The sequence below is a fragment of the Staurois parvus genome, unplaced genomic scaffold (genome assembly GCF_062004578.1).
Source record: "Staurois parvus isolate SC_StPar_1 unplaced genomic scaffold, SC_StPar_1.0 ptg002089l, whole genome shotgun sequence".
Lineage (NCBI taxonomy): Eukaryota > Metazoa > Chordata > Amphibia > Anura > Ranidae > Staurois > Staurois parvus.
Window position 1 is genome coordinate 1 of NW_028319885.1, and position 210,167 is coordinate 210,167.

General features: G+C 51.4%; 2 protein-coding genes and 1 pseudogene across 2 annotated transcripts; 2 read left to right on the forward strand and 1 right to left on the reverse strand.

Annotated features, from left to right (window-relative positions):
* Positions 1-66,659: 66,659 nt before the first annotated feature.
* LOC149432834 (ephrin-A3-like) lies at positions 66,660-194,857 on the reverse strand. Its single transcript, XM_089664887.1, has 5 exons — positions 194,717-194,857; positions 75,836-76,125; positions 73,156-73,221; positions 72,817-72,894; positions 66,660-69,648 (listed from the first exon to the last, which is right to left on the reverse strand). The coding sequence occupies exons 1-5, from the start codon at positions 194,812-194,814 to the stop codon at positions 69,527-69,529; spliced, it is 654 nt and encodes a 217-aa protein (XP_089521013.1). The 5' UTR covers positions 194,815-194,857; the 3' UTR covers positions 66,660-69,526.
* On the forward strand, positions 140,475-147,015 carry LOC149432835 (uncharacterized; annotated as a pseudogene).
* Positions 183,294-189,298, forward strand: LOC149432836 (uncharacterized; the record flags this gene model as incomplete). Its single annotated transcript, XM_089664886.1, has 4 exons — positions 183,294-183,789; positions 183,872-184,737; positions 184,881-185,039; positions 188,177-189,298. Coding segments are annotated over 4 exons (2,643 nt in total), but the record flags the coding sequence as incomplete, so codon positions are not given.
* Positions 194,858-210,167: the final 15,310 nt, after the last annotated feature.

Genomic DNA, 210,167 nt, shown 5'->3' on the forward strand with positions numbered 1-210,167 from the left:
GTGCCTCCTTATTACACCACGTACAGCCGGAGTGCCCCCATACTACACCACGTACAGCCGGAGTGCCCCCATACTACACCACGTACAGCCGGAGTGCCTCCTTATTACACCGCGTACAGCCGGAGTGCCTCCTTATTACACCACGTACAGCCGGAGTGCCTCCTTATTACACCGCGTACAGCCGGAGTGCCCCCATACTACACCACGTACAGCCGGAGTGCCTCCTTATTACACCGCGTACAGCCGGAGTGCCTCCTTATTACACTGCGCCGCGTACAGCCGGAGTGCCTCCTTATTACACCGCGTACAGCCGGAGTGCCTCCTTATTACACCGCGTACAGCCGGAGTGCCTCCTTATTACACCGCGTACAGCCGGAGTGCCTCCTTATTACACTGCGTACAGCCGGAGTGCCCCCATACTGTGCCGCGTACAGCCGGAGTGCCTCCTTATTACACCATGTACAGCCGGAGTGTGAGAATGTACTCATGGTGGGATGGAGGTGGTGAGCGGAGCTGGGTGTACTCATGGTGGGATGGTGGTGAGCGGAGCTGGGTGTACTCATGGTGGGATGGTGGTGAGCGGAGCTGGGTGTACTCATGGTGGGATGGTGGTGAGCGGAGCTGGGTGTACTCATGGTGGGATGGAGGTGAGCGGAGCTGGGTGTACTCATGGTGGGATGGAGGTGAGCGGAGCTGGGTGTACTCATGGTGGGATGGAGGTGAGCGGAGCTGGGTGTACTCATGGTGGGATGGAGGTGAGCGGAGCTGGGTGTACTCATGGTGGGATGGAGGTGAGCGGAGCTGGGTGTACTCATGGTGGGATGGAGGTGAGCGGAGCTGGGTGTACTCATGGTGGGATGGAGGTGAGCGGAGCTGGGTGTACTCATGGTGGGATGGAGGTGAGCGGAGCTGGGTGTACTCATGGTGGGATGGAGGTGAGCGGAGCTGGGTGTACTCATGGTGGGATGGAGGTGAGCGGAGCTGGGTGTACTTGGCTGTGTACGGTGTGGGAAGCGAGTCCAGGCCCGGCGGTGGTGCAGAGTTGGGTGTACTCCCTGGCTGGGTGTGTGGAGTTTATTGGGCGTTTTATGAGCTCATTGCTGCCAGCCGACTTCTCACATCTGCAGCTCATCACAGGAGGATATAGACTGACATCTCCACCATCCCTGACCCCCCCTCCACCATCCCTGACCCCCCCCCCTCCATCATCCCTGACCCCCCCTCCACCATCCCTGACCCCCCCCCCCCCCTCCATCATCCCTGACCCCCCCTCCACCATCCCTGACCCCCCCCCCTCCATCATCCCTGACCCCCCCTCCACCATCCCTGACCCCCCCCCCTCCATCATCCCTGACCCCCCCTCCACCATCCCTGACCCCCCCCCCCCTCCATCATCCCTGACCCCCCCTCCACCATCCCTGACCCCCCCCCCCTCCATCATCCCTGACCCCCCCTCCACCATCCCTGACCCCCCCCCCTCCATCATCCCTGACCCCCCCTCCACCATCCCTGACCCCCCCCCCCCCTCCATCATCCCTGACCCCCCCTCCACCATCCCTGACCCCCCCCCCCTCCATCATCCCTGACCCCCCTTCACCATCCCTGACCCCCCCTCCTCCATCCCTGACCCCCCCCTTCATCATCCCTGACCCCCCCTCCACCATCCCTGACCCCCCCCCCCCCACGGGTGTCCACCATGAAAGACACAGCTGTCCGCCCGCTAATATCTTCCCCACACTGGACAATACCCTCCCCTCCCCCTCCCCCTGTGTACACCCCCCCAGTCTATTCAGAAGTTTGACTCCAACACCCCCAGTGTGACCTCCCGCCTCACATGTCATCACCACAGACTCACTGTACGGAGCCTGTATATAATGTACGGAGCCTGTATACACTGTACGGAGCCTGTATACAATGTACGGAGCCTGTATACACTGTACGGATAGGTGGGGGGGGTCTGGGGCCCCCAGTGACACAGTATTGTAGTAATAGGTGGGGGGGGTCTGGGGCCCCCAGTGACACAGTATTGTAGTAATAGGTGGGGGGGGTCTGGGGCCCCCAGTGACACAGTATTGTAGTAATAAGTGGGGGGGGGGGGTCTGGGGCCCCAGTGACAGGTATTGTAGTAATAGGTGGGGGGGGGGTCTGGGGCCCCCAGTGACGGGTATTGTAGTAATAGGTGGGAGGGGTCTGGGGCCCCCAGTGACAGGTATTGTAGTAATAGGTGGGGGGGGTCTGGGGCCCCCAGTGACGGGTATTGTAGTAATAGGTGGGGGGGGTTCTGGGGCCCCCAGTGACGGGTATTGTAGTAATAGGTGTGGGGGGGTCTGGGGCCCCCAGTGACGGGTATTGTAGTAATAGGTGGGGGGGGGTCTGGGGCCCCCAGTGACGGGTATTGTAGTAATAGGTGGGGGGGGTCTGGGGCCCCCAGTGACGGGTATTGTGGTAATAGGTGGGGGGGGGTCTGGGGCCCCCAGTGACGGGTATTGTAGTAATAGGGGGGGGGGGGTCTGGGGCCCCCAGTGACGGGTATTGTGGTAATAGGTGGGGGGGGGTCTGGGGCCCCCAGTGACGGGTATTGTAGTAATGGGGGGGGGGGTCTGGGGCCCCCAGTGACGGGTATTGTAGTAATAGGGGGGGGGGGGTCTGGGGCCCCCAGTGACGGGTATTGTAGTAATAGGTGGGGGGGGGTCTGGGGCCCCCAGTGACGGGTATTGTAGTAATAGGTGGGGGGGGGTCTGGGGCCCCCAGTGACACATCAGTGAGATTTCCCGTCCTGGAAGTGAGTCAGTCCCGGGGGGAGGAATGCTCTGCATACTGATGTGTCATCTATGGGGATGTCTTCCGGCACTGCAGACCATCGCACTGACAGCGGGCACTGTACCCATATATTCCTGCAGACCATCGCACTGACAGCGGGCACTGTACCCCTATATTCCTGCAGACCATCGCACTGACAGCGAGCACTGTACCCATATATTCCTGCAGACCATCGCACTGACAGCGGGCACTGTACCCGGTATATTCCTGCAGACCATCGCACTGACAGCGGGCACTGTACCCATATATTCCTGCAGACCATCGCACTGACAGCGAGCACTGTACCCATATATTCCTGCAGACCATCGCACTGACAGCAGGCACTGTACCCGGTATATTCCTGCAGACCATCGCACTGACAGCGGGCACTGTACCCATATATTCCTGCAGACCATCGCACTGACAGCGGGCACTGTACCCGGTATATTCCTGCAGACCATCGCACTGACAGCGGGCACTGTACCCATATATTCCTGCAGACCATCGCACTGACAGCGGGCACTGTACTCGGTATATTCCTGCAGACCATCGCACTGACAGCGGGCACTGTACCCATATATTCCTGCAGACCATCGCACTGACAGCGGGCACTGTACCCGGTATATTCCTGCAGACTATCGCACTGACAGCAGGCACTGTACCCATATATTCCTGCAGACCATCGCACTGACAGCGGGCACTGTACCCGGTATGTTCCTGCAGACCATCGCACTGACAGCGGGTACTGTACCCGGTATATTCCTGCAGACCATCGCACTGACAGCGGGCACTGTACCCATATATTCCTGCAGACCATCGCACTGACAGCGGGCACTGTACCCATATATTCCTGCAGACCATCGCACTGACAGCGGGCACTGTACCCATATATTCCTGCAGACCATCGCACTGACAGCGGGCACTGTACCCGGTATATTCCTGCAGACCATCGCACTGACAGCGGGCACTGTACCCGGTATATTCCTGCAGACCATCGCACTGACAGCGGGCACTGTACTCATATATTCCTGCAGAACATCGCACTCATAGCCGGCCCCGCAGAACATCGCACTCATAGCCGGCCCCGCAGAACATCGCACTCATAGCGGGCCCCGCAGAACATCGAACTCATAGCGGGCCCCGCAGAACATCGCACTCATAGCCGGCCCCGCAGAACATCGCACTCATAGCCGGCCCCGCAGAACATCGCAATGTCCCCAACTTTATGAAGAGAAAAATCATTACAGGAGCGGGGGAGGGGGAGGGACAACAAGTTTTGCACTGCACCCAATCCAAGGACACTGCACTATGCAGACCATTGCACTGTTACCAACATAACCAACACTGCAGAGCTTTTCACTGTACAGGACTAAAACACTGCAGAGCATTGCACTGTACCCAGCATAGCCAACACTGCAGAGCATTTCACTGTACACAACATAACCAACACTGCAGAGCATTGCACTGTACAGGACTAAAACACTGCAGAGCATTGCACTGTACCCAGCATAGCCAACACTGCAGAGCATTGCACTGTACCCAGCATAGCCAACACTGCAGAGCATTTCACTGCACCCAGCATTACAAAATGTCACACTAACAGCATTAACTAAGTTGCAGATCATCACAGTTACCCCATACCTGTCCCTGCAGAACATTGCCCCATACCTGTCCCTGCAGAACATTGCCCCATACCTGTCCCTGCAGAACATTGCCCCATACCTGTCCCTGCAGAACATTGCCCCATACCTGTCCCTGCAGAACATTGCCCCATACCTGTCCCTGCAGAACATTGCCCCATACCTGTCCCTGCAGAACATTGCCCCATACCTATCCCTGCAGAACATTGCCCCATACCTATCCCTGCAGAACATTGCCCCATACCTGTCCCTGCAGAACATTGCCCCATACCTATCCCTGCAGAACATTGCCCCATACCTATCCCTGCAGAACATTGCCCCATACCTGTCCCTGCAGCACATTGCCCCATAACTGTCCCTGCAGACCATTGCCCCATACCTGTCCCTGCAGAACATTGCCCCATACCTGTCCCTGCAGAACATTGCCCCATACCTATCCCTGCAGAACATTGCCCCATACCTGTCCCTGCAGAACACTGCCCCCATACCTGTCCCTGCAGAACATTGCCCCATACCTGTCCCTGCAGAACATTGCCCCATACCTGTCCCTGCAGAACATTGCCCCATACCTGTCCCTGCAGAACATTGCCCCATACCTATCCCTGCAGAACATTGCCCCATACCTATCCCTGCAGAACATTGCCCCATACCTATCCCTGCAGAACATTGCCCCATACCTGTCCCTGCAGAACATTGCCCCATACCTATCCCTGCAGAACATTGCCCCATACCTATCCCTGCAGAACATTGCCCCATACCTGTCCCTGCAGAACACTGCCCCCATACCTGTCCCTGCAGAACATTGCCCCATACCTGTCCCTGCAGAACATTGCCCCCCTAGCGGTCCCTGCAGAGCATTGCTCCCACCTCTTGTTGGTGCTGTTCCAGTAGACGGTGTGTATGTCGGCCCGTCCTGGCCAGGCACAGCTCAGCAGCAGTACAGTCAGCACTCCCAGCAGCTCCATGTCTGAGTGTCTGTAGAGGGAGGACTGCTGGAGGCTTTTCTATGGGCCCCTCCCTCCCTCTGCTCCCATATTAATGAGGGGAGGAGGGGCCCCTGCTGGCTCCAGCCCGCTTCTGGCCTTTTGTCTCCAAACTTGTTTATGGAGTGAGTCTGGGATTGTTATGGCGTGATGAGGGGCCACAGTGTGTGTGTGCGCCATTCCCACCGCCGGGGTACAAGGGGCGCTCTGCCCGTTCCCGGGGTGGGGTCCTCCTCGAAGGGCGTACTGCGCTCTCGGTGCGTTATCCCTGCGCTCCATCAGTAACGTGACGCGGGTCGTGTTCTGCGTCTTCCTGCAAAGTCTGGTCATGTGACCCGGATAACGCACCAATCAAGTCGTATCGCTCTACTGTTGGGGCGCTCTCACACCGCCACCATTCACAGTTGTTACCGTCCCGTCCTGTGGGGGGCTTCACCTCCGACTGGTGCCCAGAACATGAGCGCCGACTGCAGACTATCACATCAGGATGGTGCCGATCCAGACTCCACCTCAAACCGAGATCGGTGCCGGGGAATGTGGGGTCACCAAGGACACCCCAAAACATTTCCTTACCTGGGGTACTATGAGGGGCCCTGCGAGCCTCTTATGGCTGAAGAGTGACTGTCAGTATGGGGCGAGACTTATGGGGTGACTCTCAATATGGGGCGAGACTTATGGGGCGAGACTTATGGGGTGACTCTCAATATGGGGTGAGACTTATGGGGTGTTTCTCAATATGGGGTGAGACTTATGGGGTGTTTCTCAATATGGGGTGAGACTTGTGGGGTGACTCTCATTAGGGGGTGACTCAATATGGGGTGAGACTTGTGGGGTGACTCTCATTAGGGGGTGACTCAATATGGGGTGAGACTTATGGGGTGACTCTCATTAGGGGGTGACTCAATATGGGGTGAAACTTATGGGGTGTCTTTCAATTTGGGGTGAGACTTATGGGGTGTCTTTCAATATGGGGTGAGACTTAAGGGGTGACTCTCAATATGTGGTTCATTGATCGGAGATGGGGGCGGGGAGAAGGTTCATTGATCGTAGATGGGGGCGGGGAGACGGTTCATTGATCGTAGATGGGGGCGGGGAGACGGTTCATTGATCGGAGATGGGGGCGGGGAGACGGTTCATTGATCGTAGATGGGGGCGGGGAGACGGTTCATTGATCGGAGATGGGGGGGCGGGGAGACGGTTCATTGATCGGAGATGGGGGGGCGGGGAGACGGTTCATTGATTGGAGATGGGGGCGGGGAGACGGTTCATTGATCGGAGATGGGGGGGCGGGGAGACGGTTCATTGATCGGAGATGGGGGGGCGGGGAGACGGTTCATTGATTGGAGATGGGGGGGCGGGGAGAAGGTTAATTGATCGGAGATGGGGGGGCGGGGAGACGGTTCATTGATTGGAGATGGGGGGGCGGGGAGACGGTTCATTGATCGGAGATGGGGGGGCGGGGAGAAGGTTAATTGATCGGAGATGGGGGGGCGGGGAGACGGTTCATTGATCGGAGATGGGGGGGCGGGGAGACGGTTCATTGATCGGAGATGGGGGGGCGGGGAGACGGTTCATTGATCGGAGATGGGGGGGCGGGGAGACGGTTCATTGATTGGAGATGGGGGGGCGGGGAGACGGTTCATTGATTGGAGATGGGGGGGCGGGGAGAAGGTTAATTGATCGGAGATGGGGGGGCGGGGAGACGGTTCATTGATCGGAGATGGGGGCGGGGAGACAGTTCATTGATCGGAGATGGGGGGCGGGGAGACGGTTCATTGATCGGAGATGGGGGCGGGGAGACGGTTCATTGATCGGAGATGGGGGGGCGGGGAGACGGTTCATTGATCGGAGATGGGGGCGGGGAGAAGGTTCATTGATCGGAGAAAGGGGGGCGGGGAGAAGGTTCATTGATGGGAGATGTGGGCGGGGAGACGGTTCATTGATCGGAGATGGGGGGGCGGGGAGACGGTTCATTGATCGGAGATGGGGGCGGGGAGACGGTTCATTGATCGTAGATGGGGGCGGGGAGACGGTTCATTGATCGGAGATGGGGGGGCGGGGAGACGGTTCATTGATCGGAGATGGGGGGGCGGGGAGACGGTTCATTGATCGGAGATGGGGGCGGGGAGACGGTTCATTGATCGGAGATGGGGGCGGGGAGAAGGTTCATTGATTGGAGATGGGGGGGCGGGGAGACGGTTCATTGATTGGAGATGGGGGGGCGGGGAGAAGGTTAATTGATCGGAGATGGGGGGGCGGGGAGACGGTTCATTGATTGGAGATGGGGGGGTGGGGAGAAGGTTAATTGATCGGAGATGGGGGGGCGGGGAGACGGTTCATTGATCGGAGATGGGGGCGGGGAGACGGTTCATTGATCGGAGATGGGGGGGCGGGGAGACGGTTCATTGATCGGAGATGGGGGGGCGGGGAGACGGTTCATTGATTGGAGATGGGGGGGCGGGGAGACGGTTCATTGATTGGAGATGGGGGGGCGGGGAGAAGGTTAATTGATCGGAGATGGGGGCGGGGAGACGGTTCATTGATCGGAGATGGGGGGGCGGGGAGACGGTTCATTGATCGGAGATGGGGGCGGGGAGAAGGTTCATTGATCGGAGAAAGGGGGGCGGGGAGAAGGTTCATTGATGGGAGATGGGGGGGCGGGGAGACGGTTCATTGATCGGAGATGGGGGCGGGGAGACGGTTCATTGATCGGAGATGGGGGCGGGGAGACGGTTCATTGATCGGAGATGGGGGCGGGGAGACGGTTCATTGATCGGAGACGGGGGCGGGGAGAAGGTTCATTGATCGGAGATGGGGGGGGGGGAGACGGTTCATTGATCGGAGTTGTGGGCGGGGAGAAGGTTCATTGATCGGAGATGTGGGCGGGGAGAAGGTTCATTGATCGGAGATGGGGGCGGGGAGAAGGTTCATTGATCGGAGATGAGGGGGCGGGGAGACGGTTCATTGATCGTAGATGGGGGCGGGGAGACGGTTCATTGATCGTAGATGGGGGCGGGGAGAAGGTTCATTGATCAGAGATGGGGGCGGGGAGACGGTTCATTGATCGGAGATGGGGGCGGGGAGACGGTTCATTGATCGTAGATGGGGGCGGGGAGAAGGTTCATTGATCAGAGATGGGGGCGGGGAGACGGTTCATTGATCGGAGATGGGGGCGGGGAGACGGTTCATTGATCGGAGATGGGGGCGGGGAGACGGTTCATTGATCGGAGATGGGGGCGGGGAGACGGTTCATTGATCAGAGATGGGGGCGGGGAGACGGTTCATTGATCGTAGATGGGGGCGGGGAGACGGTTCATTGATCGGAGATGGAGGCGGGGAGAAGGTTTATTGATCGGAGATGGGGGTGGGGAGACGGTTCATTGATCGGAGATGGGGGCGGGGAGAAGGTTCATTGATCGTAGATGGGGGTGGGGAGAAGGTTCATTGATCGGAGATGGGGGCGGGGAGACGGTTCATTGATCGGAGATGGGGGCGGGGAGAAGGTTAATTGATCGGAGATGGGGGCGGGGAGACGGTTCATTGATCGGAGATGGGGGGGCGGGGAGACGGTTCATTGATCGGAGATGGGGGCGGGGAGAAGGTTCATTGATCGGAGAAAGGGGGGCGGGGAGAAGGTTCATTGATGGGAGATGTGGGCGGGGAGACGGTTCATTGATCGGAGATGTGGGCGGGGAGAAGGTTCATTGATCGGAGATGTGGGCGGGGAGACGGTTCATTGATCGGAGATGGGGGGGCGGGGAGACGGTTCATTGATCGGAGATGGGGGGGCGGGGAGACGGTTCATTGATCGGAGATGGGGGGGCAGGGAGAAGGTTCATTGATCGGAGATGGGGGGGCGGGGAGAAGGTTCATTGATCGGAGATGGGGGCGGGGAGACGGTTCATTGATCGGAGATGGGGGCGGGGAGACGGTTCATTGATCGGAGATGGGGGCGGGGAGACGGTTCATTGATCGGAGATGGGGGCGGGGAGACGGTTCATTGATCAGAGATGGGGGCGGGGAGACGGTTCATTGATCGTAGATGGGGGCGGGGAGACGGTTCATTGATCGGAGATGGAGGCGGGGAGAAGGTTTATTGATCGGAGATGGGGGTGGGGAGACGGTTCATTGATCGGAGATGGGGGGGGGGGAGACGGTTCATTGATCGGAGTTGTGGGCGGGGAGAAGGTTCATTGATCGGAGATGTGGGCGGGGAGAAGGTTCATTGATCGGAGATGTGGGCGGGGAGAAGGTTCATTGATCGGAGATGAGGGGGCGGGGAGACGGTTCATTGATCGTAGATGGGGGCGGGGAGACGGTTCATTGATCGTAGATGGGGGCGGGGAGAAGGTTCATTGATCAGAGATGGGGGCGGGGAGACGGTTCATTGATCGGAGATGGGGGCGGGGAGACGGTTCATTGATCGGAGATGGGGGCGGGGAGACGGTTCATTGATCGGAGATGGGGGCGGGGAGACGGTTCATTGATCGTAGATGGGGGCGGGGAGAAGGTTCATTGATCAGAGATGGGGGCGGGGAGACGGTTCATTGATCGGAGATGGGGGCGGGGAGACGGTTCATTGATCGGAGATGGGGGCGGGGAGACGGTTCATTGATCGTAGATGGGGGCGGGGAGACGGTTCATTGATCGGAGATGGAGGCGGGGAGAAGGTTTATTGATCGGAGATGGGGGTGGGGAGACGGTTCATTGATCGGAGATGGGGGCGGGGAGAAGGTTCATTGATCGGAGATGGGGGCGGGGAGACGGTTCATTGATCGGAGATGTGGGCGGGGAGAAGGTTCATTGATCGGAGATGGGGGCGGGGAGAAGGTTCATTGATCAGAGATGGGGGCGGGGAGACGGTTCATTGATCGGAGATGGGGGCGGGGAGACGGTTCATTGATCGGAGATGGGGGCGGGGAGACGGTTCATTGATCGGAGATGGGGGCGGGGAGACGGTTCATTGATCGGAGATGGGGGGGCGGGGAGAAGGTTCATTGATCGGAGATGGGGGCGGGGAGAAGGTTCATTGATTGGAGATGGGGGCGGGGAGACGGTTCATTGATCGGAGATGGGGGGGCGGGGAGACGGTTCATTGATCGGAGATGGGGCGGGGAGAAGGTTCATTGATCGGAGATGGGGGCGGGGAGACGGTTCATTGATCGGAGATGGGGGCGGGGAGACGGTTCATTGATCGGAGATGGGGGCGGGGAGACGGTTCATTGATCGGAGATGGTAGCGGGGAGACGGTTTATTGATCGGAGATGGGGGCGGGGAGACGGTTCATTGATCTTAGATGGGGGTGGGGAGACGGTTCATTGATCGGAGATGGGGGCGGGGAGACGGTTCATTGATCGGAGATGGGGGCGGGGAGACGGTTCATTGATCGGAGATGGGGGCGGGGAGACGGTTCATTGATCGGAGATGTGGGCGGGGAGACGGTTCATTGATCGGAGATGTGGGCGGGGAGACGGTTCATTGATCGGAGATGGGGGCGGGGAGACGGTTCATTGATCGGAGATGGGGGCGGGGAGACGGTTCATTGATCGGAGATGGGGGCGGGGAGAAGGTTCATTGATCGGAGATGGGGGCGGGGAGACGGTTCATTGATCGGAGATGTGGGCGGGGAGACGGTTCATTGATCGGAGATGGGGGCGGGGAGACGGTTCATTGATCGGAGATGGGGGGGCGGGGAGACGGTTCATTGATCGGAGATGGGGGCGGGGAGAAGGTTCATTGATCGGAGATGGGGGCGGGGAGACGGTTCATTGATCGGAGATGGGGGCGGGGAGACGGTTCATTGATAGTAGATGGGGGCGGGGAGACGGTTCATTGATCGGAGATGGGGGCGGGGAGACGGTTCATTGATCGGAGATGGGGGCGGGGAGACGGTTCATTGATCGGAGATGGGGGCGGGGAGACGGTTCATTGATCGGAGATGGGGGCGGGGAGACGGTTCATTGATCGGAGATGGGGGCGGGGAGACGGTTCATTGATCGGAGATGGGGGCGGGGAGACGGTTCATTGATCGGAGATGAGCGGGCGGGGAGACGGTTCATTGATCGGAGATGGGGGGGCGGGGAGACGGTTCATTGATCGGAGATGGGGGCGGGGAGACGGTTCATTGATCGGAGATGGGGGGGCGGGGAGAAGGTTCATTGATCGGAGATGGGGGCGGGGAGAAGGTTCATTGATCGGAGATGGGGGCGGGGAGACGGTTCATTGATCGGAGATGGGGGCGGGGAGACGGTTCATTGATCAGCTGTGTAGTCTCCATAATTAGGTAATTAGATCTCCTGTTTGTTCTCCTCCCCCAGGAATGTCTCTCATTGTCCCTCTAATGGGCACCATCCTCCCGGCCAGCAGAGCTGACACTCTAATTATGGGATATTCCTGGCAGCCATCTTGTCATCCAGGAGCCACTGATAGTCTGGAGATAAGGTGAAAGTGAAAGGCCGGACCCAGAACCCCCGACCCTAATCCCCGGGAATGCAGCCGGATCAGTGCCTGCGGGGATCTCAGTGTCTGCGATTGTATGATAGTCCCGGCCAATAGTACCGCCCCCCACCCCCCCCCCACCCACACACAACACATTTCTCGTGTTTATTTCTTTGGTTTGTATTGGTGACACATAAAAATGGAGACACAAAAAGCCAAATCTGACCCATCCCCCGCAGAACCCCAAAAATGGACAGAATTATTGGCACCTTCTCAGAATTGTAAGAAATAATTGGGTTCCCAGTCTGTGACGTTCCTGTAATTCGTCATTAATCTCCCCCCCCCCCCCCCCTGTGTCCATGACCGGGTGCTGACAACAGAAATCCCACCGACAACCGGGGACAAGGGTGACAAATGGCCTCCACCTTCCTGTTGGGTGTCTCTGAGGGCCACATGGAGCATGAAGGGGAGAGAGCAGCAAAGAATCATCTGAGGATTGGAGGACAAAGATGGTGGAGAAGCATGGACAACCTCAGGGTGACAAGTCCATCTCCAGAGATCTTCATGTTCCTGTGTCCACTGTGCACAACATTGTCAGGAAGTTTCCAGCCCATGGCACTGTAGATGATCTCTGGATGTGGACAGAAGAGAAAAATCGATCAAAGATTGCAGGGAAGGATTGTTGGCATGGTGCCTGAAGAACCTCCATCAACTTCCAGACAAGTCCAAGCCGACCTTCAGGCACCGGGTACAACTGATGGAGGACCCCACCGCTGACACAGAAATATGGGGGGAGACCCAGGAGGACCCCACCGCTGACACAGAAATATGGGAGGAGACCCAGGAGGACCCCACCGCTGACACAGAAATATGGGAGGAGACCCAGGAGGACCCCACCGCTGACACAGAAATATGGGAGGAGACCCAGGAGGACCCCACCGCTGACACAGAAATATGGGAGGAGACCCAGGAGGACCCCACCGCTGACACAGAAATATGGGAGGAGACCCAGGAGGACCCCACCGCTGACACAGAAATATGGGAGGAGACCCAGGAGGACCCCACCGCTGACACAGAAATATGGGAGGAGACCCAGGAGGACCCCACCGCTGACACAGAAATATGGGAGGAGACCCAGGAGGACCCCACCGCTGACACAGAAATATGGGAGGAGACCCAGGAGGACCCCACCACTGACACAGAAATATGGGAGGAGACCTAGGAGGACCCCACCGCTGACACAGAAATATGGGAGGAGACCCAGGAGGACCCCACCGCTGACACAGAAATATGGTGGGAGAACCAGGAGGACCCCACCGCTGACACAGAAATATGGGAGGAGACCCAGGAGGACCCCACCGCTGACACAGAAATATGGGAGGAGACCCAGGAGGACCCCACCGCTGACACAGAAATATGGGAGGAGACCCAGGAGGACCCCACTACTGACACAGAAATATGGGGGGAGACCAGGAGGACCCCACCGCTGACACAGAAATATGGTTGGAGACCCAGGAGGACCCCACCGCCGACACAGAAATATGGGGGGAGACCAGGAGGACCCCACCGCTGACACAGAAATATGGGGGGAGACCCAGGAGGACCCCACCGCTGACACAGAAATATGGGAGGAGACCCAGGAGGACCCCACCGCTGACACAGAAATATGGGAGGAGACCCAGGAGGACCCCACCGCTGACACAGAAATATGGGGGGAGACCCAGGAGGACCCCACCGCTGACACAGAAATATGGGAGGAGACCCAGGAGGACCCCACTACTGACACAGAAATATGGGGGGAGACCAGGAGGACCCCACCGCTGACACAGAAATATGGTTGGAGACCCAGGAGGACCCCACTGCTGACACAGAAATATGGGGGGAGACCAGGAGGACCCCACCGCCGACACAGAAATATGGGGGGAGACCAGGAGGACCCCACTGCTGACACAGAAATATGGGGGGAGACCAGGAGGACCCCACCGCCGACACAGAAATATGGGGGGAGACCAGGAGGACCCCACCGCCGACACAGAAATATGGGGGGAGACCCAGGAGGACCCCACCGCCGACACAGAAATATGGGGGGAGACCAGGAGGACCCCACCGCTGACACAGAAATATGGGAGGAGACCCAGGAGGACCCCACCGCTGACACAGAAATATGGTGGGAAGTCCATCATTCTACTGATTTCAGAAACAGCAATGAGGCCTTCAAAGAGAAGAATCCAGTCCCTCCAGTCACACATGGTGGGGGGTCACAGTCCCTCCAGTCACACATGGTGGGGGGTCACAGTCCCTCCAGTCACACATGGTGGGGGGTCACAGTCCCTCCAGTCACACACACATGGTGGGGGGTCACAGTCCCTCCAGTCACACATGGGGGGGGGGTCACTGATGGTTTGGGGGTGCTTTGCTGCTTCAGGCACTGGATGTCTTGGCCGTGTGCATGGCATTATGAAATCTGAAGATCATTTTGGTGTCGCTCCCAGTGTGGGGGTGACATTTCGGTGTCGCTCCCAGTGTGGGGGTGACATTTCGGTGTCAGTGTGGGGGTGACATTTCGGTGTCAGTGTGGGGGTGACATTTCGGTGTCAGTGTGGGGGTGACATTTCGGTGTCGCTCCCAGTGTGGGGGGACATTTCGGTGTCGCTCCCAGTGTGGGGGTGACATTTCGGTGTCGCTCCCAGTGTGGGGGTGACATTTCGGTGTCAGTGTGGGGGTGACATTTCGGTGTCAGTGTGGGGGTGACATTTCGGTGTCGCTCCCAGTGTGGGGGTGACATTTCGGTGTCGCTCCCAGTGTGGGGGTGACATTTCGGTGTCGCTCCCAGTGTGGGGGTGACATTTCGGTGTCAGTGTGGGGGTGACATTTCGGTGTCGCTCCCAGTGTGGGGGTGACATTTCGGTGTCGCTCCCAGTGTGGGGGTGACATTTCGGTGTCAGTGTGGGGGTGACATTTCGGTGTCAGTGTGGGGGTGACATTTCGGTGTCGCTCCCAGTGTGGGGGTGACATTTCGGTGTCAGTGTGGGGGTGACATTTCGGTGTCGCTCCCAGTGTGGGGGTGACATTTCGGTGTCGCTCCCAGTGTGGGGGTGACATTTCGGTGTCAGTGTGGGGGTGACATTTCGGTGTCAGTGTGGGGGTGACATTTCGGTGTCAGTGTGGGGGTGACATTTCGGTGTCGCTCCCAGTGTGGGGGTGACATTTCGCTCCCAGTGTGGGGGTGACATTTCGGTGTCAGTGTGGGGGTGACATTTCGGTGTCAGTGTGGGGGTGACATTTCGGTGTCGCTCCCAGTGTGGGGGTGACATTTCGGTGTCGCTCCCAGTGTGGGGGTGACATTTCGGTGTCAGTGTGGGGGTGACATTTCGGTGTCGCTCCCAGTGTGGGGGTGACATTTCGCTCCCAGTGTGGGGGTGACATTTCGGTGTCACGATGGCCGCCGGCTGTTTTCGGAGGCGCAGTGTTTTCCCGGCACTCAGCTTGCGTGAGAAGGAGGTGAGGGCCGGCGTGTATATATAGAAGAACCGGCACTGTGACATACCTGTCTGCGTGACGTCTGCACTGATCTCCCCCCCCCCCCCAGTGTAAACACGGCCCAGGAACAGGTGTGTAGGGTTCATGGAGATTTTAGTGGCCCCGGGGCCCTCAAGGAGCCAATGTCTGGCTAGACAGGTCCCTGGAATCCGGTACCTCTGTGTTGTTGACACGTTCAGGGCCAATTAATTCTGGATCAACAACTTCACAACATCAGATATTTATAGAATGTACGCTATGTGTGGCCCATAGACCCGGGGGGGGGGGGGGGGGAGTGACGGGGGAGTGAATCCTGCAGAGTCAGTGCAGCACAGGAGGAGTCTGCGGAATTCACTACCCCAACTCTCACCTCCAGACTCCCCCTCCTCCTGTGCTGCACTGACTATGGAGGGGAGTCCTGGACTGAATTCTGGGGCTCTGGTCTGTCCCATTGGGGGGGGTCTGGTGTGTCCCTGTTGGAAGGGCTCTGTTCTGTTTATTTTTGGGGGTCCCTGTTTGGGAGCTCTGGTCTGTCTCTGGGGGGGGGCTTTGCTGTGTGTCTTCTTGGGGGCTCTTGCCTGTCCTTATTTAAAGGGGGGAGGGGGCTCTACTAAGTCCCTGTTTGGGGGCTCTGGTTTGCCCTTGTTTGGGGGGGGGTTCTGGTCTGTCCCTATTTTGGGGGGGGGGGGACTCTGGTCTTTCACTGTTGGGGAGGGCTCTCTGCTCTGTCCATATTTGGGGGGCTCTGCTCTGTCCATATTGGGGGGCTTTGGCCTGTACCTACCTGGGAGGGGGGCTCTGCCATGTCCCTGTTTGGGGGGGCTCTGGTCTGTCCCTATTCAGAGGGGCTTTTCCCTGTCTCTATTTGGGGGGGGGGCTCTAGTCTCCATATTTGGGGGCTCTGCTCTGTCCCTGTTTGGGGTGGGCTCTGCTCTGTCCCTGTTTGGGGGGGCTCTGCTCTGTCCCTGTTTGGGGGGGGGCTCTTCTCTGTCCCTGTTTGGGGTGGGCTCTGCTCTGTCCCTGTTTGGGGTGGGCTCTGCTCTGTCCCTGTTTGGGGGGGCTCTGCTCTGTCCCTGTTTGGGGGGGGGCTCTTCTCTGTCCCTGTTTGGGGTGGGCTCTGCTCTGTCCCTGTTTGGGGTGGGCTCTGCTCTGTCCCTGTTTGGGGTGGGCTCTGCTCTGTCCCTGTTTGGGGGGGCTCTGCTCTGTCCCTGTTTGGGGGGGCTCTTCTCTGTCCCTATTTGGGGGGGCTCTGCTCTGTCCCTGTTTGGGGGGGCTCTGCTCTGTCCCTGTTTGGGGGGGCTCTTCTCTGTCCCTGTTTGGGGGGGCTCTTCTCTGTCCCTATTTGGGGGGCACAGGTCTGTCCCTGGGGGGGGCCCCTCGGTTTCTCGTAGCGGGGGCCCTGGTCTGGCCTCACTCAGCAGTTCCGAGCTAAACGCTGAATTCTGACTTTTATTTCATGATCTAATCTATTGATTCGGGGGGGGGGGGAGGGGGCGCTGGGAGATTATCCGGTTACAGCTAAATAGGTTTTCTTGTGAAACCCAAACCGATGCGAGGTCCCCCCCCCTCCTCCGCGCACTGCCCCCCCCCCCACACCGCCATCTGCAACTAGATCTTCAGGGGCCACAAAACTCTCCCAGATTTCCCCGCTACATCTGCTCACAGCTGGGGGGGCTCGCATAAATCTGAGAGCCCCCCTCCCCCGTGGATGTGCCCCCCCCGACCCGAAGCCTTACCAGGTGTGCGAAGAGCTCGCACTCTACAGCCCGGCACTCCCACCTCAAGGCCCCACCGGTGTAATACGTCCTCTTGGCAGAAGAGCTCGCACTCTACAGCCCGGCACTTCCACCTCAAGGCCCCACCGGTGTAATACGTCCTCTTGGCAGAAGAGCTCGCACTCTACAGCCTGGCACTCCCACCTCAAGGCCTCTGGGCAGAAGAGCTCGCACTCTACAGCCCGGCACTCCCACCTCAAGGCCCCACCGGTGTAATACGTCCTCTTGGCAGAAGAGCTCGCACTCTACATCCCGACACTCCCACCTCAAGGCCACACCGGTGTAATACGTCCTCTTGGCAGAAGAGCTCGCACTCTACAGCCCGGCACTTCCACCTCAAGGCCTCTGGGCAGAAGAGCTCGCACTCTACAGCCCGGCACTCCCACCTCAAGGCCTCTGGGCAGAAGAGCTCGCACTCTAAAGCCCGGCACTTCCACCTGAAGTCCTCTTGGCAGAAGAGCTCGCACTCTAAAGCCCGGCACTCCCACCTCAAGGCCTCTGGGCAGAAGAGCTCGCACTCTAAAGCCCGGCACTTCCACCTGAAGTCCTCTGGGCAGAAGAGCTCGCACTCTGCGGGACCATACCCTGATCCCCGGAGCCTTTACAAAAGATGACATCTTGGCTGAGGAGCTTACACTCTATCGCCCGACATGACTGTGTTCTGAAGGGTAGAGATGGCAGTATGCCAGAGCTGGGCAGAAGAGCTGACAATCAGCAGAGAGTTTCCTATGTGGGGCGCCCCGGGGGATGCTGGGAGGGGGGAGGAGCACACGTGTGGCCGCTGATAAGACTCCAATAATAAATCTGACGTTCCAGGTGAGATAATTCGGGATGAGGTCATGTGACCGCACCTGTGTACTCCGCTCATACACGTGGGGCCCCTGGGGGCCCCAGGACAGGGAGGGGGCAGTGATGTCATCCATCTATCCCTAAGGATTGGTCTGAGTATTTTGAGCACCCCCAGAATCCAGGGCCCCTTGTTATGTGAGAACCCCCAGAATCCAGGGCCCCTTGTTATGTGAGAACCCCCAGAATCCAGGACTCCTTGTTATCTGAGTACCCCCAGAATCCAGGGCTCCTTGTTATCTGAGCACCCCCAGAATCCAGGGCCCCTTTTTATCTGAGCACCCCCAGAATCCAGGGCCCCTTCTTATCTGAGCACCCCCAGAATCCAGGGCCCCTTGTTATCTGAGTACCCCCAAAATTCAGAGCCCCTTATCTGAGCACCCCCAGAATTCAGAGCCCATTATCTGAGCACCCCCAGAATCCAGGGCTCCTTGTTATCTGTGTACCCCCAGAATTCAGGACCCCTTGTTATGTGAGCACCCCCAGAATACATGGCCTCTTGTTTTGTGAGAACCCCCAGAATTCAGGACCCCTTGTTATGTGAGCACCCCCAGAATTCAGGGCCCCTTGTTATGTGAGCACCCCCAGAATTCATGACCCCTTGTTATGTGAGAACCCCCAGAATTCAGGACCCCTTGTTATCTGAGTACCCCTAGAATGTGGGGCCCCTTGTAATCTGGGCTCCCCAGGATCTGGATTTGTAGTATTACTGGCAGAATGTGGGATGCAGTCTTGGGGCGCCCCGTGTTTGGTGGTTCTCCTCTTGGGGGAGGGGAGTATTGTGATTGGTGGGAACATTTTATTGGAAGTTTGTCCTCCGACCTTCACCTGATCAGCTGTCATGTGACCCCACGTACGCCCTGCACCACACGCACCACCTGAGAGGAGGGGGAGGGGAGAAGTGCATGGGGGGATCGGTGTGTATATATGGGGGGATCGGTGTGTATATATGGGGGGATCGGTGTGTATATATGGGGGGATCGGTGTGTATATATGGAGGGATCGGTGTATATATGGGGGGATCGGTGTGTATATATGGAGGGATCGGTGTGTATATGGAGGGATCGGTGTGTATATGGAGGGATCGGGGTGTATATATGGAGGGATCGGTGTGTATATATGGGGGGATCGGTGTGTATATGGAGGGATCGGTGTGTATATATGGGGGGATCGGTGTGTATATGGAGGGATCGGTGTGTATATATGGAGGGATCGGTGTGTATATATGGGGGGATCGGTGTGTATATATGGAGGGATCGGTGTGTATATGGAGGGATCGGTGTGTATATATGGGGGGATCGGTGTGTATATGGAGGGATCGGTGTGTGTATATGGAGGGATCGGTGTGTATATATGGAGGGATCGGTGTGTATATGGGGGGATCGGTGTGTATATATGGGGGGATCGGTGTGTATATATGGAGGGATCGGTGTGTATATATGGAGGGATCGGTGTGTATATATGGGGGGATCGGTGTGTATATATGGGGGGATCGGTGTATATATGGAGGGATCGGTGTGTATATGGGGGGATCGGTGTGTGTATATATGGGGGGATCGGTGTGTATATGGAGGGATCGGGGTGTATATATGGAGGGATCGGTGTGTATATATGGAGGGATCGGTGTGTATATATGGGGGGATCGGTGTGTATATATGGGGGGATCGGTGTGTATATATGGGGGGATCGGTGTGTATATATGGAGGGATCGGTGTGTATATGGGGGGATCGGTGTGTATATGGGGGGATCGGTGTGTGTATATGGGGGGATCGGTGTGTATATGGGGGGATCGGTGTATATATATGGGGGGATCGGTGTGTATATATGGGGGGATCGGTGTGTGTATATATGGAGAGATCGGTGTGTATATATGAGGGGATCGGTGTGTATATATGGAGGGATCGGTGTGTATATATGAGGGGATCGGTGTGTATATATGGAGGGATCGGTGTGTATATATGGAGGGATCGGTGTGTATATATGGAGGGATCGGTGTGTATATATGGGGGGATCGGTGTGTATATATGGAGGGATCGGTGTGTATATGGGGGGATCGGTGTGTATATATGGGGGGATCGGTGTGTATATATGGGGGGATCGGTGTGTATATATGGAGGGATCGGTGTGTATATATGGAGGGATCGGTGTGTATATGGAGGGATCGGTGTGTATATGGAGGGATCGGTGTGTATATGGAGGGATCGGTGTGTATATGGAGGGATCGGTGTGTATATATGGAGGGATCGGTGTGTATATGGGGGGATCGGTGTGTATATATGGGGGGATCGGTGTGTATATGGAGGGATCGGTGTGTATATATGGGGGGATCGGTGTGTGTATATGGAGGGATCGGTGTGTATATGGGGGGATCGGTGTGTATATGGAGGGATCGGTGTGTATATATGGGGGGATCGGTGTGTATATGGAGGGATCGGTGTGTATATGGAGGGATCGGTGTGTATATATGGAGGGATCGGTGTATATATGGAGGGATCGGTGTGTATATATGGAGGGATCGGTGTATATATGGAGGGATCGGTGTGTATATATGGAGGGATCGGTGTATATATGGAGGGATCGGTGTGTATATGGAGGGATCGGTGTGTATATGGAGGGATCGGTGTGTATATGGAGGGATCGGTGTGTATATATGGAGGGATCGGTGTGTATATGGGGGGATCGGTGTGTATATATGGGGGGATCGGTGTGTATATGGAGGGATCGGTGTGTATATATGGGGGGATCGGTGTGTGTATATGGAGGGATCGGTGTGTATATGGGGGGATCGGTGTGTATATGGAGGGATCGGTGTGTATATATGGGGGGATCGGTGTGTATATGGAGGGATCGGTGTGTATATGGAGGGATCGGTGTGTGTATATGGAGGGATCGGTGTGTATATGGAGGGATCGGTGTTTGTATATGGAGGGATCGGTGTGTATATGGGGGGATCGGTGTGTATATATGGAGGGATCGGTGTGTGTATATGGAGGGATCGGTGTGTATATATGGGGGGATCGGTGTGTATATATGGGGGGATCGGTGTGTATATATGGAGGGATCGGTGTATATGGGGGGATCGGTGTGTATATATGGAGGGATCGGTGTGTATATATGGGGGGATCGGTGTGTATATATGGAGGGATCGGTGTATATGGGGGGATCGGTGTGTATATGGAGGGATCGGTGTGTATATATGGGGGGATCGGTGTGTATATATGGAGGGATCGGTGTGTATATATGGGGGGATCGGTGTGTATATATGGGGGGATCGGTGTGTATATATGGAGGGATCGGTGTATATGGAGGGATCGGTGTGTATATATGGAGGGATCGGTGTGTATATATGGAGGGATCGGTGTGTATATATGGGGGGATCGGTGTGTATATATGGAGGGATCGGTGTATATGGGGGGATCGGTGTGTATATGGAGGGATCGGTGTGTATATGGAGGGATCGGTGTGTATATATGGGGGGATCGGTGTGTATATATGGAGGGATCGGTGTGTATATATGGGGGGATCGGTGTGTATATATGGAGGGATCGGTGTATATGGGGGGATCGGTGTGTATATGGGGGGATCGGTGTGTATATGGAGGGATCGGTGTGTGTATATATGGAGGGATCGGTGTGTATATATGGAGGGATCGGTGTGTATATATGGGGGGATCGGTGTGTATATATGGGGGGATCGGTGTGTATATATGGAGGGATCGGTGTGTATATATGGAGGGATCGGTGTGTATATATGGGGGGATCGGTGTGTATATATGGGGGGATCGGTGTGTATATGGAGGGATCGGGGTGTATATATGGAGGGATCGGTGTGTATATATGGGGGGATCGGTGTGTGTATATATGGGGGGATCGGTGTGTGTATATGGAGGGATCGGTGTGTGTATATGGGGGGATCGGTGTGTGTATATATGGGGGGATCGGTGTGTATATATGGGGGGATCGGTGTGTATATATGGGGGGATCGGTGTGTATATATGGAGGGATCGGTGTGTATATATGGAGGGATCGGTGTGTGTATATGGGGGGATCGGTGTGTGTATATATGGAGGGATCGGGGTGTATATATGGAGGGATCGGTGTGTATATATGGAGGGATCGGTGTGTATATATGGGGGGATCGGTGTGTATATATGGGGGGATCGGTGTGTATATATGGGGGGATCGGTGTGTATATGGGGGGATCGGTGTGTATATATGGGGGGATCGGTGTGTATATGGAGGGATCGGTGTGTATATATGGGGGGATCGGTGTGTATATATGGTGGGATCGGTGTGTATATATGGGGGGATCGGTGTGTATATGGGGGGATCGGTGTGTATATATGGGGGGATCGGTGTGTATATGGAGGGATCGGTGTGTATATATGGAGGGATCGGTGTGTATATATGGGGGGATCGGTGTGTATATATGGGGGGATCGGTGTGTATATATGGGGGGATCGGTGTGTATATGGGGGGATCGGTGTATATATGGGGGGATCGGTGTGTATATATGGAGGGATCGGTGTGTATATATGGGGGGATCGGTGTATATATGGAGGGATCGGTGTGTATATATGGAGGGATCGGTGTGTATATGGGGGGATCGGTGTGTGTATATATGGAGAGATCGGTGTGTATATATGAGGGGATCGGTGTGTATATATGGAGGGATCGGTGTGTATATATGAGGGGATCGGTGTGTATATATGGAGGGATCGGTGTGTATATATGGAGGGATCGGTGTGTATATATGGAGGGATCGGTGTGTATATATGGGGGGATCGGTGTGTATATATGGAGGGATCGGTGTGTATATGGGGGGATCGGTGTGTATATATGGGGGGATCGGTGTGTATATATGGGGGGATCGGTGTGTATATATGGAGGGATCGGTGTGTATATGGAGGGATCGGTGTGTATATGGAGGGATCGGTGTGTATATGGAGGGATCGGTGTGTATATGGAGGGATCGGTGTGTATATATGGAGGGATCGGTGTGTATATGGGGGGATCGGTGTGTATATATGGGGGGATCGGTGTGTATATGGAGGGATCGGTGTGTATATATGGGGGGATCGGTGTGTGTATATGGAGGGATCGGTGTGTATATGGGGGGATCGGTGTGTATATGGAGGGATCGGTGTGTATATATGGGGGGATCGGTGTGTATATGGAGGGATCGGTGTGTATATGGAGGGATCGGTGTGTGTATATGGAGGGATCGGTGTGTATATGGAGGGATCGGTGTTTGTATATGGAGGGATCGGTGTGTATATGGGGGGATCGGTGTGTATATATGGAGGGATCGGTGTGTGTATATGGGGCGATCGGTGTGTATATGGGGGGATCGGTGTGTATATATGGAGGGATCGGTGTGTATATATGGAGGGATCGGTGTGTATATGGGGGGATCGGTGTGTATATATGGAGGGATCGGTGTATATGGGGGGATCGGTGTGTGTATATGGAGGGATCGGTGTGTATATATGGGGGGATCGGTGTGTATATGGGGGGATCGGTGTGTATATATGGGGGGATCGGTGTGTATATATGGGGGGATCGGTGTGTATATATGGAGGGATCGGTGTGTATATATGGAGGGATCGGTGTGTATATGGAGGGATCGGTGTGTATATGGAGGGATCGGTGTGTATATGGAGGGATCGGTGTGTATATATGGAGGGATCGGTGTGTATATATGGGGGGATCGGTGTGTATATGGGGGGATCGGTGTGTATATATGGAGGGATCGGTGTGTATATATGGAGGGATCGGTGTGTATATATGGAGGGATCGGTGTGTATATATGGAGGGATCGGTGTGTATATATGGGGGGATCGGTGTGTATATATGGAGGGATCGGTGTGTATATGGGGGGATCGGTGTGTATATATGGGGGGATCGGTGTGTATATATGGGGGGATCGGTGTGTATATGGGGGGATCGGTGTGTATATGGAGGGATCGGTGTGTATATATGGAGGGATCGGTGTGTATATATGGAGGGATCGGTGTGTATATGGAGGGATCGGTGTGTATATGGGGGGATCGGTGTGTATATGGAGGGATCGGTGTGTATATATGGGGGGATCGGTGTGTATATGGAGGGATCGGTGTGTATATGGAGGGATCGGTGTGTGTATATGGAGGGATCGGTGTGTATATGGAGGGATCGGTGTTTGTATATGGAGGGATCGGTGTGTATATGGGGGGATCGGTGTGTATATATGGAGGGATCGGTGTGTGTATATGGGGGGATCGGTGTGTATATATGGAGGGATCGGTGTGTGTATATGGGGGGATCGGTGTGTATATATGGGGGGATCGGTGTGTATATATGGAGGGATCGGTGTGTGTATATGGGGGGATCGGTGTGTGTATATATGGAGGGATCGGGGTGTATATATGGAGGGATCGGTGTGTATATATGGAGGGATCGGTGTGTATATATGGGGGGATCGGTGTGTATATATGGGGGGATCGGTGTGTATATATGGGGGGATCGGTGTGTATATGGGGGGATCGGTGTGTATATATGGGGGGATCGGTGTGTATATATGGGGGGATCGGTGTGTATATATGGAGGGATCGGTGTGTATATATGGGGGGATCGGTGTGTATATATGGAGGGATCGGTGTGTATATGGGGGGATCGGTGTGTGTATATGGGGGGATCGGTGTGTATATGGGGGGATCGGTGTATATATATGGGGGGATCGGTGTGTATATATGGGGGGATCGGTGTGTATATATGGGGGGATCGGTGTGTGTATATATGGAGAGATCGGTGTGTATATATGGAGGGATCGGTGTGTATATATGAGGGGATCGGTGTGTATATATGGGGGGATCGGTGTGTATATATGGAGGGATCGGTGTGTGTATATGGGGGGATCGGGGTGTATATGGGGGGATCGGTGTGTATATATGGGGGGATCGGGGTGTATATATGGAGGGATCGGTGTGTATATATGGAGGGATCGGTGTGTATATATGGAGGGATCGGTGTGTATATATGGGGGGATCGGTGTGTATATATGAGGGGATCGGTGTGTATATATGGAGGGATCGGTGTGTATATATGGAGGGATCGGTGTGTATATATGGAGGGATCGGTGTGTATATATGGGGGGATCGGTGTGTATATATGGAGGGATCGGTGTGTATATGGGGGGATCGGTGTGTATATATGGGGGGATCGGTGTGTATATATGGGGGGATCGGTGTGTATATATGGAGGGATCGGTGTGTATATGGAGGGATCGGTGTGTATATGGAGGGATCGGTGTGTATATGGAGGGATCGGTGTGTATATGGAGGGATCGGTGTGTATATATGGAGGGATCGGTGTGTATATGGGGGGATCGGTGTGTATATATGGGGGGATCGGTGTGTATATGGAGGGATCGGTGTGTATATATGGGGGGATCGGTGTGTGTATATGGAGGGATCGGTGTGTATATGGGGGGATCGGTGTGTATATGGAGGGATCGGTGTGTATATATGGGGGGATCGGTGTGTATATGGAGGGATCGGTGTGTATATGGAGGGATCGGTGTGTGTATATGGAGGGATCGGTGTGTATATGGAGGGATCGGTGTTTGTATATGGAGGGATCGGTGTGTATATGGGGGGATCGGTGTGTATATATGGAGGGATCGGTGTGTGTATATGGGGCGATCGGTGTGTATATATGGAGGGATCGGTGTGTATATATGGAGGGATCAGTGTGTATATATGGAGGGATCGGTGTGTATATGGGGGGATCGGTGTGTATATATGGAGGGATCGGTGTGTATATATGGAGGGATCGGTGTGTATATGGGGGGATCGGTGTGTATATATGGAGGGATCGGTGTATATGGGGGGATCGGTGTGTGTATATGGAGGGATCGGTGTGTATATATGGGGGGATCGGTGTGTATATATGGAGGGATCGGGGTGTATATGGAGGGATCGGTGTGTATATATGGGGGGATCGGTGTGTATATGGAGGGATCGGTGTGTATATATGGAGGGATCGGTGTGTATATGGAGGGATCGGTGTGTATATATGGGGGGATCGGTGTGTATATATGGAGGGATCGGTGTGTATATATGGGGGGATCGGTGTGTGTATATATGGGGGGATCGGTGTGTATATGGAGGGATCGGTGTATATATGGGGGGATCGGTGTGTATATATGGGGGGATCGGTGTGTATATATGGGGGGATCGGTGTGTATATATGGGGGGATCGGTGTGTATATATGGGGGGATCGGTGTGTATATGGGGGGATCGGTGTGTATATATGGGGGGATCGGTGTGTATATATGGAGGGATCGGTGTATATATGGGGGGATCGGTGTGTATATATGGAGGGATCGGTGTGTGTATGGGGGGATCGGTGTGTATATATGGGGGGATCGGGGTGTATATGGGGGGATCGGTGTGTATATATGGGGGGATCGGTGTGTATATGGGGGGATCGGTGTGTATATATGGGGGGATCGGTGTGTATATATGGGGGGATCGGTGTGTATATATGGAGGGATCGGTGTGTATATATGGGGGGATCGGTGTGTATATATGGAGGGATCGGTGTGTATATATGGAGGGATCGGTGTGTGTATATATGGAGGGATCGGTGTGTATATATGGGGGGATCGGTGTGTATATATGGAGGGATCGGTGTGTATATATGGGGGGATCGGTGTGTGTATATATGGGGGGATCGGTGTGTATATGGAGGGATCGGTGTATATATGGGGGGATCGGTGTGTATATATGGGGGGATCGGTGTGTATATATGGGGGGATCGGTGTGTATATATGGGGGGATCGGTGTGTATATATGGAGGGATCGGTGTGTATATGGAGGGATCGGGGTGTATATATATGGGGGGATCGGTGTGTATATATGGAGGGATCGGTGTATATATGGGGGGATCGGTGTGTATATATGGAGGGATCGGTGTGTGTATGGGGGGATCGGTGTGTATATATGGGGGGATCGGGGTGTATATGGGGGGATCGGTGTGTATATATGGGGGGATCGGTGTGTATATGGAGGGATCGGTGTATATATGGAGGGATCGGTGTGTATATATGGAGGGATCGGTGTGTATATGGGGGGATCGGTGTGTATATATGGGGGGATCGGTGTGTATATATGGAGGGATCGGTGTGTATATATGGGGGGATCGGTGTGTATATATGGAGGGATCGGTGTGTATATATGGAGGGATCGGTGTGTGTATATGGGGGGATCGGTGTGTATATGGGGGGATCGGTGTGTATATATGAGGGGATCGGTGTGTATATATGGGGGGATCGGTGTGTATATATGGAGGGATCGGTGTGTATATATGGGGGGATCGGTGTGTGTATATGGAGGGATCGGTGTGTATATATGGGGGGATCGGTGTGTATATGGAGGGATCGGTGTGTATATATGGGGGGATCGGTGTGTATATGGAGAGATCGGTGTGTATATATGGGGGGATCGGTGTGTATATGGGGGGATCGGTGTGTATATATGGGGGGATCGGTGTGTATATATGGAGGGATCGGTGTGTATATATGGAGGGATCGGGGTGTATATGGGGGGATCGGGGTGTATATGGGGGGATCGGTGTGTATATATGGAGGGATCGGGGTGTATATGGGGGGATCGGGGTGTATATATGGAGGGATCGGTGTGTATATATGGAGGGATCGGTGTGTATATATGGGGGGATCGGGGTGTATATGGGGGGATCGGTGTGTATATATGGAGGGATCGGTGTGTATATATGGGGGGATCGGTGTGTATATGGGGGGATCGGTGTGTATATATGGGGGGATCGGTGTGTATATATGGGGGGATCGGTGTGTATATATGGAGGGATCGGTGTGTATATATGGAGGGATCGGTGTGTATATATGGAGGGATCGGTGTATATATGGGGGGATCGGTGTGTATATGGAGGGATCGGTGTGTGTATATGGAGGGATCGGTGTGTGTATATGGAGGGATCGGTGTGTATATGGGGGGATCGGTGTGTATATATGGGGGGATCGGTGTATATATGGGGGGATCGGTGTATATATATGGGGGGATCGGTGTGTATATGGAGGGATCGGTGTTTGTATATGGAGGGATCGGTGTGTATATGGGGGGATCGGTGTGTATATATGGAGGGATCGGTGTGTATATATGGGGGGATCGGTGTGTATATGGGGGGATCGGTGTGTATATATGGAGGGATCGGTGTGTATATATGGAGGGATCGGTGTGTATATATGGGGGGATCGGTGTGTATATATGGAGGGATCGGTGTATATGGGGGGATCGGTGTGTGTATATGGGGGGATCGGTGTGTATATATGGAGGGATCGGTGTGTATATGGGGGGATCGGTGTGTGTATATGGAGGGATCGGTGTGTATATATGGGGGGATCGGTGTGTATATGGAGGGATCGGTGTGTATATGGAGGGATCGGTGTGTGTATATGGAGGGATCGGTGTGTATATGGAGGGATCGGTGTTTGTATATGGATGGATCGGTGTGTATATGGGGGGATCGGTGTGTATATATGGAGGGATCGGTGTGTGTATATGGGGGGATCGGTGTGTATATGGGGGGATCGGTGTGTATATATGGGGGGATCGGTGTGTGTATATATGGAGGGATCGGTGTGTATATATGGGGGGATCGGTGTGTATATGGGGGGATCGGTGTGTATATATGGGGGGATCGGTGTGTGTATATATGGAGAGATCGGTGTGTATATATGAGGGGATCGGTGTGTATATATGGAGGGATCGGTGTGTATATATGAGGGGATCGGTGTGTATATATGGAGGGATCGGTGTGTATATATGGAGGGATCGGTGTGTATATATGGAGGGATCGGTGTGTATATATGGGGGGATCGGTGTGTATATATGGAGGGATCGGTGTGTATATGGGGGGATCGGTGTGTATATATGGGGGGATCGGTGTGTATATATGGGGGGATCGGTGTGTATATATGGAGGGATCGGTGTGTATATATGGAGGGATCGGTGTGTATATGGAGGGATCGGTGTGTATATGGAGGGATCGGTGTGTATATGGAGGGATCGGTGTGTATATGGAGGGATCGGTGTGTATATATGGAGGGATCGGTGTGTATATGGGGGGATCGGTGTGTATATATGGGGGGATCGGTGTGTATATGGAGGGATCGGTGTGTATATATGGGGGGATCGGTGTGTGTATATGGAGGGATCGGTGTGTATATGGGGGGATCGGTGTGTATATGGAGGGATCGGTGTGTATATATGGGGGGATCGGTGTGTATATGGAGGGATCGGTGTGTATATGGAGGGATCGGTGTGTATATATGGAGGGATCGGTGTATATATGGAGGGATCGGTGTGTATATATGGAGGGATCGGTGTATATATGGAGGGATCGGTGTGTATATATGGAGGGATCGGTGTATATATGGAGGGATCGGTGTGTATATGGAGGGATCGGTGTGTATATGGAGGGATCGGTGTGTATATGGAGGGATCGGTGTGTATATATGGAGGGATCGGTGTGTATATGGGGGGATCGGTGTGTATATATGGGGGGATCGGTGTGTATATGGAGGGATCGGTGTGTATATATGGGGGGATCGGTGTGTGTATATGGAGGGATCGGTGTGTATATGGGGGGATCGGTGTGTATATGGAGGGATCGGTGTGTATATATGGGGGGATCGGTGTGTATATGGAGGGATCGGTGTGTATATGGAGGGATCGGTGTGTGTATATGGAGGGATCGGTGTGTATATGGAGGGATCGGTGTTTGTATATGGAGGGATCGGTGTGTATATGGGGGGATCGGTGTGTATATATGGAGGGATCGGTGTGTGTATATGGAGGGATCGGTGTGTATATATGGGGGGATCGGTGTGTATATATGGGGGGATCGGTGTGTATATATGGAGGGATCGGTGTATATGGGGGGATCGGTGTGTATATATGGAGGGATCGGTGTGTATATATGGGGGGATCGGTGTGTATATATGGAGGGATCGGTGTATATGGGGGGATCGGTGTGTATATGGAGGGATCGGTGTGTATATATGGGGGGATCGGTGTGTATATATGGAGGGATCGGTGTGTATATATGGGGGGATCGGTGTGTATATATGGGGGGATCGGTGTGTATATATGGAGGGATCGGTGTATATGGAGGGATCGGTGTGTATATATGGAGGGATCGGTGTGTATATATGGAGGGATCGGTGTGTATATATGGGGGGATCGGTGTGTATATATGGAGGGATCGGTGTATATGGGGGGATCGGTGTGTATATGGAGGGATCGGTGTGTATATGGAGGGATCGGTGTGTATATATGGGGGGATCGGTGTGTATATATGGAGGGATCGGTGTGTATATATGGGGGGATCGGTGTGTATATATGGAGGGATCGGTGTATATGGGGGGATCGGTGTGTATATGGGGGGATCGGTGTGTATATGGAGGGATCGGTGTGTGTATATATGGAGGGATCGGTGTGTATATATGGAGGGATCGGTGTGTATATATGGGGGGATCGGTGTGTATATATGGGGGGATCGGTGTGTATATATGGAGGGATCGGTGTGTATATATGGAGGGATCGGTGTGTATATATGGGGGGATCGGTGTGTATATATGGGGGGATCGGTGTGTATATGGAGGGATCGGGGTGTATATATGGAGGGATCGGTGTGTATATATGGGGGGATCGGTGTGTGTATATATGGGGGGATCGGTGTGTGTATATGGAGGGATCGGTGTGTGTATATGGGGGGATCGGTGTGTGTATATATGGGGGGATCGGTGTGTATATATGGGGGGATCGGTGTGTATATATGGGGGGATCGGTGTGTATATATGGAGGGATCGGTGTGTATATATGGAGGGATCGGTGTGTGTATATGGGGGGATCGGTGTGTGTATATATGGAGGGATCGGGGTGTATATATGGAGGGATCGGTGTGTATATATGGAGGGATCGGTGTGTATATATGGGGGGATCGGTGTGTATATATGGGGGGATCGGTGTGTATATATGGGGGGATCGGTGTGTATATGGGGGGATCGGTGTGTATATATGGGGGGATCGGTGTGTATATGGAGGGATCGGTGTGTATATATGGGGGGATCGGTGTGTATATATGGTGGGATCGGTGTGTATATATGGGGGGATCGGTGTGTATATGGGGGGATCGGTGTGTATATATGGGGGGATCGGTGTGTATATGGAGGGATCGGTGTGTATATATGGAGGGATCGGTGTGTATATATGGGGGGATCGGTGTGTATATATGGGGGGATCGGTGTGTATATATGGGGGGATCGGTGTGTATATGGGGGGATCGGTGTATATATGGGGGGATCGGTGTGTATATATGGAGGGATCGGTGTGTATATATGGGGGGATCGGTGTATATATGGAGGGATCGGTGTGTATATATGGAGGGATCGGTGTGTATATGGGGGGATCGGTGTGTGTATATATGGAGAGATCGGTGTGTATATATGAGGGGATCGGTGTGTATATATGGAGGGATCGGTGTGTATATGGGGGGATCGGTGTATATATATGGGGGGATCGGTGTGTATATATGGGGGGATCGGTGTGTGTATATATGGAGAGATCGGTGTGTATATATGAGGGGATCGGTGTGTATATATGGAGGGATCGGTGTGTATATATGAGGGGATCGGTGTGTATATATGGAGGGATCGGTGTGTATATATGGAGGGATCGGTGTGTATATATGGAGGGATCGGTGTGTATATATGGGGGGATCGGTGTGTATATATGGAGGGATCGGTGTGTATATGGGGGGATCGGTGTGTATATATGGGGGGATCGGTGTGTATATATGGGGGGATCGGTGTGTATATATGGAGGGATCGGTGTGTATATGGAGGGATCGGTGTGTATATGGAGGGATCGGTGTGTATATGGAGGGATCGGTGTGTATATGGAGGGATCGGTGTGTATATATGGAGGGATCGGTGTGTATATGGGGGGATCGGTGTGTATATATGGGGGGATCGGTGTGTATATGGAGGGATCGGTGTGTATATATGGGGGGATCGGTGTGTGTATATGGAGGGATCGGTGTGTATATGGGGGGATCGGTGTGTATATGGAGGGATCGGTGTGTATATATGGGGGGATCGGTGTGTATATGGAGGGATCGGTGTGTATATGGAGGGATCGGTGTGTGTATATGGAGGGATCGGTGTGTATATGGAGGGATCGGTGTTTGTATATGGAGGGATCGGTGTGTATATGGGGGGATCGGTGTGTATATATGGAGGGATCGGTGTGTGTATATGGGGCGATCGGTGTGTATATGGGGGGATCGGTGTGTATATATGGAGGGATCGGTGTGTATATATGGAGGGATCGGTGTGTATATGGGGGGATCGGTGTGTATATATGGAGGGATCGGTGTATATGGGGGGATCGGTGTGTGTATATGGAGGGATCGGTGTGTATATATGGGGGGATCGGTGTGTATATGGGGGGATCGGTGTGTATATATGGGGGGATCGGTGTGTATATATGGGGGGATCGGTGTGTATATATGGAGGGATCGGTGTGTATATATGGAGGGATCGGTGTGTATATGGAGGGATCGGTGTGTATATGGAGGGATCGGTGTGTATATGGAGGGATCGGTGTGTATATATGGAGGGATCGGTGTGTATATATGGGGGGATCGGTGTGTATATGGGGGGATCGGTGTGTATATATGGAGGGATCGGTGTGTATATATGGAGGGATCGGTGTGTATATATGGAGGGATCGGTGTGTATATATGGAGGGATCGGTGTGTATATATGGGGGGATCGGTGTGTATATATGGAGGGATCGGTGTGTATATGGGGGGATCGGTGTGTATATATGGGGGGATCGGTGTGTATATATGGGGGGATCGGTGTGTATATGGGGGGATCGGTGTGTATATGGAGGGATCGGTGTGTATATATGGAGGGATCGGTGTGTATATATGGAGGGATCGGTGTGTATATGGAGGGATCGGTGTGTATATGGGGGGATCGGTGTGTATATGGAGGGATCGGTGTGTATATATGGGGGGATCGGTGTGTATATGGAGGGATCGGTGTGTATATGGAGGGATCGGTGTGTGTATATGGAGGGATCGGTGTGTATATGGAGGGATCGGTGTTTGTATATGGAGGGATCGGTGTGTATATGGGGGGATCGGTGTGTATATATGGAGGGATCGGTGTGTGTATATGGGGGGATCGGTGTGTATATATGGAGGGATCGGTGTGTGTATATGGGGGGATCGGTGTGTATATATGGGGGGATCGGTGTGTATATATGGAGGGATCGGTGTGTGTATATGGGGGGATCGGTGTGTGTATATATGGAGGGATCGGGGTGTATATATGGAGGGATCGGTGTGTATATATGGAGGGATCGGTGTGTATATATGGGGGGATCGGTGTGTATATATGGGGGGATCGGTGTGTATATATGGGGGGATCGGTGTGTATATGGGGGGATCGGTGTGTATATATGGGGGGATCGGTGTGTATATATGGGGGGATCGGTGTGTATATATGGAGGGATCGGTGTGTATATATGGGGGGATCGGTGTGTATATATGGAGGGATCGGTGTGTATATGGGGGGATCGGTGTGTGTATATGGGGGGATCGGTGTGTATATGGGGGGATCGGTGTATATATATGGGGGGATCGGTGTGTATATATGGGGGGATCGGTGTGTATATATGGGGGGATCGGTGTGTGTATATATGGAGAGATCGGTGTGTATATATGGAGGGATCGGTGTGTATATATGAGGGGATCGGTGTGTATATATGGGGGGATCGGTGTGTATATATGGAGGGATCGGTGTGTGTATATGGGGGGATCGGGGTGTATATGGGGGGATCGGTGTGTATATATGGGGGGATCGGGGTGTATATATGGAGGGATCGGTGTGTATATATGGAGGGATCGGTGTGTATATATGGAGGGATCGGTGTGTATATATGGGGGGATCGGTGTGTATATATGAGGGGATCGGTGTGTATATATGGAGGGATCGGTGTGTATATATGGAGGGATCGGTGTGTATATATGGAGGGATCGGTGTGTATATATGGGGGGATCGGTGTGTATATATGGAGGGATCGGTGTGTATATGGGGGGATCGGTGTGTATATATGGGGGGATCGGTGTGTATATATGGGGGGATCGGTGTGTATATATGGAGGGATCGGTGTGTATATGGAGGGATCGGTGTGTATATGGAGGGATCGGTGTGTATATGGAGGGATCGGTGTGTATATGGAGGGATCGGTGTGTATATATGGAGGGATCGGTGTGTATATGGGGGGATCGGTGTGTATATATGGGGGGATCGGTGTGTATATGGAGGGATCGGTGTGTATATATGGGGGGATCGGTGTGTGTATATGGAGGGATCGGTGTGTATATGGGGGGATCGGTGTGTATATGGAGGGATCGGTGTGTATATATGGGGGGATCGGTGTGTATATGGAGGGATCGGTGTGTATATGGAGGGATCGGTGTGTGTATATGGAGGGATCGGTGTGTATATGGAGGGATCGGTGTTTGTATATGGAGGGATCGGTGTGTATATGGGGGGATCGGTGTGTATATATGGAGGGATCGGTGTGTGTATATGGGGCGATCGGTGTGTATATATGGAGGGATCGGTGTGTATATATGGAGGGATCAGTGTGTATATATGGAGGGATCGGTGTGTATATGGGGGGATCGGTGTGTATATATGGAGGGATCGGTGTGTATATATGGAGGGATCGGTGTGTATATGGGGGGATCGGTGTGTATATATGGAGGGATCGGTGTATATGGGGGGATCGGTGTGTGTATATGGAGGGATCGGTGTGTATATATGGGGGGATCGGTGTGTATATATGGAGGGATCGGGGTGTATATGGAGGGATCGGTGTGTATATATGGGGGGATCGGTGTGTATATGGAGGGATCGGTGTGTATATATGGAGGGATCGGTGTGTATATGGAGGGATCGGTGTGTATATGGAGGGATCGGTGTGTATATATGGGGGGATCGGTGTGTATATATGGGGGGATCGGTGTGTATATATGGAGGGATCGGTGTGTATATATGGGGGGATCGGTGTGTGTATATATGGGGGGATCGGTGTGTATATGGAGGGATCGGTGTATATATGGGGGGATCGGTGTGTATATATGGGGGGATCGGTGTGTATATATGGGGGGATCGGTGTGTATATATGGGGGGATCGGTGTGTATATATGGGGGGATCGGTGTGTATATGGGGGGATCGGTGTGTATATATGGGGGGATCGGTGTGTATATATGGAGGGATCGGTGTATATATGGGGGGATCGGTGTGTATATATGGAGGGATCGGTGTGTGTATGGGGGGATCGGTGTGTATATATGGGGGGATCGGGGTGTATATGGGGGGATCGGTGTGTATATATGGGGGGATCGGTGTGTATATGGGGGGATCGGTGTGTATATATGGGGGGATCGGTGTGTATATATGGGGGGATCGGTGTGTATATATGGAGGGATCGGTGTGTATATATGGGGGGATCGGTGTGTATATATGGAGGGATCGGTGTGTATATATGGAGGGATCGGTGTGTGTATATATGGAGGGATCGGTGTGTATATATGGGGGGATCGGTGTGTATATATGGAGGGATCGGTGTGTATATATGGGGGGATCGGTGTGTGTATATATGGGGGGATCGGTGTGTATATGGAGGGATCGGTGTATATATGGGGGGATCGGTGTGTATATATGGGGGGATCGGTGTGTATATATGGGGGGATCGGTGTGTATATATGGGGGGATCGGTGTGTATATATGGAGGGATCGGTGTGTATATGGAGGGATCGGGGTGTATATATATGGGGGGATCGGTGTGTATATATGGAGGGATCGGTGTATATATGGGGGGATCGGTGTGTATATATGGAGGGATCGGTGTGTGTATGGGGGGATCGGTGTGTATATATGGGGGGATCGGGGTGTATATGGGGGGATCGGTGTGTATATATGGGGGGATCGGTGTGTATATGGAGGGATCGGTGTATATATGGAGGGATCGGTGTGTATATATGGAGGGATCGGTGTGTATATGGGGGGATCGGTGTGTATATATGGGGGGATCGGTGTGTATATATGGAGGGATCGGTGTGTATATATGGGGGGATCGGTGTGTATATATGGAGGGATCGGTGTGTATATATGGAGGGATCGGTGTGTGTATATGGGGGGATCGGTGTGTATATGGGGGGATCGGTGTGTATATATGAGGGGATCGGTGTGTATATATGGGGGGATCGGTGTGTATATATGGAGGGATCGGTGTGTATATATGGGGGGATCGGTGTGTGTATATGGAGGGATCGGTGTGTATATATGGGGGGATCGGTGTGTATATGGAGGGATCGGTGTGTATATATGGGGGGATCGGTGTGTATATGGAGAGATCGGTGTGTATATATGGGGGGATCGGTGTGTATATGGGGGGATCGGTGTGTATATATGGGGGGATCGGTGTGTATATATGGAGGGATCGGTGTGTATATATGGAGGGATCGGGGTGTATATGGGGGGATCGGGGTGTATATGGGGGGATCGGTGTGTATATATGGAGGGATCGGGGTGTATATGGGGGGATCGGGGTGTATATATGGAGGGATCGGTGTGTATATATGGAGGGATCGGTGTGTATATATGGGGGGATCGGGGTGTATATGGGGGGATCGGTGTGTATATATGGAGGGATCGGTGTGTATATATGGGGGGATCGGTGTGTATATGGGGGGATCGGTGTGTATATATGGGGGGATCGGTGTGTATATATGGGGGGATCGGTGTGTATATATGGAGGGATCGGTGTGTATATATGGAGGGATCGGTGTGTATATATGGAGGGATCGGTGTATATATGGGGGGATCGGTGTGTATATGGAGGGATCGGTGTGTGTATATGGAGGGATCGGTGTGTGTATATGGAGGGATCGGTGTGTATATGGGGGGATCGGTGTGTATATATGGGGGGATCGGTGTATATATGGGGGGATCGGTGTATATATATGGGGGGATCGGTGTGTATATGGAGGGATCGGTGTTTGTATATGGAGGGATCGGTGTGTATATGGGGGGATCGGTGTGTATATATGGAGGGATCGGTGTGTATATATGGGGGGATCGGTGTGTATATGGGGGGATCGGTGTGTATATATGGAGGGATCGGTGTGTATATATGGAGGGATCGGTGTGTATATATGGGGGGATCGGTGTGTATATATGGAGGGATCGGTGTATATGGGGGGATCGGTGTGTGTATATGGGGGGATCGGTGTGTATATATGGAGGGATCGGTGTGTATATGGGGGGATCGGTGTGTGTATATGGAGGGATCGGTGTGTATATATGGGGGGATCGGTGTGTATATGGAGGGATCGGTGTGTATATGGAGGGATCGGTGTGTGTATATGGAGGGATCGGTGTGTATATGGAGGGATCGGTGTTTGTATATGGATGGATCGGTGTGTATATGGGGGGATCGGTGTGTATATATGGAGGGATCGGTGTGTGTATATGGGGGGATCGGTGTGTATATGGGGGGATCGGTGTGTATATATGGGGGGATCGGTGTGTGTATATATGGAGGGATCGGTGTGTATATATGGGGGGATCGGTGTGTATATATGGGGGGATCGGTGTGTGTATATATGGAGGGATCGGTGTGTATATATGGAGGGATCGGTGTGTATATATGGGGGGATCGGTGTGTATATGGGGGGATCGGTGTGTGTATATATGGAGGGATCGGTGTGTATATATGGAGGGATCGGTGTATATATGGGGGGATCGGTGTGTATATATGGAGGGATCGGTGTGTGTATATGGGGGGATCGGTGTGTATATGGGGGGATCGGTGTGTATATATGGGGGGATCGGTGTGTATATATGGAGGGATCGGTGTGTATATATGGGGGGATCGGGGTGTATATATGGGGGGATCGGTGTGTATATATGGGGGGATCGGTGTGTGTATATATGAGGGGATCGGTGTGTATATATGGGGGGATCGGTGTGTATATATGGAGGGATCGGTGTGTGTATATGGGGGGATCGGTGTGTATATATGGAGGGATCGGTGTATATATGGAGGGATCGGTGTGTATATATGGGGGGATCGGTGTGTATATGGAGGGATCGGTGTGTATATGGAGGGATCGGTGTGTGTATATGGAGGGATCGGTGTTTGTATATGGAGGGATCGGTGTGTATATATGGGGGGATCGGTGTGTATATATGGGGGGATCGGTGTGTATATATGGAGGGATCGGTGTGTATATGGAGGGATCGGTGTGTATATGGAGGGATCGGTGTGTGTATATGGAGGGATCGGTGTTTGTATATGGAGGGATCGGTGTGTATATATGGGGGGATCGGTGTGTATATGGGGGGATCGGTGTGTATATGGAGGGATCGGTGTGTATATATGGAGGGATCGGTGTGTATATGGGGGGATCGGTGTGTATATATGGGGGGATCGGTGTGTGTATATGGAGGGATCGGTGTGTATATGGAGGGATCGGTGTGTGTATATGGGGGGATCGGTGTGTATATGGGGGGATCGGTGTGTATATATGGGGGGATCGGTGTGTATATGGGGGGATCGGTGTGTATATATGGGGGGATCGGTGTGTGTATATGGGGGGATCGGTGTGTATATATGGAGGGATCGGTGTGTATATGGAGGGATCGGTGTGTATATATGGAGGGATCGGTGTGTATATATGGGGGGATCGGTGTGTATATGGGGGGATCGGTGTGTATATGGGGGGATCGGTGTGTATATGGAGGGATCGGTGTGTATATATGGGGGGATCGGTGTGTGTATATGGAGGGATCGGTGTGTATATATGGGGGGATCAGGGTGTATATGGGGGGATCGGTGTGTGTATATGGAGGGATCGGTGTGTGTATATGGAGGGATCGGTGTGTGTATATGGAGGGATCGGTGTGTGTATATGGGGGGATCGGTGTGTATATGGGGGGATCGGTGTGTATATATGGGGGGATCGGTGTGTATATGGGGGGATCGGTGTGTATATGGAGGGATCGGTGTGTATATGGAGGGATCGGTGTGTATATATGGGGGGATCGGTGTGTATATGGAGGGATCGGTGTGTATATATGGGGGGATCGGTGTGTATATATGGAGGGATCGGTGTGTATATATGGAGGGATCGGTGTGTATATGGAGGGATCGGTGTGTATATGGAGGAATCGGTGTGTATATATGGAGGGATCGGTGTGTATATATGGGGGGATCGGTGTGTATATGGGGGGATCGGTGTGTATATATGGGGGGATCGGTGTGTATATGGGGGGATCGGTGTGTATATGGGGGGATCGGTGTGTATATATGGAGGGATCGGTGTATATATGGAGGGATCGGTGTATATATATGGAGGGATCGGTGTGTATATATGGAGGGATCGGTGTGTATATGGAGGGATCGGTGTGTATATATGGAGGGATCGGTGTGTATATATGGAGGGATCGGTGTGTATATATGGGGGGATCGGTGTGTATATGGAGGGATCGGTGTGTATATATGGAGGGATCGGTGTGTATATATGGGGGGATCGGTGTGTATATGGAGGGATCGGTGTGTATATATGGAGGGATCGGTGTGTATATATGGAGGGATCGGTGTGTATATGGAGGGATCGGTGTGTATATATGGAGGGATCGGTGTATATATGGGGGGATCGGTGTGTATATGGAGGGATCGGTGTATATATATGCGGGGATCGGTGTGTATATGGAGGGATCGGTGTGTATATATGGGGGGATCGGTGTGTATATGGAGGGATCGGTGTGTATATATGGGGGGATCGGTGTGTATATATGGAGGGATCGGTGTGTATATATGGGGGGATCGGTGTGTATATATGGGGGGATCGGTGTGTATATATGGGGGGATCGGTGTGTATATATGGGGGGATCGGTGTGTATATATGGGGGGATCGGTGTGTATATATGGAGGGATCGGGGTGTATATATGGAGGGATCGGTGTGTATATATGGAGGGATCGGTGTGTATATATGGGGGGATCGGTGTGTATATATGGGGGGATCGGTGTGTATATGGGGGGATCGGTGTGTATATGGAGGGATCGGTGTGTATATGGGGGGATCGGTGTGTATATGGGGGGATCGGTGTGTATATATGGGGGGATCGGTGTGTATATATGGGGGGATCGGTGTGTATATATGGAGGGATCGGTGTGTATATATGGAGGGATCGGTGTGTGTATATGGAGGGATCGGTGTGTATATATGGGGGGATCGGTGTGTGTATATGGAGGGATCGGTGTGTATATATGGGGGGATCGGTGTGTATATGGGGGGATCGGTGTGTATATATGGGGGGATCGGTGTGTATATATGGAGGGATCGGTGTGTATATATGGGGGGATCGGTGTGTATATATGGAGGGATCGGTGTGTATATATGGAGGGATCGGTGTGTATATATGGGGGGATCGGTGTGTATATATGGGGGGATCGGTGTGTATATATGGGGGGATCGGGGTGTATATGGGGGGATCGGTGTGTATATATGGGGGGATCGGTGTGTGTATATGGAGGGATCGGTGTGTATATATGGGGGGATCGGTGTGTATATGGGGGGATCGGTGTGTATATATGGGGGGATCGGTGTGTATATATGGAGGGATCGGTGTGTATATATGGGGGGATCGGTGTGTATATATGGAGGGATCGGTGTGTATATATGGAGGGATCGGTGTGTATATATGGGGGGATCGGTGTGTATATATGGAGGGATCGGTGTGTATATGGGGGGATCGGTGTGTGTATATGGGGGGATCGGTGTGTATATGGGGGGATCGGTGTATATATATGGGGGGATCGGTGTGTGTATATATGGAGGGATCGGTGTGTATATATGAGGGGATCGGTGTGTATATATGGAGGGATCGGTGTGTATATATGGGGGGATCGGTGTGTATATATGGAGGGATCGGTGTGTATATATGGGGGGATCGGTGTGTATATGGGGGGATCGGTGTGTATATATGGGGGGATCGGTGTGTATATGGGGGGATCGGTGTGTATATATGGGGGGATCGGTGTGTATATATGGAGGGATCGGTGTGTATATGGGGGGATCGGTGTGTATATATGGGGGGATTGGTGTGTATATATGGGGGGATCGGTGTGTATATATGGAGGGATCGGTGTGTATATATGGGGGGATCGGTGTGTGTATATGGAGGGATCGGTGTGTATATGGAGGGATCGGTGTGTATATATGGAGGGATCGGTGTGTATATGGAGGGATCGGTGTGTATATGGAGGGATCGGTGTGTATATATGGAGGGATCGGTGTGTATATGGGGGGATCGGTGTGTATATATGGGGGGATCGGTGTGTATATATGGAGGGATCGGTGTGTATATATGGGGGGATCGGTGTGTATATGGAGGGATCGGTGTGTATATATGGGGGGATCGGTGTGTGTATATGGAGGGATCGGTGTGTATATGGGGGGATCGGTGTGTATATATGGGGGGATCGGTGTGTGTATATGGAGGGATCGGTGTGTATATATGGGGGGATCGGTGTATATGGGGGGATCGGTGTGTATATATGGGGGGATCGGTGTGTATATATGGGGGGATCGGTGTGTATATATGGGGGGATCGGTGTGTGTATATGGAGGGATCGGTGTGTATATGGAGGGATCGGTGTTTGTATATGGAGGGATCGGTGTGTATATGGAGGGATCGGTGTGTATATGGAGGGATCGGTGTGTATATATGGGGGGATCGGTGTGTGTATATGGGGGGATCGGTGTGTATATATGGGGGGATCGGTGTGTATATATGGGGGGATCGGTGTGTATATATGGAGGGATCGGTGTATATATGGGGGGATCGGTGTGTATATATGGAGGGATCGGTGTGTGTATATGGAGGGATCGGTGTGTATATATGGGGGAATCGGTGTATATATGGGGGGATCGGGGTGTATATATGGGGGGATCGGTGTGTATATATGGGGGGATCGGTGTGTATATATGGAGGGATCGGTGTGTATATGGAGGGATCGGTGTGTATATGGAGGGATCGGTGTGTGTATATGGAGGGATCGGTGTATATATGGAGGGATCGTTGTGTATATGGAGGGATCGGTGTGTATATGGAGGGATCGGTGTGTGTATATGGAGGGATCGGTGTATATATGGGGGGATCGGGGTGTATATGGAGGGATCGGTGTGTGTATATGGAGGGATCGGTGTGTATATGGAGGGATCGGTGTGTGTATATGGGGGATCGGTGTATATATGGGGGGATCGGGGTGTATATGGAGGGATCGGTGTGTGTATATGGAGGGATCGGTGTGTATATATGGGGGGATCGGTGTATATATGGGGGGATCGGGGTGTATATGGGGGGATCGGTGTGTATATATGGAGGGATCGGTGTGTATACAGTCATGGCCGAAATTGTTGGCACCCTTGATATTTCTCCAGGAAATCATGTATTTCTCACGAAACGTATTGCATTAACACATGTTTTGCTATACACATGTTTATTCCCTTTGTGTGTATTGGGACAAAACAAAAAAAGGGAGGAAAGAAAGCAAATTCGACATAATGTCACACAAACCTCCAAAAATGGGCTGGACAAAAGTATTGGCACCCTTTCACAACTGCGGATAAATAAGAATGTTACAAGCATGTGATGCTCCTGTAAACTCACCTGGGGCAAGTAACAGGTGTGGGCAATATAGAAATCACACCTGAAAGCAGATAAAAAGGAGAGACGTTCACTTAACCTTTGCATTGTGTGTCTGTCTGTGCCACACTAAGCATGGACAACAGAAAGAGGAGACGAGAACTGTCTGAGGACCTGAGAACCAAAATTGTGGCAAAATATCAACAATCTCAAGGTTACAAGTCCATCTCCAGAGAACTAGATTTGCCTTTGTCCACAGTGCGCAACATTATCAAGAAGTTTGCAACCCATGGCACTGTAGCTAATCTCCCTGGTCGTGGACGGATGAGGAAAATTGATGAAAGATTGCAACGCAGAATAGTCCGGATGGTGGATAAGCAGCCCCAAACATGTTCCAAAGACATTCAAGCTGTCCTGCAGGCTCAGGGAGCATCAGTGTCAGCGCGAACTATCCGTCGACATTTAAATGAAATGAAACGCTATGGCAGGAGACCCAGGAGGACCCCACTGCTGACACAGAGACATAAAAAAGCAAGACTACAGTTTGCCAAAATGTACTTGAGTAAGCCAAAAGCCTTCTGGGAAAACGTCTTGTGGACAGATGAGACCAAGATAGAGCTTTTCGGTAAAGCACATCATTCTACTGTTTACCGAAAACGGAATGAGGCCTACAAAGAACAAAACACAGTACCTACGGTAAAATATGGTGGAGGTTCAATGATGTTTTGGGGTTGTTTTGCTGCCTCTGGCACTGGGTGCCTTGACTGTGTGCAAGGCATCATGAAATCTGAGGATTACCAAAGGATTTTGGGTCGCACTGTAGGGCCCAGTGTCAGAAAGCTGGGTTTGCGTCCAAGATCCTGGGTCTTCCAGCAGGACAATGACCCCAAACATACGTCAAAAAGCACTCAGAAATGGATGGCAAAGAAGCGCTGGAGAGTTCTGAAGTGGCCAGCAATGAGCCCAGATCTAAATCCCATTGAACACCTGTGGAGAGATCTTAAAATTGCTGTTGGGAAAAGGTGTCCTTCCAATAAGAGAGACCTGGAGCTGTTTGCAAAGGAAGAGTGGTCCAAAATTCCGGGTGAGAGGTGTCAGAAGCTTATTGATGGTTATAGGAAGCGACTGATTTCAGTTATGTTTTCCAAAGGGTGTGCAACCAAATATTAAGTTAAGGGTGCCAATACTTTTGTCCAGCCCATTTTTGGGGTTTTGTGTGACATTATGTCATATTTGCTTTTCTGCCTCTGTTTTATATTTGTTCCAATACATACAAAGGGAATAAACATGTGTATAGCAAAACATGTGTTAATGCAATACCTTTTTTGTGTGAAATACTTGATTTTCAGGAAAAATATCAAGGGTGCCAACAATTTCGGCCATGACTGTATATGGGGGGATCGGGGTGTATATGGAGGGATCGGGGTGTATATGGGGGGATCGGTGTGTATATATGGGGGGATCGGGGTGTATATGGGGGGGGGGGTCAGGGGAGGGTGTTGCCTGCTGATTGGACGGATCAGTCACTAATTGTACAATGTGAGTGAATTATGTAAAGGTTGCAGTAGATCTGACCTCTGACCTCTGACCTCTGACCTGATTGTGTATTGACTCTCATGACAGGTCCTCTTCTTGTTCTTATGGCCTGTTAATCCCTTCACCTGTGTTGGAGGATAATGAGGGGCCCTTTGATGTCTCAGGGGCCACTGTCAAATCTAATCTGACACTAATTAGGGGGAGGTGCCGGGGATCCTCCTCTCTGAGGTCCTCAGTCTGTCCAATCCTGGCTCCTCATTTCATTAATTGGGGTCTGAGGACCATTACACATCACTGAGATCTTCACTGTGTATTCTGTCCATGTGACTCCGGGCCCCTCACCCAGCCAACGTCCCCAAACTGTATACCACCGGGCCCCTCACCCAGCCAACGTCTCCAAACTGTATACCACCGGGCCCCTCACCCAGCCAACGTCTCCAAACTGTATACCACCGGGCCCCTCACCCAGCCAACGTCTCCAAACTGTATACCACCGGGCCCCTCACCCAGCCAACGTCTCCAAACTGTATACCACCGGGCCCCTCACCCAGCCTACGTCCCCAAACTGTACACCACCGGGCCCCTCACCCAACCACCAACCGCATACTGTATACCACCGGGGCCCTCACCCTACCACCAACCCCAAACTGTATACCACCGGGGCCCTCACCCAACCACCAACCCCAAACTGTATACCACCGGGGCCCTCACCCTACCACCAACCCCAAACTGTATACCACCGGGGCCCTCACCCAACCACCAACCCCAAACTGTATACCACCGGGGCCCTCACCCTACCACCAACCCCAAACTGTATACCACCGGGGCCCTCACCCAACCACCAACCCCAAACTGTATACCACCGGGGCCCTCACCCAACCACCAACCCCAAACTGTATACCACCGGGGCCCTCACCCAACCACCAACCCCAAACTGTATACCACCGGGGCCTCACCCAGCCTCCAACCCCAAACTGTATTCCACCGGGGCCCTCACCCAGCCTCCAACCCCATACTGGATGCCACCGGGCCCCTCACCCTACCACCAACCCCATACTGGATGCCACCGGGCCCCTCACCCAACCACCAACCCCATACTGTATACCACCGGGGCCCTCACCCAACCACCAACCCCAAACTGTATACCACCGGGGCCCTCACCCAACCACCAACCCCAAACTGTATACCACCGGGGCCCTCACCCAACCACCAACCCCATACTGTATACCACCGGGGCCCTCACCCAACCACCAACCCCATACTGTATACCACCGGGGCCCTCACCCAACCACCAACCCCATACTGTATACCACCGTGGCCCTCACCCAACCACCAACCCCATACTGTATACCACCGGGGCCCTCACCCAACCACCAACCCCAAACTGTATACCATCGGGCCCCTCACCCAGCCAACATCCCCAAACTGTATACCACCGGGCCCCTCACCCAACCACCAACCCCAAACTGTATACCACCGGGCCCCTCACCCAACCACCAACCCCAAACTGTATACCACCGGGGCCCTCACCCAACCACCCTATGAAAGTATTCAAGACTGGGGGGGAGGAGCACCCTACAACGGTAATAAGGTCCGAGGTCACTCAGTAACAGTATGGAAGGCTGAAGGCCTCTCCCATACGTCCCATCCTATGGAGGTCTGGGGGCCAGTCACTGGGAGGTTAGAACGGTCCCATGGTATGGAGGTCTGGGGGCCAGTCACTGGGAGGTTAGAACGGTCCCATGGTATGGAGGTCTGGGGGCCAGTCACTGGGAGGTTAGGACGGTCCCGTCGTATGGAGGTCTGGGGGCCAGTCACTGGGAGGTTAGGACGGTCCCGTCGTATGGAGGTCTGGGGGCCAGTCACTGGGAGGTTAGGACGGTCCCGTCGTATGGAGGTCTGGGGGCCAGTCACTGGGAGGTTAGGACGGTCCCGTCGTATGGAGGTCTGGGGGCCAGTCACTGGGAGGTTAGGACGGTCCCATGGTATGGAGGTCTGGGGGCCAGTCACTGGGAGGTTAGGACGGTCCCATGGTATGGAGGTCTGGGGGCCAGTCACTGGGAGGTTAGGACGGTCCCGTCGTATGGAGGTCTGGGGGCCAGTCACTGGGAGGTTAGGACGGTCCCGTCGTATGGAGGTCTGGGGGCCAGTCACTGGGAGGTTAGGACGGTCCCATGGTATGGAGGTCTGGGGGCCAGTCACTGGGAGGTTAGGACGGTCCCGTCGTATGGAGGTCTGGGGGCCAGTCACTGGGAGGTTAGGACGGTCCCATGGTATGGAGGTCTGGGGGCCAGTCACTGGGAGGTTAGAACGGTCCCATGGTATGGAGGTCTGGGGGCCAGTCACTGGGAGGTTAGGACGGCCCTATGGTATGGAGGTCTGGGGGCCAGTCACTGGGAGGTTAGGACGGTCCCATGGTATGGAGGTCTGGGGGCCAGTCACTGGGAGGTTAGGACGGTCCCATGGTATGGAGGTCTGGGGCTCAGTCACTGGGAGGTTGGGACGGTCCCATGGTATGGAGGTCTGGGGGCCAGTCACTGGGAGGTTAGGACGGTCCCATGGTATGGAGGTCTGGGGGCCAGTCACTGGGAGGTTAGGACGGTCCCATGGTATAGAGGTCTGGGGGCCAGTCACTGGGAGGTTAGGACGGTCCCATGGTATGGAGGTCTGGGGGCCAGTCACTGGGAGGTTAGGACGGTCCCATGGTATGGAGGTCTGGGGGCCAGTCACTGGGAGGTTAGGACGGTCCCATCCTATGGAGGTCTGGGGGCCAGTCACTGGGAGGTTAGGACGGTCCCATCCTATGGAGGTCTGGGGGCCAGTCACTGGGAGGTTAGGACGGTCCCATCCTATGGAGGTCTGGGGGCCAGTCACTGGGAGGTTGGGACGGTCCCATGGTATGGAGGTCTGGGGGCCAGTCACTGGGAGGTTAGGACGGTCCCGTCGTATGGAGGTCTGGGGGCCAGTCACTGGGAGGTTAGGACGGTCCCATGGTATGGAGGTCTGGGGGCCAGTCACTGGGAGGTTAGGACGGTCCCATCCTATGGAGGTCTGGGGGCCAGTCACTGGGAGGTTAGGACGGTCCCATCCTATGGAGGTCTGGGGGCCAGTCACTGGGAGGTTAGGACGGTCCCATCCTATGGAGGTCTGGGGGCCAGTCACTGGGAGGTTAGGACGGTCCCATGGTATGGAGGTCTGGGGGCCAGTCACTGGGAGGTTAGGACGGTCCCATGGTATGGAGGTCTGGGGGCCAGTCACTGGGAGGTTGGGACGGTCCCATGGTATGGAGGTCTGGGGGCCGGTCACTGGGAGGTTGGGACGGTCCCATGGTATGGAGGTCTGGGGGCCAGTCACTGGGAGGTTAGGACGGTCCCATGGTATGGAGGTCTGGGGGCCAGTCACTGGGAGGTTAGGACGGTCCCATGGTATGGAGGTCTGGGGGCCAGTCACTGGGAGGTTAGGACGGTCCCATGGTATGGAGGTCTGGGGGCCAGTCACTGGGAGGTTGGGACGGTCCCATGGTATGGAGGTCTGGGGGCCAGTCACTGGGAGGTTAGGACGGTCCCATGGTATGGAGGTCTGGGGGCCAGTCACTGGGAGGTTAGGACGGTCCCATGGTATGGAGGTCTGGGGGCCAGTCACTGGGAGGTTAGGACGGTCCCATGGTATGGAGGTCTGGGGGCCAGTCACTGGGAGGTTAGGACGGTCCCATGGTATGGAGGTCTGGGGGCCAGTCACTGGGAGGTTAGGACGGTCCCATGGTATGGAGGTCTGGGGGCCAGTCACTGGGAGGTTAGGACGGTCCCATGGTATGGAGGTCTGGGGGCCAGTCACTGGGAGGTTGGGACGGTCCCATGGTATGGAGGTCTGGGGGCCAGTCACTGGGAGGTTGGGACGGTCCCATGGTATGGAGGTCTGGGGGCCAGTCACTGGGAGGTTAGGACGGTCCCATGGTATGGAGGTCTGGGGGCCAGTCACTGGGAGGTTAGGACGGTCCCATGGTATGGAGGTCTGGGGGCCAGTCACTGGGAGGTTAGGACGGTCCCATGGTATGGAGGTCTGGGGGCCAGTCACTGGTCTATCCTTGGCTTTGGCTGTCAGGACTTGTCATGGTCTTCCAGGGTGGGGGACATGAAAGGTTGGAGAGTGGTGGGGGAGGGGACATGAAAGGCCAGTCCATGTGGCTCCTGGAGTGTTGTTATCAGGAGGATTGTCCTGTCCGGGTGTGGCTCCCAGACTCTCCCCCCCCATCCCAGACTCCCCCCCCCCATCCCATCCCAGTGTCTCCAATAGGATTCAACCGTTGATTGGTCAGTTATTGATCATGTAGATCCTGTGATTACTGTATGGAGTATATACCCTGAAAATGGGGGACATGGGGGGGGGGGGACACTGCATATAGTGGTTGGCGGGATGGAGGGGATTGTAGTACCCCTGTACAGGGGGCAGTGGGGGTATAGATGGAGTGTGGAGGGGATTGTAGTACCCTGGAGTGTAGGGGCGCAGTAGATCCTGGTACTCTGTGCGGAGTCGCACGCGGCGTTGATGACTTGGAAGGTCGAAGTCCTCGGTGACACCTATCACAGATCTCGGTGTGACGGGGACACGGGAGGGGGGGGGGACGTGACGCTGGAAACACAGACACACTTTATGGCGGTGAGGTCACTGCGGTCACTTTCCCTTCGCTGATGAGTGATACAATGAGAGGAGAGGGATTCTGGGTAATATATAATGAGGGGGGGGGCGTGGTGTGTGTATAGACAGTGGTTGGCAGGGTGGAGGGGATTGTAGTACCCCTGTAGAGGGGGTCAGTGGGGGGGTATTGATAGTGATTGGGGGGGATTGTAGTACCTCTGTAGAGGGGGTAAGTGTGTGGGGGGTATTGATAGAGACTGGAGGGGGATTGTAATACCCCTGTAGAGGTGGTCAGTGGGGGGTATTGATAGTGATTGGAGGGGATTGTAGTACCCCTGTAGAGGGGGCCAGTGGGGGGGTATTGATAGTGATTGGAGGGGATTGTAGTATCCCTGTAGAGGGGGTCAGTGGGGGGGGGGGGGGGTTGATAGTTATTGGAGGGGATTGTAGTACCCCTGTAGAGGGGGGTCAGTGGGGGTATTGATAGTGATTGGAGGGGATTGTAGTACCCCTGTAGAGGGGGCCAGTGGGGAGGGGTATTGATAGTAATTGGAGGGGATTGTAGTACCCCTGTAGAGGGGGCCAGTGGGGGGGGGGTATTGATAGTGATTGGAGGGGATTGTAGTACCTCTGTAGAGGGGGTAAGTGTGTGGGGGGTATTGATAGAGACTGGAGGGGGATTGTAGTACCCCTGTAGAGGGGGGTCAGTGGGGGTATTGATAGTGATTGGAGGGGATTGTAGTATCCCTGTAGAGGGGGTCAGTGGGGGGGGGGGGATTGATAGCGATTGGGAGGGATTGTAGTACCCATGTAGAGGGGGGTCAATGGGGGGTATAGATAGTGATTGGAGGGGTGGAGGGGATTGTAGTACCCCTGTAGAGGGGGTCAGTGGGGGGTATTGATAGTGATTGGAGGGGATTGTAGTACCCCTGTAGAGGGGGCCAGTGGGGGGGTATTGATAGTGATTGGAGGGGATTGTAGTATCCCTGTAGAGGGGGTCAGTGGGGGGGTGTATTGATAGTTATTGGAGGGGATTGTAGTACCCCTGTAGAGGGGGGTCATTGATAGTGATTGGAGGGGATTGTAGTACCCCTGTAGAGGGGGCCAGTGGGGGGGGGTATTGATAGTGATTGGAGGGGATTGTAGTACCCCTGTGTAATGTACATGTAAGATTTGAGTGGAAATATGGTATCATAGCCATGACAGGTGAGTAGATGAGGCCACGCCCTCTCATTACAAAGGTGTGTGCAGGAACAGTCTGGTCATTAAGGATGTATATGGGGCCCCTGGGCAGTAGGGTAAGGATGTATATGGGGCCCCTGGGCAGTAGGGAAATGAATAGAAGGTACAAATGATCTGGGGTCAGAGGTGTATTATACACAATTCCTCAATAGGCCTTACAGACTCAATCATCATTTAGCTTCAATTAGTCTAAAGCCCCGCCTCCTGGAGGTGACACCTTTGTGTGTCAATCAGGTTATCACCTTCTGGGAGAACCAATGACAGCAGACAGACTGTGTGATGTGGAGGCTCTATAAGTAATATTCATCAGAGGGGGATGTTTAATCTCTTATAAAAGATGAAATATTAGTTGGAGAGAGATGAACATACTCCCTTCTTGTAGGGCGCTCTGTGCGCTACATCTGCATATAAGAATCATATTTGTGGCTTGGGGAGGAGCCAGGAAATGCAGGGAATGATTAGATGACGCGGGGGTGCGACAGGCGGGGGTGCGACAGGCGGATGGTGTTTGGTACTGTTGCGATCGGGCTGACGCGCCGGTGTCAGAAATCCAATCCCCGACTTGGTGTTCAGGCCAGTCTCGGCCCAACTGAACTTGGGCAGGTCCAGACACAGTACCTCTTGTGGGCGGGTCAGGACCACCTCCCCCAGAGTCAATTGGCCGAAGACTAATGTCCCGCCCATGTCCTAATCCCAATAAATTGAACGCACGGACATTGGACAGGGTGATCCGTACGGAGCTGGTCGATGGACCAATGGATGGCTGAGTTTCTGGCTTGCTCCAGCCGCAGGGTGACGTGTTATTCTGTCTTTTATTCCCTTTTATAGTAATCAGTCATTTGTGGGTCTTCTTATATCTTTGTATTTCTGGAACTTGTTATATTTGTACATATTTTATGCCCCGCCCACTTTGGGAAATTAAATCTTACAATTAATTAGTGACTTCTGTGTATTTAAGCTCGGGGTCATATCTCCGGAGAGACGAGATCGGGGAGATTAGATTGGAGAGACGAGATTAGATTGTATTGTATTTTAGTGCCTTTAAAACGCTCGGTCAGCTCATTGCCAATCTGTATGCAATTGCACTGTGTGTGGGCAGATTGTATGCAGATTGCAAAGGTAACAGATCTGCCAGACAGAGATCTGTGTGTGGGGGGTGTCTCAACAGACCGTTCTGCGGATAAACTGTTGGGTGGTGGCAGGCTACCTTTGTGGTGTGTCTGGTGTGGGGGGGTGTGGGGGGAGGGGTGTGTCTGGTGTGGGGGGGTGTGGGGGAGGGGTGTGTCTGGTGTGGGGGGGTGTGGGGGAGGGGTGTGTCGGGTGTGTGGGGGGAGGGGTGTGTCTGGTGTGGGGGGGTGTGGGGGGAGGGGTGTGTCTGGTGTGGGGGGGTGTGGGGGAGGGGTGTGTCTGGTGTGGGGGAGGGGTGTGTCTGGTGTGGGGGAGGGGTGTGTCTGGTGTGGGGGTGTGTGGGGGAGGGGTGTGTCGGGTGTGTGGGGGGAGGGGTGTGTCTGGTGTGGGGGGGTGTGGGGGGAGGGGTGTGTCTGGTGTGGGGGGGTGTGGGGGAGGGGTGTGTCTGGTGTGGGGGAGGGGTGTGTCTGGTGTGGGGGAGGGGTGTGTCTGGTGTGGGGGTGTGTGGGGGGAGGGGTGTGTCTGGTGTGGGGGTGTGTGGGGGGAGGGGTGTGTCTGGTGTGGGGGGGTGTGGGGGAGGGGTGTGTCTGGTGTGGGGGGGTGTGGGGGGGGTGTGTGTCTGGTGTGGGGGTGTGTGGGGGGAGGGGTGTGTCTGGTGTGGGGGGGTGTGGGGGAGGGGTGTGTCTGGTGTGGGGGTGTGTGGGGGGAGGGGTGTGTCTGGTGTGGGGGGAGGGGTGTGTCTGGTGTGGGGGGAGGGGTGTGTCTGGTGTGGGGGGGTGTGGACAGTGGGAGGGTGATAACACCGGGGTTCAAGCTGTAGGTAGCTGGAGGGACCTTAGAAGGGTGTGATTACTAAGCTGGTCCTCAACTCTAATCAGGGCACCAGGTTGTATGTAAGATCCTATCTGCCAGTGTGTGGTCGACCAGCTGGATTGGAGTGGAGTCTCCCCCGGTGGTGGGCAGAGGTAGTGCAGCTGTGAAAAGGTATCACGGCTGATCTTATATACGGTCTGAGATATTTAAGTGTAAATCCCTTTATTCCCCCTCTTTACCACCCTGTCATGGCCGCACGCGTGCGTCACGGTTAGCTAGTCGCTGTGGGCGTGGCGTGTGGTGGACACGTGACAGGGTGATCGTTTTTAATGAATCCTTGACAGTTGGTGGCAGCGGTGCTGTAGAGGGGGTCAGTGGGGGGGTATTGATAGTGATTGGAGGGGATTGTAGTACCCCTGTAGAGGGGGTCAGTGGGGGGTATTGATAGTGATTGGAGGGGATTGTAGTACCCCTGTAGAGGGGGCCAGTGGGGGGGGGGTATTGATAGTGATTGGAGGGGATTGTAGTACCCCTGTAGAGGGGGCCAGTGTGTGGGGGGGTATTGATAGTGATTGGAGGGGATTGTAGTACCCCTGTAGAGGGGGCCAGTGGGGGGTATTGATAGTGATTGGAGGGGATTGTAGTACCCCTGTAGAGGGGGCCAGTGGGGGGGGGGTATTGATAGTGATTGGAGGGGATTGTAGTACCCCTGTAGAGGGGGCCAGTGGGGGGGGGGGTATTGATAGTGATTGGAGGGGATTGTAGTACCCCTGTAGAGGGGGTCAGTGGGGGTTGTATTGATAGTGATAGATCCCTCCATACACCATAGACAGGGGGATGGGGTGAGGGGCATAGAGATGGGGGGTGGGGTGTATAGATTGGGGGGGTGCAGAGATGGGGGGTGGGGTGTATAGATTGGGGGGGGTGCAGAGATGGGGGGTGGGGTGTATAGATTGGGGGGGGGGGGTACAAAGATGGGGGGTGGGGTGTATAGATGGGGGTGTATAGATTGGGGGGTGGGGTGCAGATATGGGGGTGTATAGATTGGGGGGTGGGGTGCATAGATGGGGGGTGGGGTGTATAGATGGGAGGGGTATAGATGGGGGTGGGGTGCAGAAATGGGGGGTGGGGTGCACAGATGGGGGTGGGGTGTATAGACGGGGGGGTGGACATGATATTATAATTGCAGGCGGAGTCTGACCTCAGTTCGGGGTGGAGTGCCCCTTTAAGTCCTTCTGCTTGCAGAGTCAGTGATTGGACGGTTGCACCTCACAATGGAGCAGCATGAGAGCCGCACACAATGGGCCATAGAGGGGCAGTGAGCCGGAAAGGAGGAAGAATCCCCCCCCCTCCCCGTATACCACCAAACTTTGTATAAAGAGGGAGGGTTCGGGGGGGGGGGCAGTAGGATGAGGATTAAAGAGGGGCAGGTGGGGGAGGGGGTAATAGAGGAGGAATGGGGGGGGAATAAAGGAGGGATGGGGGGGGAAATAGAGGAGGGATGGGGGGGGTAATAGAGGAGGGATGGGGGGGTAATAGGGGAGGGATGGGGGGGGATAATAGAGGAGGAATGTGGGGGGGGTAATAGAGGAGGGATGCGGAGGTAATGGAGGAGGGATGGGGGGGGGGGTAATAGATGAGGGAAGGGGGGTAATAGAGGAATGGGGGGGTAATGGAGGAGGGATGGGGGGGTAATGGAGGAGGGTGGGGGGTAATGGAGGAGGATGGAGGGGGTAATGGAGGAGGGATGGGGGGGGGTAATGGAGGAGGATGGGGGGGGTAATGGAGGAGGGATGGGGGGTAATAGAGGAATGGGGGGGCAATAGAGGAGGGACGGGGGGGTAATAGAGGAGGGACGGGGGGGTAATGGAGGAGGATGGGGGGGTAATGGAGGATGGATGGGGGGTAATAGATGAGGGATGGGGGGGTAATAGTAGGCGGGGTCAGGGTGTACTCTGGCGTTTCTCTGACTTCCTGTGTGTTGCTCCTCCTCCAGGTATCTATGCAGTGATGTGATTGGCCCAGACCGAATGTCACCACCTATACCGTGGCCTCACTCCCCCATCTGTGATCGCCACCCCCAGGAGGGCCATAGACCAGGTATGGGTTATGGGGCGTGTCCTGCCATTTGGGTCAGATGATGGTAGACCCCCCATGTACCCAGTGGGGGGGGGGGGGGGCTCAGCTCATTCCAGGACCAATCAGATCCTGAGATCTCTGGGAGGAGGAACAGTGGGGCAGGCGGGGTGACCCCGGCGTGGGGGAGAACATAGGTGGTGGGGTGTGTGTGATTGGGGGGGTGTAGGTAGGGATTGGGGGGGTGTAGGTAGGGATTGGGGGGGTGTAGGAGAGGATTGGGGGGTGTAGGAGAGGATTGGGGGGGTGTACGTGAGTATTGGGGGTGTAGGAGAGGATTGGGGGTGTAGGAGAGGATTGGGGGGTGTAGGTGAGGATTGGGGGGGTGTATGCGGGGATTGGGGGGGTGTAGGAGAGGATTGGGGGGGTAGGTGAGGATTGGGGGGGTGTAGGAGAGGATTGGGGGGTGTAGGTGAGGATTGGGGGGGGTAGGTGAGGATTGGGGGGGGTGTAGGAGAGGATTGGGGGATGTAGCTGAGGATTGGGGGATGTAGCTGAGGATTGGGGGTGTGTAGCTGAGGATTGGGGGTGTAGGTGAGGATTGGGGGGGTGTAGCTGAGGATTGGGGGATGTAGCTGAGGATTGGGGGATGTAGGTGAGGATTGGGGGTGTGTAGCTGAGGATTGGGGGGGTGTTCTCCATTCTTATTAGAGATATTTTTTGGCTGACGTTTCTTTGCACCCCAACATAGGAGGCCCTTAGGGGGTCCTTCCACCCCTTCTAGGGGGTCCCACCATCCCTTCTAGAGCGGAACCTTCGGGTGGAGGGTCCATGTGCTGGAGACAGTGGGAGGTGCTGCCCTCTGCTGGACGTTTCCCACCATTACACCCGGGAGGATCTGATTTGCTCTTCATAGGGGACATTTGTGGATCACGTGGCGGGTCGGACTATTCCTCGTTTCTCCACCAATCTGAGAGGAATCCATCAATGACTTTGTTTTCTGACTCAGAACATTACTAAGAACATTACTCCCAGCGTACGGCCAATGTATAAAAGGGTCCAAATCTCCCCGAGTAATTATAGAGGGGTGGAGGTGGTATACTTGGACAGAGGGGACGATCTGTGTCTGAGGGAGCCGATTGGAGGTTGGGGTTCGGAGGGAGCCGATTGGAGGTTGGGGCGCGGAGGGAGCCGATTGGAGGTTGGGGCTCGGAGGGGTGGTGACCCTGATTTTCATTTTCATCTTTTTTTCTTCTATTACAAGTGGAAGGCGGAGCTCCTGAAGTATGATGGACGAGCACTTAGGAGGCTGAGAGGAGGAGATGGCTCAGAGGTAAGTTCTCGGCCTGTGAAGCCTGAAGCCGTGGGATCAAATCCCAGAGCTGACATCTCCTGGAGACTCTGAATGGGTCCCCTCGCCTCTCCCCCCAGCCTGTGGGCCATGGGATCAGAGCGCTGAGAACCCCAGGGCCCCACCTCCATGGGGTGACCAGCAGAACTGGTAAATCCCAGGAGCACTGTGAGATCTGGGGGGAGGTGTCCACCAGAGGATGTGTGAGATTGGGGTCCTGTAATGAGGAGGACCCAGGAAACAGGACCACCCAGCAGGAAAAAAAAAAGTTATTTTTGTCTTTTGGAACAAATTACAAGTTTTCTCACCAACAGGCTTTGGGATTGTGACCCTCAGGTGGGGGGTGGTAATCACCAGTCAGGCCAGCACCCCATGCTTACTCTGAGCACCAGGCATTGTCCTACATCTGATGGTGACAGGTGGGGGTGTCCTTGTTTGGGGGTCACCTCCACCTTTCTGTGATGTCACCATCCATCACAGGCTCAGCTGCCCAGGACTCCGGTGGTGAGAGGACCAAGTCAGCAGGAGGTCGCTCATACTCGATCTCTCGGCCCCAGCATACCGTCAGCCTTCATTGTGGGCGATGAGTCCTCTGAGCCATCTCCTCCTCACCTCCAGCAATGTGTTCGTCCTCCTATTTCTCCAGGACAAGGACTGGAGGAATGATAAAGAGCTAAAGGAGTGGTTTGAACCCTCAGTACCTGCTCACCGTACAGAGCACTTACCTCCCAGCCATCTCCTCCTTGTGTTGTGTGGTGAGCTCGTCCTCCTATTTCTCCAGGACTGGGACTGGTGGAATTATAAAGAGGAAAGAGATTGAATCGAACTCACAGAGCCATGCCACCAGCCGGAGCACTTACCCCCAGGCCATCTCCTCCTTGTGTACCTGGGGGCAATTGTCCACCTACTTCTCCAGGACTGGGAATGGTGGACTTGTAAAGTGTTAAAGGAATGGGTCAAACCCAAAGTACCATCAAGCCAACTACTCCTTACGTAGCATGGAGTGCTCCTCCTCTTCTCCAGGACTGGGGCTGGTGAAATTGTAGAGCAGTAAAGGAATGGTTTGAACTCCCAGAACCTACCTGCCATCCAGGACACTTACCATCCAGCCATCTGCTCAAAGATTAGGGTGGGGTCTTTTGATCCTCCAAGTTCTTCAGGAGGAGATATAAAAGGAAGGGGTCGAACTTACTGCACCATCTTGTGTTTTTGGAGAACTTACCTCTCAGCAATGTGCTGTCCTCATTTCTCCAGGACAAAGTCTGGAAAACTTTTTTTTAAAGCAGTAAAGGAATGGTTTGAACCCGGGGCACCTTTCTCACCATCTGGCGCACTTACCTCTCAGCCATCAGCTTCTATCATAGATTGGTGTCCTATTTCTCCAGAACATGGATTGGTGGAATTATAAAGCAGCAAAGGAACAATTCATGGTCGCTGTACCTCCTCAGTATCTGGAGCACTTACCTCCCACCTGCTCCTCGCAGGGTATGTGTGTCTCCAGGACAAGGACTGGTGGAATTACAAAGAGGTAAAGGAAAGATTCGAACTCACAACCACCTGCTCACCATCCCAAAGACTTACCTCTCAGCCATTGCCTCCATTGGGTGTCCATCACTGACTCTCTTGGTTCTGAATCTCTCTTGGTGTGAAAACAACGATATGGGGAATTGAACCCGTGACTAGAAATCTCCAACCGTCTCCATTAACCTGCTGAGCCACCCAAGGTGAGCGCCCGGAGCTAAAAAAAAAAACTAAATCCCGTTCAGGCGATGAGGTCACAGGACAGGAGTCTTCTTCTCAGCTCTGATCTTCAGAAACAAATTCACAGATTGATCCCCACCATACAGTTGATGGGAATGCCGGGAGATCTTCAGGTCTGTGGAGAACCATCTCTGAGCCGGGGAATTGTTTATAATACAGAGATGGCGCCCCTGGGGGTCGGGACGGGGGATGTGTTGGAAGGAATTGCCTTTCTCAGGGTGGCCCATTCTCCGGTTCTCGTTCTTTTATATCGGGGGTAATATTTCCACGTCTCCCAGAGCAGGAAGCAGAAGGAAGGTGTGTGCCGGTTCTCCCGACTTGCCGGTTCTCCCGATTTGCCGGCACAATATGGATCCATCGTGAAGCTTTTACTGCAGAAAGATCACATCACAAAGAACCAAGTGTAACGTTTCTGAGCTGCCCGGGGCCCCTTCATCGGACATGGATGGTTCAGGTGATGGGATCTCTTCCTGGAGTCCCAGATCCGGGTGTAATAAAGATGGCAAGGGGCGGGACTGAACTCAGGGCAGCTTTTCATACACCAGAGCACCTACCTTTCCGCCATCTCCACCTTTCTCAGGGCAACGTGTTCTAATTCTCCGGAGCTGGGACTGGTGGAATTATAAAGGGGACAGAGATTGGATGGACCCCCACAGGTCCTTATCACCACCCAGCCAACTGATCTTCATATACCCTGGTGTGATTGTCCTCCTGTTTCTGCAGGACAAGGACTGGAGGATGGAATGAAAGGGGCAATGGAATGGTTTGAACTCACAAAACCTTACTCAGTAGGCAGAGCACCTACCTCCAGACCATCTACTCATTACAGGTCATAGGTATGGTTGTCCTCCTGTTTCTCCAGGACAAGGACTGGTGGACTTAGACATTGGTAATAGAATGTGCTTGTTCTCCTGTTTCTGCAGGACAAGGACCGGTGGATGGAATGGAAGTGGTAATGGAATGGTCTGAACTCACAAAACCTTACTCAGTAGGCAGAGCACCTACCTCCAGACCAACTCCTCATTGGAAATTAGAGGTGTGCTTCTCCTCCTGTTTCCCAGGACAAGGACTGGTGGACTTATAAAGCGGTAATGGAATGGTTTGAACTCACAAAATCTTGGTCAGCAGGTAGAGCACTTACCTCTAGACCAGGGGCAGAGTGACAGCTCATGGGGCCCCCGGGCAATAGGAGATCACGGGGCCCCTGTGTCCTCGCCCACCCCCAAAAAAGCCTATGAAAAAGTTAATGAAAGGTACCAGGGGTATCTCATGGGGCCCCCTTCTGACCCCGGGCCCTCGTGCAGTGCCCGAGTTCTCGAATGGTCAGTCCGCCCCTGTTCCAGACCATCTCCTCATTACAGGTCACAGGTGTGATTGTCCTCCTGTTTCTCCAGGACAAGGACTGGTGGATTTATAAATTGGTAGAGGAATGGGTTGAAGTCCTATCATCCTCTCACCGTTCAGAGCACTTACCAACCAGCTATACTACAGAGCAGTGGGAACACCTTCTAATTTCTGTAGGACAAGGACTGGCAGCATTATGAGGGAGACAGCGGGACTCAATATCATGGCTGCAGGTTTACCAGCCAAGGACATAAACGAGGACTCCATAGAGGGTGTTGGGGCTCTGCAGACTCCATAGAGGGTGTTGGGGCTCTGCAGACTCCATAGAGGGTGTTGGGGCTCCGAGGACTCCACAGAGGGTGTTGGGGCTCTGAGGACTCCATAGAAGGTGTGATGGCTCTGAGGACTCCACAGAGGGTGTTGGGGCTCCGAGGACTCCAAAGAGGGTGTTGGGGCTATAAGGACTCCACAGAGGGTTTTGGGGCTCCGAGGACTCCACAGAGGGTTTTGGGGCTCCGAGGACTCCACAGAGGGTGTTGGGGCTCTGCAGACTCCATAGAGGGTGTTGGGGCTCTGAGGACTCCACAGAGGGTGTTGGGGCTCCGAGGACTCCACAGAGGGTGTTGGGGCCCCGAGGACTCCACAGAGGGTGTTGGGGCTCTGAGAAATCCACAGAGGGTGTTGGGGCTACGAGGACTCCACAGAGGGTGTTGGGGCTCCGAGGACACCACAGAGGGTGTTGGGGTTCTGAGGACTCCACAGAGGGTGTTGGAGCTCCGAGGACTCCACAGAGGCTGTTGGGGCTCCGAGGACACCATAGAGGGTGTTGGGGCTCCGAGGACTCCACAGAGGGTGTTGGGGCTCCGAGGACTCCACAGAGGGTGTTGGGGTTCCGAGGACACCACAGAGGGTGTTGGGGTTCTGAGGACTCCACAGAGGGTGTTGGAGCTCCGAGGACACCACAGAGGGTGTTGGGGTTCTGAGGACACCACAGAGGGTGTTGGGGTTCTGAGGACACCACAGAGGGTGTTGGGGTTCTGAGGACTCCACAGAGGGTGTTGGAGCTCCGAGGACACCACAGAGGGTGTTGGGGTTCTGAGCACTCCACAGAGGGTGTTGGAGCTCCGAGGACTCCACAGAGGGTGTTGGGGCTCCGAGGACTCCACAGAGGGTGTTGGGGCTCCGAGGACACCACAGAGGGTGTTGGGGCTATGAGGACTCCACAGAGGGTGTTGGGGCTCCGAGGACTCCACAGAGGGTGTTGGGGCTCCGAGGACTCCACAGAGGGTGTTGGGGCTCCGAGGACTCCACAGAGGGTGTTGGGGCTCCGAGGACTCCACAGAGGGTGTTGGGGCTCTGCAGACTCCATAGAGGGTGTTGGGGCTCTGAGGACTCCACAGAGGGTGTTGGGGCTCCGAGGACTCCACAGAGGGTGTTGGGGCTCTGAGGACTCCATAGAAGGTGTGATGGCTCTGAGGACTCCACAGAGGGTGTTGGGGCTCCGAGGACTCCACAGAGGGTGTTGGGGCCCCGAGGACTCCACAGAGGGTGTTGGGGCTCTGAGAAATCCACAGAGGGTGTTGGGGCTACGAGGACTCCACAGAGGGTGTTGGGGCTCCGAGGACACCACAGAGGGTGTTGGGGTTCTGAGGACTCCACAGAGGGTGTTGGAGCTCCGAGGACTCCACAGAGGCTGTTGGGGCTCCGAGGACACCATAGAGGGTGTTGGGGCTCCGAGGACTCCACAGAGGGTGTTGGGGCTCCGAGGACTCCACAGAGGGTGTTGGGGTTCCGAGGACACCACAGAGGGTGTTGGGGTTCTGAGGACTCCACAGAGGGTGTTGGAGCTCCGAGGACACCACAGAGGGTGTTGGGGTTCTGAGGACACCACAGAGGGTGTTGGGGTTCTGAGGACACCACAGAGGGTGTTGGGGTTCTGAGGACTCCACAGAGGGTGTTGGAGCTCCGAGGACACCACAGAGGGTGTTGGGGTTCTGAGCACTCCACAGAGGGTGTTGGAGCTCCGAGGACTCCACAGAGGGTGTTGGGGCTCCGAGGACTCCACAGAGGGTGTTGGGGCTCCGAGGACACCACAGAGGGTGTTGGGGCTATGCGGACTCCACAGAGGGTGTTGGGGCTCCGAGGACTCCACAGAGGGTGTTGGGGCTCCGAGGACTCCACAGAGGGTGTTGGGGCTCCGAGGACTCCACAGAGGGTGTTGGGGCTCTGCAGACTCCATAGAGGGTGTTGGGGCTCTGAGGACTCCACAGAGGGTGTTGGGGCTCCGAGGACTCCACAGAGGGTGTTGGGGCTCTGAGGACTCCATAGAAGGTGTGATGGCTCTGAGGACTCCACAGAGGGTGTTGGGGCTCCGAGGACTCCAAAGAGGGTGTTGGGGCTCCGAGGACTCCACAGAGGGTGTTGGGGCTCCGAGGACTCCAAAGAGGGTGTTGGGGCTATAAGGACTCCACAGAGGGTTTTGGGGCTCCGAGGACTCCACAGAGGGTGTTGGGGCTCCGAGGACACCACAGAGGGTGTTGGGGCTCCGAGGACACCACAGAGGGTGTTGGGGCTATGAGGACTCCACAGAGGGTGTTGGAGCTCCGAGGACTCCATAGAAGGTGTGATGGCTCTGTGGACTCCACAGAGGGTGTTGGGGCTCCGAGGACTCCACAGAGGGTGTTGGGGCTCCGAGGACACCATAGAGGGTGTTGGGGCTCCGAGGACTCCACAGAGGGTGTTGGGGCTCCGAGGACTCCACAGAGGGTGTTGGGGCTCCGAGGACTCCACAGAGAGTGTTGGGGCTCCGAGGACTTCATAGAAGGTGTGATGGCTCTGTGGACTCCACAGAGGGTGTTGGGGCTCCGAGGACTTCATAGAAGGTGTGATGGCTCTGAGGAGTCCATAGAAGGTGTTGGGGCTCTGAGGACTCCATGGAAGATATGGCAGACTTGGTCTGCTGTCCTTGGTTCAGATTTTGGCCTTTGTCACATAAGAGTTCATCGCATCCCGACATCCCCATCCCTGGCCTCAATACCTGGACCTGTTACCATCGTGTCATCAGTGAAGTCAGAACTCAGGTATACTTCGTCCAGGTCAGGGACTCTGGCTGTAATGTTCATCCTGCGGCTTCAGTACTTCCAATCATCAGCTTGAGGAGGACGGAGATGGCAACAATCTTCTGGCATCTGCTCACTCCATACATCTTCATCTCATAAACTGCCGCCATTTTCTTTTCATTTTGGGTGGAGTGGGAAGGAGATGAAATTACTGCCATCTCTTTCTGTGATCCCGAAGGTGAGAATTCCCCACACTTCCTGTTTCTGTGACACCCATACAGGAAATGCAAGCAGTGGCTGTCACTGGGACAGGAAGGTAGACAGTGATAGTGTCAGAAGGTCCACCCCTCCTCCACTAATAATTTGTCTGTGCCCCATCCCCTCACTTCCTGTCCTGATAGGAAATCTACCCAAGGGGGTCACCAACAGTGCACCTTACCCTCCCCCATTCTATTGGCTCTTTCTTCTACATTCTGTATCATGGTGTCGGTGGGAGGAGTTATCTCTGGGAAGGGGTTGTGGGGACCCTCTGAGGCCACCGACGGTCCTGACTCCAGCAGTCAGATATTTAATGAGCTGCTTCGTCTGGAGAGCTGACACTCATCTCAATGTTCTGGAAGCCCCAATACCTGGGGGGCCCCATTGTGCAGATCCAACCCCCACCCCTGCCCCTTCCTATTGGTCCAGGAGGCTGTCCCCCATCATTAGAAGTGCTGCAAAACGGAACGTCTTACCGGAGTCCCAGACCCCGAGGAATAGTGCCAACTTCAGGTGATGGGACACTGGTAAACATCTGTAGGGTGTGCCCTAATCTAGCTCCTCCCTCTCCCAGCATGCCTGTGGAGGTCCTAGGTGGACGGACGTCTTCTCTCTGCTCTGAGCAAAGCAAAACTAGATGTTCTTCTTCCTATTCATGATACTTCTAGAGCCGTGGACCCGATTCCGGCTCGGTCAGAACTCCACACGGATCACCAGGCACATCCCAGGCGTGGAAGATTGGTGGGTGGACTTCCTGAGCCGTCAATGTTTGGGGTTCCAGAAAACGGTCTCTTCACCTAGAGGGGTTTCAAGCCATCACAGATGAGGTTCCTTGGATGTGGACTTCCTGACAACCAGGTTCAACAACAAACTGGACCAGGTTCATCACTGGGGGACCCTCGGGCCCTCACAGGGGAAGTTCTGATGACTGCGACTTTTCCCCTCTAAAGCTCCTTCCTCACCTACTCCAAAGGATGGAGACTGAAGGCATTCTGGTGATCCTCCATGCACCAACCTGGCCCAGGAGGACATGGAACTCTTGGGACGCAAACTCCTGGTTGACTCTCTGCAGACCCTCCAAGATCTTCTGTCACAGGACCCAGTCCACTATCCTGCCTCCCATTGGCTGACTTTAATGGTTTGGCCATCGGGGCCCGGGGCCTTCGGGACAGAATCTATCAGATTCGGTCATCGTTCACTTTCAGTAGCATAGGGAAGGCTTACATGGTGCAAGGAAAATAAATTCCATCTCAGGAAGTACTTCGCGGGACCAATCTTGCCTTTTCGGGAACTCGCTGTGAATCTGCATTTGGCAGGAACATTGACACCCCCAGAGGTCAAATTTCCAAAGACCACTTACCTCTCACTCTTCAGGGAGAGCCTTGGAGCTCACAACTTGGTTCTGTAGGTCCTTCAGAAACCGCTCTTTGAACCCATCAGGGGTATCCCACTGTCTCATCAAAAGGTGGCCCTCCAGGCTGCTGTCACCTCTGTGAGGCTGGTCTGAGTTAGTGGCCTTCTCCTTTCAGAGATCCCTTCCTAGTGTCATCCAAGAATGGGTTGTCTAGAGGCCTAAGGTCTCCTCTCACCAAGATGGGTTCCTCCCTCTACCCTGACCTGGATGATGGACTCCTCCCTCCACCCTGACCAGGATGATGGACTCCTCCCTCCACCCTGACCTGGATGATGGACTCCTCCCTCCACCCTGACCTGGATGATGGACTCCTCCCTCCACCCTGACCTGGATGATGGACTCCTCCCTCCACCCTGACCAGGATGATGGACTCCTCCCTCCACCCTGACCAGGATGATGGACTCCTCCCTCCACCCTGACCAGGATGATGGGTTCCTCCCTCCACCCTGACCTGGATGATGGGTTCCTCCCTCCACCCTGACCTGGATGATGGGTTCCTCCCTCCACCCTGACCTGGATGATGGGTTCCTCCCTCCACCCTGACCTGGATGATGGGTTCCTCCCTCCACCCTGACCTGGATGATGGGTTCCTCCCTCCACCCTGACCTGGATGATGGATTCTTGCTCTACCATTGCCAGATGGATTGGACCAGTCATCATTCAAGCCTAAGGACTAAAGCAGTGCTCTCCAAACTGTGGCCCGGGGGCCAGATGCAGCCCTTTGCTTGCCTTTACCTGGCCTATAGGGCACTATTCCTCCCACTGACACCAATGATGGGGCGCTATTCCTCCCACTGACACCAATGATGGGGCGCTATTCCTCCCACTGACACCAATGATGGGGCGGTATTCCTCCCACTGACACCAATGACGGGGCGCTATTCCTCCCACTGACACCAATGACGGGGCGCTATTCCTCCCACTGACACCAATGACGGGGCGCTATTCCTCCCACTGACACCAATGACGGGGCGCTTATCCTCCCACTGACACCAATGACGGGGCGCTATTCCTCCCACTGACACCAATGACGGGGCGCTATTCCCCCCACTGACACCAATGACGGGGCACTATTCCCCCCACTGACACCAATGACGGGGCACTATTCCTCCCACTGACACCAATGACGGGGCACTATTCCCCCCACTGACACCAATGACGGGACACTATTCCCCCCACTGACACCAATGACGGGACACTATTCCTCCCACTGACACCAATGACGGGACACTATTCCTCCCACTGACACCAATGACGGGACACTATTCCTCCCACTGACACCAATGACGGGGCACTATTCCTCCCACTGACACCAATGACGGGGCACTATTCCTCCCACTGACACCAATGACGGGTCACTATTCCCCCCACTGACACCAATGACGGGGCACTATTCCCCCCACTGACACCAATGACGGGGCACTATTCCTCCCACTGACACCAATGACGGGGCACTATTCCTTCCACTGACACCAATGACGGTGCACTATTCCTCCCACTGACACCAATGACGGGGCACTATTCCTCCCACTGACACCAATGACGGGGCACTATTCCTCCCACTGACACCAATGACGGGGCACTATTCCTCCCACTGACACCAATGACGGGGCACTATTCCTGCCACTGACACCAATGACGGGGCACTATTCCTGCCACTGACACCAATGTTGGGGCACTATTCCTGCCACTGACACCAATGATGGGGCACTATTCCTCCCACTGACACCAATGATGGGGCACTATTCCTGCCACTGACACCAATGATGGGGCACTATTCCCCCCACTGACACCAATGATGGGGCACTATTCCTCCCACTGACACCAATGATGGGGCACTATTCCTCCCACTGACACCAATGATGGAGCACTTTTCCTCCCACTGACACCAATGATGGGCTGCAATTCCACTCCCTGCTAAGTACAGATGCTATGCAGGTTTTACTCCCACTGGCCACACTCCGACCCACTTAAAGTCTGAAGGACTGGGCCCTTTGTTGACAAAGTGTGGAGACCCCTGGTGTGGGGGATGGGGGTCCCGTCTTTCTCTACCATCTCAGACTGACCAGGGCCACACCTCGTCTTCTGTCCACACGTTCTCCGGGGTCTCGGGGTGGAGGTTCAGGCCTCCTCTGATGCCAGTTTTCGGTGAAGGTTGTTGAGTTCCATCGAACTCTCCTAGACCCGTGTGCTATGTGGGGGTGTTGGATCCAGTATGTGGGGTCGCACACCCCTCAGTTGGACCGTTTTAGGATGCCCCATGGTCAAAGCCTAATGATCCCGGAGTCCCGTACAGTGCGGCTAAGAGAACGACCCACCAGGGGACACAGGCCCTTCCCCTCTATGATCTCCCTTTCTTTAGGAAAGGGGTCAGAGAATTACGCCTCGTGTCCTCAACCACAAGAAATGGGTTCTACCAAATGTTAGGATTTTTGTCCAATGGGCCCTCAGATCTCACACTGGAATCAGCTTGTATATGACCGATGTTCAGAACAGACAGTTCGTATTGCAGACACTTCGATGTGAGAGTCGATCCCTCAGCTGGTATATGGAGCCGGGTGTAGTCGGCTTGGGGTCGCTTCTTGAAGCCCCTTTAGCTCCAGTGTGAGGAAGTGACACATCCCAATGGGGGCCCGGCTTGTATACCAGCTGAGGGTCCAAGTCTGAACGTGACTGTAAGAAGAACTCTCTGTGTTCCCACACTTGTGAATGTAGGCTGTGTCCATCCTGCACTAAAACAAACCCAGCCATGTAACTGACTCCGGGAGGGTGTGTCTGCAGGGTCGTCCCTCCCCCGAGGAGCCCCTTAAGATCTCATTCCCGGTCTAGGTGAAAAGGAGAGGGGAGACAGCAGATGGTCCCTCCCCCCGAGGAGCCCCTTCAGATCTCATTCCCAGTCTATGTGAAAAGGAGAGGGGAGACAGCAGATGGTCCCTCCCCCCGAGGAGCCCCTTCAGATCTCATTCCCAGTCTATGTGAAAAGGAGAGCGGAGACAGCGGATGGTCCCTCCCCCGAGGAGCCCCTTGGGATCTCATTCCTGGTCTAGGTGAAGGAGAGCAGAGACAGCGGATGGTCCCTCCCCCGAGGAGCCCCTTGGGATCTCATTCCCAGTCTAGGTGAAGGAGAGCAGAGACAGCGGATGGTCCCTCCCCCTAGGAGCCCCTTCGGATCTCATTCCCAGTCTAGGTGAGGAAAAGGAGAGCGGAGACAGCGGGTAAAAAGTCGTTCTGATCTTTATTGTCTGAAAAGTGTCTGTGCATTGCATAGGTGGAGATCGGCCTTCACAGAAGACAACCACGTCAATGTATTTACAGCTCGTTCAGGACAATTGTATACAGCTAGAGATAGATATGTATATACACAAACACCGTCCAGGCTCCGCCTTCTGCGCTTCCAATGGAGGGATCCCAGGTGTGGCTGCGTGGGGAATCACATGACGCCTGCAGTCGCCCCCTCCCCCTGGCCGCAGCTCTAGGGGGAGGGGTAAAACTCTGATGTAATTTCTGCCTCATATTTACAATGGTCAGCATAACCAGGAAGCACCAATGGGGCCACAACCGACCGCCCAACCGCCCACCAGGTGCCATGGATGGGGGGAGGGGCATGGATACACTCCACCCCTGCAATTCAGCCCCTGTGTGTGCAAGAAAATGCTATTATATTCCAGCTTCAGTTTCTTCCAGACTCCCATGGGGAGATTTCCACGCACCAAACTTGGGTCGCGGCCCCTCCCACAATGGGGAGATTTCCATGCACCAAACTTGGGTCGCGGCCCCTCCCACAATGGGGAGATTTCCACGCACCAAACTTGGGTCGCGCCCCCCCCCCCACAATGGGGAGATTTCCACGCACCAAACTTGGGTCGCGGCCCCTCCCACAATGGGGAGATTTGAACGCACCAAACTTGGATCAAGGCCCCTCCCACAAAGAGATCCCCCCCCAGTAGTTTGTGTCTCGGCCCCTTCCACAATGGGGAGCTTTCCCTGTAGTGGGTCACAGCCCCTCCCACAATGAGATTCCAGTAGTTTGTGTTTCTACTCCTTCAACACTGTTGAGATTCTCTGTGGTAGTCCGTGGGTTGGCCCCTCCCACAATGGTGAAATTTCCCTGCAGTAGTTGGTGTCTTGGCCCCTCCCACAATGGGGAGGTTTCCCTGCAGACATGTCAGCACTGGAGTCTCTGACTGAATGCCGTCCAATCAGACAAAACTGAAGCTGGATCAAATCCTTCCTTCAGGAAATGGAACGCGGGGGTTCTGGAGACTGGTCCGGGATCCGGCCTCCTCCAGAATACTCCACCACACCAAACAGCACGGGATGGCTGGAGACATGAAATAGGGCACCGCCTGACACCCCCGACACGACACCCCTGGCACCGCCTGACGATCCGGCACGACACCCGCGGCACCGCCTGACACGACACCCCTGGCACCGCCTGACACCCCCGGCAACCGCCTGTCCAAGCCAGAGATGGGGGTTCCAAACGAAATGCACCAACTAATAATGGAAGCAGAACTGCGAGTGACTTCAGTTCGAGTATTAAAACGAATTTTCATCATTGGTCGATATTTCGGTGTATGAATAAAGCCACACAGTTCTAGAAAGCCAAAATCAACTTTATTGTTCCAGCACGTCCATGAACACTCCACATCAGAACCTCCCACCGATGCGTTTCGTCCAGTACTGAGATTGAATTGTAGAGCATTTCAGGCCCAGTAGGGGGCGGAAGGCATCAGTGGGAGGTGCTGTTGTGGAGTGTTCACTGATGAGCTGGAACAATAAAGTTGATTCTAGCTTTCCGGGCCAGCTGTGTGGGGCTTCATTCAGTGACTTGTGTTGGTGTCACCGGATCCGAAAACACGAGGCTGGCATGTTTGTAGAGTCATGGAAGAAGGATGGAATGTGAATATTTCAGGATTTCTATCAGTTACCCTGCCTTATAGGATGCTGCGCCATGGACTGTGTGACCGCCGTATGGGGGGGAGGGGAGGAGGAATCACCTAGTGCAATAACTATCTGGTATGAAGGGTTCAATGGCGGATTTGTTGGGGTCACGTTCCATGTGAAGTATCTGCAGGTCACCCTCCATTGCTGGCCGACACCCAGGGGATCCAGTTGTGTCCCGATGGCCGTGGTTTGGCCGTGCCGCCTGGACACCGCAGTCGGGGGAGGGGCACAACTGCGTGTTCTGCTACATTTGTCTTATGATGAGACCGGACCGGCACGGTGAGAAGACCGAACCCCCCCGAAGAACCCACAGCTTGTTATGAAATCCCGTCTGGTTTCTGTAGGAGACCTCCGTAAGGCCTCCATACTCCCGGAGACAGCTTCTGGGGTGACAAGTCGTCAGTTGGCTGGTCTTGCGGCGGGTTCCAATGGCAGCCACATGAGGAGCGGTGAAGGCGGGCGGACCCAGAAGACCACGCCTTGGCATACAGTCCATCCATCGCAGTAGGGTAAGGTTGCATGTGGTCAGTTGATACATGGTGGGGGGGGGGGAGGTTAGTACACAACTGGCACCAGAGGGGTGGGTGGGGTTGCTGGACGTGGCATAGGAGATCTGCTACGGTGCCACAAGGCACAAGGGACCCATTAAATCCATGAGATTGGCTCCTCTCCAAGCTGGATGTCACAAAGATGGCGGACCTCTGGGGCGGAAGGTGGGGGAGGGGGCGTGCCCAGGCTCGTGAGACGAACGCAACCATTTTGAGGGGGCGGTAAGGCCAACTAACTCGATGTTCTGTGGTCACCCCCCAGCTCCCGGCGCGGAGGACAGCAGGGTGTAGGCACTCAAGTAAGAACAGCCCGTGAGAAGTCCACGTCGGGGCCGTAACTGAGGAGTCCGTCATTTGGCAGCAGGTTATAGATCCGGCTCGGCCCCGGCATTGTCAGTGGTGGCGCCCACCAGAGGAGTGTTCTAGTGCCGCAGGTCGAGTCTCTTGAAAAAAGAAGGTAGAAAAAAAAGACATGGAGGACGGAGCACCAGTCCTCGCCCCGCCGGGACCCAACCTGCGCAGTCATGAGTCCGATCCGTAGAGTATTCCAGTTCCATCGGCCTCCAGAACAGTCCTGGGGCGGCAAAACTAAGATGCCAAGAGCGTCATTAAAATCAGACACACGGCCACAGTCAAATGTAAGTGTTCCCTCTTCGGGCTCGTCCCACTGATGCTCTTCTCCAGCTTCGGCACCTCCGGGTTAAAGTTCCCTGGAATAGAAGAGAGATCGTGTGAGATCCAGAACACCCCCGAAAAATGCCCCTCCCTAACACAAGATCCAGAACACCCCCAAAAAATGCCCCATCATGACCAACAAGAGATCCAGAACACCCCAAAAAATGCCCCTCCCTAACAGAAGATCCGGAACACCCCCGAAAAATGCCCCTCCCTAACAGAAGATCCGGAACACCCCCAAAAAATGCCCCTCCCTAACACAAGATCCAGAACACCCCCGAAAAATGCCCCTCCCTAACACAAGATCCAGAACACCCCCGAAAAATGCCCCATCATGACCAACAAGAGATCCAGAACACCCCGAAAAATGCCCCTCCCTAACAGAAGATCCGGAACACCCCTGAAAAATGTCCCTCCCTAACAGAAGAACAAGAACACCCCCGAAAAATGCCCCTCCCTAACAGAAGATCCGGAACACCCCTGAAAAATGCCCCTCCCTAACACAAGATCCGGAACACCCCCGAAAAATGCCCCTCCCTAACAGGAGATCCGGAACACCCCTGAAAAATGCCCCTCCCTAACACAAGATCCGGAACACCCCCGAAAAATTCCCCTCCCTAACACAAGATCCAGAACACCCCCGAAAAAAGCCCCATCATGACCAACAAGAGATACAGAACACCCCCGAAAAATGCCCCTACCTAACAGGAGATCCAGAACACCCCCGAAAAATGCCCCATCATGACCAACAAGAGATACAGAACACCCCCGAAAAATGCCCCTACCTAACAGGAGATCCAGAACACCCCCGAAAAATGCCCCATCATGACCAACAAGAGATACAGAACACCCCCGAAAAATGCCCCTCCCTAACAGAAGATCCGGAACACCCCCGAAAAATGCCCCTCCCTAACAGAAGATCCAGAACACCCCCGAAAAATGCCCCTCCCTAACACAAGATCCAGAACACCCCCGAAAAATGCCCCTTCCTAACCAACGGGAGATCCGGAATACCCCCAAAAAATGTGCCCTTCCCTAACACAAGATCCAGAACACCCCCGAAAAATGCCCCTCCCTAACCAACGGGAGATCCGGAACACCCCCGAAAAATGCCCCTCCCTAACACAAGATCCAGAACACCCCCGAAAAATGCCCCATCATGACCAAGAGATCCAGAACACCCCCGAAAAATGCCCCTCCCTAACAGAAGATCCGGAACACCCCAAAAAAATGCCATATCATGACCAACGGAGGATCCAGAACGTCCCCGAAATATGGGGATAGGTCAGGGGGGTTGTCAGGGTTTTCGGTGGGGTGACAACCGACAACCGGACGGACTGGCAGCTGATGTGTGCCAATCCCCTCCTGTGACCCATATTTGTAGGATAGGATGCTTCCAGACGTTTATCGGGGAAGAGCGACCACAGCCCACCGACCCGAACCAACCCCCGCCCCCGGGACTCTATACGAGGTCATCCTTTATCAGGAGCCGTGATTGGCTGCCGTAGACTCCGCACCTTGCTCTCTAGGACGCCATGGACACCGTCAGGTGATGCGTTTGTCCGTCCATCCATCCATGGATGGATGCCAAGAGACGTCTGTACATGACATCAGGGGATTACTGCAGTACCTCACCCCGCCTGTAGGGGGCGGCAGAGACGTCCGTACGTGACATCATTAGGGGATTACTGCAGTACCTCACCCCGCCTGTAGGGGGCGGCAGAGATGTCCGTACGTGACATCCGGGGCTTACTGCAGTACCTCACCCCGCCTGTAGGGGGCAGCAGAGACGTCCGTACCTGACATCATTAGGGGATTACTGCAGTACCTCACCCCGCCTGTAGGGGGCGGCAGAGATGTCCGTACGTGACATCCGGGGCTTACTGCAGTACCTCACCCCGCCTGTAGGGGGCAGCAGAGACGTCCGTACCTGACATCAGGGGATTACTGCAGTACCTCACCCCGCCTGTAGGGGCGGCAGAGACGTCCGTACGTGACATCATCAGGGGTTACTGCAGTACCTCACCCCGCCTGTAGGGGCGGCAGAGACGTCCGTACGTGACATCATCAGGGGTTACTGCAGTACCTCACCCCGCCTGTAGGGGCGGCAGAGACGTCCGTACGTGACATCATCAGGGGTTACTGCAGTACCTCACCCCGCCTGTAGGGGGCGGCAGAGATGTCCTTACGTGACATCATCAGGGGATTACTGCAGTACCTCACCCCGCATGTAGGGGGCAGCAGAGACGTCTGTACATATATATACATGTATATCAGCAGCACATACAGTGATACCTCATCCCACCACTCGGGGGCAACAGAGACTTCCATTTCTTGTACAAAGACGAAGGTTTCGCTCTCAGGCGTACAAAGACGAACGTTTCGCCCCCCCCCCATGTACAAAGACGAATGTTTCGCCCTCCGACGTACAAAGACGAACGTTTCGCCCCCCGACGTACAAAGACGAACGTTTCGCCCTCCGACGTACAAAGACGAACGTTTCGCCCCCCCCCCATGTACAAAGACGAATGTTTCGCCCTCCGACGTACAAAGACGAACGTTTCGCCCCCCGACGTACAAAGACGAACGTTTCGCCCTCCGACGTACAAAGACGAACGTTTCGCCCCCCCCTCATGTACAAAGACGAACGTTTCGCCCTCCGACGTACAAAGGCGAACGTTTCGCCCTCCGACGTACAAAGGCGAACGTTTCGCCCTCCGACGTACAAAGGCGAACGTTTCGCCCTCCGACGTACAAAGGCGAACGTTTCGCCCTCCGACGTACAAAGGCGAACGTTTCGCCCTCCGACGTACAAAGGCGAACGTTTCGCCCTCCGACGTACAAAGGCGAACGTTTCGCCCTCCGACGTACAAAGGCGAACGTTTCGCCCTCCGACGTACAAAGGCGAACGTTTCGCCCTCCGACGTACAAAGGCGAACGTTTCGCCCTCCGACGTACAAAGACGAACGTTTCGCCCTCCGACGTACAAAGACGAACGTTTCGCCCTCCGACGTACAAAGACGAACGTTTTGCCCCCCCCCCATGTACAAAGACGAACGTTTCGCCCTCCGAGTACAAAGACGAACGTTTTGCCCCCCCCCCCATGTACAAAGACGAACGTTTAACCCTTCGATCACGGCTGTAGAGTACATTCCCAGGCCGGCCTGTAGAGGGCGGCAGACGCCACACATTGCAGGACTCACCTAGATCTTCAATCTTCACCTCGGGTCCTATCGTGAACTGCGGCAGGGTGGGGGATTGCTTCTCGCCTGAGTGAGCCGCTGTGGGAGAGAAATTACAGCGTTACCAGGGACCAGAACATGACAGGCCCCTCCCCCCAAAAGGGCCACACACATAACGGGCCCCATATTGCAGACCGCCGGGAGTCTCATTGTGGCCCCAATATTGCAGATATCAGCAATGAGACTCGATGGGGGGGGGGGGGGGGGGGCGCGGTCCACACCGAATCTGCAGAAGGCCTGGAGGAGCCCCCCACGGAGGGATACGTCTACATGGGACCCCGGAAACAGACGAATACTCACTGGTGGCGCAGCACACGAACACCTTCATCTTCAAACACGAGCGCCGGTGGTTGTGGGTCGGTTGGGCTGAAACAGAGAAGATTGGAAATCGGTGGCTGGAAATCTCCGGAGACTCCAAATCTGCATCAGACTTCCAACCAACCTCCACCGAAACACACATCGATCTCACACGCCACGCACCGATCTCAACACTCCACACATCGATATCACACACGACACATCGATCTCAACACTCCACACATCGATCTCAACACTCCACACACCGATCTCAACACTCCACGCATCGCTCTCACACGCCACACATCGATCTCACACTCCACGCATCGCTCTCACACGCCACGCATCGATCTCACACGCCACACATCGATCTCACACGCCACACATCGATCTCACACGCCACACATCGATCTCTGACACGACACACATCGATCTCACACACGACACACATCGATCTCACACACGACACACATCGATCTCACACACGACACACATCGATCTCACACACGACACACATCGATCTCACACACGACACACATCGATCTCACACACGACACACATCGATCTCACACACGCCACACATCGATCTCACACGCCACACATCGATCTCACACGCCACACATCGATCTCACACACAACACATAGATCGTTGGCTGTTGTCCAGTGTTACTCCTCCATACACATCGATTGGAAACTCCTCCGAATGAGATGAATCTCCAATACGGATTGTGTGGAATGTCTGGTTGTGTATGGAGAGCGGAGATATGGGGACTGGGGAAGGACGGGTGATGCGCCGGGGATGGATCGGTGATGGACTGGGGAAGAACAGGTGATAGACCAGTGAAGAGTTGGTGATGGACCGGGGATGGACTGGTGATGGATTGGGGAAGAACGGGTGATAGACCAGTGAAGGGCTGGTGATGGACTGGGGATGGGCTGGTGATGGACTGGGGAAGGATGGGTGATAGACCAGTGAAGGGCTGGTGATGGATTGGTGATGGACTGGTGATGGACTGGGGAAGAACGGGTGATAGACCAGTGAAGGGCTGGTGATGGTCCAAGCATGGATTGGTGAGGGACTGGGGAAGGATGGGTGATAGACCAGTGAAGAGATGGTGATGGATGGGTAAGACCAGTGAAGGGCTGGTGATGGACTGGGGATGGACTGGTGATGGATGGGTAAGGCCAGTGTAGGGCTGGTGATGGACTGGGGATGGATGGGTAAAACCAGTGAAGGGTTAGTGATGGACTGGGGATGGATGGGTAAGACCAGTGAAGGGCTGGTGATGGATTGGTGATGGACTGGGGAAGGATGGGTGATAGACCAGTGAAGGGCTGGTGATGGATTGGTGATGGACTGGGGAAGAACGGGTGATAGACCAGTGAAGGGCTGGTGATGGTCCAAGCATGGATTGGTGATGGACTGGGGAAGGATGGGTGATAGACCAGTGAAGAGATGGTGATGGATGGGTAAGACCAGTGAAGGGCTGGTGATGGTCCAGGCATGGATTGGTGATGGACTGGGGAAGGATGGGTGATAGACCAGTGAAGGGCTGGTGATGGATCAGTGATGGACTGGGGATGGATGGGTAAGACCAGTGAAGGGCTGGTGATGGTCCAAGCATGGATTGGTGATGGACTGGGGAAGGACGGGTAAGACCAGTGAAGGGCTGGTGATGGTCCAGGCATGGATTGGTGATGGACTGGGGAAGAACGGGTGATAGACCAGTGAAGGGCTGGTGATGGATCAGTGATGGACTGGGGATGGATGGGTAAGACCAGTGAAGGGCTGGTGATGGTCCAAGCATGGATTGGTGATGGACTGGGGAAGGACGGGTAAGACCAGTGAAGGGCTGGTGATGGTCCAGGCATGGATTGGTGATGGGCTGGGGAAGGACGGGTAAGACCAGTGAAGGGCTGGTGATGGTCCAGGCATGGATTGGTTAAGGACGGGTAAGACCAGTGAAGGGCTGGTGATGGTCCAGGCATGGATTGGTGAAGGACGGGTAAGACCAGTGAAGGGCTGGTGATGGTCCAGGCATGGATTGGTGAAGGACGGGTAAGACCAGTGAAGGGCTGGTGATGGTCCAGGCATGGATTGGTGAAGGACGGGTAAGACCAGTGAAGGGCTGGTGATGGTCCAGGCATGGATTGGTGCATCTCACTCTGGTCTTTGTAACATTCGGGTTCCTCATTCTTAGAACGGATCAGCCGTGTTGATGGTTTCTGGGCAGAAATAGCTAACTATAAAACCTTTCAGTGAATTATTAGGACAGAAGATCGATAAATAAAAGGTCGGTAAATGACCCCGGGCAGTCTTAGACCAGAACGTGGAAACATCCATGAGAAACCTGCACGACCTCCTCCACTGTCAGTACAGTCATGCTGTGGATTGTCGATGTTCTGCAAACCTCTGGTGTTCTGCTGGACGTCATGGAGGAACGATGCCAGACGCCACTAATGGCTGATAACAGAACAATAGCTGGCATGGCAGCATGAGAGAAGTCCCGGGGATGGCGTTGTGTTCAGGATTTTGGGGGGGGTCATATCTTTCATACAGGAACGTGTGAACGAGGTTCGGAGGGAATTCACACAACTATTTCTATTTCATCCTTCAGGACACATTTTGACATACAAAATAAAACAAGGCGTCTCGTTCCCACCGAGCGAAGATTGTACTCACAGATGTAGTAATATTCGTGGCCCGCGTGGAACTCATAGCCCAGGGAGAAGGCGCTGTACCGCTGGAACTTCTCGGAGAATTTGATGGGGCTGTGGGGCGAGTGCGGGCGATTACATTCCCAACGTTTGAAGCCCTGGCTGATGTCGCAGGTCCTGTAGCCCTCATAGTTCACCATGTAAAGAATGTATTGCTCCATCCTATGGTCGGCCATAGTCTCATTGTAGTGCGGACAGTAGATGTCCAGATAATCGTTGACGTTCACCTGGACGGTGTAGCCATCACGCCGCAAGCTGAAAAACAAAAAAAAGACACAAGTGGTCAGCAAAGTTTGTGAAGGAGGCCTAAACAGAGGATGACAATCAGGACTGGGGCAACCCTAAGGGGTTGTTCACAGTGGCTTCAAAATGTGGCATTGGGCACGCGTTTTTAAAGCCCTCTGAATGCCAATCGAAGCCCCGTCACTAAATATAATGGTCACCTTACTGTCCTGTTCACACCTTGCTTCACCAACTATACCCCATGTCACGTTCTTGCTGCTTCACAGCATCTCTGAAGCCTCCATAGAAGTCTATGACAACGCTCGCTCACAGCACCTCCAGCTTCTGAGCGGCTTTCCTTCAGCTTTAGCTTTGATCTGTTTTGGAGGTATGAGATATCCCAGGATGCACTGCAAGACCAACAACGGAACTGGAGAGACGCCATCAGCAGTCACTCCCGGTTCATGTGTATATATTCTGGGGGTGTCTGGTGCAGACGTCACATCTGGGGGTGGAGTGTGGATCCAGACTGGAGCAGAGTAACTAGCGGATGAGACACATGATGTGCAACATGGGAACGTTGCAGAGGAAGATGAGTGGGGACCGTAGAGAGGACTGAGTGGCAGAGGATCAGCAGAGCTGGGGGACCGGAGCAGGAGGAACTAGCAATGTCACACATGGTGAGCAGTGCAGGAGCAATTTAGCAGGAGGTGAGCGGGAACCAGAGAGAGGAGGTTCAGCGGGTTACTACTGAGTGGGGGATCAGCAGAGCTGGGGGTTACTACTGAGCGGGGGATCAGCAGAGCTGGGGGTACTACTGAGTGGGGGATCAGCAGAGCTGGGGGTTACTACTGAGTGGGGATCAGCAGAGCTGGGAGTACTACTGAGCGGGGATCAGCAGAGCTGGGGGTACTACTGAGCGGGGATCAGCAGAGCTGGGGGTACTACTGTGTGGGGGATACTACTGTGTGGGGGATACTACTGAGTGGGGGATCAGCAGAGCTGGGGGTTACTACTGAGCGGGGATCAGCAGAGCTGGGGGTTACTACTGAGCGGGGATCAGCAGAGCTGGGGGTACTACTGAGTGGGGGATACTACTGAGTGGGGGTTACTACTGTGTGGGGGATCTGCTGAACGAGGGTACTAATAAGCTAACTATATGATGATGAGGCCAAGGAGGAAAGAGGGGTGAAGGGGGTCCTGGAGGAGTGGGGTACTAGTACTTGAGGATACAACATGCAAATGAAGCATCTGAATATGCCAGAGCTGGAAGAGGGGAAGACCGGGAGAGGGGAAGAAGGGAAGAGGGCAAGGCCGGGAGAAGGGAAGAGGGCAAGGCCGGGAGAGGGGAAGAGGGCAAGGCCGGGAGAGGGGAAGAGGGGAAGGCCGGGAGAAGGGAAGAGGGCAAGGCCGGGAGAAGGGAAGGCCGGGAGAAGGGAAGAGGGCAAGGCCGGGAGAGGGGAAGAGGGCAAGGCCGGGAGAGGGGAAGAGGGCAAGGCCGGGAGAAGGGAAGAGGGCAAGGCCGGGAGAAGGGAAGAGGGCAAGGCCGGGAGAAGGGAAGAGGGCAAGGCCGGGAGAGGGGAAGAGGGGAAGGCCGGGAGAAGGGAAGAGGGCAAGGCCGGGAGAAGGGAAGAGGGGAAGGCCGGGAGAGGGGAAGAGAGCAAGGCCGGGAGAAGGGAAGAGGGCAAGGCCGGGAGAGGGGAAGAGGGGAAGGCCGGGAGAAGGGAAGAGGGCAAGGCCGGGAGAAGGGAAGAGGGCAAGGCCGGGAGAAGGGAAGAGGGGAAGGCCGGGAGAAGGGAAGAGGGGAAGGCCGGGAGAAGGGAAGAGGGCAAGGCCGGGAGAAGGGAAGAGGGCAAGGCCGGGAGAAGGGAAGAGGGCAAGGCCGGGAGAAGGGAAGAGGGCAAGGCCGGGAGAGGGGAAGAGGGCAAGGCCGGGAGAGGGGAAGAGGGCAAGGCCGGGAGAGGGGAAGAGGGCAAGGCCGGGAGAGGGGAAGAGGGCAAGGCCGGGAGAGGGGAAGAGGCAAGGCCGGGAGAGGGGAAGAGGGCAAGGCCGGGAGAAGGGAAGAGGGGAAGGCCGGGAGAAGGGAAGAGGGGAAGGCCGGGAGAAGGGAAGAGGGGAAGGCCGGGAGAAGGGAAGAGGGCAAGGCCGGGAGAGGGGAAGAGGGCAAGGCCGGGAGAGGGGAAGAGGGCAAGGCCGGGAGAAGGGAAGAGGGCAAGGCCGGGAGAAGGGAAGAGGGCAAGGCCGGGAGAAGGGAAGAGGGCAAGGCCGGGAGAGGGGAAGAGGGCAAGGCCGGGAGAGGGGAAGAGGGCAAGGCCGGGAGAGGGGAAGAGGGCAAGGCCGGGAGAAGGGAAGAGGGGAAGGCCGGGAGAGGGGAAGAGGGGAAGGCCGGGAGAGGGGAAGAGGGGAAGGCCGGGAGGGGGCAAGGCCGGGAGGGGGCAAGGCCGGGAGGGGGCAAGGCCGGGAGGGGGCAAGGCCGGGAGGGGGCAAGGCCGGGAGAAGAAAAGGCCGGGAGAAGAAAAGGCCGGGAGAAGAAAAGGCCGGGAGAAGGAAAGGCCGGGAGAAGGAAAGGCCGGGAGAAGGAAAGGCCGGGAGAAGGAAAGGCCGGGAGAAGAGCAGAGATGGACAGAGGTAGATGGAAGGTCAGAAGCAGGACACAGGAAGGTGATGGTACAAAGGGAAGGAGTGATGATCACCAACACAAGTTGTAAAATGTATCTACGAGTGAACCTGTCTCAGCCACCCAGCTCTGAGCCGGGAACATGAAAGGAGGAGGATTGGCCACGCTCACACACGTGTCAGTCAATACACGCCACGCACGGCTGAACTATAATTTGCTTCTTTTCTCTAATCTCGGCTCTTGAGGCTGAGAATTAATTAGGAAATATCGAGCCGGCCAAAAGCACTTCGTACCGTTCATGGTTCCCGGAGTAACTCACCCCGTACTAAGCCAGGACATCGAGGGGATAAAAGCCATCAAGGATATCCATGTCAAGTCAACCAAATCCGAGACCGGAGAGGTCCTTATACACAGATCCAGGCACAGGTGAGGAGGAGACCGGAGAGGTCCTTATACACAGATCCAGGCACAGGTGAGGAGGAGACCGGAGAGGTCCTTATACACTGATCCAGGCACAGGTGAGGAGGAGACCTGAGAGGTCCTTATACACAGATCCAGGCACAGGTGAGGAGGAGACCGGAGAGGTCCTTATACACAGATCCAGGCACAGGTGAGGAGGAGACCGGAGAGGTCCTTATACACAGATCCAGACACAGGCCAGGAGGAGACCGGAGAGGTCATTATACACAGATCCAGGCACAGGTGAGGAGGAGACCTGAGAGGTCCTTATACACAGATCCAGGCACAGGTGAGGAGGAGACCGGAGAGGTCCTTATACACAGATCCAAGCACAGGTGAGGAGGAGACCGGAGAGGTCCTTATACACAGATCCAGACACAGGTGAGAAGGAGACCCGAGAGGTTCTTATACACAGATTCAGACACGGGCCAGGAGGAGACCGGAGAGGTCTTTATACACAGATCCAGGCACAGGTGAGGAGGAGACCTGAGAGGTCCTTATACACAGATCCAGACACGGGCCAGGAGGAGACCGAAGAGGTCCTTATACACAGATCCAAGCACAGGTGAGGAGGAGACCTGAGAGGTTCTTATACACAGATCCAGACACGGGCCAGGAGGAGACCGGAGAGGTCCTTATACACAGATCCAAGCACAGGTGAGGAGGAGACCGGAGAGGTCTTTATACACAGATCCAGGCACAGGTGAGGAGGAGACCTGAGAGGTCCTTATACACATATCCAGACACGGGCCAGGAGGAGACCAAAGAGGTCCTTATACACAGATCCAAGCACAGGTGAGGAGGAGACCGGAGAGGTCCTTATACACAGATCCAGACACAGGTGAGGAGACCTGAGAGGTCCTTATACACAGATCCAGACACAGGTGAGGAGGAGACCTGTGATCTCCTTATATAGAGATCCAGACACAGGTGAGGAGGAGACCTGTGATGTCCTTATATAGAGATCCAGACACGGGAGGAGGAGACCCGAGAGATCCTTATATAGAGCTCTGGAAGGTGGTGAGGAATTCCTGGAAGACCCTACACTGAGCTGGGACTGGAAGAAGAACCTTTGAATGTTGGATGTATGGCTGGTACGTTGCTGGTTCTGGCACCCTGAAGGATGTGGGCTCGATATCCGGCGCCCTTCATCTCCTATCAGGTCATTTGCCGTGAAGCCGTCATTTGGTAAGACGTTGAATGGTCGGCAGTATCATTTAGTGTTGGCTCTGCCCTTGTGAAGGACAACAAAACATACGTGATGGCATATGGGAAGCAGGAGGCACATGTCATCTAAGTCCATGCTCACCCGCTGCAGCTATAATTCTTCCCAGCAGGCAGAGCCGTCTGAAGGCCAGAACCTCAGACCCGGACATGGGCACAGAGGAGAGGGGACCGTTGCCAGAGGTCAGGATGGCACTTGGAGTGGTAACACGGACTGATTCTTGTGCCAGGGCTCAGGCAGGCTGTGGACTTGTAAAGAGAATACGGAGAGTGATGGCAATGCATCAGAAAAGTCAGATTTATCAAATGTGTCTCATCTATTACCCCATCGAAGCCAAATATCAACCAAACCGCACCGGGAATGTATGAACATTGGATCCGATTGGTTGCAACAGCTCTGGGAGTTACTGACCCTACAAAATAAATAAATATCCACCATGTCCAAATGGGCTGATCTCCAATGAAAACACTTTGTATACCTAGAACGAGTAATCTCAGATGATGAATACGCCATGCACATTTTTGGATTTGGGTTCAATTGAAGCAAGTGGGGTGCTCCTTGGCACTTATCACCGCTTATCAGGTGACTGGCACTTCCTTTGGTGTCATGGAGCATACAAAACTGCGGCCTTCTGATTGGCAGCAGCTGATATTGCCACTCTGGCCTTGGAAGACAATGACTGTGATGTGCCAACCAGAAGGGGTCCAAAGGAGAGGACCATGGCATCTAAGGTGGCTTCATCCTGTCTTCTGCTGTTTCAATTGAAACAAAAGGTGTTATCGTTGGCACATTCCCACCTATAGGTGACTGGCACCTACTTTGGTGCCATGGAGCATACAAACTTGCTGCCTTCTGATTGGCAGAAACGGACGTTGCCACTCTGACCTCAGAAGCCCCCAGAGGCCAATGACTGAGATAGGTCAGCCAGAAGGTACCAAGGGAGAAGACCAAAGCATCTAAGGTGGCTTCATCCTGTCGTCTGCTGTTTCAGTTGAAACAAGAGGGGTTCTCCTTGGCACATTCCACCTATTAGGTGACTGGCACCTACTTTGTTGCCATGGCACATACACAACTTCCGCCTTTGGACTGGCAGAAGCAGATGCTGCCACTCCAGCCTTGGAAGCCCCCAGAGGCCAATGACTGTGATAGGCCAACCAGAAGGGATCCAAAGGAGATGACCATGGCATCTAAGGGGACTTCATCATTTATTTTACTGTTTCAATTGAGACAAGAGGGGCTTTCCTTGGCACAGTCCAACCTATCAGCTAACGCCTACATTGGTGGTATGGAGTATACCAAATTGCTGGAAGCAGAAGTTGCCACTTCAACATTGGAAGCCCCCTGAGGCCAATGACTGGGACAGACCAACCAAAGGGGGTCCAAGGAAGAGGACCATGGCATCTAAGGTGGCTTCATCCTGTCTTCTGCTGTTTCAATTGAAACAAGAGGGGATCTCCTTGGCACATTCCACCAATCATGTGACTGGCACCTACTTTGCTGCCATGGCGCATACACAACCTCCGCCTTTTGACGCCCCCAGAGGCCAATGACTGTGATAGGCCAACCAGAAGGGGTCCAAAGGGGATGACCATGGCATCTAATGTGGCTTCATCCTTCCTTCTGCTGTAAGCCAACCCCTTGGATCAGTTTATGTTTTGCTTCCGCCATCAGAATCTGCGGAAGCAAAAATAGTTTGCATAGTAAATGTCATCCGCACATGTTAGCCGAGTAAATGGGTACAATCCATAAAACAGGAGAGATTAGAGCGGAGAACGGGGGGGAGGGGTGGAGAATGGCAGATGAAGGAAAGAGAGATGGAACATGAAGAGGAAACTGCTGACTGAAAACTGCTTGACTGGGTGGAAAGAGGAAGAAGCAGCGAGCGGGGAGCGGAATAGGTGATCGAATAGACAGAAGACGATTAATAGCGGAGTACCAGAGTAATGTTATGGGAGGAGACACCAAGAGATGGCAAATCGGGAGGGCAGGGGCGGTACGGCTATCGAAAGACAATGGCAAAATGTGTGCAAAGCATCAACCGTGGCAATGAACCATCCTAGGTTTCTTCCTGAATACCGAAAACAATGGCGGCCCAGCGCCAGGAACCGCGTGGTCAATGCGTCTGCGATATACGACCTTCGGGTCTCATGGGCCGTCAATGGATGCGCATTACCCAGATCGGTTCTCTGCATTCATTTGTCCACTATTAGGAGCGCCATTATGCAGACCTTCCACGTGAATTCCATGAGAGGAATATGTAACAAGCCGGGAGTAATGGTGCCGCGGCCCCGGAGGGGGAGAAGATCGGGCCCGGCCTGCTGCTGCAGGGGTAGAAGGATGACCTAGTGACATGTTCCAGGTAGAGACAAGAGGAAGGTAATAGAGAGGTTCAGTTTGTCAAGATTAATGTTGTGTTTCCGCCTGGAGGGATCCGTTCAGCTGGCAAGAGGCATTATAGAGATACAGCTGTCACCGGTGCCGAGCTCCTCCCGGCCAGAGGAGTATTTTTAGCATGTAGGTCCCATTTATACCAATTAAGAGGCAGCTCTGTGCACCCCACACCAGCAAGACGGCGTCCTTCAACCTTGCCGGAGCCACTTCTACCGACGAGGCGCACACTACAGAGAGCCGGAGACATACTTTGTTGTGTCAGCCTCGTCCAATGCTCACGTCAGCTCCTCTCAGCTGTCACATCTACATCAGCAGTGCGGTCTACTATCCACCGCTTCGCCAGCGGGTTATAGGACCTGTATACATCTACATCAGCAGTGCGGTCTACTATCCACCGCTTCGCCAGCGGGTTATAGGACCTGTATACACATGTACATCAGCAGTGCGGTCTACTATCCACCACTCCGCCAGCGGGTTATAGGACCTGTATACACATCTACATCAGCAGTGCGGTCTACTGTCCACCACTCCGCCAGCGGGTTATAGGACCTGTATACACATCTACATCACCAGTGCGGTCTACTGTCCACCGCTCCGCCAGTGGGTTATAGGACCTGTATACACATCTACATCAGCAGTGCGGTCTACTATCCACCGCTTCGCCAGCGGGTTATAGGACCTGTATACACATGTACATCAGCAGTGCGGTCTACTATCCACCACTCCGCCAGCGGGTTATAGGACCTGTATACACATCTACATCACCAGTGCGGTCTACTGTCCACCGCTCCGCCAGTGGGTTATAGGACCTGTATACACATCTACATCAGCAGTGCGGTCTACTATCCACCGCTTCGCCAGCGGGTTATAGGACCTGTATACATCTACATCAGCAGTGCGGTCTACTATCCACCGCTTCGCCAGCGGGTTATAGGACCTGTATACACATGTACATCAGCAGTGCGGTCTACTATCCACCACTCCGCCAGCGGGTTATAGGACCTGTATACACATCTACATCAGCAGTGCGGTCTACTGTCCACCACTCCGCCAGCGGGTTATAGGACCTGTATACACATCTACATCACCAGTGCGGTCTACTGTCCACCGCTCCGCCAGTGGGTTATAGGACCTGTATACACATCTACATCAGCAGTGCGGTCTACTATCCACCGCTTCGCCAGCGGGTTATAGGACCTGTATACATCTACATCAGCAGTGCGGTCTACTGTCCACCACTCCGCCAGCGGGTTATAGGACCTGTATACACATCTACATCACCAGTGCGGTCTACTGTCCACCGCTCCACCAGCGGGTTATAGGACCTGTATACACATCTACATCACCAGTGCGGTCTACTGTCCACCGCTCCGCCAGCGGGTTATAGGACCTGTATACACATCTACATCACCAGTGCGGTCTACTGTCCACCGCTCCGCCAGCGGGTTATAGGACCTGTATACACATCTACATCAGCAGTGCGGTCTACTATCCACCGCTCCGCCAGCGGGTTATAGGACCTGTATACACATCTACATCAGCAGTGCGGTCTACTATCCACAGCTCCGCCAGCAGGTTATAGGACCTGTATACACATCTACATCAGCAGTGTGGTCTACTGTCCCCTCCCTGTATGGGAGGGGTTATATAAGGGAGGATGTCCTGTTTCTGCCACTGTCCATTCACCCAGAGGTGGAGCACAGCCCTGGTAGTATAACCTGCAATATAAATATATATATACACACACACCTAATGCTGCAGTGCACCGTGCCCTCTAATACTCTACACTCCCCTCCATATCTCAGGTACTACAAGCCATACTTCCAGCAATGCCACCAATGTCCACCTTAAATGTCCCAAAAACCTTCGGGAGCTGTACCTTTGTTGGGGAGCCAATATGAGGGTAAGCGGACACAGGGAGGCCTCTGCTGGGGAGCCAGTATGAGGGTAAGCGGACACAGGGAGGCCTCTGCTGGGGAACCAGTATGAGGGTAAGCGGACACAGGGAGGCCTCTGCTGGGGAACCAGTATGCGGGTTAACTGAAACTGGCTTTCCAACAGAAAATTCGCAGTGTGAGATGACCCATATATTGGTTCCCCAACAGAGACCTCCCTGTGTCTCTAAGAGTTAGCTGACACAGGGAGGTCTCTGTCGGGGAGCCAGTATGAGGGTTAGCTGACACAGGGAGGTCTCTGTTGGGAGGACAATAAAAAAAAAGGGCAAGCTGTCATTGGGAGGTCTTTGTTGGGGAGCTAATAGAAGGGTAAGCCAACACCGGGAGGTTTTCTCTCTAACACCGGGAGGTTGTTGGGATCTTTGCAGCTCTGTAATCCGATTTAGGGCAAGAAAACCATTTTTGGTTTTAGGCAAGCTATCCTTATTTCTGATGTTCACAATGAGCTGTACCTTTGTTGGGGAAGCCAATGTAAGGGGGTAAGATGACACGGGGGGTTGGTTTCTGTTGGGAAGCCAATATAAAAGTAGTATGTTCACATTGGATGACACCTCAACTAAAGATGACCTTAGACCTTGGTTCTGCAGCACTGCCCATGAAGGGCCCCCATTACAGAGGGATTGTTCTCTGGGTAGAGCTGGTAAAGACAGTAGGGTAATGTATGCCTCAACTAAAGGAGGACCTTAGACCTCGGTTCTTCAGCACTGCCAATAGAGGGGCCCCTTTACAGAGGGCGTGATAGGTCTCAGCTGGGGAGCCAATACACGGGTAAGTTGACACTTGGAGAGCTCTGTAAAATGACACCAGCTACAGAAGACCTTGGTTCTTCAGCACCACCCATGAAGGGGCCCCTTTACAGAGGACATGAGGGGTCCCTCTTAGGTAGACAATATAAGGGAAAGCTGACACAAGGTGGTCTCTGTTGGGAAGCCTTCCAATCTAAGAGTAAGTTGACTCTGGGAAGGTCTCTAAAATGACACCTCAACGAAAGAAGACCTTAGACCTCAGTTCTTCAGCACTGTCCATGGAGGGCCCCCATTACAGAGGGATTGTTCTCTGGGTAGAGCTGGTAAAGGCAGTAGGGTAATGTATGCACGGGGTTTGGATCATTCTGATTAGCAGTGAATAGAAACATGCAGAACCGATCGCCGGGGGACATTCTGTTCTCATCTGCAGCCAGACCAGATTCTACACAAATTAAAGCACTACAACCAGTCCCTAAACTCAGCATCTGTCCTACATCAGGAGCCAAGCGAGAGACTCGCTCACAGTTCCCGCATCGCCATGCAGACGACAGAAGGCCTCCTCTCCTCTGGCTACAGCAATCACCGTGACGACAGCGAGAATAACAAGGCACAGAAAGCCGGCCGTGGGCTATCGGTGTGACATATCTGGGACAGGCTGAGAGACAGCGCCAGAGCATCTCTTCGCAGAGGGCCAGGATGGGCAAGAGGACCTTCCAATGCAAAGAAGGGGCGAGACGCATCGCCCTAGGGAAGACGTGATGACACTTCCATCGCCAATGCGGAGCGAAGAGCGAAAACAGCCAAGACAACCCCAACAGTCAAAACTCACATCTAATGTGCGATTAGGAGGAACAGTTCATTAAAAGCGCTGTAGCAAAGGTCACCACGGCTAACATTTTTACGTGGGTGGTGAGGAAGCCCAGTCATTAAGTGTGGATGTGTTCTTCACGGCACAAACAGGTTAAATGAACGAACAGCATGAAAAACAACGACTTTAACCACATTAAAGACTCTGAACCCAAGGTCACTGGGACAGAGTTGGCCGTCCACACAAGTAATGGGGACACATCTGCCATTAGAAGAGTCTACGAGGCTCTGCCTTTCTTCCCAGAGACCAAATCCACGGAGACCCGCTGCTCGCTGCATTCACACCAGCCCCGTCCGATCCTCCGCAGCCTCCTCCCGGATACGCAGGCTTTTCAATGGGACTAATTTAAGCCGGCAGGCGCACACAGCTGTACACGGCAGGGAAAAAATGGAAGAGATGCAAGGGGGGAGCAAGGCGCTGACAGAACAGGGCCAGAGAGCTGCCAAGGAACAGAGGAGGGAGGACGTTCATGTAACGATGGCGGGTTTTATTGCAGCAGCTAATGCAGAGAAGAGACTTTAATAAGTGGCTCGCACTACAGATACGGAGGGGGGGAGCTAATAAAATGGAGGCTATGGGGAGCGCGAGCACGGTGAGTAGAAGGACATCCGTCGTGTCCGTATTCTAGGTCAGGCTGGACAAATCAATGTGGAATTCAGAGAACATTCTACCCACAGGCCACAGGACAATACCGCCCAGAAAAGAAACAGTACCCCAACAAACAATGGGATACCAGGGTGCAGGAGGGAGAAGATGGCGGCCGCTTATCTTTGTGTGGTTATTTTCTAGAGAACCTGAGAATTCATTATCAGCAATAGGAAGCCACAAATTTTGGCACTCCCGGCATGTTCAAAAATCTGCGCAGGCCCACGTATGTGGATATGGAGTCCTGGCGGTTGGTGTTTGCAGCCCACACATGTGGATATGGAGCCCGGGTGGTTGGCGTTTGCAGCCCACATATGCGAATATGGAGCCCGGGCAGGCAGCAAATGCTGCCCACACATGCGGATATGCAGCCAGGATGGTTGGCGATTGCTGCCCATTTATAGGTAGATATGGAGCCCGGGCGGTTGGCGTTTGCAGCCCACACATGCGAATATGGATCCAGGATGGTTGGCAATTGCTGCCCACATGTGGATATGGAGCCCGGACGGTTGCCAATTGCTGCCCACGTGGATATGGAGCCTGGGCAGTTGGCGATTGGTGCCCTCATGTGGATAAGGAGTCAGGACGGTTGGAGATTGCTGCCCACACATGTGGATATGGAGCCCGGACGGTTGCCAATTGCTGCCCACATGTGGATATGGAGCCTGGGCAGTTGGCGATTGGTGCCCTCATGTGGATATGGAGTCAGGATGGTTGGAGATTGCTGCCCACACATGTGGATATGGAGCTGGGGCGGTTTGGAGATTGCAGCCCACACATGCGGATATGGAGCCCAGGCAGTTGGCGATTGCTGCCCACACGTGGATATGGAGCCCGGGCGGTTTGGAGATTGCAGCCCACACGTGGATATGGAGCTGGGGTGGTTGGCGTTTGCAGCCCACACATGTGGATATGGAGCCCGGGCGGTTGGCATTTGCAGCCCACACATGTGGATATGGAGCCCTGGCGGTTGGCGATTGCAGCTCAAATACGTGTAGAGATGCAAGGATGGACGGCAGGGATCTGGATGGTCTTGGTGCCCTATTTCGGCAATCCAGCACACAATCCAGTCTCTTCCCCTCAGTGCGCTCCAGAAAACACTGCTCCGGCCATAAATAATTGAGCAAGCATTAGACGGACGATACATCAGCCAGGCAGCTGTGATCCTGAGTGACGCGCTGACGAATCGTTCAGGACGGGAACATCAGCTGAAGTGGTCCCAACACTGCTGACCCCCTGACATCTGTCAGACAGACCGTGGCCAGGCTGCCCATCGACAAATCCGACCGATCGCTTCTACACAAAGCACTCGTTCTGGAAAAACCGACAGATTGACCGATAACGGACAGAGAAAACAGAAGGTCACCCCCCACCCTGCACAGCACAGCCCTAAGCCTGGTCAGATCAGCACTTTTTCTCCTCTAGAACATACAGTGGTGGTCTGAGCGAAGCCAGGGGCCCTTTGCCAGGTTGCAGGTTCTGCCAAGCGTTGGGTTTTTGAGCTGAAAAGGGTGACTGAGTGACCCCCCTCAGCCTGCTGAAAGAGCATCTTTTCATTGTGCCGTCTGGTTGGCACGGAGCCCGGTTCAGCTCCTGGCAGTGACGTATCACCATGTGGAGGTCACACGCCAACCAGTGAGAAATCTTAGTAGGCCTCAGCAGGGTACATCCTAATGGCCCCTTCTTGTAGAACAGCGTGTAACAGGCTCCTGCAGATGAGTGGAATCCATTTTACAGAAAAAACTATTGTCTAACTGTCAGATCCTATCGATCGGCACATCACGTGCGTCTAGGAAGAGTGTGGGCCTGTGATCAGCATCACAAACACTGCTCTGGTTCACCAGGCCCAGGACCACCGACACAAGCTTGTATCTTCTACCTATCAATGCCAAGCATTTCATCTCCAAGACTTTTACCATGGCAGAGAAGGACACTACCGTAGGGCCTTCGTTTCTTCAGAAAAGGCCCTTCCAGGGTAGATACCATCACAAACACTGCTCTGGTTTACCATGCCGAAGGCCACTGGTACAAGCTTGAATCTCCTGCCTATCAATGCCAAGTGTTTCATCTTCAAGACTTCTACCATGCAGAGAAGGAAACAAGCGTATGGCCTTCGTTTCTTTAGAAAAGGCCTTTCCAGGGTAGATACCATCACAAACACTGCTTTGGTTTACCAGGCCAAAGACCACCGGCACAAGCTTGTATCTCCTGCCTATCAATGCCAAGCATTTCATCTCCAAGACGTTTACCATGGCAGAGAAGGACACAACCGTATGGCCTTCATTTCTGCAGAAAAGGCCTTTCTAGGGTAGATACCATCACAAACACTGCTCTGGTTCACCAGGCCCATGACCACAGGCACAAGCTTGCATCTCCTGCCTACCAATGCCAAGTGTTTCATCTTCAAGACTACTACCATGAGTTGGAAAAAACGGTAGGACCTTTGTTTCTGCAGAAAAGGCCCTTCCAGGGTAGATACCATCACAAACACTGCTCTGGTTTACCAGGCCGAAGACCACCGGCACATCCTGCCTACCAATGCCAAGTGTTTCATCTTCAAGACTACTACCATGGCAGAGAAGGAAACAAGCGTATGGCCTTCGTTTATGCAGAAAAGGCACTTCTAGGATAGATACCATCACAAACACTGCTCTGGTTCACCAAGCCCAGGACCACCAACACAAGCTACCATGGCAGAGAAGGACACAACCGTATGGCCTTTGTGATGGTATCTACCCTGGAAGGGTCTTTTCTAAAGAAACAAAGGCCATACGGTTGTGTCCTTCTCTGCCATGGTAGTAGTCTTGAAGATGAAACACTTGGCATTGGTAGGCAGGATGTGCCGGTGGTCTTCGGCCTGGTAAACCAGAGCAGTGTTTGTGATGGTATCTACCCTGGAAGGGCCTTTTCTGCAGAAACAAAGGTCCTACCGTTTTTTCCAACTCATGGTAGTAGTCTTGAAGATGAAACACTTGGCATTGGTAGGCAGGAGATGCAAGCTTGTGCCTGTGGTCATGGGCCTGGTGAACCAGAGCAGTGTTTGTGATGGTATCTACCCTAGAAAGGCCTTTTCTGCAGAAATGAAGGCCATACGGTTGTGTCCTTCTCTGCCATGGTAAACGTCTTGGAGATGAAATGCTTGGCATTGATAGGCAGGAGATACAAGCTTGTGCCGGTGGTCTTTGGCCTGGTAAACCAAAGCAGTGTTTGTGATGGTATCTACCCTGGAAGGGCCTTTTCTAAAGAAACAAAGGTCCTACTGTTTTTTCCAACTCATGGTAGTAGTCTTGAAGATGAAACACTTGGCATTGGTAGGCAGGAGATGCAAGCTTGTGCCGGTGGTCATGGGCCTGGTGAACCAGAGCAGTGTTTGTGATGGTATCTACCCTGGAAGGGTCTTTTCTAAAGAAACAAACACTGCTCTGGTTCACCAGGCCCATGACCACCGGCACAAGCTTGCATCTCCTGCCTACCAATGCCAAGTGTTTCATCTTCAAGACTACTACCATGAGTTGGAAAAAACAGTAGGACCTTTGTTTCTTTAGAAAAGGCCGTTCCAGGGTAGATACCATCACAAACACTGCTCTGGTTTACCAGGCCCAAGACCTCCGGGCACAAGCTTGTATTTTCTGCCCAATGATGGCAAGCATTTCATCTCCAAGACTTCTACCATGAAGAAGAAACAATTGTACGGCCTCCCTTTCTTCAGGCCTTTCCAGGGTAGATATCATCACAAAAATCTATATCTCCGAATACAGAAATACAATCCCGAGGACTCTGTTCTGATCATTTACATCTTCTGAACATACAATGCTCAATGTAAACAAGTTCGACATTTCAGCCGAGTATTTGCACGGCGCAGGCTGCGGTCTGACATTATTGGCAGGAAAATGTGACAGATAAAACTGGGTGCTTTTCTTGTGATTTGCTACAGAAAGGGACCTGAAGGGCATTGGTAGTCAGGGTCAGTCATAGTTCTGTTCCAGTGAGATTTGTCCCTGCCAACCCCGGAGAGAACCAGTTAGTGGTTTGTGCAGCAGAGGAGACGCGGACACAATAAATAAAGCTTTTTATGTTATGAGTGACAGCCGGTGGCCTCAATCTGTTCTCTCTCCTCTATTGTCCCACTGAATGCACAAGGGGCGCTCAGAGATGGCGATCCATCTACCGGAGGAAGCCATGCAGAAAAGTGACAATTTCCATAGTAATATTAGCCAGCAATGTCCACCGAGCAGAAACATCAGGGGAGCCTCTACTGGTGGCCGCTCCACTTATACATTCCAATCTCCAGTCCTCGCTGTGCCTGAAGACACCACATCGGCTCCGCCGGTCCGAGAGCTATCAGAAAAAAATCCTCTTCTGGTAACAGCATGATCCATTCCCACATCACAGAATGGAGGAGAATGGAGGGAAGCAGGGAGAGGCGACCAATATAAGAGAGGCAGCAGCAGAGACCAGTGGGGGGTCAAGCAGAAGAAAGGGGAGAGCTATGGGGAGATGGCGGGACAGGCAGAGGACCACTAAGGTGGGGGAGGGGGCAGAGAGGCCAGGTAAGGCGGGGATAGGGGCAGAGAAGACAGGTAAGGCGGGGATAGGGGCAGAGAGGCCAGGTAAGGCGGGGATAGGGGCAGAGAGGCCAGGTTAGGTGGAGATAGGGGCAGAGAGGCCAGGTAAGGCGGGGATAGGGGCAGAGAGGCCAGGTAAGGCGGGGATAGGGGCAGAGAGGCCAGGTAAGGCGGGGATAGGGGCAGAGAGGCCAGGTAAGGCGGGGATAGGGGCAGAGAGGCCAGGTAAGGCGGGGATAGGGGCAGAGAGGCCAGGTAAGGCGGGGATAGGGGCAGAGAGGCCAGGTAAGGCGGGGATAGGGGCAGAGAGGCCAGGTTAGGCGGGGATAGGGGCAGAGAGGCCAGGTTAGGCGGGGATAGGGGCAGAGAGGCCAGGTTAGGCGGAGATAGGGGCAGAGAGGCCAGGTAAGGCGGGGATAGGGGCAGAGAGGCCAGGTAAGGCGGGGATAGGGGCAGAGAGGCCAGGTAAGGCAATGAATAAGCAGGAAAAGGACACAGGCAAGATTGTGGAACAGGGGGTTGGTAAAGAACAGGTGACAGGTAAGGTAGGGAGGGGCTAAGATGACAGGTAAGGTAGGAAGGGGGAGGGGCAAAGATGACAGGTAAAGCAGGGATGATCCAAAGATAAAGGCAGACCCATTTTAGGGAAATGTCAATATTGGGCACAACCCGACACGAGGGATTGGAGGTGCAGGAAACATTCAGATGACACGAGGGATTGGGGGTGCAGGAAACACTCAGGTGACACGAGGGATTGGAGGTGCAGGAAACGTTCAGGTGATACGAGGGATTGGAGGTGCAGGAAACAGGTGACACGAGGGATTGGAGGTGCAGGAAACGTTCAGGTGACACGAGGGATTGGAGGTGCAGGAAACGTTCAGGTGACGCTCCTAGAATCCTCCGACACAGAATAATCGAATGAAAGTCATCAGCTCCAGGACTGAACTGTGGGGAGCCAGGCGTTCATTCTGCTGTATTGTCCCACACGACCTTCAATAACCTCCCGCTTGGTGGTGGAGCCACCAGAGACCAGGAACACATCGCTCACCAAGTGGAGCAGATTCGGCACTTTTAAAGGTTGTTTGTTCCATAATTAAATTGCACCTGGCTTGGAGCTGCAGACCATCGCGGGGAAAGGGTGTACATCCCTGAACACATCTCCTCACCGACATCGGGAACGGCATAATGTTCCATCCATGAGACGCGGAACACCCAGCAAATTATTTATGGCGTTCGCTGGCACCAAGAACAAGGTGTGAATATGCACTTTATTTCCCAGAAGACACCAAGGACCCAAAAGCAGCAATAAATTCTGATCTGTCCTGCAAATACGGAACACAAAGGAAGCGTCCCGCTTTGTGACCTGGGAGGGGTCTACCTGTACGACCGCTCCTCTCGCACCTCGGACATGAACATTTTTCGGTAAATACAAATCGAGAACTCAGCAAGGCCTTGCATGGAAACGTAAGCGAGGTCCTGCATGGAAACGCAAGCGAGGTCCTGCATGGAAACGCAAGCGAGGTCCTGCATGGAAACGCAAGCGAGGTCCTGCATGGAAACGCAAGCGAGGTCCTGCATGGAAACGCAAGCGAGGTCCTGCATGGAAACGCAAGCGAGGTCCTGCATGGAAACGCAAGCGAGGTCCTGCATGGAAACGCAAGCGAGGTCCTGCATGGAAACGCAAGCGAGGTCCTGCATGGAAACGCAAGCGAGGTCCTGCATGGAAACGCAAGCGAGGTCCTGCATGGAAACGCAAGCGAGGTCCTGCATGGAAACGCAAGCGAGGTCCTGCATGGAAACGCAAGCGAGGTCCTGCATGGACATTTACGGTGGTCACCAATAATTCGAGCTCTTGAATGCCACGGTGGGGTCCCAACATGCACTCTCGGAGCTGGAGGCGAGAACAATTGGGTCATAATGTAGCACAGCTATGTATGAATGGAGATTATTGTAACTTGTTTCCAGAACAATGCAGGGATGGGTGGAATCATCTCATATTTGTCTCTCGGTATGCAACCAATAATTAAAACGCTCAAAGCCACACCATCCAAAACAAGCAACAGCGACAGCTAGCCTAGTTCTCAGACGGTTCTTGATAGGACTTGTCCCACAAGCTATGGGTTTGTGCCAGTGAGAGCTCACCAACATTCATGTCTTGGGTTCAGGCAGAAGTCTCCAAACCTTCTAAACAAAGGGCCAGTTTATTATCCTTCAGACTTTAGAGGGGCCGGATAGGAGTAGAAAACGTCCTTGAGACGGTAACAATGCCACATCATCGGTGTCAGTGGAAGGAATAGTGCCCGATTATTGGTGTCAGTGGGAATAGCGCTCTATTATTGTCGGTGGGAATAGTGCCCCATCATTGGTGTCAGTGGGAGGAATAGTGCCCCATCATTGGTGTCAGTGGGAGGAATAGTGCCCCATCATTGATGTCAGTGGGGGGAATAGTGCCCCATTATTGGTGTCAGTGGAATAGCGTCCCATCATTGGTGTCAGTGGGAGGAATCGTGTCACTTCATTGGTCTCAGTGGGAGGAATCGTGTTACTTCATTGGTCTCAGTGGGAGGAATAGTGTCCCATCATTGGTGTCAGTGGGATTAATAGTGCCCCATCATTGGTGTCAGTGGGAGGAATCGTGTCACTTCATTGGTGTCAGTGGGAGGAATAGTGCCCCATGATTGGTGTCAGTGGGAGGAATAGTGCCCCATGATTGGTGTCGGTGGAAGGAATAGTGCCCCATGATTGGTGTCGGTGGAAGGAATAGTGCCCCATCATTTGTGTCATTGGGAGGAATAGTGTCCTATCATTGGTGTCAGTGGGAGGAATAGTGCCCCATCATTGGTGTCAGTGGGAGGAATAGTGCCCCATCATTGGTATCAGTGGGAGGAATAGTGCCCCATCATTGGTATCAGTGGGAGGAATAGTGCCCCATCATTGATGTCAGTGGGAGGAATAGTGCCCCATCATGGTTGTCAGTAGGAATAGTGCCCCATGATTGGTGTCGGTGGAAGGAATAGTGCCCCATCATGGTTGTTAGTGGGAACAGTGTCCCATCATTGGTGTCAGTGGAAGGAATAGTGTCCCATCATTGGTGTCAGTGGGAGGAATAGTGCCCCATCATTGGTATCAGTGGGAGGAATAGTGCCCCATCATTGGTGTCAGTGGAAGGAATAGTGTCCCATCATTGGTGTCAGTGGGAGGAATAGTGCCCCATCATTGGTATCAGTGGGAGGAATAGTGCCCCATCATTGGTATCAGTGGGAGGAATAGTGCCCCATCATGGTTGTCAGTAGGAATAGTGCCCCATGATTGGTGTCGGTGGAAGGAATAGTGCCCCATCATGGTTGTTAGTGGGAACAGTGTCCCATCATTGGTGTCAGTGGAAGGAATAGTGCCCCATCATTGGTGTCAGTGGAATAGTGTCCCATCATTGGTGTCAGTGGGAGGAATAGTGCCCCATTATTGGTGTCAGTGGGAGGAATAGTGCCCCATTATTGGTGTCAGTGGGAGGAATAGTGTCCCATCATGGCTGTAAGTGGGAAATAGAGTCCTCATTGGTGTCAGTGGGAGAATTAGTGCCCCAAGAGCCGGATAATGACAAGCAAAGGGCTGCATCGGCCCCCGCGCCGCAGTTTCGAGACTGCTGGGTTAAGAAGCTGAAACACCTGACCGCCGTCTACCTCTACCAATCGTTAAATTCGGTAACATTCTGTACGAGGGAAGAAAATGTGAAGTCGTAAGAAGATTTTCCCTTTGATTGAAGTATTTAAGTTGACCCGAAGAGAGACGTCTAACAAAAGCCGGCTCTGCTGGCACCTCTAACAAGGCTGCACCCCAGGAAAGGAGAAGCTCAGCACGTGGCTTCCATCTTTAATACAAACTCATTATCCAGTTGGCAACGATTTGTCTCCTAAAGTGGTGCCAAGCTGCTCGGGTTTGTCAGCCGGCTCTGCAAGAGCCTCCCCGTCAGGTGTCCACGGCAGACATGGAGAATCCTCTCGGGAGGAATCACAAAGTGACTCAACAAAGCGTCGGTGGTGGGAAACAAAGGGATTTGATCCCCGGGGAGGGAGGTGGAAGATAGGAAGGAGCTTCTGTTTTATCGCAGTCAAGCTCTCCGTGCGTCGTTGCGACGCCCTCACATAATCACTCTCCAGCTGCCATTTTTTTTTTTAATGAATATGAAGAAGTCGGGGGATAAAAAAAAAAAAAAAAAAAAAAGCAAAGCCTGCCATGTTCAACTATTAGTAGAGATCTGGCGGAAGATCTGGCGTCTATAATACGAGATGAGTCCCCGGTACAGGACAAATGTCTTAATGAATGCACATAATGTCCTACGTGGTGACTGCCGATCGATAACAACTATGGAAACGGTTGGAGAAGTGCGCGGGCCTCCCACACACTGCACGCCTTCCTCGGCCCCGCTGCCTTCTCTCTTGGGTTCCACAGGCAAAGAGCGAAGATAAAGAACGATTCCCTACTGTATCAGTGAAGTCACCACTTTCCACCGGCTGTACTCGGCCTGCAAAGAGATCCTCCACCATCATCACCGTACTGCAGTACAGGATAAACATGTAAATGTATTCCGGCTGGAAGATCTATCACACATTCAGAGCCATCGGCATCTGGAGAGAGCGAGGACGACAAAATCTCCCAACGCCCCTTCCAGAACGGAGCCTGGCACGTCGCCATGGCATGAGGAGCAGCAGTCCTTGTCTTCCAATCTCAGGACCATCTGACAATTATAACCGGGCCGTACTGGATACCCTGAGCCCGGGACACATCGCATTTGTTTACCAGGATGGCTCAGAAGGTGCTTCATGCTTAGTGAGGAGGCAACAAAACCACAATTAGTGATGGCTCACAACTGACACGTCTCCGCCCCTTAGATCAGCCTCCCAACCCTTTTACCCCCCCCCCCCCGGGGAACCCATAAAATCACTTTCAGGTCTTTGAGAACCCTGTCACTAGGGGGGTTAGTGGAAATAATGCCCCTTACATTGGTGATCAGTGGGAAGAATGTCCCTTACATTGGGGGTTAGTGGAAATAATGCCCCTTACATTGGTGGTCAGTGGGAGGAATGTCCCTTACATTGGGGGTCAGTGGGAAGAATGTCCCTTACATTGGGGGTCAGTGGGAAGAATGTCCCTTACATTGGTGGTCAGTGGGAAGAATGTCCCTTACATTGGAGGTCAGTGGGAGGAATGTCCCTTACATTGGGGGTCAGTGGGAAGAATGTCCCTTACATTGGTGGTCAGTGGGAAGAATGTCCCTTACATTGGGGGTCAGTGGGAAGAATGTCCCTTACATTGGTGGTCAGTGGGAAGAATGTCCCTTACATTGGGGGTCAGTGGGAAGAATGTCCCTTACATTGGGGGTCAGTGGGAAGAATGTCCCTTACATTGGGGGTCAGTGGGAAGAATGTCCCTTACATTGGGGGTCAGTGGGATGAATGTCCCTTACATTGGGGGTCAGAGGGAAGAATGTCCCTTACATTGGGGGGTCAGAGGGAAGAATGTCCCTTACATTGGGGGGGTCAGTGGGAAGAATGTCCCTTACATTGGGGGGTCAGTGGGAAGAATGTCCCTTACATTGGTGGTCAGTGGGAAGAATGTCCCTTACATTGGGGGTCAGTGGGAAGAACGTCCCTTACATTGGTGGTCAGTGGGAAGAACGTACCTTACATTGGGGGTCAGTGGGAAGAATGTCCCTTACATTGGGGGTCAGTGGGAAGAATGTCCCTTACATTGGGGGTCAGTGGGAAGAATGTCCCTTACATTGGGGGTCAGTGGGAAGAATGTCCCTTACATTGGGGGTCAGTGGGAAGAATGTCCCTTACATTGGGGGTCAGTGGGAAGAATGTCCCTTACATTGGGGGTCAGTGGGAAGAATGTCCCTTACATTGGGGGTCAGTGGGAAGAATGTCCCTTACATTGGGGGTCAGTGGGAAGAATGTCCCTTACATTGGGGGTCAGTGGGAAGAATGTCCCTTACATTGGGGGTCAGTGGGAAGAATGTTCCTTACATTGGTGGTCAGTGGGAAGAATGTCCCTTACATTCAGGGTCAGTGGGAAGAAAGTCCCTTACATTCGGGGTCAGTGGGAAGAATGTCCCTTACATTGGGGGTCAGTGGGAAGAATGTTCCTTACATTGGTGGTCAGTGGGAAGAATGTCCCTTACATTGGGGGTCAGTGGGAAGAATGTCCCTTACATTGGGGGTCAGTGGGAAGAATGTCCCTTACATTGGTGGTCAGTGGGAAAATGCTCGTTTCACAGTAGTAGTCAGAATGCCACACTTCTAGACAGCTAAAAAAAAAGATCATTGTACCATGGAACCTCAAGCAACCTCTGAAGGGACCTTAGAAGGCCAATGAAACCCCAAGCAACCTCTGGAGGATCCACATATTTCCATGGACCCCCTAGTAACCCCTGGAGGAACCTAGTTTCTAGCAACCTCTAGAGGAACCCTAGAGTTTCATGGAACACCTAGCAACTTCTGTGAGAACCCTATAATTCTATGGAACTCATAGCAACCTCTGGAGGAAACCTGGAATTCTATGGAACCCCTAGCAACCTCTGGAGGAACCCTAGAATATCACAGGACCTATAGCAACCTTCTGAAGAACCCTGGCATTCCATGGAACCCCTAAAAACCTCTGGAGGAAACCTAGAGTTTCATGGAACCCCTAGCAACCTCTGGAGGAAACCTGGAATTCCATGGAACCCCTAGCAACCTCTGGAGGAGCCCTAGAGTTCCATGGAGCCCCTAGCAACCTCTGGAGGAACCCTAGAGGTCTATGGAACCCTTAGCAACCTCTGGAGGAACCCTAGAGGTCCATGGAACCCCTAGCAACCTCTGGAGGAACCCTGGCATTCTTTGGAACCCCTAGCAACCTCAGGAGGAGCCCTACAGTTCCATGGATTCCCTAGCAACCTATGGAGGATTCCTAGAGTTCCATGGAACGCCTAGCAACCTCTGGAGGAACCCTAGAATACCACAGGACCCCTAGCAACCTCCTAAAGAACCCTAACATTCCATCGAATCCCATGCACCCTCTGGAGGAACCCTATAGTAACAATGGAAACCCTAGCAAACTTTGGTGGGTCTTATAGATCCACGGAACCCCTAGCAACCTCTGGAGGAACCTTTGGGTTCCATGAAACCCTGGTATAGATCAATGAAATCCATACATGAAGACAGAACAGGCAGAGCCTTAGACAAAGATCGAGCCATTATAACAAAAGGTTGAAGTAAACAATTGTGGAGTCACCACGAACCTCAACAAAAGAAAATTTCCATCACGACAGTAAAACTGCTTTGAGTGACTCACCAGGATTTGAGGTTGAGACCCGTATGTTGTTGTTGTCTGATTAAAGATTATTGTTATAAAAAAAAAAAAAATGCTTGTCTGCACACGGCATGAGATAAGCAAAATTCCAAGCGAGGCGACATATATGCTAAACATTCCGCACACACCTTACCTGTCAACCAGATGTACTCTTATTTAAGCAAACTTGTCTCTGGAGGACGAGGGAAGCAACTGCAAATTATGCCAAACTCCGATGGGGGCAAAGGTCACCAAGTCCCAGGAAGATATATTCACTGCGAGGGGACCCGACGCTGAATTACACCTGCAAGATACGGCCCTACTTTATTATTTTAGGTTAATTAACAGAAGCCCCAGACTAGGCCACAAACGCGACCTCTCCATGTACAACGCTCCAGGCAGCAGAGATTGTGCACCATAACCCCGATTTTCATGATAAATTAGCCCGTTCTGAACCAGTACAAGACTGCTGGGCCGCAGTGATTAATGGGTGACAGAAGACAACGAAAAAGCTCTCTCTGCCAGCACACGGATCAGAAACACTCCCAATGGAGCGCTATTTATTCCCTACTTCCCAATTAAACCATCACATCAGTATTCTGAGCCGAGGGTGTGGGGTTATCACAGGAACCTCTCGTAATTCAATCACAATTCTGAGACAAACTGGAGGGCTTTTCTTAAGGAACACTCGACTTCTCTGTCTTCCCAATACCCAACAACAGCCCTTCAGTCTAATGAGAGCGTTCCTCCAAGGCCCGGAGTTTAGCTAAAAACATTTGTTATCGGTGTCATAAATGAAGCGCGGCACACGACAAAGCGCTGCTACCATTTTTCACACAGGAATAATGAGGAGATTGCCTAAAAAAAAAAAAAATAAAAAAAAAATATATATAGCAATTTGTCCTACTAAAGCAAGGTTCCATGGAACACAAAGGTTCCTCCAGAGGTTGCTAGGGGTTCCCTGGCCAACCAAGATGTCTGAACAGCCACTGTAGCCAGGCCAGTAAAACAGTGCTAGAAGTTGGTGGTGGTAGATCATGTAGAGCAGGGCTCCATGGAACTGAAAAGGTTCCTCCAGAGGTTGCTAGGGGTTCCCTGGCCAACCAAGATGTCTAAACAGCCCCTGTAGCCAGGCCAGTAAAACAGTACTAGAAGTTGGTGGTGGTAGACCATGTAGAGCAGAGTTTCTCAACCAGGGCTCCATGGAACTGAAAAGGTTCCTCCAGAGGTTGCTAGGGGTTCCCTGGCCAACCAAGATGTCTAAACAGCCCCTCTAGCCAGGCCAGTAAAACAGTACCAGACGGTGGAGGTGGTAGACCATGTAGAGCAGAGTTTCTCAACCAGGGTACCATGGAACCCAAAAAGGTTCCTCCAGAGGTTTCTAGGGGTTCCCTGGCCAACCAAGATGTCTAAATAGCCCCTCTAGCCAGGCCAGTAAAACAGTACCAGACGGTGGTGGTGGTAGACCATGTAGAGCAGAGTTTCTCAACCAGGGTACCATGGAACCCAAAAAGGTTCCTCCAGAGGTTTCTAGGGGTTCCCTGGCCAACCAAGATGTCTGAACAGCCCCTCTAGCCAGACCAGTAAAATGCTAATAGAAGCTGGTGGTGGTAGACCCTGTAAAGCAGGGTTTCTCGACCAGAGTACCACAGAACCCAAAAAGGTTCCTCCAGAGGTTGCTAGGGGTTCCCTGACCAACCAAGATGTCTGACAAGCCCCTCTAGCCAGACCAGTAAAATGGTAACAGAAGCTGGTGGTGGTAGACCCTGTAAAGCAGGGTTTCTCAACCAGGGTACCACAGAACCCTAGGATTCCTCCAGATGTTGCTAGGGGCTCTTTGAGCAATTTCTGCCTCTTAGAGTAACCACTGACACCATTGATGTTTTTAGCTATCTGTGCTTGGAGGGATTATTTCCAATGACCACAAGTGTAAGGAGCATTCTTCCTACTGACCATCACACTAATGCGCTATTAGCTGTGAATATTTATTAGCGGTGGATCCCTGAAGACAAAATGTTATTATTTCAAGGGTTCCTCCATGTTAAAAGGGTTGAGAAGCTCACCGCCCTTAGAGAACTGTCGACTACAACAGCTTACCTACTTTTTTTTTTTACTAACTTGACCCATCGAGGGATTACCGCTCACCCTTACACTTCCCTTGAAGATCTCTGCCTGGTCCCTGACCCCACGTCCCATGGTTTCAGCTGCCTACACACTCCTAATCCAACCTGCTGAATCTTTCATGCCTCCGTATCTTAAATGTGAGAGAGATCTGGGTAGGGAAATCTCGGTGGGACAACGGGACTATATTAGGTACTTTGTCCATTATTCCTCCATAGCAAGCAAATACCAGGAGTTGGGCTTTAAAGTGCTCACCCGTTGGTAAAGGGGTCCCGGCCCTGTTGAGAAAGCTCTACCCAGAAGCGACGAATATTTGCAGGCGCTGCAAAGAGGAGGCGGGCAATTTTCTCCATGTTTTCCGGTCCTGTAAAAAGACAGCCAAGTCAGATATACTATCAAAAATCTGATTGATTTCGAACTAGGGGTAGACCAAGCCAGGTACTTATTGCACCACTCTGACCTCTCTAGGAACCAACACAAAAATTCTATGTTGGTCCACTTATTGAATGCTGCTCAGGCCTGCATACCATTACTGTGGAGGAAGGAGACCTCCCCTTCGCTCTCCTTGTGGTTTAATGAAATTGCTGAAATTCACTCAATGGAGAGCATCATAGCTGTGATCCGGGGTGAGGAGGAGAAATTCACCCGTAAATGGTTCTATTGGACACTCTTTACCTGTTCAAAGGAATATGCACCGATCGTGCACTTGGAGTGAGATTTCCCTCTCCCTTCCCTAATCCCCACCATTCCTTTTCTCCCTTCTCCTTGCCCGTTTCCTTTTCACCCTTCTCCTTGCCCGTTTCCTTTTCTCAATCTCTTGGCCATATGGTCTTATCGGCTTGGCACCATGTTGAGGGTTTGTTTTGTGTGTCATAGATTGGTCAAAATAGTCAGATGGGATACGCACTTTCATTAGCTCTTTATTTATTCTCTGTTCCTGAAGGCAGATTTGACACTATGGAGAGGAAGGATTTTTTTTCTGCCATACGGTCTTTGGAATGGCTTACGTGGAATTCTGCGATCACATTTGAAGCACTCCTATGTGTATGTACAATTGTTAAATAAAGAGTGTTAAAAGAAAAAAAAAAAGTTGAGAAAGCTTGAACTAAAGATTTGCTACCACCATCTCATCCGCTCTAAAACCCCGACAGCTCGAAACAGTTGGCCACCCTTGACATCCGAGACTTGGTTTGGCCCATCGGTCCATCTCAGTGCGAGAAACGGTTGGCCACACTTGACATCCGAGACTTGCTTTGGCCCATCGGTCCATCTCAGTGCGAGAAACGGACACTGAGAATCTGCAGGACTTGTGCCAACGTGTACGAAGAGGAAAGGGTGCCAAGCCGGGCAAATTCCTCTTCACTAGGTAACTTCAGATCAAACTAATCAACAGTAACTATGTTAGCGCCTAGGGACTCTACTGTAACACAGAACATTCTACAATCTGCAGGATATCGCCATCACCCCAGAGGCCCACCACTCCATGGAGACTGTAGATCTCACACAACGCTTTCACCATGATGCAACCATTATAAAGGACGACAATTAAGATATACAGTCTCGCTAACCTTCTCATTACAAGACGAAGCTTTAAAAAACGGATGGACCTCAAGAGGAGAACGGCCTGAAGTTTAAAACACATTTTGTTCTCAAGCTGGTCCTCCCCAAGGAGAAGCTCTGTCCTATGAACAACAAGAGCGTCCCGCGAGAGGGGCTGGCAGCAGATGTGATCACCGCTATTGTCCAGGGAGGTCAGAATTACAAACAACAAGGAAGTGCCGGAGCCGGTAAACACGAGGCAGGTGTCAGAGGCCCGAAGAGGAACCCCAGAGGCAGGAGCCCCAGGGACGGAAACTTTTTAGAGATGAGTCATGCTTCAAGATTCCTGCACTCTTGTCGTGTGGTTAGGGTGCCTTCACACACACGAGTAGTCCACCTCCCAATCTGACAGTCTTCAGAATTCCAGCTGACGGATTGCAGGAGAGAAAATTAGATGGAAACACTTAAAAATCCTTTTCCAATTTCTTTATTGACCCCCCTCTGTGATGAGTCACCGGGAAACTGCCTGCAGCACGTCCGTCAAACCTCCCTCAAAGCTCAAGCAGGGATGCTCGGTGGACCAGACGGTTGCTGTTTAATGGCTGAAGATAGGAATGAACCCACAAATCGTTCTCAGAGGTCTAGGGGCAGCTTACGAAGAGTCATGATGGTGCGGCTCCTCATGGACCCAGCATCCACATTCAATATTCTGCCACAGTCCCCCATCAGACCTATAAATCTGGAGTGCTGTGTTGGGGGGAAACCACCATATCTCTTCGTTTGTAGCCAATAGGGAGGTGAGGAGGGCAGAAGGGGTGGGCTACAAAGATAGCGATATGGTCACTTTTTCGGTAAGTACAGCACCCCGGATTTTAAGGTCGGTGGGGCGATTTGCCGTAAGGGGGACTCACCTGATTCCAAGAATCACCCCCTACCAAACTAAGGGCTCATTTACACTTGCATCAACTTTAACAAACTTTATGCTTCTTTGGTGATGCTTTTTGGAAAATGTAATGAAGTTTGGCAAATGCCTAGTAGAACCTCCATTCAGCAAGGGCCCAGCTAATTAGTACCCTCGTTCAGCAGATCCTCCTCTCATTAATAACCCCCAGCTCTTCTGATGCCCCACTCAGTAGTAACCCCCAGCTTTGCTGATCCGCCGCTCAGTAGTAACCCCCAGCTCTGCTGATCCCCCGCTCAGTATTACCCCCAGCTCTGCTGATCCCCCGCTCAGTATTACCCACAGCTTTGCTGATCCCCACTCAGGAGTAACCTCCAGCTCTGCTGATCCTCCGCTCAGTAGTAACCCCCAGCTTTGCAGATCCTCCTCTCAGTAGCAACCCCCAGCTTTGCTGATCCCCCGCTCAGTAGTAACCCCCAGCTTTGCTGATCCCCCGCTCAGTAGTAACCCCCAGCTCTGCTGATTCCCCGGCTCAGTAGTAACCCTCAGCTCTGCTGATCCTCCACTCAGTAGTAACCCCCAGCTCTGCTGATCCCCTCTCAGTAGTAATCCAAAGCTCTGCTGATCCCCTGCTCAGTAGTAATCCAAAGCTCTGCTGATCCCCCACTCCGTAGTAATCCCCAGCTCTGTTGATCCTCCGCTCAGTAGTAACCCCCAGGTCTGCTGATCCCCTGCTCAGTTTTAACCCCAGCTTTGCTGATCCTCTGCCTCTCAGTCTTCTCTTTCTGGTCCCCGCTCACCATCCGTTATAGCAATTCCATATTGCACAACATGTGCACTGTCTGCTAGTTGCTTCACTCCAGTCCGGACCCCGCTCACTATTCTGCTGCTGCACGCCAGATGTGACATCTGCACCAGACACTTCTGCTGATAATGTCTTTCCGGTTCATTTGTTGGTCTCCCAGGGCATCTTGGGATGTCTTATACCTGCAATACCTCCCCCCCCCCCCAAAAAAAAAAGTGAAGCTACTGCTGAATAAAAGCCCCTCAAAATCCGCAGGTGCTGTAAACAAGCATTGTAATAGACTTCTACGGAGGCTTTGGAGATGCTTTGAAGCATCAAGTGACACGGGGTATCATTTTTGAAGCGCTGCAAACACAACGTGTGAATAGGACTGTAAGGTGACCATTTTTTTTAGTGAGAGGAGCTTTGGTCCAATGCCACATTTGAAACGAGTGCAAACCAGTACTAAATGAAACAAAATAAAGGGGTGAATATAAAAGTCTTTCACAGGATACATGATCAGATCCTTCCATAAACTCAGCGGTTACTTGTTCTCTTTAAACCTGAAGGTCTGAAGTACGTTCCTCACTCAGGTCTGCGCCCAACAGTACATTGCAAAGCTTTCTATGTAGACTGTAAGCTCTTGTGAATGCGGCCTCTCTCCATGCTTATCAGTGCAGTTTCCGGCAGGCAGCCAATTGGCAAGGCACCACAAATCCCAGCATGCTTTACAGCTGTGACTCTAGACCCCTGGTCTGCTGGAAGCGGTATCCTGCTTTGAAAGATCTGGCATCCTCCCCCACCTATCAGATTGTTTGATACTCTACGCCGGGAGTCGCCTTGACAGAAATCCGCCAGATTGAACTGTTTCCATTCCTCGCCGCGTCTCTCATTTAATGGAGAATTAGCAGGCACTAAGTCTCCTGGTTTCCCCCCATACTAATGAGCCTCTTGGAGTAAGGAGCGTATAGAAAGAGGATTTCTCGCCCTGTTAAAATTAAATCCCTTTTTATTTCCTTAATGCCGTAAAGGGCAGCCTTCCGGGAGAGGGCATCATTGATTAAGAGCTTCAATCCCTTTCGCATCCACTCAGCAGACAATCCCAGGCCTCCTAATCGGGAGTGAGACTGAACAGCAGCGTCTGATCATTGCTGGAGCCTGTGACCCTGCGGTCCTGCTCAATTAATTATTAACCTGTCTTTCAAGCCCGCTCGCCGAGGCTCCACGCTTCTCTTTGACTCCTGAATTAAAAGCCAGCTCGATGTTTTGCTAAATAAATGAGTATATCTTTCACAGAGATGCATCCTTAAACGCAGCTCAACACAAGACAGCTGGTCTTTCGGGATGTCCCGTGGGCACGTCTCCAACAACCGATCTCATGTGTCACTCCACGGCGTGGAGATGGAAGGCTGCGTACTCCGTCTATTTCCCTGTAAGATAATACCAGGCAGGTTGTGATCCCTTTTATTGGATGATTACCACAAGTAATCACAGGGGTAATGCTGTCCTCTCTGGAATCTGACCCCAGTTACATGTCAAACATCTCAAACAAACATGTCACGGAATAGCGCCATGCCACCACAGAGGGAGATCGCTATCTGCAATTCCCACCAGCCAATATACAGAAAACCGCCGACTACTGGAAGGAAGGAAGGAACACAAACCTGGTGATATGGAGAAGAGACTTGTAGAGGAAAGAAGGAACACGAACCTGGTACTATGGAGAAGAGACTTGTAGAGGAGGGAAGGAACACAAACCTGGTACTATGGAGAAGAGACTTGTAGAGGAGGGAAGGAACACGAACCTGGTACTATGGAGTAGAGACTTGTAGAGGAGGGAAGGAACACGAACCTGGTACTATGGAGTAGAGACTTGTAGAAGAAGGAAGGAACACGAACCTGGTACTATAGAGAGAAGACTTGTAGAGGAGGGAAGGAACACAAACCTGGTACTATGGAGTAGAGACTTGTAGAGGAGGGAAGGAACACGAACCTGGTACTATGGAGAAGAGACTTGTAGAGGAGGGAAGGAACACGAACCTGGTATTATGGAGAAGAGACTTGTAGAGGAGGGAAGGAACACAAACCTGGTGATATGGAGAAGAGACTTGTATAGGAGGAAGGAACACGAACCTGGTACTATGGAGTAGAGACTTGTAGAAGAAGGAAGGAACACGAACCTGGTACTATAGAGAGAAGACTTGTAGAGGAGGGAAGGAACACAAACCTGGTACTATGGAGTAGAGACTTGTAGAGGAGGGAAGGAACACGAACCTGGTACTATGGAGAAGAGACTTGTAGAGGAGGGAAGGAACACGAACCTGGTATTATGGAGAAGAGACTTGTATAGGAGGGAAGGATCATGAACCAGGTACTATGGAGAAGAGACTTGTAGAGGAGGGAAGGAACATGAACCAGATACTATGGAGAAGAGACTTGTATAGGAGGAAGGATCATGAACCTGGTACTATGGAGTAGAGACTTGCAGAGGATAGAAGGAACATGAACCTGGTACTATGGAGAAGAGACTTGTAGAGGATAGAAGGAACATGAACCTGGTACTATGGAGAAGAGACTTGTAGAGGAGGGAAGGAACATGAACCAGATACTATGGAGAAGAGACTTGTAGAGGAGGGAAGGAACACAAACCTGGTACTATGGAGAAGAGACTTGTAGAGGAGGGAAGGAACATGAACCAGATACTATGGAGAAGAGACTTGTAGAGGAGGGAAGGAACATGAACCTGGTACTATGGAGAAGAGACTTGTAGAGGAGGGAAGGAACACAAACCTGGTACTATGGAGAAGAGACTTGTAGAGGAGGGAAGGAACACGAACCTGGTACTATGGAGAAGAGACTTGTATAGGAGGAAGGATCATGAACCTGGTACTATGGAGAAGAGACTTGTAGAGGAGGGAAGGAACACGAACCTGGTACTATGGAGAAGAGACTTGTAGAGGAGGGAAGGAACACGAACCTGGTACTATGGAGAAGAGACTTGTAGAGGAGGGAAGGATCATGAACCTGGTACTATGGAGAAGAGACTTGTATAGGAGGAAGGATCATGAACCTGGTACTATGGAGAAGAGACTTGTATAGGAGGAAGGATCATGAACCTGGTACTATGGAGTAGAGACTTGTAGAGGCTTCATTTAAAGCCCAAATCCAACCCAAACTCTTTTTTAAGTTTTGGATGGCGTGGGAAAGGGGTAAAAACGTATGTAGGGCTTTCATACTCTGACCACCACTGAAAGGATTCTACTCATTTCTCTATTCGGATTACTGAGTGTCACAAATGGTGTCACCAGGACATGAAGAAAGGAATTTTCTTGGGGGTCATAAACTTCCGAAATGCCTGATAAAGGTTCCACTCTATCCCAAATAGAAAAAAAGGCCTGCAGTTATGTTTAAAGCCACCTTCTGCAACTCCAAAGCCATCAGTAACTACCCATTACCAAGCAGTTCAAAAAAGAAAAGCAGCCATCAGCTGCCCCGCCTACACAGAAGTGTTCTGCACCAATAGTTAAAGGAGCGAGCGCTCCTTGGGTTTTCTGCATTAAAACTGGATGCTCAGGTAATCCACCTGATCCAGAATTCTTCTGTACAGGAGACTAGGCTATAGGTTGCCCAGTAAGTGCCATCGTCTGGATATTCACAAATGGTCCACCACATATGTGCACATACAAGACCAAACCTTACAAATGTGCAGGTCTGTAGGTCAGCAGAAATACAGGAAACAAGTTCCTTCAAGGCGGTCAGTCTGAATATTAAGCCTACAGACATTCCAACCTTCACCCAATTCTCCCCAATGCGTAGGATTAGGAAAACAACCTCTAACATCTACAAGAACCTTGACCGATGAGGGATAACATGAGAAAACTGCAAATGAAGAATGGAGGGTCCATCTCCCAGTATACATTATATGACCTCATATTTGTAGCCGGATTATCACATCTACATTATATGATCAGCAGTATGTGACCCCCCTCTTCTAATGATGGAGTCCAGATGTCTCAAGTGAGGGATCCCGGTAATCCTCCATCATACAAAGACATTTTAGACAATTGTGCTCCAACCTTGTGGTAACAGTTTGGTGAAGACCCTTTTCTTTCCCACCATGAGTGTTCCCCGTATACAAAGCCAGCTTCATAAAGACATGATTTGACCAGTTTGGTGTGGAGGAAACTGAGTGTCCCGTACAGTCCTGACCTCAAACCTACCGAACCCCTTCAGCGTGAACAGAAATGCCAACTGTGAGCCAGTATTTTTTTTTGGCACCCAACATGAAGCCTGATGTGTGAGCCAGGTCTCATCCAACATCAGTACCTGACCTCACAAATGGGCATAAATTCCCTCAGACAACCCCCAAATCGTGTGGAAAGTCTTCCCAGATAAAGTGGAAGATATTATAACCAAAAAGTTATTCAAACGCCTTATTAGTGGCCAGGGAGGGAGACAACTCTATATTAATGATCATGGGTTGGTGGACCCTCCATGTTAATGGCCAAAGGGGGAGGGAGCAACTCAATATAAACAGCCATGGTTCTAGAATGGGATGTCGTAAAATCATATAGGTGTGATGGTTGGGGCGTTTTTACATTTTTGACCACATAGTGTACCATGAGAAATACGGAAAAGTATCCTCGGCAAGACAATGGCAGGCCTTGCAGAACGGTTGGCTCATCAGTCCATCCGCTGCGGTGTGAACCAGAAACAGATGAGATGAATGTACATAGTACACAGACTCCTAGACGTGTCATACATCATAGAAGAGATAACAAACGACCAGGTCACCACAATGCCACAACTGTCAGCCGTCTACCAACACCGGATGTCATCTTACGACTTCTTTACCATTTCTTTTGTTAAGTTATACCTTTATGAAACGGGGGAAAAAAGTGTGCCACTGATGGGAAAGAACTGATGAAGAGCTGGTGGAACACCGGAACACCTACACCCCAATCTTTGAACACTTATCAAACACAAGGCCTATGGCCTGAATCCGACCGCCAAACCGTTTCACGTGGCCCTCACACCTCTCCCGCAGCACCCCCGCGTCTCCACCCCCCCTTCTCAGCAGTCAAGAGGTGGGACAGAACCCCTGCACCAGCTTCTGTGCTTCTCTGTGCAACAGTGGAGGCTCATCTCTGCCACCCTAGTCTCAGCAGTCGGCAGCAGGTAGGGGGGATAGAACCCTTCCACCAGATTCTGTGCTTCTCTGTGGAACAGTGGAGGCTCATCTCTGCCCCCCCCACTAGTCTCAGCAGTCGGCAGCAGGTAGGGGGGATAGAACCCTTCCACCAGATTCTGTGCTTCTCTGTGGAACAGTGGAGGCTCATCTCTGCCCCCCCCACTAGTCTCAGCAGTCGGCAGCAGGTAGGGGGGATAGAACCCTTCCACCAGATTCTGTGCTTCTCTGTGGAACAGTGGAGGCTCATCTCTGCCCCCCCCACTAGTCTCAGCAGTCAGCAGCACAGAGGGGGGATAGAACCCTTCCACCAGATTCTGTGCTTCTCTGTGCAACAGTGGAGGCTCATCTCTGCCCCCCCACTAGTCTCAGCAGTCGGCAACAGATAGGGGGGACAGAACCCCTCCACGAGATTCGGTGCTCATCTCTGCCCCCCCCCCACTAGTCTCAGCAGTCGGCAGCAGATAGGGGGGATAGAACCCCTCCACCAGCTTCGGTGCTTCTCTGTGCAACAGTGGAGGTTCATCTCTGCCCCCCCCCCCCACTAGTCTCAGCAGTCAGCAGCAGAGAGGGGGGACAGAACCCCTCCACCAGATTCGGTGCTCATCTCTGCCCCCCCACTAGTCTCAGCAGTCGGCAGCAGAGAGGGGGGACAGAACCCCTCCACCAGATTCGGTGCTCATCTCTGCCCCCCCACTAGTCTCAGCAGTCGGCAGCAGAGAGGGGGGACAGAACCCCTCCACCAGATTCGGTGCTCATCTCTGCCCCCCCACTAGTCTCAGCAGTCGGCAGCAGAGAGGGGGGACAGAACCCCTCCACCAGATTCGGTGCTCATCTCTGCCCCCCCCACTAGTCTCAGCAGTCGGCAGCAGAGAGGGGGGATGGAACCCCTCCACCAGCTTCTGTACAACAGTGGAGGCTCATCTCTGCCCCCCCACCCCACTAGTCTCAGCAGTCGGCAACAGATAGGGGGGACAGAACCCCTCCACGAGATTTGGTGCTCATCTCTGCCCCCCCCACTAGTCTCAGCAGTCGGCAGCAGATAGGGGGGATAGAACCCCTCCACCAGCTTCGGTGCTTCTCTGTGCAACAGTGGAGGTTCATCTCTGCCCCCCCCCCCCACTAGTCTCAGCAGTCAGCAGCAGAGAGGGGGGACAGAACCCCTCCACCAGATTCGGTGCTCATCTCTGCCCCCCCACTAGTCTCAGCAGTCGGCAGCAGAGAGGACAGAACTGCTCCTACAGACCCTGCGCCTATCTGTGCAGCCACAGCACCTCCTCGTCTCCACTTTCCCTGGTCTTAGAGGCAGCCCTCCTCCAGACCCTGCGTTGCTTCCAAGCTCCACCACTAGCTTCTTCCCAGCAGCAGCACAAGGTAAGGGGGTGCACTGTGATGTAAAGGAGGGTGGGGAACTCTTGACACCTGATGGTGTGGCTTTCGACATCTGGTGTAAGAGGTGGGGGTGGGATTCTCTGGATATCCCGTCTTACAGATACAACCAGCCCTTTGAGGGTAATCATAATGCTGAATGAAAATGAGTCTGACACCCCTGCTTTAGAAGAACAAAAGGTTTCAAAATTGATATTTTTTTATAAAAAACTAGCTAAAAAAAAAAAAATTAAAAATCTGGAGATTCTTCGAATTATTCCTGTAATCCAAAACTTCAAAATACCCCACAGACAGCGCAGCCAGCATCAAAGCTGAAATGTAAAGTACAGAGAGTGACATTGTTCTGTTTGTGAAGCCGTATCGCACAGTCCTGAACCCGCATTCTCGGAGTTAGTATATATATATATATCAGGTGCATGGGGGTCAGAATCCTGCAATGCATGCTGGGAAACTGCAACAGTTCCAAAGAATTTCTCAGACAGAATCACGCCAGTAATTAGATCTGCCCAGCCGGAGATCAGGGAGACGAGTGAAACTTTGAATATAGAATCATTGGTATGGCCGCAATGCAAGCCAGAGGCCTCTCATTTCCTGAATCCCCTCCACCAGGTCACGCCAATTTACAGATCAATTCACGCCGCAGCAAAAGGAAGGACAATTCACACTGGATCAGGAAAGAGGAGCTTCTCTGCTCAAAAATGACACCCTCGTGAAATTGAAAAATGTACGCACGAGCACATGGCAGGTAGACGCACGCTGGCATCTCAAAGACAGACATCGGTAAGATGGTGGAGGGGTCGTATCCTGAAGAAGGGTGCTGACAGAACTCTAGCAGAACAGAACTCTCCATCCGCTCAGATCTTCCAACCTACGGGGTGGCCGCGTGTGACAGGTACCGACAATGTGGTTTTTTCGTATTCGTGATAAGTTTTCCAGGCGCGAGTAAAAACGCCATCCAAGAACGGCCTTATCAGCCCAGTGAGAAAAAAAAACATTCCATGAAAGATGAGAAGTTCCTTGCCTGAGCGCCTCGAACCCCTCAGCCATTTTGGATCCATTTACGGAAATTCAAAGCTTTTACAAAGTCCCGTTTGTGTGAGAGCGTCCACCGGGTCAGCGAGCCTCACTGTCAGTCACCGCCGGATCCGGCTGAGCGATATTTCCAATTGGCTGAACAAATAGGAAAAAAAAAAAGGAGACCAGCCAGGATTGGCAATTCAAATGTGCCTTGTACCGTGTTCCACCTGAAGACCTCGTGAACATGTCACTCTCTGGACAAGCCAAGCAGAGAGCAGGACACGGCACAGGGACATACCGCTCGTGGCATCCATCAGCCCAGCTTCTATTCCCGATTATCCTCCACACACACTGGAATATTAACACAAGAAAACATCCCAATACACATCCTTCAAAACACATACAGCCTTCTCAGGACTTACAAGGCATCATGGAGAGGAATGTCCTCAAACCTGTATGTTCTGCAAGGAACTGGTGGTACTGCTTCCACTCGCAACTTCGAGGGTGAAAGACCACCCCCAAAGATTGCCAAATATGTCCTCCTACCCCCTTCACTAGACTGTTCACATCATTAACTATTAGGAACCAGTATGACTTCATAAATATGTCCTCGTACCTCCTTCACCAGACTGTCCACATCACCATCACCAGTCCTACTAGGTACCAGTACGACTTCACAAATATGTCCTCGTCCCCAGACTGTCCACCACATCACCATCACTAGTCCTACTAGGTACCAGTATGTCTTCACAAATATGTCCTCATCCCCAGACTGTCCACCACATCATCATCACTAGTCCTACTAGGTAGCAGTATGTCTTCACAAATATGTCCTCGTCCCCAGACTGTCCACCACATCATCATCACCAGTCCTACTACATACCAGTACGACTTCACAAATATGTCCTCGTCCCCAGACTGTCCACATCATCATCACTAGTCCTACTAGGTACCAGTATGTCTTCACAAATATGTCCTCGTCCCCATACTGTCCACCACATCATCATCACCAGTCGGATACCAGTACGACTGGTACTCCCCATACTGTCCCTCACATCATCATCACCAGTTGATACCAGTACGACTGGTACTCCCCATATTGTCCCCATACTGTCCACCACATCATCACCACCAGTTGATACCAGTACGACTTCACAAATATGTCCTTGTCTCCAGACTGTCCACCACATCATCATCACCAGTCCTATTAGGTACCAGTATGACTTCATAAATATGTCCTCGTCCCCAGACTGTCCACCACATCATCATCACCAGTCGATACCAGTACGACTTCACAAATATGTCCTCGTCCCCAGACTGTCCACCACATCATCATCACCAGTCGATACCAGTACGACTGGTACTCCCCATACTGTCCCCATACTGTCCACCACATCATCACCACCAGTTGATACCAGTACGACTTCACAAATATGTCCTCGTACCCCCTTCACTAGACTGTTCACATCACCATTACCAGTCCTACTAGGTACCAGTACGACTTCACAAATATGTCCTCGTCCCCAGACTGTCCACCACATCATCATCACTAGTCCTACTAGGTAGCAGTATGTCTTCACAAATATGTCCTCGTCCCCAGACTGTCCACCACATCATCATCACTAGTCCTACTAGGTAGCAGTATGTCTTCACAAATATGTCCTCGTCCCCAGACTGTCCACCACATCATCATCACCAGTCCTACTACATACCAGTACGACTTCACAAATATGTCCTCGTCCCCAGACTGTCCACATCATCATCACTAGTCCTGCTAGGTACCAGTATGTCTTCACAAATATGTCCTCGTCCCCATACTGTCCACCACATCATCACCAGTCGGATACCAGTACGACTGGTACTCCCCATACTGTCCCTCACATCATCATCACCAGTTGATACCAGTACGACTGGTACTCCCCATACTGTCCCCATACTGTCCACCACATCATCACCACCAGTTGATACCAGTACGACTTCACAAATATGTCCTCGTCCCCAGACTGTCCACATCATCATCACTAGTCCTACTAGGTACCAGTATGTCTTCACAAATATGTCCTCGTCCCCATACTGTCCACCACATCATCATCACCAGTCGGATACCAGTACGACTGGTACTCCCCATACTGTCCCTCACATCATCATCACCAGTTGATACCAGTACGACTTCACAAATATGTCCTTGTCTCCAGACTGTCCACCACATCATTACCAGTCCTATTAGACAGCAGTAGGTCTACATAAACATGTCCTTGTACGTACCCCTTCACCAGGCTGTTCACATCATCACCAGTCCTATTCGGTACCAGTATGATTTCACCAATATGTCCCTGCACCTCCTTCACCAGACTGTCCACATCATCCCCAGGTCGTATTAGGACTTCAAAAATATGTCCTCCTACCTCCTTGACCAAACAGTCCATCATATCATCATCCCCGGGTCCTATCAGGCATCAGTTTGACTACACAAATACCTCCCCTACCTCCATCAGACTCTCTATCACATCATCATTATCAGTCCTATTAGGTACCATAATCCTCCACAAGATGTCTATGACCTGGTTTTACCTTATAGATAGCTAGGACCAGAACAGCTAGAAGAAGATCCTTAGAACTGTATCATATCTATCCATATAAAACACAAAAATACCAAGCTGTGTACAACTAGGGAGACCTTTGCCGAAAACATGGGCTGCAGGTCCTCAAGTCCATTTCTCCACTTCGATTTCAGGTTCAATGAAAGAATCTCCTTTCAATCTTTTTCAATGTTTTATCATTTGGTTCCCATACCTCCAAGGAACGCCTAGTGAAGGACCCCTAGTGAAGGACCCCTAGTGAAGGACCCCTAGGTGTAAACATTGGCAGGCTCCCTCCTAAACCTCTCCTCCATATTGTACCTGAGCGTGTTGGGATAATAGAACAGATAGTGACCTCTTTCGGGGATAGGGCCTCTATAAAGCACCAAAGAATATGTTGGTGGTAAATGCAGCTGATAGGATCACAAGCTTTGTGGGCGTGTCTTGGCATCATTTATATATTGCTCTCATTTGCGTTACAGAAAACATCCCATAAAACATTATACTGCCTGCAATCGGGCCAACTTATTTCGACAGAGCAAAATATTATTCGAGCACGGATATAAAAACACTGATAAGTCGGGGACTTTGATAAGTAGAGGACTAAAAACAAGTCATGCCGTGAGAAAAGCATCTGTAGACCCGGCTAAACAAACACTCACTTGTGTCGGGAACTTCATTGGTGGAGAGTTCAAGGCCACTGAAATGGCCAACAATGGGAGTTGGGGGGAGGGGACTTGGTGTTTTGGAGCCACTAACACCAAACAGAGGCCATAGTACAATTTTAAGATTGTAAGATTTAGAATGGAAAAAAAAAACCCCTCTATTCTGCTGGGCGATTGCAGGGGCAATGGCTGTGCTTGGCTCTGTGGCCCCTGGCAGTTCTCAAGACCTTCTGTAAACTGGGTACAAATGATCATTGGTCAGATTGTGACCCGACAACCCCTCTAACTACTGTGTATGGTTACTGCAGTGGGAAACATATTAAAGATGGACGTGCTGGTCTAAGAATGCTTGTGTATGGATAGTCAACAACAGCTTTATCCAGTGGTCTCCAAACTGGGGCCCAGTGGTCTCCAAACTGGGGCCCATGGGCCAGATGTGACCCTTTGCTTGCCCTTATCCAGTCCTTGGGGCACTGTCCCTCCCACTTATACGAGGCACTATTCCTCCCACTGACACCAATGATGGGGCACCCTTCTTTTTACTGATACCAACAATGGGTCACCATTCCTCCCACTGACACCAACAATGGGTCACCATTCCTCCCACTGACACCAACAATGGGTCACCATTCCTCCCACTGACACCAACGATGGGGCACTATACCACCTACTGGCATCAACGATGGGTCACCATTCCTCCCACTGACACCAACAAAGGGTCACCATTTCTCCCACTGACATCAACGATGGGGCACTATTTCTTCTAATCATACCAACGATGGAGCACTATTCCTTCCACTGACACCAACGATGGGGCACTATACCGCCTACTGGCATCAACGATGGGGCACTACTCCTTCCACTGACACCAACGATGGGTCGCCATTCCGCCTACTGACATCAACGACGGGGCACTATTCCTTCCACTGACACAAACGATGGGTCACCATTCCGCCTACTGACACCAATGATGGGGCACTATTCCTTCCACTGACACAAACGATGGGTCACTATTACTTTCACTGACACAAACAATGGGGTACTATTCCTTCCTCTAACACCAACAATGGTCACTATTCCTCCCACTGACACCAACAATGGGCCACTACTCCTTCAAGTGACACCGATGGGGAACCATTTCTCCCAATGACACCAATGATGGAGCACTATTTCTCCTGCTACTGACCACAGGCGCTTTGTAATTTTTTTTACTCCTGCAGTCCACCAAGCCTGGTACATTGTCTACTCCCTCTGATGTTGGGGGATTTTCTACTCCTGCTGGCCACAGTCCGGCCCCCCCTCTGAGGAACAGTAAACGTGGCCCTTTGTTTGGAAAGATTGGAGACCCCCGGTTTATCTTAGAGAAGAGAACATCTGTCGTATACAATTCCTTCAGACCGAGAGAAGATTGTGGATCATGGAGAAAGGGGCAATTATTATAAACACCCCCTCCCCCTTCCAGCTAGAACGCCAAGGTGGGAATTCTAGCAATGGCGTGGTGTGCGTCCCCTGAAGCCTGCGTCCTGCTCACAAGGTCGTTGAGCCTCCTGTAACAATATCCATGCAAATTACCTCGGAGTCATTTAGATTTAACTGCTGGGGATGAGAAGCCGGGCCGTGTGTCTTAATTGCAGCGGATGAAGTGCTGAATTTCAGACTCCTACCGTCCGCACGGCCTAACAGCATGCAAATCACACCGGACGGTCTGTGAGCGACACAAGGAGAGGGCGCTAATCAGCGGGGGACGCATAACAACACACACGCCAAGGTGACCCCTTTTATCCTGAAGTGTACCTGTCAACTGGATCTAGTGCAGACAGCCACCATGGGCTGAACCAATCTACGACTTATCAATTAGACGGAAAACAGGCACACCGAGGTGGAAGGAGGCACAATGCGCCCAAAAGTGCCCAAACGGAATCGGACTGCCACATGCCGAAGACACTTTTCTAATCTATTACTCCAGATCCCATCTAACTTTGCAGTCAATTTCCATCCAATTGGGCAATGTAGGTCCTGAAGAAGGGAGTCGTGACCTTTGAAACACTGTTGGTTTGAGAAAGAGGAAGCCCCACCTAGAAACACGTAACCACCCCTACGCACGTGACATCACTTCCTGAGGCACGTGTTCTCCACTGTCGGCCATCTTGTGGTCTCTCCAAGTGCTCTCCAGGAATTCCATCCACATTCATAGACTCCAGTGACAGCTGAACTCTGCTCGGCTCTCCTACATCAGGGTGATTAATGGACGATCGAAACCCACACGAGGCGGAAGACCCACACGAGGCGGAAGACCCACACGAGGCGGAAGACCCACACGAGGCGGAAGACCCACACGAGGCGGAAGACCCACACGAGGCGGAAGACCCACACGAGGCGGAAGACCCACACGAGGCGGAAGACCCACACGAGACGGAAGACCCACACGAGTCGGAAGACCCACACGAGGCGGAAGACCCACACGAGGCGGAAGACCCACACGAGGCGGAAGACCCACACGAGGCGGAAGACCCACACGAGGCGGAAGACCCACACGAGGCGGAAGACCCACACGAGGCGGAAGACCCACACGAGGCGGAAGACCCACACGAGGCGGAAGACCCACACGAGGCGGAAGACCCACACGAGACGGAAGACCCACACGAGACGGAAGACCCACACGAGGCGGAAGACCCACACGAGGCGGAAGACCCACACGAGGCGGAAGACCCACACGAGGCGGAAGACCCACACGAGGCGGAAGACCCACACGAGGCGGAAGACCCACACGAGGCAGAAGACCCACACGAGACGAAGACCCACATGTTATAAGACCCTTAAACCTCTGAGTTTCCATATACATAGCTTGCTTTTCATTCACCTATCGCTACACTTAGCCTGTTGCCCCCAGGTGGTGTCTCCTTTGCATTACAGCTACGGGTGCTGCAAGCCCCCCTTAGACCATCCTGCGAGGGTCCATCCACGGGAAGCGGACCCTGAATGACATTTCCATATTTATATGCTTGATATCACTACATGTAAGTTGCCATTTGTGTGAATAAATTCGTTTTTACACTGCTACACTCAGATGCGCCCTCCGCTGTCCTCATCTACGACCTCTGAAACGCGCTGACTTGTTACGATGAAATAAATACAACCGGACTCCATATGGACGCCCTTGTATCTCCCAACTCCCTGTCAACAACGGCAGTCCTTGTGATCCTTGTGACTACACCAGATATTTGGATAGGTTGGGGAATTTTTAAAACCAAAAATCTGACCTCCAACAACAGACTTGCTATTCTTCTGAAAATACCTGCTGCCTGGCTTCTACGACAACCCAACGGCTCAATACCAAAACTGGTGCACTCAGAATCTGGCGCAGCTGTGCATGGGAGCCAATCAGCTTCTAACCGGCTTGTTTAATGAAGCTTTGGCTATAGAGCCTGGAAGCCGATTGGTTTCTACGCAGAGCTGCACCAGATTTTGTACTCTCCACGTTTAGTAAATAACCCTCATGGAGTCTTCTGCAGGCCATACACGGGTCGAATTCTGAATGAATCTTCTTTAGAAAATCAGAAATTCCGTTTGTTTTGTAATCCGATGGCGCCACCATTGATTTCGAAATTCCACCAACCAAGCCTTCAATTCCCCCTCGTGTTGCTACAGAAAAGAACTTTCGTGGCCAAGAATTTTCTTTTCTTTCCCGTTCACAGCTCGTGTTCATTTTGTTTTCGTTTATATTTCTTGTACGATTCTCCCATCATTGATTCGAAATTCGTTCAGCTTTCAAAAAATTTCCAACATGCCCAATCACTCAAATTCAATGGTCACACGGAAAATCGGCCGCTTCTGTAGCCCACTAACGGTGCGAAATTCGAATGAAAATTCTTATAAAAGATTTTCCAAAGAAAATTCTTGTAAAAGATTTTCCAAAGAAAATTCTTGTAAAAGATTTTCCAAAGAAAATTCTTGTAAAAGATTTTCCAAAGAAAATTCTTTCAGAATTCGACCCGCGTATGGCCCAATCTGACCCGCGTATGGCCCAATCCGACCCGCGTATGGTCGGCTTTAGACTTGGAACAAGCATGACAGTAACAGCTGCACATTCCTGAAACAATTTTGATTTGCAGTTTTTGCAACTGGCCAATGAACCAAATTCACATTTTTCGAGATCTCAGATAATGGGATCATTCACCGACTGGTACGGCTATGCAGACATACAGGTTGGGCCGGTTCTGACATAACGCGTATCGGCACGCAGAATGATTTTTATCGATATAACTGGCGGCTGGCAACCAGAAAGGACAAACGGCAACTTATTTCCTCCCAGAGAGATTTCTACACAACTGGATGAAAGGAAAATGTTGAACTGGGACCAATGGGAAGCCACTTTTTTACCATCACGGTGCTTTGAGCCGCTTCTTAGCCGGTAAAGTCGGCCGCACACAGCAGGCGTTTTCGTTATGTCTGTGGGCTCAGCTTTGTGTAATATGTCCAATGAGATTGCCAGGATAAAGAACCGAGAGTCCAACATCAACGATGCTCAACCACAACAGAACGTAGAAGATCCAACACGTTTTAGGGAATAACCGTGGTGTGTACTCTGAGGGACTCAAGAAGGAACCATCACCAAAATTACTGTTCTTTGATGATAATCCATATAATTTGCCCAGGAGCAAAATGGCAACAGCACGTGTTCCTGGGCAATTATATACATCTTCTTCAAAAGTTACATTCATTTTGGTGATTGTGCCAATTCCAGTCCCTTACTGTATACACCAGGGTTTCTCAAACAGGGTCCCATTCCACAGGGTTCCTCCAGAGGTGGCTAGGGGTTCCGTGGAACCCTAGGACTCCTTCAGAGGTGGCTAGGGGCTCCGTGGAACTCTAGGACTCCTCCAGAGGTGGCTAGGGGCTCCGTGGAACTCTAGGACTCCTCCAGAGGTGGCTAGGGGCTCCGTGGAACTCTAGGACTCCTCCAGAGGTGGCTAGGGGCTCCGTGGAACTCTAGGACTCCTCCAGAGGTGGCTAAAGGGTTCCATTCCACAGAGTTCCTCCAGAAGATGCTAGGGGTTCCGTGGAACTCTAGGGCTCCTCCAGAGGGGGCTAGGGGTTCCGTGGAACTCTAGGGCTCCTCCAGAGGGGGCTAGGGGCTCCGTGGAACTCTAGGGCTCCTCCAGAGGTGGCTAGGGGCTCCGTGGAACTCTAGGGCTCCTCCAGAGGTGGCTAGGGGCTCCGTGGAACTCTAGGGCTCCTCCAGAGGTGGCTAGGGGCTCCGTGGAACTCTAGGGCTCCTCCAGAGGTGGCTAGGGGCTCCGTGGAACTCTAGGGCTCCTCCAGAGGTGGCTAGGGGCTCCGTGGAACTCTAGGGCTCCTCCAGAGGTGGCTAGGGGCTCCGTGGAACTCTAGGGCTCCTCCAGAGGTGGCTAGGGGCTCCGTGGAACTCTAGGGCTCCTCCAGAGGTGGCTAGGGGCTCCGTGGAACTCTAGGGCTCCTCCAGAGGTGGCTAGGGGCTCCGTGGAACTCTAGGACTCCTCCAGAGGTGGCTAGGGGCTCCGTGGAACTCTAGGACTCCTCCAGAGGTGGCTAAAGGGTTCCATTCCACAGAGTTCCTCCAGAAGATGCTAGGGGTTCCGTGGAACTCTAGGGCTCCTCCAGAGGTGGCTAGGGGCTCCGTGGAACTCTAGGGTTCCTCCAGAGGTGGCTAGGGGCTCCGTGGAACTCTAGGGTTCCTCCAGAGGTGGCTAGGGGCTCCGTGGAACTCTAGGGTTCCTCCAGAGGTGGCTAGGGACTCCGTGGAACTCTAGGGTTCCTCCAGAGGTGGCTAGGGGCTCCGTGGAACTCTAGGGTTCCTCCAGAGGTGGCTAGGGGCTCCGTGGAACTCTAGGGTTCCTCCAGAGGTGGCTAGGGGCTCCGTGGAACTCTAGGGTTCCTCCAGAGGTGGCTAGGGGCTCCGTGGAACTCTAGGGCTCCTCCAGAGGTGGCTAGGGGCTCCGTGGAACTCTAGGGCTCCTCCAGAGGTGGCTAGGGGCTCCGTGGAACTCTAGGGCTCCTCCAGAGGTGGCTAGGGGCTCTGTGGAACTCTAGGACTCCTCCAGAGGTGGCTAGGGGCTCCGTGGAACTCTAGGGCTCCTCCTGAGGTGGCTAGGAGTTTCGTGGAACTCTAGGGCTCCTCCAGAGGTGGCTAGGGGCTCCGTGGAACTCTAGGACTCCTCCAGAGGTGGCTAGGGGTTCCATGTAACTCTAGGGTTCCTTCAGAGGTTGCTAGGGGTTTCATGGACCTCTAGGGTTCCTTCAGAGGTTTCTAGGGGTTCCATGGACCTCTAGGGCTCCTTCAGAGGTTGCTAGGGGTTCCATGGACCTCTAGGGTTCCTCCAGAGGTTGCTAGGGGTTCTTTGAGCAATGAGCAATTTGTTCCCACTGACACCATTGATTTTATTAGCTATCTGTAAGGGGGGAATTCTTCCCCATGACCACAAATGTAAGGAGCATTCTTCCCACTATCCATCATTTTTAGCCGGGGTTCCGAGACCAGAAAGTTATTTCAAGGGTTCCTCCGTGTTGAAGTTTGAGAAAGTCTGATATACACAAACAGTTGTGCCATAAAGAAGGGAGGATCCTTTGTACCCCCCAAAGCATGTTGCCTGTTCTGTCGTGATTACCATTAGAAGATTTCGGTCTCTCGGTTCTTTAGTCCAGCACTCTCATTGGACTTTTTACACTTGAAATCCAAACTATTGGCCCCCCATTTCGGGGGTCCCCGGTTTATGCTGACTGCAGCCTCACTGGAGCCCGTGTCCCATATGAATGTCTGATCCACCTTCCACAACCATGATCCACCGATGAGTCAAATCCTGCGCCTCAAGCACATGGGTTCCAGTTGCGTGAACTTTGCCCATGATCAGAAACTGAAGGGGCACACGAGTTCTACGAGACGAGTCCAGGCCAATACACTTCGATTAACACCACGGCCAGATTATTATGGCACGAACGGCAGCAATCAGACATTGGCATCCATTCATAAAAAGCTGTGCAAAAGTCAGATTTTCCCAACCATTCACGGCTCGACAATTTTAGTGATCGTTCTTTTCCAATTCAATAAAAGTTTTATCATGCGGATCTGACGAATTTACTGCATGCAGGTTATAGTATCGATTTCTGCAGTAATCAGTATATAAACGTCAATTCAGAAGAATTACTACAAGGGCCCTTTCCTTTCTAAAACCAATGCTACATGTAGGCTGGCATTACCCGAGAGTTCCCGAAAGGCATCTATAGAGGACAGCAGAAGCCCAAGCTGGTCCAGGTGGAGATAAAACACCGAAACACCGACCCAAGAGATAAAATAAAGGACGACATACAGGGAACAGTTAAATAATCATATTCATGGCGGTAATAAAAAGATTCCACATCACTGTCATGATTTTGTGTTGCTGAACGTAGAGAAGAAGAAATAACACATCTAAAAAATCTTGTGTGGCTTCGTGAATCTAATAGATCATGTTATCTAACCTGCCTGGTCATACGCTCCACCCTCCTAAACTCACAGGGGATTGGCTTGAGATTAACCACAGGTCATTCCTATGGAAAAACCACTGAGGTGACCCCATAGGACATCTCTATGGAAGAACCACTGAGGTGACCCCACAGGACATCTCTATGGAAGAACCACTGAGGTGACCCTACCAAACATCCCTATGAAAGAACCACGGAGTTGACCCTACAGGACATCCCTATCGAAGAACCACTGAGGTGACCCTACAGGACATCCCTATGGAAGAACCACTGAGGTGACCCTACAGGACATCCCCATGGAAGAACCACTGAGGTGACCCTACAGGACATCCCTATGAAAGAACCACTGAGGTGACCCTACAGGACATCCATATGAAAGAACCACTGTGGTGGTCCTACAGGACATCCCTATGGAAGAAACATGGAGACGACCCTACAGAACATCTCTTTGGAAGACCCGTGGAGGCGACCCTACAGGACATCTCTTTGGAAGAACCGTGGAGGCGACCCTACACAACATCTCTTTGGAAGAACCATGGAGGCAACCCTACAGAACATCCCTATGGAAGAACCGTGGAGGCGACCCTACAGAACATCTCTTTGGAAGAACCGTGGAGGCGACCCTACAGAACATCTCTTTGGAAGAACCATGGAGGCGACCCTACAGGACATCTCTTTGGAAGAACCGTGGAGGCGACCCTACAGAACATCCCTATGGAAGAACCGTGGAGGCGACCCTACAGGACATCCCTATGGAAGAACCGTGGAGGCGACCCTACAGGACATCTCTTTGGAAGAACCGTGGAGGCGACCCTACAGGACATCTCTTTGGAAGAACCGTGGAGGCGACCCTACAGGACATCCCTATGGAAGATCCGTGGAGGTGACCCTACAGGTCATCCCCATGAAAGAGCCACAGCAGTGACCCTACAGGACACTGCTATGGAAGAACAATAGAGGTGACCCTCAAACTCAAAAGAAGCAGGCCACACAACGATGACGTCCTGTAGCTAACATTACTGAACAAGCAAGTAGCATACAGCAACACTGCCGACCTTCTGCCTGAGCCCGTACCTTTAACAGGTTTCACCCATAGCAAGGCTTAATCATGGAGATCGGAGGAGCCCTGTAGAGCATTTCACAACAGAACTCTCCATAACAATCTACAAAAAAAAAAAACCCCTTTACTCCTCACGTTTGGATCCGTGAACAAAGGCTCAAATCTTTCTTGGCAAGTCTAGTATGGACGGGCCGGCAATTAAGACATTATGGCCGAGGAAATCTCTTTTAAACGTACATGTCACACAACGCTACAGGCCTACAGCTATAATCAGAAGGGACTGATGGGCCCAACAAGCGTCTGCTAATTAACCCCTTCAATCCCCTTGACTAATGAGATGAATGTGACTGAAGATTAATTAACAGCAGGCGCCTGTAACGAGAGCCATGTCTCCAGCAGAGGAGAAACAGAGAAGAGACAGAAGTGACAGCACGGGTAACCCCGGGGGTGGATATAGAGCCCACGATCTGGGGCCACACAGCAGGAACAAGATGTAGGAAGGGAACTGTGTTTATGCAGCGGGAGGGCATTCATTGTGTAACATCCGCGGGGGGACAGAGTGACGGACAGGCGGAAAGACTGCAGAAAGCATTTTTCTGGAGTCATGAAGCATCCATCTTGGTACAAGGAAAGTCACCAGATACGATCTCATGAATCATGTAAATAATTCACAAACACTGTATGGCTGGTTGAGCAACGCAGAGCTTGGGTACATACATTTTTCTTCTTATTTTTCTTCCATAATCAGAGGCAAGTGACAGCGTTCTTTAGATGGCCGCCACAGTTACATGGCGACCCCAAGGGACCTCGTGATAAAAGTGCCTGGGAAAAAATGGCGAGTTGAGAACAGCAACCAATTCCTCATTTTTTATACTCACACTGCAGTTTAGTACCAGTTTTTAGGGGCCACAGGCTTCAGGATCAAGTGGGAGAGGCCCTGCTAAATGCACCACCACCACTGAGAAATGGCGTGATCCACCGCAAAAGAAGAGCGTAAATCACGCATGAAAAGAGGCGAGAGTGCTCCCTTGTTCTCCAGACCCTTTCATAAAGTCCAGCATGACCTTCAACAGCAAGACGTCAATGAGGGCCGCTGAGCCTATAATAACAGATCAATCAAACCTACAGCACAGAAAAACTACACAAAACACGGCCCGATGGTAAGCTCCTCAGCCCAGAACACATAGAGCTGGCACAGCCACAGCAGGGACGTTGCCTCCGGAGGTGCAGTTTATGAGCTGGAAGGAAAGAGCAGCACGACGAACAGATAAATCGTATCCCAGTAATGAAAACAGCGATTTCTGACATCGCTGTTCCATAAATCAGGTTTATGAGGTCATTTAGAAGCTGGCACAGATTTGCAATTCAAAGTAATTTGGAGGGAGTTGGGGCTCGGATGCCAGATGAAGAGGATTTTATTAGGGGAAAGAAAGACGCACACCCTGTGGAGAAAAGATGGCAAAGCCTTCCTTTAGGTAAAGTTTCCAACAAGCTGAAATCTGTGCAACCTGATCCCCAACACCTCTTCCCATCATAGGACTGGATTGTACAACCCATCCATTGCTATGGAACCTTCTACCTCTTGTACACGATATGGTGAACAGTCTGTGGACTCCTGACCATCATACCTATAGAAGCTTCTTGGCCATTTCACAACCAATCCATGGCCATTGATATAGAGTTGCCCTCCTTTGCTGCTATAACCACCCCCATTGTTCTGGGAAGGTTTCCAGAACATTTTGGAGGGTGTCAGTGGGAATTCAAACCCATTTGTGAGGTCAGCTATAATGTCAAATGAGAAGACCTGGCTAAAACATAGGGCCTCATGTTGGGCACCAAAAAAAAAAAAAAAGGCTTGGCTCACAATCTATGTTCTAATTCATCCCAAAGGTGTTCAAGTAGGTTTGAGGTCAAGACTCCCGAGTTCCTCCACACCAAACTATGTCTTTATGGAGCTCTCCTCACTTTTTTGGTAATGCTTCCTACAATGTGTGTCCATTTGTGAGGTCAGGGACTGATGTTGGATGAGAAGAACTGGCTTGTAAGCCAGTCTTTTTTTTTTGGTGCCCAACAAGCCAGTTCTTTTCATCCAACATCAGTCCCTGACCTGACAAAAAGGCACAAATTCCCACAGGCACTTCGAAATTATGTGGAAACCTTCCCAGAAGAATGTTTTTTTTTAAGCTGCAAAAATGGGCAACTCCATAATAAACAGCCATGGTTTTGGAATGTAATGGCCAACAAGTTCCTTTAGGTATGATGGTCAGGAGTCCTTTGGGGTGAATTGGAATGCCGATTGTGATCCAGGCCAGTTTTTTCCTCTTTTGGTGCCCAAGTGGCATTTCAATTCATCCCAAAGGTGTTCAGTTGGGTTAAGGTCAGGGCTCTGTGTAGGACACTCCAGTTCCTCCTCACCACGCTGGTCATCCATGTCTTTATGGAGCTGGCTTTGTACACAGGGGACAGTCATGGTGGAACAGAAAAGGGTCTTCACCAAACGGTTACCACAAGATTAACCACCTCCCGCCCGCCATATAGTAATATGACGGACGCAAAGTGGTTCTCTCGTTCTGGGAGGACGTTATATGACGTCCTCCCATTCTCACCACGCATGCGCGGCTCAGGGAGCGTGCAGTGCAGCGATCGGCTGTGCGCAGTGTCCCTCGGACACAGCGGATCACCAATCACGGAAAGAGCCGAAGATGTCGGCTCGGTCATGTGATCAACTGTGTCCAATCACAGCTGATCACATGTAAACAGGGAAATGCCGGTTATCGGAACTTCTCTCCTCTCGAGCTGTCACGCTGACAGAGGAGAGGAGCAGAGAGCTGGTAATCGGCTTTCCGCAGAGGGGACATGTACACTGATCATCAGTGTAGCCCAAGCAGCGCCACCTGTCAGTGTTCATCGGTGCCTTGTGTCAGTGTTCATCGGTGCCTTGTGTCAGTGCTCATCGGTGCCTCGTGTCAGTGCTCATCGGTGCCTCGTGTCAGTGCTCATCGGTGCCTCGTGTCAGTGCTCATCGGTGCCTCGTGTCAGTGCTCATCGGTGCCTCGTGTCAGTGCTCATCGGTGCCTTGTGTCAGTGCTCATCGGTGCCTTGTGTCAGTGTTCATCGGTGCCGTGTGTCAGTGCTCATCGGTGCCTTGTGTCAGTGCTCATCGGTGCCTTGTGTCAGTGCTCATCGGTGCCTTGTGTCAGTGCTCATCGGTGCCTTGTGTCAGTGCTCATCGGTGCCTCGTGCCAGTGCCCATCAGTGCCACATATCAGTGCCTACCAGTGCACATCAATGCCATATATCAGTGCCCATCTGAGCTGCCTTTCAGTGTCACCCATCAGTGCCAGTCAGTGCCACCTATCAATGCCACCTGTCAGTGCTGCCAATCAGTGTCTGTCAGTGCCGCCTAACAGTGCCAGTCAGTGCCGCCTAACAGTGCCATGTATCAGTGCTGCCTTTCAGTGCCCATCAGTGATGCCTGTCAATGCCCATCAGCGCCACCTACCAGTGCCTCCTCATCAGTGCCAACTATCAGTGTCCATCAGTGCAGCCTATCAGTGCCCATCACTGCAGCCTCATTAGTGCACATCAGTGAAGGAGAAAAAACACTTATTTACCAAATTATATAACAAAAACTAAGAAAAAACTTTTTTTTCAAAATTTTCAGTGGTTCTTGGTTTAAGAAAAAATAAAAAACCCCGAGGTGATTAAATACCACCAAAATAAAGCTCTGTCACAAAAAATGATAAAAATTTCATCTGGGTACAGTGTTGTATGACCGCGCAATTTTCATTCAAAGGGCGACAGCTGGAAATTGCCCCGGGCAGGAAGGGGGTACAAGTGCCCGGTAGGCAGGAAGGGGGTAGAAGTGCCCGGTAGGCAGGAAGGGGGTAGAAGTGCCCGGTAGGCAGGAAGGGGGTAGAAGTGTCCTGTGGGCAGGAAGAGGGTAGAAGTGTCCTGTAGGCAGGAGGGGGGTTGAAGTGCCCTGTAGGCAGGAAGGGGGTAGAAGTGCCCTGTAGGCAGGAAGGGGGTACAAGTGCCCTGTAGGCAGGAAGGGGGTACAAGTGCCCTGTAGGCAGGAAGGGGGTACAAGTGCCCTGTAGGCAGGAAGGGGGTAGAAGTGCCCTGTAGGCAGGAAGGGGGTAGAAGTGCCCTGTAGGCAGGAAGGGGGTAGAAGTGCCCTGTAGGCAGGAAGGGGGTAGAAGTGCCCTGTAGGCAGGAAGGGGGTAGAAGTGCCCTGTAGGCAGGAAGGGGGTAGAAGTGCCCTGTAGGCGAGGGGTTAAAAGAGCACAATTGTTTACGTTGTATTTGTAGTACCTTTGACAGGAGACACCTGAACGCCATCACTGGGGGAGGAGTCCACAGAGTAGTCAGACAATAAGCGCCTCCATGCAGGATTACCATCCTCAGAATTTCTGTATCCGGAATTCCACATTTTTGTTCAGGAAGTTTGGGGAGCATTGCAGATGAAAACTCCATAATAAACCGACCATTCAGATTCAGCCTTCTACGTCTGGACATTATACAGCTTTGATACCAATTAATATATTCACCAGTTGAATCTGCTAACCACATAAACAGCGGCTAGCGCACACGGCTCTATACATAGTACACGTAATAAACTGGCACGTGTCCACCTGACGCTCATCTCCACCCAATTTCCCACCTCTAGATCATAACTCGCATCTGAATGACTGGTAGAAAGATTTCCAACACGACCAGAACAATTCCCGCAATATTAAAAGACATTCCAAGTGCCATTTTACAGGGACAAGCAAAAATCTGGGTTAAAATATTCCATTTCTGGCGATGAATAATTCATAAGGGGATTCATTTCTGCATTATTCACAAACATCAAAGCAGCCAAGTCAAGGTGGCGGGCCCAGACGAGGAGCAAAGAGCCCTCGACCTTTCAAGTACAGGCCTTTGATGTGCCACACAATAAAATAATTAAAAAAAAAAAAAAAATTTGCCCCAAAGACTCGGTAGATATAGGTTTACAAAAAATGAAAAAATTCATTCTGCCAGAGAGAGAGAGTAGAAATAAAAAGAAAGACAAATCCATAGGACAGAAGACAATAACGGAGAATGAACAAGGAGATAATGGGGCGAGAGTCGTAATGGTGGATCAGTACGGGCTTTTGTGGGTACAGGGTACAGAGACCCAACGAGTCCTTTAAAATATGTCCATTAGGAGGACACAGGTTGGAAGGTGGTCATCTGATCCTTTAAAACACAGAATTGTGCAATTTATAAGGAACTTTAGGTGGACGCAGGTTGACGGATGGTCAGGTGACTAGAATTGTGCAAGTTTTGAAGAGCTTTAGGTGGACGCAGGTTGACGGATGGTCAGGTGATTAGAATTGTGCAAGTTGTGAGGAACTTTAGGTGGACGCAGGTTGACGGATGGTCAGGTGACTAGAACTGTGCAAGTTGTGAGGAACTTTAGGTGGACGCAGGTTGACGGATGGTCAGGTGACTAGAACTGTGCAAGTTTTGAAGAGCTTTAGGTGGACGCAGGTTGACGGATGGTCAGGTGATTAGAGTGAAGAGCTTTAGGTGGACACAGGTTGACCGATGGTCAACTGATTAAAATTGTGAAAAATGTGAGGAACTTTAGGTGGGCAAAGACTGACTGATGGTCAACTGATTAAAACTGTACAAGTTAAAGAACATTTTAGGTGGACAGGTTGACCGATGGTCACCTGATTAAAATTGTGCAAGTTGTAAGAAACTTTAGATGGACGCAGACTGACAGATGGTCAGGTGATTGGAATTTTGGAAGTTGTGGAGAACTTTAGGTGGACGCAGGTTTATTGATGGTCAGGTGATTGAAATTTTGGAAGTTGTGGAGAACTTTAGGTGGACGCAGGTTGACTGATGATCAGGTGATTGGAATTTTGGAAGTTGTGGGGAACTTTAGGTGGACGCAGGTTGACTGATGATCAGCTGATTGGTATTGTGCCAGTTGTAAGAAACTGGCATCTTCAGCAATGGCAGCCGAGGTGTACTTGACAACACCACCTGAAAGCAGCGAAGTAACATTCCGCACCACAACATCTTGTTCTGAGGATGTGCTAACAAGCCCCCTCCCTCTTTGACAGCTACATTCCAACGTATTGCACAGCTGGTAGACATAAAACCTGGCTCTCGTTGACAGCTTCAGTGCCCGATAACGATCTGGAACCAAAGTAGTTCCCAATCATCTGATCACTACAAAAGGCTTCACTCAGAGAAATGAATGGTGGCAGCTTGCCATGCATGGCAATGAGCCTCTGTTTAATACTGTAATTGCCTGGTACAATGATAGTATTAAAAAAAAAAATAGATTGGCAAATTAGAGTTAAAGTCAAGATGCCTGGTGTTACTGGTTGTGCTAAATTCGGCCCTGGCCTCTAGGCTTTAATGACCTCTGGGCACAACAGGGGTAACAGTTGAACGGGGAGATAACAGCACCCATTGGACAACACAGCTGAGCATTTTTGAACAAAAAACAAAAATGGCCAAAAAAAAAAACACGATTCACGCAACTTGGAAAAGATCAAGCCTGAGGCCACTGAAATGGATCCCGATTGGCTCAACCCAACTTTTCATTCGTTATTTTTCACCTTCTCGTTCAAATAAAAAATTACCACATCCTCAATGGGTCATGCGGAGTTCTAGTCCTGGGTGCACTACAAGTTCCAGCACAACCAATAAGCCGACAGGGTTGACTTGATGAAGCAGCTCTTCAAAGCTTAGAGGGGCCTCCGACCCCGGCGCAGATCCTGCATTTGGAGGGTTCTACACAAAGCTAGTGTTAGTTGTATATCCAGTTTCTGCCCCCCCCCCCGCCCCTCCAATCAGCGAGATCCTCCTCTGAGAGGCTTCTCTAATAGAACATAATCCGTATAAAATAGGACAGTTATGGTAATAACATGCAGAAGAACTGTAATTAAATCCCGTATCAGTCACTCTCTCTAAACACTGGAAATAATCAGCATTATTGAGCCGAATTATCTGTTTAATGATAATTTTCAGCTGACGGGAGGGTGATATCACCCAGGGAACGTACAGCAACCATCGCAGGATTCTTCCGTACCCCATCCTTGGGTGGTGGGGGCATTAAAAGCCAGCGAGGGGGCAGATGTTGTTTTATAGAAATGATGCTCTACAGCCCCCACTAGGGACCGTCAGCGGTGGTGCAACGAGAAACGAGGTGACGAACGCTTGGGTTAAAAATGTATAAACCCAAATGGGCCCACAGAGACTACCAATCTCCAGATGATGTGGTATGTACTGTGAGCACCAAATCTACTGCCCGACGCCAGGTTACATACGAAAACTTTGGGGTCACCTACACACAAAATAAACACAGAGACACGTCTGAGGGCCCATTCAGTATCCTGGCGTCCTGGTGCATCGCATTAACCCATGTGCAGGAACACGCATTACAAAGGGCCCAAATGACGGTGTGATGAGATGCCGATAATTCTGAATGGCACCCCAATGCATCTTGCTGGAAGTAAGTCGCAGCGCAATGCATGATCGGGTGTTTCGGTGCAATGCCATAAACGGAACATACATCACTTTTGATGCATTCTGCTGCACTGGAAGCCCATTAGTTCTGACAACACGAATCGGCTGCTTTAATGCAACCTGCGTTGGCGCACAACATACCACACGCGCCACAACAGTGTGAATGGTCCCCAAGACAACCCGCTGAAATGGTCTGGCAATGCACCACGGTCCCAATGGAGAATGTATTCGACCTCCACGTTCCTACTGCTGATGGACCGGTCCAAGCTCCACCCCCTTGTATGCCAGTGCTGCTCAGGTGTAGGTCTTTCGGTGCTGATCCAAAACCATCCACATTCCCCTGAACAACAGGTATGCAGGTTCTGAAGAGGGGTGTGGTCACAATGGGGATCCCTGGCCATGCCCACATCTCCACCACAGGAACTTCTATGGAACACAAGGTGGACTCTCCAGATTTGAGATTCCATTAAGGGCAGAAACAGCCACAGAGCATCATGGGAGAACAAACTTGCACTTACGGTCTTCACTGAGCTGGGGGCATGAAAGCCCACCCTTTTGCCGTCGCACATGTGTGTTGGGGATAAAACGGAAATGATTTCTACAAGCCAGCTGTAGGTCCCCAATCTATAGTAACACGTATGTGTGTATAAAAACAATATCGCGCATAATAGCTCCTGACCTCACTGGCCGCACAGCAGATGTTGTTTTACCTCATTTCCGATTGAACAGATTTGTTTAATAAAGGTGTGAATTCTATGACTATACGATCGTCTATTTATGTACTTTATGGCTCATTTAGACTTGCGGATGGGGGGGGGGGGGTACTAAAACAACCAGCAAGGGCAGACGGGGGTGTTCACAATGCTTCCCATCCGTGGCAAACTTCATCCCCTCTACTACGCTTGGTGGATGGTACCACCACCAAATACCACACCGGAGATTTCCCCTCTACCTGCAGTCTTTAATGAAATGCTCACAATGCCCTTAGTACAGGGGTGGGCAACTGTGGCCCTCCGGCTGTTGGTGAACTACAAGTCCCATCATGCCTCTGCCTTTGGGAGTCATGCTTGTAACTGTCAGTTTTGCAATGCCTCATGGGACTTGTAGTTCTACAACAGCTGGAGGGCCACAGTTGCCCACCCCTGCCTTAGTAAATACATACAATATGAAGGTCAGGCTTGAGAGACATGAGAGGGTCCAGGACCAGCATTGTCTGAGGCAACCATTTTTTTTTTATTTCAGGAGGCATCTGTCTTATTGTTCTATATGTATTTTAATGACAGGTCCTCTTCAAGGGCTTGGAACTTCTCAGAGATCAGTGTTTGAGGACTCCAAGTCCTCCGATGCATTCTGTGACCCCCCCCAGATCATTAATTAGGATCCCCAGGTTTTGATGGCGCCTCATTTGCCGCTGGTGAGCGATGACGCCTGGTCTCGGTGCAGGCGGCAGCCCCCGGAGAGGGAGATTTCATAACAAGGACTGGTGCCCCGTAAAACGTCTGCACTGGAGAGGGATCACTGGATAAGTAATGTGTTTACCAAGCTACACCGGTCCTTCCGAGCTGTAATTTACCGCCGCTGATCAGACTCAGAATCCATTAAGATCCTTTCACTTTGATTTATCTGCTGCCTGTGGCTGTGAGAGGAGCTAATAATACCTCGGCCGAACGCACGGCGCAAGCCTCACACCTTGTTAGTGCCCGTGATAAACAGTGGCAGCCCTGAGGCTGGGGCATGCTGGGAGGGGTGGGCACTCCGGGGAGAGGTCCTCCTATATGTACCAGAGGTAAAACACAAAAGGATGGATGTGGACGGCTATAGTGGGTACCCAACACATAATGCAGATGGACAGGGAAGACGTCACCTGCTAACACTACTGGCTTAGGCTAAGGGTCACCCAACAGGCCCAGCTATGGTCACACAGGATGAAGGTGGGCATTCCGGGTAGATGTCCATCTATATGTACCAGAGGTGAAAGTCAAAAGGACGGCCATATTGAGCACCAAACACATCTGGCATATGGAGAGAGAAAACATGCCACCTGTTAACACTACTGGCTTAGGTTGAGGATCTCCCAACAGGCCCAGTTAAGGCCCCTTGGGAAGATGAAGGTGAGCACTCAGGGAGAGGTCCTCCTATATGTACCAGAGGTGAAGAAAAAAAAAAGACGGCCAATATTGGGTACCCAACACATGTTTCAGATGGAGAGAGATCCATGCCATCTGCTAATGCTACTGGCTTAGGGTGAGGATCCCCAACAGGCCCAGTTAAGGCCACTTGGGAAGATGAAGGTGAGCACTCAGGGAGAGGTCCTCCTATATGTACCAGAGGTTAAAAAAAAAAAAAAGACCAATATTGGGTACCCAACACATGTTCCAGATGGACAGAGATCCATGCCATCTGCTAATGCTACTGGCTTAGGGTGAGGATCCCCAACAGGCCCAGTTAAGGCCACTTGGGAAGATGAAGGTGAGCACTCAGGGAGAGGTCCTCCTATATGTACCAGAGGTTTTAAAAAAAAAAAAGACCAATATTGGGTACCCAACACATGTTCCAGATGGACAGAGATCCATGCCATCTGCTAATGCTACTGGCTTAGGGTGAGGATCCCCAACAGGCCCAGCTAAGGCCACATGGGAAGGGATGAACCCATCCAAGCATTTGCCTTCAGCTGCAGAGACTGATCTATAATCTATAACAGATTTATCCCACCTGCTGAATCTAACACCATAAAACGGCCTGAAAGGAGGCCAACCACAGGCACCAGGAATGGTTCTTCTAGGACCATCACCTTCTATGTCAACCAATCCCCTTTATCTTCAAATATCAAGGGAATTCTTCAAGAACATTTAAATGGGTCTTTCCAGACCAATGGGGCACAACTATTAGCATATGGGGTACCATACACATGTTGCAGATGGACAAAGAAAAAATACCATCTGCTTATGCTACTGGCTTAGGCTGATGGTCCCCCGACAGGCCCAGCTAAGGCCACACGGGAAGGGATGAAACATCCAAGCATTTGCCTTCAGCTGCAGAGACTGATCTATAATAGATTCACCCCATCTGCTGAATCGGATACCACCAAATGAGTGTAAGGAGGCCAACCATAGGCAACAAAAATAGTTCTTCTAGGACCATCATCCATGTCAACCATTCAATGATCAAGGGTGTTCCTTCATCTTCAAAGATCAAGGGAACTCTACAAGAGCATATAAAATCGATGTTTTCAGGCCAGCGGGACACACCTATGGACATAAAATAGAAACAAAGCCTCGATGGAAAATTACATTGTGCGCCACCTAAGGGAGCTCAGATAATGGACTGCTGAGGGGACATTTATCAAGAAACCGAGCAACAAATGGAACTGAATGGGAAGAATGTCCCTTACATTGAGGGACAGTGGGAAGAATGTCCCTTACATTGGGGGGTCAGTGGGAAGAATGTCCCTTACATTGGGGGATCAGTGGGAAGAATGTCCCTTACATTGGTGGTCAGTGGGAAGAATGTCCCTTACATTGGGGATCAGTGGGAAGAATGTCCCTCACATTGGTGGTCAGTGGGAAGAATGTCCCTCACATTGGGGGTCAGTGGGAAGAATGTCCCTCACATTGGTGGTCAGTGGGAAGAATGTCCCTCACATTGGAGGTCAGTGGGAAGAATGTCCCTCACATTGGTGGTCAGTGGGAAGAACGTCCCTTACATTGGTGATCAGTGGGAAGAACGTCCCTTACATTGGTGATCAGTGGGAAGAACGTCCCTTACATTGGGGGTCAGTGGGAAGAACGTCCCTTACATTGGGGGTCAGTGGGAAGAACGTCCCTTACATTGGGGGTCAGTGGGAAGAACGTCCCTTACATTGGGGGTCAGTGGGAAGAACGTCCCTTACATTGGGGGTCAGTGGGAAGAATGTCCCTTACATTGGGGGTCAGTGGGAAGAATGTCCCTTACATTTGGGATCAGTGGGAAGAATGTCCCTTACATTGGGGGTCAGTGGGAAGAATGTCTCTTACATTGGGGGTCAGTGGCAAGAATGTCCCTTACATTGGGGATCAGTGGGAAGAATGTCCCTTACATTGGTGATCAGTGGGAAGAATGTCCCTCACATTGGGGGGTCAGTGGGAAGAACGTCCCTTTCATTGGGGGGTCAGTGGGAAGAACGTCCCTTACATTGGGGGGTCAGTGGGAAGAACGTCCCTTACATTGGAGGTCAGTGGGAAGAACGTCCCCTAACATTGGGGGTCAGTGGGAAGAATGTCCCCTTACATTGGGGGTCAGTGGGAAGAATGTCCCCTTACATTGGGGGTCAGTGGGAAGAATGTCCCTTACATTGGGGGTCAGTGGGAAGAATGTCCCCTTACATTGGGGGTGAGTGGGAAGAATGTCCCTTACATTGGGGGTCAGTGGGAAGAATGTCCCTTACATTGGGGGTCAGTGGGAAGAATGTCCCTTACATTGGGGGTCAGTGGGAAGAATGTCCCTTACATTGGGGGTCAGTGGGAAGAATGTCTCTTACATTGGGGGTCAGTGGGAAGAATGTCCCTTACGATGGAGGTCAGTGGGAAGAATGTCCCTTACATTGGTGATCAGTGGGAAGAATGTCCCTTACATTGGTGATCAGTGAGAAGAATGTCCCTTACATTGGGGGTCAGTGGGAAGAATGTCCCTTACATTGGGGGTCAGTGGGAAGAATGTCCCTTACATTGGAGGTCAGTGGGAAGAATGTCCCTTACATTGGAGGTCAGTGGGAAGAATGTCCCTTACATTGGGGGTCAGTGGGAAGAATGTCCCTTACATTGGGGGTCAGTGGGAAAAATGTCCCTTACATTGGGGGTCAGTGGGAAGAATGTCCCTTACATTGGGGGTCAGTGGGAAGAATGTCCCTTACATTTGGGATCAGTGGGAAGAATGTCCCTTACATTGGGGGTCAGTGGGAAGAATGTCTCTTACATTGGGGGTCAGTGGCAAGAATGTCCCTTACATTGGGGATCAGTGGGAAGAATGTCCCTTACATTGGGGATCAGTGGGAAGAATGTCCCTTACATTGGGGGTCAGTGGGAAGAACGTCCCTTTCATTGGGGGGTCAGTGGGAAGACCGTCCCTTACATTGGGGGGTCAGTGGGAAGAACGTCCCTTACATTGGAGGTCAGTGGGAAGAACGTCCCCTAACATTGGGGGTCAGTGGGAAGAATGTCCCCTTACATTGGGGGTCAGTGGGAAGAATGTCCCTTACATTGGGGGTCAGTGGGAAGAATGTCCCTTACATTGGGGGTCAGTGGGAAGAATGTCCCCTTACATTGGGGGTCAGTGGGAAGAATGTCCCCTTACATTGGGGGTGAGTGGGAAGAATGTCCCTTACATTGGGGGTCAGTGGGAAGAATGTCCCTTACATTGGGGGTCAGTGGGAAGAATGTCCCTTACATTGGGGGTCAGTGGGAAAAATGTCCCCTACATTGGTGGTCAGTGGGAAAAATGTCCCTTACATTGGTGGTCAGTGGGAAGAATGTCCCCTACATTGGTGGTCAGTGGGAAAAATGTCCCTTACATTGGGGGTCAGTGGGAAGAATGTCCCTTACATTGGTGATCAGTCCCTTACCGAGTCTCTGAAATTGTTCAAGGAAACCCTAGAAGCCTAGGGAGGAACCGTAATTGACCATGGCTGATCTAAACAGATGCAGTGTAGGCGTGGTCAGGGTCAGGTTTTATTCTGTTGTAATGCTACCTGAGTGTACCTGACAGAGGAACCTATGAAGGAAGCTGTCTGGTTGTCATAAATTTGTCTGAAATTGTCTCACTGCTCCTGCTTAGCTCTGGCTGACTATGGGACCAAATTGATAAATGTCCCCTGCAGTGGAAGCATGCTTCTTTTACATGGAGGATATGGACGTCATGAAGCCTGGAATGGGTTCATAGAGAGAAAGCAGTGACCACCATAGGAGAATGCGTCAAAGTGACAACATTGCATGTTGGGCACAGAAGGCCACGCTGTCACCCCGGGGTCAGAATTTAAAAAGCTCCAATACACAAACCCAATGCAAGGTCAAATGAAACCTCATTGGTGAGGGCCTGGATATGCTTGAACACGTTGAAGCTCTACAACTTGGTGGTCACTGCAGACGTCCACTGTGGTGCAGAATACGGCATCGCCCAGAGCGCGGGGATAGGAAATGAACATTTCATAGTCAGCAAGCACAGGACCGGACACACAAGCTCCTCCAGCTCACATCAACCCATTAGACCCATATCCATCAGTCTGCCTCCCTCCCTCCTCACTCCCCGGCTGTCATAAAGGTTTAAAGCAGCAGAGCACACGGCCGCTCCATTTGAGCCACTCAGAGAACGTCGGGAGTCCTAAATTAGCAACAAGCTCTCTCTGCCTGATCTGTGTACCAGTTTTACATTTATTGCATGGCTGCGCACGACACTCAGCCGGCTCCAGCAGAAAGGAGGGGACGTCTAATCCGTATATCCCCGTCTCTCTATTTATTTACCCGTTTTATTTACTCTTCTATATCAGCCGAGAAGAGCAAAACTAGACCGGAATGAGATTATAATGAATAATAAATATTACACCGAGCGGCTGCTCAGTTCATTATATGGGGAACATGTACCTTTCAGAATCTCGTTGTTATGGAAAGTCTCGTTTTCTATGAATGTACACTGAATCTGGTTTATGGGGGTGATGAGTTAACTCAATGCCCTTCAACCTTGGTGGAATTTACATCAATACCTACTCTGGTGTTGGACATGTCCTCCTAATGAGTATCGTTCACCGCCAAACTCGCCAACATTCTATAGATGGGACAGTTTTAGGACAGAAAATCTCAGTCCATCCATGCTGGAGAACGTCTCAGGAACGAGCGTTCCACGTGACTTTATCCTAGATGGATGTCTCCTTTAAGCCAGAAAAAAAAAAAAGACACTTCACATCATGTGCATGACTGCTTATGTAGGACAAACTCTGCCATGTAACACCTTAGTGACAAGTACTGCTCTGCCGCTCCTCCTCAGAGCCTAAACCGACCCTAAATCCTCAATGACCCAGGATGACAACCACAACGAACTGGAGATGCATCTAAAGTCACCCATATCGGACATCTTGCTTGTATTTCTGTGCAAAGATCAGATCAGAGGAACATTACACGGACGGTCGATCGGACTAGGGGTTAACTTGCAGCTGTTCGTTTTACAGACAAGGATTGTTGTTGGAGATACTTAACCAGCAACATCCAAATGTATGGTGGAACGGTCCTCAAAGGGAAACTAATGGTAGAGAATGTTCATTATCTTTTCATTATTCCCTTTGGCAACAAACCAAAAGACAGCGGCGACTCTAACGTGTGTACACTATATGGCCACAAGTACGTATGCTCCTGACCATCACATCTATACAGGCTTGTGGGACACCGCATTTCAAAACCATGACCATTAATTTGGAGTTGTCCCTCTTTTGTGGATATAAACACTTCTACTCTTCTGGGAAGGCTTTTCAAATTCCATTTGCGAGGTCTGGTACTGATTCTGAATGAGAAGACCTCTCTCAGATGGACCTCACGTCGGGCACCAGAAAAAAAGGACCTGGCTCACAATGGGAATTCCAATTCATCCCAAAGGTGTTCAGTAGGGTTGAGTGTAGGGCTCTGTGCAGGGCACTCCAGTTCCTCCACCCACTACATCTATATGAGCTTGTTGGATATCCCATTACAAAACCATGGCCATTAATATGGAGTTGCCCCTCCCCCCATGGCCATTACTATGAAGTCTTCTTCTCTTTATGGCTATAACATCCTCCACTTTTCTGGGAAGATTTGGAAGGGTGTCTGTGGAAACCTCTGCTTCTTTATGAGGTCAGGTACTGATGTTGGATGAGAAGACCTGGCTCCAAGCTCCATTCATTCCAAAAGGAGTTCAATAGGGTTGAGGTCAGGGCTCTGTGCAGGACACTCCAGTTCCTCCACACCAAACTGTTCAAAGCACGTCTTTATGGAGTTGTCCCCTTTGTGGCCATACCATCCTCCACTCTTCTGGGAAGATTTTGGAAGGGTGTCTGCAGAAACCTGTGCTCCTTTGTGAGGTCAGGTACGGATGTTGGATGAGTCGACCTGGCTCCAAGCTCCATTCATCCCAAAAGGTGTTCAATAGGGTTGAGGTCAGGGCTCTGTGCAGGACACTCCAGTTCCTCCACACCAAACTGTTCAAACCAGGTCTTTATGGAGTTGTCCCCTTTGTGGCCATACCATCCTCCACTCTTCTGGGAAGATTTCGTAAGGGTGTCTGTGGAAATCTGTGCTCCTTTGTGAGGTCAGGTACGGATTTTGGATGAGTCGACCTGGCTCCAAGCTCCATTCATCCCAAAAGGTGTTCAATAGGGTTGAGGTCAGGGCTCTGTGCAGGACACTCCAGTTCCTCCACACCAAACTGTTCAAACCACGTCTTTATGGAGTTGTCCCCTTTGTGGCCATACCATCCTCCACTCTTCTGGGAAGATTTCGTAAGGGTGTCTGCGGAAATCTGTGCTCCTTTGTGAGGTCAGGTACGGATGTTGGATGAGAAGACCTGGCCCCAAGCTCCATTCATCCCAAAAGGTGTTCAATAGGGTTGAGGTCAGGGCTCTGTGCAGGACACTCCAGTTCCTCCACACCAAACTGTTCAAACCAGGTCTTTATGGAGTTGTCCCCTTTGTGGCCATACCATCCTAGACGCTTTCCACAAAATTCAGAGGGTGTCTGTGGGAATGTGTTCTCATTTGTGAGGTCAGGTACTGATGCTAGATGAGAAGACCTGGCTCACAAGTCAGGCCCCATGTTGGGCACCAAAAATAAACATGGATCACAATCAGTGTTCCAATTCATCCCAAAATGTGTTCAGTAGGGTTGAGGTGAGGGCTCTGTGCAGAACACTGGAGTTCCTCCACACCAAACTTGTCAAACCTTGTCTTTGTGGAGCTGGCTTGGTACACAGTCATAGTGGAACAGAAAACTTCACCGAACTGTTACCACAAGGCTGGAAGAGCACAATTGTTGACACGGTCTTTGAATTCTGTTTATCAAGAGAGATCTCATGGCTACATGCTTGATTTTATGCCCCTGGTTTTGGAATTGGATTTCCAGCAAGCTCATATAGGAGTGATGGTCGGGTGTCATCAAACTTCTGGTCTTACGACAGCATATGTCACCATAAATACCCCTTCCACAATGTAAAGGCACTTAAAAAAAAAAACAAAAAACTGGACAAGCCAGCTTAGTTACTGACGCTTCGCTTGTACAACTACTTTCACTTTATGAGCATCATAGCATCGCCCTCATAAAACATCAGTCTACCAAAAAGATGGCATTATCAGACGTCAATTACATCCCGGTTTCTATAAAAGAAAGACGTGCGCTTTCAGATGTGTGTTTAAGGAGCTTATCAGAAGAAACGATGAAGGTGATGGAGTTCTGGTCTTAGATGTGACACATCATCCTACACACACAAAGAGAACTTTCATCTAAGTGAATCAAGTGTGCAGAAATTACAGAGCTTAGTTGTCAGAAAAAAAAATTACAACCCAAACCATGCTTTATGTTGTCTTTTCCATTGCCTTCAATAGATACCATCTGGTTCCTAAACGAAAGTGCATGAAAAGCCCCCAATTTTTTTTTTTTTTTTACAATATACAATTAGAAATGGTTACATCAAATTATTAAGCAGAAATCCATCCAGAATGAAAGGAGCTATGTCATATGGTCTGTTCCGAAGAGGAAGGGTCTTTCCGATACCCCCTGGGGTGCAAGACTCTGGAGAGGAGCAATTCACACTCAGGTCCACCTAGCCAAGAGGTGCAATGGACTCTTCTCCTCATGATCACCCAAAACCAACGAGTCCTGAGTGGGGGACTCCCCCAAAGAGAGACCTCTCCCACGTTATGGGGGTAAAGAACCTGATGGCCACGCTTCCTCCCCGTATCAGAGTTGGCCCGAAGACCCACAACCCTACAATCCTGGAGTGAAAGTGACGCACAGAAAAGTGACTAGATTGTGAGAAAAAAATAAATAAAAGTGCCAATGTGCAAGATAATGGCAGCCTGGTAAAAAAAAAAAAAAAAAATTGTCCTGGTCTCAGCCAATAGGCCTAGCCCATGAGATGAGGTGCAGAAACAAGCAACAAGTGTCATGGTGTAGTGCAATTTGTGTTACTTTAGCACTCCTGGGTCACCACTCCTAGGGGGTGCTTGACACCAGGGCTCTCTGCCTTCCCAGCCCTCAGCCAGACAAGGCAGCACAGTTCAAACTAGGAAATACTAGGTCCCTCAGAATCTACGGACCCCCGTCCTCACGTGGTGGGAGCTCAATTCGGATTCCTTCCCATAAGGACGATGAATTCAGGACACCCATCAAACCAGCAGGGATACTATACAGCCAGCCTGAATGACGGCCAGGGGCGTATTTACCACAAGGTACTTGCCTAGGGCCGCATTTTTATGGGGGGCAGCCCCTCCTCCCAGAAGAATGAATGAAAGAACCATGGGAACCAGGTGGGATCCGAGAGAGACTGAAGGCTGCTTCATGGTGTTATGTAGAGCCTGACTCTCATTCCAGGGGATGTCCGCAGCTGAAGATGAGTATCTTTCTATCGACAGGGATGGGGGGGGTAGTGGAAGCCTCTCCCAGGTGGGGGGGGGGGGCAGGGATGTTTTTGGTCAATATCAGGCTCTCTCCACAGGAGGAGGGAGGGGGGAATGGTGTATGTCAGTGTCCGTGGGGGCAGATGATTTTTGTGTTGCCTAGGGCAGCACAAAACCTAAATACATCACTGATGACGGCAAAGCACCCCTACTGGACACGGATAAGAACAGATATTGCACTTGATGTTACCCAAAATGCCAGGGAGCTGATCCTCTTCGATGTCACTTGAATGCTGCTTTAATTTCCCCACTATGGTCATAATTCAAATGTTAAAGGCCTCTGTGGAGCCTCGTTCAACTTAAAACGACTACTTAGAGAGAAGAGTTGTCAAGTTTAGTGAACAGCAAACGTACACAAGATCCAGCTTCTATGATTCTTTCAATCCCATGCAAGCCCGTGTTAGCCATTGCAAGTTTGGAGCTTCAGTAGTAAATTAAGATATTCAAGGAAGGGTATCAACTCCAAGACTGCTACAAAATGTTTTCCATAAAATGAAAGAGAAAAAAAAAAAAAAAAAAGAAAACGTTCTTGAATATGGTTGACTAAACCAAAGCAAGCTGTATTATCACCTCCCAGAGAATCCCGATTCCCTCCTCGTTCCTGTAGACCCATCACAAAGCCACATCACCGCTCTCCCGGTCAGACACGAGGTCAAAACGTTACCTCACCACCTGACAAAATGGAAGATTAAATCTTCGCCGCAATAAATTTTCTCCCAGGCGAGCTCCGTGACCTGACCGGAGACGGAACAACAATTATATGAATGGGTTTTACCTGGATAAAGAAAGTTGTTGCGTGCACGGTATTGACGTTTTCCCGGCCGGTTGTAATCTTTTTAAGAGCCCGACCATTGGGGATGTGCGAAGGAGATCGATGCGATTCTAAATTGGGTTTTAATTAAACAATCAATCTACGTCCACTTACTCAATTAGTGGCCCCAATGATATTCAGACATCATGAGAGGAAAAAAAAAAAACTCTCACGGCTCCACAAGGAGAGAACCTGAAGATAGGATGAGGGAGGAAGAGGACTCAAAATGGAATTCATCTCAAACAACTGAGAACGAGCAGCTCCTACTCGGTCCGTGAATTAGGGAAAGCGCTAAAAAGAAAAAAGGACACTTATTCAAATCAGAACCCGCTGTCTGAAATGTTCGATGAAGAATTAAAGTCTAAGGAAGTGGCATGCATTACAGAAAAATAAGTGTTTTACAAATAACGAATGCACTACAGTACGTGTGAAGGAGCCGCGGTCCCCATTGTGAAGCATGCCGAGACCAAAAGCAGCCACCGCTGGTCAACCAGCTCGCATCACTTCGCACCGGAGAGGCTGATTAATGCATTAGCAACCACGTCATGGGAAAGGTCAGTCCCAGCCTCAGCGACAAGCATTGTTCTTCCATTAGAGAGATTACTCTCCCAAGAGGTCAACTAGCAGGATATGTTTAATGGGACAAATGCATCTGTGTTTTTCAAACATGCAAATGATGCTACGGAACGAATACAACCAGAAGAACACGAGCATTTCCAACCCAACGAACCCTTTTATCATGGAGTTCACCTGGACACCAATCAATGCTAAAGCAATACGGCCAACGCTGAGAAAAAGGATTATAGTAACTACGTTCAAAGCCGAACCACGGCCACATATTCTCTTCCTTGTGTGACACCCAAACATTCTTCGACCTGTGCCTTGCCCTCAGAGCCGTGCATAATGAGAATGAGGCCTGAGAGGAAACATATACAAAGATCCCAGCGTGAAAATGGTGGTTTCCCCATCATCTCCCATCACATATCAACCACCATCCTCTAGTACTCATCATACCCTAACATCAATCATCTTCCATCACCTATCATCCACCATTCATCATACCATGCCATCCATCATCTCCCATCACCTATCATCCACCATCTTCTAGTATTCATCATACCCTGCCCATCCATCACCTCCCATCACCTATCATCCACCATTCATCATCTCCCATCATCCACCATCTTCTAGTATTCATCATACCCTGCCCATCCATCATCTCCCATCACCTATCATCCACCATCTTCTAGTATTCATCATACCCTGCCCATCCATCATCTCCCATCACCTATCATCCACCATCTTCTAGTATTCATCATACCCTGCCCATCCATCATCTCCCATCACCTATCATCCACCATCTTCTAGTATTCATCATACCCTGCCCATCCATCATCTCCCATCATCCACCATCTTCTAGTATTCATCATACCCTGCCCATCCATCATCCCCTATCATCCACTATTCATCATACCCTGCCATCCATCATCTCCTATCACCTATCATCCACCATTCATCATCTCCCATTACCGATCATCCATCATCGTCTAGAATTCATCATACCCTGCCATCCATCATCTCCCATCACCATCTACCATCCATCATCTCCCATCCTCTAGTATTCGTCATAACTTGTCATCCATCTCATTATCTGCTGTCACCTCCCATCATCATTCATCACCCATCACCTTCTATCATTCATCACCCATCACCTATCATTCATCTACTATCATTGCTCATATCCTATCAACCATCATCTATTTTTTTTATCATCCATTTTTCATTCCCTTGTATCCTCTATTATTTTTATGGTTTTTTGTCAGTCTGTAACTTGCACTGGAGAGATTTTCCTCCCTTCCTGCCCCTTACACTCAAAAAAAAAAATAAATTGTAGTAGCAAGTGTCACCAGGCCAGGAAGGCATAAACGGCAATAAAACAGTGGTAAGAGGTTCTAACCCTTTCCCACTCTACTCTTTGGAGAGATTTACCATCACTTCCTGTCATGAAAAAAAAGACAAGGTAACAAGTCCTCAAATCAGGACAGAGACTCCAATAAAAGCCTAAACAGAAGAGTGATATAGCAAATGCTCAGCTGCACATTTTAGGGGCGAATCTCAATGGCAGGAGACCGGTAGATCGGTCCTTATCACAGACATTATTTATTGTCCGCAGACACTCGCAGTCAACGTTTTTTGGGAGCAACTACAGTGTCCCCTTTATCCAGGCTGTTTGTCTGAAATCTTTGCTCCTGAGGCAAGATAAAATAATTCAAAACCCGTCTTCAATGAAAAGAAAGTCCATTTGTCTAGGCATCAGATTTACACAAAAGATTTGTACCGAACCCCCCGTTTGCAAACTGTAATAACGGGTAAATAAAAAGCAGATCTAAAGACGCTCCAACCCCCTTTGTGCTCCATCTAAAAACGAAATAAAAAGCTTTCACTGGAGTAGGGTATCAAACATCTAACTTGATAAAGACATAATACATAAAAAAGAAGGCAAGAGTGCACTGTACAGTGTATGTGGAGGAGGGCGGGAAGTCTGTGCAAAGTCTGCAGCATATTAGGAAAGAAGAAGAAGAAAAAGAAGGAAGAAAGACAGGAAGCAGAAGAAGGAAGAAAGACGAAAGAAGAAAGACGAAAGAAGAAAGACGAAAGAAGAAAGACGAAAGAAGAAAGACGAAAGAAGAAAGACGAAAGAAGAAAGACGAAAGACGAAAGACGAAAGAAGAAAGACGAAAGAAGAAAGACGAAAGAAGAAAGACGAAAGACGAAAGAAAGGAAGAAGAAAGGAAGAAAGACGAAAGACGAAAGAAGAAAGACGAAAGGAAGGAAGAAGAAAGGAAGAAAGACGAAAGAAGAAAGGAAGAAAGACGAAAGAAGAAAGGAAGAAAGACGAAAGAAGAAAGGAAGAAAGACGAAAGAAGAAAGGAAGAAAGACGAAAGAAGAAAGGAAGAAAGACGAAAGAAGAAAGGAAGCAGAAGAAGGAAGAAAGACGAAAGAAGAAAGACGAAAGAAGAAAGACGAAAGGAAGGAAGAAGAAAGGAAGGAAGAAGAAAGGAAGGAAGAAGAAAGGAAGGAAGAAGAAAGGAAGGAAGGAAGAAATTAAGAAAGACGAAAGAAGAAAGGAAGCAGAAGAAGGAAGAAAGACGAAAGAAGAAAGGAAGAAAGACGAAAGAAGAAAGGAAGAAAGACGAAAGAAGAAAGGAAGAAAGACGAAAGAAGAAAGGAAGAAAGACGAAAGAAGAAAGGAAGAAAGACGAAAGAAGAAAGGAAGCAGAAGAAGGAAGAAAGACGAAAGAAGAAAGACGAAAGGAAGGAAGAAGAAAGGAAGGAAGAAGAAAGGAAGGAAGAAGAAAGGAAGGAAGAAGAAAGGAAGGAAGGAAGAAATTAAGAAAGACGAAAGAAGAAAGGAAGCAGAAGAAGGAAGAAAGACGAAAGAAGAAGGAAGAAGAAAGGAAGAAAGACGAAAGAAGAAAGGAAGCAGAAGAAAGGAAGCAGAAGGAAGAAAGACGAAAGAAGAAAGGAAGAAGAAAGGAAGCAGAAGAAGGAAGGAAGGAAGAAGAAAGGAAGGAAGGAAGAAGAAAGGAAGGAAGGAAGAAGAAAGGAAGAAAGACGAAAGAAGAAAGGAAGCAGAAGAAGGAAGAAAGACGAAAGAAGAAGGAAGAAGAAAGGAAGAAAGACGAAAGAAGAAAGGAAGCAGAAGAAAGGAAGCAGAAGGAAGAAAGACGAAAGAAGAAGGAAGAAGAAAGGAAGCAGAAGAAGGAAGGAAGGAAGGAAGAAGAAAGGAAGGAAGGAAGGAAGAAGAAAGGAAGGAAGGAAGAAGAAAGGAAGAAAGACGAAAGAAGAAAGGAAGCAGAAGAAGGAAGAAAGACGAAAGAAGAAGGAAGAAGAAAGGAAGAAAGACGAAAGAAGAAAGGAAGCAGAAGAAGGAAGAAAGACGAAAGAAGAAGGAAGAAGAAAGGAAGCAGAAGAAGGAAGAAGAAAGGAAGCAGAAGAAGGAAGAAGAAAGGAAGCAGAAGAAGAAAAAGACAAAAGAAGAAAGACGAAGGAAGAAGGAAGAAGAAAGGAAGCAGAAGAAGGAAGCAGGGAAGCAGAAGAAGGAAGCAGAAGAAGAAAAAGACGAAAGAAGAAGGAAGAAGAGAGGAAGCAGAAGAAGAAAAAGACAAAAGAAGAAAGACGAAAGAAGAAGGAAGAAGAAAGGAAGCAGAAGAAGAAAAAGACAAAAGAAGAAAGACGAAAGAAGGAAGAAGAAAGGAAGCAGAAGAAGAAAAAGACAAAAGAAGAAAGACGAAAGAAGAAGGAAGAAGAAAGGAAGCAGAAGGAAGGAAGAAGAAAGGAAGCAGACGAAAGAAGAAAGACGAAAGAAGAAGGAAGAAGTCCACAAATTTAAGGAATCACTTGGTCCTGGAGCTTCTAGTGGTGCCTGGAAGGTTCCTTTGAAGGGGCCCATTCCATGATGTAATAGGAGCACACCTCACACCCCAAGGAGCACAGAGAAGATAGAGAAGGCCGCTCATCTTGAATCACGGGGCAAATAGACTTTCAGACAGCCAGGAGATCCAACTTAAAGCCCACCACAGGTCACGGTTAGTGCACTTCAGCTGCTCTGCTTTCTCAGCTCGAGATCTGCAGCTTCTACATTCATGTTTGCAGGTTTGTTACACTTTTTATAAATCGTTTATTGTGTTTTTCTAATGTTCTTGGCCTGTGCGTTCTTGGCTGTTTTCTACCCTGATGAAGGTGACGCAGTAAACTGTAGTCCTTCTCTGATCAATAGGAGCACCCACACTGAGGTAAATCGCGTTCGCTGAAACCCCAGGATCAACATCACACAAGGACCGCAGAATCACTCAAGGCAATAAAAGACCCCATTGTGTGGTCGCAGCAAACATATAAAGCAGGAGCTACTCCAAACAATATTATAGTTAGCAAAACATAGATGGATGAGCTTCATGGGTATTGTAATGTCCAGAAAGTGAGGCAGTTCAATCCGTGAACAACAGAGAATTCGCCAACTTACCACCTGAGGGCCATGTGCAGCTTTGCTTTGAAAACCAAGGAGGACTATTGTATGCACTTGGAAATATATACAGGAAGGCCCATTGCCATGTTGTATAATCTCTATAAAAAAAGAAAAAAAAGAAAAAAAAGGTCCTACACTGTGCAACCACAGACGGGCTTCCCAGAGCAGCAACCAGAGGCGGCTTCGCTCAACCGCAACCGGAGGCGGCTTCGCTCAACCGCAACCGGAGGCGGCTTCCCGCAACCGGAGGCGGCTTCGCTCAACCGCAACCGGAGGCGGCTTCCCGCAACCGGAGGTGGCTTCACACAACTACAACCGGAGGTGACACCGCACAACCTCAACTGGAGGTGGCATCACACAACCTCAACTGGAGGTGGCTTCACATAACTACAACCGGAGGTGACATCGCACAACCTCAACTGGAGGTGGCTTCGCACAACTACAACTGGAGGTGACATCGCACAACCTCAACTGGAGGTGGCTTCGCACAACTACAACCGGAGGTGACAGCACACGACCTCAACCGGAGGTGACAGCACACGACCTCAACCGGAGGTGACAGCACACGACCTCAACTAGAGGTGACAGCACACGACCTCAACTAGAGGTGGCTGCGCACAACTGCAACTGGAGGTGACATCGCACAACCTCAACTAGAGGTGGCTTCACATAACTACAACTGGAGATGACAGCACACGACCTCAACTGGAGGTGGCTTCACACAACTACAACCGGAGGTGGCTTCACACAACTACAACCGGAGGTGGCTTCACACAACTACAACCGGAGGTGGCTTCACATATTTTCAGATGTGTGTTAGCAGGCCTCTTCCAGCTATCAGTTCCGGATTTTTGGACATTTTAGTATTGTTCGTTGCTGTGAACTGCCGCACTAATTTGTATCCTCGCATCTTCAGCTAGTTGTGAATTGATTTTAGCCACCGTCAACCTCCATGTTTGACCTGAGCTACAGAGATGAACAAAATGCCCCTATTTTTTTCCTTACTCATTCCCAGAAGGACGGATGCTACGGATTACGTTCCTTATTCTTCTCAATCCCCTGATACAGCTTCTCTCGTCCGTAGTTAATATGAAATCTTTAAATAACCCAGGTGAGACTAAGTGGCCATTAGCATTTCCCAATATCACACAATATCACCGAGGCTTCCCTCAACTGCACAAGACGTTTCCCACCACACCGTCTGGGTCAGTACAGTCCCTTGGGGGGCTATACAGGAGGAGACGAAAATCGGTCAGCGACATTACAAATAAGTATCATATAGGACTACTGCTCTTTTGTTTCTTTTCACCATTGATGAATCTATTATACATTTTTTTTTAAATACTGTAACTAAACAAGCTCAGCAAAACTTTCCGTAGACTAAAACACAAAAACAAAGTCTTTTCTACTGTTGGCAGCTGAATGGTTTTGCACCTTGGCTCGTGAAGCATGTCTACAGGATTGGGTTGACTGGTTCCTGAATGCCATATTGATCCGTCCCATCCCTCGTCCCAACCCTTTGAGTTTGTGCTCTTCACAACAACCTTCTCTCCATTCGGATTTCAGCAGTTCGATGTTTGGCAATATCTTTGAATCATCGCTTAATCGTATTTTGTATATTTCAGCTTATTAAAAAAGAAAATAAAAATCCATGAACAGTGAGTACTCTGCCTTATTCTTCTCAATCCCCTGATACAGCTTCTCTCGTCAGTAGTTAATATGAAATCTTTAAATAACCCAGGTGAGACTAAGCGGCCATTAGCTTTTCCCAATATCACACAATATCAAACAATCTCCGAAGGCTTCTCTCGACTGCGCAAGACGTTTCCTGCCACACCGTCTGGGTCAGTACAGTCCCCGGGGGCAATAGTGCGAGGAGACGAAGATCGGTTCGGCGACAATGATGACAAATAAGTAAATTAAAGGACTGCTTGGTTGTTTCACACGGACATGCTAAGAGCAGCAACTCTTCTGGTGCAATTACAAGGAGAGGGAAAGCAAACAGTGCCGGAATTGTTCAAGGGCCAGTGAGCCAACAAGACATCAACAGAGCAGGTTGGAATATCTGTACAAAGTGGGTTTAGTTTGACTCAAATTTGTTATTGGGGTTTCATAAAGTTCCAGCGAGAAGTTGATCAAAGATGGGAGAACCTCATGGAGGAATTTGCAAAACGCAGGTTCAAGGAGGAATTTACAAAGCAGAGCAGAGGACTATGATGGAGGGCATAGGGAACGGCAAGGCCTCAGGAGGTCAAGGATGGATGATTACAGAGTAGGATAAGAGGCCATGACATCCCTGGCCACTTGGGGCCTTGCTCTTCTTTGTGCCCTCCATCCTTGGCCTCTGCTCTGCTTTGTAAATTCCACCCTGGACCTCAGTTCAGCAGGCAGGAGAGGGAAGCAAACGTTGTCTGAAGGTTTCCAATGACCACTGAGCCAACAAGACATCAACAGAACAGGTTGGAATATCTGTACAAAGTGGATTTAGTTTGACTCAATTTGTTATTGGGGTTTCATAAAACTCCAGCGAGAAGTTGATCATAGATGGGAGAACCTCATGGAGTAAAGTGCTAAACTTGGGTTCAAGGAGGAATTTACAAAACAGAGCAGATGACTACGATGGAGGGCATAGGGAACAGCAAGACCTTAGGTGGTCAAGGATGGATGGTTACAGAGATAAGAGGCCATGACATCCCTGGCCACCTGGGGCCTTGCTCTTCTTTGTACCCACCATCCTTGGCCTCTGCTCTGCTTTGTAAATTCCACCCTGGACCTCAGCTCAGCAGTTTCTAATTCAAAGCAGGAGAGGGAAGCAAACGTTGTCTGAATATTTCCAATGACCAGTGAGCCAACAAGACATCAACAGAACAGGTTGGAATATCCGTACAAAGTGGGTTTAGGTTGACTCAAAATTTTTTATTGGGGTTTCATAAAACTCCAGCTAGAAGTTGATCATAGATGGGAGAACCTCATGGAGGAAACTGGTAAACTCAGGTTCAAGGAGGAATTTACAAAGCAGAGCAGAGAACTATGATGGAGGGTATAGGGAATGGCAAGGCCTCAGGTGGTCAAGGATGGATGGTTACAAAGTAGGGATAAGAGTCCATGACATCCCTGGCCACTTGGGGCCTTGATCTTCTCTGTGCCCTCCATCCTTTGCCTCTGCTCCGCTTTGTAAATTCCACCCTGGACCTCAGTTCAGCAGGCAGGAGAGGGAAGCAAAGTGGTCTGAATGTTTCCAATGACCAATGAGCCAACAAGACATCAACAGAACAGACCGGAATATCTGTACAAATTGTGTTTAATTTGATTGGTGTTTATATGAAAACTCCAGCTAAGTGAGAGGTTTATCATAGATGGGGAAGCCTTATGAAGGAAACAGCTAAAATTAGGTTCAAGGTGGAATTTACAAAGCAGAGCAGAGGCCTATGACACAGGGCATAGGGAAGGGCAAGGCCTCAAGTGGTCAAGGATGGATACTTACAGAGCAGGGATAAGGGTTATGGCCGTGGGGTAGAGAGCAACAGGCCAAGGACTGGGTCAAAGGGCCTCATTGGAACAGCAAACCTCTTGGATGGCTTGTGCAGAGTAAAAAGAATATAGAGTAGACCAGAAGCCCAGGGCATAAAAAAAAAAACAAATGCACCAGGTAACCTCCCTCACATGAGGCATACAGGGGTTTTCATGCTTGCGACCATAAGGCGAGAACCCCCACCTCCCCTACTATCAGAACAATGCTGCAGTCTCCCTGGCCACCACAGCTGTGGTTTCTAGACAGTGTTTCCCCACCGGAACATACACCAGAACTGAGGTGCAATGGGGGGGGGAGGCTGCTGTTTATAAAGATGGAGAAGGTGGTGTTTCCTATGAAGGGGATGAGCCTGGGTCTACGGGGACATAAAAAATGATGGCCAAGGCCAATGATGTCAGAAAGTGAGGAGCGCAGTGTTTTAGGACAGAGAAGCCCAGGATGCCAGGAGAAGTACAGAGGCCAAAAGAAGACCATAAGCAAGCTCACCAAGGAGCACAGGGAGCATCGGGGAGGTCAGACTGGAGAGTCCGTGCAGTGACAACGATCATGCAGAAGAAAGGAGGTGTCCAGGGTAAAGATGACCCCCACAGGCAATGGGACAGATGTAGTCCTCTCAGAACGAGCTTCGTTCCTCCACATTAGATTACAGAAAATTTCCTGGCATCGGAGATGTGTGACAATGACCACAGCTGTTTCACGCTGAGATCGGATTTGCTCTGACAATTCCCAGTCCAATCGTGGCTGACATATGCCTCCATTTAACTGCCTTGAAGAAAAATGAGGCACGCACAATATTAGCAGATTTTTTTTTTTTTAATTTTGTTCACCGCCAACACGTGGATGATAAAAAGCCCTGGAAGAGACCAGAGAAGACAAGATACCAATAACCCGATGTTAGGTGAAGCCAACGAAGATTTAGGTGCGAAGGCCATCAGTAAAACGAAAAACGCAACAAGTGGATACACCCAAGATCAACACGGTCATCAACGGGATCTGCAATTCTCCGCAATAAAAGCAAAGTGGCCTTTCCTTTACAATCAGTGGTCTCCAAACTGCAGACCTTTGTTTGCTTTTATTCGGCGCTAGGGGCGTTATTCCCCCCAATGTGAGCAACAGTAGGGCATAGCTCCTGCCACTGATAAAGGAGCACTATCCTTCCCACTGACACCACGATGGGAAACTATTGCACCCACTGCAACCAATGATGGGGCACTATTCCTTCCATTGAAACCAACGATGGGGCGCTATTCCTCCCACTGACACCAATGGTAGGTCACTATTACACTCACTGATGCCAATGATGGGGCACCATTCCACCCACTGAAACCAACGATGGGGCACTATTCCTTCCATTGAAACCAACGATGGGGCACCATTCCACCCACTGAAACCAACGATGGGGCACTATTCCTTCCATTGAAACCAACGATGGGGCACCATTCCACCCACTGAAACCAATGATGGGGCACTATTCCTTCCATTGAAACCAACGATGGGGCACTATTCCTCCCAATGACACCAATGGTAGGTCACTATTACACTCACTAATGCCAACAATGGGGCACTATTCCACCCACTGACACCAACGATGGGGCACTATTCCACCCACTGACACCAACGATGGGGCACTATTCCACCCACTGACGCCAACGATGGGGCACTATTCCACCCACTGACACCAACGATGGGGCACTATTCCACCCACTGACACCAACGATGGGGCACTATTCCACCCACTGACGCCAACGATGGGGCACTATTCCACCCACTGACACCAACGATGGGGCACTATTCCACCCACTGATGCCAACAATGGGGCACCATTCCACCCACTGAAACCAACGATGGGGCACTATTCCTCCCCATGATAGCTATGGTGGGACACTATTCCTGCCACTGACACCAATAGTGGATCACTATTACGCTCACTGATGCCAACAATGGGGCACTATTCCTCCCACTGACACCAATGATGGGACACTATTCTTCCCATGATATCAACAATGGAAAACTATTCCTCCCACTGACACCACTGATAGGGAACTACTCCTCCCACTGACACCACTGATAGGGAACTACTCATCCCACTCACACCAATGGTGGGGCACTATTCCTCCCACTGACACCAATGGTGGGGTACTATTCCTCCCACTGACACCAATAGTGGGGCACTATTCCTCCCACAGATGCCAACGATAGGTCATTATTCCTCCCACTGATGCCAACGATGGGTCATTATTCCTCCCACTGACATCAACGATGGGGCACTATTCCTCCCACTGACACCAATGATGGGGCACTATTCCTCCCACTGACACCAATGATGGGGCACTATTCCTCCCACTGATACCAATGATGGGACACTATTCCTCCCACTGATACCAATGATGGGGCATTATTCCTCCCCACTGACACCAATGATGGGGCACTATTCCTCCCACTGACACCAATGATTGGTCATTATTCATTCCACTGACACCAATGATGGGGCACTATTCCTCCCAATGACACCAATGATGGGTCACTATTCCTCCCAATGACACCAATGATGCCAACGATTGGACATTATTCTTCCCACTGACACTAACAACGGGGCACTATTTCTCCCATTGACACCAACAATGCGACACTATTCCTCCCCCTAACACCAAAGTGGGGACACTTTTTACTCCCACTGACACCAGGACATTTTTTTTACTCCCTATGGCCACAGTCTGGACCACCTAAAGCTTGAAGGAAAGTTTGGAGTCCCGGGTTTAAAAACTTGGACAATTTTTAACCAACAAAAAGGCTTGAAATCACAGTGAAAGTCACCAAACGTTCTCATGGACCTCTTCAGGTGTACTTTTCAGAGTCAAAATTCAAGTTATCTGAACCACAGCTTTAAAATCTCTTGGTGGTCGACTGGGAACCACCTCCACATCGAATCCCCCATAGACCTTTCCTTTCCAGGCAGGGTTCTATGAAAGGGAAACAGACAGGTGGGTGATCTGTCACCGTGACTGATCAACCCTGCTAAGCCAGCCGTGGAACCTGAAATCTTGGTTAAATTATTTTAATAAATGCCGTAGACCTTTTTTTTTTTTTTTCCCTTCTTGACTTTCGGAGTTTGATTAACGCAACATCTACTTATTACCATTCATAGACGCAGCGAGTTGGTTCCAGTCGACACTCTGAGCGCACAGGGAGGAAAATACAGATTGCTGCAAAGACAGCAGCAAAACACAACAAAACTGTTTTCCTCCCACTGCAAATTTGTAGAAAAACAACTTGCGCAGATTTGAAGGTTTAATTAGGTTGGTGCCTCGGAGACCGACCTTTAAGACCTTGCCGAGCTATTTCAACGAAGGGAATTTTTTCAAAGTCTTGATTTAAATAGATTCGCTCACTGAGCTGCTCCCGCTGCTAACCGGCCGGCCTTGATTTTCTTGGCATAAAACGTGCACTGTACTAAGGAGCCACGGCTACCTGCTGTACACGGGAATGGGGATAACAATACAATGCCCTAACATGGAAACCGTCGGCGTTCGCTGGAGTCACAGTGACATAGGCCATGACATTAGGCCTCAGACATATCATTGTGTAGAATTACACCAACCCACGTGACTAATAGCTTTCCAAGGACGGGACCTGGAGCTTTCCACTATGTGTCACTGTCAGGACCGAGATCTGAACCCACGACCTCTGCTGCCGCTGGCAGTGGCTCTCCTTGCTGAGCCACCTGAGGATAGCGGATAAAGTCTTGTCTGGTCCCTTGGACAATATTGCTCTGTATCATTTTTCTGGTGAACCTTGAACTCCTTGCTCCTCCCATGAACTTCCTACTTATGCCATGGTCTTTGCGCGCTTTGTCAGATTATTGTGCTCTCTCCAGCCGCTAGCTTGCTCCTTTGCGTACCTGCAGCTGTCCTTGTCTCCACCATCAACTCATTACCGACCTTTGGCATGTTCCTCAACTACACTTTTGCTTGATCCCAACCTGCAACCATTTGTTATCGACTTCTGACTTGTTCTTTGACTGCACTTCACCTTGATCCCAACCTGCAACCATTCATTACTGACCTTTGGTTTGTTTCTGGACTCCGCTTCCACTTGATCCAAACCTACAACCATCGTTATCGACTTCTGACTTGTTCTTTGACTGCACTTCACCTTGATCCCAACCTGCAACCATTCGTTACCGACCTTTGGTCTGTTTACCAAATACGCTTCTGCTTGATCCCAACCTGCAACCATTCGTTACTGACCTTTGGCTTGTTCCTTGACTACGCTTCAACTTGATCCCAATCTGAAAACACTCATTAACGACCTTTGGCTTGCTACTAACTACGCTTCTGCTTGATCCTAACCTGCAACCATTCCAACTATTGACCTTTGGCTTGTTTCTGGACTCCGCTTCCACTTGATCCCAACCTGAAACTATTAATTATCACCCTTTGGCTTGTTCCTCAACTACGCTTCTGCTTGACAACAACCTGCAACCATTTGTTTTCGACCTTTGGTTTGTTTCTCGACTATGCCTCCGCTTGATCCCAACCTGCAACCATTCGTTACTGACCTTTGGCCTGTTCCTGGACTACACTTCCACACTTGATATCAGCTAGCAAACCATTCATTATCGACCTTTGGCTTGTTTCTGGACTACGCTTCCACCTGATCCCAACCTGCAACCACTCATTACCGACCTTTGGCTTGTTTCTTGACTACGCTTCCACCTGATCCCAACCTGCAACCACTCATTACCGACCTTTGGCTTGTTTACGGACTTTGCTTTCGCTTGGTCCCAACCTGCAAGCATTCATTAATGGCCTTTGGCGTGTTCCTCGACCTTGCTTGCACTTGATCCTGACCTGCAATCACTTGTTACTGACCTTTGGCTTGTTTACCGACGATGCTTCTGCTTAAAGTGGTTGTAAAGGCTCAAGGTGCAGTCTATGCATGAAAGTAAAAAACCTTCTCTGTGCAGCATCCCCCCAGCCCCCATAATACTCACCTAAGCCCCCTCTCGATCCAGTAATGTGCACTGGAGTCTTGGCTATCCTGGGACACCCTCACCTCATTGGCTGAGACAGTCACTGGCTCCCGATGCTGTCAATCATAGCCAGTGAGCCAATGAGAAGAGAGGGGGTGGAGGCGAGCCGCGGCGCTTTGTGTGAATGGACACACGGAGCAGCGGGTGCCCCCCATAGCAAGCAGCTTGCTGTGAAGGCACCGGACAGAAGGGAGGGGCCAGGAGAGCCTGCGGGGGACCCGGGAAGAGGAGGATCTGGGCTGTTCTGTGGAAAACCGCTCCACACAGCAGGTAAGTATAACATGTTTTTATTTTTATTTTAAAAAAAATGAAGCCTTTAGTATCGCTTTAATTCCTACCTGCTATATCTGCTACTGCCCCTGGCTTGCTCACCTCTTGGTGGGCTGATCCTGAAGACCATGACCGGTTACTAACACGTAGAAAAGCCCATCTTTACCATCAAGGGCTCTGGTGAATACTGGTTAGTACTTAAACCCGCACCTCGGGTGAGCACACATCATCCTCCAAGGTCACCTGCTTGTCTAGTTCTCCTGCTGGTCGGTGGGAGCCTCTCTACTGCTACCTACTGGTCTCCGAGCCTGACCCTCAAACCTCTGACTGTAGCAGGCTTTATGAACTTGTCCACAATCGACTACCAGTCAGGATAATCCTGTTTAGACCATCTGCATTTCAGATGAAAAAGGAGGCCTTGTGAATTCCTGAAACAGTCTATTGATGTCCTCCAAACACCTCTAGCCATACTGAGATAAAAGCAGATCCTTCAGAGAGAGGCCTAAGGAAATCTTCCCACACCACATAAGACACCCAATTGGGATTACCACCAGAAACAAGCGATCAAGCGTTCCACCCCCTCACCTTCCTATCACAAGATACTTTATTGGTAGGTACCGGAGGCCAACTTGCCCATGGCCCCTAAAAACAGAACACCAGCCAGGAATTTGTTGCCAGCACAACAATGAAGCCGTGAGGTTTTCTTAGCCAATTAGGAAACAGGAAGAGGTCATCAGTCTCTACTGTGGAGAGCAGAACATCACTTTACACGCTACACGGGAATGTGGGCTGAACTGAACTATTCAAGGTTTTTATTGCAATGCCGCATTAATCAGCTCTAACAACCAGCCAAGAAATTCACTCTGAAAACGTCAAAATGAAACAGAAAATCGAGCACACATCACACACACAACCCTCGTTTTCCAAAAGCAAAGCAACAGACTTGACGGTCATCAGCTATACTTGGGTAGTGTAGGAGTTACTGAACAATCAATAAGAGCAAAAAAAAATATGTGAAACTCAGTGGCCTCCCAGACTTTCCCGCATTCCAGGAAACCACCACACAATCCATTAGAACACATAACATTCACAACGAGAATCAGTCGGGTCTACAGGAAAAGTCAAGGCCTTGTCAATAACAAGAATGGAAAAATGGGCAGACCTTCCGAAACCCAAACATACGTCAGATTTATCACAAAACCTTCCTCCCGCGAATATACAGAGAGCCGGAGAACAGAAACCTGGCAGGAGAGCGCCAGCAAAAATCATCATCTCCAGTACATGTCCCATCCTGCTCTTCTAGCTGGAAGTATCCTCTAGGCCAGACTTTCTCCGTCCAACACCAGGCCAGAGGAACCCTTAGAATAGAGGTCCGCTCTCAGGGAACCCCTGCTAAAATGAATCCAGCGGGAGGTATAGGAAAAAATGCTCCCATTACATTGGGGGTCAGTGGGAAGAAAGTCCCTTACATTGGTGGTCAGTGGGAAGAACGTCCCTTACATTGGTGGTCAGTGGGAAGAATGTCCCTTACATTGGGGGTCAGTGAGAAGCATGTCCCTTACATTGGTGGTCAGTGAGAAGAGCATCCCTTACATTGGTGGTCAGTGAGAAGAGCGTCCCTTACATTGGTGGCCAGTGAGAAGAGCGTCCCTTACATTGATGGTCAGTGAGAAGAGCGTCCCTTACATTGGTGGCCAGTGAGAAGAGCGTCCCTTACATTGGTGGTCAGTGAGAAGAGCGTCCCTTACATTAGTGGTCAGTGAGAAGAGCGTCCCTTACATTGGGGGTCAGTGAGAAGAGCATCCCTTACATTGGGGGTCAGTGGGAAGAATGTTCCTTACATTGGTGGTCAGTGAGAAGAGCGTCCCTTACATTGGTGGTCAGTGAGAAGAGCGTCCCTTACATTGGTGGTCAGTGGGAAGAATATCTCTTACATTGGTGGTCAGTATGTCCCTTACATTGGTGGTCAGTGGGAATAGTGTCCCGTACATTTGTGGTCAGAATGCCCCCCTTACAGACATCTAATAAGAGTACTGCAGAAGGCACCATCAGAAGGCCACAGCTCAAGGAGCCCCTACCAACCTCTGGAGGAACCCGTGTTGAGACTGGCTTCTCTAGGCCAACTCCATTTTCTCCCTGGATTCATGGTAACGGAGGGCGACTCTAGGAAAAAAAAGCAGCTGAAGTTTTGCTTCCTTAGTCGCCTCTCCTCCCCAACATGCTGATTGGACAATGAAGGATTGTATGTTTGTATGGGAACTGCATGTTCTTGGTACGAGACGAGGCACCATGCAGAGTCCCATCTGTCTCTGTGTAGTGACCTTCCCTCTTTCAGAGTAGAAAAAGTAGAAGCCGATACAAAGTCAGTGTCAGGTATTTATACTAGCTGTATCTTCTGCAGATTCTGTAGCATGAGAACATTCACCTCCATAAGTTTAAAAAAGATCTGCCATTTTCATGAGGAAATGACCCGGCTAGCAGTCTATCAGAAATTGAGAAGCATCGGTGAAATGTATGGCACATACAGAGGCCAGGGCGTTGGTATACAGACATTCTGGTGGGCAATTTTTGGCGACATCCCCCGGAATCCAGGGGCCCCGCTCTCTGGTGGTACTCCGTTCCCCCCCACTCCCAGCTCCACATTCTGGGAACACAAAGCAGAGAAGATAAACTGCTCTCCTTTCATACGGAGATGTCTGGAATTCCAGGTCTGGCAGTGAATGGACCTGCTTGAAGAGCCTTTTTCAGCAATGCTCTTGATGTGTCGCCATTTAAAGTAAAACCATAATAAGTGCTATCTACTCGGGAAAAGCGACAGAGAAAACGCACAATAATGCTTGTGACAGACACATTCACCCTGCTGACTGATCACTCTACTGGCAGAGAATGGGACCGGCCTCCCTCTGCATCCTTTCATGCTGCAGGCAAAGCCATTGCCTTAAAGAGCTCCCTTCTTCTGGCGGTGGCCCCTGGTGACAGGGGGGAGGATTAACGTCCAATTTCACGCTGAAAGTTCACAGGCTGGAACAGATTTGAGGATAACCCTCCCCCCCCCCCTTCTTACCCCTCATTTAATTCGTTATCCTCTTAAGGGCACCTAAATCCATGTAGAAACAAATAAAAATGATTTCTGAGGGGCTTTCAGAGGTTCAATATGGTCACCTAGTCATGAAACATGTCCAGGAATAGAGGAAAGAGCCTTCCGCGACGTATGGCGACATAACTGAGAAAGCAGAAGAATGAAATCCATAACTCAGACATAGGAGACGTAACACAATAAAACACAAGCAGTGGTGGGACCCTCAAGGTGTCTCAATGGGGCGCCATCCCAACTATGAAAGAAACTAGAAAATTTCACCCTTCGCCTCTATCAAGGAGGTAGAAGACGTAAAACAAATAGTGTAGCTAAAGGTCTGGAGGAGAAAAAAAAAAACTGCATACCAGGAATTTCTATTTAAAAAGAATAATTAAGATGCCTTGAATGTCAATGGAAGCATGAGTAGTACCCTGAAGACAAGGAGCAAACCAGTAAGGTTGGCCAAGTAATTAGTGCATTCGCCTTGCAGCACAGGAGACCTTCCAGGACATGGTCTGTGTGGATTTTGCTTCTATGGTTGGGTCACTCACTGGCCACCCATGGCTTTGGCTGATCAGACTAATCTTGACGTAAACTCTTCTGTAGATTTCAATGTGCTCAAGAAATCTATTCCCCCACCAGGACACGATCTGGAATCTACTATAACGAAGGAACATGCAAATGTTCTTCCAGAAAACATACTTCAGCTGCTCCTAGATCTATTATTCTGGAATCTTCTATTGGGGCAGGATGTGGAATTTAATAAGCTTCGCTTAACCACGCACCTCCCCAAGTTCTTCCCACCAGCCAACGTAAAAGGTAGAAGGGAACATAGAGGGGATTATTCAGGGTGTCACCATGGAAACTTCCTGAAAAAGGAAAAGAACGGGAAGTATGGAATTCTATCATTTCCATTTCATCTTCCTCTATGACATCCATCACCTGAAGGGATCCCAAAGATGTCTCTGGATGGGAAAACAGAAGCTCACACAAGGCAGAGAAAACTGAAGACAGGAGGCTTGGTGGGGATTTCTTTTATTTCCTTTCGATCTGGAGGGGGGTTCGTTCCTGAGGATAGGAGTGTCAAGGATTAAATACAAATAGAGGTAGAAATTCAGGGATTCACTTCTAAGGAAACAGAGATCATGTGTTTCCACTGACAAGAGCAGAAGAGGCTAAAAAAAAAACACCTTCTCAGCTCATGGTTGTAGATAAAATTGGCCAAAATATTCCAATCAGACGGATTTTAGGCAGGACAGCTATAGAGACCACCTATATCTGTTGGATCGGTTGTATGGACAGCATAGTAGACTCCTTGAAAGATCCCAAAATTCAGCCCGTGTTGTCACCTATCTCAGGATTTTGAAGAAGCTCACTTGATGGTTTCTGAGGGAGCCACGATCTCTCAGGGGCCTGGGAGGGAGGAGTCAAATGACAGGTTGAACAGAACTTTCCCTTTTTCTTGGAAACACAAAAAAGGCCTAGGCTATCATTAATGACTCACTAAACCCAAGGAGTTCATTGATCCCAAGCAGCAAGGGGAGTTGCCACCAGATCCCCTTCTGTATATCTGCAAGTATATCACTTCCAGTTTGTTTAACTGGGCAGCAATCGGGGCCCCTGCGACTCAGCCACGACACAATCTTTAACTGTGGATCTATTGAGAGGCAGTATCCTGTATTAATACACCCCATGCAGAGTCATTTAATCTGGGCCCCTCTGCATGCAGGAAAACAGGGGACAGGGATACGGTTCCCATCCTGGAGATCTCGGGAGGCAATGGGAATATGCGTGTGAACCAGAGCGGTCTCCACACAAAGCACTGGCTGGGACAATGGTCAGCTTAGCCCCAGGTTCATTAAGGCTGGTGAGAAAGAAACACATTAACTAGTTGCAGACACGTAAACGTACAAAAAACACAATCAAAGTCAGGTCCCCTGTCCATACCGGGCTCTGACGTCCCGACACACCACAAGACGTTCCTTCCTGTTCTTCACAATGTCTTTATGAACGTTGGTGAACCTGACCAGTAGTGCCCATTTACCTCCTGTCCGTCATATGATAATTCTTGCTGTGTGCTGCAACCCAATTCTCCAGCTAAAGGCCGAGTCCAACCAAAAGTGGTGTTTCAGCATTTGGAAGTCATCAAATGGTTCCCTTTATCTCCTGGAGATCTCAGCACTTGGGTTCTGGAGTCTGTATATTTGTCAAGGCCATTACAATGAAGTCCCAATATCCCTGCTGGTGGTTCCATTTATTTCACATTATGGAGAATGCAGCTGGAGGATTGGGAACACCCCTGTTGCAGAAAGAACAGCGAGACTCCAAAGATGGATGGGAACAGAGCCAGGAACTAGACTTCCATAGTCAGGTTTTAAAAAGGGCACATCCATCAAACTCTGGTACAGTAATTTTTGTTAAAGATTTTCAAAGAAGAATACACAACAGCTGATCGCCCACGCAGGGGGGTTTAGGAAATGGTATGTCAAATTTCCAGTAAGAAAAAGAGCGTGCAAAATGAAACGAAAGAACCATAGTCCTAGAAATCCATTGCGTGGCTTCACGGCCCAAGCTGCGGGCCAGCTAGCAATGGTAGAATCAGGCAGTCCGGAAGCACACAGACTGGTGGCCCTTAAGAAGAGGTTGAGACCTTGAAACGCGTTAGCCTGTTAGAAGTCCAGGGTTCCATTTTTTTGGACTGTGGATTGGACACCGCTGTTTAGTGTGATGTGACTTTGACCTGTTTGCCTATTGTGAGTACGATACTTTTTATCCTTCCAATAAAATTTTGTAGGATAACGCACTAGGCTGGTGCGCCCTCTGTTTGTTGTTCTTTGTATCCAGTGACATTGGACTACCCCGGTCTGTTGAGGGCAGCAAGGAGTGCATTATCCAGGATATCTGTGATGTTACCATAACTCTAGTCGAGTCCATCCAGAAGCGCAGGAGTACAGAGTTTGCTTTTAAGTTGAGAACCAAACTGAACCGTCAGAGGAGAAGAGGAGGTACGGAGGATCCAGGTAGAAAAGAAAGAGGAAGCTGAGAAAAGGACATAGGTTGCCCAAGCTGGTCAGATGTAGCGCATGGAATGCGTATGCCAGTCAGTTCACAAACTGTAGGAATTAGGAATGCGAGTTGGGCAGAATTCTAGACATCTTCTGGATAGTCATCAGAGTGGTCATAGTGTCCCTCACCACTAAGTAGGTTTCTTCCAAGCTTTGGCACTGGTGCGTTCGGCAGCGAGGAACAAGTATGATGCCGGCTTCTGTTGATACGCGAAGAGGCCCTGGATAGGGCAATATAATAAGGCCAGTTTTGCAATGAAAGAGTGGACACAGTAGCCTAAAAACCCTAAAACAAGATACAGTTAGATGTGGGCAGGACCACCAAATATGAACAACGTCTCCGAGTTGGCCACAGCCCCTACAGCCTCTGTTGATGAATGGGGGGGGGGGGGGGGGCTGCATCAAATTCAACCAGGAGACAAATATCTTAAAAATCTCCATTCTCAGAACCCTAAACCCACAGAGGAAGGCCAAAAAAAATGAAATGTGGTCAAACGTGCTCCAATTATGTTGTTAACATTTAGAAACATATACGACTTTTCTTTGGATCTATCTAGGGTTGCACAGATACCGATATCAATATCGGTGCCGATACGAAGCGTTTGCACGAGTACTATTTGTATTTGTGCAAATGCTCCAATGCCCAAAACTGATACCTTTGTGGTGCCATTCGAGCCCATACACAAACGAATGGGCTCAAATCACACTGCAAATGTGGGCAGCACAGTGGCTAAATGGTTAGCACTTCCGCCTGGCATGCTGGTAGGTTGATTGGCTCCTGGCTAAATTGGCCCTAGTATGTGTATGTATGAATGTGAGTTAGGGACCTTAGATTGTACGACCCTTGAGGGTTAGGGATCTTGGATTGTACGCCCCTTGAGGGTTAGGGACCTTAGATTGTACGCCCATTGAGGGTTAGGGACCTTAGATTGTACGCCCATTGAGGGTTAGGGACCTTAGATTGTACGCCCCTTGAGGGTTAGGGACCTTAGATTGTACGACCCTTGAGGGTTAGGGACCTTAGATTGTACGACCCTTGAGGGTTAGGGACCTTAGATTGTACGACCCTTGAGGGTTAGGGACCTTAGATTGTACGACCCTTGAGGGTTAGGGACCTTAGATTGTACGACCCTTGAGGGTTACGGACCTTAGATTGTACGACCCTTGAGGGTTACGGACCTTAGATTGTACGACCCTTGAGGGTTAGGGACCTTAGATTGTACGACCCTTGAGGGTTAGGGACCTTAGATTGTACGACCCTTGAGGGTTACGGACCTTAGATTGTACGACCCTTGAGGGTTACGGACCTTAGATTGTACGACCCTTGAGGGTTACGGACCTTAGATTGTACGACCCTTGAGGGTTACGGACCTTAGATTGTACGACCCTTGAGGGTTACGGACCTTAGATTGTACGACCCTTGAGGGTTACGGACCTTAGATTGTACGACCCTTGAGGGTTAGGGACCTTAGATTGTACGACCCTTGAGGGTTACGGACCTTAGATTGTACGACCCTTGAGGGTTACGGACCTTAGATTGTACGACCCTTGAGGGTTACGGACCTTAGATTGTATGACCCTTGAGGGTTACGGACCTTAGATTGTACGACCCTTGAGGGTTACGGACCTTAGATTGTACGACCCTTGAGGGTTACGGACCTTAGATTGTACGACCCTTGAGGGTTACGGACCTTAGATTGTACGACCCTTGAGGGTTACGGACCTTAGATTGTACGACCCTTGAGGGTTACGGACCTTAGATTGTACGACCCTTGAGGGTTACGGACCTTAGATTGTACGACCCTTGAGGGTTACGGACCTTAGATTGTACGACCCTTGAGGGTTACGGACCTTAGATTGTACGACCCTTGAGGGTTACGGACCTTAGATTGTACGACCCGTGAGGGTTAGGGACCTTAGATTGTACGACCCTTGAGGGTTACGGACCTTAGATTGTACGACCCGTGAGGGTTAGGGACCTTAGATTGTACGACCCTTGAGGGTTACGGACCTTAGATTGTACGACCCTTCAGGGTTAGGGTCTGATGATAACGCACAATATATGTAAAGCGCTACGAAAATTGACGGCGCTATACAAGTACCTGAAATAATAAAAGAATTGCATGTGACTTGAACAGGATTGGGGTGCAATTCCTGGCTGAATCGCGCCGCCGTCCCGTTCAGATCACGCGCGATTCAGACAGGAATCGCGCCGCCGTCCCGTTCAGATCACGCGCGATTCAGACAGGAATCGCGCCGCCGTCCCGTTCAGATCACGCGCGATTCAGACAGGAATCGCGCCGCCGTCCCGTTCAGATCACGCGCGATTCAGACAGGAATCGCGCCGCCGTCCCGTTCAGATCACGCGCGATTCAGACAGGAATCGCGCCGCCGTCCCGTTCAGATCACGCGCGATTCAGACAGGAATCGCGCCGCCGTCCCGTTCAGATCACGCGCGATTCGAACCCATATGCATGGGCTTAAACTGCGCCGGGGGACGTCTATTTTACAGCTCCCATCAGAAAGACACCTTCCCGGTACAAAATTCTGCATGACAGAAGAACGAACAAATCACTTCGGTTTTGATCTTCTACGTAGTGTATTGTTGGATCCAATCAAGGGCTGCCTCAGTATTCCCAATTTTTGGGTTTGAAATTTTGTATTTCTATAAATGAAAACATCAACACCACGTAAGAAGAAAATGTGCGTCAAATGTTCTATTGTAGGAGAAAGATGCCTCATTCATTGGATAAAAACCTGATCTATAGAGCTGAAACGTTCCCAACAGGTGACCGATCCTTCCTCCCGTCCGTTCCTCCTCCTTCAGACGATGGCAGACAGACGGTCCTGATCCCGGAACAATCATTTTGTTCTTATCTGACGCGTGTCATTTCTCAACAACCTTTTCAGCAGACAATTGCTGCCGTTTACAGAACGATCATCTGCACTAAAGATTGCTCACAAAACCTGTCTTACGTATGTGGTTCCTAAACACCACCCAGGCCACAATAAAAAAACGTGCTGCCCCCAGACATAGAAATGCCACATCGGTCTACCGAAAGCTTCGCATTAAACCCTTTCCCAGACTAGAGAACCTCTTTACAATCTCTGGACAATGGATGGAACCAGAGAAGAAAAATCCACTGTACTCGTGTTAATGTGGTCTTCCTCCGTAAATGGAGGTCACCAGTAATGTGATCCAACTGCCAAAAGGTCTTTGCTTCTCCTTCCATCAACACAAGAATCCTACTCGTGTCTAGGCGTCGTCACACTGCTGCTCTCATCTGTACATCCAAATGAGGAAGAAGTGAGGAACACTTCAATTCCAAAACACTCAACTCCACACTGTTCCAGCTGGGGTCTGCGGACACCGAACCCTCTATAGTTCCGGCTGGGGTCTGCAGACACCGAACCCTCTATAGTTCCGGCTGGGGTCTGCAGACACCGAACCCTCTATAGTTCCGGCTGGGGTCTGCAGACACCGAACCCTCTTTTGGTCCGGCTGGGGTCTGCAGACACTCAACCCTCTATAGTTCCGGCCGGGGTCCGCAGACACCGAACCCTCTATAGTTCCGGCCGGGGTCCGCAGACACCGAACCCTCTATAGTTCCGGCCGGGGTCCGCAGACACCGAACCCTCTATAGTTCCGGCCGGGGTCCGCAGACACCGAACCCTCTATAGTTCCGGCTGGGGTCTGCAGACACCGAACCCTCTTTTGGTCCGGCTGGGGTCTGCAGACACTCAACCCTCTATAGTTCCGGCCGGGGTCCGCAGACACCGAACCCTCTATAGTTCCGGCCGGGGTCCGCAGACACCGAACCCTCTATAGTTCCGGCCGGGGTCCGCAGACACCGAACCCTCTATAGTTCCGGCCGGGGTCCGCAGACACCGAACCCTCTATAGTTCCGGCCGGGGTCCGCAGACACCGAACCCTCTATAGTTCCGGCCGGGGTCCGCAGACACCGAACCCTCTATAGTTCCGGCCGGGGTCCGCAGACACCGAACCCTCTATAGTTCCGGCCGGGGTCCGCAGACACCGAACCCTCTATAGTTCCGGCCGGGGTCCGCAGACACCGAACCCTCTATAGTTCCGGCCGGGGTCCGCAGACACCGAACCCTCTATAGTTCCGGCCGGGGTCCGCAGACACCGAACCCTCTATAGTTCCGGCCGGGGTCCGCAGACACCGAACCCTCTATAGTTCCGGCCGGGGTCCGCAGACACCGAACCCTCTATAGTTCCGGCCGGGGTCCGCAGACACCGAACCCTCTATAGTTCCGGCCGGGGTCCGCAGACACCGAACCCTCTATAGTTCCGGCCGGGGTCCGCAGACACCGAACCCTCTATAGTTCCGGCCGGGGTCCGCAGACACCGAACCCTCTATAGTTCCGGCCGGGGTCCGCAGACACCGAACCCTCTATAGTTCCGGCCGGGGTCCGCAGACACCGAACCCTCTATAGTTCCGGCCGGGGTCCGCAGACACCGAACCCTCTATAGTTCCGGCCGGGGTCCGCAGACACCGAACCCTCTATAGTTCCGGCCGGGGTCCGCAGACACCGAACCCTCTATAGTTCCGGCCGGGGTCCGCAGACACCGAACCCTCTATAGTTCCGGCCGGGGTCCGCAGACACCGAACCCTCTATAGTTCCGGCCGGGGTCCGCAGACACCGAACCCTCTATAGTTCCGGCCGGGGTCCGCAGACACCGAACCCTCTATAGTTCCGGCCGGGGTCCGCAGACACCGAACCCTCTATAGTTCCGGCCGGGGTCCGCAGACACCGAACCCTCTATAGTTCCGGCCGGGGTCCGCAGACACCGAACCCTCTATAGTTCCGGCCGGGGTCCGCAGACACCGAACCCTCTATAGTTCCGGCCGGGGTCCGCAGACACCGAACCCTCTATAGTTCCGGCCGGGGTCCGCAGACACCGAACCCTCTATAGTTCCGGCCGGGGTCCGCAGACACCGAACCCTCTATAGTTCCGGCCGGGGTCCGCAGACACCGAACCCTCTATAGTTCCGGCCGGGGTCCGCAGACACCGAACCCTCTATAGTTCCGGCCGGGGTCCGCAGACACCGAACCCTCTATAGTTCCGGCCGGGGTCCGCAGACACCGAACCCTCTATAGTTCCGGCCGGGGTCCGCAGACACCGAACCCTCTATAGTTCCGGCCGGGGTCCGCAGACACCGAACCCTCTATAGTTCCGGCCGGGGTCCGCAGACACCGAACCCTCTATAGTTCCGGCCGGGGTCCGCAGACACCGAACCCTCTATAGTTCCGGCCGGGGTCCGCAGACACCGAACCCTCTATAGTTCCGGCCGGGGTCCGCAGACACCGAACCCTCTATAGTTCCGGCCGGGGTCCGCAGACACCGAACCCTCTATAGTTCCGGCCGGGGTCCGCAGACACCGAACCCTCTATAGTTCCGGCCGGGGTCCGCAGACACCGAACCCTCTATAGTTCCGGCCGGGGTCCGCAGACACCGAACCCTCTATAGTTCCGGCCGGGGTCCGCAGACACCGAACCCTCTATAGTTCCGGCCGGGGTCCGCAGACACCGAACCCTCTATAGTTCCGGCCGGGGTCCGCAGACACCGAACCCTCTATAGTTCCGGCCGGGGTCCGCAGACACCGAACCCTCTATAGTTCCGGCCGGGGTCCGCAGACACCGAACCCTCTATAGTTCCGGCCGGGGTCCGCAGACACCGAACCCTCTATAGTTCCGGCCGGGGTCCGCAGACACCGAACCCTCTATAGTTCCGGCCGGGGTCCGCAGACACCGAACCCTCTATAGTTCCGGCCGGGGTCCGCAGACACCGAACCCTCTATAGTTCCGGCCGGGGTCCGCAGACACCGAACCCTCTATAGTTCCGGCCGGGGTCCGCAGACACCGAACCCTCTATAGTTCCGGCCGGGGTCCGCAGACACCGAACCCTCTATAGTTCCGGCCGGGGTCCGCAGACACCGAACCCTCTATAGTTCCGGCCGGGGTCCGCAGACACCGAACCCTCTATAGTTCCGGCCGGGGTCCGCAGACACCGAACCCTCTATAGTTCCGGCCGGGGTCCGCAGACACCGAACCCTCTATAGTTCCGGCCGGGGTCCGCAGACACCGAACCCTCTATAGTTCCGGCCGGGGTCCGCAGACACCCGACCCTCTATAGTTCCGACTGGGGTCTGCAGACACTCCACCCTCTATTGTTCCGATTGGGGTCTGCGGAACCTCAACTCTCCATTATTTAGACTAGAGTCTGCGGAACCTCAACTCTCTATTATTCCAAATAGGGTCTGCGGAGGATGGCCGAAGCCCTCTGAACTGAAGTCTACCGAACCGAATGAAGGACTACTAAAGAGTGCAAACATCGATAGGCTATTGCTGCCCATATATGTTTAAATATGTTGCAGATTGAGTGACCTTCAAAGAAAGGGAGACTATAACCCAACCCAGGCACAGATCCAACCGTCTACAGTGAGGTACAGGCAACCTGTAAAGAAAGGGAGACCATATATAACCCAACCCAGGCACAGATCCAACCGTCTACAGTGAGGTACAGGCAACCTGTAAAGAAAGGGAGACCATATATAACCCAACCCAGGCACAACTCCAACAGTCCTCACTGAGGGAAATCTGTGGTCAGAAGTTTCCTCGGTAGGTAATAAGTCGTTCCACCCACCAGACAATCCCACACAGAAAATCTCTGCACTCTCTTTGGGTGGTAACTACGTCGGCACTATTACTAATCTCCCAACTTGTAGCCAGGAATCTTTCATGGAGTGACGGTCCACAAGGTGCACGTAACCTCAAGAACAGGAAAATGAAACATCTGCTCTTCTGGTAAATGTGCAATATATACCTCGACCAAACAAGCCACCAGCTAAGAAAAGCCGCGCACTATCACCCACGGAATCAAGACAGCATTATTGATCTGCCAATCCTTCCAATGTCTGGGCCAGGTGAGGATGATCGGGCACAGCAACAGGCTTAGAATCAGAAGGAAAGGACAAATCAATGACCTTCTCGACTCTGCGGGTAGCATCACATAGCCAGTCAGTAGAGCCATCTAGTTAATTGCACTTCCAAAAGGGGAATCCTCGATGTGACCTAGGGCCATATGTAATAGTCCTGCTGAGCAACTTTCGGGAAAAGGACAGATTGGTATCTGCTGATGGGTGCAGCGATATGCTACCCCCCCACCCACCAGAAGCTTCACATTGCTTGATACCCCCCCCCATGAAGAGCACAGGGCTGGGGATAGGCCCCGTGTGACCACTTGTACTGCAGACAGAGCCGGTTAGCCATGTAGGATTCCAGTAGGTGGTCTGGGAGCTGAAGGGTCACCATGTGTGACACCAGTAATCTATAGATTCCGCGGTGAGCGCTTTATCGCGTCTCTAAATAAGCACAAACCCTTCGCACTGGAGGCAGGCCTCAGGCGCTCTACGCACACATGTTGTTGCATGGTTGAACGCTTTCCCTGGTGGCTTCAGGTGGCACTTCACTGTTTAAGCAGGGGCCTCTTATCTCCAGCTTCACCCCGTCCCCAGTGACACAATTATAGAGCACAGCCGGCAAAACTAGATCAGAGCCAGCGAGGTGGAGAAGCAACCGGGAAATACAGCAGCTGCTGCTGGGAAAACACTATGTGAGCGCTCGCTCCGGAGGGGTGCCAGACTCCTGTTTATCTACAAGAATGCCGACTGCAGAGTGCGAGCTCACTCCTAAACCACGCTCATCCTTCCCGGTTACCTTGACGATGCAACGTTGCCGCTAAGCGGGTCCCCGGTTACTAGATGGTTATGAAACACATCTAACCGAAACAAAAAGTGCGACGAGGAGACTCGGGGAATAATAAAGTAAATAACAGAGGGACCCCGTCATGGGCAGAGAATATCCGAGTCCTCACACACAGAAAATGTGCTTACAGCTGAACTTCACTCAGAAAGTGCCATCTCACCGGTTCGCTCCCTATCCCAAGCCTGTAAGGCCTCCTTTACACTTGCTTTTTTTTTCAAAGCCCTCTGAATGCCAATCAAAGCTCCTCTCACTAAATACAATGGCTACCTCACAGTCCTGTTCACACGTTGTGTTTACTTTGCTTCAAAAATTGTTCCTCATGTTGCTTTCCTGGTGCTTCAAAATGTCTACATAGAAGTCTATGAAAACCCACGCTAACAGCACGTGCAGCGTTTGAAGGGCTTTAATTCAGCTTTAACTTCGCTTGCAGGTATGAGATATCCCAGGATGCACTGGGAAACCAACAAGCGGACCGGAAAGACGTCGTCAGCAGTCACTTCCGGTTCATGGGTCTGTATTCTGGGAGTGTCTGGTGGAGACATCACATCTGGTGTGCAGGGTGGAGCAGCAGGAAGGTGAGCAGGGTCCGGACTGGAGCAGAGCAACTAGCAGACGGCACACGTGGTGTGCAACATGGGAACGCTATAGCGGTAGGTGAGCGAGGACCGGAGAGAGAGGATTGAGCAGCTGAGGATCAGCAGAGTTGTGGGACCGGAGCAGGAGAAGCTAGCAGATATCACTTGCAGAGAGCAGAGTAGGAGCAATATAGTGGGAGGTGAGTGGGAACCAGAAAGAGCGAGGAGGAGGATTAGCAAAGCAGAGGATCAGCAGAGCAGCAGGTTACTGTTGAGTGGGGGGGATCAGCAGAGCTGGGAGTATTAGTACCCTCGTTCAGATCTACTGCTCAGTGGTACCCCCAACTCAGCAGATCCCCAGCTTATTAGTACCCTCCTTCAGCAGATCGACTGTTCAGTAGTACCCCCAACTCAGCAGATCCTCAGCTTATTGGTACCCTCGTTCAGCAGATCTACTGCTCAGTAGTAATAAGCTGGGGATCTGCTGAGTTGGGGATTACTACTGAGCAGATCTGCCGAACGAGAGTAACCAATAAGCTGGGGATCTGCTGAGTTGGGGGTACTACTTAGCAGTAGATCTGTTGAACAAGGGTACTAATAAGCTGGGGATCTGCTGAATTGGCGGTACTAATAAGCTGGGGATCTGCTGAGTTGGGGGTACTACTGAGCAGTAGATCTGCTGAACAAGGGTACTAACAAGCTGGGGATCTGCTGAGTTGGGGGTACTACTGAGCTGGGGTTCTAACAGACCCCTTTAAAACAAATGAATATCAACACACACACACTTCTGGCGTGGGCGACGTCACCCTCACCAGAAGGCCAGTGACATCACCCTCACCAGAAGGCCAGTGACATCACCCTCACCAGAAGGCCAGTGACATCACCCTCACCAGAAGGCCAGTGACAACACCCTCACCAGAAGGCCAGTGACAACACCCTCGCCAGAAGGCCAGAGACAACACCCTCGCCAGAAGGCCAGTGACATCACCCACGCCAGAAGGCCAGTGACATCACCCACGCCAGAAGGCCAGTGACAACACCCTCGCCAGAAGGCCAGTGACATCACCCTCGCCAGAAGGCCAGTGACATCACCCTCGCCAGAAGGCCAGTGACATCACCCTCGCCAGAAGGCCAGTGACATCACCCTCACCAGAAGGCCAGTGACATCACCCTCACCAGAAGGCCAGTGACATCACCCTCACCAGAAGGCCAGTGACAACACCCTCACCAGAAGGCCAGTGACATCACCCTCACCAGAAAGCCAGTGACATCACCCTCACCAGAAGGCCAGAGACAACACCCTCACCAGAAGGCCAGTGACAACACCCTCACCAGAAAGCCAGTGACATCACCCTCACCAGAAGGCCAGTGACATCACCCTCACCAGAAGGCCAGAGACAACACCCTCACCAGAAGGCCAGTGACATCACCCTCACCAGAAGGCCAGAGACAACACCCTCACCAGAAGGCCAGTGACATCACCCTCACCAGAAGGTCAGTGACAACGCCCTCACCAGAAGGTCGGCAATGTCACCCTCACCAGAAGGTCAGTAACACCCTCACCTTGGAACCACAGAGGCAGTATATTTTTGAATGTTCTCCTAAAGATATAAGAGAAGGTCCTCTTCATTAATAAACATGCACTGCTAGTTGCGGCCCAAAAAACACTTTTACGGATGTGGAACAATGCATAGCCAACTGTAAAATAGTTGCGTTGTTGCTTGTGCACATCAGGCTGGTTAGCTCAGACGATCGTTCTAGCTCGATGGAGCCGCGGAAGTCATAAGTTACGCACGAGTGGCTCCCACAGAAACCCGAAACACACTGAATCAGTGCCTTTGGAAGCCCCTATGTCCCAGTTTACAGAAAAAATCCTACATTTTGCCAACTTTGGGGGCCGAGTCAATCCTCATTCATAGACCTGCAAGACGAGAGTCCATCATACAACCTGGAATCCTTCTCAGAGCCCACGTTCCATTGTCTTTGCTAGACGAGGGACAGCTGGATTCTGATTGATGTCTATTTTACAACATTTCTGATCGAAGATGACCAGGCATGGATGGAAAAAACAAAATAGATTGCGCTAGGCGAGAGGTATACATCAGATGTGGATTGAGTGCAAATTAAAATTTCCCTTTCATCCCTCCTGCCAAAGCTGGCTTCACCTATAGCGCCATATGGGAGAACTTGATCGATCTACTCTGTCTGAAGGATGAGCATCTCAGGCAAAAGGTCTTCCAATGTTTTTGTCAGATCAAGAGCACTTGAGTAGGGTCATCTTATACCTTGTGATGACCCAGAGAACGTGATGAAAAATGCACTTGTCAGCTCTAGCAAGCCGGTGTAATTGCAGCGTATATGATAGGAGGGAGAACGGGACGGGAGAGGGAAAAGATTGCTGGGAATCTCCAAAACTCTGTCTATAAATGCTGGGAGAGTGAAAGATGGAGCAAGACCACCATCAACAGGCTGCGTTCACGCCCGAGTCTCGTGTTTTTCTACGGCATTGTAAAAGCCTTTTGGAGCTTTGCCGGCTTTTTCAGTAATCGATAGAGAAAAATATCATCTGTCATTATTTGTTGCCAAGGTTATCAGATTTTTTATCTTATTGATCAGTTTTTTTTTATTTTTGTTTTTTTTGTGTGAGGGTCAGGGGTTGGAGTTAGAGGTCAGGGGTTGGAGTTAGGAGTAGGGTTGGCATTTGAGGTCAGGGGTTGGAGTTGGGTTTCGGGTTGGCGTTAGAGGTCAGGGGTTGGAGTTGGGTTTCGGGTTGGCGTTAGAGGTCAGGGGTTGGAGTTGGGTTTCGGGTTGGCGTTAGAGGTCAGGGGTTGGAGTTGGGTTTCGGGTTGGCGTTAGAGGTCAGGGGTTGGAGTTGGGTTTCGGGTTGGCGTTAGAGGTCAGGGGTTGGAGTTGGGTTTCGGGTTGGCGTTAGAGGTCAGGGGTTGGAGTTGGGTTTCGGGTTGGCGTTAGAGGTCAGGGGTTGGAGTTGGGTTTCGGGTTGGCGTTAGAGGTCAGGGGTTGGAGTTGGGTTTCGGGTTGGCGTTAGAGGTCAGGGGTTGGAGTTGGGTTTCGGGTTGGCGTTAGAGGTCAGGGGTTGGAGTTGGGTTTCGGGTTGGCGTTAGAGGTCAGGGGTTGGAGTTGGGTTTCGGGTTGGCGTTAGAGGTCAGGGGTTGGAGTTGGGTTTCGGGTTGGCGTTAGAGGTCAGGGGTTGGAGTTGGGTTTCGGGTTGGCGTTAGAGGTCAGGGGTTGGAGTTGGGTTTCGGGTTGGCGTTAGAGGTCAGGGGTTGGAGTTGGGTTTCGGGTTGGCGTTAGAGGTCAGGGGTTGGAGTTGGGTTTCGGGTTGGCGTTAGAGGTCAGGGGTTGGGGTTGGCGTTAGAGGTCAGGGGTTGGAGTTGGCGTTTGAGGCTAGGGGACGTAGTCAGATTTGGGGTTAGACCTCGGGGCGCAGATTTGGGGCTCAGATTCGGGGTTAGACCTCGGGGCTCAGATTCGGGGTTAGACCTCGGGGCTCAGATTCGGGGTTAGACCTCGGGGCTCAGATTCGGGGTTAGACCTCGGGGCTCAGATTCGGGGTTAGACCTCGGGGCTCAGATTCGGGGTTAGACCTCGGGGCTCAGATTCGGGGTTAGACCTCGGGGCTCAGATTCGGGGTTAGACCTCGGGGCTCAGATTCGGGGTTAGACCTCGGGGCTCAGATTCGGGGTTAGACCTCGGGGCTCAGATTCGGGGTTAGACCTCGGGGCTCAGATTCGGGGTTAGACCTCGGGGCTCAGATTCGGGGTTAGACCTCGGGGCTCAGATTCGGGGTTAGACCTCGGGGCTCAGATTTGGTGTTGGGGGGCGGGGTTTAGAGGTTAGGTAAATATAAATAAAATGTATTTGTGAAGTTTAGGCATTAATTTATTACATTTATTTTTGGTCGGGGTTCAGGATTTGGCGGTTAATCGATGTATATATTATTATTTATGTGATAATTATTCATTCATTACTATTTTTTTTTTAATTATTGCATTTGAGCAGAAAACACTAAAAACACGTGAATCGCGCGTAGCAACGTTCTATGGAGAAAAAGAAAAAAACATAAAAGAATGCACCAATCCGCCCGAATCGAGCCTGAAAACTTTTTTTTGGAGCTCCAGGTGTTTGGCTTCAGGCGACTTAAAGCGGCGATGTGACCCGCTCCCATTGAGAACGATCGATTTGTATTTTCTCCCCGGGTTCTCGAGCTGCACAACCTTCAGGTGTGAATGGGGCCAAAAGGATCAGCGGGCCATACACTAGACCTTCCAACCAACATTCGTAGGGAGATTCTCAGCAGTGCATCAGATGACGCCACGAATGTTCTCCAAAAAAACATTCGTCGTTCGATTTGGGAGCGAATGGACTTTCCTGAAGGAAAACCAAAATTCAGTTATAAAATTTGTTGAAGAAAAATATTTCCGTCCTCCTCATCCCTGCAGGGGAAGAAATGACCGTCAATGTGACCTCCCGAACGATTCGAGGAATCAGACAAATATTCTGCAAACAAAATTCTAGTATGGCCAGCTTGGCCGACAATTGCACACATTCACTGCAGACCTACGGACACATTCACTGCAGACAATGACCAGAGGCACTGCCCCCTACTTTACACATTCCTGACCAACAACAACAAAAGCTTTATCTACAACACTGACCTGTCCAAACACCATCAGAAATGGGGCGGAGCTTCACTGACAGCTGAACACTTCCTGAATTCCTCCTCTTACAGACCTTTGTGAGGACGAATATGAAGAACTCCGAGACACGCCCACACTCCATCCTCCCACATGCCGGACATGGCACCTCCAATCCTCAATCTGTGCCCATTATGAGAGGTTCCCACCATCCCTGTGCCGAGTTCCCGGGTCTGTACACCCGCTGTGCCCATTATGAGGGGTTCCCACCTTCCCTGTAATCATTATGAGGGGTTCCCACCATCCCTGTAATCATTATGAGGGGTTCCCACCATCCCTGTAATCATTATGAGGGGTTCCCACCATCCCTGTAATCATTATGAGGGGTTCCCACCATCCCTGTAATCATTACGAGGGGTTCCCACCATCCCTGTAATCATTACGAGGGGTTCCCACCATCCCTGTAAATCATTACGAGGGGTTCCCACCATCCCTGTAAATCATTACGAGGGGTTCCCACCATCCCTGTGCCCATTACGAGGGGTTCCCACCATCCCTGTGCCCATTACGAGGGGTTCCCACCATCCCTGTGCCCATTACGAGGGGTTCCCACCATCCCTGTAATCATTATGAGGGGTTCCCACTATCCCTGTGCCGAGTTCCCGGGTCTGTATACCCACTTTGCCCATTATGAGGGGTTCCCACCATCCCTGTGCCCATTATGAGGGGTTCCCACCATCCCTGTGCTGAGTTTACTCTGACCAGAGTCCTCCTTTCATCTCGGATAGGGTCCTTCCTCCTGTTTCGACAGGTGGGGGCCCTTTGCCTGGTTCCCAGGAACCGGGAGACACAGGCCGGGATGTTGAGAGATGTGCAGTGAGCGGAGGAATGCCCCCCGGGGAGGTCAGGCCGTCTCACACAACACAATCAAAGCTGGACAAAGGACAGAGGATAGAGAGGCCCACCATCCCTCGGAGGCCGCCGGCAGACACGGCTCTCTAATTACTTTCCAGCTGATAAGATCGGCCTCTCCTCCACAATCGGCCTCACTCCTCAACATGTAATTACAGGACCACCGATAGCATCTGTACCTGGCCTGGGTGGGACGGTTTATTAATAATGACCTCGGGTGACGGAGGTGACCCCGCCGAGTGCCATCCATCCAGGATTAACCCTCCCGGGTGCGGCACGCACCAATATAGATCTCACAGATATCAGAGGTGACATCTCGAAGAATTCCAACCACAGCGATGACTTCAGAACATCGTCTTTCCAACGAGGGGCCACCGAGTCCACCCTGCTCTACAGAGGAACGATGATCTGTGTGCCAGAGGTCCAACCAGGAGAAGATCATAGAGGGGTCAGGTGAGGGACAGGCAATCATCATCATACCCAAAAAATGCTCATCGAGGGTCACCAAGAAGGCAACCAAACAAAAGCCGTTCACGGGCCAATTCAAATGTCTGAGCAGAATTGGTCATCAGGAGTCTAGAGCAGCCTTTCCCGACCAGATTCTTACTCCGAAGGCTGCTCTAGACCAGTGGTCTCCAAACTGAGGCCCTCTGCATTTATCCGGCCCTTCCCCCCACTGACACCTGCCCCTAATACTAAAGTTGGAGCATTGTTTACCTCCATTCCTGATTCCAGGAAATTTCCTGCTCCCATTGGCCACATTCTGCCCCCTAAAGTCTGAAGAACAGTAAACTGGCCCTTTGTTTAGAGGTTTGGAGACCCCTGGTCTGGGGGAACCCCGGCTGGCCATCACAAGGGAAGTATTTACTAATAATTTTACAACCAGTCAGAAAATATCAGAAACCGATTCATAATTGTGCCCATAGAAGAGGACAATGCCTCTACCACAGGCCAGCTTGGCCGTACAAGGGACCGATCTTCCAATGTCCGGTCCATACATCAGATATCAGAAACCGATTCATAATTGTGCCCATAGAAGAGGACAATCCCTCCACCACAGGCCAGCTTGGCCGTACAAGGGACCGATCTTCCAATGTCCGGTCCATACATCAGATATCAGAAACCGATTCATAATTGTGCCCATAGAAGAGGACAATCCTTCCACCACGTCACCTCGGCCGTACAAGGGACCGATCTTCCAATGTCCGGTCCATACATCACACTCGGCCTGCCGGTGACAATTCTCTGCAGAGCGACTATCGATCGATTTCTACTTTCCCCAAACATCGTATTGTAGATGAAGCCGCTCTGAATGACACGCCAGTGTCCTCGGTCACAATGCCTGTCTACATTCTCCCACTTCCATCAGACGGGTCCGGGGCCCTCACACGTGTGAAAAGGTCTGATAAATGAAGGCCATTAGGAGATCTGCAGGCAGAAGCCTGGAAGACAGGAGCCACGTTGAGCGATAACAAACTCGGCTTTAACTTTCCGGGGTGATAATAGGGTCTCCTGCCAATCAAACCCCACGTCCTCCAGGGACAGGAGAACCTTTCAAGATATTCTATCTAGTGTGAAGGTACCAGGCTTTGTCAAGTCTATTCTTCCGAGAGAGGAAACTTTTTGTGGCTCTGATGCTCAAAGAGTCAAGGACTTTATTACACCGGGAGACTCACCAAGGAGTCGGCTGAATCGAGAGACTCTTCACAGGCACTTGTCAAGGGATCGTTCCTGATAACTGGAGGATTCGTTTTGCATGTTAGGAGTTCATTTCAATGGCTCCTTGGGAGCCGGACATTCCGCATTCCGACATGATTAACGAGAGCTATGCCTCCCACGGACACCAACAAGGGGGCGCTATTCCTCCCACGGACACCCACGAGGGGGCGCGATTCCTCCCACGGACACCCACGAGGGGGCGCTATTCCTCCCACGGACACCCACGACGGGGCGCGATTCCTCCCACGGACACCCACGACGGGGCGCGATTCCTCCCACGGACACCCACGACGGGGCGCGATTCCTCCCACGGACACCCACGACGGGGCGCGATTCCTCCCACGGACACCCACGACGGGGCGCGATTCCTCCCACGGACACCCACGACGGGGCGCGATTCCTCCCACGGACACCCACGACGGGGCGCGATTCCTCCCACGGACACCCACGACGGGGCGCGATTCCTCCCACGGACACCCACGACGGGGCGCGATTCCTCCCACGGACACCCACGACGGGGCGCGATTCCTCCCACGGACACCCACGACGGGGCGCGATTCCTCCCACGGACACCCACGACGGGGCGCTATTCCTCCCACGGACACCCACGACGGGGCGCTATTCCTCCCACGGACCCCAACGACGGGGCGCTATTCCTCCCACGGACCCCAACGACGGGGCGCTATTCCTCCCACGGACCGCAACGACGGGGCGCTATTCCTCCCACTGACACCAACGACGGGGCGCTATTCCGCCCACTGACACCAATGATGGGGCGCTATTCCCCCCACTGACACCAATGATGGGGCGCTATTCCTCCCACTGACACCAATGATGGGGCGCTATTCCTCCCACTGACACCAATGATGGGGCGCTATTCCTCCCACTGACACCAATGATGGGGCGCTATTCCTCCCACTGACACCAACGATGGGGCGCTATTCCCCCCACTGACACCAACGATGGGGCGCTATTCCCCCCACTGACACCAACGATGGGGCACTATTCCTCCCACTGACACCAACGATGGGGCACTATTCCTCCCACTGACACCAATGATGGGGCACTATTCCTCCCACTGATACCAATGATGGGGCACTATTCCTCCCACTACCACCAATGATGGGGCACTATTCCTCCCACTGATACCAATGATGGGGCACTATTCCTCCCACTACCACCAATGATGGGGCACTATTCCTCCCACTGACACCAATGATGGGGCACTATTCCTCCCACTGACACCAATGATGGGGCACTATTCCTCCCACTGACACCAATGATGGGGCACTATTCCTCCCACTGACACCAATGATGGGGCACTATTCCTCCCACTGACACCAATGATGGGGCACTATTCCTCCCACTGACACCAATGATGGGGCACTATTCCTCCCACTGACACCAATGATGGGACACTATTCCTCCCACTGACACCAATGATGGGGCACTATTCCTCCCACTGACACCAATGATGGGGCACTATTCCTCCCACTGACACCAATGATGGGGCACTATTCCTCCCACTGACACCAATGATGGGGCACTATTCCTCCCACTGACACCAATGATGGGGCACTATTCCTCCCACTGACACCAATGATGGGGCACTAGAACTCCCACTGACACCAATGATGGGGCACTAGAACCCCCAATAACACCAACAATAAGGCACTATTCCTTCAACTGATACCAACGGGCACTAGTCCCCTCCATTAAAACCAAGGATGGGGTATTGCTTACTCCGATTGATGGCACTGCACTTTCTACCCCCATCAGTCACAGTCTGGCCTCTGAAGGACAGTAAACTGGCCCTTTGATTAGAAAGTCTGGAGACCCCCAGTTGTAGGGGGGAGGGGGGGTCCGTAACAACATTTTATTGATCGCACTATCCAGTTCTGCAGAGATTCCTCAAGAACATGAAAATTATTTCAAGGGTTCTTCAGGGGTATAACGGTTGAGAACGGCTGCTGTACGGTATATATAACCACTGGCATGGAGTGCATCAAGCTTGTCAGTGGCCTGACGAAGGGGCCCTGCGTGGCCCCAAAACATTGGCTCTTGAAGAACCTTATATGAAAAGCTCGATGAAGGCTAGGCGCACCTCCATGCGTGTCATCAACACACACAAAATTACTTTCCTGACACAGAGAAGCAGATACGCAGAGTAGCCAATAATTGTTACCAGCACCCCCATGCATCTGTAAACACGCATTTTTTCGTGCATCAAATCACACGGTTCATGGTTCCACAGCACGTTTTTGGGAAAGAGTCTGGCATTTCGTTGCCTAGTAGGCCAGTCCTAATTCAGCTGCCCTACAGAGCAACAAGGTCCCCGACTCTTTTCCAAAAACACGACCACCTTGTTGTGTGATGCAACCCATGGAAATGAATGGGCAACCCTACCCAGGAATTTCGTTGCCTAGTAGGCCAGTCCTTCGTTGCTCTGTAGGGCAGCCCAATTATTTCAAAGGACTGGCCTACTAGGCAACGAAATTCCTGACTCTTTCCCAAAAATGGGCCACACCGAATTCAGTGCTCTGCTATGCTTTCAAGGCTTTATCAAGCTTGGTTGGCACCTACAAGTGCATTCCTGTGCGTTGTGTGTAGAGCTGCCCATTCATTTCCATGGGTTGCCCCACACGGCAAGGAAGTCGTGTTTTTAGAAAAGAGTCAGGGACTTTGTTGCTCTGTAGGGCAGCCAAATGATTTCAAAGTCCCCAACTCTTTTCCAAAAACAGGACTTCCTTGCCGTGTGGGGGCAACCCATGAAAATGAATGGGCAGCCCTACACACAACGCACAGGAACGCACTTCAGGTGCAAATCGAGCCTGATAAAGCCTTGAAAAGCATAATAGAGCACCGGGTTCGAGTGGCCCGTTTTTGGGAAAGAGTCAGGAATTTCGTTGCCTAGTAGGCCAGTCCTTTGAAAAAATTTGGCCGCCCCACAGAGCAACAAAGGCCCCAAGTCTTTTCCAAAAACACGACTTCCTTGCCGTGTGGGGGCAACCCATAGAAATGAATGGGCAACCCTACAGAGGAATTTTGTTGCCTAGTAGGCCAGTCCTTTGTTGCTCTGTAGGGCAGCCAAATTATTTCAAAGTCCCCGACTCTTCTCCAAAAACACGGCTTCCTTGCCGTGTGGGGGCAACCCATGGAAATGAATGGGCAGCCCTACACCCAGCGCACAGGAACACACGTGTAGGTGCGAACCGAGCCTTATAAAGCCTTGAAAGCATAATAGAGCACCGGGTTCGAGTGGCCCGTTTTTGGGAAAGAGTCAGGAATTTCGTTGCCTAGTAGGCCAGTCCTTTGAAAAAATTTGGCCGCCCCACAGAGCAACAAAGGCCCCAAGTCTTTTCCAAAAACACGACTTCCTTGCCGTGTGGGGGCAACCCATAGAAATGAATGGGCAACCCTACAGAGGAATTTTGTTGCCTAGTAGGCCAGTCCTTTGTTGCTCTGTAGGGCAGCCAAATTATTTCAAAGTCCCCGACTCTTCTCCAAAAACACGGCTTCCTTGCCGTGTGGGGGCAACCCATGGAAATGAATGGGCAGCCCTACACACAACGCACAGGAACACACGTGTAGGTGCGAACCGAGCCTTATAAAGCCTTGAAAGCATAACAGAGCCCCGGGGACCTTTAGCAGGAACAGGAATTGGATGCGATTTAGGATTTCAGCACCAGGTTTACAAGGTGTCATAAAATCTGTAAAAAAAAACGGTGTTGAAGTCTGCTGCACCTCATCCAGGTAAGAAGCTTCTCAAAAGCTTTAAAGCACCAAAAAATAAAAAATAAACTGACATGAAAGATTCTACAAATAGTAATCCCCTCCCCGTGGAGGGGGGGGGGCGTCCATTAATAAAAATCGATGCTCCCATTGATTCCCCAGCTGGGATCAGTTAATCAATACCACCTGACATTACAAATTTTGCTGTAATGAAAGTGATAAAATAACACGCATCTGACGGAGCGAACAATCACAATGGAAGTGGAATGTCGGCTGCGAGGTTATCAGCTGTATACTGATACTACGGGTTTCTTTTATTCCCTCCAATTATCTCAATCCCTCCCGTTAATCCACCAAGTGCAAGGCCAACCGTCCTCCCACGTCCACCGGGGATTTGTCTTGTTAAATTGCCCCCCCCCTCGTCGTCGTCGTTGGGAGGGAGCGAGATCGCCGTTCGATGTGAAAGAGCCGTACTGTGGGAAGGGAATCCATCAGTATTTGTAGCGTCACGTGTAGCCGGTTTCACACCAACCTCCGCCGGCTGCCCTGTCCACATACATATTTCATGGTGTTAGTCTAAGGTGCACCTTACGGCTCGGGCATGTCCATATATTATGTATAATTGTGTGCGAGATAACCTCTCCGGTAGATGCTCGCCAGCCGACCAGAAACAGGAAAAAAAAAAATCGTTTTTTTTTTTAGCCCAGAAATCCTGCAAAATGAGATGTCCGTGGCGTGCTCCCGGGAAGGAAGCGGCGTGTGCAAAGAAAGAAAACGCATCCAGGAGACGATTTACTCCTGACACATCGATCCCTTTCGGCTCCCTGCAGCGCTCTATAACTAGCGTCCCAGAGCACGGCGAATACTTCTCAAATAGTCACTTAAGGAACCCCGTTGAATTTATTTTTTTTTATAACAAGAGGCTCCTTCAAAAAAAAAGAAAACTGCCGTTTCCAGCAGGCCGGCGGTGCCAGGGCTCTCTAGGGGGCACGCGGCACAGATTCCGAGCTCAAGAGGCAGAGCTGCCATCAACCCACACAAAAGGCAAGACGCCACCACGAATTAAGGATTTGTACTTCACTGCAAACCGGGAGGACGCTGGACTGTCTGCCATTCCAGTTCAATGGATGAGCAGGGGTGGGAGAAGAGAGAAGAGAAGAGACGAGAGAAGAGAAAAGAGAAGAGACGAGAGAAGAGAAAAGAGAAGAGACGAGAGAAGAGAAAAGAGAAGAGACGAGAGAAGAGAAAAGAGACGAGAGAAGAGAAAAGAGACGAGAGAAGAGAAAAGAGACGAGAGAAGAGAAAAGAGACGAGAAAAGAGGAGAGAAGAGGACGAGAAGAGAGAAGAGGACGAGAGGAGAGAAGAGGACGAGAGGAGAGAAGAGGACGAGAGGAGAGAAGAGGACGAGAGGAGAGAAGAGGACGAGAGGAGAGAAGAGGACGAGAGGAGAGAAGAGGACGAGAGGAGAGAAGAGGACGAGAGGAGAGAAGAGGACGAGAGGAGAGAAGAGGACGAGAGGAGAGAAGAGGACGAGAGGAGAGAAGAGGACGAGAGGAGAGAAGAGGACGAGAGAAGCGAAGAAAAGAGGACGAGAGAAGCGAAGAAAAGAGGACGAGAGAAGCGAAGAAAAGAGGACGAGAGAAGCGAAGAAAAGAGGACGAGAGAAGCGAAGAAAAGAGGACGAGAGAAGCGAAGAAAAGAGGACGAGAGAAGCGAAGAAAAGAGGACGAGAGAAGCGAAGAAAAGAGGACGAGAGAAGCGAAGAAAAGAGGACGAGAGAAGCGAAGAAAAGAGGACGAGAGAAGCGAAGAAAAGAGGACGAGAGAAGCGAAGAAAAGAGGACGAGAGAAGCGAAGAAAAGAGGACGAGAGAAGCGAAGAAAAGAGGACGAGAGAAGCGAAGAAAAGAGGACGAGAGAAGCGAAGAAAAGAGGACGAGAGAAGCGAAGAAAAGAGGACGAGAGAAGCGAAGAAAAGAGGACGAGAGAAGCGAAGAAAAGAGGACGAGAGAAGCGAAGAAAAGAGGACGAGAGAAGCGAAGAAAAGAGGACGAGAGAAGCGAAGAAAAGAGGACGAGAGAAGCGAAGAAAAGAGGACGAGAGAAGCGAAGAAAAGAGGACGAGAGAAGCGAAGAAAAGAGGACGAGAGAAGCGAAGAAAAGAGGACGAGAGAAGCGAAGAAAAGAGGACGAGAGAAGCGAAGAGAAGAGGACGAGAGAAGCGAAGAGAAGAGGACGAGAGAAGCGAAGAGAAGAGGACGAGAGAAGCGAAGAGAAGAGGACGAGAGAAGCGAAGAGAAGAGGACGAGAGAAGCGAAGAGAAGAGGACGAGAGAAGAGAAGAGAAGAGGACGAGAGAAGAGAAGAGAAGAGGACGAGAGAAGAGAAGAGAAGAGGACGAGAGAAGAGAAGAGAAGAGGACGAGAGAAGAGAAGAGAAGAGGACGAGAGAAGAGAAGAGGACGAGAGAAGAGAAGAGGACGAGAGAAGAGAAGAGGACGAGAGAAGAGAAGAGGACGAGAGAAGAGAAGAGGACGAGAGAAGAGAAGAGGACGAGAGAAGAGAAGAGGACGAGAGAAGAGAAGAGGACGAGAGAAGAGAAGAGGACGAGAGAAGAGAAGAGGACGAGAGAAGAGAAGAGGACGAGAGAAGAGAAGAGGACGAGAGAAGAGAAGAGGACGAGAGAAGAGAAGAGGACGAGAGAAGAGAAGAGGACGAGAGAAGAGAAGAGGAGGTGAAAAAAGAGAAGAGGATGAGAGAAGAGAAAAGGAGGTGAAAAAAGAGAAGAGAAGAGGAGAAGAAGGAGAAGAGGAGAAGGAAAGAGAAGGAGGAGAAGGAGAAAGGAGGAAAAGGAGAAGAAGGAGAAGAGGGAAAGAGAAGAGAAGAAGGAGAAGGAAAGAGAAGAAGGAAAGAGAAGAAAAGGAGGAGGAGGAGAAGAAGGAGAAGAAGAAGGAGAAGAAGGAAAGAGAAGAAAAGGAGAAGAAGGAGAAGAAGAAGGAGAAGAAGGAAAGAGAAGAGAAGGAGAAGAAGGAAAGAGAAGAAAAGGAGAAGGGGGAGAAGAAGGAGGAGAAGAAGAAGGAGGAGAAGAAAAGGAGAAGAAGAGAAGAATGCCCGTGAAATCTCTCTATTAAAATCCCACCTTGAGCCGTAGTTAATCAGTGTTGATGCACAGCTGGGATCTCATCAAGCCCCGAGAGCTTCAGTTCAATAATTAAACCATGACAGGATGGCCTAAATCAGTTTCCATGTTTCTCTGCCCCCCCCCCCCTCCCCCCCACGTGAAACAGCGCCCTCGGGTACAATGACAGATCTTGGTGACCATCAAAGAGACGGTAAATAAGAAGGCCAGCAGGATATTGGAACGGACATCACAGCTATCCCAAGGAATGAAGTCTAAAAATTTACGGAAAAGGAGGTCAGATGGAAATCCTGCACTACAAAATCAAATTTCACCCTAAATCATTGACACCACAAAACAGGTTTATTGAAGAACGACACCGACCGAGAAGCTGCGTTTCCACACATGGTGACCATTAAAGATGGTAAAATAAGAAGGCCAGCAGGATATTGGAATGGACATCACCACTGAATCTCAATGAAGTGTCAAAATTTACGTAAGAGTGTAGGATTTCCATCTGATCTCCTCTTGCGTAAATTTTTAGACTTCATCGATTGGGATAGCTGTGATGTCCATTCCAATATCCTTCTGGCCTTCTTATTTTACCATCTTTAATGGTCACCATGTGTGGAAACGCAGCTTCTCGGTCGGTGTCATTCTTCAATAAACCTGTTTTTTGGTGTCAATGATTTAAGGTGAAATTTTGGTTTTGTTAGTGTAGGATTTCCATCTGATCTCCTAACAAAACCAAATATCACCCTAAATCATTGACACCACAAAAACAGGTTTATTGAAGAACGACACCAACCGAGAAGCTGCGTTTCCACACATGGTGACCATTAAAGATGGTAAAATAAGAAGGCCAGCAGGATATTGGAATGGACATCACAACGACTGAATGTCAATGAATGAAGAATAAATATTTACGTAAGAGGAGGTCAGATGGAAATTCGACGCCACAAAACCAATTTCACCCTACATCATCGGGTCTTGAAGAACGACACCAACCAAGAAGCCGTGTTGTCCCATTTAATGACACAGATCGGTGGCCATCAAAGCGACGGTAAATAAGAAGGCCGGCAAGATATCGGAAGGGACACCACCACCATCTCAATGAATGAAGTCTGAAAATTTGCATAAATTCTACAAACGGAAATTTCACCCTAGATCAGCGGTGGGCAACTGCGGCCCTCCAGCTGTCGGTGAACTACAAGTCCCATCAAACCTCTGCCTTTGGGAGTCATTGTTGTAACTGTCAGTTTTGCAATGCCTCATTGGACTTGTAGTTCTACAACAGCTGGAGGGCCACAGTTGCCCAAGATCACTGACACCACAAAACGGGCGACACCATCAGAGAAAGCTGTTCTCGGTCCTGCAAGGGTTAAACCTTCTAATTCCAAAATCTCTTCTTTCAACAACTTGTCGCCGGTGTCATCACAAGAACCGCAAATTCCTCAGCCAACCGGTTGGGGCACGTAGTGAACATTTATCAGGAATTTATGAAGCCGTTATCAAATACTGGGGGAGGGGAGAATAAAAAAAAAAAAGGACCGGATGAGAATAGACATCTCCCTGCGGATAGCCCCCCCCCCCCAAAAAAAAAAAGAGCCCGGAGAAAATCCTTTGTTGGCTCAGTCACGTAACCCTTGCAGGGCCGAGGAGGACGATCGTTGTCACATTGTGAATTCCACGTCGTGGTAAGATGGAACTACGACAGACGTGAAACAAGTTGCTGAAGACGTCTTATAACAAGTCCCACGGGCGAGTGAGAACATGCGTGTGTGGGAAACGGGTGGGGGGGTAGGACTGTTGACATCCATCAGTTGACTATGTAAGGCCCAGGCTCTGTGGTTGATAAGCTCCCGGTGATCGCACCAAAACAAGGGATGATCGATGCGGCACGAGGAGGTCCAGATGTTCGGTGGGTTCCCAGCGCTCACCGCGCACCTGTCCCACATTAAATCCTGATACCTAATTAACGAACGCGGCGATTGTGACGTAGAGGGATCGCGATTTCGCCGCGTAACACGCCAACATGTTGGAGGACAGGAGCCGAATCCTGGAAACGATCGTGTGTGACAGGCGCCGCGGGTGTGTGTGGGCTGATGATACAATTATTGCCCAATTTGCCCACCTACGTCGAATCTCATCTCCCCCCGACGTACTTGTGGATGTCTTCAGCACATTTGATGAAGGACACACAATCCCGGGACCGGACAGGACCATTACCGTGTACGCCGGTCACACACAAATAACCGCCCAATCAACATCACAAAATACCGTATCGGACATCGCCCAATCACCATCGCAGCACAAGATTGGGAAAGAAAGGAGAAACTCGATTGGTTACACATCAGACCCAACGATTCCATATCTAGGAGATCTCCTGACCCGACACGTAGACACGAAGGGTCGGGATTGGTCTGAACGTGAGCAGATCTGTCACCCGTGAGGGCAACGTGCCGGAATTTTATACCTACCTGATCTCCCGGCTCCGCAGGACGTCACATCGGCACGACGACAACTAATGAATGATTTAACAGACATAGCAGGTGTTGTCAGCGCTCATAACGGCGTACTGCGCAGTCACAGCGTACAGCCAGAGATTTGTCCCCACCATACATCCAGGCATCTGTCACCGGTAGATTTACACTCCCAATCAAAATAATCAGCATGGAGGCGCCAATACGGCTCCCAGCGAGGAGGCTTCACCACGCACTGCGATTGGCGCAGTCACGTGATCTGCACGCCTAGAGCCATCCACACACACCGCGATCGGCGCAGTCACGTGATCTGCATGCTTAGGGCCACAGACACCGCAATCGGCGCAGTCACGTGATCTGCACGCTTAGGGCCACACACAGACACCGCAATCGGCGCAGTCACGTGATCTGCACGCTTAGGGCCACACACAGACACCGCGATCGGCACGCTTAGGGCCATCCCCACACACCACGATCGGCGCAGTCAGGTGATCTGCACGCTTAGGGCCACACACACACACCGCGATCGGCTCAGTCACGTGATCTGCACGCTTAGGGCCATCCACGCACAGATCACCGAGCGTCGCAGAACCATCGCCGAGCGTCGCAGAGCAACCAACGCCGAGCGTCGCAGAGCAACCAACGCCGAGCGTCGCAGAGCAACCAACGCCGAGCGTCGCAGAGCAACCAACGCCGAGCGTCGCAGAGCAACCAATGCCGAGCTTCACAGAACAACCATCGCCGAGCGACGCAGAACGCAGAGCTTCGTAGAACAACGCCGAGCGTCGCAGAACAACCATCGCCGGGTGTCGCAGAACAACCAACGCAGAGCGTCGCAGAACAACCAACGCCGAGCGTCGCAGAACAACCATCGCCGAGTGACGCAGAACTTCGCAGAACAACGCCGAGCGTCGCAGAACAACCAATGCCGAGCTTCACAGAACAACCATCGCCGAGCGACGCAGAACGCAGAGCTTCGTAGAACAACGCCGAGCGTCGCAGAACAACCAACGCCGAGCGTCGCAGAGCAACCAACGCCGAGCGTCGCAGAACAACCAACGCCGAGCGTCGCAGAACAACCATCGCCGAGCGTCGCAGAACAACCATCGCCGAGCGACGCAGAACGCAGAGCTTCGCAGAACAACGCCGAGCGTCGCAGAACAACCATCGCCGAGCGTCGCAGAACAACCATCGCCGAGCGTCGCAGAACAACCATCGCCGAGCGTCGCAGAACAACCATCGCCGAGCGACGCAGAACAACCATCGCCGAGCGCCGCAGAACAACGCAGAGCGTCGCAGAACAACCATCGCCGGGCGTCGCAGAACCACCAACGCCGAGCGTCGCAGAACAACCAACGCCGAGCGTCGCAGAACAACCATCGCCGGGCGTCGCAGAACAACCAACGCCGAGCGTCGCAGAACAACCAACGCCGAGCGTCGCAGAACAACCAACGCCGAGCGTCGCAGAACAACCAACGCCGAGCGTCGCAGAACAACCAACGCAGAGCGTCGCAGAACAACCATCGCTGGGCATCGCAGAACAACGCAGAGCAACGCCGGCAGGAAATCAAAGTCAAAGCAAATTGTTAAAAAAAAAGGAAAAAGAGATGAGTCGGAGATTTCGAGTTTTCTCCATTCTGTGTGAAGCCGTAATTCACTCACCGCCCTTCACAGCACATGGAAAGGTTGTATGATACACGCTAGGGCTTCCCTTCACAACATACGTAGGGGATGTATGATACATCCTAGAAGATCACACACCACACTTCACAGCATACGTAGGGGTTGTATGATACACGCTAAGAGTTCCCTTCACAACATACATAGGGGTTGTGTGATACACGCTAAGGGTTTCGTCAACAGTATACGTAGGGGTTGTATGATACACGCTAAAAGTTCCCTTCACAACATACGTAGGGGTTGTATGATACATCCTAGAAGAACACACACCACCTTTTACACCAGATCGAAAGGTTGTATGATACACGCTAAGGGTTCCCTTAACATACATAGGGGTTGTATGATACATCCTAGAAGATCACACACCACACTTACGTTGGGGTTGCATGATATATGGTAAGAGTTCCCTTCACAACATAAATAGAAGTTGCATGATACATGCTAAGGGTTCCATCCACAGCATACGTAGGGGTTGCATGATACATGCTAAGATTTCCCTTCACAACATACGTAGGGGTTGCGTGATACATGTTAAGGGAGCACACAAAGGGTTTGCATAGTACATGCCAAGGTATCCCTTGGCAACATATGTAGGGGTAGTAGGATACATGATAAGAGACCACACAAACCACCTTTCATAGCATACATAGGGGTTCTATGATACATGCTAAAAGATCCCTTTACAGCAAGTGAAAAGGTTGTAAGATACATGCTAAGGGTTACCTTCACAGCATAGGGGGTTCTATGATACACACTCCAGGTTCTCTTCACAGCATACATAGGGATTCTATGATACATACTAAGGAATCTCTTCACAGCATAGGAAGGGGTTCTATGATACACACTAAGGAATCTCTTCACAGCCTAGGAAGGGGTTCTATGATACATGCTATGGGTTCTATTCAGAACATACATGGGGGTTCTATGATAACCGCTAAGGGTTCTCCTCTAAACATACATAGGGGTTCTATGATACATGCTAAGGGTTACCGTCACAGCATATGTCGGGGTTCTATGATAACCGCTAAGGGTTCTCTTCTTAGCACACTTAGGGGTTCTATGATACACGTTAAGGGTTCTCTTCACAATATACGTAGGGGTCCTATGATACTTGCTAAGTGTTCTCTTCATGGCATGCGTAGGGGTTCCATGATACACGCTAGGGGTCCTCTTCACAATATATGTAGGGGTCCTATGATACCCACTAAGGGTTCCCTTCATAGCATACGTAGAGGGTTGATGATACATGCTAAGGGATGGCAGCAAACGTAGCGGCTGTAGGATACATGATAGGGCACCACAGACACACGCCACCTTTGACATCAAATGTAGGGCTCATATGATACATGCTAAAGGGATAAGTCACCACCCTTCACAGCATACATTGGGGTTGTAGGATAAACGGAGGAACTACAAGTCCCATGAGGCTTTGGAAGACTGACAGGCATGACTCCCTGAGGCCAAGGCATGATGGGATTTGTAGTTTCACCGTAGCTGGCATGCCAAAGTTGCCCGCCCCTGAGCCACGACTTTACATGCCACCTCTCACAGCATACGTAGAGCTTGTATGATACATGCTAACCCTTCATATCTCACCCTCAGCAGCATACGTGGGGGTTGTATGACACCAAGGGTAAGCATGTGCGTACGTGTACAAAGGAACGGTCAGCGGTTCCATCGTCTCCCGTTGAGGAGCCATCAGTAATGTTCGTAGGCACCATCATACAATTCCACAGACATCCCACCGCCGGGAGGTTCACACATGTGAACGTATGAAGAACAGAATCCACCAGGAAGGAGAAAAATTCAAATACGCCACGACCCGGTGAGATACATGCGTGTCAGAGCGGGGCCGCACATACATGATCCAATGAGACCTACACCTTCCCAGAGACACACTAACAAGCAGAAGACACATGTGTGGGGACTACATACAACGGAGAGGATGGCATACACACGCAGGGCAGGTTGGGGGGGGGGGGGGGCGCAGAATGTGACAGACGGTTGGAGGTGTCACTAGACATCTGAGATAAAAGCGGAGATGACTGCGGACCTCCACACGCGGTATGGCTACATGTATGTGCCCAGAGGTCGGTGTGTGGACGGAGGAGTCGGAGAAGGAAGTAACCAGATAGAATAGTTGTCACAAAGTGTGTGTGTCACCCGACCATCGGGACACTGAGCACACTGCAGTACAGATCACATCTGACACCGACTCCATTCATTTACCACCCCCCATCCCCCCACCACCGGGGGTCCATTAACTGCTTGTGTGCCACCGAGAGCGTGGGATGGATGTACAGAGACTGAACCTCCGCTGAGCCCATCGCCCGAGACACCACCAGTCCATGGAGGAGCCCGACACGTCCTTGTGATCTCCGGACTCCCAACACAAAAGATACTCCGCAGTCCGCGCCGTCTTCACTGCAGCCTCTGGTCGCCACTTCCCGCTCCATCCCACCGAGGACTGCAGCATCACCAGGACCATGGGACAATGATTCCTCCAACATACAGGAGCCCCAGGAGGACCATGGGACAATGTTCCCCCAACACACAGGAACACCGGGAGGACCATGGGACAATGGACCTCCCCAACATACAGGACCACCGGGAGGACCATGGGACAATGGACCCCCCAACATAAAGAACCCCCAGGAGGACCATGGGACAATGTTCCCCCAACACACAGGACCACCGGGAGGACCATGGGACAATGGACCCCCCCAACATATAGTACCACCGGGAGGACCATGGGACAATGATCCCCCAACATACAGAACCCCCAGGAGGACCATGGAACAATCACCCAACATACAGGAGCACCGGGAGGACAATGGAACCCCAACACACAGGACCACCGGGAGGACCAAGGGGCAATGTTCCCCCCCAACACACAGGACCACCGGGAGGACCAAGGGGCAATGTTCCCCCCCAACACACAGGACCACCGGGAGGACCAAGGGGCAATGTTCCCCCCCAACACACAGGACCACCGGGAGGACCAAGGGGCAATGTTCCCCCCCAACACACAGGACCACCGGAAGGACCAAGGGGCAATGTTCCCCCCCAACACACAGGACCACGGGAGGACCATGGGGCAATGTTCCTCCCCAACACACAGGACAACCGGGAGGACCATGGGGCAATGTTCCCCCCCAACACACAGAACCACCGGGAGGACCATGGGGCAATGTTCCCCCCCCAACACACAGGACCACCGGGAGGACCATGGGGCAATGTTCCCCCCCCAACACACAGGACCACCGGGAGGACCATGGGGCAATGTTCCCCCCCAACACACAGGACCACCGGGAGGACCATGGGGCAATGTTCCCCCCCAACACACAGGACCACCGGGAGGACCATAGGACAATGTCCCCCCAACACACAGGACCACCGGGAGGACCATGGGGCAATGTTCCCCCCCAACACACAGGACTACCGGGAGGACCATAGGACAATGTCCCCCCAACACACAGGACCACCGGGAGGACCATAGGACAATGTCCCCCCCAACACACAGGACCACCGGGAGGACCATGGGACAATGGACCCCCAACACACAGAACCCCACGGGAGGACCATGGGACAATGATCCCCCAACACACAGAACCCCCCAGGAGGACCATGGGACAATGAACCCCCCCCCCCCCCACCATACAGGACCACCGGGAGGACCATGGGACAATAATCCCCCTACAGAACCCCCAGGAGGACCATGGAATAACGATCACCCAACATACAGGAGCACCGGGAGGACAATGGAACCCCAACATACAAAACCCCGAGGAGGGCCATAGGACAATGATCCCCCTAACACACAGAACCCCCAGGAGGGCCATGGGACAATGATCCCCCCAACACACAGAACCCCTCCCCCGTGAGGACCATGGGACAATTGAACCCCCCCAACATACAGGAACACTGGGAGGACCATGGGACAATGATTCCTCCAAAATACAGAACCACCGAGACAATGGACCCCCCAACATACAGAACCCCCGGGAGGACAACGGAACCCTCTCTCCAAAATAACGAAATACCAGGAGGACCATGGGACAATTGTACCCCAACATACAGAACCCCCCAGGAGGACAACAGAACCCACCAAACACACAAACACCAGGAGGATCACGGGATGAGGAAACCTCTAAAAGAAACACCGGGAGTCCCTACAATGGCAATACACAGAAACATCGTTGGGACCCTGTATGACGGAACCCCTTAACACAAAGAAAAACCCAGAGGATCCCCCAAACAATGAAAACCCCAAAACAACGAGACACGCTCTTGTTCCGTTATGTAGATCTTCATCACTGAGAACCCCCCCACAGTATACGTACACCCCAACATATGTGCACCCTGACATCACTGAGAACCCCCCCACAGTATACGTACACCCCAACATATGTGCACCCTGACATCACTGAGAACCCCCCCACAGTATACATACACCCCAACATATGTGCACTCTGACATAACTGAGAACCCCCCCACAGTATACGTACACCCTGATATCACTGAGAACCCCCCAACAGTATACGTACACCCCAACATATGTGCACCTTGACATCACTGAGAACCACCCCACAGTATACGTACACCCCAACATATGTGCACCCTGACATAACTGAGAACCCCCCCACAGTATACGTACACCCTGACATCACTGAGAACCCCCCCACAGTATACATACACCCCCTTATTACTGACAGCCCCCAATATATGTGCACCCCCACAAAACTGGGAGCCCCCGAGTACACATACACCCCATCAATACTGAGAGCCCCCTGTATATATACACCCCCTAATTGACAGCCCCCAGTATAGGGTTCCCCCCAATTACTGAATGCCACCAGCAGATAAATGTACATGCTCTTGTTACTGAGAGCCCCCCCCATTAGATACTTCCATACATGTGCACCCCCAATTCTCCTACTATATGAACTCTCCATACCATGCACTACTACATACAACCTACTGCACCCCCCCCCCAACCTACCTCTACACTGCCGTCCCCAGAGCTTGCACCCCCCAACTACACGACATCCATAGAGCATGCACCCCCCAACTACACCTCTATAGAGCATGCACCCCCCAACTACACCTCTATAGAGCATGCACCCCCCAACTACACCACCCCCATTGAGAGTGCTCCCCCAACTACACTTCCATAAAACATGCACCCCCCAACTATACCACCCCCATAGAAGGTGCACCCCCCAACTATACCACCCCCATAGAAGTGTGCACCCCCCAACTACACCTCCATAGAAGTGTGCACCCCCCAACTATACCACCCCCATAGAAGTGTGCACCCCCCAACTACACCTCCATAGAGCATACACCACCCCCATAGACGTGTGGACCCCCAATAAATCTCTACACATACAATCAGTACCCCCCAATATTAGATCCCCCCCCGCACTCACTGGTAGTTGGAGGAGTTCCAGTGCACGGCGTGCCGGTTGGCGGAGGTCCCGGGGAGGAGGGAGGAGAGGAGAGGAAGGAGAAGAGAGATCAGAGCCATCCTGCACCGAGCAGCGCACTGCCACACACTCCGCGGGAGCGCGCTGCTCGCCCTCGGCCGCCCCGCCCACTGCCAGCTACAGCCGCCCACTGGGTCCTGCCCCCTCTGCGAGAGAGAGAGTAGGGGAGGAGGGAGCGCGCATCTGACAGAAAAACGAGTACCAGGGAGCGCGCACAGCTTCATCTCCCTCCCGCCTCTTCTCCTCATCACCTCATCCCCATCACTGTACTAATCTACCCCCATTATTACCGCCCCCACTAATCTACCCCCATTACCTCCCACTAATACCCCTCATTATTGCCTCTCACTAATATCCCTATTACCCTGAATCCTCCCTAATTTCCCCCAATAATATATTACCCCAACACAATGTTTACCTCACGTCGTACCCCCAATACGACTCTTACCTCACGCCGTACCCCCAATATGACTTTTACCTCACGCCGTACCCCCCAATACGACTCTTACCTCACGCCGTACCCCCAATATGACTTTTACCTCACGCCGTACCCCCAATACAGTTTTTACCTCACGCCGTACCCCCAATACAGCTTCTACCTCACGTCGTACCCCCAATATGACTTCTACCTCACGCCGTACCCCCCAATACGACTTTTACCTCACATCGTACCCCCAATACGGCTTCTACCTCACGCCGTACCCCCAATACGGCTTCTACCTCACGCCGTACCCCCAATACGACTTTTACCTCACGCCGTACCCCCCAATACGACTTTTACCTCACATCGTACCCCCAGTACGGCTTCTACCTCACGCCGTACCCCCAATACGACTTTTACCTCACGCCGTACCCCCCAATACGACTTCTACCTCACATCGTACCCCCAATACGACTTTTACCTCACATCGTACCCCCAGTACGGCTTCTACCTCACGCCGTACCCCCAATACGACTTTTACCTCACGCCGTACCCCCCAATACGACTTTTACCTCACGCCGTACCCCCAATACGACTTTTACTTCACGTCGTACCCCCAATACGACTTTTACCTCACGTCGTACCCCTAATATGACTTTTACCTCACGCCGTACCCCCAGTACGACTTTTACCTCACGCCGTACCCCCCAATACGACTTTTACCTCACGCCGTACCCCCCAATACGACTTTTACCTCACACCATACCCCCAGAATGACTTTTACCTCACGCCGTACCCCCAATACGACTTTTACCTCACGCCGTACCCCCAGAATGACTTTTACCTCATGCCGTACCCCCAATACGACTTTTACCTCACGCCGTACCCCCAATACGACTTTTACCTCACGCCGTACCCCCAATACAACTTTTACCTCACGTCGTACCCCCAATACGACTTTTACCTCACACCATACCCCCCAATACGACTTTTACCTCACGCCGTACCCCCAGAATGACTTTTACCTCACGCCGTACCCCCCAATATGACTTTCACCTCACGCCGTACCCCCATTACGACTTTTACCTCACGCCGTACCCCCCAATACGACTTTTACCTCACGCCGTACCCCCCAATACGACTTTTACCTCCCGCCGTACCCCCAGTACAACTTTTACCTCACGCCATACCCCCCAGTACGACTCTTACCTCACGCCGTACCCCCCAGTACGACTTTTACCTCACCCCGTACAACCAGAACGACTTTTACCTCACGCCGTACAACCAGAACGACTTTTACCTCACGCTGTACCCCCCAATACGACTTTTACCTCACGCCGTACCTCCAATACAACTTCTCCCTCACACCGTACCCCCCAATACGGCTTTTACCTCACGCCGTACCCCCCATTACGACACTTACCTCACGCCATACCCCCAATACAACTTCTCCCTCACGCCGTACCCCCCAATACGACTTTTACCTCACGCCCTATCCCCCAATATAACTTCTACCTCACGCCGTACCCCCCAATACAACTTCTACCTGACGCCGTACCCCCCAATACGACTTTTACCTCACGTCGTACCCCCAGTACGGCTTCTACCTCACACCGTACCCCCAATACGGCTTTTACCTCACGTCGTACCCCCAATACGGCTTCTACCTCACGCCGTACCCCCAATACGGCTTCTACCTCACGCCGTACCCCCCAATACAACTTCTACCTCACGCCGTACCCCCCAATACGACTTTTACCTCAAGTCATACCCCCAGTACGGCTTCTACCTCACGCCGTACCCCCAATATGGCTTTTACCTCACGTCGTACCCCCAATACGGCTTCTATCTCACGCCGGTCCCCCAATATGGCTTCTACCTCACGCCGTACCCCCAATACGACTTTTACCTCACGCCGTACCCCCCACTACGACTTTTACCTCACGCCGTACCCCCAATACGACTTTTACCTCACGCCGTACCCCCCACTACGACTTTTACCTCACGCCGTACCCCCAATACGACTTTTACTTCACGTCATACCCCCAATACGACTTTAACCTCACGTCGTACCCCTAATACGACTTTTACCTCACGCCGTACCCCCAATACGACTTTTACCTCACGCCGTACCCCCAGTACGACTTTTACCTTACGCCGTACCCCCCAATACGACTTTTACCTCACGCCGTACCCCCCAATACGACTTTTACCTCACGCTGTACCTCCAGAACGACTTTTACCTCATGCCGTACCCCCAGTACGACTTTTACCTTACGCCGTACCCCCCAATACGACTTTTATCTCACGCCGTACCCCCCAATACGACTTTTACCTCATCCTATACCCCCCAATACGACTTTTACCTCACGCTGTACCTCCAGAACGACTTTTACCTCACGCCGTACCACCAATACGACTTTTACCTCATGCCGTACCCCCAGAACGACTTTTACCTAACGCTGTACCCCCCAATATGACTTTTACCTCATGCCGTACCCCCAGAACGACTTTTACCTAACGCTGTACCCCCCAATATGACTTTTACCTCACGCCGTACCCCCAATACGGCTTCTACCTCACACCGTACCCCCAATACGACTTTAACCTCACGTCGTACCCCTAATACGACTTTTACCTCACGCCGTACCCCCAATACGACTTTTACCTCACGCCGTACCCCCCAGTACGACTTTTACCTTACGCCGTACCCCCCAATACGACTTTTACCTCATGCCGTACCCCCAATACGACTTTTACCTCACGCTGTACCTCCAGAACGACTTTTACCTCATGCCGTACCCCCAGTACGACTTTTACCTTACGCCGTACCCCCCAATACGACTTTTACCTCACGCTGTACCTCCAGAACGACTTTTACCTCACGCCGTACCACCAATACGACTTTTACCTAATGTGTACCCCCAGAACGACTTTTACCTAACGCTGTACCCCCCAATATGACTTTTACCTCATTGCGTACCCCCAGAATGACTTTTACCTCACGCCATACCCCCAATACGACTTTTACCTCACGCCGTACCCCCCAATACGACTTTTACCTCACGCCGTACCCCCAGAATGACTTTTACCTCATGCCGTACCCCCCAATATGACTTTCACCTCACGCCGTACCCCCATTATGACTTTTACCTCACGCCGTACCCCCAATATGACTTTTACCTCACACCATACCCCCCAATACGACTTTTACTTCACGCCGTACCCCCAGAATGACTTTTACCTCATGCCGTACCCCCCAATATGACTTTCACCTCTCGCCGTACCCCCATTACGACTTTTACCTCACGCCGTACCCCTCAATACGACTTTTACCTCACGCCGTACCCCCCAATACGACTTTTACCTCACGTCGTACCCCCAGCACGGCTTCTACCTCACTCCGTACCCCCAATACGGCTTTTACCTCACGTCGTACCCCCAATACGGCTTCTACCTCACGCCGTACCCCCAATACGGCCTCTACCTCACGCCGGTCCCCCAATACGGCTTCTACCTCACGCCGTACCCCCAATACGACTCTTACCTCACGCCGTACCCCCAGTACGACTTTTACCTCACGCCGTACCCCCAGTACGACTTTTACCTCACGCCGTACCCCCAATACGACTTTTACCCCACTCCGTACCCCCAGTACGACTTTTACCTTACGCCGTACCCCCAGTACGACTTTTACCTCATGCCGTACCCCCAGTACGACTTTTACCTCATGCCGTACCCCCAGTACGACTTTTACCTTACGCCGTACCCCCCAATACGACTTTTACCTCATGCCGTACCCCCCAATACGACTTTTACCTCACGCTGTACCTCCAGAACGACTTTTACCTCACGCCGTACCACCAATACGACTTTTACCTCACGCCGAACCCCCAGAACGACTTTTACCTAACGCTGTACCCCCCAATATGACTTCTACCTCATGCCGTACCCCCAGAATGACTTTTACCTCACGCCATACCCCTAATACGACTTTTACCTCACGCCGTACCCCCAATACGACTTTTACCTCACGCCGTACCCCCAGTACGACTTTTACCTTACGCCGTACCCCCAGTACGACTTTTACCTCATGCTGTACCCCCAGTACGACTTTTACCTTACGCCGTACCCCCCAATACGACTTTTACCTCATGCCATACCCCCCAATACGACTTTTACCTCACGCTGTACCTCCAGAACGACTTTTACCTCACGCCGTACCACCAATACGACTTTTAACTCACGCCGTACCCCCAGAACGACTTTTACCTAACGCTGTACCCCCCAATATGACTTTTACCTCATGCCGTACCCCCAGAATGACTTTTACCTCACGCCATACCCCCAATACGACTTTTACCTCACGCCGTACCCTCAATACGACTTTTACCACACGCCGTACCCCCCAATACAACTTTTAACTCACGCCGTACCCCCCAGTACGACTCTTACCTCACGCCGTACCCCCCAGTAAGACTTTTACCTCACCCCGTACAACCAGAATGACTTTTACCTCACGCTGTACCCCCAGAACGACTTTTACCTCACGCTGTACCCCCCAATATGACTTTTACCTCCCGCCGTACCTCCAATACAACTTCTCCCTCACGCCGTACCCCCAATATGACTTTTACCTCACGCCGTACCCCCAATACGACTTTTACCTCCTGCCGTACCCCCCAATACGACTTTTACCTCACGCCGTACCCCCAATACGAATTTTACCTCACGCTGTACCCCCCAATACTTTTACCTCACGCCGTACCCCCCCCCACACACGAGTTTTACCTCCCGCCGTACCCCCGATACTTTTACCTCACGCCGTACCCCACTACTACTTTTACATCATGCCGTACCCTCAATATGACTTTTACCTCACGCCGTACCCCCCAATACAACTTTTACCTCACGCAGTACCCCCCAATACGACTTTTACCTCACGCCGTACCCCTCGATACTTTTACCTCACGCAGTACCCCCGAATACGAGTTTTACCTCCTGCCGTACCCCCAGATACTTTTACATCACGCCGTACCCCCCAATACGACTTTTACATCACGCCATATACCCAATACGACCTTTACCTCACACCATACCCCCAATACAACTTTTACCTCAAGTCGTACCCCCCAATACGACTTTTACCTCACGTCATACCCCCAATACGATTTTTATCTCACGCCGTAACCCCCAATACGACTTTTACCTCACGCCGTACCCCCAATACGACTTTTACCTCAAGTCGTACCCCCCAATACGACTTTTACCTCACGCCGTAACCCCCAATACCATTTTTACCTCACGCCGTACCCCCAATACGACTTTTACCTCCCACCGTACCCCCCAATACGACTTTTACCTCCCACCGTACCCCCAATACGACTTTTACCTTTTACCTCCCGCCGTACCCCCCAATACGACTTTTACCTCCCGCCATACCCCCCAATACGACTTTTACCTCCCGCCGTACCCCCAATACGACTTTTATCTCCCATCGTACCCCCCAATATGACATACCTCACGCCATACCCCCAATATGACTTTTACCTCCCGCTGTACCCCCCAATACGACTTTTACCTCACGCAGTACCCCCAATACGACTTTTTCCTCCCGCCGTACCCCCCAATACGACTTTTACCTCCCGCCGTACCCCCCAATACGACTTTTACCTCCCACCGAACCCCCCAATAGGACTTTGTCCTCACGCTGTACCCTGCAATATGGCTTTTACCTCACGCCTTAACCCCAAATACAACTTTTACCTCACGCCTTAACCCCAAATACAACTTTTACCTCACGCCGTACCGTCCAATACGACTTTTGCCTCACACCGTAACCTGCTAATACGTTCATTACCTCACACCGTACCCCCAATACGACCATTACCTCACACCGTAGCCCCAATACGACCATTACCTCACACCGTACCCCCAATACGACCATTACCTCACACCGTACCCCCAATGCGACCATTACCTCACACCGTACCCCCAATACGACCATTACCTCACACCGTACCCCCAATACGACCATTACCTCACACCGTACCCCCAATGCGACCATTACCTCTGGCCATTCCCCCAATACGACCATTACCTCACACCGTACCCCCAATACGACCATTACCTCACACTTTACCCCCAATACGACCATTACCTCACACCGTACCCCCAATACAACCATTACCTCACACCGTGCCCCCAATGCGACGGTTGCCTCACACCATACCCCCAATGCGACGGTTGCCTCATGCCATGCCCCCAATGCGACGGTTGCCTCACGCCATGTCCCCAATGCGACCATTACCTCACACTAATACGAATACAACTTTTACTTCAAACTATACCCCCTCATTCGACCATTACCTCACACTTTACCCACTAAGCCAGGATGGGTTCAGGAAAGGACGAGGAACAAGAGACATTATTGGTAATGTTGGATGGATATTAGAGAAGTGCAAAGAATACCAAAAGATTGTGTACTTTTGCTTCATTGACTACAGCAAAGTGTTGGATTGTATGGATCATGATACATTGTGGGAGGACTCTGCTGCAAACGTGAGCACCTAAACCCATCACTCATTTGATAAAAGAATCTCCGAAAAAAATCAAGAAGCTGCAGTGAGACCTGAATATGGCAACACCTGACTGGTTTCCAATAATACGTGGCATCAGGCATGGATGCATCTTGTCACCTTACCTGTTCAACCTGTACGGTGAGGCCATCTTCAGAAATGCAAATTGGGCAACTGTACCCCCAACATATAGAACCACCAGGAGAACTATGGAACAATGATCCCCCAACATACAGGACCACAGTAACCATAGGACAATGGAACCCCCCCCCCCCAACATACAGAACCACCGGGAGAACAACAGAATCCACCAAACACACAGAAACACCAGGAGGACCACAGGATGAGGAAACCTCCAAAAGAAACACCGGGAGTCCCTACAATAGCAATACACAGAAACATCGTTGGAACCCTGTATGACGGAACCCACCAACACAAAGAAACACCAAGAGGATCCCCCAAACAATGAAAACCCCAACACAACGAAAGTGTTGGATTGTATGGATCATGATACATTGTGGGAGGACTCTGCTGCAAATGGGAGCACCTAAATCCATCACTCATTTGATTAAAGAATCTCCAAAAAAAAAATCAACAAGCTGCAGTGAGACCTAAATATGGCAACACCTGACTGGTTTCCAATAATAGGTGGCATCAGGCATGGATGCATCTTGTCACCTTACCTGTTCAACCTGTAGGTGAGGTCATCTTCAGAAATGCAAATTGGACCACCAGGAGAACTATGGAACAATGATCCCCCAACATACAGGACCACAGGAACCATGGGACAATGGACCCCCCCCCCAACATACAGAACCACCGGGAGAACAACAGAATCCACCAAACACACAGAAACACCAGGAGGACCACGGAATGAGGAAACCTCCAAAAGAAACACCGGGAGTCCCTACAATAGCAATACACAGAAACATCGTTGGAACCCTGTATGACGGAACCCCCCAACGCAAAGAAACTCCAAGAGGATCCCCCAAACAATGAAAACCCCAACACAACGAAAGTGTTGGATTGTATGGATCATGATACATTGTGGGAGGACTCTGCTGCAAATGGGAGCACCTAAACCCATCACTCATTTGATAAAAGAATCTCCGAAAAAAATCAACAAGCTTCAGTGAGACCTGAATATGGCAACACCTGACTGGTTTCCAATAAAACGTGGCATCAGGCATGGATGCATCTTGTCACCTTACCTGTTCAACCTGTAGGTGAGGTCATCTTCAGAAATGCAAATTGGGCAACTGTACCCCCAACATATAGAACCACCAGGAGAACTATGGAACAATGATCCCCCAACATACAGGACTACAGGAACCTGTATCGTATTGGGGGGTACGGCGGGAGGTAAAAGTCGTATTGGTGGTACGGCGTGAGGTAAAAGTCATATTGGGTGGAACAGCGTGAGGTAAAAGTCGTTCTGGGGGTACGGCGTGAGGTAAAAGTCATATTGGGTGGTACGGCGTGAGGTAAAAGTCGTATTGGGGGGTACGGCGTGAGGTACCACCGGGAGAACAACAGAATCCACCAAACACACAGAAACACCAGGAGGACCACAGGATGAGGAAACCTCCAAAAGAAACACCGGAAATCCCTACAATAGCAATACACAGAAACATCGTTGGAACCCTGTATGATGGAACCCCCCAACACAAAGAAACACCAAACAATGAAAACCCCAACACAACGAAAGTGTTGGATTGTATGGATCATGATACATTGTGGGAGGACTCTGCTGCAAATGGGAGCACCTAAACCCATCACTCATTTGATCTTCAGAAATGCAAATTTGGAAGAAGAGTCTGTCGGTATCAAAGTTGGCGGCCGAAACATAACCTGCGCTATGCAGGCCACACAACGCTCACCACCAGCAGCAAAGGATCTGAATGAGAAAAGTCCAAGCCGAAAGTCGAAACATGGGATTAGAGCTGAATATAAACACGACGAAGATCATAAACACAGAAAATGATGGCGATCTTCAGCTCGATGGCGATAGAACAGAAGTTGTAAAGCATTTTAATCTCCCGAGCTATTTCATAAAAAAGGAAGCAACTAGCAGCGAGGAAATACTCCGCAGATTAGCACTTGGTAGCCACACAATGAAGAGTCTTGACAAAGTATTCAAAGGTAAATAATTACACTCAAAACCGAAGATCAGACTCGAAGATCAGACTCGTCCATGCTCTCATCTTCTCAGTAGTCAATTACGGGTGTGAAAGCTAGACACAATGAAAGCGGGACAGAAAGAAGATGGTCTCATCTGAGCTTTGGTGCTGGAGAAGGATTTTATGCATGGCGTAGACAGCCCATAGAACTAATAGATCGATTTTGGAAGAGCTCAAACCAGCGACGTCACTAGAAGTCCAAATGATGAAGTTACAACGATCATAACTTGGTCGCACGGGGTTTATTTACCAAAACTGGAGAGTGCAAAATCAGGTTCAATTCTGCATAGAAACCAATCAGCTTCCAGGTTTTATTGAGCAAGCTGAGGTTAGAAGATGATTGGCTCCCATGTACAACTGCACCAGATTCTGAGTGAACCAGCTTTAGTAAATCTCCCCCACAGTTAGAAGAGAGAGATCACTGGAGCAGATAATGTTTGGGAAGATCGAAGGAATCAGGTGAAGAGGGAGGCCGACTACTAGATGGTTGGACACACCGAGTACAGCTGTGGGGGTGACTCTGGAGGATCTCACAGGAACCAGGTGAAGAGGGAGGCCGACTACTAGATGGTTGGACACACCGAGTACAGCTGTGGGGGTGACACTGGAGGATCTCACAGGAACCAGGTGAAGAGGGAGGCGACTACTAGATGGTTGGACACACCGAGTACAGCTGTGGGGGTGACACTGGAGGATCTCACAGGAACCAGATGAAGAGGGAGGCCGACTACTAGCTGGTTGGACACACCGAGTAAAGCTGTGGGGGTGACACTGGAGGATCTCACAGGAACCAGGTGAAGAGGGAGGCAGACTACTAGATGGTTGGACGCACCGAGTACAGAGTTGGGGGTGACACTGGAGGATCTCACAGGAACCAGGTGAAGAAGGAGGCCGACTACTAGATGGTTGGATGCACCGAGTACAGCTGTGGGGGTGACACTGGAGGATCTCACAGGAACCAGGTGAAGAAAGAGGCCGCTTACTAGATGGTTGGACACACCGAGTACAGCTTTGGGGGTGACACTGGAGGATCTCACAGGAACCAGGTGAAGAGGGAGGCCAACTATTAGATGGTTGGACACACCGAGTACAGCTGTGGGGGTGACACTGGAGGATCTCACAGGAACCAGGTGAAGAGGAAGGCGACTACTAGATGGTTGGACACACCGAGTTCAGCTATGGGGGTGACACTGGAGGATCTCACAGGAACCAGGTGAAGAGGGAGGCCGACTACTAGATGGTTGGACACACCGAGTTCAGCTATGGGGGTGACACTGGAGGATCTCACAGGAACCAGCTGAAGAGGGAGGCCAACTACTAGATGGTTGGACACACCGAGTTAAGCTATGGGGGTGACACTGGAGGATCTCACCACACCATACCCACTAATACCACTTACTACAATCTGATGCTTTGCGTTGTGTTCTGTTGGTGCATTACCATCAAAGTGCCTGCTGACCCAACCTGCCCTCAGGAGATGAGGCCTGAAAACGATTCCAGGAGTGAAGCCTGGAGGTGCCGAAACACAGGAAGCAAATATTTACTCCTACTTTGTTCAAACTGCAGCCATTCAGCTTTTCTCTTCCTTAATGCACATCTGTTGGGGACTTCAGTTGCCCGTTGTGTCAAGTCCAAAGACGACCAAGAAGAAAAGTTCCTAACTTGTCCGTACAACTGTTTGATTGTTGTAACTCTCTTCTGTATCATATGATTGTGTAGTTAGGAGCGCCTAATAAAGAACTTTGTTCAAAATCTTTATTTAACAAGAACATCCAATACAGACCGGGCATTTCAGGGGTAGGCCTTCCTTCTTCTTCTTTAGGGCTTAAATAATGGATTGTGGAAGAATGATGACCCAGTTCATTAAAAGGTAGCTTGGGGCAGATGGTTACAGCTGGACAGGCCAAAGAATTATGATTCCTCAAAAAAATGTTGTTTAAGCCTTGAAGAAGGCCTACCCCAGAAATGTGTTGGCCGTGGCTGATGGTCTTGTTCAGTAAACATTTTAAACAGAGTGCAGATCAAGATGACCTTTTCAACTAGATGCCCCTGACCTTACATCCAGTATTTGAACCTCTTATGAGTGATTCCTCTATTGTGATCAGAGAAGCAGCAGACTAGGACCAGGACCAGGTCCACACACCCCTTAGGGGTCACCACCAGGAGGAAGGAGGTCCGGATTCCTCTATATAGATCTTTATACCACTAGAGGGGTAATTGGCAGGAGGAAGGAGGTCCTGATTCCTCTATATAGATCTTTATACCACTAGAGGGGGTCACCGGCGGGAGGAAGGAGGTCCCGATTCCTCTATATAGATCCTATCACTAGAGGGGTCACCGGCAGGAGGAAGGAGGTCCTGATTCCTCTATATAGATCTATCACTAGAGGGGTCACCGGCAGGAGGAAGGAGGTCCTGATTCCTCTATATAGATCCTCCTATCACTAGAGGGGTCACCGGCAGGAGGAAGGAGGTCCTGATTCCTCTATATAGATCTTTATATCACTAGAGGGGTCACCGGCAGGAGGAAGGAGGTCCGGATTCTTATATATAGATCTTTATATCATTAGAGGGGTCACCGGCAGAAGGAAGGAGGTCCTGATTCCTCTATATAGATCTTTATACCACTAGAGGGGTCACTGGCAGGAGGAAGGAGGTCCCGATTCCTCTATATAGATCTTTATATCACTAGAGGGGTCACCGGCAGGAGGGAGGAGGTCCTGATTCCTCTATATAGATCTATCACTAGAGGGGTAACTGGCAGGAGGAAGGAGGTCCCGATTCCTCTATATAGATCTTTATATCACTAGAGGGGTCACCGGCAGGAGGAAGGAGGTCCTGATTCCTCTATATAGATCACTAGAGGGGTCACTGGCGGGAGGAAGGAGGTCCTGATTCCTCTATATAGATCACTAGAGGGGTCACTGGCAGGAGGAAGGAGGTCCCGTTTATATATCACTAGAGGGGTCACCAGCAGGAGGTCCTGATTCCTCTATGTCTGTCATTAGTTGGACCTCATTGAGAATACTGTGTCCAGTTCTGGGCATCTCACTTGCAAAAGGATATTGATAAGATAGAACGAGTCCAGAGATGGGTAATAAAAATGGTGAAAGGTCTGAGAGATTAAACATACTAGAAGAGACTGCAGGAACTTAACACGTCCAGTCTGGTGGAAAGAAGGTAAAGGGGAGACATGATTGAAACCTTTACATACATGAAGGAGGTGAATAAAGATCAGGAGGGCAGGGTTTTATTATGAAGCCAGGATGAAGAACACAAAGCCAGGATGAAGAACACGAAGCCAAGATGAAGAACACAAAGCCAAGGTGAAGAACACGAAGCCAAGATGAAGAACACAAAGCCAAGGTGAAGAACACGAAGCCAGGATGAAGAACACGAAGCCAAGATGAAGAACACAAAGCCAAGGTGAAGAACACAAAGCCAAGGTGAAGAACACAAAGCCAAGATGAACAACACGAAGCCAAGGTGAAGAACACGAAGCCAGGATGAAGAACACGAAGCCAAGATGAAGAACACAAAGCCAAGGTGAAGAACACAAAGCCAAGATGAACAACACGAAGCCAAGGTGAAGAACACGAAGCCAGGATGAAGAACACGAAGCCAAGATGAAGAACACGGAGACATAACCTCCAACTAGGAGGAGGAACGTTCAAGACCAATCGTGGTGGAAAGTATTATTTTACCGAAAGACTTTTAGATATTTGGAATCGACTTCCGGCAGAGGTGGTGCGTCAGTCAACAGTAAATGGACTCAAACACGCTTGGGACAAACCTAGATCTATACTGATGGGTCAGACTTGATGGACCTCTTAGTCTTTTTTCTGCCTCTAAGCTGCCTGCTGCCAACAGAACATAAAAAGGTGAGAAACCCCCTCCCCCCCACTAAACTCACAGAGTCCTCATCACGGCTAAGATGCAGAAAATATGGTCTAAAAGTGGACTCAATAAGGAACGCGTCTTCTGCCGACAGAACGCCGTAAGCAAAGGCCTTCCAGCAGCTTCAGGATCTGCTCCAATTCACGGAGAAGATATTGGTCAATTTAGCTGGCAAATAGGCAAATACGAATCCGTTTATTAAGTGAGAGGACAGATAAACTGGCGGGTGGTTTTTTTTTTTTTTTCCGGCGCGTCTTGGCGGTTTGGGTTTGTGTTACAGGGGAGCAGGTTTTCGGTCCTTTTATATTTCAGGAACGGATGTGTAATTCAGTGACCGGGCAGATAATTGTTCATTTTATTTAGTGATGGGATTGTGTTGGATGGTCTATTCCGCTAGAGGATGAGTGTCAGCTTTTATATAACAAGGGTCAGCCCGCAACGCTGATATTGTTCATTTCATTTGGGGACGGTGAGATATTGGATGGGAGACGCGTACAAGAGAATGGGTATTGCTCGCCTTATCTACGAGGTTACCGACATCTGCTTGTTTATTCAGGAAAAAGGCGAGATCCCGACTGTTATTTTCTGCTGGAAATATGTCAGGCGGTTTATTCAGGCCGAGGACAGACACCGGTTGAGTTATTTATGAGGTATCTGTGTGTTTATTTAGCGCCGTGATGGACGTCTCTTGGCTTCGCGAAACTCACCGCAGCTCCCGACACTGAGCAGCACCTGAGAATTCTACCCTTGAAAACGGGGGGCAATTGCTCAACGGGAAAAGTGTGTCATGTTCCCGAAGGCGGAAGGATAGCCACATGCTCTGCACTCATAATAAACATAATAGCAGCTCATCAGACGAATTTGGCCTTTATCAGACAGTCTGGCTGCCAGGAGGTTTTTATTTCTACTCAGCACGCATATATTTATGCATGTTTACCCTGAAGAGTCTAAAGGATGTATTTAGAGCTGTCGGGGGAAGAGGTGATCAGAAGACCTTCTCTTAGGCCTACACTTATCATCCGCGATCTTCATAACCTCCTAAAAGCAGGATCTTCGTGAGACCTTGACCCCCTAAAAGCAGGATCTTCGTGAGACCTCAACGTCTGTGTGGGTTTAGGATGGTGCTGGACTTGCGCACAGGGTATCTGTTGGGGGAGGTTTGAGTCGATTTATAAGGGTTCCAGTGAGTGAAGAACATTTTGTTTGAGGAATCTGCCTTGGCTGCCCAACTTTATGAGTGTACGTCCTTCTCGAATGCAAAATAATTAGATTGGGTGAGGAGCACTCTAATATTAAAAGGTTATCACAGAGGCTTGACAAGGGTAGAATATACGCCTTCCAACCTAACCAATCCTGCTAGGCCATACCCTCCACCATCCCATACCCTCCACCATCCCATACCATCCCCCGTCCCATACCCTCCACCATCCCATATTCTCCACCATCCCATACCTTCCACCGTCCCATACCATCCCCTGTCCCATACCCTCCACCATCCCATATTCTCCACCATCCCATACCCTCCACCATCCCCTGTCCCATACCCTCCACCATCCCATATTCTCCACCATCCCATATTCTCCACCATCCCATACCCCCCACCATCCCATACCATCCCCCTTCCCATACCCAAATTCTAAACAGATGAAAATGTGGTCATTTGAGGGCCATGATCCCAACTTCACTTTTGCGGAAAACATTCCTTCAACTTAGGCCCCCAGCCACAACCCACCGGCTCAGGGACAATCCTACTTATCTCCAGCCACAACCCACTGGCTCAGGGACAATCCTACTTATCCCCAGCCACAACCCACCTGCTCAGGGACAATCCTACTTATCCCCTGCCGCAACCAACCGACTCGGGGACAATCCTACTTATATCCCGCCGCAACCCCCTGGCTCGGGGACAATCCTACTTATCCCCAGCTGCAACCCACCTGCTCGGGGACAATCCTACTTATCCCCAGCCTCAACCCACCGGCTCAGGGACAATCCTACTTATCCCCAACTGCAACCCACTGGCTCGGGGACAATCCTACTTATCCCCAGCCGCAACCCACCAGCTCAGGGACAATCCTACTTGTCCCCAGCCGCAACCCACCTGCTTGGAGATAACCCTACTTACAGTATCTGCAGTGACCACCATTTTACCTATTCCTAGTTAACTCCTTGTTAACCGGAATTTACTGAGGTTTCCATACCACTGATGGGCCCCGAATCTGTCTCCATACAGAATTCTTTCCTCCTCCAAAGACAAACCACCTCCAAGGCCACCGTGAAAATCCAAACCAAAGCACAAAGGGGAGGGAGGGTGGGAAG

Coding starts and splice junctions, on each gene's coding strand:
- LOC149432834 (XM_089664887.1), bottom strand. CDS start 194,814: ATGGCTCTGATCTCTCTTCTCCTTCCTCTCCTCTCCTCCCTCCTCCCC. Junction 76,126..194,716: donor TGGAACTCCTCCAACTACCA/GTGAGTGCGGGG, acceptor TTTGTTTTTCAG/CTTGCGGCGTGATGGCTACA. Junction 73,222..75,835: donor CCACGAATATTACTACATCT/GTGAGTACAATC, acceptor TCTCTGTTTCAG/CCCAACCGACCCACAACCAC.